At 40.3% G+C, this 288,358-nt stretch overlaps 4 protein-coding genes across 5 annotated transcripts; 2 read left to right on the top strand and 2 right to left on the bottom strand.

The window, feature by feature from the left end:
- Positions 1–22,337: 22,337 nt before the first annotated feature.
- Positions 22,338–30,732, bottom strand: rassf9 (Ras association domain family member 9). The gene is made up of 2 exons (XM_077193400.1): positions 30,461–30,732; positions 22,338–25,795 (listed from the first exon to the last, which is right to left on the bottom strand). The coding sequence occupies exons 1-2, from the start codon at positions 30,508–30,510 to the stop codon at positions 24,523–24,525; spliced, it is 1,323 nt and encodes a 440-aa protein (XP_077049515.1). The 5' UTR covers positions 30,511–30,732; the 3' UTR covers positions 22,338–24,522.
- Positions 30,733–33,123: 2,391 nt separating this feature from the next.
- Positions 33,124–36,652, top strand: nts (neurotensin). Its single transcript, XM_077193401.1, has 4 exons — positions 33,124–33,400; positions 34,073–34,134; positions 35,384–35,614; positions 35,992–36,652. Exons 1-4 carry the CDS (start codon positions 33,310–33,312, stop codon positions 36,133–36,135), a joined length of 528 nt encoding a protein of 175 aa, XP_077049516.1. The 5' UTR covers positions 33,124–33,309; the 3' UTR covers positions 36,136–36,652.
- A 22,281-nt stretch (positions 36,653–58,933) lies between these two features.
- mgat4c (mgat4 family member C) lies at positions 58,934–189,940 on the bottom strand. Of its 2 annotated transcripts, XM_077193444.1 has the most exons (6): positions 189,510–189,940; positions 179,866–179,970; positions 127,454–127,543; positions 63,603–63,754; positions 62,580–62,727; positions 58,934–62,318 (listed from the first exon to the last, which is right to left on the bottom strand). In XM_077193444.1, exons 4-6 carry the CDS (start codon positions 63,729–63,731, stop codon positions 61,162–61,164), a joined length of 1,434 nt encoding a protein of 477 aa, XP_077049559.1. In that variant the 5' UTR covers positions 63,732–63,754; positions 127,454–127,543; positions 179,866–179,970; positions 189,510–189,940; the 3' UTR covers positions 58,934–61,161. The 2 variants fall into 2 exon arrangements, with proteins under 2 accessions (XP_077049559.1, XP_077049560.1); XM_077193445.1 differs by lacking the exons at positions 127,454–127,543; positions 179,866–179,970; positions 189,510–189,940 and adding an exon at positions 94,283–94,315 and having other exon boundaries at positions 61,026–62,318.
- Positions 90,123–96,574, top strand: eps8b (epidermal growth factor receptor pathway substrate 8b). Its single transcript, XM_077193451.1, has 7 exons — positions 90,123–90,195; positions 91,346–91,439; positions 93,177–93,311; positions 94,187–94,274; positions 94,503–94,680; positions 95,292–95,424; positions 95,526–96,574. The coding sequence occupies exons 1-7, from the start codon at positions 90,185–90,187 to the stop codon at positions 95,601–95,603; spliced, it is 717 nt and encodes a 238-aa protein (XP_077049566.1). The 5' UTR covers positions 90,123–90,184; the 3' UTR covers positions 95,604–96,574.
- Positions 189,941–288,358: the final 98,418 nt, after the last annotated feature.

The raw sequence follows: 288,358 nt of genomic DNA, 5'->3' as shown, positions 1-288,358 counted from the left end.
AATAAAATATGAAAAGCAATGCTGAATATGATTGACCTTTTGAGAAGATTCATGCCCCTGTTCACTGTCACAGCATTAACCTTATCCATGAAGCTGATAATAGACTCCTGACTACTGCATCAGTCACCCTTGCATGCTTTTCTATCGTTCTGTTGTATACTGCATTCCGACACTATCATTTTTCCCCGCATCAGCCTCATAGAAGGTGGCAAGCCAGACTAATGTTTTCATTCTTTAAAGATTTTGCTACTTCAGCAAGGCTGTTTTTCCCTGCATTTTAAAGATTTACCTTTAGGGAAGCAGGGAGGACCCACCCAACGATTTTTGGTTCCCAGAACGTTCTGGGAATATTAGTTCATGGTTGTAAAAATAAAATGATGTTTTTAGAATATTAGGAGCTTGTTCCCAAAATGAGTAAGCAGCCTAAATGGACCATCTATATGCTGTCTGTTACATGTCTACTATTTAGTTTTTTTCATTCTTTCCTATGCTGGAGAGAGATGTACTGTAAGTGTTTTCCATGGATAATGAAGGAGTTGATCATCCTATTGCTGCCCCAGGCACACCCTGCGTCATATACCAATGAGAGTGGCTGTGTAATTATTGCTACCAATTACTGGCAGCTGAATTAGAAGACAAGGTTTTAAAAGCCACTTGAACTTGTGAGGGGAGGGAATGCAGAATCAAGGCTGATGAGTTGAGGGTGCAATTCCATGCTCTTTTATATCCCATGCACTGTTCTTATTTTTTCATTCTGTCTTCTTCCTTTGCAAGCTCTGTACACACACATGAAAAGCACTTCAAAAAATTAAAGTATGAAAAAGTTATGGAAGTTATAATTTACAGTAAATCAAATATACTTTATTAATATATTTTTTAATATAAAATAAATATTTAAAAAAATATTTTTTTTACTATAAAATTACCATACAATGAAAGCTATATATCTAACAAAGTTGTGTTCCAAATTTAAAGTTGATATCACAAAAATTGAAGTTCCCATGAGATTTTGTTTAGGCGTAGTAACAAAAATAGCCACCGGGTGCCATTGAATTTAATAGCATGCATTCTGCCATAACAAATTAATAAATTTCTATCCAAATATCACTTCTGTCACTAAATATGGAACCTTGAGACTCAGACCTTTCTGACAATATGTGTCTTGTCAAGATTAGAAAAGGTTTTGATAGTAAATTATGAAAGATGATGCCCAAAAGGGGAGGGGCCTAATTAAAAAAAACGTTTCTATGGTAACGCAACATCCAATTTTAAAATGGTTTTCACAGGATAAATTCTGAGTTCTTAAGCTTTCAAATGATACCTAATTTATGATAACTACTAAAATATGTGATATAATAATAAAAAAATGATATATATATATAATATATATTATACTTTTTAGAGGACTTCTTACTTTACTTTTTTTATTGACAAATACTAGATTAGGTTTTATGAACTTTTAGCATTAAAAACTAAAGTTTCAATTATTAAAAGTGTGTGCGTTGACTTTGTGACAAAGGGCAGAAACTCCTGTAATGAATTTTTTTGAGGCGCACTCTTGTCATAAATTTATATATTACTGTTCATACATAATTTGTAAGAAAAAAACTATATCTATTTAGGAATCTTAGACCTTTCCAATGATATATAGTTTGTCATAATTAGATTAGGATTTAATAGTAATATAGCGAAGTAAAGCTAGATATCCCGTATACGGGATCGTGACAGTTTTAAATTATATATGCAAAAAAATATTTTGAATAAAATCTGAGAACACGGTTAAAATAAAGGATACAAAAATTAATTTAACCTGGAAATGGAGTTAAAAAAAAGAGACATTATGATGTACAATGAAGAACTATTTCAGATTCTGCACTATTTCTATGTTGCTAATAAAATAAGTAAAAATGTCACAGTTCTACAAGATATAGGACCCAGACGCAAATGAGCAGACAAGGGTTTTATTGAAGTAACACCAGGTAACTTTTCAACCTTCATAATATATTTCCAAGTCTCTTGTGATGGTACATCGACTTACAATAGGTTGAATGACAGGTCTGCCATAGCCTGACCGGGTCTGTAGCGTTTTTAATCGTACTTTTAAACTTCGGGTTTCGGGTAGTAACCGGCGAACAAAGAGAACTACAAAACTCGACTGCTTTACCGCATATGTCACTTCCACCACCACCCCCACTTCCTTAAAAATCTCAGGGCTGTCAAGTGTCACGCATTGAGCGTGACAGTCACTCATTTCGGTCTTTTGTCACGCTCTCCCGCCACACATTGTATTACTACGGGAAGCCAAACAAACCAAAAGTGGGACGAGACAGCGGGAGTTTACAGAGCTTGTGCCGCGCTGACATGTCATCTGCGCGGTTCAATGGTCCGAGCCGCGCGGCCGATTCGTCATCGCAGCGCGGGCGTGTTTCCTAGCGACACCCAGTGGGCAGCGCGGCGCGAACAATCCTCACCAGCGCTGACCAATTTACGTAAACAGCGCAGCGCAAACCATACATACATGCAAATAAATGTACAATAAAGAAACCCCTCCTTCCTTACAAAATAGTGGTTCTCTGCTGAAGTTTAGGAGTTTTTCCCCACAGAAGACAAAGAAGAAGAAAGACAAGATGAAATGCATACATTTCTTATGTTTATTATCTTTAATAGTGATAGTAAAGAGTAGTGTGTGTGGGACCCATCAACTGACAGATTCCCCTGTGTCACTGCACAGCAGATTTTGATTTACATTAACCTATAGAAAAAGCCTTGCAAAATTAATAATTGCAAAACTGCTGTGTCAAACTTAAAATGAACATTACCTTGGCCGTCCCCTGGTATGAAAATTAGTAAAAATGGGGCGTTCACAGGAGGGTTGAAAGTATGGTCCACCAGAAGACATAAGTCTTGTATAGCCTCTTGAAGTTCATTGATTGTGGTGATGAGGTCAAGTTCATTCTAAAGCATTATATATATATATATATATATATATATATATATATATATATATATATAGTGTGTGTGTGTATTCAGGTTGATTGGGAGGGACACTTTTTCCAATTAATCTCAATGGCAAAAAGTGTCCAAATCACAATTCGCCCTATAAATCAATATCACAAAATATCAATAACATAAAATCGATCTTTAGTTTTAACATTTTATTCAAAATGAACAAATTATTGTTTTATTTATGAAATTCACATATAAAAAGCTTAAAGTCTACAAATGATGTCTGAATGCAAAACTTACTACAATAATAAAATACATTACCTGAACATGTAAACTGTCCGATATAATTACCAGAAGGTTGGCGTGCTCCTCAAGACGACTACGATATTGAAAGTCATTGAAGTTTATGCTTTGTACAGCTCTTTCCGTAGCCTCTATACATATGTGCAGATCTTCAAAGTATCGACGCATAACACTACTCTTTACTATCACTATTAAAGATAATAAACATAAGAAATGTATGCATTTCATCTTGTCTTTCTTCTTCTTTGTCTTCTGTGGGGAAAAACTTCTAAACTTCAGCAGAGAACCACTATTTTGTAAGGAAGGAGGGGTTTCTTTATTGTACATTTATTTGCATGTATGTATGGTTTGCGCTGCGCTGTTTACGTAAATTGGTCAGCGCTGGTGAGGATTGTTCGCGCCGCGCTGCCCACTGGGTGTCGCTAGGAAACACGCCCGCGCTGCGCTGACGAATCGGCCGCGCGGCTCGGACCATTGAACCGCGCAGATGACATGTCAGGGCGGCGCAAGCTCTGTAAACTCCCGCTGTCTCGTCCCACTTTTGGTTTGTTTGGCTTCCCATATATTTCTCACGCTGAAAAACTATTTGTAATATATTTAATATGCCGCAGCGCCCAAAACTCTGGCCGCGCCGCTCTCACTGTGGAACAGGCGTGAATTCAAGCGCGTCTCCTCTGGTGTTGTTCGTCTGGTGTCGTTAGCCAATCAGAAAATAGCACTATTGTATCTGGGTAACATTTAACGCAACAACCAATGACACCCCGTAGTCTGGGGTGTTTTTTTGTCTGCCTGACTATGTTACGGAAGCTATCTTATCCTCCGTTTATCTTCATGAATCAGGTAATGATTATTTGTCTTGCCTCAAGCTATAATGCAAATCGATTTGTAAAATTTGCAGATTTATTTATGGTAGCTTGATATTATAATATTGAGGATATTTGGTTATTATCTACCACTCAAACATTGCATTGAAGTATCATATAGATTCAGTAAAACGGTAACCAATAGACTAGGCTACTATAAGGACACTGGCTTGTAAACATGATCATCGCGATCATTTGTCGTTAGAAAAAAAATAAAACCCATGAAATTATATTCATATGACATGCTGAAATATATGCCACTGTACCTGGGATGAAGACATTTCACACACGACCCAAGCAGAACACCTGCATGTGACCTCCTCCTACAGTGTTCAGGGCTATCATGGTTGTCAACAAATTAGGGTGACCAGATTTTCTCGGAGTGGAATACGGGACAGATACAGAACGCATGCGTATAGAGGGAATGCACGTGACGTCACCGTTGGCCGGAGTGACTGCAGTTACGCCCACAAATGGCAAAAAGACTGAGCGGCAGCATTGGTTTTCAGTGTGAATGCTGCGGAGAAACACACAAAACGAGTCTAAAACGGGAAAGAGCTTTCAGACTGACTGTACAACTAGATTTGACAAGAAATATGAGGAATATTTTTACAGACTACCTTAAGCTACAGAACAGAGAAGCAAATAGATCACTACAATTCATAGAAACAACTGGACTCCAGGCAGCGAAAGGTGGATTTGCAGTTATCCTTTTTGTGTCAATATGCTGAATTTAGTGGTAAAATCATTCTCTATATATTGTATTGTTATATATTGCAGTGACAACTCATCAATCAAATATTTACCACTGTATATTCTGTATAATTTGACATTTTTAAATAAACACTGACAAAAAACTATACAAGTATTAAGTCTCTAGACGATATGATGATATATATAACATTGATAAGTGATCACCTGGATTTAGACCTGCCTATTTTGTATTTATATAAAGCATTCACAGGCAAATTTGCTGTATGTATTTCCCTGGTGTCGAAATCAGGCACATATAAATGTAAGGAAACACGATTCCTGGCTGCATGTTAATATCCATGGATCACTGGATCTTTAGTAAGTTGTAAGGAACACTATATTGAGTCCAATCTTTAGTTTAAACTGATAATCGTTTGTTTTACTTGCGTTTTCGCAGTTTCCCCTATTAAATCCAGTCAGCAACTGCTCTTCTGCCACTCAGTCCGGCTGAGGGGGCGTGTTCCGGCGGGAAAGTGACGTTAATGCATTCCCTCTATTAATGCGTCTTACATGCGCTTCATTAGGCACACTAGGACACACACACAAGGTCTCTCCCTCTCTGTCATGCGCGCTACACGGTTTGAACGTAACATATATATTCACTTAGCCTTTCGGAAACGAAACCTATTATATATATAATATATATATATATATATATATATTTTAACGATGAAATAAGGGACAAAACATGATATTTTCAGAATAAGTCGGGACACTAAAATTAGAGTGGAAATACGGGGCTGTCCCGGGAAAAACAGGACGTCTGGTCACCCTACAACAAATGCACGATGACAGAGTTTACGACAGTAGTAGAGGACAATACTGTTTCCCAACTGTAGGGGGACCACGAGAGCAAAAGTTACCTGGTGTTACTTTAAGACGACTTGAGACAGCAGGGAGAGTGAAGCAAGCGTAAGCCACAGTTTAAACAGTAGGGCAAAGCAGACGACAGGCAGGATGGATGACCACTGAGACAGTCAGTAAGATGGCGATGACGTGAGTGCAATAGAGGCAGCTCTGATGGAAAGACCAGGCAGGAACATGTAGCTTGATGAAGATCTCAGATGGAGCACCAGTCTTACCACCAGGTAGAGGCTCACAGAACCAGAGGCTCAACACAGGGGTTAGATAGCCGCACCAGTCAGGCTGCTAGGCAATAGAGAGTCAGTGGCCAGTGAACTCGGGATACAGGGCAGGAACACACAGAAGAACATACAAGGCGAGACTCAAGACAAGAAAAAGCAACAATAAAGATAACCAGAACTAAACTGATAAGATCAAGGACTAGAGAAACAAAAAGTAGAGAAATAAATATATAAAAAGCAAACTATGAAAACCTATGATAAAAACTGGAGTTTCTAAAGAGAAGCAAGACTGACACTTGACAGGGAGAATAAGAACTAAAGAAAGTAACTAAAAATGAAATTCTAAAACAAAAGAGAACTCTAACTAGATTATGAAGCACAAGTGCTAAAGCTAAGCAAAACAAAAAAGCAACAATGATAATCCCACACTGAGAATAGGATAACAAACCAACATAAGCACTAGGATAATTTCAAGATCACAAACCAGCAAAGACATGTGGGAAAGAGGTACAATATGAAGGGACCAGAGCACATGAGGATCAGGTGAGCACAATTAGTGAAACAGGACAAGAGGTGGACTAAACAAGGGGGCGTGGTAACAGGAAACAAGGAGGCGGGACATGGGGAGCACATGGCAAACACAGACCAAGACAGAGCCATGTGCACAAACAAAGACAAACACAGAAACATGAAACCACAACAACACAGACAAGGCTGTCAGGGCAGAACCCTGACACACTGGTCATGTAAAATCATGTAAAAAAGGTCAGATGTTCTTGTTTCTTTGGAACATTCCGAATACTATCATAAGATATTATGAAATTCATAGTTTTCACTTGAATTATTCTGGCATAATTTGTAATGGAATTTCACTACTGGCCTGACTTTTGGACCCCATTGTATACTTCAGTCAGGTTACTGAAAGTTACTGTAACACAATATCATGTCCTACCTAAAAAAAAAAAAATATATATTTCTTTTGACACATTTTAATGACTTTTTTTCAAACCAATACTTTATTTACTCATACAGAGCATATCTGCCTGCAACAGCTTTAATGCCAAGTAATAAACGGAGGCCTATGCGAGTGATCTGAATCAGCGCATCAAAGAGAAATGCATTGCTTATGCTCTCCCTGGAATGACAGTGGGAAACGGCTGAAGGTAAAGTTAGACAGATTTATAGAATGTTTTTTTATTGGCCTGTTAGAAATCAATCAGGTCTTATTGAGGCTGGTAATGGAGGGAAATACAAAACAGTCCGGCTCTTTTTGTTGTCACCGGTCCTAGTCTTCCTCATTACTGAGGGATTGTGATGGTATTTTGAAATCGCACAAACACACACTTGCATACATTGATGTTTCCTTCCAAAACCTGCAGAAATAAAGGCATGAAGATCCAAAAACTACAAGAAACACATGCAAACCATCCACCCATACAAAACAAATAGTCCACAAAATATATGTTTACATGCTGAACAATGGATGGGACTTGTGTTGCTTCTAGCAAAATACAGTACAGAATTCTCCCCACTGACTTCCCTGACTTTATACTGGAAAGGAAATTCAACAGATGTCAATAACAAGTGGTCACTTTCTTTAGTTTGCTCTAGCAATAAAAATACTCTTTTGTGAAGTGCTATTTATATGAAACTCTTTTTATAATTGCTATTGAAAACCATTTTCTTCTTCACTATACCAGAAAATTACAGTGAACACACTGTTTGCCTCACTCCGCACGCTTTTGTGTGATGACAATATTAGCATTAGTTAGTTAAAATGTCCCTCGTAGCGCACAGCTGTGCTGTTTAATTAACATAATTTCCTCAGCCACACACTCACTAATTGCTATTAAAATCCTAACACCGCCTTCTGCTTAAAATGGACAATGTATTGCAAGTAAACGTTTTTATTGCCAGGTTACAGGCTGGAAATACTTACAGGAGGATCTGAAAGACGAAACAAACAGGTGTTAAAATCTCTTTAGCATTGGAGTATATGCCAGAACTTTGAATACTTGTCCAGAGATGTTCACAATTTAAAAAATGGACGATGTTTATTTACTCGTTCGTAGGAAACCAAGAAGAAAAAAAAACGTCCTTTATCTTTTCTGCAGGGAGGTTTGCGTAAGCCTTTAGTCTAAATGCTGTTTAGAAATCGCATGATGTCCTTTCGGTTTTATATTTGATTAATGTTTGGCAGTTTGCTTATAGTAAATGCTTCTGAACTGTCTGTGCCCTTTAAAGAATCTAAAATATACTCAACAGTTATATTATATTAAAGAAACAGGCATTTGGTTTAGCTCATCGACCTTTGTAAATAACAGAGCAACATTACAGTAATTAATGGAAATATTCTCTAACTGGACCATTAGTATGTCTGGGGCACAAAAAACCCAGGCCTGTCTTCGAATTTGACAGGTCAGTCTCTCCATATTGTTCCATACTGGAACCAGCAGGAAAAAAGAATCCACAAAACCTACCATTGCTACTGTATATATACTGTATATAATATATAGCACTGCAACTGAAACAAAATAAGAGAAATGGGAAATAATAAATAGACAAGACCAACTGGTAACCTGCACACATTAGTATAATGTCTATCCTCTGGAATCAGACAGACACAGTGACGCTGTCACAGACTTTTCAACCAACATCTCATAGCATTTAGGCCATAACTGAAGTGGATGCACGCGTTTTCCTAAACAAAAATAAATAAATCAATGAACAAAGGTTATACAAAAGACTATACAAAAGATTGTAATTCAAGCACATGCCTAATATTCAACAATTGGTCATAGTCATCCTATGGTATGATTCATCACAACAAGAAAGACAGACATACATATTTCTCATAACCTTTCTGTTTATGTAATCCATCAAAGGATTGCTAATCTCTTTTTGGGTGGATGAAATCTGCAGCTTAAGAACATCATGATGTATTTTTTTTTTTTTTTTTTTACTTTATAAAGACAGAGAAAACATTATTGGCTGCTTGTAATGCAGGCAGCTTGATCTTTCCGCTCAAGATCACTTTACCCATTGAAAACTTCAATGCCTTTTTTCCTAATAAGGTGTAAGTAATAAGCCCCTGGAACCATTTCAGTACTCCAGTCAAGCATTTAAACACAATTTCATTTCAGGTTTTTTTTTTTGCACTTTACAGTCTGGCATGTTATATTTGTTGACAAATGATCTTGGGGAGCAAAGGTAATTAGGAAATGCACCCCAAGGGATGTCGTGGCACACCTTCCCTTTTAATGTGAAGAGACATTGTGCAAAATTGTAAATGTTTAGGAAAAATGTGATCATGTGAGGCTCAATATATGAAAAACATCTAATGTCAGTGGAAGCTTGTGTGATTTTGTGCTATTTATCACTGATGTTATAGGGTGGAGAGAAATTGTTTTTATTGGGTAGTTCATTTATGTACCAAATCCATGAGGTTTGCAAAACTCATTGACCTAAAATGGATATGACCGGCAGTTTTTAACCCCTTCTCTCTATAGCCATTAGCATATACTGGCCTCTTTTAACCCTCCCTTCATGTTTCACACCTCTCTCAGAAATCTGATAGGATTAGATGAAAACCGGTCTGGTTCCCTGAGTTATTTCTCTCCTGCTATGGACATGTGTCTATATATTTTGCCTTGACAGCACAATATGTGCAAATGGAAAAATGCTTGGAATTACAACATTGAAGAAATGACTAAAAACTGTGATATATTTAGTATTAATATACATTTTTAAAATATCAAAATGTTGACAGTAACTATACAAAAAAGTTTTTCAATTTGTCATGTTAATAATAACAACAGTTTATGATATATTTATAGAATTTATCAATTACAATATTTCTTGGTCAAAACAACATTTTGATGTCAACCTTCTGAAAAGCCTATATAAAAGGCTGTTTTATTGTCAGGTTTGTGGCAACATTCCTCAAAATGGCACAAAAAGGCAAATGTGTGTTTAATGAAACATATTTTTCTAGTAGCCTAAATTATAAACTTACTTTGAGAAAAATTCACTGGAGTAAAATGTGACGGCTAGCGCCCATGTATCCACAAAAAAAAGACCAACAACAAAAAAACATTTTTGCTTTAGAATGAAAAGGGTTCTCTATTCTTCTTGGAGTTTATCATTAAACATTCGCACAGCTATTTTTATAGCATATAGTATGTGGGCCAGTCTTAACATATGCCACATGAAGTGACCCATTATCCAACACTTTCCTAACCTACACTAAAACAAAAGCCAGACAATATTTTGAAAAAGCCTCCATTGCAAGTCTTGGCTGGAGATGGGGGGTCTGTGCATGTGTGCCGATTCAGACACATGAAAGCTTCCACTTCTGAGTGCAATGTCTGCAGCTTTGCGCTCAGGGTGGCGAGAGAGAGAGCACAGTGGAACCCTGAGGAAAAAGATAAGGAAGAACAAAGCTTGCTTTTCCACAGTGTCAAAACAAAGTCTTCCCACTTCACCCTCAGGCTCGGCCGCATTGAACGCTACAAGGGAGACTATACAGTCTGAAGGAGGCTGAGGAATTAGAACACACTCTAGACATAACTATTCGTTGGATTGTTTTGTTTTTTTTGCACCAAACAGGATCAGTTTGGGCAGGGTGATGGGGATGTAAGTGCTTGTGAAGGAGTAAATTCAGGCAGTAAATTACTCTTGAAAACCTAAGCAAACATCAATATAAAGTATTTACACTTTTATTCAATTAACAAAATTGCCATGCAGTGGTGCTTGTAAAAACAATTACTGCTTCATAAATAAATAAGTAAATAAATAAGCAAGCATGAGAGGAAATCATTAAAGTTAGTATATTCAGTCTATGGATAAAACCTTAAACTATTGCCAGATAGTATAAGAAAGCGTGTTTGTTTTCAAGGCATATTGATTGTTTTTTTATTTGTTTGTTTCCAAACCATTAGGACTAAATATACGCAAAATAATGATGACTGTCAATCTGTCAAATGACCAAAAATCACTATGAGTTTCATAAAAGTAGGCCATGAAACTTCATAATTCTTTTCCATTTATTGAAAGTGAATGGGGATTCGGGCTAATCCCTCCTCAATTGTCACAAGCAACAGAAGGGAAGATTATTGATAAATAAATGTTCCACATATTCTATGACTTCAGAAGAAATGGAATATATAAGACTTTTTTTATTTTTGTTATTCAGCCTAGATCCCTATGTACTTTGATTAGAAATTAGCCAGTACATTTATCAACATTTATTCTTTTGTGTTCCAAGAAATAAAGTCATAAAGGAACAATTTTTTGGCTGAACCATCCTTTTAAGTCAAAGACGGATCATCATGTGAGTATGGTTTAATAAAAATGCCAGGCCATAAAGGGCACAATGGAGGGTGTTGTCCTCATAAAGTGAAGGCTTTCACTGACCCTCTGATTAGAGGCATTAAAGGCGATGGAAGAGAAATGAAGTACAAGGATGGTTTAGAAAGCAGAGGAAGCACACTGCCGCTTTGACGATTAGCTGGAACCCATGCTGGGTGTCTGTTTTGCAGGGTTGCACACGTGTGCACAATGCACATGAACACACACGATGGTACTTGGATGCACTCACAGAAGGGATAGGTCTCAACCTTTTTCCCCTCTTGTGGCAGCATTGTGCGTAATTCAGCAGGTGTTCCCAATAACCCGACTGACATCATCCTCCAACACAAAGGCACATCAAGCATATAGTTTGCCAAAGAAAGCAAAACTAGAGGCATCACAGCAAGAAAGAGAAAGGTCAGAATACAAAAATGCTTTTAACAGGACATACTTCAACAACCATTGTCCTCCTCGGGCAAACAATTTTACTAGACGAACAATGTTGTAACAATTAATGAATATTATGCATGTACTAATGTATAATTAGGTTAGTTTTAAATATAATTAAATGGAATTAGGTTTGTTTTTAGAAGTTTATATTTAACTATTGCATATAATTATATAAATTTAAATACATTAAATGTATGTACTTCAAAATATGTTTATATATTTAAATATAATTAAATAGTATTAGGTTTATTTTTATGATATAATTTATAAATGTAATTAATTATTTTTGTTCATATTACATTTATAATTAATTATATTGATATTTGCACAAACTTAAGTAATGGAAAATTATTTGAGTTTAGTTTTACAAAATTATATAGCACTTCATTTCAAGTGGTCAGTTTAACTCAAGATGATGCAACATAACGTCTACAAGTTTGTTGTGTTTCACTTCGGCAAGTATGCTTACAATACACATTCCATTCCCAGTGATATCCTATCTTTACAGTCCCTCAGGGTTACATCAATTCACTTTTTTACAGGGGGAATCTGGGCCAGCGCTCCAGAGCCTGCCTTGTCTTCTCTCTGGAGACAGCCTAACTCCTGTGACCTGCTCACATTAACCAAGGAAATAGTCCATGAACATTGTCATTAGACTTTGTTTCATTTCCTTGATAGTGCGGTCCAACTGATTAAAGGGAATTATGATCCAGTTGCCTCCAGGAACGCCAGTTAGGGGCGCGTAAGTATTAAATTAATCTATGGTTACGAAATTGGAACCATTTTTTAAATGTAGTGTCTTTAGGGCAATTACCACTTATCTACTTTGGTGTTTTGTAAAAAGTGACAATGACTGTTATATCCGAAGATAAAATCACAGGGAGACAAATGACAATTTGTGTTTTTTTTCCACCTACAGTATATGTCTGGCCTTATATTGAGCGCAATAGAATCATAGCAGCCATTCACTACTAGGACACCAATTTCATTACACATTCCCTGTGATTTCATAGCCTACTGTACAATGTAATTTTAGAGTAGTGATAGAGTAGTTACAAACAGCACTGGTGGGGATTTTCAGTAGCTCTCACTTCTGGTTACACAGTTGCGCTTGTAGGTGGTGACAAGTGACTGTCTTTTTGAATGAATTATTGAATCACTCAATCAATTCGGTTTGTTAAAAAACACTGTTTATTCAGGAATGAAATACTGTGTTGCTCCGAGAAATGTAGCTTGATTCAACTTCATTTGAAACTGTCTTCGTTTGAAAACGTAATTCAATATTAACTTGATTTTTACTAAACTGTTGTATAAATGCAATATTTTTCAGTTGGCCTGGAATCCTAAATGCTCAACACTCACATATGAGTGAGGTGTCGGAGTGTGCATAGTTTTGGCCATGCAGTGTTTATAAAAGAAAGCAGAAAAGTGTGCACTGTATTTAAAGAACTATACAAGTACAAATGAAACACAGATTGCTTTCAGGCTAACATGAAAAAAACACATCTTGAGCAGTGTTACCAAAATTGGATTTGACTAAGAATTTATTTGCTATATATATTGTAGAAGCTTTAGAGCTAATCAAAATGTCACGCTTTAATATTGTCCCTCTTCAAAACGTCTCAGGTTACGACTGTAACCTATGTTCCCTGAGAACAGGGAACGAGACAATACGTCAACGACGCTATGGGGGGGGGGACGCCTCAGGCGTGACAGGTGTCTGAAATCACTATCAAATCACGTCAATCATATTGACCGGCGACAGCCCGTGAATCATTAGCGTGAATGATTAACGTGCGACCTGGAAGTATAAAGGGGCGCCTTGCAAACATGACAAATCACCTTATCGTCTGAAGGGACTGTACGGTAGGCAAGCCCCGCGGCATGGCAGGGAGACGTATTGTCTCGTTCCCTGTTCTCAGGGAACATAGGTTACAGTCGTAACCTGAGACGTTCCCTTTCGAAGGGAACTCAACAATACGTCAACGACGCTATGGGGAACGATATACCAACGCCGCCATGCTAAGGGGAGTGCATGCCAAGTGGCAGTGACAACTGTCAGAACCAGCAACTTCAAATGAAACGCTAGAACCACTCACCCTCAGGTCACACTGGGCTGTCAGTGACAGCATTCCCTACGGTCATAGCCCAAGCTACAGCCTCACAGAAAAACCTTCATAAACATGGTTAAATGAAAGGTCTACCTGGGCCGGCTCCGGGCCTGGAACCTCAGCTTCCAATTAGAAGGGGTCCCTTCTAGGGAATGTGGCTAGGGAACCCAAGGGAACCCCAGCCAGTCACTATTCAGGGGAACGTACTCACCCCGAAATGCCACCAGGACGGCCTGACCTGCCGCCAGTACATAGACACTTAGTCTGGCCAAATCCTGTCTGTCTGAAGACAGAGCCTCTGGACAAATGCCTTAAGTAAGGCATCCAACCCGAGGGACTGCGAAGCTGGCAGTGAACCACTCGGCCCGGATCTCAGAGACGGGATATCCCGGAGAGTATGACTCAGCATAGTGCTTTCCGACCCTTGCTAGCGAGGGGAGTTTCTCTACTCGATCCACGGATCAACCCAGTGTCTGTGTTTCAAAACACTGAGGAGGCCTGTGAAGGCCTAAGGGCTGATCTAACTGGGAGGCCTCACGAGAGGCCTACGACCGTCTGACCAGACCCAGGCAGCCGCATGCTCATAGAGACCCTCGTGAGGGGAGCACAAGGTCTACCTGGTAGGCAAACCAGGCTGTAGGCAGAAAAGGTTCCGTCCTTTAGCAGAGAATGAACACTTTAGCGAGCCAGGGCGCAAGCTCGCCTTCAGCAGCTGCCTATTAAGGCTAGCTGAAACTGATAGCAAGAGACCACTAGCTTCATAAACCCAGCACCACTAGGGAGCGTTACAGGGAGGCCCGGAGAGGCCTACTACCTGATCCAAAGTATAAGGTGGCCTGCTAAGGCCAGCCAGCTGGGGACTCGCCTATCAGGGAGGCCTGGTCGGGCCTACTAGCTAATAGCAAGTCATATTCTGCCATAAAGTACACTGTTGGAAACCATACTACACAGCGCCTACAGCATCCTGGTGCCTAATCACATTGCCCATGGCAGTGTACTCCGCAAAAAAGCTAGCACCCTTAAAACAAGGGGAGTACAACATACGCCACTCTGCCTCAACGGAGGCCCCAGTTAGTCAGGGGCCTACCATCTAGCATGGGCGTCAGCTCAGGGCAATGCTCTGGCTTCAGGGGAGCGTACTTCGACCAAAGAAGAAGTGAAGCTTACTTCATACTCGACCCGAGCCATAGTGGTGCGAGGTGGGATAAAACAGAACTGGGAGTGAAGTGCTCAGACCTACCCTGTATCACAGGGGAATACTCACACCTCACCCTGAGGTTATCAGGGTGCGGGCCTGCCAGCGGCTCTAGGGGTGACAGAAATGTATCTGTGCCCAACCTAGGGGAGTGGGGCTTGAATGAAAGCCAACCACCTACAACCTAGCGCTCGAGCAGTAGCTCAGCGAGGTGAGTGAAGCCTAAACTGGCGGCCTAAATCCATAGGCCAGTTCTGCATGGCAGGGTCGGGCAGGAAACCCAGTCTTCTTCGTGAAGCGAAAGACGGCCTAACCCTGCTCAATAAAGACATATATACCACGGAGGCCTGTTTGAGGCCTACCATGTCCTTACAAACCATCCTCAGCACCACGCTGCATTACTCTAGTCACCCCAGAATGCAGAGAAGGGGGCGGGCCTTGGCCTAACGACTCCCACGGGAGGAGGCTGTTTATACAGGGATGCTAGAAACCAACATTCACACAGTGAAGGGTCAGAGGAAGAAATGCTAAAATTTTTTAGCAGAGCGCCTCTAATATCCCTGGCACAGCCTAGGCCAGCTACAGAGGCGGCCCTGGTGAGGGCCAGCCTGCAAGCATAGATCTATCTGAGGGCTCGGAGGAGCCACAGCCTTACTAAAGAATATAGTCTGTATTATTCCATACAAAGGGCTGCAGAATCGCTCAGCCTAATGAAAACCCACACAGAGCTCAAGGGGCGACATACTCAGGAAAAAGTCAAAACGGACCTGTGGGCCGGACATAAGATCTATCTGAAGCTCTAGCGTCAGTCAACACTCTAAGTAAAACAATTTAAAGAGAGAGACCAACCACTCTACCCTGAGGTGGCTAGCAGCCCGAAGGCTAACACAGTTACCGTTCTGGCCACCCAACGGGGAACTTCAGGGCCCTGATAATCCAATAAAGTTCTCTTACCTTATTACCTTGACATGACCCCATGACTCTATACAGGGAACGAGGTCTGTAAAGAGAGATATGTTATTTTTTAATCACAAAAAGTACTCTTTGAAAAGACCAGCAGCTCACCTGCGGCGTGCGGAGTGAAGACTCGCCAGATAGTTCTTTATGAACCTGGGGTCCACCACTTTACATGCCTGAAAGAGGCGTTTCTACTAACCAAGCCTAGGCGGGCCATTGGAACATCGTTCTTATCATAGGCCCAGCGCCAGGCCTGATGTAATGAACGTCTGGGGAGTCAGAAGAGAGGAGAGGGCTGGATTCTCTTTTTAATGAAGCCCTCCGGGGAGATTATCCATCAGCGACGCTGTATGCGCTTGTGCTGGATAACCTCCCTCAGATCCCTCTTCTAGCGGGAGTCACGCCTTTCCTGCGCCCTGTTCCTCCACAGAGGGGGCGCACGAGAGGCGACACTGGCTCTCTGGCCCTGTCTACGGTCCTCAGATCGTGAAGGGCCAGGCCCTCCCGCCTGCCTGGGCGTGGAACCGGATCTCAGCGGTATGTAGGTTTTTTCCTAAAAGCAGCTGAGCGCGCCTTCGCCTCCCTGAACTTCCCAAGCCCCGCCTCCACGGCGGGGCCAAAGAGTTCAGAGGGCGAAACCGATGAATCGAGGAGAAAGTCCTTCTCTTTCTCCTCAACGTCGGCCAGGTTTAACCAAAGCTGTCTCTCCGTGGCCACCATCGCCGCCATCGACCGACTGATCGTGGCAGCAGTTTGTTTGGTGGCCCGGAGCGCAAGAGCCGTGGTTCGGCGCGGCTCAGTAACTGCCTTAGGGGACAACCCTGCCCCCTGGTCGAGATCCTGCAGCAGGTCGGCCCGGTATGCCTGCAGCACCGCCATGGTGTGCAGGGAAGCACCAGCCTGAACTGCTGCCGTGTATGCTCTGCCATTCAAACGCGCTGTTGTCTTTAGCGGTTTGGATGGCAGAGTTGGAGCTCTCAGTGTCGACGCCTGCCCAGACACGAGATAGTTTGCAAACGACTCGTCAAATGGGCGGCATCGACACATACCCATGCTCTGCGATCCCATCAACATCAGCGAAATTAACCCGCTGATGTCAGTGAATTGCGTTTTCAAACAGACAGTCCCTGAAGACGATGAGATGATTTGTCATGTTTGCAAGGCGCCCCTTTATACTTCCAGGTCGCACGTTAATCATTCACGCTAATGATTCACGGGCTGTCGCCGGTCAATATGATTGACGTGATTTGATAGTGATTTCAGACACCTGTCACGCCTGAGGCGTTCCCCCCCCCATAGCGTCGTTGACGTATTGTTGAGTTCCCTTCGAAAGGGAACTGGGCTACATGACTCATTTCTGTGAAGCTGCCTGTTGAGATAAAGAGACTCATGTGCAACAAACTACCTAAAGTACTGCATTACACCCCAAGAACTCTCACGCTGTTTCTTATTTGGTTTGTATTCACAAGTTAACACTTGCATAATCAGATATAAAATATGCATATTTGGCATGCTGTCCGAAGTGAGGTCTCTGAGCTTGAAATTTGGCCCAAACCCAGAGCACTTATAGACACATGCTTATAGATTTTACACCAGCAAGAAATTTTAATAAAACCTTGAATTATTTTACTTTTAACTGTGGAGTTTTGTTGTTGAACTGTGAAATATTTAATCCCTCACTCTGGACTTCAACAGGAAATGTTGACCACTGACTCCAGAGGAAACCACTCCCATACAGTGTACAAACGCAAGAGGAAAGAGACGCACAAACGTCAGTCTATTATCAGTGTATCTCAGAGATATGAAGGGCTTCACAGACCTGGTGGGAAACTGATTTGTTGCCCACTGTCACTGATTTGTTTAACCCAGTGCAAACTCTTCTATGAGGTCAATAAGATTTTTTTGGGGGAAAAAATGTATACTTTTATTTAAAGAATCCTGAAAAAACGCTATCACAGCTTCCACAAAAATATTAAGCAGCACAATAGTCACATTTACTTAGTGAAATTAGTTTTTTACTTGTTTTTTACTCAAATATTACTTAAAGTTCATTGTGCCTTAAAACAGTTAGTGAATTCAATAACTAATTATATTAAGCAGAACTCAAGCGGAATGAGTTACAGCTCGTTTCTAGTTACCAGCATGCTTTGCTTCCAACTGTTAAAGGAGTAAAAATGTTTTGAAAATGTTAGAATTTAAAAAGTTTTACAACTTAAACGGTTTAAGGCAATCCGTTTCCTTAAATGGTTTGAGTTACCTTAACTTGGGTTTTACAGTCGTTTTCAACATTATTTCTGAAGAATGATTCCTGAAGGATCATGTGACAATGAAGACTGGAGTAATGATACTGAAAATATGTTTTATGTATTTTTTAATTCTTAAAATAGGCATTAAAAAATGTATGGTGTCATCAATAAAATTACCATAATGACATAAATAGGACAGTTATTTACAACTATGCATGAGGTCAAAGGTCCTGATCACCATGAGTAGGGTAGAACCAGCCATTCAGAAATTAACTTAAAATGGAAGTCAATGGTAGAGGCGTAGTTACTACCAGCTACACTGAACAAAATTATAAATGTAACACTTTTGTTTTTACCCCCATTTTTCATGAGCTGAACTCAAGATCCAGGTCCTGCACATGTTAGTGGCCTTTTATTGTGGCCAGCCTAAGGACCACCTGTGCAATAATCATGCTGTCTAATCAGCATCTTGATATGCCACACCTGTGAGGTGGATGGATTATCTCGGCAAAGGAGAAGTGCTCACTAACACAGATTTAGACAGATTTGTGAACAATATTTGAGAGAAATAGGCCTTTTAGAAAAGTCTTAGATCTTTGAGTTCTGCTCATGAAAAATAGGGGCTAAAACAAAAGTGTTGCATTTATAATTTTGTTCAGTGTAGTTTGTAACTAACCCTGAACTTTATTCGGTTGAACCATTTGTTCTTAAGGCAGAATGTAGCTAGTAGCTCGTAAGCTTCCTGTAAAATAATGCGTCAAGCTTATTGATGCATTGCAGTCAGATGCAATTTTATTCCAACCCTTACTCCTGACTAGAGGCTTCTGTAAATATTTAGTTTATACAGAGTAACGTTTCAACTAAGTTTAATGGTGCAATGCAAAAATATTTGGTAGTAAGTTGTAACTTATTGCCCATTTACTAGTTACTAACCGGCCCCTGATGATGGATGTAACGTCACACCATGAATGGTTAAAAATGGCTTTAAAAGATCTGTTCATTGTAGTGGACACCATATATCATAGGGTTAATGTTAGTAGAAGGCTAGTTTTATTATTCTGTCCATGGAACCACTAAGCCTGCAAAGTGCATTTGCGCTGTATATACCGTAGTATACTATCAAGACAAAACACTTAGTTGCCATAGTGATTTTTAAAGTGTGGGTTTTGGTTTGAAGGATGAGAGCTTGACATGCTTTTAGGAAATGAACATCAACTTCTCTATATCATATATAACAAGCTGGGGAGGAGAGGACTGAGGATGAAGTTCATCAAGAATAGTGTTATGCCCGGCACATTCTAGAGGAAGCCAGGAAGAGTAAGAAAAATCCATGTGATCAAAGGCATGTCGTGCAAGATCTCAACCGGGGCAGGATGGGTTCTACGTAATTGGTACTTCAAACCCTACAAGTGCTGAGAGTGAACATCTCAGTTCAAAGTCTTCATCACAGACACTTCTGAATATACCTGCAGCATCTGTGTTTGTGCGTTCACTCAGCGGCCTAGCCCCTCGTGTTTTGATCTCGGGTGAATGAAAAGATTAAAAGCAAATGAAGAAATGCTCATCTTGAAGATGCATTCATCAATGAGGATAATATGAAATTTGCTACTGAGGTGGAATAACCTGCCTTGATTCCAATGGGACTTAAAAACAAGCCAATATGAGAATATTTAGCTTTGAATATAACTGGAATCTGAAATAAAGTTAATATATTCACTCACACAAATAATATTCATACGAAGCATTGATTTTATTTTAAAAAATATCAGTTCATTATAATTTTCAATTGTAGATGAGCACCACCAATGTCCCCTCCGCCCATACAAATCAGCAGAAACAAGATGGGGTCATGGCTTGAAGCTGATTAGCTGTAATGGATAAACTCTCTGTGCTGTAGGCAATCAGAGTGTATGTGCGCAGAGAGGGCCTCAGAGGAAGAGATTGGTAGATGAAGACCAGGCTTTGAGAAAGACTCAAGCACAGAGGGTGAGGTGGCAAAAGCAATGTTTATAAGCAGCTAATCAGTAAGACACGCCAGGGTTATGAGGGCTGGTGGAAAGGAGAAGGGACAGGAAAAAGTCTCTCATTCATGCAAACCCATTTAAAAACATCAAATCCTTCTTATGAACCAACATGGAAAGAATACGTCTTACTTGCCAGATTGGCATTAAAAAACCTCATGGCAACAATCCAAAAACTGCCGGTTAACCAGCATTTTTTAATAGTTACGTCTGAACGCTTGTTCCACGAAGATAGCTGCCTGTCAAGTTAAGTTCTCAAAGGCACTTGTTTCTATCTAGTAAATGTCCTAATCTATTTCCTTCCTCTTTTGTATCTCACATGCAATCCCCTTGCCTCTCTCTCTTTCTCTCTGTGTATAATAAGAGGTTTGCTGATGAGTCTTAGCGAACACCTGTGGCAAAGCAAATGCTCTGAGAAACAACAGCCGTAATAAGACTACATTAAAGTCTGAACCTGACGAGACAGAGAAAAATATAGACGCACAGTAAAGGTGTTTCAGACCAACCATCACCTTCTGGGAATGATCTCTGGAGACATAAGACCACCCAAGGGAGGTCTGTGTGTGTGTTTGCCAATTGTTTCGAACCAGAGTCTTCAGCGGGCGTTTTCAGAGCCTTCATACAAATTAATTTACTGCACTGCAATAAAAATACTGCTGTGGCTCTATGTTTAGGGGAGGCAGGATTGATTGCCAGAGCATGACAACCCTGAAGGCTTGGCTTTGTGTTCAGGCAAAATCACTGCACTTTATCCATTCATCTTCTCACCTTTCAACAGCTTGAATTGGAGTTTTGTGGTTTTCAGTCCATGTCTATTTGGTCTGAAGCCATCAATATGCTCCTGAAAGTCCAACCCAATCACACAGGAAAACATAACTATTTTATGTGGTGGCGATATTATATGAATTCATGCGATATTAATTGTATATATGAACATGTAACATTTTTTAGGAAAAATAAGCATCAATGTTCTCTCCTAACCCCACCCCTAACCTTAACCGCAACTGGGGCGTAAGCAGATCATATGATCATACAGATTTACCAAAACGTTACAAATTGCCATGAGAATGTGTTGGAAATTTGATCAAATAAACTTAAAAGTTACAGACTTTCACTTCTGGGAACATGGACACAAAAGGCAGATGAGTTGTTTAATTGATGTCTTTTGTCCAAACATCTACTCTGTCTAGAATAAGAACATCCCTCCCTCAATACCACTTGAAAACAACGACTATCTAGTAGGAAAAAAACATTTTTAATATTACAGTTTATGATATGAACTCTTGAATTAACTATAAAAAATGATGAGCATTTACTGATATATCCCACCACAATGCAGTTTTAATACTAAATATATCAACACATGAAAGGAAAATGCACTTGTTAAGTGATTTCAGAATGTCTTTTATTGCCTTGGGTGATAATTTAACTAATTTTGTTTTAATTCAAATTGTTAGTTTAGATGGCATCACCCTTTTGAACTGCTTTTATCCACTCATTACCTTTGACTGTGGGAGAGGTTCAGACATGCAGAGTCTATGTGAGGTAAAGAAACAGCAAGCTCTTTTCAGTTGCAGTTGTTTTTATGAGATTTAAAAAAAGATGAACCTGTTCCCCAACACGATTCAGCAAGTGCAGTTTCACCTGAATGCTTTGAACATACACTGTTCTTGCCAAAAGGCTGAAAAACTCCATAAAACATTGTTGCATAATGTTAAAATTGCAAAGTTAACTTCAGCATGCCAAATAAAAGACCAGTGGTTGTTAATTTACATTTTCAGCATTTCAGTTGTTTTAACTGAGATAACTAAAATTTGCTAGTCATTCACATACGGTCTGGTTTGTGTACAACATGCTCTTATGCATTTAAAATGGTATCCTTTAATACAAGATATTACAGCTTTCAACATGTAATTATGAGATTAAAAATAAAAGAACCACGTTTTGCTGTCAAGAAGGCAATCCTGTGGTTTCCATAATCCTGTTAACACACACCAGCACCCACACAGTTTTTTTCTGAACAATGGCAAAAAAAAAAAAAAATACAGTGACTCAGTCTAAAAGAGATCCTAAAATTAATTTATTTGTTCTTTGGTACAAGTTCAAAACTCAATGGTTTTGTATGAGAGAAACATTAACATACAAATCACTGACTTAAGTGGAAAAAAGCCCCCAACCATTCAGGAAATGTCAAGGCAAACTGACAAGATAATGTGAGTGTTGTTTTTGAAGTTTGCAGCATGCAGGCGGCAGGACTATTTTGTCTTAAGATGATCCAATCACTTGTTGAATCAGAAACCACATTGTGTGTTTATGAAGTTGAGTAGGTTCCTTGATCTAGTGAAAGAAAATACAAGTGTCTTGTTGCATGATGGCCTTGGTCCATCCCTCTTTTCTTATGCCACTTCACTCATGGTTTGCATTTCCAGCCAAATAGCCTGTGAGGATGCCACAGTCCTCATAATTAAAGGTTCAACATGGGGAAGATGCCCTGACACAATCTAAAAGGACTGTTTTCAAGAATTGCCTGGTATAATTGTTAGTGCTGGAACTACCACAGCAGTAGCGAGAGATAAAAGTCAGTAATTGCCATTTTCGCACAGGAAATTACGGCCACGACAAAGTCCTGGCAGCCCTCTGGTTCCTCCTGAACTGACAGTGGAGGTAAACAAGTCACGACGCTGCCAGTGAAGACATTAAAGTGCCCTCGGACTTTGTATTGGCAACACCCTACATAGGGGGTTGTGTGGGATCAGAGCCAATGAGGGGGAATTTGGTTATTATCTCAGTGCGAAGCCGGCACTCAGAAGGATCCAGTGAAGCAAGTCTTCATTAACACCCCCTGAATACCAAGGCCTGCTGCATAATGCAACTGTTTAAAACCCATTTGTTTTGCATTACAAAATGGAGCCGCCTTTAAAATCCCATTTGTTATGAGTCACGCTGAATGACAGCAGCGTAACCCGTTGTTACCCTTCAGGAACTTGGCATTAAAGACCCTGCATTAATTCAATAAAGCAATGAGACTGCAGTCTAATAGTACTGCTAAGTCTCTGCTGTTTGCGGGTTTTAAAGAAAGAATGAGGCAATTACTTGAAGCAAAAGGGCTCAAATGTCTTTTTACTGGCACTGACTGAAAAAATGGTTTTCCCATTAGAATTCAAATATTCCTTGTGTTTGTATTAGTGTCAGAATAGATTCTTTCTATGAGTGCTGTTTCAACCCACTTTAGCTGTGAAGGGAACACAAGTCACAGTGTATTGTGACTATAGTTGATAACACATTTTACATTGCAAAAGCACTGAAGGAAATGTCATCACATCATTTTAGCAAGACTGTTTAAAAGACTCAAAGTTTCAAATGAATTTGAATATTGATCGATTTAGTTTTAAAGAGAAAAACAAATAAATTATGCATATGTGATAATCTCTATTTTATCTAAAATATCTATCTAAAATTATCTCTATATTTTGCAATCTGTGCAGTCACCTGTTTATACAGTACATTTAAAAAAGAAACAGGTTAAAAAGTAAAGCTTATCTACAAAGTCTATATAAAAAGCTTGTTTTAATATAAAACAAGAGAATGTTCTTTCATCAGAGTATATTTTTCATATAGCTATAAACACTTAATTTATATTGCCATTGCTATTTACATCAAAATATTTTAATGCATTTAATATTGTATTTTCTTTAAAAATGCTATATATATACACATTTCAAATTGTGGAAAATATAGGGTAAATAAATATATCAGCAGGATTTAAAATATAAACAGAATGGGGGTTAAGTTTAAATATGAATGAAATTTTTTCAGGATATTGTGAAAGTTCTTCTATATTTTTAATGTGGGCTTTAAGTACATATGAATTCTAATAGCGAGAAAAAACATTAGATGACTAAAAATGTATTCACATCTATATCTATATGGTATAACAGCACAGCAAATGTTAAAGGGATCGCTCATCACCGTTCTGTCATCATCTGTCATCATTTACTCATGTTTTTCCAAAATTATATGTTTACTGTGGAACACAAAAGATGATATTTTGAGAAATGTCTCAGTGTTTTTTGTACATATAGTCTAAGTCAATGGTAACCAAAACCGTTTGGTTACCAGCATCCTTCAAAATATATTTTTTGATGATGACAGAATTGTAATTTTTTATCCTTTTTAGCTGTGTGTTTTATTGTTGGAGTCATTGAGCACATGTATGTATTAAAAACACAATTAATCCTCAGCTTCAAACATCAGTGTCCAGAGGCAGTGACCTGTCCACACAGGGCGACAGTGAGTCCTGACTGTGAGTAGAGCTTATTCCAGTGTCGGAGTCCGTGTCTGCTGCATCTGTAGGGGAGCATGTCTGCCTTACCTTGCCTACTGTCTGCTGAGAGACAGTGGCCCTGATCTGGCTCTTCAGAGATACAGGGCTAGGCTGGTCCAGACAGGCTCCCAGCTCAAGCACACTGAGTTGGGCAACTAAATGCTGGTATTCCTGGTTCTGGGACTGCAGGTCTGTTTTGTTCCGCTGCAGTTCCTTCTCGATATCCTGCATTTGGACATGGAGGGAAAGCCCAAATCTCATGCTTGCCTCGAGTTCTTTGCGTAAGTTTTCCAGCTCTACGAGATCTGAGGAGGACAATGAGAGGTTGGGTTCCAGCTCTAGTTCTGGACAAGCAGCTGCTGCTCCTTTTAAATCCTCCAAATCTGAAGTCCAGTTCCTCAGCTCTAAGTCAATATCTTGAGAGAGCTGATCAATGAGCTCTTGGTGCCTGCAAACATGTAGTTCTAGTTGCTCAATTCCATCACTGGTGTACAGGTACTCCTGAAGCTGGTTGTCAAGTTGGGACATGGACAGCGATTGGCCATCATCACTCTCTGTGATGCTGGAGCGAGGCGTCTGGCTGTTACTCTGTTGTTCCTCTGCATGTTCAATCTCCAAGTCTAGCTCACGCATCTGGTGAATCTGCTGCCGGATGGTCTGATCCTGGGAGATTATCAACCATACAAGCTTATCGATCTCCTCGGAGCCCTCGGATGTCTCTCCTTTCTGGATTTTCTCTAATTTACGGAAGGCCTTCTTCACCATGCGCTTCTGCTTCTCCGTAGACACTGACTTGGCGTACTGTGCAGGTCCTTGGTCCCATCTTTTGGACCTCGCTCCCCGAGACTTCAAGGCCTTCTTGGCTCCTTTGGATGATGGCACAAAGTCACTGGTCTTCATGAGGACGAACTGTATGAAAGGTCTCTCATCGCCCCAAGCATTCCATAGCCGAAGGATCCGAGTAAGAGGTGGCAGTGCTCTCTCAAAACCCTTCCACCGTTCGAGGACGCAGAAGTCTTTAGGTTCCCCATCTAAGAGCCTCTTACTCTCTGGTATAGCCTTGTGGTCCTCCAATAAAGCCTTAACTACATCTGCACAGGTTGTGTGCTTGGTCACACCACAGACTACTTTTTCTTCATGACACACAAGCACCTGGATTTCCTTCCCTGGTGTCTCCTCTACAACCTTAGACCTGGTAAAGAGATATAACAAGTGTGTATTATAAAAAAACAGAATTGCATGTGTTAAAATCTTTTATGGCTACTATGGTCATTTTATATAAGAAAGACAAATAATTTAATATTACGAAATGGATAACAGTTATTAACTAAATGAACTAGGTCGACATTATTACTATATTTAATATATATATATATATATATATATATATATATATATATATATATATATATATATATATATATATATATATATATATATAATGAATTTATTGAACACTAGTATTTCTCTATAGTTGACCCTAGGCTCTGGAACAGTCTACCTCTGTCTAACCTAAACATAAAAGTAATACTATAATTTAGGATTAGTGAGTTAAATTGTGTGTTATGCTGATTCCATCACAGTTGAATGGGATTTTAGACTTTCATGCCTAAAAACACCCGTGGTAAATCACATGGACAGACTTGAGTGGCTTGTTTCATTATTACACTCAAATGGGGTGTACATAAAGCTCACCTATATCTGTTTCAAGAGTCATAACTCTACTTGACACAGATTCACATCCAAAACTCAGATGTTAATTACACACTAAATGGCTGACATTATTAAGATGAGCAAAAGGCTTCAATGACAAATGTATCATACCCTCAATTATCAGAAATGGTTGTTTCATCATTTTTCATTCTGTTCAGGTCATAACGTCAGGTAAAACTTATTATCTCTCGTAGATCAGAATACTGTAGAGGCTAATTAAACGCTATTTAAAGCAAATTTTAAAATACAGAGGTACTGTTTATTTATTAGCTAAAAAAAATGACAGACAGACACACATACAGCATTTTTATTTGTAAAGGGGGACAAAAATGCAAGTAGTATATTATTTCTTAATGAAAGACCTCAGAAGAATGCAACATATGGAAGAATGCAGGTGGTTAGTTAATATTTAGAAAACTCTGCTGCTACTCTACACAAAAAGTAAATAGTTGAGCTATTTACATAGCAGACCATCTAATACACTCCTTGTATACAGACAGACAAACTGATGCAATGCTTAAATCTATTGTGTATTGTATAGGGTTAAAAGCTTTTTTTCTTAGACCGAAAAAGTATACAAAAATAAATGCAAGATTGCCATTTGTTTAATGTTGTATGACAGTAATTTAAACTTACTGTATACAATGCTATTCTAAAAGTTAATCCCACATTCGCACCTGTGCTGGTAATTTCATATGACATCATCCCCATTACATCATAATAGAAGTGTGGAACCCTAGCATTTCCATAACAAGCTAGTAAAAGTATACAGTGGCTTGTTCACACATGTCAGAAACATTACACTGAAATAGACAATATGCTACAATACAATACAAGCATTTACACTCCGCTGGTTAACAATGTGCTTTCTTGGCTTGCTATACAATTTTGATCCATTTAAAGAGCTTGTTAAATGAATATGAAGAAAAATAAATGTCAAAGTCTACTCTGGGAATTCAATATTGTTTTCATGAAATGGTCTACTTTATTTAGTCTTTTCCAAAATTGTCATGAGTACAGGAAACAAATGAGAGGGAATGGAAGCACCTGTGTTTGTCTTGTGGGAAAATCAATGGTGACCAGCAGCATCCTGTTACATACATCCTGCCAACAAGTTCATGTATTGTGAGATAATGGAAAATTATAAATTCCCATTTCATGAACACCGCAAAGAAGCAGTACAACAAACTTACAAAATGTCTGTTGTATTTACAGAAACACGAATCAGTGAACATCAGGTAAAGTCAGTCCACATTCACAATGCATAAAATAAAAGCTTGTTTTGAAATGTAGATTTGATGTATCTTTTGTACCCTAATAATCACAAGACCAGAAACATCATCAGAACCACTGAAGGTGAAAAGAACAGAACACTCTGCTTCTCAACTCATAAAAGAAAAGAAAAACAAAACATGTGTTGCCACAAGACAGGATCACTGGATTTCAGAGGACATGCTGTATCGTTTTACTGACTCAACACAGAGTCTGGACAAGGAACATAATCTCCTTGATAGTCAGTCTATCAAGGTTTATTAGGCTGTACAAAATTATGCTTGGGAAATTTAACATAAATTTAATAAAGGTGTGTGGGTCATTCAATGATATATCTCATTAACAAAATTCATTATCTTTATATTAATACATTTAGTCAAAGTTGTACGTAGATATTGATAAAATAATAAATCCCCATGCGGCAGTTGTAACATTTATGACCATGTAAGTTAAGAGCGGCTGTGAGATCATATTAAATCGGTACTGTCCGTGTCAAATGATTCATTAACAGTTATCTGAGAGGGCAGAGAGATTTTAGTGGGCACATGTGAACTGGAGAGAGGTAAAAGTGGATTTTCACAGTATAATGATATATCTAGCACAGTAAAATAGAGGCAAGGATAAATTCTACCTGAGCCCTGTCTTAAAAGCAAGAGATTTTTATCAAATAAAAATAAAACCTTTTTCAGAAAGATCTCTTTACCTCATAAGCCTATGAGACGACTAAACATATTCATTGCATTTCAGGTTGAGCAGTTTGTCTCAATAGCTCTAGTAAAGCAAAGTACAGGTTAAAAATCGCAATGCTGCTCTAAGGTTCTTATTTAGGCATTAACTAGTGACATTGTGTACTAAAATAACCACACAATTATGACAGCTGAGGCAATTTAGTTAAGTGTAATAACCACCTCCAGTTTTAAACTGTCTCTGTAAGAGCATACCTTCACAAAACAAAGTATGTCTATTAATTAAACCATGCATGTATAAATCAACTGTTCAAATGCCATTCTGTATTGACCACATTAAATAAAGCAGACACAGAGTTAGATTTCCTTTGATTAGATTTCCCTCTGAACATTTGAGATAATTACAGTTGTTTGGCTTATGATTTAAGTCATTTCACAGGAGCATAAAAGTATAATGCCCCTTCAGAGAGTCTCAAGCTTAAACTGTTAAAAAACTGGTAAGGACAACTAAAATATCTTGCTGTGCAAAGAAATTCCTGCACAGAACATACATTCATAAAAGGAGAGAGAGAGAGAGAGAGAGAGAGAGAGAGAGAGAGAGAGAGAGAGAGAGAGAGAGAGAGAGAGAGAGAGAGAGAGAGAGAGAGAGAGAGAGAGAGAGACTTCTTTAATCAGCACTACAACAAACTATTGAATAATTAACCATTCAGACTACATGGAAACACTGAGACATCAAAAGTAAATTAGGGCATGCACTTAAAATGAATGCAAAATGGTGTCAATGACAGAAGCTGTAAAGTGTACAAACTTTTATAAAAGGATTTTCTGTCAGTAATTTATGGACTCAATTGAAGTTCATCTCACACAAACTAAAATATATTTTGACGCCACTAGTCATAGCTGCCCCTCAACTATAAGCTACTGAAGATCTTTTAAAGGGATAGTTCACCCATAAATGAAAATTAGTCATCATTTACTCACCCTCTAGTTTTTTAAAACCTGTACGAATTCCTTTCTGTTGAACACAAAAGAAGATATTCTAAAGAATGTTGGTAACCAGACAGTTGAAGGTAGCCATTGACTGTCATATTAGGGAAAAAAAAATACTATGTATCATAAGTCAAAAGGGCCCACCAACATTCTTCATAATAACTTATTTTGTGTTCAACAAGAATCTCATACAGGTTTGAAACAACTTGAGGGTGAATAAATTATCATTTTTGGGTGAACTATCCCTTTAATCGAAAACGAATGATGTTCGTCATAATATTTATGATTTATATGTCTCTAATGACATTATAAATAATGACAATATACTTAAATTTTGTCATCCTGTACCGATAAATATTGTCAGCAATTGTGTAATTATGGCTGCTATGGTTACCTGCTTGTTCGTGAGTGTACACACTTAGCACACTCTTCTAACTTTTGTTTATTGAAATATTGTGTAAATGCTTATATAGGCTACTTGTAATTAAAATGAACATGTACTTTAAAAACCTCCCATACCATTTATTTGACCTCCTTTGGGGGGTTAATTTTTGTGTCAAACTTCTTATATTTTTTTTACAGCCAGAACACTTTTTTAACACTTCAATTGTTCAAACAATCACATCAACATTACAAGCTTTTCTCTAAACAAGCAAGTTAAAATAAAAATATTTTGTTGTCATAATTACATAGACTAATTATAGACAAAACTAAATAATTAAGTAAAACATACTTAGAGCAATAACCAACATTACAATATCAAGCCTTTACAGTTCATTTCATCAAACACTCACGCGCTAACACGCACACCCGTCGTCATGCAAGATTTAATATTGAGAAAAAAATGACACATTTGGCGTTACTTAACGCCAGCTACCTGCATTCTAGAGAGGCACCAGAGCCAGCAGAACAACAGCATTAGTGTAACTCGACTCTCTGCGACCATGCGGCGAAACATTTGAGTCAGAGCAAGTGTTGTTAGAGTGACGAAGAGTTTACGGTCCATAATAACTAGTCTACTATAGGTACGCGTTTCTTTGCGAACGGTTCTGAGAAAAAAAGAGACAAATATTTAATTGCTTCTCAAGCTTTCCACCTTTTACGTTGTTTCTAACTAATAGTACATATATTTAAATTTTCTATTAAACGGTCTGTGGTGCAATCTGAAATGAAATGGATGTTTTTTTTTATCATACCTGTTCTTCAAACGCGCCTTCAGAAATTTTTTTCCAAAAGGAGCCATCATGCGTCAATGTGACCACAGGTCAGATCCAAGACATCGTGCAACAGAACGGAGCGCATAAACCTAATCGAGAAAGTAGCCTACCACTGAAGTGCTGGTCGTGGAAAAAGTTGAACAACTTGCGAGCTTCAAAGAAAGAGGAGTTTCAAACAGGGCCGGCCCACTTCACACGGAGGGAGGCGACAAAACTCGCCTTTTGGATAACTGTCTGGAGCTGATGATTTTGACATAGCATCTCTGTCCTGTATCACTAGATTGGTGAACTGGGAAGTGTTGTTTTGTTTCAATGTCTGTATTTCTACGCTAAACTCTTAAAAATTAATATTTTTTATTAGCATCGATGCTGCCAAGAAGAACCGTAACATCCATTGAACATTTCCAAGGTTCTTTATAGTGTTAAAAGGCTCTTTAGACTTTTAAAATGTTCTTTACACTAAAGTAACATGTTTCTTTTAAGCAGCACTGTTCACTGAAAGGGGTTTAGACAAAAACAGGATCGCTGCAAACCTTTTGGAACCTTAAAAAAAAAAAAAAAAAAAAAAAGAATACGTGCCTCAAACTAATAGCTAGCCTATTATTCACATCTAGTCCAGTCATTTTATGAAAAAAAGGTGGAACAAATTGCAACAAAAGCAAACTTAACTGATTTTGTATCCTCAATATGTTCTGAGTAAGGGGGAAAAAGCCCAGAAGAATCCCATTAGGGGAAAGTTTCGAAAAAGACCCAAATATAGAATGGAACCCATTTAGGCTACCCATGAACATTAATACAGGAAGAAGTACCTTAGAAACCAGCCTTTATTAATTATTATTGCAGAGATGGGGTTTGGGCATTTAGTGCATTGTGTACGTAATTAGATTTTTTGATCCAGACACTTTTTATTTCACCTACCTTTTGTCTTCTGCATTCTCCTTACCCATGTCTCCTGTTCTTCCCTCAGACTCATCCCCCAGAAACAGTCCCACGGCCCCAGCCCCAAACCCCATCTAATAATAATTAATAAACGTTGGTTTCTAAAGTACTTCTTCCTGCAATAATGTTCATGGGTAGCCTAAATGGGTTCCATTCAGACCTTAATATTAAATAGTTTACTGTTATATGTCAACAAGATTCAACAAGACATTTTCACCTGCTATAGGCTACCCAATGTTTAGAATTGTTTGGGTAATTATGCAAATTAGCTAATACGTAATTATATTATGCACCGTTTGTCCATGTTAACAAACAATTTCAAAAAACTTGTAATACATTTTTAGTTTGTCTTGATGTAAGCAATCAACTCAGTGATTTTAATGGTGATATTCTAAAGGTTAAAATTTTTACCCTTTTCACGTGAGAAAAAGAATGAATAGGCGTATGAATGGGATATATTTGGGTCTTTTTCGAAACTTTCCCCTAATGGGATTCTACGGGGCTTTTTTTTCCTTACTCAGGACATATTGAGGATACAAAATCAGTTGAGTTTGCTTCTGTTGCAATTTGTTCAAGGTTGACCCCCATTTTGGCTTAAAATGACTGGACTAATCTGCTACAATTTGAATTATTCAATTATACAGACATATACTCTAAGCTCAAATATGTTTCAATGAATTAGAAACTGTTAAAATGAAATAAAAAAATTGTGTTGTGTCAACCTACCCTACTACTGGAATGGTTTAGCAAACAGATATTTTACATCTTAATTCATTTTAAAATCCCATGTTGGAACCTTTTTTTTTTAAAGTGCACTGTATCTTTCAAAATGAATTACAGAAGTTAAAATTAAATACAAAAGAGTGTTGATGTTACAACCCTCCCCACGACTGGAATGGTCGGTAACACCAATAGCTAACATGGATATTTCATCTATTTTTGTCAATAAAATAAGATTGGTTTTCTATTAGTCCTGTCTTACAAACTTCTACTGTAACCACAGGTTGGTGGCCGTGTGTAACCATTCCAATTGCTTAAACTGATGTTCTCAAACAGTGTTACAACACTCCCTGGTCTTTACTATATTGATGAATAATAATGCATCATAATATAAATAATAATCCAACCTTGTCATTGGCTATTATGTAGCCTATCTGTATGGAATATTTGTTTTTGGAAGCAATCAAAAGTAAAGACTGTTTCATTACAGAATGTACGGAGAGTCTTTCAAGGTCGAACATCACACTTTGGACTCTCAAAACAGTTTACATTTTATCTCAGCACGGTATGAGCAACATATAAAAATGGAAAGTATTCCGGACAATAATTCAAAGATTGGTAATTCTTAAGGACTTTTAAATATCAAAGAGTTCAGATGAAGGCATCCTCTCTTATCTTTCATCACCATGCTTCTTAGAACAAATCATAAATTCTAAACTCCCCTTTCCTCCTTTAGAAAGAAGAGAGGAACATCAAATTAGCATTTATGGAAGTTTTGACGTCAACAATCAAAGTGGTTTCTGAGGTGTTTGCTGATGTCATCATGACACAGGACAAGGGGGCATGAAGGGAGGGATGGAGAGAGAGAGATATGGAGATGGATATGGGAGGGGTAGGAACGATAGTGCTCCTCTGACATCACAGAGGCTCTTATATACCGGGTGGAATGGAGCCTGCCATTCCTCACTTCACTTCTGAGAAAGCCAAGAGAAGACACAGCAAACAGGTTGGATAGGAAACCAAGAAGAGATCATCGTGACTTCTGCAGGACGCGCTGTGATTTTCTCTGTCTGTCTCTGTAACTCTCTTACAACTTATCTCACTTATTGTTCCATCCGTTTTCATACCATTTTATGACCTTTAACCTTATGGACTTGGGCCCAGCTTGAATGTACAGAAACTGTGGGACTACAAACAACATGCAGATGCAGCTGACCTCCGTTATGCTCCTTTTTTTAATGTGTAATGGACTATGTTCAGGTAGGTGCACTTTTATCACTTTATACAGACTGATTTTACTTCTGCTTATTTGGCAAATTTTAATTACCATTCAAAATGACCAATACATTGCAAGATAAATATTTTATGATGATCTTTGATAGCTAACATTCACATAAAAAATATGTATTTTATGGTCTTAGTTTTAGTATACAGTAAATATCTGTCATATCTTTACCTTACTGATATAGAAAATTATCAGCATTTTGATCAATAGTATGCATCATTAGATTTAATCATATTTGGATAACTGTATTATAAAGTGAATAAAGATAAAACTTTGAATAAAGATAAAACTACTTTTATATGGCATAATATAAATTGCATGATCACAATTTCCCTTTGAAATAAATAAGTGACTTAATCAAAACTCTAATATATATGGCATAATCACAATTTCCCTTTGAAATAAATAAGTCACTAACTTAAAACTCTAAAAGTATTACAGACATTAATGTTAAAGCCTTATAGATTTAAAACATGTTGCAGGGCAAGCATTGTATCTTAAGGTTCTACCCATCTAAAACAAACATTTAACTGAATTTAAAACACACTCACTACTAGAAATTCACAGAATGTATTTGTACTTTTATGTGTATATTCTCAGTGCTACGTTTAAAACATGTCAACATTGTTTGTTTTCTCCCTCTTCAGATATAGACCAGGGAAGAAGGGCAATAGAGGAAGAGGTACTGAGAAGTCTCCTCACTTCAAAGGTACATTTCGTTTCAAACACCTGTTGACCCTGAGCCAACAGAGGCAATACTGGCCTTATATGGGGCCTTAATATACTGTAGATATGCCCTTTGACTGAAGAGTAGCTGAATTTTAAATGAAAGAAGATTGTGTGATAAATATATAATTATGCATTTTTTTTCAAAGTTTAAACAACTTAGAAAAAATGACAGCAGATTATATTAAACAAAGAATATTCTTTACCAGCTAAATCTGTTTACAAAGGCATCTGGAAAAGCCCTTTCAGAGAATAGCACGTGGATCTGGGATTTATAGTATATTTATGTTCGTGCTCCTGTCACTTAATGATTTATAAAAAGGTTATTGTCTTGATGAATGCCATGCTGTACAGCGGTCCATAAACGTAGATGCTAAGTGATGTTAAATGTAACACGGAATGACACATTTAAAAATAATATTGATTCAGGCAGCAAATCAGGAGCGAAAATGGATGAAGCTTTTACGCTCTATTGGCGGACCAAATGATGTGCCATTGCCCAAAATAATGCTCAGCTGCCTTCATTCATTGAGCAATATTCTGCAATGCATCAACATCCATTTTCTATCATCAGCGCAATTGACTATTATCGATAGAGAATTTTTGTTTGTAATTTTCTACAGATTTTCTTCTGAACTCTAACCAATTTCTGGCAAAACAGCTTTTCTAACTATCAGTATAGAAAGTTAATTATGAGTTTAAATAGGGACATTAAATTTTTGTCTTTAATGCTAATACTTTTAAAATGTCAGCTGGCAAAGTCTAATTAATTGTGGTGAAATAGAGTTACTTTATTGGCAGATCGCCAGCCTGCGGGTCTTATACAGGTGCCATTTTTCTCTGTTATTTTAAAAAGGAAAAATCTTTTAGTTTTATATGTTTTAATTACTGATGATATTAACTCTTGTTTTTAATATCATATCCATGAACTGGAAGGGGATTGTGTTATTTAAGAACAGTGTAATATAAGACTTACCCAAACTTACGGCCAACAGGTTGAAAATAGATTTCCAGATATCCCGGCAGGCCTTGATCTAGTTAGATTCATCCTGTGAAGCCCAATAAAGTGGCTAGAGAAAACTCAAAATGTGCTTATCCATTATTGGCACCCTGTAAGTGGACTCAGAAAATAGCAATGGTTGAAGACAGCATGACTTTTATATAAGGTGAATTATAGCCGACACTGAGATTGAGTTATTGTAAACATTTTTGCACTCTCGCGGTGTGTGCAGGTAAAGCAGGGCAAGCACATCGCCCCCTTGTGGCAGCTGCCTCTCCAGGATGTGTGCAGGTTGATGAACAGTCTCGGGGAGTCGAGGCTCGAGTCCTGGGGCAGCGAGGAGGAGCAGGAGGACACCGAGGTTCAGGCTGACTATGAACAGAGGGTCTCGGGTACCCTGGCACAAATGCTTGAGGAAATGCATGATCTTCAGAACCTCTGCAGGGTCCTGCAGCCTAGAGAGGTGAGAATCGACACACAGGCATTGAGACAATAAACAATTGACATGCTCTAAAAAACAGTCGACTTTGTACACGCTCTCTTGCAAATGCAGATCTTCCTAACAAATCTAGAGTGAATTGCTTTGCTTAAAATTGACAGGAGATTGTGGGTCATTAAAGATCGCACAAATAACACGTGCCTTTAAAGTGCACCTCTCTGAGACTCCATCAGATATACATCATATTTAAGCACACTTCAATGGAGCTATGAGGCGATATGATTATCCAGACGACAGACTGAGCATCAGTCATGACGTGGCAATTGATTGACAGCATTGTCCACCCAATTGCTTTGATTTTCAGTCCTGTAATAATAATCTGAGGGGCACTGTCATTTCAGCTTCAAGATGACCAAGAATATCTGGAGCTGGACAAAAACAGCGACAGTCCACTGAAGAGGAAATCTCCCTATATACTAAAAAGGCAACTGCGCACCAATAAATCAAGACGGCCGTACATTCTGAAGAGAAGTGTGTATTACTAATGCTCAAGACCCACAGACGGAAAGACATTTTTACATTTTGTGAATATGTGTCTGTTTTCACTGTCATAGTATTATATATAGTAATTGTATGTCCTGTTTTAGCTAAACCTTTATTTATTTATGTGATTCAGAAGTCAATCCCTTCTTCTTCATTATGGGATGGATGATGTAAATAAAAAAGCAGTCTATTCAAGAGTTTATTATATTTATTTTTATTTATTTAATGTATTTTTCTTCCAATGTAATTAAATCATACCTATTAAAACTATTTATGATACATCAATTATTGTTTCATGGAAGAAAGTATTCTTCAGATGAACATGATATAAAGAACATTTATGAATGATTTTGAGTCACTGAAAAACTAAAATGTGTAATTTCTCTTAGTGTATACACATAAATATATAGCTGGAACATTTTATTCCAGATTTGGTACCTTCACATTCTTTTCACTGAACAAATAATTAATACATAAACAGATTTGAACCAATCACATGATAGAAGTAGAAGAGGAATACATTTTTTTTTTAAAATGTATTCAAAGACTTGTAAAGGTTAAGTTGGATTTGCAAAACTGTAACAAGCAGAGAGAACAAAATCAAGCTATTTATTGTGCTTGGACTTTCAGTTTAAGGAAATTATGTGACATCTACATTTGTATTGAGATTGATTGATTTGACGATTAGCTGACCAATAAAACATAATTTGCAAGCAATTCTCTAGTGCAACATCCTTAAAACAATAGCTATGTTTTGATGAGTCTGCCCTTCAAAGAATACATAATCTGTCTAAAATGTGGTCTGTAAATGGCATATAAAACAGTCTTCTGGACTCTATAGCTGACATGCCAAAGCAATTAAGAAAATAACTGGGAAATATATTCCATTAAACTCCATTAAGGACATTTGACTTATTTCTGAGTAACAAAACAGTATCTCTGATTAATGCTCAATGATTTGTCAAACACAGAGCTATATGCACATCACTTTCATTAATGAAATGAAAAAGAGAGAGCTTGTTGGTTTTCATTTCTCTAATTGCCCAGTGCTAATTAAATACACTAACGCAGCTAAGTAATTGGCTTCAGAATGTGCTGAACAACTCAAATATATTTCTCTGTGGCCTTTTGACACAGTAGGCTGCAGTGGTAATGATCCTGATACAATTAATGATTCAAACTCCAAATTCACTGTATAGTAGATATATATCAACAAAAATGACAAATATGAACAAAAGCAAAAATGGTTGTGTACAAGGTGTTTGTATTTTACAGATAATCCAGTAAATAATCAGAGACTGTTAACCAGTAGATGGCAGTACAGTCTAATGCAATACAGGCCCTGAAAAGGCAGGAAGTTACAATACTTTACAAGTGATGCAGTTTATTTTTCATTTCAAATATCAAAACACATAGAGATGTCATTTTTTAAATTTTATATAGCAGTGCAATTGTGTAGTTCATTGTGAAATTATATGCAAGAAACGTCAAATAAAGACGATTCAGTAGTGCCAAAATAAATCTTTCGGTTATGTTAATCTTATAAAGCATTAAAGCACTCAGAGGAATATGCCATTTGTATGGAGAGGAATAATAATTTGTCTTTCTGTAGAATCTAAATAAAGTTGGCTCTTTCAAGCTAAATAATCCAAATGTGATAAAGGGAAAAGTTTTTTTTTTTCATCAATAAGACATGATGTTTTCAGATAGTGGACATCTCATGTATGTCTTTGTAGGACTTGGAATGTTTTTATTGATGCGCATGTGTGCAATCCTGTTTAGAGAGTGCTTTTCTCTCTCTCCGTCTTTTTTTTTTTTTTTACCATTTCTGCAGGCATTGATCGCATATGGCTGCTTGTCTTGTTTGTCACTCACTTTATTGCCTGCTGCTGAAGTCTAGGGAAAAACAGCCGTGTCCTTCGACAAGGTCCCACACAATACAGACAGCCACATATCTCTGTATTTACAGAACACTGATTATTTGATGGTTGCTGACACGATGCAATGTGTTTGACCAAAGCGACAACTGTCTATCCATCCAACATTATATTAAATGTTTTAATGAATCAACTATATATATATACATATACATACATACATATACAGTACATATATATATATACAGTAGTTGATTAATTATAACATTTACTATATAATGTACTATATAAATTTATATTACACTTTATTTTAAATATGTCACGCAGTGAATTCTGTTGCTGTCCATTTCAGTAATCAGTCTGTCTTTACTCATGCAAAAAAAATGTCACAATTCTTTGAAAAAGGTCATGGATTGTGAATGGACACTGGAGAAATGCAGTCCTCCTAAGCATCATCTGTTTTGTCCATGCTAGTGCTCCTTAATTGTTTTGGCCACAATCCAGTGCTGGAGCTCTCTTTAATTTAGTTCAAATTTTCCAATAGAAGCACAGATTGACAGTTTAACTTAGCCACGGATCTCTGCTGCATCCTGGGCCTGATGCAAAATGAAAGTCATTGCCTTCATCTGGGCTGGGCGGAGCATCTCCTACCAGCCGGTTACATCAAGATAATTGCTTGTGAAAGAACGAGATTAGTTCTCTTTGTGGGATCTCTGATTGTGTGGATTGAATCTGATTGTGTGAATTGGATGATGGTATAACAAGCATGACCTTGTTCTCTGCCTGCAGAGTAAATAATTAGGATCTGCATATGGTCAGTATTACCCAGCTCAGAAGTGACAGCCTCTAACAGGAGAGACTGAACTAATCGAACTTACTGTCTTCTTGAAATGAACCAAATTGAAATGACCTCCTCCAAAGCAAAAACAGGTCCTCATCGAGAGTTCTCAAGAAAACAAAGTACACTTATTACTTCAAAATGAAAGGCCTGGTGGCCTAACAAACCACAGGACACAGAGTTCCATCAAACATTTAAAATATAATCAGTTTTGTATGTGTGCACACACTAATAAAAAGAAACTTTTTTTTAAGCAATGCCCTAGAAAAAACATTTTGAGCTGAAAAGAACAATTTATTGTTAGTTTGAAGAACATTTTAATAATATGAAGAACCTTTTCCCAATATAAAGAACCTTTTGTGCAATGGAAAGATTCCATGGATGTTAAAGGTTCTTCATGGAACCACATCACAATGAAGAACTGTATTTTTAATAGCGTACAGTAGCAAATAAAATTGTAATATTTTTCGTTAAATGTCTATAAAATAATATGCATCTATTACTTTTGAATGTAAATTAACTTTGATTAAAAAGTCAACATATTTCAACTTTTTTCTTAGGTAAGATAGTCTCTTTAAACTAAGTAGTGTTTGGCCACAATAAGAAAAAGTCTTGTCAAAAGTCTGAATTATGTGTTAGATTGCTAGAACTTTCACATGGATAATACTTTAAAGTAATGACATATTCTACAAAGAAATATTAAAACCATCCCTTCGAAATTACCCTAAAAAAGCAACCTTATCCAATTTGTTCCTCTCCTCTGCTGGCTCTTTTTAAAGTTCCCACTAGAGCCTGATGGTCTTCGACAGGCTTCAAGCAGAGCCATTAAAGAGCCTGATGGAGACGGCGGTAGTAATTGTCACACGGGAGGAAAGAAAGGTAGCCACTACGCAGGCTTTTAAATGAGCTGATTGCATCTCTTTGGTTGCCAAAATTGAAATGACTACCCGCAAAGTCGCACCTCTATTTTCTTAGCCTCGCTCGGTTATTACATTGGAAAGAGGGAGAGGGGATAGGCCAGAGTGCCTTTGTTCTCCGCAGGACCGCAGTCTCTCCCGTTTTTAGCGGTCCCAACAGTGCGGTGCTTTTAAAGAAGAGCCTTGGGAAATGAGCTATCTCCACTCTACACGCAGGGAAAACCCTGCCATTAATCTTTAATTAAGGCTGTTACAATGGAGAGGGACACTGCAGTAATAGCAGAGAGAGAGAGCAAAGAGGTCTGCTATAACAACAGGAGACAGACAGCGAATGAGTACATTAGTACCAGCTCATTCAACCATCATCAAAAACACGTCCTCTCATCATCTAACAGACTTTGAAGAGGACCCATGTCTCTTCAGCAAGAAAGATCATTTTACTATTGTTATACAGCGTATTGAACTTTCCCAAATATTGATGTATTACGGGGTTGCATCTGTAATGGGTGTATAATATTTCCATGATAGCGAGGGCAATCTGTGTTTGGGTGTATTGATGACACCCTCACAGGAGAACATCGATTAATATCTTGCCTAATGGCTCATCGCTTGCAAATTGATCCTTAACACTCACTATTCTGCCTTAAGTTGTATGTAAAAGAACAGATTAACATCATAACTGTAAAGAAAAAAAGAAATAGTCATCGCAATTTAAAATTAGAAGGCACAGAGTTTACTAAACTAAGGGCATATTAGTTACATCAACTTAACTTTGGTATTTTAATGAACATAATACAGTAAACTCCATTATAACAACAAATTATCAATTTAAGATTCAAAAAAGATTAGTTACCGTAGATAATGTGTATTCCTATAATGTAGGGGTGTAACAATACCAACTTGTCACGATTCGATACATATCACGATACTAAATTCACAATACAATATTATTGCGATACTCCAAGAGATATGGTAAAAAGGTTAACCAAAAATGTACTGTTAATTAAAATGGTAAATATGGTATTACCTTGTGGGTGTAAATTAGGGGTGGGCGATACGGCAAAAATATCATATCACGATTCACTATTTTATCACGATTATTTTACATGTTGATTTTACTATTTTGCAAGATAAAAATCTGTCATTATTTGCTTTGTTATTAAAAGATAAGAACAAAGATACACATTATATATACACAACATATAATATTCAAATTAAATAAACAGTGCTTTATTTTTTCAGCTACAGCAGCATCATTCAAGAAAGAAATGAAATGAACAAATATAAAAATAAAACGCTACATAGACTTCACTGAATTTATTATACATTGATACTCAATATTATACATTGAGCTACTATTAAAGTTCTCAGAGCATTGAGTGATTTTCTCTTTGTTTTTTTATTAACATTAAAGGGATAGTTCCCCCAAAAATGAAAATTGTCATCATTTACATACACCAACACGGACTCACAACGACGACAAACAACGTGAATTTGACTTGGTTACATGAGACTCATACAATACAATATTGTGACAATATTATTACAAATTAAAATAACTGTTTTACATTTTAATATATTTATATAATGTAAAAATGTCATTTATTCCTGTGATGGCATAGTGGCACGGAAACTTGTACAGACACACCAGCACCGGTACGGGCAAGGACACACCGGCACAGACACACCACAGCGAACCGGCACCGACATGGACACTGGCACGGGCACTGACACGGGACACATAGGCATGAACACACCGACTATTTTCTTTTACTTTTTCTTATTTTCACACCGACCAGACTTTTTACTGGTAAGAAAATAATTTTCTATTTTAATATATTTATATAATGTAAAAATGTAATTTATTCCTGTGATTGCAAAGCGGCACGGACACCGCCACGGGCACACTGCCACGGACACCAGCATGTAAACGGACACTGGCGCAGGCACGGACACCGCCACGGACCCACTGGAACAGACATGGACACACCGGCATGGACAACGGCACCGGCACGGACATGAACAAACCGGCACGGACACTACAGTGGCATGGACAGTGTCCCGGACACACCGACATGGACACCGACTCGGACACACCGGCACGGTAAATGGCAACGGAACAGACACTGGCACCGGTACAGATATGAACAAATCAGCACGGACACACCGGCACAGACATGGACACACCGGCATGGACACGGACACACCGGCACGGACACGGACACCGGTATGGGCATGGACACACCAGCACCAACACAGACACACCGGCATGGACACTGGCACAGACACACCGACACGGGCACGGACACCAGCAACGACACACCGGCATGGACACCGGAACAGACACACCAGCATGGACTCGGACACACCAGCACGGACACTGGCACCGGTATAGGCATGGACACTGGCATGAGTAACGACACCGGCACGGACACCGGCCCGGACACAGCGAAACGGACACACCGGCACGGACACCGGTATGAACACCGGCACCGACACGAACACACAGACACGAACACACCGGAACAGACGTGGACACCGTGATGAACAACAACGCACAGACAAAAATCGTTATATCGCACACCCCTGGTGTAAATGAATTGGCTTGGAATTGGTGCGGGTAACACAATGCACCAGACAATGGTAACTCTAGAATAAAAAATATTCATGATTCTGAAGCTGAAAATAAATAATTATTTTAGATGAATATTATTAAACTGACTAGATATGTTTAAAATAATGTAGGCCACTTTTTACTGGTAGGATACGACATTTGGCATGATCAGGACCCACAAATATTCCCCCATTGCATGTAGTACTGACACTCCCCCCATTTAATGTAGTACTGACACTAAAACTCTGAAAACAGATTGTCACTATCCACGATACGTTGCATTATTGTATTGCGATATGTTGTAAAATATAATGTAAATCTCAAAGTGTTTGGATCAAGATCAAGATGTTTTAAGCTTATTACACCTTAATTTCTACAAACAAAAAGTAACACCCATTCTAGAGTATTGTACTAACTAACCAAAAGGAAGAAACATCACTAAAAGGATCACAACTCACTCTAACACCAAAACTTTTAAAACAAAATGGCATCAAAACACTAGGCCTAAATATTCTTATATTATCGTATTGACCAAAACACATTATAACACAATTCAAGTGCAAAGGATTGTGGGTATTCCCCCAGCCACAATGCTCCTCCAATGGACTCGCTCAGTACCAGATGCAACAAAAGTTTCCACTTCATAGACGAAGTTTCCTCACAAAATCTACAAAAAGGACAGCCTAGGTCTTCGTACAAAAAATACATTATAATAAATAAGGTCAATATAGCAACACCTCAAATGGCATCCACAGTTCTGAACATCATTGATGAAACTGCTGAGCATGCATGACAGTTGTACATTGTACAGTAACAGTTCAATCAACTTTTAAAACAGATACCGTATACCTGTATGTTTTTTTTTTTTGTGTGAGTATAAGTATATTTAATATGCATTGGAATTAAGTTTCTCCAAACACATCAAACAACAAAACGCTTTGCGGAGCCTTTCATTTGGAAGTGTCCATATGCAATCAGTTCAAGTATCACATATCTACCCACTTCGTCTCGTGTCAAAGTGTCTTTCTCTCGTAACGGCAGGAGAGGGATCTATCAACTGCTGCAGAGTGATGGGCACCATCAGTTTAATAAAGCTGCTCCAATGAGGCAGAGTGTCATCAGACAGTAGTTAATACTTATGAAACTTTAATGGTTTACTGATGAAAGCTGCGTAGAGGAGCAGGCAGGAGCCCAGAGCAACACTCCGAGGGGAACAGCAGGATAAATGAGACTAATTATTGTATGAGGGTAGATCGGTTCCAGTGCCCCTAGCATGATATGTGACAGCAGCTGAGAAAAGCCAGATGTGTGTCTCCACCTTGGTGCATTGCAGTGATGGGATATTAAACCACTGTGACTCAGGGGACAGTAAGCATAGCCAGAAATGGTCCATTCCAACACCTGTGGCATTGTGTCTCTGGGTCCACAGATAAATACCTGCTTATCGGTGTAAGGAGTGTGCTAACCAGCTAATGATTGCCATGAAACGGATCCTTTGTTCTTATCGGACAGGGACTTCAGGTCTTATTTTATTCCAGGTTTATCCTCCTCCCCTCCGGATTCATCTAAACCACTTGCATCCATGCTGTAATTGACTCAGGACTGTCTAAGTAAAACAAAAAAATGGCACAGCTCTGTTGCAGAGCTTTGTCAGTGAAACATGAATATGTAATTCTGCAGGTAAAAGTATAAATCAGCCTATATTCTTTCGCCGTAAATTAATCCGAATGGCCGTCTGTTGGAAGCTAGTTATTTTCTAACAAAAACCCATTGCTTTGCTTCAGAAGACCTTTATTAACCCCCTTTGAGTCCAATGGATTACCTTTATGATGGATGGATGCATTTTTTTGGACTTCAAAATCAGGACCGCCATTCACTACCATTATAAAGCTTTGAAGAGCAATGATATGTTAATATAACTCCGATTGAGTTAATCTGAAAAAATAAAGTCATATAAACCTAGGATGGCTTGAGTAAATCATGGGGTAATTTTCATTTTTGGGTGAACTATCCCATAAGCCTAGTCTATGAAACCGGGGGTTTGTGTTCTGACCATAGACTGTAAAAAAATATGGACATTGTGTCCATGACATCACCCGTAGGTTTCTGAAGAGCGTTTTTGAAGCCTAAAGTGGGCGGAGTCGGCTGTCGCCTTCTTGGCAGTGCGTCACCGCGCGTCACTCCCGGATAAACGAAAATGGGAAAAAACTCGGGTTTTGGGTGGACGTGAGGTGCCTGGATGCTGAAACTTCGCCCACCGAGCTCGACGTGATCGAGTTTGCTCAGGCTAAGGAGCTAATGCGCTACTGGCCTCGCGCTAAAGTGACAGCTGACTTGAAGTAGGCCTAAAGCCAATAGTTAAAGTTCAGTTCGTAGAGAGCTTTATTCAGTCCATTTTAAATTCTGATAGATATTATCTAAGAAGTTCACGTAATGCACTAGAAATCCGCGCTCATTTAAGGGACAGAGAGAAAGCAGTGACACCTGCAGGATTTAATCTGACGGTACTTTTTATTTAACACTAAAAAGTTTTAAAAAATATGTTCAGTAAGATCAACGGTACCGCAGAACAAGTGTGGCCTCTATATCTTAGACATTTTTATATCTGAACTCCAAAAAACAACGAAATTGTCAGACATCCATAAGTGCATGTTCACAGAGGAAAACAATTGAAGAACAGCGCTGGTTGTTCTTTCGATACTCGACAATGACGGAATCCAACGTCGTGGACGACGGTATAAGGCGTGTATTAAATTTTATGAAATAATCACGAAAGGCGGGCCGTGCATTTCACACCTAGGCCTTCAGTGAATTAATAACTTTTAATAGCGTGGCAGTGCACAGACTCTCTATAATTGTTGTGAAATTGCTGTTTTTATTTTGCACCGGCAGTTACTGGGTTAATGAGAGAAACGAGCGAGTGAGTTCGGCTTGTGCGTTAGTGTACAGTGTTTCTTGCGTTCCGATTATAATTTCAGAAACGCAGCCTCCCTTGTCTTGTCCTTCAAGGGTTACAATAGTCCCTTGTCAGACGTTACAATAGTTTGAATGTTTGGAAAAAACATTAGATCATAAATTTACAAGAAAAATTATTAAGAAAATCCTATTCACCACGGAAAAAAACGGGGGCAAAAAAAGCATTATACTCACCAAATCTACTGATTGTTTTACACAAAATCCATCCTAATTTCTTTCCTCAAAAAGACTTCAATTACTCTGGTGTACAGGTTATCTGTATCGAATATAGAGTTCCGTGACTCTATGTTAAGCTGGATAAGGCTGAATAAGGGATTTTTTCCGGTAGTATTGAACCTGCTGGGGGTCGAGGAGGGAAAGAAACATTAATTTGTGGGTTGAAAAACTATTAGGAATGTATTTTAGTTTATGCAGTTCGCTACAGATAGCTAGCTCAGCCTCTGACTACCAGTAAAAGTTCACGCTCTGACCACCCAATCAAAGGACGTGAAAATGCCGAAGTTATTGTATGTCTGCTAGATCATAGATATCCATAATAAAGGCTAGATGTCTTACGGCGGAGCCTCTATCGTCATCACCGTCGGCCATCTTGTCACAGGCAAGCTTTCTGACGGACTCTGTGGTACCTGATGTAAGATGAGTGATCAGCACGAACACAAATAGTCTTATCTCGTTGAAATCTTGACGGATTTACAAACGGTTTGGTTTCTTACAAATGTTATTAACGTGGCTGTAATTCTGGATGATTATTTATTTATACACTTATTATTCATAAGTATACAGTGTGATAACTACATCTCTGACGTTTATAACAAACCAAACCGTTTGAAAATCAGTAGTAAATTGAGCAAGTTATGGTTATTTAAAAAGTGCATGCACCATTAAAAAACAATGTTACGAGTTAGCGAGCTGCCTGTGACAAGATGGCCGCCAGGTGCGGACGTCGACCTCCAATGGCCAGCAGCGCGGACGAGACATCTAGCTTTTATTATGGATATCTATGTGCTAGATGGCCCCGGTGCAGTCAAATCGAAATCTGATTGGCTGATTAAATCTGACTGATTATCTGATTGGTTAAAGCTATGGTTTCATTTCCAGTAAGTTTAAGCTACAGGCGCCCGCACTGTCGATTCTGAAGGCCTAAAGGCAGATTGATTTTATCCTGGCAACACATGATGGCTGAAATATAATTGGATAAAAGCGCTAAAATAAATATACAAGACTGGAAGCAGCGCAACCAAGAGAAAAGCTGTGAGATTAAGAGAATGGACTATTGGGAATCATTTAATACTCATTCATGGAAAAAATATATTAAAGTGCAAGTCAGTGATTCTGGTAGTGTTTAGGCCAGCAGAGAAGGCCTTGCTGGCCCTGACGGCCCACCACTGGTTCTGACAGTGGGGCTTTTATTTTGACAAGGCTAAGAACACCAGCATCTGAGCTTGCATTCTCTATCATTATTAGCTGTTTAACAGTTCTGTCTAATAAATGATTAGACAGAACTGTTAAACAAAGAAAATAAACGGTATAAAAAGTATTATAGAATTTGCTTTTCTATTAATAGGCCAATAGTAAGCCAAATGCTACTTAATACTTTCATATAGCGTCAACATTCAGCAAATATGCAATTATACGATTTAAACAAGTCTTTAAATATCTAATATTTATTTTCAAAAACCTTGCAAACTTTGTCGAATCCAGCTTTGAGATTTTCTGATGTGTGCATCTATGTAGACGGCATAAAAACGTGTCTTCTGCATAAGGCCGTGTGTCCACCGAGGCGTTTATTCACGCAGCTGGCGTCAAATTCCAATTGTTTTCAATGGGAGCCCCGCGTTTTTTAAATGCCATGAGGGTAACGAGGCGCTGAGCGTGTATTTAATGCTCAAGCGCTGAGCCCCCGGCGTTTTTTACTGGTCGCCGAGAGTTGAAATTTTTTCAATTTTGGGTAAAACGCTGCGCTCATCACTGTCATTTTTTACCCAGCCATCCAATCACAGTGGAGGAGGATTCAAACTAGCTCTCTCTTGCTCTCTATCAGCATTGACCATACAAAAAAATCAATAAAAGTCAGCATGAAACGGAATTTGCGATAGTCTTTTCTTCCCTAATTGTGACATGTGAGTATAACACCTTCTCAATTTGGACTTGGTTCAATGCATAAGTTGTTGATTGGATTTTGAGATGTGGTGATAGTTTCAGCGGACAAATAATTAGGCTACAGATACCGTGCATACCTCACTAGAGAGAAGTTTCGTTTTTTACCGACACAGACAAGTTCCATAACATGCATTTAGAAAATAGAGGAATGAATTTTCATTTCATGCCGACATCAACATGTTTCTGAAAGCCAGGTGCGGACTGGCCATCTGGAGCACCGGGACTTTTCCCGGTGGGCCGGCCAACCCGGTACACAAAAATATTAAAAAAAATGACGGGAAACATTACATCTCTTTTCTACGCAAATGGATGAGTGTGATTTGAGTGTATTAGCCCTCCCTCCCTGTTAATTAGTTTGGTCTACTCCATTGTGTATCTTGAAACACGCCCCCTTTCATTACAGAGGGAGAGAGAGATTGATCCATTACATCAAATTTCTCTGAGCAGATAATCGTAGTCCGACACCCCAACCCCCACCCCCCCAGATGAGACTTGGACCCTGAGGGATGAAAAAAATAATTTGGGGGGTTCTGAAAAAAATGTAATAAAATACAATGTTAGCCTATCCAAAATCATGTATTTAAAATACAGTATTACCACCACATACCAACCATTCAGGAAATAATCCCATTGGGCTGTACCATTTTTCTGGTACATTCAGACTATGTTCTTTACTATGGTTCTTTGATATGCTGATGATTAAACATTTTGACTGATATCAAAAGCACTAATGAACAGCTAAATGCACCACTGCCAAATCCTATGATACTTTTAAGACAAATGAACAACAAGCACGCCCATAACAAAATCTTTTAATTGAAAGGCAACACAATGAGGGTTTATGCAAACCCAATCTAATACGTTCTGGCACTAATATTGTCTGTTCTGGGCTACTGCTGCAGCATCACATCCAATAGAAAATCAGATCTCAGAAAGTGCCCCAGCCACATAAAAACAGTAGAATCTAATCCTTATAGTTTTCCCCTCTCTGCACATCCTCTGTAGGCTTCACAGTCTTTGTAAAGAGAATTGCATTGAATGCAACAGGAGATTAGATACCGAGTTCTGTTGGTCCTTCTATGCTCCTCTGAAAATGTGTTCCAGTTTACCACACCTGTTGACAAAAGAAGAGATGGGTTCATGTGTAAAACATGTTCAGATTTAAAAATAAATAAATAATTAATACGAAATTTACTGGTAGCAGTGTTTCCTCAGTATTCATTTTACTAGTGGTATGCCACCACAGCAAGGAAAATGTGAAATTAAAAGAAACTCTTTATTAGTCTATTGTAGAAGTAATTATTATATTATGATGATTAAAATAATTTTAGAACTAGAACCTCTACATGAATCATAACTTAGGCCCAAACATGGACAGATAAAGGACAAATGAGGAATCGTCACTCAAAAGCACCACAGCTGCACAAAAAATAAAGAGGAAACAGTTGTAAACTGGTATAGAAAACAATAAATTAGACGACACCAATGTTTTTACATCTATTAGGTGACATTTAACCCATCCATTCCATTTACATTTAATAATGGCAAGTGACCACTCCAGGGCGATCTACTACTGTGTTGTGCTCAAGTGGCAACCTCCCGGTCTCTCTCTTGAAACCAATAAGGAAGTGAATTAAACTGCAATTCATCGACTGGCCGCTTGAGGCTGGCTGCAAAAGTGAGTCAAATGTGTATCTCCCCCATGTTAATATGCCCAACTTTACAGCAGAAAAAAAATGTTTACAGCCTGGTGCAAAAAGTGGTTTTGGTCTATATAGCTAATTTTGCCCTTCATGACAACTGTGAGGGGGGTGAATTTTTTATAACTCATCTGTTTAAATTATATTAAGCCTTAAAATCATAATCAAGGGCGATAATCCTGCATAATCAAGGGCTTGGCCACTTGAGTGACAGGTGGATTGCGCTGCTGTCTAGCCGTTTGTCTGCTCTCTGTTAGCCATCACATCACCTTAGCTGATTCCAGCTGCTGAACTTGCCATCTCTACCATGTTTATGCTTTTTTCAGGATTATGTCATAAAATTTAATACTAGCCTTATACCCTCGCCCACGCCGTTGGATTCCGTCGTTGTCGAGTATCGAAAGAACAACCAGTGCTGTTTTTCAGTTGTTTTCCTCTGTGAACATGCACTTATGGATGTCTGACAATTTAGTTGCTTTTTGGAGTTCATGAGTGATGCTACACTCATTCTGCGATATCGTTGATCTTACGGAACAGATAGACTATAATATGCTTATTTAACTTTTTATTGTTAAATAAAAAGTACTGTCCTTTCAGATGAAATCCTGCAGGTGTCAGTGCTTTCTCTCCGTCCCTTAAATGAGCGCGGATTTCTAGTGAATTTACGTGATCTTCTTAGGTAATATTTATCAGAATTTAAAATGGATTGAATGAAGCTCTCTACGAACTTGACGTGTGGTGCCGCGCTGACTGACATGTATGCGCATGAATCACTGTCGCATACACGCTAAGAGTAAATATTGTAAGTAACTGCATGATAATAAATTTTTATCTAGCAGAATAATAATGCATTGCAATACACATAGTCTCACGTTTAGTAATGTCTTTTAACTATTATAGTATTTCAAAGGGCAAAAACATGAACTATTGGCTTTAGGCCTACTTCTTCAAGTCAGCTGTCACTTTTGCGCGAGGCCAGTAGCACATTAGCTCCTTAGCCTGAGCAAACTCGATCACGTCGAGCTAGGCTAGGGGGGCGTAGTTTCAGCATCCAGGCACCTCAACTCCACCCACAACCCACCTTTTTGTGCATTTTCGTTTATCCGGGAGCGACGCACTGCCAAGATGGCGGCGGCCGACTCCGACCACTTTAGGCTTCAAAAATGATCTTCAGAAACCTACGTCACGGACACTACGCCCATATATTTTTACAGTCTATATGGTTGTGCTGCTGGCATCTGTGGGACACTCAGCGAGACAGATTGACAAGCTCAAAGTTCCAAACGCTTTGCTCTGCCCTTGCTGCAATGTAAAAACCGACAATATGACTTATACACTCTGAATCGGTTATCTCACGAAAATATTCTTTCCGTTTTTCGAGCTGGCATCTTGCCGAAAACATCTCGTTTTGAGTTCGACATATCGTGTGGTGGTTCTGTGTGATTTGGACAACTTCAAGGTATAGGCCCCCTTCAAGTTGCGTCCACTTCCCGTTACACCCCTCTCTTGCAGTCCGCAAACAGACCAATCTCGTTCAGCAGTCTCTGACGTGGGTCTAGTATTACAGCCAAGGCCAAGGATGTGAGGCTGGACTCAGCAGCACATTCAGTGATGATGAACCAGTGTCTGCTGATGATGACCAACAACACCTCTCCCCCTTTCCTACCTGTACCTGAGCCTAGTGAAGAGGATGGTAATCAAACTGAACCAGTAAGCTGAAATGAAACCAGTAGTATTATTTAGCTTGCACTAGTAAACTAGTTTGGCTACTCATTTTAACAATGATGGTAGTTTATAGCCTATTAATTCCAAACACTGCTGAGTGCTGAGAAATTAGATCTTAACTCAATAATTAGTATAGAATTAAAATAATAAACCCTATTGAATTTTATTGTTTTCTTCCAAAAACGAGTTCCTTGTTTTCTGTTTATCTTCTACTTAATAATTACATAATTTAAGATTTTGATGATATGTTTAAAATTTGATAATTTGTGTGTTATAATGTTTGAGAGAAAATTAAATTTGGTTCTAACCTTTGTTTTGTAGCTATGATCATTGCAGATATAGGACCAACACATCTTACACAAGAAGTTTGCACCTTTTTGTCCATGGCTTTCATGGGTGGGTTTTATGAGTATTAATATTATTTGTCTTTTTGTATTTAAGTACTAGCTAACAGTGTGCCAACACATAGATGAGCCTATTTTGTGAAGAACTGCAACTATATGTTAAATAAACTTGAACAGTAAAAAAAAAACTATTTGAAGAATTACTGCACAATATTCCACATATGAAGTGCACAAAACAAATCTTAACAGTTTTTGTATCAAGACCCAGATTTCACAAAGTGGTCTGTCATGCAATCAATAATTTTAAAACACGCAAAAATTAAAATTAAGCTGTATTACCCCTGAACTGGACAGGTGCATCAATAAAGGCTGAACAGAAGGCAAGAGACATTCACTGTTATATATTTTATCAAGCTTTACACTAAGAAATATTTATTACAGATAATGCTGAATAATCCCTAATCTATTTTGTCTCCTTCTCAGGAATCATTTCATCTCTCATACACACAAACTCTGTTTTACATACACAAGCCATCTCGTTCTCCTCCTCATAAAACTCTGCTGACCTGCTCCCAGAATATGCCCTGTGGACATCAAGCAAGTTTAATGTCACATGCTAGCCTAATAGAATGCCACGAGGATGCGTGTTAATGACAAAATAGTTTCAATCTTGATTTAGGAGTTGTACAGCTGAGTGCTGTATCTGACACTGCACCAAGATGAAAGCTTGATAGTTTATATTAATATGTTGTGTGTCTTAATGTTCTTCTGTTTCTTTCCCTTTGTTTTACATATATGACATAATATATGTTGTGTTACTTAAAATAAATGTTTATTTATTTTTGTATTGTTATTCTGCACATTAATGAGCCAATGTGTTATGATGTGGGATGTGGTGGGCTGCTGTGGGCCAGAAAGTTTATGTAGCACATTTTTGTTCTTTAAAATAGTTTGCAGAGGTGGTTTGACGAAACGTGGCCCTTCTGTCTCAGTGACTGTTTATTTCACAATAACACCCGCCCACAAACACATCAACACACAGATCACATCCTTGTCATCGCAGCCTCCCCGTGAGCGTGAGAGCGTCTAATCGCAAAGGGACCTTAGATCAGTGGCCGTCAGACAGTCGCCGGCTTATTACAAGCCATTCATCACCCACATCTCTGTTTTGAGCTCCTCTGCTCCTTGGGGAACAGCTTTTTACAGCCCTTTGTTTACCCATCAATCTGTTCATGCTTTTCTTTTCCATCCTCTTCATCACGCCTTTCTCTGACATCCATATCACTAGGCCCTTAAACCATTCAAAAACCCATATACATGCTAGTAAGTTCCTTTGTTGGTTTTGGATGTTGCACCACAAAACAGATCAAATACAAGTACAATCATGCCTTGATTGCTCTTCTAGAGGCAGGACAGCTATTAAGCGGAGACTACATTTTACAGACTTAAAGATAAGGACTGACAAAATCAGGACTGCTTCAAAATTACAGACTTGCTATTATATTTTTTTCAGGATATAGTAAGTGTTAATTCATTTGTTAATATACAAGCTCTGATTTACTGTGGCAGCCATTGTAATACATAACTAAAAATATTCACAGATTGGTGGTAATCCAAGCCACTTGAGAGATGCTCAATTTGTTGGGTTAAAAAAATTCAATAAAAACACAAAATACACATGTTTCAATCTATTTTTTTCCACCACAGTACTTGAGAAAATTACTGGCTGGCAAGCAATAGTAAACCTCAGACACTGCAGGCGTTTTACTTGGAAATGCTATCAATGCAGTCAAACTGTTAAATACTATTTTCGTTGTCATTCACAGTTTTATATTGCAGCATATTACATAAAATCTATCTAAAATGTGTATTAAGGCAATTGCAGTAACACACTAAGAATGTGTTTAATGATTCCATGCATTCGTTTTACATTAATGTTTGGTTATCAATTTCCAACAACCTTGTAGAGTTACTGTCCTCCTTATAGCTCAATCACAAATGTTTAGGTGCTTTGACTTACATGCTTTATAATCCCTAAAGGGGTCAACTATTTAAAGCTTTTATTAGCTCCTCTACTATGATGTTCCGGAGGCAAATGCAGTCTTATTTCTATCTAAGTGACATATTTATATTTCAGGCTAAAGTTCTGTTGCTTTCGTTGCAAATTCAACCCCCATGCTGTCACATTAACGGTGTAATATTGAGGTACAGATAAATCTATAGTTTCACTGTATTGCTCTCAGGCTTAATCAGCTTGCAGTTTGAGACAGATCGAAGCGGAATTACTTTCATATGAAACTTGGGTGAACTTTTTGAGTAAAAAACAATCGATTGGTTCCCACTCCCTGCCTATTATCTTCTGCCTGCCTCTCTGAAGGTATTAACATCCATAATGATTTTTCTTGGGAATCAGATGGTGTGAGAGATCCTGAGCGCGGCGGATCATTTGGGAATAGGATAAGAGAAGCCTCTCAGCCTCAGATTCACATCATCTGATTGTATGGTTTGCTCCCTTATTTACGCAGACTGGCTGCCATGGAAACTCGAATCGATTGGGTGATGCTCCGTGCGGGGCCAGGAGTTATTATGGTATATCGGTTTTTCTGGACCATTCTGACACCTTTTAAAATGCACATTAGCTACGGTTTCCCACATATCTCGCCTGCCATATGGACTCACCTCAGCATTAGTTCCACTCCACTTTGAAGGGCAGTGCTGCTGTGGCCTCAGCTTTTCTCTACCTGCACTGAAAATGTGGAAATCGCTGGGTCTGCAATAAAAATTTCCTGTCTCTGTATATGTGTGTTTATCTAATGAATGTAATGAACTCACAGCAAAGAATGCAAAAGAAGTGCTACACAGGGTGTAAAATCTTGGTGCTCATTGGTTGCTTGGGATAATTACGCTCAAAAACATGTTTTTGAATGTAATGAACTGTCATTGCAGTTAATGTTAATAACCTGAGTATGTGTTAACTATAATGACTATGCAAGTATATGAAATATGGCAAGGTTTAGTATGAACTTTGCTCTGCTGTATTGAAAGATGAATTATAAAAGTAGATACCTGTAGTGCTGTCCTTCATAAAGCACAGCTTAGTGCAAATTTACCTCTCATCTTTTGCTATAAGAAACATTTATATGTTCCAAAGGTAATTTTAACAGTAAGAAAAAAACAACAACAAAAAAAAACAGGCCCACAAGGCATAAAAGGGGGATTATTTGATCATAATGTGATGTAATGTAATACAATAAATGAGGAGTATAAATTCAACAGCATCCAAAATTATTGGACACTGAAAAAATTATTAACAAAACACATTTGAAAGTTTTTGAGAAAGAGAATTTTACAGAATATGTGCTGAATAAGTTTCATCACTCTGGTTCCCTTTCGAGGGAACTCACGCTGCGTCGAGAATCAACACATTGGGGAACGCCTTCAACGTGATGCGTCTGAAGCCTGTATGGAACTAGTCCAATCTCGATTGGTGTTGCATCATTACGTCACACATAACATTGCATGTGACGGTGATGCGGAAGCTATAAAAGGACGCCGGATCACAACAGCGTCAGCTTTCTGGTCTTCAGCAAGCGTTCTGTGTGACTGTATCAAATCAAATCAAATCCTTTTATTGTCACACAACCATATACACAAGTGCAACAGTGGGTGAAATTCTTAGGTGCAGTTCCGAGCAACATAGCAGTATGACACGATGTGACGTAAACAATTACAGCAAACATCAGATTTACATAGATTACACATCTAATGTGCGCACAATTACTCACAGTACCATACACACTAACAGAACAATAAATAATATACAATATACACTATACAATATACAACAATTTACAATATACAACAATATACAAAAAGAGGTATGTATACATGCAATAGATACACGTAAGGTGGATATATAAAAATAAAAAAATTAATATATATATATATATATATATATATATATATATATATATATATATTGTAATATGCAGTAGGTTATGTTGTGGTGTGTTGACAGTTAGACTGTTTATGGTTATTGATCATGAGGGATCAAGAGTTTAGAAATCTAATTGCTTGTGGGAAGAAGCTGTCATGGAGACGCCTGGTGTGTGTCCTGATGCTGCGGTACCGCCTGCCTGATGGTAGCAGTGAGAGCAGTCCATGGCTCGGGTGGCTAGAGTCTCTGATGATCCTCCGAGCTTTCCTCACACACCGCCTGGCATATATATCCTGGAGGGAGGGAAGCTCACCTCCGATGATACGGCTGGCAGTGCGCGCCACCCTTCGCAGGGCTTTGCGGATACGGCTGGTGGTGTTGCCGTACCAGGCAGTGATGCAGCCAGTCAGGATGCTCTCGACGGTGCTGGTGTAGAACTGTGTGAGGATGTGGCGGTTCATTCCGAACTTCCTCAGCCGTCTCAGGAAGAAGAGGCGCTGATGAGCCTTCTTCACGACGGCCTCGGTGTGGACTGACCATGTGAGTTCCTCTGTGATGTGGACACCGAGGAACTTGAAGCTGCTGACTCTCTCCACCGGTGCTCCATTGATGATAATGGGGCTGTGTTCTCTGTCGTTCTTCCTGAAGTCGACCACTAGCTCCTTGGTTTTGCTGATGTTGAGGGAGAGGTTGTTCTTCTGACACCAGTGCGTCAGAGTGAGCACCTCCTCTCTGTAGGCCGTTTCATCGTTGTCGGTGATCAGACCTACGACCGTCGTATCATCAGCAAACTTGATGATGGAATTGGAGCTGTGAGTTGCCACGCAGTCATATGTGTATAAGGAGTACAATAGTGGGCTAAGAACACAGCCCTGAGGGGCTCCAGTGTTGAGGGTCAGTGATGAGGAGATGTTGCTGCCTATTCTAACCACCTGGCGTCTGTTTGACAGGAAGTCCAGGATCCAGCTGCACAGCAAGCTGTTTAAGCCCAGAGCCCGGAGTTTCACATCAAGCAAGGAGGGCACTATGGTGTTGAATGCAGAGCTGTAGTCTACAAACAGCATTCTCACATATGTGTTCCTTTTTTCCAGGTGGGAGAGAGCAGTGTGTATTGTAGATGCAATAGCATCATCAGTGGAGCGGTTATTGCGGTATGCAAACTGCAGTGGGTCCAGTGAGGGAGGTAGTACTGTCTTATTTGGTGTTGTCTGTCTGAAAAAAACAATATATCACCCCTTATACTCACAATATATGTATATAAATGGTGAATAAGGAGAAAAAATTAGGCAGTGTTTGTTCCCTTGTCCGCGCTATTTGAGTTTGTGTTGTTTGTCTGGGAGTGTAGCATGCACGGGCAGCGCTCGAGGGCGCTGTCTGTGCAAACTATGAATCGCTGCCTCTCAGGACACCCGCTCTGCGGCTTCTTCTGCCCTGGACGAGAACATGATGCTCAAATTATCTGGCTCTGAGGAGTTAGATATTTTGGGCATCGAGGCAGGAGAGGACTCGCCACCTCCCCACACACCTTCATAAAACATTATAGTCTGGATCTGCCCTCTACACCGGGTTCACAATTTCTCTCTTCTTGAGTGTGCCAGATTGCTTCACACCAGGGTCGGTAATAGTCAGTGTGGCGCAGTGGGCATTTCGTTCCCCAATGTGTCGATTCTCAACGCAGCTCGAGTTCCCTCGAAAGGGAACGTGTCGGGTTACGACTGTAACCCTCGTTCCCTGAGAGGGGAGTAAGACACTGCCTCCCTCGGCCACACTTCCTGCGCTCCTGAGAACGACTTCAACCTATCAGAAGCTGATGCTGTTGTGATCTGGCGTCCTTTCATAGCTTCCGCATCACCGTCAAATGCAACGTCATGAGTGACGTAATGATGCAACACCAATCCAGATTGGACTAGTTCCATAAAGGCTTCAGAGACATCACGCTGAAGGCGTTCTCCAATGTGTCGATTCTCGACGCAGCGTCTCGTTCCCTGTCGTAACCCAAGACATTTATTTGTGATTGAAGAAGTTAAGTGTATTACAAGTGCCTGCAGTCTATCCTACTGTATCCAACATTTATCATGGTAAAATTAATTTCATTATAAAAGAAAGAATTTGCTAAGAGCTGTCAAAATTGTTTTCAGTTTGGCTTCCTTTCTTTCCTTTGTCTTTCAAAAACCAATCTCTGTATTGTAGTACTTGATCAAAATGAGAAAAGTAGTAATGTTGGTGAAATCTCTATAAAACGTGCATTACTTATTGAAAGCCTGCTTCGCTGGTTGATTCAGAGTAGCGTTTATTAGAGAGACTGGCATTTTACCAAGCTTATGCTTTTTCAGAGATACTCAAAAATATTTCAAATGTTTTATGGAGGGAGGGCGGAGGGGGATTCATGCAACCCAGATTTCACAAAGTGGTCTGTCATGCAACCAATAATTTTAAAACACACAAAAATAAAAATTGAGCTGTATTACCACTGAACTGGACAGATGCAACAATAAAGGCTGAACAGGAGGCAACTAGGAGACATACACTGATATATATTTTATCAAGCCATATACACACAAACACACACACACACACACACACACACACACAACACACACACACACACACACACACACACACACACACACACACACACACACACACACACACACACACACACACACACACACACACACACACACACACACACACACACACACACACACACACACACGCACGCAGGCTTTAAAAACAGCACTTGTAGAAATAGTAATACTAATAGTAAATAGTAGAAAATGTATTTTATTTTTTTAAATACAAGAATGAAGTATATTTTTTATATTAAGCCATTGATATCAAAAACAAATAGCCTATATATGAAAAGTATTTTCTCCTTTTTAAATTATGTGCCATTTATTTTGTTATCCTAAGTTTACTGTGCAGAATTATATGGTTAGTTGCATTATATTATTTTAATTTATTGTAGTTTTTTTCACTGACCTTCAAACAGGCCAGCAACCCAATTTCTGCAACCAAAGAACTGCACAATCACATCCATCAAAAATCTAAAAATTATCAGCAATTTTGTTGCAAAATCCTTGACTCTCATCATCAATGCATCCTTATAGCATCACTTCAAGACTTACTCAGAGGGAGAACAGCAATTGCACAACCTTAAGGAAATATTTGTTGCAATGTGTGTATAATTTATATTTGATTATTTTTGCCATTCTTTTTTAACTTGTGCAACAACCAAAATCATTTACAGTAATCACAAAATATAGTAAGCTAGAAATGGAAAACCCACAGAAATAGGCTACACTGTAAATTAATTATGCATGTCTTAACATGACACAAAGCATATGAATAAACAAATAAATACTGCATGAAGTAGCCACTGCTTTAGGCCATGGTTAGATAGAATCCAATTGCATATGTTATCATTTCAAAAGTCTAAAATTACTCAATATGCTTTATCACACAAGCTAATGTTTATTTCCAAAGCAGTGGGGAATATGTAGTGTGGATTGTTTGAACCTGTACTATATACACAAATGCAGGCCTATGAACATATAAGGCAGAGAATATTCAGGTGGATCCATACTGGCTAATGTGTGTCCAGCCAGTGTGTGTATTTAGAATAGTATTTAAAAAAGCATATAAAGATTTTTTTTCCCCAAATGTGTTTTACTTAACAATCTCTGGATTTCCAATGATGAAATGGCATTCATTTTTATCAACTCAGCACTTGAGTCAAAGTATATTTAGGTACAATATACAAGGCAAACAGTTCTAATGATAAATGTAAAAAAATATATGTCATTTTACAATATAGATACAGTACCATGTGACAAACAATGTGGGAGAAATACAACATAACTCTACATCATAACACATTCTCTTCACCTATGGAGCACAATATGTGAGATGTCCATTGTTGCAATGTAGTATTAGTACAGTTAAATTACAAATCAAGTACAATACAATGCCAGTCAAGTTCAGAGTAGACACTTGGAAACAAGTCAAAGCCTAAAACCGACAGGCGTACTAACACGATGGCATTCTTTCTTAGCTCATGCATGAACAAATATGTATTTAATTGTTTTATTAGGAAGACAAAACCTTCCAATATTTTCGTTTGTAACATTTTATTACACACCCAGCCCTAAAATGTAGCTGGCTGTTTAAAAAAAGGACCTGTGCTTTGCTCACAAGAAAGCATTACAAAACTATTGAAAACATACTGTGACATTAAATAGCCATTGAAGTCAGAAATGCATCCAAAAGACCATTCACAAATACAATTGGGCAAGAGGTATTCACTTCCAATAAACTGAATAAAAAACTGACAAGGAAGCAATGCAGTTCTGACCTGGGATAAAAATAAATGTATACAGCAATTAAACACATTTCTAGCTTGAGAAATAGTGCTAGTAATGGCTTTTTGATAATCGTGGCAAATTACATTTTTGACATAATATGTTGGTGCAAAGCACTTCTTAATTAACGTCAATTTTCTATCTTGGGTGTTGGCAAAGACGACTACAAAAATCATGCAAATTACAGAGTATTTTTATGATTTTAGGTTTTTATGAACTATTACACATGAACTGCATTATGATAATAACGTGAAAGAGATGGTATGTCTTCAAATAAATAAAAACAGGAGATAATCACATTCTACAACATTACAGAGTCATGTAAACAGTTGTCTTATTATTGCATTGTTTATGTGACATGTTTAGTGTAGCGCAAAACAAAGAGTAAACAAATTCTCATACTGATATAGTGGGTAGACCTACACAATGACATAAAACTTCATTTAGATGGAGCGTCTAACAATTCCAGCCAGGGGTTTGCTATGAGAACGGTCTTCACTAGGGTGGTTGTTGCTGGTGTAATTTTATGGGGGAATGAGCCAAACAAAATCCAATTTACCCTGGTAAAATTGCGCTGAGCAAAAGATAGGAGAAAAATACTGAAATGGGGAAGGAGGTTTACCTCATTTTTCACTGTATTGTCCAATCAGAACACTTCAGAAGATGGGCGAATGCCCACACTGTTCCAGTTCATGCCTTTGAAGAAATGCACAAACAAACCAATACTACACCATCTTTCTGGCCCAAGGTTGATTGAATAACATTTCTGTTATCATTCAGCAGGGAGATATGAAATGTGTCTGAGTAGATTCATACCACAATACATTGTATATTCAAGGCAATATTGACCCTGTGTTGGTGGAAAGGAGAGAAGGATAAGCAAATTTTTAGATGTATCAAAAAAAAAAAAAAAAAAAAAAAAACTTTACCCGAAATGAAATGCTTACAATTCAGCTTCAACTTTTTAAATGACTACACTAGTATAATATGTCTGAAGAAAATTTGGGAAACAGCTATGCTGCAAAAAAATCACTTAAACTATATTTGTCTTGTTTTCCAGTTAAAATATATAAACATTCTTAAAAACATGACACATTTAGTAAAGAAACATTGATGCAAGAGTTGTTTTTAAAGAACATCTCAAACAAGTTTATTTTCTTACTCCACTGGCAATTTTTTTTTCTTCTTATTTTAAGTATAAACCCACCAGACCTTAATAGATTTATGATTTAAGTAAGAAAAAGTTTTAATTAAAAATATATTCATTTTGTTTCTCAAATAAATAAATCTGATTTTAAAGATGTCTAGGCATCTTCACTGGAAAATAAGGCAAAAACAACTGAGACAAAGTGTTTTGATGAGGAGAGAACACATTTCGGAGTAATAATGGTAAAAGGGAGTAGCCTACACCTCTCTCTGATGTGTGAAATCTCATACTGCCTTTAAATGTTCCTTTATGAATAAATAAGATTTATCATGTGAGAGTGAATAAATAATTGCATAAATAAATAAATAAATAAATAAATAGATAGATAAATAAACAGATACTTGTGCCTTGAGCTACGGTTGAAAAAAGTTCTCATTGACTGGCACCTTGTGTAGTCCAGAGGCTTATGCTTCTAATGATAAGCCATTCTTTCTGACTTGCCGTCACCACAATGCGAACACACTCAATATCAAACGCTATCTTGTGGTCCACATCATAAACTTCAATGTTTCCATTTTTAAACTCCCCTAAAGTTATATAGGAGGAGCACTGCCTTCCCTTTTTGGTTCCTATTAATTTCTCCCCCACTTCCAGAGCTCCATGATGCAAAATGTCATTCTGGCGATCATCTGTTCCTGTGATGATCTTGATTTTGCTGATTTTTGTTGCCTTGTTGAACACTATAACATAAAAGTCCCCAGTGGACGGGGCCTTGCCCCAAAAGTACTCGTCCACGCTACTGTAAGCTTTGGCAGCATCATAGCTTTCAAACACATTTATATTTGTGTACAAACTGGCAGGTGGATTGTCTGGGATATCAAGGGAGTCTTCCTCAAAGTCATCATCCTTAAGTTTGTTTTCTGCACCCTTATAAGAGGAATAGTAGCCCATGTGTTGGAAAAGGGAAGGCTTGAAGCGAATCGCATCCTTCTGGGCCAATAGGCCTCGGAAATGGATAAGAAGCCAATCGCAAGGCATCTCTTGATAGAACATGAGCAGGAAATGGGCAAGTCTGGGAAGGTCTCGTGAGTGGTACAGCTTCCCTATGTATCCCAGTTTGGAGAATTCCAGCATCACCCAATACGATCCCTCCCTAGATGACACTACTTTCTTCAAGGCAGTGAGGAAGTTTCGAGAGCAGCGCACATCATCCTCCAACATCATGTAGAAGTCTGACAGGTTGGTGCAGAAGTTGAGCAGAAACGCGTAATCTACATTCTGTTTGGAGCGGAAGCGTACTCTATCCTCCGGATCATTATAATTTCTCTTTAACCCATCCAGGGACGGGTAGTACTCCTCAGGTGCATGGATAACTAGCAGCCGTCCTGCAATAATATGGTGGCCGAATTTCCTTGAGATTTCCTGAACAAGGCTCTCGCACCATGCCAGGTCGAAGTCTGCCAAGTGGACAACCACAACAATCTCCTTGAGCTCCTCGTAGCTTGACTGGTCAAAAATGGACTTGATGGTCTCCAACAGGTAGTTTCCTCGTTTTCTTTTCACAGATGACAATCCAATAGTGAGATACTCTACAAAATAACATGGAAAATCATGAAGTGAATCAAAATGTCTGATTTGAACTGCATTGTTTATAATGTGAATACTATCATATAGTCTGTTAAAATGTGTGAAATAATATCCTTAAATCCATTAACAATGTATATTGATTGCACAACTTGAATAGAGTTTGAGATAGAGTTTTGCAGTTACATTATTTACTTATTTGTTTAGAAATCATTTACACCGGTGTATACTGCTAATACTAAGTGAATAAAGGAAAGCAGTCTTACTCTTTCGAGGTAAAGGTGTTCCAGCAAGGTACCGATAAGTCACATTGATTGTTCCAGAAAAATTGGTGATATCTTTAAAGGTATGAACATATCGCTCCGAGTTCAGCGGATGCATTGAGGTTTCTCGCAACTGACGTTTATCTTCCTCCTGGAACACATAAAATCCAAGACAGACAAGTCTATAAGTCCAGGTTTGCACAGCATTCGCTATGCACCTTTAAGGCCAGACATTGTCAGGCTTTTTTATTTACAACAAAATAAGCTAATTCCCAGCACAAAATATTATAGCATTGTAATACAACACTATACAATAAAGTTTACAGTGGCTTCATAATAAATTAATTAAATGTATTTAATTTCATTATTTTCATTATTTTTTGATTTGGTAATATGCTTGCACTCTTGTATAATTAAATTGAATTGTAAATGCCTTTGAAAAATTAATTGCACACACAATTTTACACGCTCAAATTTATATACTCTAATTCTAAAATTATAGCATTGTTGCTATGCTTCAATGTCTTTTTACAACACAAGAATTGTTCACACGGTACTAAATCTTTGCTGGCCGTGATGGTGTTTGTATTTCAATTAAATGGGGGTTATTTAGAAAAGTTACTTAGTCAAAATGGGTACAACTTTTGAATAATTCAACAGACAAACACACACGACATGTTATGATCACAAAGTTTTGATCATGAAGTTGGCCTCATGAATAATAAATGTGTCTCTTGCATTTGGACTGCCTCTACATCATGAAATTTTAAATAGGCTGCATCGTGAGCTCTGATAATTATACATGCATAACACAGCACCGGCAGCCTTACACGCAACATTTGGTAATTAAAGCATATAAACAAAATAACTTTTCAGCAAGGAGATAATTAATGCTAAATCACATGCAACAACAGTTGTCAAGTTGTTGTGAAGCCCACTATTGTCTTGTTATCTGCTCCACTGATGTTGTAAATAAATTGACCTCTGTAATTTACCTGCTGAATTTCAACAGGTAAACAAACTCACCAGCACGTATCCATCCTCCATGTAGAGGTTTATGAAGAGCAGGAAAGTAATGAGAGCCACCAGAAAAGGAATGGTGGAACGTTTCCGGAAACACCTCATCTTGTCCAGGTACTTTAACATCAGTCTCATGATGGAAATACTACTGGTGTGATCTGATAGAAAACAAAGAGAAAATACTGCGTCAGGATGTATCATTGATACACTAAATTTGATAGATAAAGGGCAAGAGGTGGAGCATGGAATACGTATTGTTAATTTATTGGGCTTTTTGAAGCTTAAAAGTCACAATCGTCTTATTCAAAGCCTAAATAAAACATGTACAAAAATAAAACCACTGGGTTAAAAGCAGTGAAGTCAGATTTGCACCATTCAAAACTGAATCGAAAAGCCCCCCTGTGGTAAAAATCAAACGTTTAATGTTGTTTATATTTCTATGTGGTGTTTTTAATATGCTTTAAGACAAACCATGTGAAAAGTCAACACCATTGTTGAGTATTTTCTCTTTAAAACTGAAGTGAACCAAAGACAGTCTTGAAATCGTTGGTGTTTCTGACGTCACAAACTACCTTGTAACCCAGTGGTTCCCAACCTTTTTTTGTCTAAGACCCCCTTTTTCCCAATAAAATATTTTAGGGCCCCCCTTCACATTTAATGATATTATCACTCTTGTAAGCTTGCAGCAAGGATGACAAAATATGTAGTTTTCAAACAAACGGTATGTTTACTATAACCAGATATGTTTATGCACAAATAATAGCCTATAATATGGAAAATACAATAACAAAAAACATCAGAAGGCCCTTTGTAATTTAAAAAGTAAGCCTAGGAGAAGCCTATATATTGGCCCTATTTTAAATGCAAAACCAAAAATATTCCCACTGGTGTGTAGGTAAAAAAAGAAAGAATATAGGCTATTACTAAATGACTGCTTTCTGTGGCCTCAATACAAGTTATTTGTGAGGCTTTATCAATGTGAGGCTTTATTTTTTACGTTTTTGGTGCTTTAGGAAGCGATAGTAAACTTGCATTTATTAACAGAATAATGCGTCTTTCGGAAGAACATTGTAGCCGGAACTACTGGAGGCGGGGCTTATTTGCATATTTATAGAACTGCATATACTAAATGAGGCAAGGTTGTAGAGTTACATTCAAGCTATTTTAAGGCACGAAAACATTTAAATATGTCATTTTGGTGATCAAAGATGAGTTTTAAAGGATAAAATTAATCATTACGGGGGGCTTACGGTGGACTCCTGAATTTTAATTGAATTTAGGATGTATAATTGCAATGTAAGGAGGATTTTGTAGATTAAAAATGAACTGAAATTCACATAACTAATCAGTTATGTGATCATCACTAATCGGCAGCCAAGTCCAAGAGTTGGGTTGATAAATTGTGAAAGTTTTGAAAAGACTTGAAGTTTTGATAGATGAATAGATGGACCCCTAGAACCATAAAGAGTGCACAGAAAGAGCTCACTAAAATTATGATGTCTTTATTATTCAGGAGAACCTGCCACCAATTTCTTGCTGTGCAGGCATCAGAGAAGCACTTCTTTTTGTATAAAAGACAGGACATTCACTATAAGGTCACACTTAAAAGAAGTGGAAGCTTTGTGTGCTTCTAAGCCCAGAAATTAACTCGACAACGATGTAGGTATAATGCAGACTTCAGCTGAAGAACACGCTTTGAGGTTAATATCCTGACCCTACTCACCAGGCATTATCAAAGCATAAGTACCGAACTCTGTGCCTTTAAGTCCTTTTGTTTTGCCCATTTTGAGGTATGCGTGTCAAGTACAAAGTATGGTTCTTAAAAGCTATACTGCGAAAGGGCATTTCAATTTCAGCTATCTTCATCTGATGATGCATAGCTGGAGTGACTGTCTTTGAAATAGAAGAAAAAGAGTTCAGCTGTGTGCATGAAATAGGCCCCAGGCGTTCTTTTATTTCTGACCTCAAATTACAGTTATCTAAGAATAGAATGAAGGACGCAAGTGTTTTGGAAAGCTTACGTGCAACAGCCTTTTTGATGGCTCCTGTTAAGCACCTTAGACCACTAATGGAATACAAAATACCTTTACAGCGAATCCCTTGACCAGATGTGTATCGATTCTGCCCATTGCCAACCTGTTTCAAATGGGGATCGTCAGGTCGATATTATGAGCTCTTGCTTGTACTTAAAAAGTGAAAACAGTGAGACTACGCATATAGGGATTTACACTACCGCTTAAAAGAAATTAATACTTTAATTCAGCAAGGTTGGTGACAGTAAAAACCTTTGCATTGTTCTATCTGTTTAAAATAAATGCAGTTGTTTTGGAATTTCTATTCATTAAAGAATGCCGAAATATTAAGCAGTACAACTGTTTTCATAATAATAAATGATTCTTGAGCACCAAATAAACCATTAGAATGATTTATGAAGGATCATGTGACACTGAAGACTAGAGTAATGATGCAGAAAATTCATCTTTGCAGGAAGAAATTACATAAATGAATAAATGAACCTGTTTTAAGATTGTAATAATATTTCAAAATATGACTCTTTTCACAGCTTTTTTGATCAAATTAATGCAGCCTTGGTGAGCATAAGAGACTTCTTTCAAAAACATTAATCAGTTTTTTTACAGACCAACATTTTTAATGGCATTGTACATCAGAGATACTTTTTAAGCTAGTGTTTTACTTTCCGCGTCCGCGCGAGGGTCCATTACTGTCCGCGTGACGTAAAAATAGTCATCGGAGGGTGTGCGCGGAGGCTCCTTGCGGACGTCCGCGTGCCTCCCATTTTTTGTGATCACTATAGGTTAAAACCGCGAAAGCGCTGGAAAAAGCCGGTCTACTGCGCATTCGTGGAAAGCGTTCACCGAGCGGACCTCAGCAGATAGTATAAATACAAGTAGTCCGCGTCCGTGCTGTCTGCAGCTGTCCATGTACGTGTCCAAACTGGATTATAATCGAGCCTTGATACACACTTTAATATATTTAATTGGATAGTGTCTTGTATTCACAATGACACACTGCATTCTTGGTGCTTGTACAAATACCGTAACTACTATGACATCGATTGCAGAAAATGTCAGTTCCTACATATATAATATGTACTTATTATTCAGAGAAAACTTTAACCTTTTTTAAACCAATTAATTATCATAAGACAACAGAATGTAGACAGCAGAAAAATCATATTGCCAAACCGATATCCATACTGCACATTCAATTTTCTTGGGCATTTAATTACACAAGTGGCTGGCTTTTACATTTTCCAGTTCAAACCATTTTGCATTTTGATACATGCAGGTGGACTCATGTAATGTTAATGCAGGATAATACCAATGCTGGATTGATTCAGCCTACAAAACCTGCTTCATCCTTCACTGGCGGTGAAGTGAGGAGACCACTGATGGTTTTGCATTACATCACACGGTACCTAATTCTAAAACTTGCAAACTGACTGGATATGATCACATAAGACATTTCTGAATTTAGCTACTAAAAGGCTTTTTAATAAAAAATGTATTAATGACAATGCTGAAACACAGTGAGGCTGATTCAATAACTACTGTAATGCCCTCTTAAAGATGAATTAAAAGGATTGTTGACCCCAAAATGAATTTTACTTCCCCTTATGACTTTCTTTCTTCTGCAGAACACAAAAGAAGATATTTTGAAGAACGTTGGGGACTAAACAACTCTAGATCCCATTGACTTTCATTGTACTGACAAAAAACAGAGACTTTTTTAAAAACATGTTCTTTTGTGTTCCACATAACAAAAAAAAGCCATGCAGTCTAATGAAGAGAGTAAATGACAACAGAATCGTTTCATTTTAGGTGAATTTTTTCCTTTGATTTTCAGTAGCATACCTTGCAAGTACCATTTATGAGCTCATATAAAAAGAAAGAATGAAGCAGAGAGAAAGTTAAAATAGCATTATAAATGTTTCAAATATCTTGCTGCATACTGCCTGCATTTGCCAGGTATTCTTCTACCCCCTTAAATCTCCAAGTGTCCAAACACTTCAGACGCACCCTCAGGCTGAAAATAAAACATCCATTAGAAATGTATTAAGCTGAGCTGACATTATCCCTCCTCCTTTCATGAATTTAGAGAGCGGAGCTTGTTTACATACACACAAAATCAATTCTGAGCTTTGAAACCCAAAACTCCTCAAAAACGGTTGAAAAACAAAGATTTAATACTGACTGCATTTCTTCCTAGACTAAAGCCGCAGATTTAGTTTGTAGAAAAGTGAAAACCACCAGCCTGGTACCTTCATATGTTGCGTAATTACACCTGACAGGGTCTGATTCTGGAAGAGCTGAAATTAGAGGCAGACGCCAGAGCCGCGTACAGCTGCCAGGGATCTCGCTTTTGCAGAGGTCTCATTTGAAAGAGAGCTGACGTAAAAAACCTGAGGTTCATTCCCACTTCCTGTCGCTCTGTAGATCATCACCTCCTGGGGAGAGCAGCCTTTTAAGCAGTCAATATAAACTGGGCATTTAGAGCGCTACCGCCATGCTAAACGAAACGGCTCAATTAGAGAACGAGAGAAGTAATCCAAAGAGTTGATTTCCTAAAAACAGAAAATCCAGATGGTCCCTCTGTCTAACATCAGCTTAGTTGTGCTTTAATTTGTGTACACTAATGTGGACTGCCACACTCATAGGAAGTATACTTATAAACACCCATTCATTTCAAAGCGAGGACATTGTGCTAACATAATTTTGAGCTGCGCATTTGCAGATATTTATCTAGCGTTCTTATCTTTTCACTCTCCTCTTGGTGACGGAGGGAGTGTCATTTCTCCCAGGGTGCCATCTCTCTCTCTGCCTTAGTGACATGCAATAGAGAATAAACTTCAGAATGAGAAACAAGAAGCTCCCTGGTGAGAAGAAGGCAATTACAGTCATGTCTGATGTGCCGCAAGACCCCATGAATAAGAAAAACAAATCAGTTTACAGAGTTGGAAAAAGCTTAGAGAGATGTTTGAGGAAGGATGTCTAGTAGATTGGGAGACTGCTATGCAATTTTTATTATGTAAATGCACTATGAGAGAATGTGGAATTAGAGTACACTTGGTTTGATTTGGATTTTATACAAACATTCCCAGCATTCAACAGCAATTCGACTTTAAAGAGTGAATCTAAGGCCATACATGAGGGTATTGTGGCTGTTTCATTGGTGTAAATCTGCAATCAAAGATCTACTGAAGCAAGCAAGCAAGTCTTGTGTATCTTCTAAAAGCCTGATTCCTTAAGGCCAAAATACAAACACGTCAGTTAACACAAACAGTTAGTCAGCTAATTTCCTTACAGCTCTGATTTAAAGTAAATTAAGTCTCTAAAGCATCTTGTCGTTGAATAATTCCAATTCTAATTCTTAAAAAAGCAAGCCAAAACGAAGCTAAACCCTTTCTATTTCCCTGCCACACACAGACGCTTGAAACTCGAATGCTAAGCTAATGTTGAAATCGTGAGCCACCCATATTCTTTGAAATCAAAACTGCTTCATAAAACTTCCGTCAGCTGTAGCTTTTATATGCTACTTGGGACGCAGAGGCGTACCTTGTCTTAATGCGAAAACCTGCATAGAGGAGAGGAAAAAAAGCCATTTTGACTAAGAGAGAAACAGATTAATAAAGCTGGCAGTAGAAAGCAATTCTTCCACATTTGATCTTGTTATCTGTTTTACATTATTTCCCAAGGGTATGCTGCACCTCGCTGATATACAGCTCTGCGCAAATAATCAATTAAGCCAGCAGATTCTACAGCTTTCTGCTCTTGCTTTGTGTCAGAGCTTCAGCCACTTAAATAGATTTTTTTCCTCAACAAAAGGGCTGAAAAGCAGAAAAAGAGTACCGGCTGAAGACGATAAGAAACACTGCCTCTAGATGAACACTGTGGGCCTCAGCTATGTGAATGTACTTTTGTTAATTAAATTAATTTCTTTGTGTTAATCAATTTGTGCACTGCAGCCTTGTTTATTGAAATTTACATTAGTCATAACATAAAAAAAAAAAAAAAAAAAAAAAAAAAAAAAATATATATATATATATATATATTTTTTTTTATGTTATGACTAAAAATATATATATGTGTGTGTATGTATATACAAACAATTATGTAAAGGATAATAGATCTCTGAAAAAATGTGCAATCCACAAAACAAATGCCTGGTCCATCATGTTTGTGCTGGTAGAAAATAAAATATTATGATTTATGACTAATGTATTTGACTGGTTATATGCTTATATGAAATCACCTATTAATCATTTTATTAGTTCTAAATAAGTAAATGGAAGTGCAATTAAAGCTATAATTATGATTCTCTACAGTTCACTGTTAACCCCTTATGAGCACAAATTACTGAATTAAAATAATGATAACTAAATATACAAATTAATCCAGAGCATATAATAGTACAAGAGTAAAATTATATTTTGATAATGAAAATTAAAATGTGCAAACTGATCTAAATTTATTCTGTAAATTATCAGTGTCAAGATGTTAGAACTGAATAAATTATATTTTATTGTTATTCACAACACACACATTCACCATATGGTAAATTAACAGGCTAATGCTTAAAAATCTTGAATGCTATCTTAAAAGTTGCATGTCAAATTAATCTCATATATGGTTAATCAAAGCAAAAAGCAGTAGGTTGCTTAATAAAGTTTATATATGAATTGTGTATTCAGACCATCTGACCTAAAGTGACCAGTGATAGCTTGTTTTCTTCTAGTATGCCTTTTAGAACAGGTTTATCTAAAATGTATTTTGTATAAATATATTGTTTATTAACATATTACCACAATGATCTCTGTCCTGATTATATTCGCTACTAGATTAAACCAAAGTATCAAACTATGAATATCAATTTTTTTTCATTACAAAGCAAATTGATTTTACCAATGTTAATTCAGAGTTTGATTTTGACTACTTAATAGCAAGCCAGCTATACTAGCTAACTACTTTCTACAAAGTAGTTTAAACCAAACTCTGAATATCTGAATATCCACTAATGAAGTGAACGTTGGCCAAATCAATTTACTTTGTAAAAAAAAAAAAAAAAAAAAAGATTTTGGAGTTTGGTTAAACATCTGTTAAATAAAAACCAAATATTTGTTAAAAAATAAATTTCTGTAAATTAACTAAACAAAAATTGCTGATATACAAAAAAAAAAAGAAAAAAAAGCCCCATCTTTAGCAATATGTCAGCATGCTTCTATTATAGCACTGTCTAACACAGCACATCTTCGTATCACAGTAGTCTGACTGCTGGTAAATCTCTTAGGGTTGTGCCTGTGCGTATTCCAGTGTTTGTACATGCTGCTGGAATGGCAACTCCTGATATCGTTTATGCTCAACACATTCTTAAGGCATAATAAGATAGTTCACTGGAGGGATTTGCAAGCTTGTAACTGCAGAATCTTCACTTAAAACACATGAAAAACATTGTTCAACTGCTGACACTGTCAGGCACAAAACACACTCAGAGAGCCACACACATGCACAATTCCAAGAAGTAGACCAGAAGTATCAAGTCACTAAACCCTGCTTAGTTAAAATAATTCTTTTGTTCCTTCACAGAAGGCTGGGGAAGCTGAGGTGGGATATCTGTTGTTTTTGCTAGAAACATGTGTAAGTGACAATTTGTAAACAGTGCGGACACTTGTCTAGAACCTGATGACAACACAAAGAAGGATCTCTTTCCCCACATCTGGGCCTGAAACCTTCATCTAAAGCACGTGACATTTCTCAGTGTTGCATGAAGTTTCATTTTATCAAGTTCCTGTGAGATAAAAGATTATTTGTTTATATCCTTGTCCCAAGTCTTGGTGGCAGCCTATTTTTAGCGACTCTCCTGCACAGAAGCCATGGTAGTGCTTTACTGTGAGGATCTGCCGAATGTCTCTATGTTTTGATGTATGAATAAATCCAGCACCCCGCTTGGATTTGGGTGCAGTCCATCAGGCTGCAGCAGGCACCAGCTGTACAGGTGGCTTAGCTTCAAGTTGGAAGGTGTGTGAAGAGCTGGATTGATGCTGGATACAAAGCATATTCTATAATGGCTTACACATGCCAGTTTCCGTGATTGTAACAATAAGGGAGCCAAATATGCTAATAGAATAGAATTGCATAAATGAGCAAAAGGGAGAGATTGCATGATTCTTTATTCCCTTTCCGCTGCATTACACGCTTTTTGCTGAATAGAAAGAGATTCTTTAAGAAATAAATGTTATATGTAAATGTAAATCAATCAATCAATAAATCAATCACTTTCTAGTTCACGTTGAAGTTCTATTAAAGGAATAGTTCAGTTAAAAATGAAAATTCTGTCATCATGTACTCACCCTCAAGTTGTTTCAAACCTGTATGAATTTCTTTTTTCTGCTGAACACAAAAGAAGATATTTTGAAGAATGTCGGTCACCAAACAGTTGATGGTCCCCATAGACTTCCATAGTATTTGTTTTTCTTACTATGGAAGTCAATGGGGTCTATCATCTGTCTGGTTACCGATATTCTTCACAATATTTTCTTCTGTGTTCACCAGAAGAAAGAAATTAATACAGGTTTGGAACAACTTGAGGGTGACTAAATGATGACAGAATTTTCATTTTTAAGTGAACTATTCCTTTAACAAAACAAGTATAAGTATAAGAATTCATCAAGCACAAATCCAATTATATTATTGTGCATGATGTTTTATTCATATTTCATACATTTTAATTGATACTTTCAGTATTACATATGTACATGCATTTTATTATAAATATACTTAAAACCTAGTGTCAGTAAAAAAGTATGATATAAAAATTATTTTTTGCACATTTCTCTCATCTTGTCCATCATCTTCAATGGATTTTATTTCACTAAGCTCGGCACAATGCATTCTGGGATTGTCTTATCTGCGGAAAATACATTTATTGTATTTTCATAATCATAAACACATTTACCTATTGGTGGCTAATGAATCAGAAGTCTCCCACATTCACAGGAAACAACTTACATCCGTGTTGAAAAACAAGGTTAAAGAGGCAGCGCAATTATGATTGTGGAGCAGCGTTTGCATTGTGAGCATATCAGTGATGTCTTTAAATGTAAAATTTGGAACTAAGCCACTGACCTTGCGATATGTGAAAACAATTCACACATTTTTAAATCACAGTATGGCTTCTTGCTTAATACGAGTGACTAATGCTTACTCGAATCTCTACCTCTCTGTGCCTTTAGTTATGTGGTGCATCTTACAAGGTTAGCCTGTTGAGCAAGGCTCTGTCATTGCCGTAAGGCAGAATTTTACCTTTAAGGTCAGTCGAAGACACAGAGGCCTTTGAAATTCTATCAGCAGAGAGTGTAATGAGGAAGAGAGGCATGAGAAATGATTCATGTGAGCGAGCCTCTCACAGGCGCCTCTTAGCAGTTAGCACTTTGACCCAGATTATAGCACCAACCCAAACCTCAAAGGGGAGCTCTGGAGATGGACCTCAGCGATATAACTTCCCTGTTACCACTATAAAAAGCACAAATACACAGTACAATCTTTCTTATTCTTTTGTTCAATATTATCATTTTCTTTTACCCGCTTCCACTTTCTTCCTCGTCTTCCTCGCTTCGCTTCCATTTTCCTCAAGCACACTCAAACAAAACTGCACCGTTTCTCCTTTCCCTTAAACATAAAAGATCCTGGCCACTAAAAACAGTATTGTGTGGTTAGTGCCATGTGGGACCTCTGAAATGAGAACGTCTGAGGTTACGTATGTAACCCTGGTTCCCTGAGAGGGAACGAGATGCTGTGTCGAGACGTGGTGGGAACGCCCTTGCGTGATTGCGTTGTGAAGCACGTGTATAATCAGTCCCATGGAGAGACGAGACGTCATAGGCGGATGACGTCATCGACCAGGAAACTATAAAGCACACCTGAAAACAGACCGCGCTAGCTTCTGAAAAGCCGAAGCAAGTCGATCACAGGCATGCAGAGAGTATGGCAGGGCGAGGCAGTGTCTCGTTCCCTCTCAGGGAACCAGGGTTACACACGTAACCTGAGACGTTCCCTTTCAAGGGAACTCGAGCTGCGTCAAGACGCGGTGGGAACACTATACCCATGACGCCATAATAGCAAATGCCTGTTCTGTGTGAAGTCATTGTGCACACTAAGAAGCAAGCACCCTAGACCCTGGAGTGGAGCCTAGATCCAAGTCATAAAATCTAACAAATATATGCGGTAAGGAACCAGCCTGTCGCATCACAGATGTCATGGAGCAAAACCCCCGATAATAAAGCCTTTGAGGTAGCCATACTCCTAGTATCTTGGTCAGACGCCTCACAGTGCCGCGAAGGAAACGTACTACAGGGTGTCTCCCCAAGAATACACCACTTAAAGGGACGTGGTAAGCGGCTAAGGCCGCCATGTACACCTTTAGTGTGGAGGGGGATAGACCTCCGGAGAAACGCTCCTGTGGGAACTCCAGCACCACTTCAAGGTGTAGAAGAGGACCAGTCTCCCGAGACTAGCCTCTGGTATTGGTCGAACAGCCACTTCGGTGCCCGGTAACGGCGAATCGGCAGGGAACAACCGAACTGACTGTTCTACGACCCTCCTCAGAGAGTCGCTTCCCAGGAATGATAACATAACCAGAGCCTGCTAGAAATATGTGTGGATGAGAACCGAACTGAATTCTGTAACCCTTTTCTATAGTGAGCAGGTCCCAATGAGATATTTTTGGCAGTAGCTTACACACTGCCAGAAAATCTCCTAAGGGGACCAGTCTCTCGGGACTGGCCTCTGGTATTGGTCAAACAGCCTCTTCGATCCCCTGTAACAGCAAATCGGCAGGGAAAAACCGAACTGACTGTTTTATGACCCTCCTCGGAGGATCGTTGGGAAATGCAGGCACCTCTGCGGGCTGAAGCGGCAAACCGGCAAGGAACAACCGAACTGACAGCTTCACGACCCTCCTCGGAGGATCCTTTGGGGTTGCTGACACCTCGGTGCCCTGACGTGGTGAACCGGGAACAACCAAACTGCCAGCGCTGCGACCCTCCTCAGAGAGTCGCCCCCCCAGAGGGGTTTGAGCAGACACGGATTCTCTAACCTGTCTCTTCCCGGAGTGGGCCACCCTCAGAAGCCTGATAGCCTCGGCGTCAGGACTTCTCCTTAGTCGAAGCCTTCTTCGAGATAACGACTCACCTCAGATATGTCTTATCCCAAGACCACTACGGCTGAGACTACTAAAGGAACCAGCCTCTCGAGACTGGTCACTAGTATAGCTTGAGAAGCCAATCCGGCGTCCTGAAACGGATGACCGGCAGGAAATAACCGAACTGACCACTCTTAAACCCTCCTTCTGCAAGTCAGACACTGAGACTAGAACTCGCTGGAGGGCACCGAAGGGAGATGGGCACCACATAATGAGTTGTTATCCATTTCCTCCTGGGAATGAACCATTTATTTCCTTAGAATTAAAGGACTCCTCAAAGATCAGATGAGTACATATTTAATTTTCTCAATTAAATACAGCCAAATATCAACTAGACAAGTAAACACGGTCTACAAGACAAAAGTAGGACTTTATTTTACCTGTTTCTCTTCGACCGACAGTTAAGTGAATGCAATGCTCTGTCTTGTTTAAAATGTTTCAAAATGGTTGAAATGTTTATGGAGCAATCGCGAGAACAGTGATTTCTACTAACTATCAAGTCTCGAGGTGCCAGTAGTTATGTCTCAGTAGGGCTGTTGCCATCTTGCGGTTGAGAAATGTAATTGCATTTTTATTTCATTTAAAATGAAAGACAGTCAAATAATAACGTAGATTGTGTATAAATGTTATGTGTGACAGCAAACATGAAGCTGCGTGTGCAAAAAACATGTAAACAATTGTAAGACTATTTTGGCTATACTAATCGCTGGTCTAAATCAGGGCTATAGCCAAGCCGTTGAACGTAGACCACTGATTGCCTCAATTTTGCCGGGTGGGCTAAAAGCAGACTGCACATAGCCCGTCCAATTCAGAGCTAAATCGTCAATACATTCAACCATTTAATGAAATAACCCTTGCACCTTGTAGATTTTATTACCAATGCGAACATGATGGGATATCAACCATCTCATGCGCTGCCAGGCAACAAAACTACAATTAATCAGTTTTGACTATATTTGGGCTACAAATAGCTGGTCTGACTACAGGCTTATTAGTGGCTACGCACAGCCTACACATAAGAACATGTAAAATAAATGAAACCAAACACCTTGTAATTACAGTTGACTTTGCTTATATGATGGAATATCATACATCTCGCAAGTTATTTTGGAAAAAAAATGACATGTAACCGAATTCAATGTTATTTTGGCTAGAATTGGGTTACACATAGCCGGACTATATCGGGTCTATATTTAACCAAGACTTTGAAATGATGGCTATTGCTTGCTGGGCTGTGACAGTGAAATTTATAGTTGTAGAGAATAGCCACACATGTGTATCAGTAAATATAAAGTCACAGAGAGAAATGCTTTAAGTGTTGCAAAGAGCAAAAAGAGTTGCAAAGAGTTGCACTTGTAGACTTTTTTTCTTTTTAACACAACAGTTGCACCTTCTCAAATTCTTCATTGCAGGTGCACACATTCTATTCTACAAATCACAAATTAAGAAACGTCTCAGGTTACGTAAGCCTGGTTCCCTGATAGGGAACGAGACACTGCGTTGAGACGCGGTGGGAACGCTATGCATGATTGCGCCGTGAAGCACATGTATAATCAGTCCAATGGAAGAGCGAGACATCATAGGCGGGTGACGTCATAGACCAGGAAGCTATAAAGCACCCCTGAAAACAGACCGCGACAGCTTCTGAAAAGCCTGAAGCAAGTCGATCAGGGCATGCAGGAAGTATGGCAGGAGAACGCAGCGTCTCGTTCCCTATCAGGGAACCAGGGTTACATACGTAACCTGAGACGTTTCCTTTCAAGGGAACTCGAACTGCGTTGAGACGCGGTGGGAACCCCATACCCACTACGCCATAATGAGAAATGCCCGTTCTGTGTGGAGTCCTTGCGCACACTAGGAAGCAAGCAGCCTAGCCCTGGGAGTGGAGAGGTCTAGGTCGTAAAATCTGACAAATGTATGCGGTGAGGACCAGCCTGCCGCATTACAAATGTCCTGAAGGGAAACACCTGAAATTAAAGCCTTAGAGGCAGCCATACTCCTTGTAGAATGTGTGCGGACAGCCATAGGTGAAGGCTGTCCGGCCGCTTCATAAGCAAGTGAGATAGCCTCAACTACCCACTTGCTCATTACCTGTCTCGATGCAGGGCAACCTTTCTTGGTTGAACCGAAGCAGACAAACAACTGCTCTGATCTACGCCACAGGGCAGCTCTGTGAACGTAGGCATCCAAAGCCCTAACGGGACATAACAGATTGTGACTTTCCTGATCTGGGATTAAATTCCAAATATGAAGGAGCCACCGACAGGGCTTGCAGATCTCCAATTCTCTTGATAGAAGACATAGCGAGAAGAAATAGAGTTTTTAGTGTAAGGAACTTCTCTGAAACCTCTTCAATAGGCTCGAAGGGAGCCAGGGCCAGACCCTCAAGTACAATGGCCAAATCCCAAGCCGGTGCTCTAGAGCAGGGGTTCCCAAACTTTTCCATTCCAGGACCCACCTAGACAAGAATAATCTATCTCAAGACCCACCAAAATGATTTTTAAAAAGCATGAATGTGGGGTGGGGTGGAAGGCGTTAGATCTCTTCAGAGCAGTTTTCTCCTTGTCATAGTATGAAAGACATACAAGTTTAACTGCAATACAAACTTATGGTACATTATCAAAATAATGTAGAATTAAAATAGCAGCCTAATGGCTGTTGAAATAAAGTGAAGAATACCGAGTAGTTCTTGTCTGCTGCCTCAACTAATTTACCCAGACACGAAGAAATTAAAGATTAAGTAATTTTAATCTTAACCAAAGTTTTGATATAACAACAAATAATTCTATTTTCTAAATTATTTAATTTGACAGTAGGCCCATGACCTAGAATTTCAATACTAATATTTCTGCTAAAAGTGTTGTTAAACTCACCACGTTGTTCAGCGCAGAAAACACTTTCGTCCTCGTGTGTGTACATGTGAAATACGTTTTACATAAAAAATTTCCTTGTGTTGGTAGGTAGCAAAATGCATGCGAGGGAATGCAAACAACGCACTCTTACGAAGACCATATCTGAAAGACAACAGCGCTGTGTTGAACAGACGACAGATTAAGGGCCTGTTCACATATCGCGTATTCAAATGTAGGCGCGCGGTATGCGAGCTCATAATGGAAGCTCGCGGTGCGACGCGCTCGTTTTTTCCAAGCGCGTCCGCGCCACATCGAGATAAAAACATCTCAACTTTTCAGAATGCCGCAAGCGTTTTCCTTGCTGTAACGGAGAGCGCAGCTGATGGTTGCGCTTAGCAACGACAGACGCCTCCGGAGCGCAACCCCCCTAGCGCTTTGGAAAAAGGAGAACGCCGCGCGTAAATTTCGCTGCAGCCAATAGTGACTGCGCGACCCACCTCTTCTCAATCTGCGACCCACAAATGGGTCTCGACCCACAGTTTGAAAACCCCTGCTCTAGAGTGCAGTGCAGGCCTCAGCCTCAATGTACCACGGAAAAAAAGAATAATAAGAGGATCTCTCCTAAGAGAAGAAGCCCCCAGAGGGGAGCGATAAGCAGATATAGCCGCCACGTACACCTTTAAGGTGGAGGGAGATAATCCAGCAGAGAAACGGTCTTGTAGGAAATCGAGAACTGTACCAACCGGGCAGTTAACAGGATTTAAAAAACGTTCTCCACACCATGTAGAGAACAGTTTCCATTTCAATGAATATAGTTTCCTCGTGGAAGGAGCTCTGGATTGAAGGATGGTCTCAACTAGGGATGGGACGGTATGAAAATTTCGTATCACGATTATAGTGACCAAAATTATCGTGATTATCAATATTATCACGGTTTTGTTAAAACGAGATGAAAGTGTTCAAAAAGAACTGATGCTCACACTGAAAACATTTCAACAAGTTTTATATTTGAAAATCAACAAACAACAAAGAAAACAAGCAGCTTTATGCACTTTTTAAAGAAAGATTCTGTTGCATTTCCTTCCTTATAAAGACTGTCGTCAATAGCACATTATAACACAGCGCACATGTATCACAACGGAAGCGCTCTCAGTTCATTCAAATACAACTTGCCGCCTTGCGTCACCATTTTTGATTGTTCTGAAATTGAAATCAGAGTTGATTTATTGTTTTCAGAGTTTGATAATATTGTTGCGATCATCTTGTCTGGATTTTTGTCCGCTGTACAAAATGGATTTAACGGGTAGGATTTAAAACATTAATCTCAGCCTTGCATTCGCTACAACAGTGTGCGATTGTCACACAAGACGACTCGGCAGATTTGAAGTGTTTCCTCTATTGCAGCGATTTTTTTGTGCATGTTCGCAAAGGCAACAGAAGCTGTCGTGGTCTGTTTTCAGGGGTGCTTTATAGCTTCCTGGTCTATGACGTCACCCGCCTGTGACGTCTCGCTCTTCCATTGGACTGATTATACACGTGCTTCACGACGCAACCACGCAGAGCGTTCCCACCGCGTCTCAACGCAGCTCGAGTTCCCTTGAAAGGGAACTCGTATGCTCACATTTTTGCTACAGTTGCTGCAGTGAATATGGTGCAAAACGCATTTACACACCCGCATCAAAAAATGTGAAGTCACAATGAAATTTTGCTGATCCGCAAATCAGTATGTGAATTCATCCAATGAGAGTAGCACACTTGTAGAATATTCTCTCACAAATATCTTGTATATTTTTCTAGCACAAACACTGATTATGTGATCATAATCAGAAATGTTTCTTGAGCAGCAAATCAGTATTAGAATGATTTCTGAAGAGTCGTGTGACAGTGCAATCTAGACTAATGAGCTCTGCCATCACAATCATTTTTTTAAACATTAAAATAGAAAACAGTTTCACAATATTACTGTTTTTCAGATAAATGTAGTCTTGGTACCCTACCTAGAACCTTACTAATACCAAACATTTGAACAGTAGTGTATATATTATTATATAAAAACCAGCACAAGCACACCTTGCAACCACTTTATCCACTTTTGTCCATACAATTTTGTTGAATCCAAATTGTACTTAAGTATAAAAGCAAAGCATTCATGCTTGTGTGTGGTCTTAAACTAAATAAATCCTCATAAATGTATCTGTGGGCTAACACTTTTTTTTTTTTACAAATATATCCTGGTGTGATTGTTCTTAAATTCTTGTTCATTTAAATAAGCCAAATCATTTATTGCAACAAATGGTAACAATTAGTAAAAGACACAGTTTTAAAGCTTCACAAGGTGCAATTTATACGACGAGTTGAAGTTTGCTGTGCTTGGCCTACACGAAGTGAAAGCCTGCAATCATTCAGTCATTGAGGAATGCACAAAACGTGCAAATTAATAAAAACATTATGAACTTTACGAAACGATACAGAATTGTAGTATAAGTTCTCAGCATTAAACCTGCTGAGAAACGAGAAGCAAACTAAAATGTGCTATTCCACGCGCATGCCCGGGAAACTCGCGTGAAACTTCCACCCACTGCCTCTACAGATGCTCAACTTACTTCTGCTCCACATTTCACGGTGCAAAAGGGAGAGCGAGCGAAACTTGTCACTTGAAAGTGAAAAACAGTGTTTGATATTCGTCACAGCAGATTCAAGCAGTTGTAGTTATGTACTTGTGTTTGTACTAGAAAAATATACAAGATATTTGTGAGAAAATATTCTACAAGTGTGCAACTCTCATTGGATGAATTCACATACTGATTTGCGGGCGAGCACCATTTCTCTGTGACTTCACATTTTTTTATGCGAGTGTGTAAATGCGTTTTGCACCATATTCACTGCAGCAACTGTAGCAAAAATGTGAGCATAAGAGTTTCTTAATTTGTGATTTGTAGAATAGGATTTGTGCACCTGCAATGAAGAATTTGAGAAGGTGTAACTGTTTTGTTGTGTTTGTGGAAGAGAAAAAAAAGTCTACAAGTTTGCAACTCTTAAAACATTTCTCTCTGTGACTTTAACTTATTGATACACATGTGTGGCTATTCTCAACAACTACACATTTCACAGTCACAGGCGTTCAGTTGATTTGCACCAAATATACCTTCATACTATAAGTCTTGATAGTGCATATGTTACACGTTGGGCATTTATGAATGAACACTGTCAGCCTCAATTTACTAGAGCTGACTGTGCATGCTCCACTCCCAAACAAACAACACTTGAATTGCGTGTGTCCCCACTCGTAATGAAGCGAGGGCAGGGACGAACACACGATCCAAAGCTGTTTGCTAGCCATACTCCTGTCTAATACATATATATATACATATATATATATATATATATATATATATATATGCTTGTGGTCAAACAACAATAAATAGACAGAGACAGATTCACACAAAGCGCTTGCTGAAGGCACAGAAGCTAGCGCAGTCATTTTTCAGGTGTGCTTTATAGTTTCCTGGTCAATGACGTCTAATCTCTCCATTGGACTCATTATACACGTGCTTCACGATGCAATTACGCAGGTAAGTTCCCAGCGAGGCTCGACGCAGCTCGAGTTCAGTTGAAAGGGAATTGGAGTTTTTAGTCCAGTATAAAATGATGTTCCAATTCCAGTGTATGTTTGCATGGCTAGTATTATTAAAGCTCACCTTCTTTTTGGACCATTATACAACAAATCCACAGTAAAGACCACAGGTGTCATGAAGGCTGCAGATACGAAGATGAACCTTTAATTTAGCTGATTGCTCGGAAAAGGCCAGCTCAATTATAGTTCTATCATACCAACTCTCTAAGTGGTTGGCATGGTAATGGATATGACAATGTTGATATGTTTGGTCTTGGCAAAATACATCTGCTACGCTGCTGTTGCTGCTGCAGAGTAAGTGCGGGACTTGCTACTGCCAATACATACACAATGCCTCTGTGAGCAACTAAGACATGCTGTTGCAGTACAATAGTGTACATGAATTACCAGTAGCAGATCTATACAGGTGGAGCTGGGGAAGTTGGAGTGTTTATGAAAGCACATTGCAACTGCTACAGCAAATCCTGACCAAGTATTTCAAGGTTGAGCAGCGAGCTCATTGGCTACTGATATAGCAGGAACCAATCAGCTGTGCCCTATAGAGAATGATGTGATTGCAAGCAGATTGAGTTACGGAACTATCAGCTTGTGCCATCTAGAGTTTCATGACAGAAATGGAGGCTTTAGCATAAGTTCTGCCGGGAAGACTCAATTGCTACGTCACTTATTACCTTCTCATCGATCCAATCGTGTTCTAATACTGCAATTTCTGTAAAGCTGCTGCAATTTCTGTAAAGCTGCTTTGAGACAATGTGTATTGTGAAAAGCGCTATACAAATAAATTTGAATTGAATTGAATTAATACTCGTGGTATAAAAGATCGGTACTTACACATGTCTGAGTTCGCAGATGCTGACACTTTCATTCATCTCCATCCTCCCCACCACCACCAAGACGGTTCCTTCCCCTTCATCCTCCCCACCACCACCAGGATGGTCCCTTCCTATACCTCCCAGGGGGTCGGCTGCGCCCCTGCCTTTGTCTTCAGGCAGGAAATGCAGAGTCCGGACCCTCGGATTGCGAGCTATGGACGGGGCCTATGCCAAAGAACTATATATTGCTTGCTGGGCTGTCAATAAATGTATAATTGTTACAGTATTTATTCTCCAGAGTCTTTCTGGTAGAACTTTGTATATCATTATTTCAAGTGCATTTCAATTCATATATGAACAAAAGTGGTGACATTTATCGATTTCTAATTTTGTCATCCATTCTGGCTGATTTCTCACATGAACGTACCCATATTACATGCCACACTTTAGCACCCCAATGAAAAAAAAAAAAACTAATGTAAATTATCATTCAAACCTAAGGAGATTACATGCTTTCTTTCTGTTTTTTTTTCCAGGCAGATAGGCTACATCTTGACATCACAAGCTGCTTGATCCGTTGGCTCCAAGGGGAGAATGACTGTGAAACCAAACCATTGTGCAAAACTCCCCTCCCTCTCCATTTATGAGAGAGGAATGGTGGGACAGCACTCTTTCCTAAAAGCTCTGTAAAAAGCCAAGGTGACCGCTGGGTCACAAGTGAGAAATGGGAAAATGGCTGTGGGGTGTGCGTCCAGTAGCAGATAACATGATAAAGCACTATCTCCTCTCAGCACATTTTTTGAAAATCCAATGCATTCGAAACCAAAACTGTTTCTTGCTCTGTCTCTTTCTCTGAAATGATGGACAGTTCATTGTTTATTTATTACAATAGATACTGTGCATCAAAATCAAAAGAAATGCTCTAAAGGGGCTCAACAATGCTGTTTCCTATTTGGCATGATTCATTTGCAAAAAGGAAGGTCTAAGTAGACCCTCTTGAAAATTGTAATTTACAAGCTTAAAAAAAAGTCAAAAGCAAATATGTGCCATGTGTAAGCAGCCAAAATTCTCATGACATTTATAGATGTAATAAACATCACAGTAAAAAATATGACCATTAACCTGGAAAATGTGTAAACATTAAATGGAACTGTAACATGAATAATGTATAGTTAATATACAGTTATTGTAAAATAAACCCTGACACTGTCAGGAAATAGCACAGACACAGAAACGAGAGGAACAGGAGTACTGTTACAATGGTAAGTTTACAACAGGCTAAACACAAGCAGGTGAGTATTGACCCCAGACACAGAGCGGGGTTACTATATAAATAAATATGTGCACAAGAAAAATGTTGATTTCATTTATGGATCAATGACTGCACTACCTGTATGTGAAAAAAAAGTCCAATACAACGTACAAAGCAATCAGCCTAGCAAAAGATAAATACGTCAATACAGTAATATTAATACTGATGTTCTTAATGACTGAGATGCAGTTATTTGAATATGTATGCTACCAGAAATACGGAAGTGCTTTCCGTTTGATTCAACGGTGAGTATTTGGAAATATCAGACTGCTGGGTCCTGCTTTTGACCAATCAGAATCGCAAGAGTTTTAGAATGCAGAACTCTCATGAATAATCGAACTACAAGTGATTGTAAGCATAATTCAATAAAGTACACAAAATCACATTCTGCTGATGCTCGATTGTTCAACTGTATAAAAGAGCTGTGTTTAACTTTTTACATAACTACCATTATGTGTTATGCTGCTTGCAGGTAAAATCTAAAAAGGTAAAAAGTCATTAGCATAAAATGACTAATTAAATTGAAATTAGCATAAATCTGGACACAAATGAATGGGTAAAGTTCCTATTAGCTCAGGAAGCTTTTTCAGCTGCTGAACCAGTTCAGAAAAACATCTTCACATCACAGGGGGAATTCATTTAGTATTCATTCTCCACATACCTGAATTATGACCTAGCTTTATGCAACATAATTATTCACACTAATCCATTACTTTTCATTATTTACATAACATTTTTCTCAATAACTTATTTAAAAGAGCTACATTGAAGGTTTTCATTTAATTAGATTTTAATTTTGTGAGTGATGGAAATATAAGGAAATTAGAAATGATACAGAATGACTTACAAACTGTTGATTTGTGCCATTTAGCGAAACTAATTTTATATTGCACAAACTGCAATATACATTTTTCAGCTGCTGTAGAAATATAAATTTGATCTCCTTCAGCTTAGGGAGATGTTCATATGGAGTCAAATGAGGCTCTAAGCCACTTGTAACGCAATCAGTCCTTAATTAACAAGCAGAACTCTGTTCACTGACATTTATGCTTGTAGCTGTGCGGAATAACTTTCTGACCTCCACACAATAGTTCAGCCATTTACAGTTAAATTCCCCAATCACAATTTTCAAATGAACAGTCACATCACAACCTTACACAAAAAGTCACGGTCATTAGGCTACAAGGCAAGACCGTCATTAATCGCTAGTCTGGTCTTAAGACAACTTTTTGACTGCAGCATAAATGGTCCAAAACAATTTGGCAGCTAACTTTTTACTTATTTCTGCAGGGGAAAGCTAAAATAAATGTAACAAAACTCCAGGATAGCTTGTGCATTTGCCGGGAACTAATCTTACCAGAAAGGTAAGTAAAACACATTTTTAACCTTGCAACTTATATTTTGTTGCCTTTAAATTTGCTCATATGATGATTAAAAACAATCAAATAATGTTTGATATGCATATATTGTGGAGAGGTTGAAATGGTTGTACTGTCAACAACACTACAGTGAATTGTAACATTGCAAGTTTCTTGAAAAAAAGAGAGAAAAGAATAAACAAACATTTCAGAATAAACCTGCTACTGCCTCTTCTTTAGGCTTGCAGTCTCTCTGTCGGCTTTGAAGTTTCCCAGCAAGCCTGAGGTAAAATAAAACGGCAAACTTTTTTTCTTACTTAACAAAGGTAAACTTTCAGCAGAGTTTCAAACCAGAGGAAGAGCTCACACTTGGCATCTTTCTGATGTTTAGCACACGCAGCACATGTTCCCCGGTTGCTCTAAGAATCAATTTGGTTCATAGTCTTCCAGCCTTTCAGAACTGCTCTTCCACATGGTGGAATAGAAGAACAATGGCCTATTCTATTGTGAGCACAACAGAATATTGAATCAGATAGCTTTAAAAGCAAAGGTTCTTTCATTATTGATGATAACAGAAAGGAATTGGAAGTTGGAGATAACCGCTTGTTGTATTTAGACACTCTAATGCACACAATACACATTCACTCTTTTCTTTATGATTCTTCCTCTCTAACTCTCATTTCACTGTTCTTCTATATTGTACATGTTAATATCCTTCAGGTTGCCATTGTCTTGACTCTTGTAGCATTTTCTTTTTTCCCCTTATGTTCACCTTCAATGGTTATCAAGTTTTCTTAGAAAGTGTTGTTTTATGCGACCAAATTTAACCATGATTATTAGAATTAAGTAGGATATTTTATACATTTATACACGTGACTAGAGGGTTGCGCGTTGACATTCTAAAACGCTTAACGTGAAGAACTCTTAACTATAATGCATAGTAATAAATAAATAAAATTGTGGCTTAGGCTTCTTGCTTTAATCAATAGACAAATTAATAACATGACTTTTATTTCTTTTTTTGTTAAGACATTTTGTATTTATTTATTTTTAATCGCACCCCTTTATTTTTTGCCTCAGTACCCCTACTTCCTGCAGTACTGGTCACAGCTGTCAAAAATTAGCAGGAAGTGTAGAGGTGCTTTGACTGACTTCAGCACATCTGTGGCCAAAGGACATCACTGGTTCCCTTTAGAGGGAACCCCACGCTGTGTTGAATGACGCTATGGCGACGCGTACCACGGAATTCTGTGTCTGAGGCACGTGTGAAACTAAGCCATTGCCCAATGCAGTGCGATGACATCACAAGGTGCGCCCAAGTGTATAAAGAGGGCGCCTGTAAACACGTCATTAGCTTCTTTGTCTTCAGGAAGCCGCTTGTCGTGTGAGAAAAAGAAAAAAAAACAGCATGTTAAATGGAGATATAACAAAAATTGGGAAAAGAAAAAGATTATAATTGCGAGTAAAGTGCAATTCAAACGGTGTGCCACCAGGCCGGCGTTTTATAAAGCCTGGCGACGAACACAAGCTCTGTGTGATTTGCCTAGGAGCGGAGCACCCACATTCAGCCCTCGAGGAAGTTGGATGTGCGCACTGTGGTAAATTCTCATTGAAGAAGCTCCACTCCTGACTGGCTCTCTTCACGAGTGAAGGAAGCCAAGCATCTGAACCCTGCGGCTCTGGCTCCATGTCTGCCAAGGCAGTGCGCAGGCTGAGATCCTGGGGTTCTCATGGGTTCGATGGGTTTTGAGGGTGACTACATTGCTTCTCCTCTGGCTCTGTGATTCTAGTGTCTGATTCGGGAGCACGCCCAGTGGGTTTTCCCAATATGGACGATGATATGCTGCTCACCACCAGTTCAGATGAACTAGATGTGGAGTCAGTTGAGACAGATGTCTCAAAAATCCTCCACACAGCAAAGCCCTTCGTATGAAGAGCTTTTGGACCTTATGACCTGAGCAACCTGAACCACGAGATCGCAGGTGACCGTTTGGATGAGCGAATCACTATGAGATCACTATGACACTATGAAGTGTCCAGATCCAGTGAGCCTTCCTTTTCTCTCGGATATGCACACTAAGGTGGCAGGCTCTTGGAGACACCATATTCTGCTTGGGTGACGAATACAGCCTTGAGTTATTCAAACGTAGAGGGCCCTGCGAGGATGCCTTGGGTTGAAGGGATCTCAGCGACCTCTCTCTCCTAAGGGACATCCTCATCATTAAAGGCTGCCGTTATTCCATTGAAGCCATGTCAAACAACATCAATGCTGGTTGGCAGAGCATATGCAGCGGCAGGACTGGCTGGTGGTACTTCACATATGATGGCTGTATTGCAAGCCTACCAGCAGACCTATTCAAAGACCTGGATCAGGGTGGTGGTAGAGCTGCGTATGGCCACAGATCTAGCCGTCCGTGCCACCAAGCAGGCAGCCTGCTCAATTTGTCGTCTAAGAGTGTGACGAGACCATCCTTGAAGACCCTGTCTCGCCCTCTGGACTTTTTGGCATTCGCAGAAAAAAAAGCCCAAAAGAGGTGAGGTTGGTTTCTAACTGGACAGTATTAGGCACCCCTCCAATGGTGGTGGCGAATGTAACACGGGGTACTGCGGGACGTGTCCCCATAGCATCATTCAACGCAGCATGGAGTTCCCTGGGAAGGGAACCGGGGTTGCATACGTAATCTAGATGACTATCACATTTCTCTGTTGTGATCTTGGTCCACTCAGCTTGCAGTCTCCTTCCATAATGGTGACCTAATGTTTTATTATGTGACTTTTAGTTAGGCACTTGGCTCTCGAAATTGGTTGAATTAATTCTCTTTTAGCAATTGTTAAAAAAAGTGCATGCTATCACTATTGACTACCATATTTCATGGAATTCATGCTGGTTTATGCTCTATTGTTCAGCAGGGGTATGCGAATGTGTTCTCCAATTTTAATTGTTCTTTTTCAAATGTCTCAAGTTTTTTATACTGTGCTTCAGAATATTTTTAAAATATTGTATGAAATATGCTTAAAGAGTTTTGAAATGTTAGAAGGTTGTTCTCTAATTGATTGATGAAAAAAGAGAGAACCTGTGAACGCATGCTATTATAGGTCTTAACTCTTCATAAGAGCAAGGCAATATTATTTTTCAATAAATGTCCCCTTTAAATATCCCAGAATAACAACCTGCACTGGCTCTGTCTTGAGGCAAAGCCCACCATAGTTCAGGATGGAAGTTAAGGAGGCCCAGACTTCAGAGAGCAGAATCAGAGCTCCTGTTACACATTCTGCTTGTACCCTCACAGCAGCCCAGATCCACCTTTGGCTAATTTCCCACAATTTCCAAGCTTCCTGAAAATGAATATGCATTACAGTTTCAGTGAATCCATTTGCACGGCAGAATAATAATGAAGAAAAAGTGCTCTCAAAAATGCAATTAATCTTATGTAAAACGCCTGCTCAATGCCTCTAATTAGATGCCATTTTAATAACTGCGTATGTTGTACAAGAAAGACAGTTTAGCAAAGGTGGTAAACACCATTGTTCATTTGTTTGATGACATAAAAGCAAAAGTAAATAGAATGTTGTTTACTGCATATAACCAACCACTTATTCATCTGAAATAAACCCTCTAGAAAAGTACTGCACATGCTAAAATCCACACAAAAAGAGACAAATTGCTGGCAACAACACTTGATTAACACTATCAAACAGATGAGATATGCATTCATAAAAAAAACAGTGTAAATAAAGATATAAATGCATTTCAAACGAGAAAATGGATTGACATGTTTGGCATTCAGAACATGGATTTGTGGGAGTAGACGCTTTTGGCAAAGGATTACACTGAGCCTGCAGAATAAACCAAAAACATCACCAATAGAAACACCAGTCCATGTTCTAGAAGCATGGTGTCATCATGTTTGTGTTATCCAATTGTAGGTGAAAACAGGGTCCTCTCACGACCGGCTCTGGGCTGATAACATCTTCCAACGTTATTATACTATTACAGGTCACAGACTGGGTCGACAACTAAGGATTTCAGAAAAGGTTACTGATTCTTCAGGCTAAGATGTGTTCTGTTCTGTGCTACAAAAAATGCTTGATGTACTGATAGTGCTTTTCTGGTAGACTGTCAATCAACATGCCATCTCAAAAGGTACTGTAGGTAGTAGAATGTAAAGGAATATTACAGATTCAGTACAAGTTAAGCCCAATTGACAGCATTGGTGGCATAATGTTGATTACAGATAACTTAGGCGTGCCGAAAAAACACCACAGACACAGTACAATCAACATGGGAAAATCTCACAGTAAAACAAGCAGCTGTGAATAATATGATACATGTTTTGCCAGATGAAAGTTTATCTATGTATCATCTTTATATCTCTTTTAATTCCTTTTATAACTGTTTAATTTTCCTTACTTTTATTTTGTGATTATTTTAATTAATTTCTGTGTGAAGCACTTTGAATTACCATAGTGTATGAAATGTGCTATAAGTAAACGTGCCTTGCCTTGCAGCAAAAAAATTTTTTCAACCTTTTCTTAAAAAAAACTTCTGTTACAGTAAGGCACTTATGGAAAACCAGTATGAGGGTTAACATATTTTAAGAATAAAAATGGTAATTTAAACAGCTTTACAGCTCAAACAACATGAATGTTTTTTGTGTGTGTGTGTGTTAATCAACAGTAGGTCACAAATACTGTCACAAAGACAATATGCGAACCTGAATATTTCTATGTATATTTCTTTGCCATATTTACCTTCTGATAGTGTTCACTAGAATGGGCAAAACTTTAAATGCAATTTTTAAGTATGCTGGCTGTAAAGTATGCATCTAAGCCGTCATGGATTATGGTTCTCAACCTTTAATAATTTGTACAAAGACAATTTATTATACTGTTGTTTTAGAAGTATATAAATATATAAAGTTGATAATTACATTTTTACTGAGGCAATTTATTAAGAGTGACAAGCTGAATGGCTACAATTATTAGGCAGTTAAAATATATGGTCAGTTATCTGGAGCGTGTAAAACAAATTGCGATTGCAGGCGAAAACAAATCTGCTTGTTGTGTAGTGGAGTGCCAGTTTCCAGCGTTCAGCATGTTTATTTATTTATGGGCTTCAAGAAAGAAGGTCTTGGCACATGCTGGACACTGGGCCACTGCGGTTATCCTCAACGCTCTATCACTGGACGAGGAGGAGAGAGGTAGGCCAGCACATTAATGATGCATGGGGACCAGTACGTTCAGTTTAAAGTTCTCCATGCTCTGTGCAGGCCCACTGAAATATGCATGAGATACACCACATGTGCAGGCTGCAGCACGTCAAGTTACTTTCCACCTTGGCGGAGGGTGCAGCGGCTCACGGCACGCTTGCAGCAAAGCAACCGCAGGCTCTTCTGAAAAAGGATGCTTGAGTCGTAAGTTGTCCATTATAATAGTTTCTGCATGTATGTGTTCATCGTGTAAAGTTCTTCAGTGTTTTATAGCTTGTTTTTGTCATAAAGTAGATTTATAAGGTAAGAAACAATACTTTTCATAGTAAAATGCACCCTGTTGAGATAACATATGTTATGTCCATATAGATGCTTTGTGAAGATTTTGCAACTTTAATAAAAGTGGCAGAATTTGTCCACATATCATTAAAACAAAAAGTATGGATTTTCAAAGTAGCTTGTTATGCTGGCTTGTTAGTTATGAGTTGTTTGTTCATGGACTGGTCTCTAGACAAAGTTGTTTGGTCTGCTGGATTTCCTTGAAAGTCAACATTAAACCCAAATCGACACGGTTTACTTACTTTACATTGCTGCACGGTTTTCCAAATAAGTTTAAAATTAAATAACTCTTCCCTTTAAACTACTGCGTTATCACTGACAGGTTGTGCGGGCTATTAAATAACGTGGAAACAGTTTATTTTGATGGTCCACTTTAGAAATAGGTTGACTATAAGTAACACTGCACCTACACGTCAACTTACTCTCATTCGAGTATAGAGTTAGTATGCTGTCTGCTTAATATCTGCTAAGACTTTATTGGGATGGTCCCCTTTAGATATTCTACTACTGACTATAAGTAACTTTGTAAGTACTTGCCAACTTGTTCTACTAAACCTAACCCTACCACCAATACTCCAATATGAAGAGTTAGTTGATACGTATAGGTACAATATTGCTTATACACAATAGAAAAAAGGGACCTTCAAATTAAAGTGTAACCGATAATGTTAATCAACAGTTAAACAGCTATGCTTTATTAAACTAGCACAATTCTGGCTCCATTCTGGTACCTACTTTTTATCCAATCAATTGCAGACGGATAAAATTCATACTTTTTTCACATTGAATACCCAGTTTCACTTCGAACACTCCATATTACAGAAGTAGAATGGGTTGCAAACAGGGCTTCATGTTGACTTTTAGGCATCTACAACAACTTCAAAAGGTGCAGAGACCACATTAACACATCTAAGGCTAAAAATACTGTAAACTGTTAACTAACTGCAGTCAGCTGTAGCCTCACCTATGAATGAACTTCCAAGTATTGTGCTGTGTTGCTATTTCTATCACACAGGTCTAACGGCGATCTCCAACATGTCAGGATCCGTTATCACTTTGTGGCGCGCAATGCCAACGAGCTCTCCGTGCAGCAGGGCGAGGTGCTGGAGGTACGGATGACCCTCTGTGAGGAGGTGGAGGAGGATGGGGAACAGGGCAGAATAGGTCTGAGGTACAGCGTGTGGGAGGATAGAAGGAGAGAAAACACGACTACAGCTCATGCAGAGCTCAACGTCTAGAAGACTCCGTAGGCTGATGTTTGAACATAAATGATAAAAAAATATATATATCAAAAGTTTTTGAGAAACCTGAGGAAAACTGGATTGAACATAACATACCTATAACAGATAGTGCCCTATTTTAACCATCTAAGTGCATTGTCTAAAGCGCACGTGGCGCAAGTGTACTTACGGTGTCCACTTTTGCTAGTTTAACGACGGGAAAAATGGTCGGCGCACACAGTGCATGATCTAAAGGGTTGTTCCTATTCTCTTAATGAGTAATGGGTGTGTTTTGGGTGAAACGTGCAAAAAAACAATCAGAGTGTAATTTCCTATTCCCTTTAAAAGCCAGTTGCGCTCGCACCATGGCAGATTTGCTATTTACATGGCGGAATTTGCAAGCGGAAAGACTGAAATCGTCTCCAGAGAGCAAACGGATCTGCTTGTGCACAAGGTTAAAGCGCGAGCAGACCATCTACGACAGTGGTTCTCAACTCCAGTCCTCGGGACCCACTGCTCTGCACATTTTGTATGTCTCTCTTATCTGACACACTCAGTTCAGATCATAGAGTCTCTCCTAACGAGCTGATGATCTGAATCAGGTGTGTTAAATAAGGAGACATACAAAATGTGCAGAGCAGTGGGTCCCAAAGACTGGAGTTGAGAACCACTGATCTACGGGACAAGCTGGATTCCAACATTCGTTTATGTACACAATATTACAATTTTACATCGTAATCCTTTTCTATTTAATATTTGACATGTTTGTTTGCTGCTGCGTGTCCCTCTGTGTGTAATAAGCAGAGTGTACAAGCGTTGTGCACCTGCCTATAGGCGCACATTACTAATGCGCTCTTTAAATAACAAAAAAATATATATACTGCGCCATTGACTTAAGACCAGGTTTCAGTTGGTCAATGGTGCAGTCTATTTCAGTTGCCTCAAAATAGCAACGTGCCAACAATGCGCCTGAACACAGCTCGTTTTCAGACCAGCACGCCCATGGGCGCACAAATGAGGACATGAAAATGATAACTGCATCGGGCTGAAACTAGCAAAAAACAATAGTGTTGCGCCTGGCGCTGCATTGTGCCAGATGTATGATAGGGCCCAAAGACACATGAATATAGTTTTGCCTACTTTATAATGCATAAAATGAGAACTTATGCAACTGCACATTATTTGAACACAAGTAAACCCTTCCAAATGAACAATACCCACAACAATCCAGCATGTAGGAAGGCGTCCTTTCAACCTGTCACTTTCAGATGTCTGCAGTTTCCCTCAGAACAGCATCCAACCCTGAGGAACTCTATTTACATGAAAACTACTGAAGTGATCAAGAAGGATTACCCCCGATTGGCTAATCCATCTGGAAACACGGATAATCGTGTTTCTAGACATGCCCGGCCTGTGCCTGGTATCACTGGGATTTAATTCTAGGATCCCAATGGTAGGATGCATCAATTGGACACAGTATGACACAACCGCTTCACCAAAACCTTTTAGCTATGTTGATTATGTTGAATGAACGAGGAACAGTCTCAAAAATAGATGTCACAGAAAAAAACATTGATCCATGCACAGTCATGCAATTACTAATACTAGACTCTCATGTTCCTCTAGGCCTTGGAAAACAATAAACAGTGGTGGCTGCTGAGGAACCGCAGCGGTCAGTCAGGCTACGTGCCGTGTAATGTGCTAGAAGAGGTCAAACCAGGAGAGCCACAGTACAACCGTGCTGCTCTCTTCAACAGCCAGGTTAGCTTGCAGTCTAAGCTACTTCACTGTCAAAATGTTCACCCACCATTCTGGTTTATAATTTGAATTCTATAAGGCACTTATATGTTACACTTAAATGTCTTATTACTTTTTGTTTAAGCATTAGAGTCCTATATGCCATGTTTTTTGTTGTGAAAACGGTAATACTTTACAATAAGGTCTCATTCGTTAACGTTAGTTAATACATCAGCTGACATGAACTATTAGTGAGCAATATGTGTTTTACAACATATTTTAATTGAATGTTAAGTAATTTTTTTATTTTAATGTTGTTTGTCCATGTTAGTTCATAGTGCATTAACTAATGTTAAACAGATATTTTAATTTCAAATTAACTTAAATTAACATTAACTAAGATCATTTAATGCTGTAGAAGTATTGTGCATTGTTAGTTCATGTTAACTAATGTAGTTAACTAATGCTAGCAAAGAAACTGTATTGTAAAGTGTTACTGTGAAAACTATTAGATAAATTAGATGAACTGACATCAGGTGATTTTGGCTTTTCCCCATTTTTTTTCTATTGCATAAAAAATGTATTACATTTTTGTATGTTTACTGTGAGAATATTACATTGAAACTTTAAACTGTATTTAGAAAAGTCATAAAATTGGTAACAGGGTTGAAAAAATTGCACACCTCATAGAAAATAAATAGAAATAGGCTATTATAATATATCAGACCATTTCCTGAAGGTTAAGCACATCCTTTTACCGATCACTTGTGGAAAAATAGAAAAATACTTTTTTTGTACCTCATACTGTACGTGGAAAGTGCACACATATATTCTCCTACTTTACATGGCAAGCATTGACTCTTTCTTTTTCTGCCCCTCTGTTTTCCCCATCTCTACAGGCTGTGAATCCTTACAAAGGTACCTCTGTTGGCCCTGTAAATCACGCAGAGGTTTTGGAGATGAATAAATCCTCCCGGGATAAAGATAGTACGTACCTCTTATCTGCTTGCTGTATTCGCTGTGAGTGGGGAGAGTCTGCCAGAAAAAGCAAATGCAGAGAAGTGGGAAATGAATTTGGTGTGAGAGTGCTCTTATGTACATAGATTGCAGATTCCCACCAGAGCTCATTGCTCCTGTCTTGGGCAATCTTATTCACTGTGTCTCTGTCCCAGTGCTTGTTCCTCTATCTCTCGCTTCTTCTGCCTATCTCTCTAGACCGCAACCAACAGAAGGAGGTAAATGATGAACTGCTGAAGAGGATAACTGACAACAAGGCCCAGCCACCAGCTCGAAACTTTCGGGTGGAGCGCTCAAGTTCATCCGTGCCCATCGCGTATGAATCCCAGCCCTTTGAGGTCAATGCTTGGCTCAATGCAAAGGGATTTTCCAGACCGTGAGTGACACGTGAGCTGCGACATGTGACACTTCAGATGATTTATTGGTTTTGTAACCTAGTGGTTAAACATATGGGCTGTTAACTGAGGTTGCAAGTTCAAACCCCGCAAGTGATGAACCATGTAACCTTGAGCAAGGTACTTACCCTCAGGTTGCTCCATGGGGACTATGATAAAGATATACTGTAAATACACATAATAATATGTACATCTTATTGAGAACGTTAAAGGGGGGTCATACTAAAATATGTCAAGTATCTATTTTAAATAAAAATATAATTCTACCACAGTTTTAACGTAAACTATGACCGGAAAATAGATATTTAAATAAAGTGCAGTGTTAAATGAGCCTAATTTACAGAAAGAAGCGTGTTTGTGCTGATAAGAAACACTGTGACTTAATTTCAATATTCAAGCCACTATTTCACCTCATTTAGTGCCTGGAAACAGTAACAAATAGGTTGTGCAACTGTTTGGTAATCTGCCCCAGTATATTTTCATAGTATATGTAGCAATTTATCTCAAAAGATCAAATAAAATTTGATTCCTCGTGATAAGGCTCCTTTAAAAAACATGATGAATATGATGTAATATTCTCTCCACATTCCAGGGTGGTGGAATGTCTGGGTATTCTGAACGGGGCTCAACTATTTTCTCTCAGTAAGGATGAGCTGAAAGCTGTGTGCGGGGACGAGGGTTCCCGTGTCTTCAGTCAGCTCACTGTGCAGAAAGCTCAATTAGAGGTCTGTCACAGAGCAATATCACTTATGTTAATCTGAATTGGTGCAGATTAAACGTTCAAATGCAGTGCAAAATGGACCTTGAAAGTCTTTCTTTCTCTCAGAGGGGTCGTGGGGATACAGAGCTACAGGAGATCATGAGACGAAGACAACAGGAGGTGGAAGGCTCAACCTGGGACTGATTACAGTCAATCAAGCCGTCACTCATGGCCTTATTTCATCACATTTTCTTCAGTACTCGTTCACCCTACAATCAACAGCTACCCAGAGGAATTCAGAACAGATGGACTAAACAACTCCAATCATTACTGAAGCACAGTCCTGCCTATTTCCTTTATGACCCATACAATGTAGTGCTTAACACTAGTGCTTAAACTGATGAACATGAATGCATTGAGAGCGAAGTCTTTAACCTCCATTTATACAGATGAAAATTATTTTGATAGCAGGCCTTGACTTATGATTGGTGCTATTAAAGGGATAGTTCACCCCAAAAAAAGAAAATGTTGGCATTATTTTTTTAAAACATGTCATTTCAAAACCTACTTGCAGTTATTTGTATGTGGAACATTCACAGCTTTTTTTTCATGAAATGCAAAAAGTGGTCAAATCTGTCAAGTTTAAGTCATTCACTGCTCTCTCTAGCTTTTAAATCAACTTTGACACTTTTCAATACATCTCATCAAATGTTATTGCTTCTGAGGGTGAGTAAATAGGGATTTATTTATAATCATTCTAGGATAAACTATTTATTTAATCTAACATTTTAAACAAGTCCCATCTGTTTCTGCATAAATAATAAATGGTGAATAAAAATAAAATGGCATTGATAATGCAGTAAAGGATTGTAATCTATTATCTCCTACTATATTCAGCTAAATGACTACTTGAATTGTCATTTTAAACAATGTGTTGTTATTTATTTTTTCAAATCATTAGTACACTTATGCTTCACACTTCATTAACGCAAATAAGATCATGTTTATTCATGTTTACGATTAGAGACTATCATACTTCATAATAAGACACATGAGAGCTCATAGATGTATTGTGAAACATTCCTTGTACACTATCTGTACCTTTGAATTATGAGTCTGGATATATATTTTGTCATTAAACAACTATTATTAAACAATAAACAAACTATATGCAAGCCCATGGGTAAATCAGTATGTGTGAAAGATATGGGGTCTGTACAACTGTAATTAATTTAAATCATATTTACATAAATTGTGTACTGCATGTGCATTGATTTCATAAGTGCCAGGTGTCATTGTACTATCGCTTTTCACAGAGCAAATTCCTGGTGCTCTTCTTACCCAGTGTTGTCTATAAAGCCGCCTTTCAGCCCTCTGAAAACCATAAGGCTGAATCTCTAACCGCCTCACTGACTGACAGCTTTGCTACTTGCCCTCACAGGGGGCACATAACAGTGGCTTTCAGTTTGTCTTGTTGCTTTATTTCTGGAATAGATTGTGAACGCATCAGTGAGTATTGTGCTGTGTTCAGGATGAGTGAGAATGACCTCCATCTCTCCCTTTGTATACACTGTCAAAACGCTTCCCAGTCTTAAGATATGGTGGATGTGGCTGCGTATTGTCACTATGATTCATGGCATGAATCAATGCCTAATGATGGGATTTACAGAGAGGAACATCAAAGAAAAGATACTAGAGATTTGCAGTGCAGTGGAACCATTGTTATTCACGTTGAGGGAATCTACCATTTTTGAGAGAATTTATATATTCTATATATTAGGGATTGTGGTCATGTATTCTTTGAAGTAATATCCAAGTATGATATCAGATTGAGGAGATATGAAAAATAAAACGTCTCAAATACGTTACAAAGAAAATGACATACAATAAAAGAGAAGTGATATTACATTTCACACATAACCTTCATTATTCAGTTAAAAAGGAATTAACCACAGTTAGGCCACAACATTCACAAAGCAGCAGAATACAGTTTTCAGTCCTGTATTTGAGTCCTTAAAGGGTTAGTTAGTAGTAAACACAGGGCAGCGCTTCCGGGTTCTGCATCAGAATGCTGGCTCATTATTGGATGATGCTGTTCACGTGAGTACCACGACACATGCGTGTGCTGCTGACCCTGGAGTTCTGGTGTAGAACCTGGAAGTTTTGCACTCTGTTTACAATGCTAACAGCATAGGAGATTGACATTGAAGAGAAGAAATTGTTGAATAAAGTCGTCATTTTTGTTTGTTTTTTGCGCACAAAAAGTATTCTTGTCGCTTCATAACATTAAGGTTGAACCACTCTAGTCACATGGACTATGTCTTTACTACCTTTCTGTGCCTTGAAAGTGGTAATGGTGTTGCTTTAATACGGTTATGTTCACACAAAGTATGGTTATTTACAGGAGTGACAACCGCATTCTATATCCGACCCGTACATTTTCAGAACTCCGCTGTGTGAACGGAACCGCAGTGGACAACAAGTTGTCTGTCATGTCAGACAGTGTGAGAGAGCCGCTATGCTAATGGGTTTTGTGTGGTTTTGCTTTCAGTAACTCACAGCGACGGAGAAATTATCTGAAGGTTCTAGATCCAGTTACTGTTTTCCACCGGAGTGGCTCCCGTCAGTTTTGTGTTTTATGCGCGACCAAAGACTGGCACAACTTTAATGCCATGCCATGATGCTACACACGAATGCAGCGGTTAAAGGCGTCCAGCTAGCACTTGTTACATTGAAGCTTCTGTCTTAACAGATTAACTCTGGGCTTAATTGGACTCTTGTCTTGTCAAATGTGATAAGACTTTAGTTTTATGGACATCGCCATTTTTGGTATTACTTTGGTCACTGTCACTATGGTTACTGTTATGAAAATACAGGCTTGACTCTTGTGGCACGTTCATCCAGACAGTATTCGAGACGCTACTGTAAGTTGCTGTGTGAACGGGACACTTGTTGTGTGTAGATGTTTTATGGTGACTTTCCATAGACATAATGATTTTTATACAACCCCTAAACCAGCCCATCACAGAAAACTATCTGCATTTTTAAATTTTCAAAATTTAAAATCACTTAGTATGATTTATAAGCTGTTTTCCTCATGGGGACCAAAAATGTCCCCACAAGGACAAGGATTACCATCTTTGTGGGGACAAAGACTCAGCATATCACTGGCTGAAGTGAATTCCAATTTCTGAATACTTGAAGTAATTTACAAAGCCAACCAGTAGAGAAGATGGCAATAACAAGACTAGATGACTAACTCGGGATGCCATGAATCTAATCATGCGTTAATTTATGAGATGAATAAACGGAAAAAAAAACACATAAAAAAAAACACATTCCAGATCTGTTAGTTTAAAGCCAATTATAGCTAACCAACGTGAAAGAAGTTGTCACAATTTGCAGGGTATTTCACCCTGGTGAAGAGAACTGCCATGTGACAGATTTGGCATTTGGGGGTATGCTGTGTGTGCAGGGGGAGAAGAGTTTTTTTCTGGAGAGACAACTAAATTCACAATATTAGTCACACCAGCACTGTCAGCGCTGTAGGAGACCGACGACTTCAAAATTCTCCTCATTTCATTCTCTGCACCACCCAGTGGGCAGTCACTTAAAATAGAAGACAATAACATGCATGGGGCCCGTTTGAGGTGGCAGTACAAGCGTGCCTGATGGAGTCTGATGCATGCAGATAAAAGCCGTCTAATGCGTGTCCTGTTTTGCGGAGCATACGGCTGCAAAATCAATAACCAATCGAACTGCATATATAATGCATACTTATCCAAACATCCTCTGGGATTTTATAGGTTGATATGGTGATGTAATTTAGCTGCAGCGCATCATCCACAACAAAATCTTAAAATAACCTGAGATGTTATAAGCGATCTGCCACTTTGAGACGCCTGAAGTGACACGGATGATTAGGGGAAAAGGGAACAACATGACAATGTGCATATAGTATCTCCCTAAACCCTTGCCAAGATCCCTAATTCCCAGTGTTTGTTCACAAGGATTAGTGGGTGCTCGGCGCTCCGTACCGACTCATCGAGTGCTCCCACTAATTCTTTTCCAACCATGACAAAAGGAGGACAAATTTCTCGAATGACTCTACTGTTAGTCTTGCATGATTTAGATTCACTCCGCGCCGCCTGGTTACTCAAAGGTGAGGGGAACCACGTTATTAGCCAGTTATTCTGCAAATGACATTTTCCCCCGCCTTACAGACATTTGAGATTTACACTCTAATTGCGACTAACTAGACAAGTGCCCTTTCTTTTGGCTTGACCTCACTGGCATTAATAGTTCAGATTAAATCAAATGTCATTCCACACTTAGGTAATTGAATTATATCTCTGTGTTCGCCCTGACATCTGCAGTGATTCATTTTCTTTTCCCCTTTTGTAAATCACCCTGGACTTCAATTTAGATTTGTGTCTCCCTGTTTTCGTTGAGCGGAGAGAGAGGGATCGATCCGGTCGCCCTCTTCAGCATCTGAGAGGGTCTTACCGCTTGCACGGCACGATCGATTTACAGTGTGGAAAGCTGTTTCTTTTTTAATTCGTCAAGAAACAAACCATGAACGGTTACCGAGCGTGGAGTCCATGTGCGTGTGTAACACTGACAGTGAGGACTGAACAATATGTGAGCGGGTAGATGGCCATTTAGCTCAAGGCTAATGTATAAGGATAGCCATTTAATCCTTCAGAACAGAGACAGATCAAGTTAATGCACCCTGTCACATCCTCTTTGCCTCAAGACAACCCTGCTCAATGTAAAAAAGGCCCTTAGCAAACTGCATTCTGCTGGTTATATTATATCAAGAGACTGCCGGCCCTCTTGCTCAGTGGCCAGTTCATATGTGCTTCCAAACAGTTGCAATCTCATCTTTACTAAAACCACAGATGAAAATGTTTGATAACAAAGGTTATTTTTTGTTTGGTTGTGTTTTCATCAACAACAAAGGCAACTTGCAAAAAAAAAAAGCATGATTATAATGATAATTCAGTCGTTAAATTGATGCTGGTAGAAATTAATATATATAAATACTAGGATTTTTCAAAAATGTAAACAATTTTCCATCAGCGTGAAATGTGTATATATCCACATGTTACGCTGTCAAGCCTAATGGGAACAGTGTTTGTGCTGCTTTGTGCAGTTGTGTTTCCTTTTCCTCTATAGGTCACGTGACGTCCCGCCGGTTGCTGATTGTGGGTGGGGCCAACTGCTTTAAAGACGCCTTGGTTGACATCCGCTCTCTCTCTCCCACTTCCGAGCCGCTTCTGGTGGCAGACGGAGCGCAGCTCCGGGGGGTCTCATGTGCTCGGCCTGTTATGTCTCTGGATGGAGTTTCTCGTGTTGACTTCATGGTCGTATTTCATAAGCACGTTCCCGGCGAGGAATCCACGTCTGTTAATTTTAGTTTATAACTTTATTTAGAGCTGGTGGTAAGTGGTGATGGTTTTTTTTCATGTTATTTAATTTAGGATTAGTTAGGGTAGCAGTCAGAGGACCCGGAAGACTCACGGAGAACCTTGTCTTTTGTTTTGGATGGGAGGCAGGCAAGTGTTATTCCTCCGGAAGATATGTGTGGGCAGGGTTTTCTTTCTGTGTGTTTTGCTATTTTCTTTTACCACCATGCTCCGTTTGTGACAAATTGTTCACCATTTAAATCATTTATAATAAATAGTTTATGCATCGTCACTGAATCTCTGTGGTCTTTATGTGTTATGTTGTTCCATTTCAATTCATTTGGTGGGCACGTAACACCACATTTCATGCGGATGGAAAAATTAAAACAATGAAAACATTAACAATACATATATGAGCTTAAAGGGATAGTTCACCCAAAAATTCAAATTCTGTCATAATGTCTGTAACCAAAACAGTTGATGGGCTCCATTGACTAAAATACCATAGTATTTTTTACCCCATACTATGGAAGTCAATGGGGCCCATCAAATGCTTTGTTAACCATATTCTTCAAAATATCTTCTTTTTTTTTCAGCAGAAGAAATAAATTCATACAGGTATGGAACAACTTTAATAGTGAGTAAATTATGACAGAATTCGATGCAATTATTGTATATTAAAAGTTGCTGTGATGCAAATATGATGCCAACACAGAAAACAAGTAACATGTCAGCCTAAAGCAAGTACAAGTATTAACAGTCTTCAAAGCATGAAGGCTTCACTGTAAGTAGCCAATGCATCAGTACCGTCAGATTCAGTTCAGTAGAGTAACTTTCCACAACAAGAAAAGTATTTACACTTTCTACTTTGCTCATGTTCATAAATCTTTTATGTTCTGAATTTCTTATTCAGATTATTGTGTTCTTTCTAGAAGAAAAGCAATAACATGAAAAACGTGGTTGACCCAAGCCAATGTCTGTGCTAACAGCACTGGAATGCGTCACTGCCTCAAGTCCCTCAGATCCATGCAAAGGTTTGAGTAAGGTCTGCATTGAGGGGCTGTTGTAATTCTCAGAGAGACAGGCCCGCAATCTCCAGTTTCCCAGACACAAATCCTTTTTTATCTGCTGAGGGGTGTCCTCCCCTCTAGTCCCTCTCTACGGTCCAATCCCACGAGTTTCACCAGCTAAGCGCAACCAACCAAGGGGACAAAAAAGCAGAGAATTATATCACACAGTTGCTAAAAGCGACCGATGAAAATACATGTTTGGGAACTTATCTTCGGATTTGACTCTTCTGTATGTTACTGTATGAAACAGATGGTGATGCATGCATAACAGGCCCAATCTAAGTGTCGACTTCCAGCTTGTTCCACGAGAGCTCCTTAAACAACCTAAGCAGAATTTGTCATTCATGGTGTCAGCCGCCAGAGATGGGGGACTCGAGTCACATGACTTGACTCGAGTCAGACTCGAGTCGCAAATTTAAGGACTTGAGATTTGCTTGACTAAATTAAGAAAATGACTCGACTTGACTTTGACTTGAGATCCAATGACTTGAGACTTGACTTGACTTGAACTGTATGACTCAAGAATGACTTGATATACATTTATCATCGCAACATCAATTGATGAACAAAATGAAAGCAACGGAACCATTGAAGCCAGTTATCAGGTTCTGCGCGATTGCGTGACACTGCACAAGCACAGAAAAAACATACATTGCGGTGAGCGCGCTAAATACAAAAACATCTCCCAGCATCGTTTCTTTTTGGATATAAACACTAGAAATTGACTATATTCATATAAGAAGATTTGCTGTACGAATAATAACTGGCAGGGTATATCGGACGACCATCACAACCACGAACAGTCGAACTTCATTCACCACGTCTAAAAGTAAGCTATGGCTTGTTTAACCTGTTTGTTATAGTTAATTTGACTATCTTTAAATCGAGAATATTGGTCAAAACAGCATGCCTCTTTATACACAATTATGTTTTCAAATGTAGCTTAATGTTGTCAATATTCAAATGATAATTAATGATGTCATATGTTTTGTAACATATGACAAATATAACATTTGCCACATTTCTTTTTAAATCATGCTTTAAAGCCAAATATGTCGTTCTTTCCAATGACAAAAAACAACATAGAAAACTGTTAATGTTTTGTCGTGTTTTATGTTTCTCTTAAAGCAGGGTTAGATGTTATCAGGGGTTACATCTATTAGATGTTATCAAAATGCCAGCAGAATTAATATTGCACCCAAAATTCAAAATGTGGTGGAATTAAATGCCCTAGTATGAGTTATTTTCATAATTATAACATATGATATAAGAAAAATATTTCCAGAATATTGACGCGATTGCAAATGTGATAATGATTTTATAAAACAGTTCAGTAAACAAAGAGTGAATATTGTGGTGTGACATTTAGACATAGCCTAATATTCCAAAAAAATTCAGTTTTTGCTCGATTTCTCCAATGACAATAGTTCCAAACAAGCCACAGAAAGAGTTATGCGTATTTGTGATTCAGTGACCTAGTTGCTTAGCACCAGAACGAATCTGCCGTTTTGAACATAAGTTAAATGAATGCTTCTATGACTCGTACATTAATACGGTAATTTGGCGCCACCTATTGGCGGTTTTAACTTCATAATTAAAAATATATAACTTGTATTAAGGGGATGCCAGTTTGAAGAATGCCTTTGGCATATTTATTTTTTCACGCTTTAATTTTGGCCTAATTTCAGTTACATTTAGATTTTTATTGTAGTAACCACTCAGCTATATTTGGAAATTCATATATAAAAAATAAATAAAGTTGCAAATAAAACCATAGTCCACAACTTCTGTAGTTTTAACTTATTTTAATATATAAATTCAGTGAAATCGTCAAACGTTTGTATGACTTGCCAGTGACTTGTGACCCAAGCTACGACTTGACTTGACTTGCTTGACATAAGGCAGTGACTTGACTTGACTTGACTTTATAAAAAAATTACTTGGACTTGCTTGAGACTCGAAGGTTAAGACTTGAGACTTGCTTGTGACTTGCACATGTGTGACTTACTCCCACCTCTGTCAGCCGCTACCAGTCTCGGAATGCATGATGCAAACACGCCATATCTTTGGTATAAAAGATCTGAATCCACATTGAAAAGACACAGCTTGGTCTGCTTAAACTGTTTCCCCGTCCCAGAGGACCAACGGTAGGTGCCAGGAGATGAGAATCTGGATTTTGTTCATCACTTGCAGATGGTGGCCCATAATGAGTTTCTGGCCAAACAGGACATGGTAGATTTAAACCGCTCAGAAAAGAGTTCCCTAAGCAGGACAGCCTGCCAGATTGCAAAGATGTTGAGTGGGAGCTTTTAGCCATTGCATGTTGGCACACCAGGTATTTGCCACAAAATTATGTCACTAAAACATGATCTAATTGTGTAAATATCAGATAATCGCTGACAGCAACATCCATCTTAAACTTGTGTTATTTTTTTACAGTAGCTGATTTAATTTCCCCTCATGTTTTCATACAGCTTTCTCACACTGAATTTGCATTTGGCACTGTAAGTGGTATTACTGTATGTAAAAGTGAGGTAATCATTTGACAGAACATGATTGTGATGACGCCCATTGTATGCTCGTTAATTTTAGTTGCTAAGACAACCTACAACTGTACTGTTGTCTCTCTGACATCATTCCATAATCGAATTCACTTCAAATGCACATCACTCAACAACTTGACATACACCGATTATTGATTCTGCACAACGTCTGCACTGCATGAAGGACTACCGTAAAATTAACGAGATCTCAGAGCATATATCACACTCCAGTCCATTTGAATTTATCGCACCTCACTAAATCCAAATCAGGTTTCTCAATTTGTTCTCAAGGACTGACGGATTATTAAAAATTAACTGGCATAAATTATAAAAATGGTTCATGGATTTTCATGGGATGGGTTTTGATGACAAATGTTCTAGCATGTCATGATTATGACAAACTGGCAAAATATCATAATTCACACCACCTCCTCAAATCTCACCCCTAATGATATAAGTAATGATACGTCATCCTAAACCACTGAGGTGGCTGACACACATGACAGCCATTGTTCATTAGGTCTGATAAAATGCCCCACACTCAGGTAAAAATAAGCTCATTTCAAGGATAATACAGGTCCTTTACTGCCTCACCATAATTTTTCGCCATCTCGCTCAAAAATACAATACGAAGGAGGCATTACGGCGAGAGTCTGTTCTCGCAAGTATTATTTTCATATGATTTCATGTTGATGTCAAAAGAAATATGAGGTTTATTAGTTTCCTGGTGCTTTGTGTGCTTCATTATTTCGCCGTGACAGTTTAGTCTGGAGGAGGGAGGGGGGTGTTTTTCATTAAACGCTTGTATCAGATGCTAATGGCAAACGGGAGAGCAGGAAATTAAAACCTACATCAATACGTGAGAGGCCTTCCACAATAACACATTTTCAGCCAGACTTTCAATTCATTATATGCTACAGTGCAAAACATGTACGGCCGAATGTTTTTCTATTCCGTTTTTATCGATGAACGAGTGACAAAATCCACCTAGTGTTTTAGTGTGTGTCAGTGAGGATATTTCAGCAAGAAGACTGATGGTATTCGGTGGTAATGTAAACCTTTCACAAACTATTCTGAATCACTTCCACACATTCATCAACTCACCTCCATCCTTTTTTCCCCTTTTTCATTACAGCTGATAGGAGAAGGAACACAAAACACATTTGGGCCCTCTGCGCTCCATAAAGAATATAATCAATTCTTTATTATTGCATTCGGGAGGCTTGAGGGCTGTCAAGCTGGGGAAAATGATATTGCTGGAGACTAAGAGAAGATAAATTCACGAGTGGAGCTTTTGCTAATGGCGAATGGGATCAGGTACTGTCCGGTTTGTCTGAGTCACATTACTGATGATGAATGACAGGCCGACGATGACCCGCGGTGCGCCTCTGTTGACAACGTGACAACATTCAACGGTAGCATGATAGCGAGAACAGATATCAAACCGTTTCCTCTGTCGAGATCCCTTGGGATCTCAGGAAACGCACATTAACCAGCCCTCCAGACAGGTGGTAAATCCTCTTGACGTGTTTATACTTATTTTATAGCCACAACAACCACATTAAAGGATGGCAGCTGGAGAGCCAGTATTTCAGCAAAGTCTGCCTATATTTGTGTGATGACGGTCTCTATGGTGACCTTCGAGGCAGCATCTTTTAGAGGAAGTTGCCAGAGACAATGAAGCATCACACATCAAAGGAAACTAGCATTTGCACACCATGTAGGAAATAATCAAGCAGTGTCTGGAGACATGTTCACACTGCTATCAATAATTCTTCGAACTCGGCTTTATAATAACTGACAGCTCCTCTGTTCTCCCGTATGCTTTTCGGTAATTTCTCTTTTCTCATCTGCAAAAGGGAGCGATGGCTCAGCACAAAAGAATCAATATGGTAGAAAACAAGGAATTCTGACAATTTTATAGCTGTGCTAAGATAATCTAGGACTGAGAGTCGTTCCATTAAACTCAAATATGACTCCTCCAGGCCCAACTTCTGTCATCAAATGCTAGACATTAATTGGTTTATCAAAGGTTAATTGCTCAATAGATACTAGGCTGTTGGAGTTTAATTGTGCCATTAAATGCACTCGCTAGAGCCCCAGGTTCAGGTAATGGATTTTGTCATTTGACTGAAAATATTATTTGGTGGCAGCTAGACTGATAAGAGTGTTGAGCATTGACAGGTCCATGCCCTCTCACAAAGTGTCTGTCACACAGGGACAACATACAGAAGCGCATAAGTACACATGCTCGCTGAAAACAGAGATGGTATTTAGCTATGCTTTGTAAATATAAATGACTCATTCTTCACTGTGGCAGAATTGTCTTCCTGTGGCGGATTTTATGAATGCATCTGCGTCTGCCATTAGGGTGTAACACATCAAAATAGTATGAGGAAATTGCATGAGCCACGGTCGGGCAATATTCAGAATTGAACTGGCTCCCTTTCAGAGTGTGAATTTGAATTAAAGTGGCCATGCTTAACAGCAAGTTGAATTACTGAATTGCAATTCAAAGAAATTCAACAACATAAGGAATTTGGGGAAACTAAGTGTTTCTCCACCTTGGTCCACAAAAGTTAACTTCGTCAACATTGAAATTGTGTCTCGACAAAAAAAAATAAAAAAAAAATTTTAAATTAAATTACTTTATTTGAATTTAAATTAATAAGAATTTTAACATAGGCCTACATACTTACATTTGAATCTGATTTGCAATTCTGAATCCTATTTGCTTTACTATTCAGAAATATTATCCTTTCACTTTATAGAAAAATAGTGTCCATTGCAACATATGTGCATTTTTGTGCGTTTAGCCTTACAATTTCTAAACCCATTTCAGTGTGCACATTGCTGGCCTCAACTGAACCTGGACATTGCCACCACCATGCTTTACCCCATTGAGCTACAGGAACACAAACCTGCAAGAAGCATTGTTGCGCCAACAATATCTCTCTCATTTTTTTTTTTTTTACCAGCATCTTCTTTAACGATCACTGGGTCATCCAAAGCACAATTATTTCAAATAATTGACCTTGAATTGTTGCTTCCAAACAACCATTCTTCTCTTCCATGCTTAATTAATCAGGACATCCACAGTAATTAATCTCAGAGGAGAACTGATTATGTGGCATAAAGTGATGGGTTTGTATTACACCGCTCTGTGAGCATCAATAACCAAATGTTAAATGAGTGGAAATGCAAAAAAAGAAAAAAAAACAACAGCGCTTTCATGATTCCTAATGGTTTTGGCTGGGGTCCCGGACAAATAAAGCTTTGTAGATAAATGAATAACTGCATGATGTGTTTCTTACATGCAAGTTAAAAATTGTGGTCATTCCTTCAGGCAAAATTCCTGGATTCCTGATATGAAGTATTTTTTTATGTCCTCAACATATAGCATATATCTCATAATATACAATTAATATACACAATTCTTAAAAATGAAAATCATATTAGTTTCCTCTTATTCCATACTGATAAGCCAAAGACAATTTTTGTGTTATGGCCAAAAAGCGATAAATTGCTGAAAAAATATTCTATATTGTTTTGTCAGAATAAATTAAAGTAAAAAAACTAAATGCAAAATCACTAAAAATGCAAAAAAAATCATACTGAACATTATAATGCACATTATGTAAAAATTATATTAATTTTGATATTTGTTAAAAATGTATTTAATTAATTATGAATTAATTAATTGTTGTATTACTTGTAACTTGTATTAGATGTAAGTAAACTTTTGAAGGAAGCAAAGGTAATCTAAATGGAAAAAAGGGTGGATATGATAATGGAAATTAAATAACCAATAACGATAACCGATATGGTACAGATATATGGTGCATCCCTTTCCAGATACAGCTTAAAAAAATATATATATATAATAATAATAATAAAAAATTATATATATATATATATATATATATATATATTTAAAATGATAAAATATAATCTTCCAGCTAATATCTTCATGGAGGCTAACTTTAGCTCATACCATTAGGTACTATCCTGTTACTCATCTTGTTCATTTTCTATCTAATGTAAAAATCAAGTTATAAATAGTTTAAGTGCCCAAACTTGACCATAAAAAGTCTGATATACTTTTTTATATTAAAATGTCATTTAGCAACACAAATATTTTCATGTTATGATGTTTTATTAACAAAGTTCGGGAGGAACACATTCAATCAGCATGAGAGGACGCCTATTTATACATAGCCGACACACATATGTTCCACGACAGTTTTTCTGCATCCCTCTGCCACACCAATTCCTCATTCTCAGCTGGTTCCTATCCCAGGACTCTGGGTCCAGGCCAAATTCCAGGCTCGGAGCCCTCCCCTCGGACGGCACACCAAACACGCATTACTCTTTTAATCTGATTATTTGCCAGCATGAACTCATGATTTTTTTTAAGTTTCGGGGCTCAAAAGGTACTGCGTACTGCGTAACAGGAATGATCCACTGTTTGAAATATATGTAGAATGTGTTTTCTACTATGTCTGCTTGTTAATGCAGTAGTAAAAGTGGTAGCAATTCCACCCTGCCATTTACTGTTCAAGTCAAACATGCCACCCAAATAAAAACAAACATTGTGAACAAAGGCCATTGCTTCCAGGAATTAGCATCCTGAGCGAGGTGCCAGCTGTGTTTGCTGTCACCACAGAGGTGCAACGAAACGCTTGACAGTGTGTCACATCTAACCACGGCCATTCTGCCGACACTGCAACGCTCTACTCCTGACCCTCGTGCCATAAAAGAAGTACACACGATTTCCATTTCTGCAGAGCTCACTGCCAGTCAATCTACCTATTCAAAGGTTTACCTCTTCCTGTGAGAGCCGGTTTCTCCATTTGGCCGTGCCTATAAGTGTCACTTCGGTTTAGATTCTACCACAGCCCTAGAACCGAACAAAAAGAGCTCCCACGGAGGGTTCGGCGGGGTGGAGCAGACCTGCTGTTTCATTAGCACTCCAGGGAAGTGCTGGTTCAAAAAGAAGCCTTGCGTCACACTGTTGATCCCTTCAGCTACATCAAAGAGCAGTTGTGATGATTGCATGGGGAGATTAAATGCCACACTGGGCACTCTAAGTGTGGAGAAAAGTTGTCTGTTCACGCAAACATTTAGCATGCTAATTGGAGTAATGGTCTTCTGTACGCTACAATATCTGCAGTCCAAGAGATTTTTTGCTTTAAATGCCAATTTTTATCATTCAAAAGCCCTGGGAGAGAGGGTAGAAGCAATTATGATACTTTGGCAAGAGGAACGGGTATGAACTACAGCATCTGTTGGGAAATAAACCAATGTTTGTCAAGGACTTCAGGAAAACAACATCAGTGTAATATAACTCGACACCAACCGAAAAAACATTCGGAATCCTGTAGATAGAAAGAAAATGGAGGGGTTGCAAAATAAAAGACACAACCTTAGCAAGACAGAAACTGCAGACTCTATCAAATGCTAGCACACACATCACATCACATCACACACACACACACACACACACACACACACACACACACACACACACACACACACACACACACACACACACACACACACACACACACACACACACACACACACACACACACACACACACACACACACACACACACACACACACACACACACACACACACACACACACACACAAACACACACACACACAACGAAACAGTGTGTGTTCTCTCTCTCTTTCCCACTACTGCTGCATTTGAAAAAAATTCATTTCCAACTCCCCCTCTCCACAAAGACTCACATTTATTTTTAGCTCTTTGCCTGGGAAGCATAAGAATGTTGAAAGAAAATTAATTTCAACCCCCAATAGTGGTTCAATTGTATTCCTCTGAATAGGTTTACCCCTGTATAACACTGGTATCGTTGCGTTTATCATTTATCTCCACTTACCCCAGCCAGTGTTGAGGACAAATATCCTATCCCAGTAACCAAAACAGCCTAATAATTCAGCATGATAGTTGAGGTTCTGTAAAAAAGGAGGCTTTTCTTTATGTCCAGGGTAATTTAACATAGATCACTATGGGCAGCTCTCACATTTAACGTGATGCTTGCTGTTATACACTTGATTGCGTTCTGCTGACTGAGCAATGGGCAGTTTCTTGGCCTTTTGCTTCCACTGCAGCCTCCTTAAAAGACGCTGTGACCAAGGAGGTAAAAAATATGTGCAGAAACTTGGTGACGTTTGTGGCACCTTGCTACTGTATATGAGCACACACACACAAAATGTGAACATGATTAGAAAAGGCTAAATGGTTTTAAAAATTGTCCCACTTGTGGTATTTGAGGTGATTCAAGACTGCCACAGAAAATGAATGGGAAAAATACAAAAAAATACAAAACGAAAATACACAGCAATTCTGGGGTAAAATCGACAAATCAGCCACAATAAATTAGTCTTTGATAATATATGAATATATCCATATACAAAACTTAATAAACACAAGTAATTATGTCTGAAAATGCTCTTATAAACAACTAGGGAATACACAGTATTCATTTCATTAAAGAGGAAAATCTTTTTGGTCACAAAATGTGAACCCTAAGTAAGGAATACTTAAATTAAAGCACCCAAGTGTAGTTAATAAAGCACCCAAGTGTATCAGCAAGAAAAAAAATTGCTGTATGAAAAAAATTCGAGTATGTCACAGAAATGCACCTTTTACATCAGTCGGAAACACCAGGAGAAGCAGGTGAACGTTTATTTGACTGGCCACCTATTTGCCTTGATTGAACTATTTCTTTGAGAACCCTTAAAACAATCAGTCACAGGTAAAACATCTACTACAATACAATGAAATACACGAAAAACTGGTCAAAATAAATGCTTACTTTTGAACGGCATTCAATTGGCAAGTCATTATGGTGTAGCTATGACATCTACCAGCAGAGGCCCTAACAAAACAATTCCTGATCCCTGGTTGTGACTGACCAGCCTTTGGGATTGTACTCCTTTTTCACACTCTCTCCTCACAGTCAAGCTTGTAGCAACCTAAGTGAGAACATACATGTTATCTATACATAGCGTAGCCTAGGGCTGTGTTTTAAAAATGGGTCACAGGGTATCTCTGCCTATCTAGTCAGTGTGCAGCCATCTGATACATGAGCTGGTTTGCAGTTTGAGTGAAGAGAATGCAGGATAAGCCCAACACAAAGGGCAGAAAACTCCATCTTTATTGACCTGCTGCTCTTAAAAAGAGGCAATTGCTCATGTTAAAAAAACACTTGTATTAAGGCAAGGCACTTAGGATGTTTCTCTAAAACCTTGAACAGGAGATGGTGCTAATATGGTGAATCTTAAACGTATAATAAGCCAGATACCAAACAGGCATTAAATACTATCGCTCACATAAACCATTCCAGCAGAACAAAAGCAGTATGGCCGTATAGGCAGGCATATGAACAATCGGATAGTGTTAAGCTATAATAACAATGTAAAAATAGTGGGAGGCATAAATGGGAGCTACTTTTCTGCTAGGAAGACACATAATAATGCATAGCTTGGATCAGTGGAGTTCGTCTCTGCCGCCAAACTCTTTATTATAAGATGTTGGCTCCCTGGGAGTTGCTGTACGTTATCAGCGCTCATCAAAGACACTGTCAAGAAAATGTAAAACTGGGACTTTCAGAGGCTGTCTCAGATGCTGTGCACATTTAAATGAGACAGCCTTATTAATTCTTCAAAAGCTAGGCAGCTTCCTTTTCCCCCCTCCGACTAATTTTGGCACATTTAGGAACGATAAAAGCTCTGTCACCCTCAAAAACACATGCGGATGGTCTCGGCTGTTCTTGGAGGTCCACTCTAGTGAATGCTGTCTATTTGCGTATCTACAACTGGAACATCTAATACAAGGTGTCTGTCTGTCTGTATATACAGTCAAACCAAAAATTATTCAGACACCAGATATTATTTTAGATATTTTTTTTACTAGAGGGTACAGGACACTATAGTCCACATAAGTGAGGATGGCAAAATAAAGTAAACTGTGACATATCATACTCAAAAATTATTCACACAGTGGACTAACATAAAATGTATAAAAATTTGGGACCAAAAATTCTTCAGACAATTTGACCTGACCATGTTTTTCTTCAGTGTTTTTTCTTTAATTGCTAATGCGACCTTTTTAAACCACATACTGAACAAAATTAAGCATTGCATGGTAATTGGTTGACCTAAATTGCTATTATCTAATTGTGCATTTAAATTTAACAGCTGACAGCTATTCAACATAATTAATTTTTGAGACAGTCTAACAGAAGGATGACCAAAGCCAAGATCAACTGATTTGATAACTGAGTTTTTGTCATATTGTATTATCATTTTCTTAACTATAGTGAATAAACTGTGATAATGTGAGAAATGTTGAAGGTGTCTGAATAAATTTTGGTTTGACTGTATACACACACACACACACACACACACACACACACACACACACACACACACACACACACACACACACACACACACACACACACACACACACACACACACACACACACACACACACAGGTCAGGCATGAAACTAACCGAAATAACCATTGGCACGCTGCACGATGTGAAAGCTTCTGTTATCCCTCCTCCTTCCCAGTGCCACCTGTAGAGAACTACACGGGGTTCTACCATTTCTTGTAGCAGCCTTTCCTTTTTTTGTTATTTTTGACTAAGCTGAACAAATACTTGATTTGCTCAGCAGCAGCAGCATAGCAGATACCAAAATCAATGTCTATTTCTTGCCCCATGCCAATAAGTGCTTGTTGAAATGTATCCACTCCGAGAGTTATCATGAAATATATATGTATACACTTTTGATCAAAAAGTGTACTTGCTCAAACGTTTTAACGGTATGTGTGGGTATATATATATATATATATATATATATATATATATATATATATATATATATGTATATATATATATATATATATATATATATATATATATATATGTGTATATATATATATATATATATGTATATATATATATATATATATATATATATATATATATATATATATATATATATATATATATATCGTTCAAAAGTTTGGGCAATGATACATTTTGATCAAAAGTAAATGTTTTTACATTGTTACAAAAGATTTCTATTTCAAATAAAAGCTGTACCTTCGAACTTTCTATTCAGCAAAGAATTCTGAAAAAAAAGTCCACAAACAAAAGCAGCACAACCATTTTCAACATTGATAAGAAATGTTTCTTGAACATGTAATGTAATTTCCATATAATCATGTGACATTAAAGGCTGGAGTAATGGCTGCTGAAAATTCAGCTTTGCCATCACAGTAATAAATAACATTTTAAATATATAAAAATAGAAAATGTTTAAATTGTAATAAGAGACTTCTTTCAAAATATTGTAAAATCTTAGACACCCCAGACATTTGAATTGTAAATAAATGAGTTACGTGACTAATGGCTTGGCTGATGAAACTAACATGCATATGTCAGTTATCAAATATTAATGACCAAACATGAAAGTTACATCAAGGTGTCTAAGGCATTCCAGGTTTTCTACTGTGAGTACTGAGTAAAACTCTTGTATGCAATTTTGCAGCAATTGTCTAAATGGTTTATAAATATTGTAATTTAATAAAGTTAAAGCTAAAGTGTGTATTGTTGTCTCAATGCCCTATCAGGAAATGACTTCGCAGGCAATGTATGCACATGAAGTTACCTCACGAAACTGACTTCAGACAGGCTTCTGAGGCAGTGTAGATTGACTAAAGAGACTAACTAAATAGCTTGTAACTAAAGAATAGTAACTAAATAAAGAGAGCTTTGGTGATAACTACACACATATTTAATTACTACAATACAGAAATAACATCTAAAGTGGAAAAATTATCTGACTAACAACCGCAACTTTCAGATGCCATATTTATGTTTTACCTCAACCAATTCACAGAATGGAACCCAAGGGGTTGTGGGATATCAATGGCAGAGAAGGATACATCTATGCTGCCATCTCAGGAGACAGGAAGAAAAGCTAACATTGGATTTGGACGTGGCTTGCCTTGTGCCATCCTCCAAAAGCAGCATTTTTCAGCTTTCAGATGCAGCCAGTGGCTCAACCAATGCAGTGAGTTTGGGGCAGGGCTATGTGTTTGCCTTGACCAATGGTAATCGGGATAAGTTCAGGGAAAACCTGTTTGAAAACAATCACTTGGCAATGCTAGTGATGCAGAAATTCCATCATTGATCCATCATTCCAAATGTTCATTGATCAAGTTTGCAGATGATGCAGCCTTGGTTGGGCTTTTAACAGATAATGAACAGGACTACAGAACTGAGGTTGACCACTTTTATGAATGGTGTAGTGAAAACTCACTAATTTAAACTCATAAACTCACTTGGTCAGCCAACACATTAGCAAGATACTCAAAAGCACAGCAACGGCTCTTTTTTTAAAGAAAATTGCGCAGTTTTAATGCAGAGACTAGCACCCTGACATTGTTTTACTTGACCTTTATTCAGAGTGTGGTGATTTTTGCCATCCAGTGTTGGGGGGGGTCTTTCTATCCAGAACAGGAACATGCTGGATAAGGTGACAAAAATGGGTAGGAAAATTACTGGATCAGATGTGAAAAGCATCACAAATCTTACTGACCAGCATACCCTCAATTTGGCACTGAGGATACTGGAGGATCCATTGCACACACTTCGCACAGAATTTTCCCTCCTCCCCTCTGGATGTAGATTCAGAATGCCCCGAACAAAAACTAAACGACATATTACATCATCCGTGCCGAGGAGCATTCAATTATTAAATGGATCATCTATGGGCACATAGATTTATTTTAAATGTGCATTATTGAATATATATATATATTTATTGATTCCTTTAAGCTGTTGAACATTTTAGATGCGTATTATTTATATATTTATTCCATGTTTGTTGTGGTTATGTTTATTGTGGTTCCCATGAGTGTAAAACAAATTCCCTTCGGGGCAATAAAGGTTTCATTCATTCATTCAAACTACAATTGTCAGCTTTAAAGGTAATGATGCAAATGACAGTCAAAACAGCCACACTTGAGGGCTAGATACTTTCAGGCAAATATGTCATTCCATAGACAAGATATTCCAATTCAGCTTATTGAAAACACATTAACCCACCTGGATTACAAAGCAAATAGATAAAGTGTGGCGCAAGCATTTCCTCTGAGCTCCCAATGATGCTGAGATTTGTTCAAGCCATCACGGCCATTTAAAAAAAAAATCTGCTACATTAAGACGTGTGTCCTACTCAATTTAAATGGAAATGGGGGAGCCTGGAAAAAGAAAAAAACAGTGGAGAGAAGGCTGACTTTGAGGAAAGCTACAAATGAGAAAATAAGGTGATTAAATTGGAGAAATCTCTTGTCAATACAAATGTAAATGAATTTCTGCAGTCTGTTTATCATCCATGAAGGACAGTGCAGAATGTGAGCGCGGACTGTTGCATATTCATTGTACAGTAGTAGGGCTCTCCCAGTCGGCTATAAAGAAAGAGAGGTCAAATGAATATGGATAGGAGCTGTAGTCATGACCTCTTTCTCTGAAACAAACCTTTCTCCTTCTCCCTGAAGAAACTCACTTGAAGGTAGGGGGTAAGAGCTGCACAAGGACTTGTTTTCATGGGGAAATGGATCGTCCAATTTTTTATATATATATATATATATATAGTTGCTCATCTCCGGAGTTGTACTTTCTGACATGGGACATCAAAGCTCTCATTATCTTAATTAGATATACTTCAGAATCTATTAGCATCAGCTGCTTTGCACATCTAAGGAAGTTTCTAAATGTGCAATTGAAAACAGATTTTGACATGCAGATTTTGAGGCTTTAATTGATATAATTTATAGATTGATAGGCTTTAGTATTTTAGTGTGGTCTTGGTAGCTCATTAATAATTCCTAATGAGTCTCAAGCTAATACTTTCTGGAGGGCCCTCTTTTACCTAACTGCAAACCTAAGTACATTCATTCTAAATTAAATATTAATATTTTGTTCAAAATCCATTAAAATCCATTTTTACAATCTGAATAAAGTCATCTTGACCAGCAAATCTACAAATGGGATTTATTTATTCCCCCTAAAATATTGAGAGTATCTTATGAATATTCTGTCATCATTTACTCAGCCTCATTTTGTTCCAAACCTGTTTGATTTTATATCTTCTGGGGGACATAAAATACATATTTTGATTGATATTTAAACTTTTTGTTAACACAATGAAAGTCAGAGGGGTCTAAAACAACATTGACATATAAAACTATCTTCTTTAGTTTTCCACTGAATAAAGACATACAGTTTGGAAACAACATGAAGCCGAGTAAACTATAACAGAATTTCCATTTTTGGGTGAAATATGCTTTTATAGAGGTTACGATGTCACCGTCAGCCAGAGTGACTGAGGTTAGGCCCACTGAGTGGCTGCACTGGTTTTCAGAGTGAATGCCACGAAAAAAAAACACATCTAGAATGGGAAAGAGCTATGAGATTGACTGTACAAATAGATTTGACAAGAAATCTGAGGTATATTATTACAGACTGCCAAAGCTACAGAAAAGAGAAGCAAATGGATCGCTGCAATTCACAGAAACAACTGGACTCAAGGCAGTGAAAGGTGGATTTGCAGTTATTATTTTGTGGCAATAAGTTGAATTGTGGGGTAAAATCATGCCCTATATATTGTATTGTTATATATTGAATTGACAACTCATCAATTATATATTTACAATCTTATATTCTGCATAACTGGATGTTTTTAAATGAACACTGACAAAAACTATACAAGTTTTAGGGCTGGACAAACCACTGATATAAGTGATCACCTGGATTTAGACCTATATTGTATTTATATAAAACTTGTATAAGAAAACACGATTCATGGCTGCATGTCAATATCCATGGATCAATGGTAAGTTGTAAAGAACACTTATATCAAGTCCAACCTTTACTTTAAACTGATAATCGGTTGTTTTACTTGTGTTTTTCGCAGTTTCCCCTATTAAATCCAGTCACTCAACAGGCTCTTTTGCTACTCAGTCTGGCTGAGGGGGGTGTTTCGGCAGGAAAGTGACGTCAATACATACCTTCTATTAGTGGGCGTAAAACTTTGTTTGATTGACGTATTCCAGAACCTTCGGTTGTTAATAACCGTTCTTAAGCAACTGGGTCAATTTGTGCCTTCCATCAATCCATGAGCCTTACTTTTCAAAGGCTCACCCTCGGGAGCACTTCATTTAAACAATCAATCCCCTAAGACTGGCCCACAAGCAAGAAACGACTCTTTTTTTTCCGTCAGTGCATCTGAATGGCTGGCCGGCGCTGGAGCTTGGGTGGATAATCCGTTGGATCGAGTCTCCTTGGGTAACGGCCAGCCAGCAGCCGGATGGTTTTGGGCAGCCCGCCCGGTCAATCCCAACACTCTGGAGGTCAACATCCAGTAGATTCCAGAGGTCAGAGTAGAGACAGACTTGCTATGACTATGTGCCTACAGAATCTGCTTCTAAAATAATCAACACAATGAAGAAAAGTTTTTGACAGCCTATAATTGTAATGTGTTCACTGTTATTCAAATCCATTTTTCCAATTTCATACTATAAATCTATTCAGGTTATATAAGTGTTGTTTAATCATGATTCTCTTTTTTTTTATTATTATTCCTGTCATGTCAAACCATCATCAAGCCACTGCAAAAAAGAATATGCGTATTGATGTCATGAAACCAATTTGAATCAAATCCAGTTATGCAAGAAAACATGCAACCTGTGTTAAACTTCCCATTAATTGCTCAACACCACATGTATTTTATCTATTATTTTATTTAAAAATAAAATTGCCCCCTTGCAATTACACCACAGACCACTAGGATCACTTAACTGCATAATAATAATAATAACAATTATTTTCTAGGTACTCAAAGCGCTTTACATGGAAGGGGGAATCTCCTCAACCACCACCAATGTGCAGCATCCACCTGCATGATGCGACAGCAGCCATATTGCGCAAGAACGCCCACCACACACCAGCTTACTGGTGGAGAGGAGACAGTGATGAAGCCAATCAGTATATGGGGATGATTAGGAGGCCATGATGGACAGAGGCCAAGGGGTAAATTTGGCCAGGATGACGGGGTTATACCCCTACTCTTTTTCAAAGGACATTTTAGGATTTTTAATGAGCACAGAGAGTCAGGACCTTGGTTTAATCTCTCATCCGAAGGAGGGTGCTCTTTGACAGTATAGTGTCCCCGTCACTATACTGGGGCGTTAGGACCTACACAGACCATAGGGTGAGCGCCCCCTGCTGGCCTCACTAACACCTCTTTCAGCAGCAACCTGGTTTTCTCAGGAGGTCTCCCATCCAGGTACTGACCAGGCTCAGCCCTGCTTAGCTTCAGTAGGCAACCAGTCTTGGGCTACAGGGTGATATGGCTGCTGGCTGATTCTGTCATGATTCATGATTCAGGGTTCATGATTCCGTAAGTTTCAAAAACTGAAAAAATGTTTTTGAAAAAAAACTGTACTTGACGGGACAAATTCAAATAAGAAATATGATGTAAAATTTCATGGTGTACAACTTTTTTTTTTTTTTAAAGTTAATATTTACAATAATTTATTTGAAAATAATTTTAAGTCATATTTTAGTTTCTTTGGGTGTTTGTTTAGAGCCCAGGTTGAGAACCACTGTCCTAATATTTTCATGGAATTTATGGTATATTACAGATATATACAGGTGCTGGTCATATAATTAGAGTATCATCAAAAAGTTGATTTATTTCAGTAATTCCATTTAAAAAGTGAAATTTGGATATTATATTCATTCATTACACACAGACTGACATATTTCAAGTGTTCATTCCTTTTAATTTTGATGATTATAACTGACAACTAATGAAAACCCCAAAATCAGTATCTCAGAAAATTAGAATATTGTGAAAAGGTTCAATATTGAAGACACCTGGTGCCACACTCTAATCAGCTAATTAACTCAAAACACCTGCAAAGGCCTTTAAATGGTATCTCAGTCTAGTTCTGTAGACTACACAATCATGGGAAAGACTGCTGACTTGACAGCTGTCCAAAAGACGACCATTGACATCTTGCACAAGGAGGGCAAGACACAAAAGGTCATTGCTAAAGAGGTTGGCTGTTCACAGAGCTCTGTGTCCAAGCACATTAATAGAGAGGCGAAAGTAAGGAAAAGATGTGGTAGAATTTTTTTTACAAGCAATAGGGATAACCGCACTGTGAAACAAAACCCATTCAAAAATGTGGGGGAGATTCACAAAAGTGGACTGTAGCTGGAGTCAGTGCTTCAAGAACCACCACGCACAGACGTATGCAAGACATGGATTTCAGCTATCGCATTCCTTGTGTCAAGCCACTCGTCAGAAGCGTCTCGCCTGGGCTAAAGACAAAAAGGACTGGACTACTGCTGAGTGGTCCAAAGTTTGTTCTCTGATGAAAGTAAATTTTGCATTTCCTTTGGAAATCAAGGTCCAAGAGTCTGGAGGAAGAGAGGAGAGACACAGAATCCACGTTGCTTGAAGTCCAGTGTAAAGTTTCCACAGTCAGTGATGGTTTGCTGGTGTTGGTCCATTGTGTTTTCTGAGGTCCAAGGTCAACGCAGCCGTCTACCGGGAAGTTTTAGAGCACTTCATGCTTCCTGCTGCTGACCAACTTTATGGAGATGCAGATCTCATTTTCCAACAGGACTTGGCACCTGCACACAGTGCAAAAGCTACCAGTACCTGGTATAAGGACCATGGTATCCCTGTTCTTAATTGGCCAGCAAACTCGCCTGACCTTAACCCTATAGAAAATCTATGGGGTATTGTGAAGAGGAAGATGCGATACGCCAGACCCAACAATGCAGAAGAGCTGAAGGCCACTATCAGAGCAACCTGGCCTCTCATAACACCTGAGCAGTGCCACAGACTGATCGACTCCATGCCACGCCGCATTGCTGCAGTAATTCAGGCAAAAGGAGCCCCAACTAAGTATTGAGTGCTGTACATGCTCATACGTTTCACGTTCATACTTTTCAGTTGGACAACATTTCTAAAAATCCTTTTTTTGCCTTAAGTAATATTCTAATTTTCGGAGATACTGAATTTGGGATTTTCATTAGTTGTCAGTTTTAATCATCACAACTAAATGAAATAAACATTTGAAATATATCAGTCTGTGTGTAATGAATGAATATAATATCCAAATTTCACCTATTGAATGGAATTACTGAAATAAATCTACTTTTTGATGATATTCTAATTATATGACCAGCACCTGTTTACACAAAAACAAATCTACAGATCCCTTGCAATTACGCCACACTAGGTGTCCATGGATCCTCAAGGGTTAAGAAACACTATTTTAATCAGGTAATACAATGAATGTAGGAATCTCCATAATAGCTCATCTAAATTAAATCACTATTTTGAATAAACAATCATTATTAGAATTTTCAGGGCTACTCCTGTCATCACTGCACATACGTACCCATTCAACTTTTGTTCCACCAAACCTGACAGTTAGTCTCTTTTCTCAACTCTAACACACACAAAAATAAACACAGTCACTCTCACACTTTCACCCTCTCCCTTTCTCACCTCCCACTTGCTTTCATGCTCTTTCCACAATGTCTCTGCAACCTTCCTCTCACCCCGTGATCCTCGCTGAAGCTCAGTCTGTCTCTTCGTGTCATGTCTCATCTCAGGGGAATTTTAGGGTTTTGCGCAGAGGAACAGCATCTGCTGGAGGACCGGCAAGGTAAAGGAGAATCCCTGGCCTTGAGCATCAGCACTCCACTGGAAACTGTACCCTCTCCTCCATTGCAGAGAGATTTGTTTATTTTCATGACCTTTATTGGCTGCCTTCACTCCAATCTAGTGTGCAGTCGCTCAGTGGTTTGCCATAATTACTTTTGCAGGTAGAGGTGAGACAGGGTGCAGCAGTCACATCATACGAGGCACTCTCAATGGTCAGGTGTCTGCATTTTCCAGCATACAGATTTGAATGTCAGTGTAAGGTTAGGCCAAATGACTTCAAACAGTGTTTCCTCTGAGATGGCTCGATTTGAGAAAGAAACGCATTAGGCAAATATGCACCAAAAAAACGAAAGGGAAAATATTTAAACCCTCTCTTTACCCTTAAATGATATTAAGAAACAGTTCACCCCAGAAATGCCATGAATTCTGACAATATTTTCCGACCCTCATGTCATTTAAAAACAACTCTTTATTTCCTTATTTATTTATAAAATATTTCTTTCTTTATTTTTGCCATTATTTCTTTATGTAGAATACAAAAAAAGGTCAGTTGATTGTTTTGTGAGGGACAAACTAAAATGTAAGTCATTAATAAAATCACCTCAAACTAAAAGTCTCAAATCGAATGTCAGCTTTTTAAACCTGTGCCAAATTAGAATTCTGAATCACAGCAAAGGTGATTGTCAGTGAATAATGACTTACATTTCATACATTTCCTCACACAAAACTGTCATCGAGTTGTATGGACCACTTTTGTGGTGTTTTATTCTCTTTTTCCCCCCCATTTTTTTTCTTTTTTGTGTGTGTTAGATTCTGGTTTGGAATAACATTATGACAGAATTCTTATTTCTGGGGTAACTATTCCTATAGGATTTCATCTCATATTCTATTCAAAAATATGTACGTGCACTGGGAATTTCTTGCCTTATGCAAACAGAAACAGTTTACTGTAAAAGTTGTACACATAATGCTAGTATATTTGAGAATGTGCCATAGCATTAATTCTTAAAATCAAACATTGATGAATGCCAGCGCTGATCTCTGAATTGGCAATTATGTCAAATACCTGGCTTTGAAAAGATTCACTGAACTGTGAAATCCACTTTTAATTGTGACCTGGAAAATGCTTAGGCAATTTTCATCACAAGGTGAAGAAAAAGAGAAGAAAATTGAAAGTAAATGCATAACAAGACAAAAAAAAGGAGTGAAAGCACAGCAGCACAACAACAACACAGGGACCTGCTTCCTCCCCATCAGCACGCCAAAAAGCCTTGGGGTACAGCTCTCGCAACAAAGAACAAGAGTCTCTCTCGCTCTTCTGAAGAAAACAATTTTCTCCCCTTCTTCTCCCCTTGTACCCCACTCACATTCTGCCCAAATCCCCTGCTCTGGGATCTACATTCGGCATGCCACAAACCGTATTCCCTGATGTCTCAAAACACAAGTGTGTCTCAACATCACTCTCTTTTTGCTTTTAATTTTCCAAGGAATGCCAGTGCCATTTCACGCCTTTCTCCCTGCATGCCAAAAGCCAATACCCAGAGCACGAGTGTCTGAGAAACTGTCTCTACAGCTCCAAGTGAGAAAAAAGAAGCTCCAGTGGACTTTCGAATGCGGTCTGCCAATGAGATCTTTTGATCAGCTGCCAGGTGATGACAGATGATCTGCATTAATCTCGCACTTTCTGCGACTCTTTCCAAGCAGAGGGCAGCGAGCAAGGCTCATTGGTTTGAAAAGTGAAATGCCATGTGGGATTTCTTAGTTTCTTATTTTCTCTGCTGTCTCCTCCGTGCCTCGTTTGTTAGAGGAAAACTCCACGACATCAGCAGAGCGGAGTCAAACTCGCTGCAAAACAACGGGGGGACGAGGTCAGGCAAAGCTCTTGTTAAAATGTAGAGTGTTTGCTCTAAAATGGCCTATAGTAGGATGGAGGTTGTTTTAGCGCTGACCTGCTCGGTTGCATGCGAGCTGAAAGAGCACCGTGCACGAGGGATCCTCGTGTTTCAATTGTCGACTAGTACTTTCAAGTTGGCTTATTCTTTCAAACACTGAAGAATATGAGATTAGTATGTAGCTGCTATAAAGTACTATAAACGAGGATGAGAAAAGCTCGTAAAGAAGCAATTCTGTCAATTTTGACAACAAAAAGTAGCATTAAATACTGCCATTCATGATTTAAAAGGAAAATTATTTAATAATGTATTCACCTTCATGTCATTCCAAATCTCTATGACTTACTTTCTTCTGAGGAACACGAAAAGAAGATATTTTGAAGAATGTTTTTGTCAATACAATGAAAGTCAATGGGGTCCAAAACAACACTGAAAGGACAAAAAGACTTTCTTCAAAATATTATCTTTTGTGATCCACAGAAGAAAAAACTCATACATGTTTGGTACTACATAAGGGAAATGTAGATATTTACCCAAAAATTACAATTCTTTTATGTAGTGTAGGAAAATTGTCTCTCCTGAAGACAAAAACAAAAACAAATTTTATTGCCCGAGCTGCATAGAGCATAAATGGCAGAAGAAAATATGTCTGATTCTCTTCCATCAGTTCCAAATTAGCCTGAGGGATGCAAGTGCTCGGCCTGACACAAGCAGACACACGCTCATGTTTCAAACAGGCCCTGTCAGGGCAGACTGACCCCTCGGCAGATGGTGTGTATCACATGTATCACCCCAGAATCATCAGCATGAGAGTTGTCACTATTAAACTGACCTGGACCCCTTGCCCCAGTCTCGAAATCCAGGTGTGAGGGTGACGAGACAGGAGCAACATTTCTGCAGGGTCATTGCCTTAACTTTATACAGCTCTCATCACTTGAAGATCTGGTTCTGCACACAGCACACAAATATTATTACGCCGATTTCTCTTTGCACCTCCAGTCACAGCTAACAGCTGCTGATGAACGAGAAGCGACGGCTTGTGATGGTGCTTCTCCATTAGAAAAACATAACCAGCTGTTATTTCGAAAGGGGATGGTGGGCTTATTACCGTGATTTCCAGCGGGAGTAGCTCTCCTGTTTGGCTGATTATTTTTGCGTGGCTGAGATTCTGCAAGGGAGGTACGTGTTTTGTGTTGCTGACAGATAACTACCTTTTCCTTTCACCAAGGTCTAGGGACAAAGGACAAAATATCTCATCCTGGAAATTATTATATCCGGTAAAGTCTGAGAAAAGCAATCTCTGAGTTGTATGTCGGCAAAAAGAGGCAAATTGTTTTAGATGGTGCTCAATGCTGAATTTGTCATTTTGTAATTTTGTGAGGGTGAATGTGAACTCTGCAAGCCCATTAAAGGAATAGATCACCCAAAAAATGAAAATGTCATAATTTAGTCACCCTCATGTTGTTGAAAAGGGCATGAAGGCAAGATTTTCTGTGAATAACAACACTTATGGATAACATTTAGCTTTAGAATTTGGAGCTTTCATTCGATGCAAACCAGACCTGTGTGCTAAGTGTAAAGAAAAACACATGTTTCAAATGACATGATTCTGAGAAGATACACAATTCACGACATGGTAGTCTCTTCTAGCGATCTTTCCACCTCTCTTGTGTGCAAGCATTTTCCTTATACTAATTGTTTTTGTTAACTGCTAAAAGTGAAAACATGCTGATCTGAATGATACAATTACTGTAAATAATGTGTTCTGTGTTGGATATGAGTGATAGCTAATAAAACTAACCAAATTAATACATTTGTCTGAAATTACTCATTTGTTCATCATAGAGAATGCCTCGAAGTATAAAGGGAATAGAGTGGCAGACTACTCTGAAAAGAAGTAACCACATAAAAGCTAAATGCTGTTTGATTTTTTTCATGAATAAAATCCTAGAGAAGAGCAAACTTCATTGTCAACTGTTAACTAATGCTTTAAAGTTATAGATTGCACTTTCACCACTCTAGTATAACTGATAATGCATGTTTGAAAAAAGCTCATATAGAAGCATTTCTTTCAATATTTTTGTTAACATTTCCAGCTAGAATGTTTTACGTCAAAAGTTTGTATTCACAACAGATTACATATTTCCATCCATGATATTAAAGGGAAATTCTGTTATCATTTACTCACCTTCATGTCATTACAAACCTGTATGAGTTTCTTTCTTCGGTGGAACACAAAAGAAGATATTTTGAGGAACTGTTTTTTTCCATTTAAGTGGTTTAAAATTACACTGAATGGACAAAAAAAAAAAGAGAAATTCTTCAAAATATCTCCTTTGACCACGTAAAAGCTAAATGGCGTTTTATTTGTTATGAATACAATCTTTTAATTTTTAATTAAATAATTTAACTTAATAATTTTTCTATCTTTCTATCTCATCTCTATGTTTGCTAGTTTGGCAAGCTTTCATTGCCACCTCTGTTCTGCTGCCTTTCTCCCACTGACAATGAACTTGTGGTTACAGTGTAACGTCCGGTCACACTTTTTTATTAGATATCTTTATGTAATTACATCAAAAAATAAGTACAATGTACTTATTGTGCTTATGTTGTTTTGCAAATCACTTATGGTGGTATTGAGTTGGGATACAGGAAAGGTTAGGGACAGGTCAAGTGGTACAGTTAGGTTCAAGTGTGACTTAAAAGATAAGGGAAGGCATATCTATAATGTAATTATAGATGCAAGTACAGAAATTAATTACAAATGTAATTACATGCAGGTAATTATATAATAATATATGTACACTGTAAAAAATCATGTATAAGTGCATTGTATCGAATGATTGATTTAAATGTTAGTGCATAGTAGTTAAATACACCTAATATAAAGTGGGACTAAACCTTTACTCACCTAAATAAGTCCAAGACCACTTACCAAAGGCAAGTGATACTGTTCAATCAAATGACTGAAAAACAGCACCTTTTTAAAAACTTGAGCATTTACAACAAGATACATCAGAGTGTTAGTCTTAAGAGTCATTTTGATGTTGTCAGCATTACAAAATGATAATTAAGGAGCTGTGCTTAATTTAACTTCACAGCAGATATCTGGCTAAATAATCAAACTCTAAAGAGGAGAGAGTAAAAAAAACTGTACAGAGATACAAATAGACATTAATATGGTCTGTCTGTTCATTCTCAGTACACTCCAACTTTATTTTTTGAGCCTGAACTTTTAGTGTTAAATTCAAGCACAAAATCTTGAAATGCTGCTGTCATAGTTTTCAACTTACAGTCCATGGATTTCATGTTTTCAGTATGACGTAAACCCTTCAATCACCGGAGACAGTGCACAGACAGATCCGCTGCTTGTGTAATACCCTGAGCTTTAGTAAAAAATTTCACCCTTGCTTCCCATACTCTTCAGCTTCAGAATCAGAGCACATGGTGGTGGATCGTGCTGTCCTGGATAAGGAACAGCTGTTTGAATGAATCTTTAATGTTCACTCACATCAGTGTTTGCCTCTGTGAAGAACGATGGTACAGATGTACAGCTGGCAGTTTCAAGTGCCGATCATTCATTAGCTCACCACAGTATTCTCTCATTTACAGCCTTCTATATGCATGCATGCATTAATGTTTTGAAATCTGCATTTGTTCAGTAAAAGTACAGTGGAATTATATAATATTAAATATATAATTGTAATAAACTTATTATTTCTAATTTGGGTGCACAGATTACACAAGATTATTTCAGCAACTTCTTTTAAAACCGCAGGCTATAACTGCACATTTACTGCAAATGAATTGCTCCAGGTATTGAGCCATTTACTGCACCGTTGAACTTGATGCAAAGTTTTCTAATAATGCTGTTAGACAAGATCTTACAAAACTGCTTTTATGGAAAAGTTAATGGCTGCTATAGATAGAGATTTCTTACTTTACACCAAACCTTATCTGTAGAGTCCACCACTTAACCCAAAGGTAGAGTTTATAAAGTCTATCAGAACAAAGAGACCCTGTTCCCTGCATTTACCTCTCTTTTACCTTTTAGCATAATTACGTTACCGTTTTTAATGTCAGCTCGAATACCACACTAATCAGCATTAGAAATAGGTCAGACTGTATTACAATTGTTGCCTGCGTTTGAAAGGATAAAAGCCTGTGCTTTGGTTTTGCAATACAGCAGATCCTCTGGTCTCTTCTCACCCCTGCTTTTGTATGTCGCAATGGCAGTTTAAAGCAGGAAGGTTGTGGTGCAATTAAAAGTGGTTTCAACAAGTTTTTGACTCCAAAAGAATGAAAAAGCAAGGGCAAAAAATTAAATTAAACAAGTTACCTGCTTGCAGGACTCAGATGTGTTTGTAGGAACGAGCTGTGTGGTTTGAGAAGACGACGATCAATGGATCCATAGAAAATGGCTTGTTATCTATGTGAAACAGACAGAAGAGAAGAACATTTCTCATTTTCTGCAGCTTGTGTGAGTGTGATGAGTGAGTAAACATGAATCTTCTCGTTGAGAATTATATTTCCTGTTATTTATTTTTTTTCTTTGGAGAAGGCAGCCATGGGTGCTCTGGAGAGTAATGCATTATGGGATTCCATAGTTCTCACAAACAGAAGAGGCCTAATTGGCTCTCAATGAATGGCCATAGCCATATATCACAAACCCAATGCCCAAGCTAAGTCAGCTGAACTATTACTGCTGCAGTTACCTTTTTCTTGTGTGAGCACGCTCGTATCCCAACTCATTCGGAGACAATATTAACACAAACAACATGTTTACACAGGAGAAAGAGATGAACAGCTGCATTCACGATTCACAGACGCTAAAGCAAATTCACATTTGAACAAACTCAGACATCTGTACATGCGTTCTAATATGAACACATTGAGGAAAAAACACCCATGGCGATTTACCGGTTGCTCTCTGGCTGTGAATTCAAGCTGCCTGCACAGCAGACGGGTACTCTCGTCATTTTTTAGCACTCAAGGGTTGGGCAAGAGGTGTCTGAAAATAGGATCTGACTAATGCCGTCTTCTTCGTGTTTGTATGCGTGAACTTGTGTGTTGTAACCTTTGTGGTTCTTATATACTCACTAGACTCCAATAAAACCGTAAGGAAAAAATATGGCTCATTTACTTGAAGAAAATCTTTCATTTCATTCAAATTATCAACTTTGTCTCAGATGTTTCTCCTCATATTCCTTAGGAGAATGATTCAATTGTTGACATGCATTACGGACACAGAATAAAGGATTCACTGAATTCTGATCTAAAAAGTTAAATTATTATCATGTTATGGCTAATAACTGATAAATGGCTGATGGTAAAATTTGACCATTTAATAATCAATGAAAATAAAATACTAAAAAGTAAATGTAAAATCAATTTTAAAAGTTAATTTAGAGATTACAAAATGATATAAGGTACAGTATGAAAAAAAGATATTCAGATATCCTGATAGGCCCTTAACTCAATGTGGTTGCAATCACATACAATAGTGACAGCTCACTGCTCAACCTTCAAATACTTGTACACAGCAGCATGTCTTATCTGCTCACAGCAGCATGTCGTGTGTGTGCAGCAGCAACAAAAACAAACAGCAGCAGAAATAACAGCAGCGGCGTAGCAGATCTATTCCGCCAAGACCAATCATATCAACATTATTACTATGTCCATTTCCATTACTATGTCAAACACTCAAGATAGTTGTCATGACAAGAGAAATGAGAATAAGATTGTAAAAAAAAGAAAGAAATTCTCAAATTACAGTCAATATCCAATATTGTGCATCCTTAAAATAGAATACTAAATTGTAATTATAATTATAAAACATGCATAGCATAGTGCACATAATTGTAATGAAAGGTCCACTGAAGACAAGCTTGAAGAACCCAAAATGGAGTTTATTTAAAAAAAAAAAAAACAATGGCATGGCATGGCATGGCATGGCATGGCATGGCATGGCATGGCATGGCATGGCAATAAGCAGAAAACTCACCAAACAGTGGTTACAGGTCACAATACTTGACAAAGACACATGGCAAACATGAGGGCTTAAATACACAGACTACTAATGACAAGACAATGGACACCTGTGTACAATCAAGACAATAACCCAATGAGAACATGAAAACACAGTAGAACACATGATGAGGGGAGCACATGGCAGGATCACATGACTTACAGGACATGAAACATGAGCATGACAGAAAACCAAAACGACCTGTGAAGGTAATTTAGTTAAAGGATTAATTCACTTTTTAAAAAAGATTTGCTGATAATTTACTCACCCCCATGTCATCCAAGATGTCCATGTCTTTCTTTCTTCAGTCGAAAAGAAATTAAGGTTTTTGATGAAAACATTCTAGGATTTTTCTCCATATAATGGACTTCATGGGGTACCAAACGGTCCAAGGTCCAAATGACAGTTTCAGTGCAGCTTCAAATGGCTTTAAACGACACCAGACGATGCATGAGGGTCTTATCTTGCGAAACGATTGATCATTTAAAAAATAAATAAATAAGCTCTGTTCTGTGATGCACGTTCGTGCACAGAGCAAGGCGAGCATTTGTGCTTATAAAACTTAAACTTTTTTATTTATTTTTGAAATGGCCGATCGTTTCGCAAGATTTGCCCTTATGCATCGTCTGGTGTCGTTTAAAGCCATTTGATGCTGCACTGAAACTGTCATTTGGACTTTGGACCATTTGGTACCCCATGAAGTCCATTATACGGAGAAAAATCCTAGAATGTTTTCATCAAAAACCTTATTTTCTTTTCGACTGAAGAAAGAAAGACATGGACATCTTGGATGACATGGGGGTGAGTAAATTATCAGCAAAAGTTTTTAAAAAGGTGTACTAATCCTTTAAGTGTTTTCAACCAAGTTGAATGTTATCTGACAATGCACCTTTTAGTTGGTTTGCCAACCGCCATTTAAACAACAGAAGAAGAAGAAGAAGAAGAAGAAGATAAAGAAGAAGAAGAAGAAGAAGAAGAAAAAGAAGAAGAAGAAGGTAATTTAGTTTTGGAATAATTTGATTCAGTGTACTGGCCAATTTGAACACAATTTGAGATGAATTTGAGATGCCGAGACACACTAGAGTAGGATTACTCTGAACCCGACTTCAACTCCAGCTGTTCTCAATTTAATGTCATTGCTGTCTATGATAAATAATTACATAGATATTTAAGATATCTCATTTGTGATGTTTCTTTCCTATGGGCAGGCCCACACATCCCTAACCTGCTCAAAACAATGCACTAAACAAGACTCTTATTTCGTAAGACACCTACTTTGATTTCATTATGAATGTTTGTGCCATTCTGGATGCAAAATATCTGATCTTCAAATTCATAAATAAGACAACACGAGACATTTATCTCATTCACCACTAAGAGATCTTGAATGTGCGCACACAGTCTGTTCCTGCCCTGGTTTCCTAGGAAAATAAGCCACAGATCAGGGAGGGCACAGGAAGAGAGAGTGAGGGGGTTGGGGGGGGGGGGACAGACAGACAGAAACACTCTTCTCTGACTGGGTCTTCACAAGGAGGAGTGAATCCATGGAGGGGGAAGAGAGAAAGAATGTCTGCTCATTATTCAGCCTGGCACTCGAGGCCACAGAAAATAGCTCTCTTCATTTTTCTTGTCAAGCTGTGGCTCTGTTAATGGTGTGTTCTCAGTCAGTGGTGAGACAAAGGGGGGGGGGGGGGGGGGGGGGGGGGGGGGGGGGGTGACACGGCTTTAGCCAGCACCAGAAATGTAGCGAGCTAGGATAAACACACTACGACCCTTTCCGTTGACCGCTTGCTCTGTTGGTCATCGACCGCCCCAGAAGGAAAGCTAGCATTTCCGATAAAACACCTTATTTAAAGAAAGCTGTCCCCTTTTTGTAGGGACTGCATTTCCTCAATTAGAACTAAATACGTTTCCTGCCTTGGAGACCATCTCTAGTTTCCTTCCGTTCTAGCCGAAATTTCTGTGAAATGTTTTTGCTGTGGCCGGATCAACTGGATAAGCTGGATAATAACAGCTGAAACAGCCGTGTTCCATTAGACTGTAAGACTGATTTATAAGCGCTGCGTGGTTGTCCGGTCTTTCCTCCATTTGGCTCATGATTGGTCTAATTCAATGAGCTAATAAGCTGAGCAGCTGTGACTCCACTGTTGGGCTTCATGTGCTGAGATGAAAGTGGACCGGCCATCATTATGCACATATATTAACGGGAACTTGTCCATTTACATGCACGCAAAAATGTGATGCAAAGATTCCAGTGGATTATACATCTATATTGACAAAAACAATGTTGGATTACATTTTTTGGATTCTGTCTATCATATGGAGCAGGAAGAGGCCATGGGCTGTGGGAGGCCGTGGGAGAGCCGTGGGCCGTGATTACTAACGAGCGACACCTCACCTGCGCGACGCACTGGTCTCGTATCTCTCACGGAGGAGTGGAAGCATAAAAGGAGGAGCGACGACAGTGGAGATCGAGAGAGGCCAGGCCTGTATTTATGTTGTATTGTTTATGTTTTATTATGTGACAGCAGTCGTACGTGAGAGGCTGCTGTCTTTTACTTTCATTTTGTATTTGTTTTATTTTATTATTAAATTCTTTAAATGTTCGCCAGTTCCCGCCTCCTTCTTCCCATAACATCTGAACTACATTACAGAGAGATAAAAAAAAAAAAAAAAAAAACGCTGTCTCATAGAGAAAATATATGAGGTTACACAATCCCAGTAATCAGGATGACAGTCATGGATCAAGTCAGGACATCCATGACAGAGTCCAGGGTTATAGCCACTTGTTATTATTTATTTGTTAGGCATTCTCAGAGCATCTGTTATCTGACATTCTTTAAATCCTGAATTAAGTTTATGAAAAGAGGGCTGTGTTTTAGAACCTACTATTTCATCTGAATATACTTAGTACTAAACTATCATATATTATGCAAATGTCAGTGAATCAAATGGATACAAAAAATACCAGACGCAGAACTGGCGAGCTGCCTATGGAGCCAATTCAAGTTTTTTTTTTTCTTGTTCGAGAAGCTGTCACTCAGAGATTTTTCTTCACAACATATATTTTGCTAATGAATGTATGGTCAAACTCCAATGAAATTAACTAATAGTCAAGTCTCTCATTCATGGCCTTTTGATGTCTATATGGATTTCTATAAAACAGATCTCTATATGAAGAATATATACATCAAACCCTGTATTCCTCCATGACAATCAGAACAAAAACATGCCTAACACAACCTTTAGAGTTTGATCTGAAAAGGGAATATGTGTACAAAGAATAACATCATATGTCAGCCTATACTAGAGATTGAGGAAGCCTATACAAAAGTGACGGCCAGAGTAAATGTGTGCCAGCACTGGGAAATAAGGTCGCAGAGCTGATTGCTGAAAGGCACAGATAACCCTGAGCTGCACGGTCAGAGTTCCTCATTTAAGTGCTACTTTCGGCTCTGCAGACCAGCCGAACTGTGAATAAGAGCGCAAGGAGCGAGTGGTGATTTTAAACAATGAGAGCTCAGGTAAACTTACAGCAACCTCCAGCTAGCTAGGATTAATAGCTTAACTTGAGAATGTGGAACAATGTCACTTTTCATAAGAGAATTGGTGGATTCTATGGATATTTATATTTTAATGCATTTTTAATATTGTGTGTGAGCTTATGTAAGTATTTATTATATAAGTAAAACCATACTATAAACCAACTATACCAAAACCAACTAAAATGTAAGACAAATATAAGAGAGTCTGTGAGGATGATGGGAGCTGTCCATGGTGCTGATTATTAAGCTACAATTTCTCATTTACTATGTTCTGAATTAGTCTATTGCTTTTTAAGCGATTATTAAAAGACAGAAATACTATAGAGATTAATGGAATATGATCTAATTTGAATGCTAGTGGATAGAAGTGCCATTAATTTTAACCACTGAAATTAATATTGTGATTTGAAGACAAGAGCTCTGTTTCAAAACATAGTGGGCAGCTGTTTAATCACACAACCATCATGGGACCTCATAAGAGAGCAATTGTGAATGGTTCTGCACAGAATACTCAACTTTGTGATTTTAACAATGTTTGATGTTAGTATGTTTCTAGGTTAGTGGTGTAATACTCTAAGCAACTTAAAAAAAGAGCACACACAAATATTGCGTGGAATAATCAATTTTAATTTGCACTGAACTATGTTTTATTGAAATTTTTCAGAATGAAAAACACTACCATTCAATAGTCAGTACAAAGGTTTTTTTTATTCTTTAAAAAATCAATACTTTTATTCAGCAAGGAGGCATTTAAAATAAGACATTTTTAATATTATTTCATATAAATGCTGTTCTTTTAAACTTTTTATTCATCAAAGAATCCTGAAAAAAAGCGTAATGGTTTCCACAAAAATATTATGCAGTTTTCAACATTGATATTAATAAGTAATGTTTCTTGAGGAGCAAATCAGCATTTTAGAATAATTTATAAGGATCATGTGACACTGAAGACTGGAGTAATGATGCTGAAAACTCTGCTTCGCCATCACAGGAATAAATAGTTCCCTTTCGAAGGGAACTCAACAACACGTCAACGACGTTATGGGGAACGCCTCAGGCATGACAGGTGTCTGAAATCACTATCAAATCACGGCAATCACATTGACCGGCGACAGCCCGTGTATCATTAGCGTGAATGATTAACGTGCGACCTGGAAGTATATAAGGGCGCCTTGCAAACATGACAAATCATCTCATTGTCTTCAGGGACTGTCTGTTTGAAAATGCTACTCAAAGAAACGGTAAGAGAAAGAAAATGAAATGTTTAGCGAGCTGTGCGTTTCCTGCCTGGGAGAAGAGCGCGCACGGGAGGTTCTCGAGGGAACCCTCTGTGTGAACTGTGAGCGTTTTTCTTTTAAAACGCTCCGCTCTCGTCTGGCCCACTTCTCGAGTGAAGGGGGTTCAATGTCTGGTCCTCGTGGTCCCGCTCGTGCCGAGGCAGAGCAGTGACTTGCATCATGGGCTTCCAGATAGAGCTCGTCGATAATTTTTTTAGAGGGCTGTAAACCTCTCAGATGGTTCGACGGCCGACGAGGGCGAACTACAGGTCGATGATGAGGATTTTTCAACGACGGTTTCTTGCAGTGGCTGCTCTTCAGGACGGGCACGAGATGGCTTAGGAGGTTTATAATCAGGTAGATCCTGAACCCTCTCAGCCACCCTGCCCTGTGTATGCAGAGCTGGCAGATGTGGTGGAGCGTGCTGCCGGCAGGCTGTAGCTGCCATGGCAACACGCGAGAGGAGAGACCGCTCGCGGTAAAATCGGCGATCGGTTTCTCCCCGGCCATACACCACCAGCTCAGGTAAGCCTTCCATTCCTTCCTGATTTTCACACGGAGATCGAGAGGGCATGGAAGAGGCCATGCTCTGCCCGTTTTCACCGACATCAGCAGGTTAGTTTTGCTGATGTTGAGGGGATCGCAGAGCATGGGTATGTGTCGATGATGCCCATTTGACGTGTCGTTTGAGAACAATCTCGTGTCTGGGCAGACGTCGACACTGAGAGATCCAACCCTGCCATCCAAACTGTTAAAGACAACAGTGTGTTTGAATAGCAGAGCATACACGGCAGCGGTTCAGGCTGGTGCTTCCCTGCACACCATGGTGGTGCTGCAGGCATACCAGGCCGACCTGCTGCAGGATCTCGACCAGGGGGTAGGGATGTCCCCTGAGGCGGTTACTGAGCCGCGCCGAACCACGGATCTTGCGCTCCGGGCCACCAAACAAACTGCTGCCGCGATGGCGGCGATGGAGGCCAGGAAGAGACTTCTGTGGTTAAACCTGGCCGACGTTGGGGAGAAAGAGAAGGCCTTTCTCCTCGGTTCGTCGGTTTCGCCCTCTGAACTCCTGGCACCTCCGTGGAGGCGGTGCTTGGGAAGTTCAGAGAGGCGAAGGCGCGCTCAGCTGCTTTTAGGACCTGCATACCGCTGAGATCCGGTTCCACGCCCAGGCAGGCGGGAGGGCCTGGCCCTTCACGGTCTGAGGACCGTAGGTCCGTGTCGCCTCTCGTGCGCCCCCTCTCTCGAGGAACAGGTCGCAAAGGAGGCGTGACTCCCGCAACAGGAGAGATTTGAGGGAGGTTATCCAGCACAAACGCACACAGCGTCGGTAATGGATAACCTCCCCTGAGGGTCACGAAATCTGCCCTCTCCTCTCTCCTGACCCCCAGGCGTTCATTACATCAGGCCTGGGGATGGGCATAGGATGAGAACTACGTTCTGATGGTCCACCTAGGCTTGGTTAGTGGAAACGCCCCTTTCAGGCATCTAAAGAGCCGGACCCCAGGTTCTTCAAAGAACTATCTGGCGGGTCTTCACTTCGCATGCCGCAAGTGAGCTGACTGGTCTTTGAAGAGTATTTTTTGTGATTAAAAAATATTTTTCTCTTTACAGACCTCGTTCCCTGTATAGAGTTATGGGGTCAAGTCAAGGTAATAAGGTAAGAGAACTTTATTGGATATATCAGGGTCCTGAAGTTCCCCACTAGGTGGCCAGAACGGTAACAGTGTTAGCCTTCGGGCTGTTAGCCACCTTAGGGTAGAGTAGTTGGTCTCTCTCTTAGAATTTTTACTTGGAGTGTTGACTGATGCTAGAGCTTCAGATAGATCTTATGTCCGGCCCACAGATCCGTTGACTTCTCTGAGTTTTGCCCCTTGAGCTCTGTTTGGGTTTTCAATAGGCTGAGTGATGCTGCAGCCCTTTGTATAGAATAATACAGACTATATTCTTTAGAGGCTGTGGCTCCTCCGAGCCCTCAGATAGATCTATGCTTGCAGGCTGGCCCTCACCAGGGCCACCTCTGTAGCTGGCCTAGGCTGTGCCAGGGATAATGAGGCGTTCTGCTTAGAATAGCATTTCTTCTTCAGACTCTTCACTTTGTGAATGTAGGTTTCTAGCATCCCTGTATAACAGCCTCCTCCCATGGGAGTCGTTCGGCCAAGGCCCGCCACTTCTCTGCATTCTGGGGCGACTGGAGTAATGCAGCTTGGTGCAGAGGTTGGTTTATAAGGACGTGGTAGGCCTCAAACAGGCCTCCGTGGTATTTATGTCTTTATTGAGCAGGATTAGGCCGTCTTTCGCTTCACGAAGAAGACTGGGTTTGTCTGCCTGACCATGCTGTGCAGAACTGGCATACGGATTAGGCCGCCAGTATAGGCTTTACTTACCTTGCTGAGCTACTGCTCGAGCGCTGGGTTGTAGGTGGTGGCTTTCAAGTCAAGCCCCACTCCCCTAGGTTGGGCACAGACACATTTCTGTCACCCCTAGAGCCGCTGGCATTCCCGCACCCTGGTAACCTCAGGGTGAGGTGTGAGTATTCCCCTGTGATACAGGGTAGGTCTGAGCACTTCACTCCCAGCTCTGTATTTTCCTATCTCGCACCACTATGGCTCGGGTTGAGTATGAAGTAAGCCTTCACTTCTTCTTTGGTCGAAGTACGCTCCCCTGAAGCCAGAGCATTTCCCTGAGCTGACACCCATGCATAGATGGTAGGCCCCTGACTAATTGGGGCTTCCGTTGAGGCAGAGTGGCGTATGTTGTACTCCCCTTGTTTTAAGGGTGCTAGCTTTGTTGTAGAGTACACTGCCATGGGCGATGTGATTAGGCACCAGGATGCGGTAGGCGCTGTGTGAACAGCTTATCTGCCAACGAAGGCTGCGCCATTGAGTAGTAGGCCTCAGCAGGCCTCCTTGATTGGGCAGCCCCCAAGAGGGCGCTGTAGGCCAATTCACTTTACGTGGTTGGCCTTGGTGGTTCGGGCAGTTGACTCACAGATGGGTAGCAGGCGTTAAACAGGCCTCCTCGGAGGTGAGTCCCAACATTGTGGGACATACATTATAGCGCTACTGGAATCCCAATAGTAAAATATGCTTGTGGTATGGTTCCCAACAGTGTATGTTAGCAGAATATGACTTGCTATCAGCTAGTAGGCCCAATCAGGCCTCCCTGATAGGCGAGTCCACAGCTGGCTGGCCTTAGCAGGCCACCTTGTACTATCACCTGGACTCAGGGCTCATAGCTACAAGTGGTTATCAGGTAGTAGGCCACTCAGGCCTCCCTGAAGGTGAGCTCCCCACATACTGTGGTTACCAGGTAGTAGGCCTCCCTGAAGGTGAATTCCCACATACGCTGGCTATCAGGTAAGTAGGCCTCTCTTGACCTCCCTGAATGTGAGCTCCCAAATATTGTGGCTGTCAGGTAGTAGGCCTCTCTGGGCCTCCCTGGATGTGAGCTCCCAAATATTGTGGCTGTCAGGTAGTAGGCTCCTCCAGGCCTCCTTGAATGAGAACGGTCAGGTAATAGACCTCGTCAGGCCTCTCTGAAGGGTTCCCACAGACTGTAGCAATCAGGTAGTAGGCCTCACCAGGCCTCCCTGAAGGTGAGCCCCCCACATACTGTGGTTGTAAGGTAGTAGGCCTCACCGGGCCTACCTGAATGTGAGTTCCCACATACTGTGGTTATCAGGTAGTAGGCCTCACTGGTCCTCCCTGAAGGGGAATTCCCACTTATGTTGGCTATCAGGTAGTAGGCCTCTCTGGGCCTTCCTGAAGGTGAGCACCCCACATACTGTGGTTATCAGGTAGTAGGCCTCACGGGCCTCCCTGAAGGTGAATTCCCACTTACGTTGGCTATCAGGTAGTAGGCCTCTCTGGGCCTCCCTGTAATGTTTCCCTAATGGTGCTGGGTTTATGAAGCTAGTTGCCTCTTGCTATCAGTCTCAGCTAGCCTTAATAGGCAGCTGCTGAAGGCGAGCTTGCGCCCTGGCTCGCTAAAGTGTTCATTCTATGCTATTGGTTCCCTCCCAGAACCTTTCCTGCCTACAGCCTGACCTGCCTACCAGGTGGACCTTTTGCTCCCCTCACCGAGGGACACTATGAGCATGCGGCCTCCTGAGTCTAGTCAGATGGCCGTAGGCCTCTCGTGAGGCCTCCCAGTTAGATCAGCTCTTAGGCCTTCACAGGCCTCAGTGTTTTGAAACACAGACACTGGGTAGATCCGTGGATCGAAGTAGAGAAACTCCCCTCGCTAGCAAGGGTTGGAAAGCACTATGCTGAGTCATACTCTACGGGATATCCCGTCTCTGAGATCCGGGCCGAGTGGTTCACTGCCAGCTTCGCAGTCCCTCAGGTTGGATGCCTTAAGGCATTTGTCGAGAGGCTCTGTCTTCGGACAGACAGGATCTGGCCAGACTAAGTGTCTATGTACTGACGCCAGGTCAGGCCGTCCTGGTGGCATTTCGGGGTGAGTACGTTCCCCTGAATAGTGATTGGCTGGAGCTCCTTTGGGTTCCTTAGCCACATTCCCTAGAAGGGACCCCTTCTAACTGGAAGCTGTGGTTCCAGGCCCGAAGCCGGCCCAGGTAGGCCTTTCATTTAACCATGTTTATGAAGGTTTTTCCTGTGAGGCTGTAGCTTGGGCTATGACCGTAGGGAGTGCTGTCACTGACAGCCCAGTGTGACCTGAGGGTGAGTGGTTCTAGCATTTCATTTGAAGTTGCTGGTTCTGACAGTTGTCCCTGCCACTTGGCATGCACTCCCCTTAGCATGGCGGTGTTGATATTTCGTTCCCCATAACGTCGTTGACGTATTGTTGAGTTCCCTTCGAAAGGGAATGTCTCAGGTTACGACTGTAACCTATGTTCCCTGAGAACAGGGAACGAGACAATACGTCTCCCTGCCATGCCTCTGGGCTTGCCTACCGTACATTCCCTTCAGACGATAAGGTGATTTGTCATGTTTGCAAGGCGCCCTTATATAGTTCCAGGTCGCACGTTAATCATTCACGCTAATGTGATTGCCGTGATTTGATAGTGATTTCAGACACCTGTCACGCCTGAGGCGTTCCCCATAACATCGTTGCCGTCTTGTCTCGTTCCCTGTTCTCAGGGAACATAGGTTACAGTCGTAACCTTAGACGTTTTATTAATAGTTTTAACATGCGTTAATGCATGTTTTTTTAAATGTCCTTACTGTTGACTCACCCATTTCTTTTGGGATTATTTGTTTCACTGAAAATGTTATAATGCATTCTGATTATCTTCTCCATGAAGGATGGTTGTTATAAAATTGGCTACACCAATCTTCCTTAGGAAGTAACATTAAGTTTCCTACTGTTTGGAACAGTCTGTGTTCCACCTACTGCATGATGCCTTCAAATGCCTAAAAAGAGAAGGTGTTCTTGATAGTCACTGGCTTCAGGATATTTCCACAGCATGTTCAAGCACAGTGAAGTCTATTTTTGGATCATTCTGCAGTAATAAAATAAATGCTTCTCCTTACACTGTATAGTCTCACATTGAGTTCAAGATGAGAAAAAAACTTTTGTGACTTGTTAGCAGAACAGTTCTGACCCAATTAACTGTCTTTGTTTGATAAAGAAGCACTGACCTCTGTTTACACACCCACACTCATCTTCCCCTGATTTGTTTTCACACTGTATGACTTTAATTAGCTTTGGACCTTGCTTCAGGGAATTTGTAAATCCATGTGGATATTTTGCCCAGTGTAATTCAATGTGAGAGATGTCTGCAAATACAGACCTGTGGCAAACTACAACCAAGCTAAAAGTGTAACAACAGTCAAGCTACTCTAAAATGAAGTTAGCAACTAACAAAAGTAGCAACCAATATTAAGCTGACTAAAGGAACAGGTCAACCAAAAATGAAATCCAGTCATCTTATACAGTACTCACCCTCACATTGTTCTAAACCTTTCAAGACTGTATTTCCTCTGCAGAATATAACAGAAAATATTTTTTGTTTTTGTTGTTTCATTTGTTTCATTTCTTGCCCCATAAAAAACGGGGTGATTTATTGTGTGGACAGAAATAAAAAACGTCTTCCAGATATCTTCTTTTGTGTTCCACGAATGAATGTCATATAGGTTTGGAACGAGATGAGGGTGAATAAATTGACAGTTTTAATTTTAGATAAACTATCCCTTTAATGGAGCAATATCATTTGTAAATGTTACCAGAAATAAACAGTATACAGTAATTAAGTACTTAAAAATCATTTGTAAAGTTAATTCATAGTCAATATATTTTAATCTCTACATTGTTATTATATTAATAATAGGCTAAATACAAATAGTGAGTTATGTCTATGGGAGTTCAAAATCACTGTGTGTGTGTGTGTGTGTGTGTGTGTGTGTGTGTGTGTGTGTGTGTGTGTGTGTGTGTGTGTGTGTGTGTGTGTGTGTGTGTGTGTGTGTGTGTGTGTGTGTGTGTGTGTGGCCTGGTAAACCCTACATTGTGGCGACAAAATGTCCCCATAAGGATGGCAATATCTGAAATCCTTGTTCGTGTGGGGACATTTTTTGGTCCCCATGAGGAAAACAGCTTATAAATCATACTAAGTGATGTTTTTTGAAAATGTAAAAATGCAGAAAGTTTTCTGTGATGGGTAGGTTTAGGGGTAGGGTTAGTGTAAGGGAATAGAATATACAGTTTGTACAGTATAAAAATCATTATGTCTATGGAAAGTCCCCATAAAATATGGAAACACTGTGTGTGTGTGTGTGTGTGTGTGTGTGTGTGTGTGTGTGTGTGTGTGTGTGTGTGTGTGTGTGTGTGTGTGTGTGTGTGTGTGTGTGTGTGTGTGTGTAATATATACATTTTATTTAACAATGAATATGAATGCAGTTAATGTCCAATAAAGGTTGGTTTTAATCACTTACTTAATTAATGACATTTTCCATGACCTAATCTAGAATAAGAACTATTGACTCCTAATAACCAATTAACAGTTCCTTTACTATAAAAATATTCATATATTAATAATGGTGAAACTACAATATATAAACTATGAATAAACTATAAACTAATAGTTTTAATATCTTTTAATTACTTTATTACTGTATACTTACAAAGCCTTACCAAATTCCCTTCAGTGTTTCAGGTCCTGAACAGCTATATAGTTAACAGTACAATGTGACAGTAATTTAGAGTAAAAACAAAAACTAAGACAAAAAACAACAATTTAGCATTTGGTTGCTATTCACTGCTATTTAAAGTATAAGGTAGCTTGTTACTGGAAAAGCTTTTTAGAAAATAACAGATGCTGTCACCCTACTGAAAAATGTAGTTAAGCTAGTAGCGCTAATATGTTGATACTCCTCAATACTGCTTCAGACTAAGCCAGGTATTTCTAATTATATTTGTTTCCTCTTCTACAATTTTGCTTCCTGCAAACTCTAACATCATAATGGAAGGATGTTTGGAAGATGGAATGTTAGAGATGAATAGAGAATCCTTTCTGGTGTCCTCTATTGTTTTAGATGTAAATAGCATTTTCACATGTGTCGCTCTGCATTTTCTCTGTGATGGATACCTGTTTCAGCCTGTAGATTTCCCTGTGACAGCATGCTTTCCCACCACTGATGAAACTGAAGGAACTTTCTCAAGCTGTCGAAGATTTTCCTCTATCTCACATAACTGACAGGCTAACAGTTATTACAGACTCTCACTCTCTCTCTCTTTCAATTCTCTCGTGTGTGCGCACACACACAAATAAAAAAATCAGAGATAGGTCTGCTGTCAAATTGGGACTTTAGGCTGATTTAGAAGTAAGGAAAGAAAGATGCTATTACTGAATGCTGAACTTTACTAAAGTGCCATACAAAAGAAAAAGGTGCATAATATTATCTGCTATCTTCTCAGAACCATTTATTTGTCAGCTTCAACCCACATTGACGCTTTATTTTGTGTCTCACAAAAATATTACACCAATAAACTCAATATACACGCATTGCACACGTTGTCTGTGGGCCTCGAGTCAGTTCACTAGTATAACAGCGTAAGCTTCTGTTGTTGTACGTCACACGCATCACACACATGACCAGCGTCGGCCAATAGTGAGCCTACGTGTAATGTAGCTCTACGCAATCAGTTAACTGACAAAAAAAAGTTAACTGACTAGAGGCCCAAGGAGAAGGAAATGAATAGTTGAAATAAAGTCGTTATTTTTGTTTGTTTTTGCGCACAAAAAGTATTCTCGTCGCTTGATAAACTTAAGATTGAGCCACTGTAGTCACTTGGACTATTTTAACGATGTATTTAATAACTTTTCGGGGCTGGCAAGTTTCTATCCCTGAAGAAGCCTATGGACTAGTATGGAGGAGTGATCCAGCTCTCAGATTTCATCAAACATACCTTAATTCGTGTTCCGAAGATGAACGAAGGTCTTACGGGGTTGGAACAACATGAGGGTGAGTAAATACTGACAGAATTTTAATTTTTTGGTGAACTATCCCTTTAAGATTAACTATCAAGATTAAAAAAAAATCATAACATACTATGTCTTTCATTTCAGGTGCAATTATATTTGTACCCAGAAGTAGCAAACATGTTAATCTACAGTATGATGAAGAAACAAAGTTAATAATGTATTCATGTTACGCTGAGGTTGAGGTTAAAGGTTTACACATGAATTATGAATGATATGAACAGAGATTCTGGAGATATGAGCACACTGTGGGAATGCCATGTGTCTGTTTTATGGATTCTGTTAATAAAGGCTTGCCCACAGAGATGCAACATATATAGCAGATCAATAGAGTTCTAAGACACGCAGCCAATAAGCAAGTGCCACACAAAGCAAGACAGATAAAGGCAGGCGAAAGTCAATACGACTGTGAATACATCCAGCTGCACTCACTTATATAGCTTATCCTATGTGCTATTAGTGTTGGGGGCTTTCTGCAGATATCAAATTGGCATGAAATTTGAAAGAGAAATTGAATAAAAAAGACAAACATAATGGTTAAAATTCATAATTTGAGAAAAGATGGTGGGAGAATTAAGGCCAACAAGAGCTTGCACAACGTCAGACCTGTGGAGAGAGAAGCCATTGATTTTTCACAGAAGTGCCAGTTCATCATTCTACGAGACACTTGCGATCGATCCCTCCTTTCATTTGTTTGTGATTTTGTTAGTTTCAAAGCTGGTCGCCATGATAAATTCAGACCCTTGACACACATCTGAAAAATGAGGAATAACCAGATGAAGAAATAGGGGCACAAGAGAATGTAAATGTGAAAGAAATATGTAATTCTGATAGTTCTTGGGTCATGAAAGCAACTAAGGGTTTGAAAATGAAATTTTAAATAAATTACATCAGGTTTGAAAATCTGAAACCAGGATCATGTTTGTATTAATATAAATGGCATAAGGGACTACCATATATAGACAAAAGTGGGGGATCAGTAAGATTGTTTTTTTGTTTTGTTTTTTTAAAGAAATGAACACTTTTATTCAGCACGGATGTAACTGATCAAAAGTGACAGTAAATACTTAATGTTACAAATTAAGTTTCTATTTCAAATTAATGCTGTTCTTTTGAACTTTCTATTCATCAAAGAATCTTGAAAAATGTTTACACAAAAATATTAAGTGGCAAATATTAAGCATGTTTTTAAAATTGATATCAATAAGAAATGTTTCTTTTGCACTTTCAAACAAGCACTTTATCTACTACCTTATCAAGCCAGCATTAAAGTTTGTATAGAAAAACTTTGCTTTTATATTTAAAAACAAATTTTCATTGGATTTCAATTCATTTTACTTCCTTGCACTCAAATTCAAATTGCATTTCTGCATCCTGTATGCTACAACCCTGCTATACATTCAACCTTAATACATTCCATTAAAAGCAAGCAAAACCAAAAACGGTTCTAAAGGAAGTCCCACGGTGCAGAGAGTTTACAGTCTATTACCTTCAGTGATCACTTTCATCTGAATCTTGTCTTTAATCATTTCCCAGCATCTTTTGAGTCTGGTGGGAAGTAAAAGAGGAGGGATGTATCCAGAAACCTCTCTTTCCCCTTCAACAGAGAAAGAAAGAGCCAAACCTATGACCTCGACCCACCGTTCCAGCTGCTAAAAAAACCTTCAGTATCTTGGGTGAAAGCTAATGCAGCTTCAAAGGATGTAGGCAGTATGGAAGACTAAAGAGGACCACTGGCGGTGAAGACTATGTGAGAGAAACACAGCTTCTGCTGTCTGATTAATCTGGATTTAGATGAATCAACCTTAAAAGGCGTTTTATCTCAGAATGATAATGGAAGAGCAATTTCATTTAGTGTTTTTTTGTGGTATTAAGTTAAATCTGGTCAAATCAAAAAACATTTAATCCGGAATGGACAAAAGCTACATCTAATATTTACTTTTACTGTAATTACACTTCATACCATTTCATAATTTTAAATAAACCCCAAAAATGTGCCTCAGTTTCTGTCTGGTATCCAATAGGCAAAGCTTTCTTATCCCTCCTGATCCCTCTCCCCGGGCCTTTAAAATACTATTAATACCTAATGGGCTTTCTCATTAGATGCCCGTCCAAACATGTTCTGGCCATTATGAGCTCCATTTACTGCCGGGCCTCATGCCTGCATGTACAAATGTGAGTCGTCTGCCTTCTCGATTCCCTCTGTGTGTAGCAAACAACTATTACGGGTATGAAATGCCCCAATCGTGTGAGACTTGCTGTTTGAGTGCCTGTATGTGAGTGTGTATCTGTAGCCCAACTACTTGTTTTGAAAGAACTGTTTTTAGTGTAGAGGACAGACGGAGGTATTCACATCTATCACGTCTTTGCTTCCCAGGAAAACTCAGGGAATCCCTTGTAACTGTTACTATAAAGTAAGGAGCGACCTCAGACTGTAATATTGCACCGCGCTTGGCCTTGAAATACAATAGCAGCACACACCGACACAAATTTGGAGAGAAAAGCTCTCTGAAAATATTACAAAATGATAATTTTATATTGCTTGCTATAAAACTACACACTACCGGTCAAAAGTTTGGAATAATTAAAGATGTTTTAAGGTTTTTGAAAGAAACTGAATCTTATGCTAACCAAGGCAGCAGAGCACTTTTCGAAAGGAGGGGCTTCATAGAGACTGGAATTAAACAGAGGTGCATTAAGAATCATTCTTGTTAGAATAACATGTGGACTTTAATAGATCATCTATATATTGTTCAACTAATGTGGTTTAAACAACAGAAGTGTGACCATGTTACTATGGTTTCGAGAAAACAGTGGTTGTTAGTTAGTTTCTCAGACGATGCATCATACCGTGGTAGTTATTCAGTGAGTTGCTTTGTTGCAAAACACCCCAGAGCGTTACTGACAGACTGAAAAAAGAGGGGCTGCAGCCATGTGAAATATGTGAACAATTATGTTTTTTGGACATTAAAGCATGAACGCCTTATTCTAGTAAACCCCAAAAACAAAATCGAAACTTTGTAAAAGGTCATATGGCCTCTTTAATATCTTCATGCCTTATAGTTGCATTTAGGAGATTAAACCTGTGTGATGATTTAGTTACTGTACCATATAGTATATTTCGCTATATATTTCCATATGAGTATACTTTGTAAAGCTGAATATCTGTCAGGATCACTATCATCAAAGATGATTGACAATTAGCATACAGTTTGGTTTGGGGGAATGGTTCTGTTCTGAGCAAGAACTCCCAGCCCATCCATGCAGCCTAGTATGGATAAGAGCAGGGAGCGATATCATTAATGTTCAATAATTAATGTACAGTACAATATAATTCAAGAAATTAGTCTGATTCGAAGCGTAATCAGAAGGCCAAGTCCTGACTGGACGAGAAAATGAGCTGGGGATGGAGGAGGGTGATTATATCCTGAGCAACGTGATAAGCTGCTGATAATACAGATTGACCTTTTATATGGATGCTGTGATAAGCGTCATATTCCTATGAGTAGACGTGGATCAGCTGAGAGTCAGCTAATACAAACTTGACTGACGTGACCTGTCAGAACTAACGCAATGCTTGATATGTATCCATATTTTTTACATAGAGCTGTGTGATAATATGTTTTACATTTTGCGCTGATATAAATTACAAGAATAATAAAAGAAATTAAGTTGATATCTGTAATTCTTTGATTATTTTCTACTCTCACATACAGCAGTCATCTTGTATTTTACACTATCACTAACAGTGCTAAAAATAGAAAAATAGAACTGCTATGATAAACATCTTTGTTGTTTATTTTTCTTTTCTTAAGCCTAAATCTAAACAAATGTTTGAGGTTTATATGCTACAACTACTACGCATAAGAAAATCAAATGGGTACACAAACACTCACATATATGGAGATTGCTTTGATCGGTATAAACTGAGTTGAAACTGACAGTGTCAGTGATGGCCCACAAACACACCAACCTAAAACTGGTCAATCGCTCTGAGCCATTTAATGACCCTTCCCATAAACCCCCTTTCCAGGGAAAATGGCAAGTAATTAACATAGTGAGTTGATTATATGACTGCAATGACTGGTGGATTATTTGCACTGTTATTCCTAATAAATCTAAGCCACCCTGACTGGGGCTCTATTTAATGGCCAGTTTCCACTCAGCAAGCATATAGAATAAGACAGAAAATTGCTGGGTGATAAAATTGCTAATCATAAAGATAACTATTAGAGCAGATGAGCCTCTTCCTGAAATGGCCTTGATTTTTGAGGAGTGAAAAGACAGATCAATGCCTAATTGACAACAACAATGGATCAGCATGGGAACTACTGTGAACAGCACTTCAATGAAGCCGATCAACTTGTACAGCCACTCGTTCCAAGCTGCTCTGAGAGAATACACACACGCACGCGTGTCAACTAACATCCTCCGGCGACAACTATATCAGCGTAGTGTGAGAGGGACGAGTGCCAGGCTAAAAGGTTCTGGCAGGCCTTCTCCGTGAAGACATGCCGTTTCAACCCTTACTTCCCTCTCACATCTCATCTTTCTAAGAGTGAGTGCATATGATGATGTCCAGTCCTTTACACTCACTGTGTCAAACATTGAAAGGCCCAATCAATTAGCACTTTCGAATGGCTGTATAATGGTGATAAACTGCCTCATTTGAATTACCGTGAATAATTTAAGGTTTACCAAAGATTAAGATTACCATTAAAGAAAAACCTTCCCTCTGAAAACATTAAAAACAAGAAACTGCAAGCACGGGTGCCATGTTTTTTTTATATCAGGTACCAACAACAGTCCTGTCTGTCTGTCTGTCTGTCAGTCAGTTAGTCTGTCAATCAATCAAACTGACATGACAGGCACTGAACATTTTTGTTTTCTTGAAAAAAAGCAGCTTTGAAAAAACATCACACAATTAGTGCTCCGAAAATATATTCGACTCAAAAATCTGTGGGGGCCCGAATGACATTTCTGATTGCAGGGACATATCAGTTACCCACCTTGTTCCTATGCACACACATGTTCCTTTACTCTATTATAAATTGTCGCAGACTCCCTATCTCTGGCGGGAAAGGCTTCAGTGGCTATCTGGCCAATCATTTCTTATGCTTTGCCTCTGATGGCGATACGATCTTTAATCCAGTACTAGCCAACTCGTCCTCACATCCCTCATGCACTGCAGGCAGAGTCTGAATGAGCCTATCTCTCTACCTTAATAATCATCCAGCGTTGGAGTCCCTCTCATATCAGAACGGAACTTTACCTTGGCGTGAGGGTTGGATCTGAAACAAAAAGTGTGTGGCTGTGTATACAAATAGAAATAGACATGATTAAAATGTAGCAACTTCATGCCAATGGATCCTTGAGAATTGGAAAGGACCTTTGGATGTGTAGCAAATTAGCTCAAAAGGGAATATATATATATATACAATTATAACTGACTTATTAATTTTAAGAAACCTAAAGCACAATAGAGCATCTTGATCACATCCAAACGCTACAGATGAAAGCAAAATAATTTAATAAATATCTGTATTTTGCTATTCAAACAATGCAAGATTTTATGGCTAGCTGCATTTTCTTCTTCGCCATATCTCCATGCAGTTTATTACACTTCAACGAAGGCTCTCACATGAGTCAACGCTAAAGGTCATCAGGCTCTATCTTGTGCCATTCTCATTAGAACTTGTTGTCCAACGCCGTATCTCATTAGCACTGATGACATCCACGTTGTTCTTGGACGTCCTCTTTTTTCTACTCTTCCATCCAATGCGATTTTGGCAATCCTGTTTTTATCTATACGAAGTCAATGACCAAGCCACTGGTGTTGTCTTTCATGTACTTTTTGCGCGATGGTTTCTATCTGTTTTAGGGCCTTTCTGATGTCATCGTTTCTCATCTTGTCTATGAGGCGGACGACAAGTAGTTTTCTAAGTGCTGCCATTTCGAATACAAGTAGTTGTTTCTCTTTAGCACTCCATGCTTCGCAACCATGCATGTTATAATTAGCATTTAGCATTGTTTATTTCCCTACCATTTGCAACCCTTTTGGAACAAAGCCCTGACCCACCAGTTGAGAAATAAGTGCTACATTTAAAATGATGAACATTCAGTCTTCTGCACAATGTTTCTGTGTTTTCAGATGCACAGGTTGTGTTGCCTCCTGCCTGCAAGACTGCTGGAGACCCATAAAAAATCTCTTTGAAAATCAATAGGGTCTCAGCAGACCATGAAAAATCAGCATCATCATATCTTTAAATTTATTTGTTCATCATTTTATGTGGCTATTCCAGTGACCTAATGCACTTAAATTTAGTATTCAGGCCCCAAGCATCTCTTCCTATAAAACATTCAGATCCATGCTCTTCAGAACAAGTTTTCACTCACGCTGCTCAGAGAAAGTTGTTCTTGACTAAACCAGTTGTGGATGCTTTAAGGAAACTAGAGATTGCTGCAGTAGTGTTGGTCTGCGGTTGATCTATTTTACACGGCTCCTGATGCGGGATGTGCACCTGTGAGAGGTTCTTTACGACCAAAGCGTCCAGTTACTCCATCACATATTGCTACGGTCAGCAGAGCGCATAACAGATGCTGTGCGGAATAACAATTACGGTTCAGTTTGTCACAGTTCAGCACAATTCTTTTGACCCATTTATCAAGTGAGCACATATGTACAACCAGACTCAGCTACATCAATATTTCCGATCCTCGTCCTTAACGGCTACACCATCGTGACAGTTAGTAGCTTTTAAAAACATAAAAACTAATTCAATATCTTGTGGGAAACGTCCTCTTGAAGGGGTTAGATTAACATCATGAGGTCATAATCGGGGTGTATTGTGCAAGCAGGTGGGGAATTTATATATAGGACGGCATTAATAATTGTGGCTGACTCATTGGAAATGGATGAAATAGTACAATAGGGCCAATAGCGAATTTGCTGATTGAGCTCCCCGGCTGCAGTTGGGGGCAGCTCACTGTACTTCACATTCAAGTGTTCGCACACCTACCGCAGAGCATCCGCTAAACATGTCACTGCTCATCTTGCTAATTACTGTCATTATGCACCAACTCGGGCTGCGCTCTTGCCTGACTAAAGGCACACAGCTGTCAACCTCCATTCAGGTGCGAAGAGAAGGAAACAATGCATGTTTAAGCTAAAATAGTATTATGCATTGTATAACAAAAGATGCTTTAACAATTTGAATATCATTCTACCATAAGATATTGAACAACTTTAAAGGGTCATAAAATGAAAAAAAAATCAAATGTTCTTTGATCTATTGAAATAAAAGAGTTCTCTGTACTATAAATATAGTCTATTTTAGATCTTTGAAACTAAGCTTTGAAATTTGCTCATTACAAACTTTCGCAACTTGTACTACATGTCGGCAATGTCTGTGAGGTGCTTACAGAATTGGTCCACCCAGTCACAGTGAACTAATAGAAGGTATTATTCCTAAACATCAAAAATATAATTATTCCCAAACTAACCTAGTGCTGTTCCTAGATGTGTGTACGTAGCGGTTCTGCATGTCATCCTGAAGGATCCCAACTTTAGAAATGAGCATTTTTTTGTTTTTAATAAGGTCCCTTAACAACAGTTTGTAGGGCATTTTGATTGGGTGGTGGACTTAACAGCAAATCTGTAGTTATTTTACATGTAATGAGTGCGTTTACATAATTGCGTTTGAATTATGAATTACAAGTCAATATAAGCCAAATTAAAAGTGGAGTTCAAACAAAACGTATAAGAGACTCCACTAATTCTGATAATGTCAAAATGGTGAATAGGCATATAATTATGGTTGACATAAAAATGTGCACTTTTGCAAATGCAGAAAGTTTGTGTGAAAGAAACCATGCATGTGCACATTTTGGATGCACCTTTGAGGGTTTACCTAAAGTGGGGCTCAAAGCAAACAAGTCAGCATCTTTACTGCTGGCACAACAAACCAACCAGTCAGAGCCAGCTGTAAATTCTCTTCTTTGGATTCATATTCCACTCCTCCTTGGGGGCCACAAAACGATGTGTCCATTTAATAAAAAAAGGGGGAAATACCAGTGTTGCTCATGAAACAATGTGGACCATATATATACTGCAGAGAGAACCCTGCACTGTTCCAGCCATGTTGTATTGTTTGTTCGAATTCCACCAATGTCAGCGAGAGTTTGTCTCAACTAATGCACCATCTGTTTCTTAAGGGGCCCCTCATTAAAATGGAGATACATAAAAATGTCTTGTGTTTTCTCAAATGAACCAGCTTCAGACTGGTCATGCTGGGATAGGGAAAAGCCCAGGGATCCCAGACTGGCTTTATTCCAGTCAACAATCCATTAGGTGTCCATTCACAGCGTGAAAACCTGATCTATTGTGATGAGCAGAGGGCAAAATAGAATGTAGTGTCATTACGGCTAGCCAATAAAAAGCACAAAAGAAATATCTTGGATGCGTACTCGGAATGAATAGATGCGGCCTTGGTGAGCATTTAAAAAATCTTATCAACCCAGCCTTTGAAGTATAGTATGTAGTAAATATATTTCATCCATCACTGTTAAACAACTGTAAATCACAAAATCACTAATGGCAAATTTTGAAACAGAGTTTTTTGTCCACTTTTTGACGCTTTCATTGTCTGCTTTACTCCCACAATCCTCTACCGCTTAGCTCTCTTTATAGACTGAACGAATAGAAAAAGCCTGCTCATCTCTGTACTAATGGATACGTACGGTTAGGTATTTGAGCCTTGGAGAAGAAAAATTCTCACTATTTGCCAGGGCAGCTGAAAAACAAACATGTTGTTTGCATATCAATGGGATTGGGAAATCATTAAGGAATGCAATGTTTCTCTTACCCAGAGAAAAGGTACTTTCTGTCTTATGGATTCATCTTAATTTCCCACAAAGTCAATACATGGACATTTCACCTTTAGCCCTAATGTTACCCAATACAAAAAGAAATGTTCTGGATAAAACAAACATTCCCACTGGGACATAAAGATTAAGCCATGTGGTTTGTCTCATGTATTGATTCGCTTCTATAGTTCTAAACGAACAAATGTATTTGAAAGAATTTTTCCTATAATGTACTTTTGTCATTTCTATATGCATATCATCCTCCTAACCACTTCAGTCCTGGATGAATTTGCTGTTTAACTACATTTTACGCTGTCGTAGCAGTGAATTCTGGTGTTTACACAGATACGTGATGTTGTTCCCATCAATAGTGTAAATCAATCTTTTATCTGGCTGCCATCGTTCGGCCCAGCTGAAGGTCACTCCAGAATGAATACTGGCTCCTTTACGAGACATATGATACACTCTAATGGCTTGGCTTTAACCCTAATGCCAAGACAATTAAACTTTCCATTACACTCACAGCCTGAAAATATAGTCAATCACCCTCACAGCCTAAATTACATCTTAAATTACACCAAGCAAGTCTTTTTTCAATTGCCTTTCCTTTCACTGGATCATTTCAGATACCTAGCTTGAGTACAGCAGCCAGAGACCTTCTTTTCTGACACTATTTTACTCTTATTCCAGCCGCACGGGTTATGATGGGGAATCAGTAGGATCGCCCTAGTAAGCTTGATATTTACAGTTATTCACACTCAGCTCTGTTTTTCTTGGAGAGTTTCAAGAGCTCTTAGGGGAAGAACACATGCTACACTGCAGCACTATGAAAACACTACAGGCTATGTAGAGGAAAGGGGGAGCAGCTTAGCCTAAATATCCCAGAGGAATCAACTACAGTCGGCCATCTACATGCCTAAGATAGCCAACTATTTCGTCTTTTCTAGCCCTTTCTTTTCCTTATTTTTTTCTTTATCTTTTCCCTTGTCAATGCTGGAGGTCTCAATAGTCTCTGCATGAATGTTGAAGGTTTAAGAATTAACAATGAGATTTGAATTTGATGCAGAGACATTTCTGTTGTTGTTCATTGCTGTAATATCAGTATATTCTCTAATCTTGTATTTGATTATCCTATTCAATTAAGCTGCTACATATGTATTGATCCCTGCATATTAATATGGGGCTCCCAAAGCAATCAACAAAAAAATAAATGGATTTTTAAAGCAGTTTAGAGGAGAAAATACCTAAACATAGCGATGCCATTAACATTACATTATCAGTTATTACAGTTTCCAAAAAAACATTATTTCCACAAACTTATTATCATACAATGATAATGTGGCGAACAGGACGGCCGAGGGACGTGAGAGAACCGCGCAAAGCCGGTGGTGCGATTGCTAATGAGCAGCACCTGTGAAGCACACCGGTCTCGCATCTCTCACGGAGGAGCGGAAGCATAAAGGGGGAGCGACGACGTTGATGATCGAGAGAGGAACAGGCCTGTATTTTAGTTGTGTTTTGTTTTTGTATTTGTATTTTATTTTAGCCAGCAGTCCGCGAGGGGCTGCTGGCATTTATATTTATTTTTGGTAGCCAGCAGTCGTCCGTGAGGGGCTGCTGGCGGTATTTTGGTTTGTTTATTTTATTTTAAATAAAGTGTATTTGATTGTTCGCCCGTTCCCGCCTCCTTCTTCCCTGAACTTTGCTACAGATAATAATAAAAAAAAAAATCTTGAGCAACAAATCAGCATATTAGAATGATTTCTGAAGGATCATGTGACACTGAAGACTACACTGAAGTAATGATGCTGAATCAGCTTTAACATCACAGGAATAAATTACATTTTCAAATATATTAAAATAGAAAATTGTTATTTTAAATTGTAATAATATTTCACAATATTACTATTTTTACTGTATTTTTGTTCACATAAATGGAGCCTTGGTGAGTATAAAAGATTAAAACATATTACTGACAAGAAACATTTGAACGGTAGTGTATATATTTGATTTTTATACAAAAATTCGTACATCTTTCAATCAAAAACAATCCATAAAAATATGGTAGATTGAATTATACATTATATAGACTACTGTAATTGGATTGTAATTGTAACCTTTTTTTAGCTTAGGTAACTAATGTTGCTTGACTGTCACATTCCATTATTATTTAAAGCTTTTATACTCTGACACGCAATTTCAAAGTAACTGTTATGGAACGAAAGGTTCGTTTTCTTGATTCATTCAGCTCATACCACCAATCTAGCACTGACACTATATATTTTACTGACAGGCTGTTCTCTGATCATGCAGGCAGTGGAAATTTTCTCACTTATTCACTCTCTCTTCTGCTCTTTCCCTTTTACATTCCTATTACCTCGTACTAGATAGGCAGCGTGTGAGCGTGTTTTTTGAATGTAGGTAGCTATATGTATTTATGTAATTTTCCCTCATTGGGCTCACACACCATTACTCCTCCACAAGTCTCATTTTGTGAAGTAAGAGTGGTTACCATCTCCCTGGCCCGTAATGACCCCCCCCCCCCCCCCCCCCCCTAATTGTGACCTTTGAGAGCTCACTGTGGCCCCGCTGTATTGCACCTGCAATTATCTTTCCTAATTACAGCATATCTGCCATTGCGATGAGTTCTCAAAGAAATGTTCTCTCACTCCTAAACATGGCAGGAGAGAACGAGACAGAAAGACAGAGAGACAAAGAGGAAGATGACTAGAGAAAGGGCAATAGAGAAGTGATAGAGAGAGAAATCTCTCTGCTTTGTCGACCCCTCAATGCGACCTGCTCCCTGAGGAAAGCAATTTAACGCTCGACTGCTTCCAGAGCAGTATATCTGAATCACAAAATAACCTTAGATAAATTACAGACGCTACTTTTTTCAGCACCCTATCTTGAGTCTGGAGATCTGTAGACTCACTTTGGTGAAGACACAAAAACCCCATAGCAGGGGGCCAACGGCACACTGTCACTAAGCAACGGTCGCCAAATTGAACATGTAGAGACGTGGTGGGTGGGAGGAAGTCGGAATGCAAGCAGACAGTCAGAGTTCTGCTCAACGGGAGCCCTTACTTCTGTTTGCCTGCGCTTCTCCTTATGTGATTGCAAACCCTTTAGTTCTGAATCACATTTGTGTACACACACGCACACGTTGAAAAAGGAAAAACCAAATGCTGTAATCTCCACAACCTGCACCGATAAAAAATGTCTGTCCAGACAAGTGCTTTCCCACAAATCTTTGCTTAGCTTTCCGCAAACAGCTGCAAGTCTCGATTTGTTGTGTGTACGGAAGACCAAAGCTTTGTCTATTTACCTTCTTTCTACCACTTTGGTCAGCTCCCAGACACATGGAAGAATTCAATTACATGGTGACTGGGGCCTTGACACGGGCCCGCTTCTGTTTCAATCACACCACAGTCAGATATAAGAAGGTGCAGGGGAAGCTGTGTTACGTGTGCGTCTGTGCATGGAGCGGCCAATGAGCCATGCAGTGACACCAACAGGACCACTGGGACCGGGACGGAGATATACTGATCCTTGATTCTTTGAATGAGAACTTGGGACAGAAAAGTGGGATAAAACTGGCTCCAAACTGGTGTACATTAATATAGGCTAGAAACAAACAAACAAATAAATATGTTTACTTACCAAATAAATATAAATAAATATATAAAAATTAACATTTGTATTATTTTTAGTATTATTATTATTATTTACAATAAAATAAATAAATATTTTAAATGAATGATTTGATTCATATTTTTTTATTACTTACAATAAAATAATTTAAATAAATACAAATTTATTGATTGATTGATTGATTGATTTATATTTTCAAATACAAATAAATAAATCATGAAAATATTATTATTATGAATGAATGAATGACAAACAACTAAATAAACAAATAATTCACCTGAGCTAGGGCTGGGTGATATGGCCAAGAAAATTATCATCACACATTTTTTTTTTTACATATCACACGATATCTATATTTATCACGATATTCATTTCCAGTTTTTTCTTTTTAGACCTTGAGAATGAATGAATGAATATAAACATGTTAACTTATTTGTTTACAATTAAACTCCACAGAGTAGCTACCTTTTAATGAAGGGCTGTCACATGTCTGTCCTGTCTTTGTGTGCACATGAGTGTTTTGTTATTTGGGTCATGTGCTCTTGTCATTGTCTGGTTCCTCCCCCTTGTTATCTGATCATTGGTTTATTTGTCCCACCTGTTATCCTCGTTACCCTCCTTATTTGCCTTCCTATTTAATCTACCTGTGTTTGCTGTCCTGTGCTCGTACATTGTTTATGGTTTCGGTGTTAGTCGGGTGGAGTTCTGTATCAGTCCTGTTTGGCCTTGTCTGTGTTGGATTTAGTTCGGAAATCATTGGATTCTTTTGTTGGTTTGTTTATTTCATGTTTTCTTTATTAAAATCTCATCATTCACTCTGCGCTTGAATCCTCTCTTCCATTCTCCACAACCCACCGTGACAGAACGTACGAGCCAATGTGGATTCAGCGGAGCGAACTCTCTCCTGAGGAGAGAGAGAATGGGATTTCTTTGTTTAAATACCTCACCATGTGTGTTCAAAGGAATGAGGAAGGGAGGGCAGCAGAGTCTTCCTCACGGGTCTCATCAGGAATGAAGTCCTCATCTCTGGATCTGTCGAGCGTGGGGACTTCATCGATGGTTTTAACCAGCCTCGAGTCTGCAGACATCCGTCAGAAGGGACGGAGAAGGAGAAGGGGGAGACACGTCTCGTCTGCCCAGCCAGAGATTGTTCACGTTCCGTCTGCCCAGTAAGAGATTGTTCACGTCACGTCTGACCAGTCAGAGACCGTTCACGTCCCGTCTGCCCAGGCAGAGACCGTTCACGTCCCGTCAGCCCAGCGAGAGACCGTTCACGTCCCGTCAGCCCAGCGAGAGACTGTTCACGTCACGTCTGCCCAGCGAGAGACTGTTCACGTCACGTCTGCCCAGCGAGAGACTGTTCACGTCACGTCTGCCCAGCGAGAGACTGTTCACGTCACGTCTGCCCAGCGAGAGACTGTTCACGTCACGTCTGCCCAGCGAGAGACTGTTCACGTCACGTCTGCCCAGCGAGAGACTGTTCACGTCACGTCTGCCCAGCGAGAGACTGTTCACGTCACGTCTGCCCAGCGAGAGACTGTTCCCGTCACGTCTGCCCAGCGAGAGACTGTTCACGTCACGTCTGCCCAGCGAGAGACTGTTCACGTCACGTCTGCCCAGCGAGAGACTGTTCACGTCACGTCTGCCCAGCGAGAGACTGTTCACGTCACGTCTGCCCAGCGAGAGACTGTTCACGTCACGTCTGCCCAGTCAGAGACTGCACCCGTCCCGTCTGCCCAGTCAGAGACTGCTCCCGTCCCGTCTGTCCAGTCTGGGACAGAGCAAGATTCGCGTGGCCGCCAAGGCTGTGCTGGACTATCTGGAGCGTTTGGCTCGGATCCTGGACATGCCGGTGGATGCTGTTCCAGAGCCGAAGGCAGAGCCAGTTTCTGCTGTTCCAGAGCCGAAGGCAGAGCCAGTGCCTGCTGTTCCAGAGCCGGAGGCAGAGCCAGTGCCTGCTGTTCCAGAGCCGGAGGCAGAGCCAGTGCCTGTTCCAGAGCCGGAGGCAGAGCCAGTGCCTGTTCCAGAGCCGGAGCCAATGTCTGTTCCAGGCCCAGTGTTTGTTTCTGTGTTTGTGTCTGTCCTTGTGACTATTTCTGTTCTAGTGACTGTTCCTGAGCCAGTGTTTGCAGTTCCTGAGCCGGTGGCTGCTGCTCCAGAGCCGGAGGCAGAGCCAGTGCCTGTTCCAGAGCCGGAGGCAGAGCCAGTGCCTGTTCCAGAGCCGGAGGCAGAGCCAGTGCCTGTTCCAGAGCCGGAGGCAGAGCCAGTGCCTGTTCCAGAGCCGGAGGCAGAGCCAGTGCCTGTTCCAGAGCCGGAGGCAGAGCCAGTGCCTGTTCCAGAGCCGGAGGCAGAGCCAGTGCCTGTTCCAGAGCCGGAGGCAGAGCCAGTGCCTGTTCCAGAGCCGGAGGCAGAGCCAGTGCCTGTTCCAGAGCCGGAGGCAGAGCCAGTGCCTGTTCCAGAGCCGGAGGCAGAGCCAGTGCCTGTTCCAGAGCCGGAGGCAGAGCCAGTGCCTGTTCCAGAGCCGGAGGCAGAGCCAGTGCCTGTTCCAGAGCCGGAGGCAGAGCCAGTGCCTGTTCCAGAGCCGGAGGCAGAGCCAGTGCCTGTTCCAGAGCCGGAGGCAGAGCCAGTGCCTGTTCCAGAGCCGGAGGCAGAGGCAGTGCCTGTTCCAGAGCCGGAGGCAGAGCCAGTGCCTGTTCCAGAGCCGGAGGCAGAGCCAGTGCCTGTTCCAGAGCCAGTGTTTGTTCCTGTGTTGGTGTCTGTTCTTGTGGATGTTACAGTTCTTATGCCTGTTCCTGAGCCGGTGTCTGTTCCCGAGCCGGTGTCTGGTCCTGAGAGGGCATCACCGCCCTGGCCGCCCGAGGGGTCTTCACCGCCCTGGCCGCCCGATGGACTCTGTGTTTTGCCCTGGTCTGTTCCTCCCCCCCCCCCCCCAGCCCCGGTCGATCCCTCCCCGCCCCGGTCGATCCCTCCCGTCCCGCCCTGGTGTTTCCTTCCGGTCCCGCCCTGGTCTTATGGAGCGTCTGGTATCCGCTCCGTAGGGAGGGGGTAGTGTCACATGTCTGTCCTGTCTTTGTGTGCACATGAGTGTTTTGTTATTTGGGTCATGTGCTCTTGTCATTGTCTGGTCCCTCCCCCTTGTTATCTGATCATTGGTTTATTTGTCCCACCTGTTATCCCCGTTACCCTCCTTATTTGCCTTCCTATTTAATCTACCTGTGTTTGCTGCCCTGTGCTCGTACGTTGTTTATGGTTTCGGTGTTAGTCGGGTGGAGTTCTGTATCGGTCCTTTTTGGCCTTGTCTGTGTTGGATTTAGTTCAGAAATCATTGGATTCTTTTGTTGGTTTGTTTATTTCATGTTTTCTTTATTAAAATCTCATCATTCACTCTGCGCTTGAATCCTCTCTTCCATTCTCCACAACCCACCGTGACAAGGGCACCATGAAATCCATTTTATTTTGTCCAAAATTCAGTTTTTCATTTTAATTCTGTTTTATTATTTAATACAACCTTTATATAAACTTTAACAATTTAATCAAGCTTTTAAAATGTAATTAAATGAAAATATAACAGTTAATTTAAAACAAAACATTACATTTTTTTGGCAGATAAGATGCTGCACAACAGCGACATGCACTGACTGGCAGGTGTCACGTTTATTTCTGCTGTGTGATAGTTTGTTAGATTAATCCATATCGTTTAAAAATGTCCAGAGCTTATCAACGTTATCGATGCCAATTTTATAGTGATCTCGATTTGATCTCATTTATCGCCCAGTCCTAACTTGAGCCACAAATGCCATGTAATCCCTCTGGCACTGCAGGAAAATGGCATTACCATAACAGTAACTGACTGATGGTAAAGCATGCACACTATTTAAAATGAGCATTTTCTAAAGTACATCATAGAGTGTTAATATATACATAAACATCTTAAATAACTTATGTGTGAAGTGCTGAGAGGGAGCAATGTGATGACTAAACTGAAAAATGACTCTGGTTTTGTGTGGGAGAGCTGTATGGAAACTCAGTTATGTGCCAATAACAGTTTGTGGATGAGGTTATACAGCACTGATTGACTGACTGCCCACTGTTTGGATACCGCTGGTTTCTAGGGGGTGGAGGGGGAGGTGAGACAGAAGGAAGTGAGACAGCTTTTGCTGTGGGGTCAAGCCCTGATAATAACCTGTGCCATAAGTTTAATGTGGCTGCAGCTAGCAAAAATATGTAAGTTTAGCCTTACATATTATATATATGTATATTCCTAAGTATATTCTCTTCAAAACATTTTTTAAATTATCATCCTTTTTGTTTGTTATTGAACTTTTCTAGCTGGGGACCATTTATAATGTTAGAAAAGTAATTCTGTGCCAAGAAACATCCATCATCATACTTTAATAATTTATTATAAGTTTTATATGATTAATATTCTCAGCGACCGCGTGCCCAAGATAGGTAATTTACACATCCAAATAGGGTGACCAGAAGTCCCGAAAAATTCAGGACAGTCCCGAAATCTAAGCTCTTGTCCCAAATCCAGCACTGATTGTCCCGAAAATTATATTAAGGCAAAATCTTGAGTAGTTTTTGTCTGATAAATCTTAATCTTATTATTTTCATCTTAACATTTATAAGGCCACCAAAAGAGGTTTCAGTTGTTCCTACAATTTTGGGTAAATTCAGAATAAATTTGAGCAAGAGTTATTGATGAATCATGATTTGTTCATGAAGACGTCCGTATGCAGATTTCACACACAAATTCACACACAAAAAAAGACAGTGTACCATTAAAGTATTGAATTGGCATTTAAAAGGTACTAGTGCACAACCTATTTGGCACTGTACTAGTAATGATTTGTGAAAAAGATTTTCTGACACAAAAAAAGCTTCCCATCACACCACTGATTTAATGTGCAAAGAATGAAAGTAAATTAAATATTTTAATATTAAAATAAATATCAAAAAACTATACCAATTCATTGCAATTGATGTTAAGAAAGAATTTACATTGCCCAACAATACCTGACCTTCTTGTGAATTTGAACACACACGTGTGTAATTAACAATCACACTGTTGCGTTGAGTACTCAATAAGCCCCTTTAGAAAGTGAGCTGATAAAAACCACAAATGATTTACAGGAAGCCCTGGTGGGTTGATAAATTATACCAACTGCACAGAGAAGCGCCACACTGTCAGGAACACAAAAGAAAAAGAGGTTGTTGTGTCAAGGAAACTGACTGACAACACAAAGTATCGCAACAATAATTTATGCAGCGCAAGCTACAGAAGGTTTGTGATATCTGCCATATTACCGAGGAAATAACAGACCCTGTTAATGTATTCTGTCTCAGGCATTGCCTGGGGACAATGTTTTCATGTCACCAGCCAGGAACTGCTGGTGCCACTGCGATTGAGCAGACTGTCTTGTGCACGCAGAGACCGAGAGCCATTGAAGGCCTCCTGGTGCTTAGAGCGTGTGCATATTCTCCGGGCTGAGGGTATATCCATCAGCAGAGGTCTCTAGTGCTGGGCGAAGTGTTAAACCAGGCAGTGCCAGTGTGGACGCTGCATTTCCATGTGGCTATAATATGCATCACATTTCTTTATTCCCCTGAGGGCCCACTGTCCTGGATGACTGAGCAGCCGTTTGTCTAAAAAGAGGCCATCATTTAACAGCCATTCCTCTGGAGACTCGCTACTTTTCCCTACATTAATTTTTCTCTAAAAGTAATTTATTTAAAAGCTCCTAATACTCTGCAAGTCAATCTGAGAAGTGCAAATTCAATTTATAACAGGCTGGAGACCAACAGACAGACTTGTAATGACTAAAAGCACAATAGATTTAAAAAAAAATTGAATTTTTTGACCACAAACTGATTTTTTTATGTTTTTGAAATAAGTCTCTTGTGTGCACGAAGGTTGCATTTACTTGATCGAAAATACATTACACACACACACACACACACACCGCACCAAAAGGATGTGGGAATTCCAGTGATTTGTTGAACCTAATCCTATTAACAATAACTTCAAAATATCTTTCATTTTACATCATCTGTGTCATCAATACTTAATGAAAGCTTCACTCTGTCTGCTTCTTCAGATAGAGGAGTTTTATAGGAATTACAGCATTTGCAGTCATTCATTGTTTATGTCACAATTTGAGTCTGTTTGTCACGTGTTCAGTGTTTAATTCATGTTTGAATTTCCATTCTAGTGTCAACCAATCAGGACGCTGTGCGTCAGAGCCCGCCAGAATGGACGTGGCTTATAGCAATATAAGCCCCCATTTCGCCATAGAATTCAGGTTAAATAGACTGAAGCGATCCCATGATCAAAGCACAGTAGCACGGCGAGTTACGCAATACTCGTTCCCTACTCTTAGGGAAGGTACCTACACTTAGGTTACGTTAGTAACCGAGACATTTCTTTTCGCGAGGTCTCTCGTATTGTGTAAGTTAGCTTACGCTATGGGAACCCCTTTCAAAACGCTGTGCGTGCTTAAAAACTTCACCCTATACTATAGCTGAGGGCCAAGCGCCCAAGGCTCATAGAAGAGTAAAGTTAAGAGTCCTAATATGGCCAGATCAGTAATGAGCCTTATATAGGAAAAGAATAGGAATGGGCCCACCAGAATGGACGTGGCTTATAGTAATATAAGCCCCCATTTCGCCATAGAATTCAGATTTAATCTCCTTCAGGAAGTAAGCAGTTCTGAGGATGCCGGCTTCCTAGTTTTCAACTGGAGGCCGCCCTCAGCCTGCTGTTCTGCTGTGCCATCCGGCGCGCAATATCCTTTACAAGCAAACAGTGTGTTTGCCGTTGCGACTCACTTTTCTTAAAGAGCAATTTCTAGGAGTTGTTTCAAATCCCTCGGGTCTCCTGCCCCTCGTGCAGAGGCCCTCTCTTAGGTGGAGATCGTCACATCCTCTGCGCTGGGCCGTGACCACGCGGAAGCTGCACTGGCTAAGGGCGGCTGCCCGGAGTGTGATGAAATGGCGCTCTCCACCCTGCTGTCTCGTCTGGCTACCTTCGCCCACGATGACCTCGCACCTCCCGCTCCACCTTTTCCTCTGATCGAGCCGCACAAGAAAAAGCGGCATGCACAGAGGATGCCAGATGGGATGAACACGAGCGAACACACGCTGGCCCAGTCCCCACGTACCTCCCAGAGAAACACCCTCACTAGTCCTATTTACTCAGGCGGACCAGCGCCCCTCTCAGCAAGCGTCCGGTTTCATCTCTTTTGGTGGATGAGACGAGGAAGATGAGAAGGATGACAGCATTTCTCTCACTGCATCCGAATGTGAGGAATGGGCGGGCTCGGTGACTGACCCAGCGCCCTCAACACAAGCCAGCGCGGATGACATGAGAACCAGCTTTGACGCAGAGCTTCTCCACATGCTAACTAAGGCCGTTGAAGACCTTGGGCTCGAGTGGTCTTCGCCACGAATGGTACCTGCAGGGTTGCTGACAGGCCTCTCAGCAGAGACCCGCCCCCTTCTTTCCAGAAGTGCACGGCGAGCTAACGAAGTCGTGGAAAGCGCTGCATTCAGCTCGTCTAAAGCCTTCCTTCTCCTCAACGCTCTCGACTGTCGACGGCGCTGTGGAAAAAGGGTACGAAGCGATTCCTCCCCTCAAAGAGGAAAAGAAGGGGGGGGTATGGGATGGAAAGCTAAGGCGACCTACTCATCGAAGCCTTGCCGCACCACTTCAGCTCTCGGAATATCAAAATGGGTGTTGAACATTATAAAACGAGGCTACTCGCTACAGTTTACGAGCAGACCCCCGCACTTTCTAGCTGTGGTCGAGACATCGGTGAGAAGCGACGCAGCTCACGTCCTTCGCACCGAAGTGTCAAAACTGTTAGTGAAATGGGCTGTAGAGCCAGTACCCTTATCACTAAGCAAGTCGGACTTTTACAGCCGATATTTCCTTATTCCAAAGAGAGATGGCGGCCTCAGGCCCATCTTAGATCTCAAACACCTGAACAAAGCGCTTATGACGCGCCCGTTCAGAATTCCGTCAACCAAACAAATCCTCGCACAGATTCACCCAGGGGATTGTTTTTTCTCAGTTGATCTGAAAGATGCTAACTTCACATTCAGATAGCACCCCATCACAGGCCATTCTTGAGACTCACCTTCGAGGGGCAGGCTTATCAGTACTACCATTCTGATAGGTTATCCCTAGCACTAGAGCTGCACGATTATGACAAAAATCATAATTGACGATTATTCCCTTGAAATTGTAATTGCGATTATTAATTACGATTATCACAATTTACATTGAATATATGTAGGCATATTATAATACATGTTTACACAAAAATTGTTTACACACACAAGTACTGTCCCCCTTTACTTAACATACACATAAATTGTATGACTCATAGTAAAGACTAGAAAAACATTGGGACTATGCTAAAGCAATTAAATAGCAGTACCAAACTAGTTTTTGTTAATACAATGTTGATATGAGCCACCACAGTAATTTAATAATATAAAAAAATAACACAAAGTGAAAATAAAGTGGCATTTTTGGGTTATGGAAACGACAGTTACCATGGTGAATACACAATACTAACAAGAACTGTTAATGAAACAGCTCCTGGTGAATAGAATGAAAATCATACCTGTGTGCAAATCCTTCTCAGCTAACACGTGATTTATTGGTGTTTTACTTTTATTTCGTGACGTACTAATTTACATTGTTACGACGTTGCATGCTCGTAGTTTCTTTTGCACTTTATACAGTGAAGCGATACATAGTGCGCACCGCCGCATTTACTACGAGCACAGTATAACGGCTGACAGGACATTAAAGCCCGTTTTTCTGAGGCGAAAGACTTTTTATTTCAGCGTATACTTACGTCACTGCCTGGTATGTCATATTGTGCTGGGTTTTCTGAAGTAGTCTGATTCGCCTCTCATAACATAATTATGCTCCAAACACACACACACGCAGAGTGGATTTCCTTTTGTAATCGCGGCTTTGAACGATTACGTAATCGTGGCATCCGTAATCGTAATCGCAATTAGAAATTCGATTAATTGTGCAGCCCTACCTAGCACTTCGTACGTATATGAAGTGCATGGACACAGCTCTCGCCCCCCTGAGACAACGGGGAGTGCGAGTGTTGAACTACTTCGACGATTGGCTGGTTATAGCCCAATCGGAGGCACAGTTAATAACTCACAGATCCTGGCGGCTCAGCCAAATCTTCCTATACAGATGAGTATGGGTGTGAGGGTGTGAGTATTAGCGTGATATCGAGGAGGAAAGTGATCTCGACAGATGCTTCCAACAGATGTTGGGGGGCCCTTTACGAGGGCAGGCCCGTCTCCGGCCTTTGGTCGAGCCCGGAGAGGTGCCTACACATAAACTGTCTAGAGATGAGAGCAGTCACTATATCACTAAAAGCTTTCCTCCCATACATAAAAGGTCACGTCTTGGTCCGGTCGGACAACATGTCAGTGGTTTCCTATATAAATCGCCAAGGCGGTCTCAGGTCGAGCAACCTGCACACCATGGCCAAACACCTCTTGCTATGGGCTCAGCTCAACCTGCGCTCGCTAAAAGCGGTGCATGTGCCAGGCATTCTGAACCAGGGTTTAAATATGCTATCCAGAGACAATGTCCTCCCAGGGGAATGGTCTCTTCACCCGCAAATGATTCAGATGATATGGAGCATCTTCGGCGAGGCAGAGGTCGACCGCTTCACCTCAGAAGACAACGCTCGTTGCCAAACATTTGCATGTGGCCCAGAACTGGCCACGCCGCCCGCTGTACTCATTCCTGCCGGTCATGATGCTACCTCAGGTCATCGAACGGATCAGGGAGAGTAAGTGTGCAGGGCTCTTGGTAGCCCCGCTCTGGAAGAACCAATAATGGTTCTCCGAGTTGACACAGCTGCTGGAATCAGCCACGTGGCCGATACCGGTGAGGAGAGACCTCACGCAGGCGAACGAGAGGATCTGGCATCCCTCTCCCGACCTGTGGGCCCTCCATGTATGGCCCTTCAACGGGTATCCGGGAATCTTCCGGATAAGGTGCTAAATACCATTAATGAAGCGAGAGCGCCTTCAACCAGGTATCTTTATGCTCTAAAATGGTCAGTGTTCTCCAGCTGGTGCAGAGCGCGGAACCTTGACCCCTACTCATGTGGAGTAACAAGGGTACTTTCCTTTCTACAAGAGCATTTGGATGTGGGTCGCACCCCCTTTACGCTCAAAGTATATGTGGCGGCCATAGCAGCATTTCACGCTCACGTGGCTGGGCAGTCACTGGGAAGAAACATCCTAGTTGTGCGCTTCCTCAAGGGGGCCAGATGGCTAAACCCACCTTGACCCCCCTATATACCTATTTGGGACCTGTCCACGGTCCTGGAGGCAATGAAAGGAGCCTCATTCGAGCCAATTCAGTCTGCTGGCCTGAAGCCGCTTTCACTCAAATCTGCTCTCTTGCTAGTACTGACATCAGTCAAGCGAGTGGGTGAGTCGCAAGCACTCTCAGTAAGCGCTTCCTGCCTTGAATTCGGGCCGAAGAACTCCAGAGTCATCCTGAAGCCAAGGCACGGGTATGTTCCTAAAGTGCTCTCGACTCAATTTCGTTGTCAGCTCTTCCTTCGTCAGAAGACGAAAGAGACGCGAACCTACTCTGCCCTGTGAGGGCTTTCAGAATCTATTTGGAGCGTTCTGCCCCCTTCAGGCAGTTAGAATAGCTCTTTTTGTGCTTCGGAGGCCAATCCATAGGTTGTGCGGTCACGCATCAGAGTCTGTCAAACTGGATAGTTGATGCTATTTGGCTGGCTTATGAGTCTAAGGGCCTCAGTTGTCCCATAGGCATCAAAGGCTCATTCCACGAGAGACATGGCTTCGTCGTGGGCATGGTCGAGTGGAATACCAATTGACGATATTTGTGCGGCGGCAGGCTGCCAGATCCACATTTATGAGGTTTTATAATATGGAAGTGCCCGCTTTGCAAGCGAGGGTTCTTTCTGTATGAATAAAGTGTTAAGCACATTTTGAGCTGCGGTTCTATATACCATATAAGAAGGATATTGGCCCTGAATAAGGCCCATTCCTATTCTTTTCCTATATAAGGCTCATTACAGATCTGGCCATATTAAGACACTTATTTTTACTCTTCTATGAGCCTCGGGCGCTTGGTCCTAGGCTATAGTATGGGGCGAAGTTTTTAAGCACGCACAGCGTTTTGAAAGGGGTTCCCATGGCGTAAGCTAACTTATGTAATACGAGAGACCTCTCGAAAAGAAACGTCTCGGTTACTAACCTAACCTTGGTTCTCTGAGAGCAGGGAACGAGTATTGCGTAACTCGCCGTGCTACTGTGCTTTGATCCAGGGATCGCTTCAGTCGATTTAACCTGAATTCTATGGCGAAATGGGGGCTTATAATGCTATAAGCCATGTCCATTCTGGCGGGCTCTGACTCGCGCGGGCGCGTAGCGTCCTGATTGGTTCACACATCCTAGCCGACTCACCATAGGTTTGTGCAGTTGCCGCAGCACAGCCAATGAGTGAGCTAAGGCGGTCAGCTGTATGTCTGATGTCCAGCTGCACTGCGTTTTAAAAAATTTGCTTCAATATTCTTGAGAAAAAGGATTTTTCCCATAGTGTAAGCTTACTTAGGCAATACTCGTTCCCTACTCTCAGGGAACTGAGGTTACGTAAGTAACCGAGACGTTCTCCTCCGTTTGCTCCCTGATTGTAACTATGGTTTCTAATTGACTGTTAGTTCTGTTCAGGTGTGTCTTGTTAGTTAGCTCCTCAGTTCTCTGTCTATTTAAGCCCTGTGTTTTTCAGTTGTGAGTTCTATGTTGTGTTTAGTTGGCTGTTTGTTCCTGTTTTTTTGTATTTGAGCTTGATTCTGAATAAAGACTGCTGCACATTAATTCTTCTGCAACCAACCGGGACAGTTTAAGCGTATAGGTTCAAAATAAAGGGAGTCATTGTCTTGTAGAACGTCATGCCTAAAATCTTATCTCTAAACAGTTCAAAAGTTTAAGATCGGTAAGATTTTGTAATGTAAAAAAAAAAAAAAGTACCTTTCCTTAGACTGCATTTTTTTCAGGATTTATTGATGAATAAAAAGTTTAAAATAAAAAAAATTTTGAAATAGAAATATTTAGTAACATTATAAATGTCTTTACTGTTACTCTTCATTAATTTAAAGCATGTTTGCAGACTAAAATGTTTTTTTTTTATCTTACTGTCCTCAAACTTTTGAACAGTAGTGTATTCCAGATGACATACACACAAATATATAATACCTGTAGATGTAGTTGAATCCGATATGAGGGTAAAATCAAGATATGAATTATAGTGGAGCTTAGGTGTATAACTATACGGACATAAATACAGAAGACAAAAATGGAATAAAAAAGTCTTACATAAGATATGAAATTTGGATTTGGGCCAGTAAACAACTACCTACAAACTGCACAGAACTGGCAACCACTATGAACAAATTTGTGGGAATGATGTTTTTCTTTTTAAGAAAATATAAACCATGTTAATTTTACATTTGACATATTAAAGAACTTACAATTATTCAAAGAAATCTACAGTATACAAAAAATTGCATAAATTCCCCTATTACAGTTTTTTTCAATCGCTAACAAGCGTTTACCCATACTCCAGATACTTTTTCTAAACTCTTAACACAGACTCACACCTACAAAACACAATTGGCCAAATGGATAGTTTTCTTCTCAAAAACACATTTTGTTAAATATATACTAACTCTTCATTTCAAAATAGAACACATCTTTCTCTGCACACACTAACTTTACCAAAACACTGGAAATCTGACTCAAAATGAAATTATTCTGTCAAAGAATAACACTTGTTTTCACTTCACAAGGTACATGCAGTCAATCAAAGTACACCAGGTTTCAAAATACTGGCTATTGTTGACATTACAAAAACTTCATGGACTTTTGTGTTTCAGTTTTACAGGTATTTGCATGCAAAATATGCAATCCACCATTTTTACACTAAATGTCTTGGTTGGGAACTGTATGTCCACATGTACTGTAATGTTCACATTCAAAAGCATTCCAGTAAAAAGCAAATCTTTTTTTTTTCCTTTACTGTGTACCAGCCTCTCTTACACTAGTGAAAGACCGTGGTTGATTACATGGTCAATGATAGTGGCAATTTCATCACTGACTACTGTTCTTGCAGCCCTTGGAATGCCACCACCACTCATTCGTACACCTCTACCTTGCCCTCTCCTTGGGCCTGCTCTTCTCCCTGGCCCTGCACCTCTCACTGCATCTCTCACTGCACCTGCACCTCTCACTGCACCTCTCACTGCACCTGCACCTCTCACTGCACCTCTCACTGCACCTGCACCTCTCACTGCACCTCTCACTGCATCTCTCACTGCACCTCTCACTGCACCTCTCACTGCATCTCTCACTGCACCTCTCACTGCACCTCTCACTGCATCTCTCACTGCATCTCTCACTGCACCTGCACCTCTCACTGCATCTCTCACTGCACCTCTCACTGCACCTCTCACTGCATCTCTCACTGGACCTCTCACTGCACCTGCACCTCTCACTGCATCTCTCACTGCATCTCTCACTGCACCTGCACCTCTCACTGCATCTCTCACTGCATATCTCACTGGGCCTGTTCTTCTCCCTGGCCCTCCACCTCTCACTGCATCTCTCACTGGGCCTGCTCTTCTCCCTGGGCCCCTTGCTCTTACTCTTTCTCGTCCAGACATTACAGTGTTTGTCTTTTTCTGTTTCTGTGTCCAAAAACATAACTCCTCAAAGTCCTCCGTTTACTGTATAAATCTCAATGTAATAGAAAAAAATAACCCCTGCCACTGAGGCTAAGCCAGACTGGAATCAGCTATGGTTGGCCCAATTTACCCAACATAAATCAGCTACGGTGTGTCAATTATTCAATTGTTTGTTTATAATCAGCTGAGATATATTGTTTTTGAACTGATATAATTGCAGAAGCAGATGTTTTTATACTGTATCTAAGGTTTGGAATATTGTTTTTGCTATTGTGGGATGGTGTGTGTTAACATTTGTAAATACTACAAAAACAATCCATAATTTTGTTGGGAGGTATAGCTTGTCTGTTAAGAAAATGTAAGCATTGTGGAAATGTGTTCAATGACTGCATATTGTGTGAAAACGGCATGAAATGTGTGAATGGTATGGCCACAAAAGACTGATGCTCTGCTAATCGTGTTTAGAGTTTTGAAAATGTGACAACTGGTTGGACAAACGCTTGTTAGCGACTGAAAAAAACTGTAAAGCTCCAGTAGGTAGCTTTTGTAAACAAATATTTGTTAAAACTGTCATTATGTCCTGAAAGTAGAATATGAGACAGATAATCTGTGAAACAAATCAAGCTCCTCTTGCTCCTCCCTGTGGTCCTACTGCCATTTGCAGAAATACACCGCTCCCGGTCAGAAACAACCAATCAGAGCCAGGTGGAATGTCTTAGCAGTGTCAATCACGCTCGTGTACGCGCTGATCACCCCTCTCATACATAGCACAAGCGCTTACCGTCGTTCGTGACTCTCCTGTTCAAACTCGTTCATCCAAATGAACGAATCTTTTTTCGAGTCATTCGTTCATTCAACGAACGAAATGACTTGAAAAAAGATTTGTTCATTTTGAACGAGTCTTTTTCAGAGTCATTTCGTTCATTCAAATCTTTCAAAAAAGATTTGTTCATTTGGATGAACGAGTTCGAACAGGATCACGAACGTGCATCACAGAACAGAGCAAGGCGAGCATTTGTGCTTATAAAACAAAGTTTTTTATTTATTTTTGAAATGACCGATCGTTTCACTAGATAAGACCCTTATGCATCGTCTGGTATCGTTTAAAACCCTTTGAAGCTGCGCTGAAACTGTCATTTGGTCCTTGAAACGTTTGTGTCCTATTGAAGTCCATTATATGGAGAAAAAGCCTGGAATGTTTTCATGAAAAAACTTAATTTCTTTTCGACTGAAGAAAGAAAGACATGGACATCTTGGATGACATGGGGGTGAGTAAATTATCAGCAAAAGTTTTTTTTTAAAGTGAACTAATCCTTTAACGTTATCTTAGTAGCTATGACTTATAGAAAGAGTGCAACCTTATAAAGTTACATGTATTGCAAAATACATAATGATTTGAGGACCAAGTTTGTAGTCAAAGTATGGGCAGGCCATAGTCAATGTAAAGCATATTGTTGATGTTTCGTCCCTATTAGTGAATGTTCCATAACTGTTTATAATCCGCCGTCATCGGTGGTCCTGCTTACTAGCCTGCGCGTTCACGGCAGGCTCCGCTGTGGGGGAGGAGCTGTGGAGGGAGGAGCTGTAGCGTAGCAGAGAGCAAGGGGGTTGGACCTGTAAGTTGTGCTTGTTCAAATTTTCAGGCTAAGTCAACATTTTCTCAAAACTCCCTACTGCAGCTTTAAAAAGGCTAAATGTATTTCTGAATAAATTCCCATATCTACCAAAGTGCAATATGACACTAAATAGTTAACATGGCAAAGATCTTACTTCACAAACCTTTGAAGGGTGCGAAATGGCGCTGAGAACTTTGGAGATGCCAAGAGTGATAATGAGTTATATTTTAAGAGCATTACATTTGTCAAGAATATTAAACAGCACATGTTGTTGATGAACCATCAAGAGCTTTATACTATTAATGGTCCATGGAAAAGAGTATTATCCATCATTTTCACAAAGACATCAGAACAGGAATTTACTAGACCACACAAAACAGGCAGATACACAAGCTCACGAGTAATGGTGAACCCACACTCCGTAATTGGGTGCATCATAAGAAAACACAAGCTTTCAATCAAATTAGCAATGTAGATGAATATGGGGGCTGGGCAGGAACACATTTGAACTGCAATTATGTAAAATTCTCATCAGATGGGACAATCATACATCTTTTTCTCATCAGCTGAGCATAAGGAGCCCTAGGCATGAAAAACACACACGGAGATGAGACGGCAACCATTAGCCGAGTTTATTTCATTGGGTAAATTCAAGATTCTTCTATATCTAATCCATCTCCTGCTCATGAAATGGCAATAATTATGTGCTGCATCAATTAAGTTTCATATAGTCTATGTGCTGTGTTTATCAAAGCTTCAGCAACAGGGTTCGGATCAATAAGCAGATGATTATAAGCATTTTTTTTAAGCCTACGAGGTAATACCCTGTAGCTAGGACTTAAGAAATGAAAGAAATGCAATATATCTCCATTCATTACGGACAGATTCTAACTGGAATACCAGAATAAGGCAGCAAAATATCATGTAGGTCAATATAGGGCTGACTACTAGGCTGGGTGATATATTGAATATTCAAGATATATTCGCAATGATTTTCTTGCGATAGAAAAACATGGTCAATACCTTGTTTACCTCAGCCAGTATTCTAAAGAGCATGTCAGAAGACAAGGTTTCATAACCCTTCTTTACATCACAAGTATGAAATTGCTTTATAGGGTCTCTCGTCTAAACTTCAGTAGCAAATAAAAGGTGATTCATTTTTGTGAATAATTTCAAATTCTCTGTGAAATGAAATTATTCAAAACATATTAAAAAAATATATACAATTAAACAAACTGTATATAACGCTATATTGTACATGTACATTAAAAATATCATTACATGATCTGGGTATGACCGAGGGGAAAAAAGAGCTTTTAACCATTAAGATTTAATTAAAAGTGTGAGGATATATATATATATATATATATATATATATATATATATATATATATATATATATATAATTATAAATGAAAGCTTTAGCTTAAGTTCTGTCAGGAAGACTCAATCAGCGCGTCATGCATTACCTCATTCCTATCCAATCAGGTGTTAACAGTCACAGTATAAAAGATTGGTGCTTACACTTGTCTGAGTTCGCAGATGCTGACGCTGCCATTCACCTCCATCCTCCCCAACCATCACCAAGATGGTACCTTCCCCTCCATGCTCCCCATCACCACCTCCAGGATGGTCCCTTCCTTACCTCCAGGGGGTCGGCTGCGCCCCCGCCTTCATCTCAGGCGGGACATGCAGATTCGGCTAACCTCGCTTTGCTCGCTAAGGACGGGGCCTACGCCAAAGAACTTATAAATTTATGCTTGCTGAGCTGTCAATAAATGTATACAGCTTTTCAATTAATCTCCCGAGTCTTTCTGGTAGAACTGGGTATAAATAATTGCTGAAAGCTGAAGGTGAAAGCTATATATATATATATATATATATATATATATATATATATATATATATATATATATATATATATATATATATATATATATATGGAGGACCAGCTCTACCATATTTAAAAATAAATACAGAAATAAATAAATGCTCAATAAATAAATAAGCATACAATTAATCGCCCCAAAAAATACAATAAACAAATAAATGTAGGTAGAAATTAAATTATATAGTGAGACATAAATGTATATATCTCTTAATAAGCTTCTTTATTTGTTCACCTTTGTAATAATTACCTTATATATTTATGTGTATGTTAGAATATTTTTGTCTGTGTTATTCTTCCTTTGTATTTTTTTACCCTATTTATTTCTTCAATGCTATTTATTTCTGCCTGTCGTTTTTACATTTCTGTATGCATTTCTGCCTCATTATGCAAATGAGGAGGGGCTGTCTTAGGGGGTCAACTTCTGCCCATTGGTTGGTTAGCATTTTACTGCATCGGTCGAATGTACATGCCACCGGCCACAGTCACAACAAAGATGGCTACCTACGATGAAGTTGTCAGTGAGCTGAGGCATTTAGCAACTGTTTTTGAAAACAATGCTAACGTTATAAGTATTGACTTTATTATTTTTCGTTTGGACGCTCTGACAGAACGTGTGTTTCAGTTAGCGGCACACATGGACACAGATGTCGACAATGTAGTTTTTCAGAATCTGGAGGAAGCGGTCTAGCAGTCTATTAGCAGCTTCCCTTAAGAGGTCGGACACTGAAGTCTGCCTGCTGAGTTTGAAAACAATGCTTCTTCTTCTTCTTCTTCTTCTTCTTCTTTGGATTTTTACGGCAGCTGGCATCCAATGAGTTGCATTACTGCCACTAAACAATGCTTTATGGCGGGGAAAAGCCATGTAGATTCGACCAATGCAGTAAAATGCTAACCAACCAATGGGCAGAAGTTGACCCCTTAAGACACAGCCCCTCCTCATTTGCATAATGAGGCAGAAATGCATACAGAAATGTAAAAACGACAGGCAGAAATAAATAGCATTGAAGAAATAAATAGGGTAAAAAAAATACAAAGGAAGAATAAAACAGACAAAAATATTAAAACATGCACATAAATAAATACTTTAAAAAAATAAGTAATTAATAAATAAAGTTGAAGATTATAACGAACAATAAATAAATAAGGTAATTATTACAAAGATGAATAAATAAAGAAGCTAATTAAAAGAGATATATGTCTCACTGTATAATTTAATTTCTACCTACATTTATTTGTTTATTGTATTTTTTGGGGCAATTAATTGTGCTTATTTATTTATTGAGCATTTATTTATTTCTGTATTTATTTTTAAATATGGTAGAGCTGGTCCTCCATAATAGTATACTGAATATCAATTAAAAAAAACATTTAAATGTATTTTTCTTAGCAATATCACCAATCCCAAATTTCATGGGCTTGAAAGCAATCAAGTTTAAACAAAATACCGAATGCTGAAATGAGTGCAATCACATAAGGCTATTGCTTTGCAGTTCAGTAATCTACCCTATTTTCTCCATTAATTTCAATAATTAAATAATTTGGGTTTTAAATCACCCTCTGTAAACATCAAACACCAAAGACCAATTTAGAGAACGCAATAAGAAGATTTGAAATCCCTAACAGGCTGGTTTAAAATAATAAGCACAAACGGGAGGGAAACAGAAGCCAAATCCATGGAGAAACTAAACACTTCTGCCCATTTTATTTAGCAGCCGGGAATCATATGAATTATTCTGCCTCGTTTACATAAAGATGTGTATGCATGTTACCTGTAACATTATATGCCAAGAATGTGAATCAGTAAGTTGAAAGTGAGTTGAAAGTAACTGATAAAAGAGAAAAAGTGACCTTATGAGATTGTGGTACAGTATATTTGGAGTGTTGAGGCTCGGTAAACTCCACCACAAAACTGGATGGGACACTTTAGGCCTTTTATATTGTGATTCACTTTTCCCCTCTATTCCTTCAACACTTCCTGTGGCGATGGCTGCCTCCCATGAAGCTATAATGTATGAGATTTGTCAGTGTCAATTTTACAGCTAATCTCTCTGGTCCACCTAGGCCCTCCCATTCCCCGCCCATTAATTCTGTAGCCTTCTACACCCGAAAGTAGATGGAACAGAGCTAGAGAAACTGCTTCACTTTCTCTAGACAAGTTTGTAGCCAAAGTTTAGTGGAATTGTGTGGTTTGTGACACTGCAGCCTCACAAAAACACTCCAAAAGGTCAAATTAAAGGAATAGTGCACCTTAAAATGAAAATTCTGTCATAATTTCCTCACCCTCATGTTGTTCCAAAACTGTTATGACTTTTTTCTGTGGAACACAAAAGCAGATATTTTGAAGAATGTTGGTAACCAAACTGTTTCGGTTCCTATAGACGTTCATTGTATTTTTTGTCCATAAAATGGAAGTCAATAGGAACTGAAACTCTTTAATTCCCAACATTCTTCAAAACATCAGCTTTTGTGTTCCAAAATTCATACAGGTTTGGAACGACATGAGGGTGAATGACAAAATAATAATGACAGAAATAATGACAGAATTTTATTTTTTGGGTGGATTATCCCTTTAAGAATACACAATCAAAATATCTGAGGGAAAATAATCTTTTAAGCAAAGATCACTAGACACTAGATTTCCAAAGTGGACACTAGGTGCGAATCTTGAACTTTTACCACCCACCAAAAAGATAGATAAAATTTTATTTTGCAAATGACTAAGAAAGAGGGATCAATATCTCACCGGAACATTCTTCTCATAAAGACTGTGTTTGCTGAGAATGAAATTGGCTGCTTGTTTCAGCTGATATATTACACATCAGCAAATGCATTGTACAACATGATAAAAAAAAAAATCCAGGTCTATTGATCTGCAAGTTCTGTGAATGTAAAAGCTGAAAACACACAATTTTTCATTTTCTACCACTTTTCACTCACAAGTGCAATTCAATATACACTTACAAAGCATTTATACACACATACACGTACAATACCACTGTGATAACTTGTGTCATGGTGAACCAATTGACTGAGGTTATCCAGCAAGGAGTTACACTGCTAATACTATGTACTCACCCCAAAAGAACTACCTGACAAATACAAGTTTCAGAGAAACTGAGCCTTATTCATACATTAAAATAAAGCTGCAGAATGGCAGATGATACAATGATTAAATTCATGCAATGATGGGTTTCAATATATTACGTAAAGTTCCGTTTTGATTTTAATCAGCGCACCATGCCGATCTAGAATTTATTCATGCATCAAATATAAATTACCATCACACATTGTTTCAGCCAAAATAGGGTTGCAAAGAAACAGTTCACAAAAATGAAAATACTGTCATAATCTACTCAACCACCAGGGTTGTGAAAGCCTTTTAAATTTCAGTTCAATTCATAAATTTTAATTAAGGTAACAAACATGACTCAGAATCGCAATTCAAATTTGAATGTGAGGAAGTAGAATTAAAATTATATGAATTTTAATAACTATTAGTAACTATTATAATATTAATGTATAACTATCTTATATCTAGAAAAGCAACATTTGTCATTACAGATAGATGGATGGATGGATGGATGGATGGATGGATGGATGGATGGATGGGCGAATGGATGGATGGATGGATGGATGGATGGATGGATGGATCGATAGATGGATGGATGGATGGATAGAAACACAATGAATTACAGCGTGAAACGGATATAAAGCAAGATGCAAGCAAAAATAGACCACCATAGAAAGTGCATATAAAGGTTATATGGAAAATTGATGGATAAAAAGATTTCCAGAAAGTATATATCCTGACCCAAGGAGTTTATGTGCAATTTATATTCTGTACCCACCAATAAATGAAAAATAACACCAGAGGCTGAAGCAAATATGCGCTTAGTGGCCACTGAACTGTACCTAATCCACATGTAAACAGCCCCAGTCAGTGGGAACCACTAACATTTACATGTTCAGCATTCAGAAACCGTACAAGCTTTTTATACAGCAGATAAATTAGCATTTCACTCTGAAAGGTCATTGCTCTTTTCACTCACTGTGCTGTTTTCCGTTATACAGAAAGACAAATATCAACCTGTCTATGAGATGTCTTAGACCTCTATACCCCGCACCCACCCACACAACAGCTGCATTTTACATCAGATGTATACAGCCTGAAAAATACACATTAGTTAGCACTCAACTCAGAAAAGCCATTTGCACAGGAGCGTATAGAAAGGCGTGATGGATGGTCAATGGTGCATGAAATTATAGTTGTCATTTCCCTGAAAGCTGACGATACAGTTAGAACAAATAATCTATAAAGTTCAATAGCAAATAAGTTACTGTAATTATAATCCACATTAGCACAGAGTGGCAGAGTACATCATGGCCTACTGCATATTTTAAGAGATGAGATTTTGTAACAAATGTAGGATTCCCAGGACAACCATAAGGAGCTACTTAAGAACATGTTAGCAAAACAGACCAAAAGAGGCTTCCTGTGCCTTACAGTTTTTTTCGATTGCTAAACGACAGTGAGCACAACTGGAGCTACATGTGCAAAACTCTAACTACAGTCTGCACAGCAGCAGTTCATGTGGACCAAACTCTAGTTCGTTTTTCATTGCTTGAACACAGTTTTCAAAACTCTACACACTTATCCCATGACTTTAACCACAACCTGCACAACACTGTGGATTTACAGCACTTTGTTCAAATGCTAACACACTGCTGTCAAAACTGTGAACCACACATTCAAAACAGAATAGATTTCAGCCTTGTGCCTTTCAAACACTGCTAATTGCAATTTCAGCTGAAAGGCTAAGCAGGTTTGTTTGCTATTTGTTCGAATTACAGTATGTACTTTTAGTTTTTACCTTTTTCCTCTCATTACTGTAATTCCGTAAATTACTACAGACTATTGAAGCAAACTGATAATTTTCATTTACCTTAAATTATTACAGTTTTTTTCGATTGCTAAACGACAGTGAGCACAACTGGAGCTACATGTGCAAAACTCTAACTACAGTCTGCACAGCAGCAGTTCATGTGGACCAAACTCTAGTTCGTTTTTCATTGCTTGAACACGGTTTTCAAAACTCTACACACTTATCCCATGACTTTAACCACAACCTGCACAACCCTGTGGATTTACAGCACTTTGTTCAAATGCTAACACACTGCTGTCAAAACTGTGAACCACACATTCAAACACGGAATAGATTCCAGCCTTGTGCCTTTCAAACACTGCTGATTGCAATTTCAGCTGAAAGGCTAAGCAGTGTCTTGTTTGTTATTTGTTCGAATTACAGTATGTACTTTTAGTTTCTATCTTTTTTTTTCTCATTACTGTAATTCCATAAATGGACAGACTATTGAAGCAAACTGCTAATTTTCATTTACCTTAAAGAATTGTTATGTTCTAAAAATTTAAATAAATCATGTGAAAGAATGTCACTCTTTTCTTTGAAGAAAATATTACTTTGTATGAAGTCCCTGAAATTGTTCAAACTGTAAAGATGAAAAGTTTGTATTTTCTGTATTGGTGTTTGATGCTAGTGTTTTTACTCTCAGTGTGTTCTGAGTGACAGTGTGTGTTATCTCAGTGAGGGTTTTGTATAGTGTTTGGCTGCACTGAGCCTGTTTTGAGCCATGTGTTAAGAGTTGTGTTGCTTGGAATGAGTTTTGCAGGTAATGTGAACTGTTTAGCTCAGGTGACTGTTGGTAATGCAGACTGTAGTTAGAGTTTTGCACATGTGGCTCCAGTTGTGCTCACTGTCGTTTAGCAATCGAAAAAAACTGTATTATGTTCTAAAATTTAAATAAATCATGTGAAAGAATGTCACTGTTTTCTTTGAAGAAAATATTACCTTTTATGAAGTCACTGAAATTGTTCAAACTGTAAAGATGAAAAGTTTGTATTTGCTGTATTGGTGTTTGATGCTAGTGTTTTTACTCTCAGTGTGTTCTGAGTGACAGTGTGTGTTATCCCAGTGAGGGTTGTGCAAAGTGTTTGGCTGCACTTGAGCAATGTGTTAAGAGTTGTGTTGTTTGGAATGAGTTTTGGAGGTGATGTGAACTGTTTAACTCAGGTGACTGTTGGTAGTGCAGACTGTAGTTAGAGTTTTGCACATGTAGCTCCAGTTGTTCTCACTGTCGTTTAGCAATCGAAAAAAACTGTAATATATAATGAATATGAAGTCCAGTATTGCTTAACTAGCAGCACTAGAGAAAGCAAACTATAGGCAGCAATAGACCTCACAAACCCCAGGGATCAGCTCTATTCCTCATAGACAAAAACATTCTGCCAGCTGTCCAATTAAGAGAAAACAAGACTCCCTTGCACTCCCTTCTGCAAAATATATGTCTTTGTACGTGGAAAAACGGCAACTTATATTTAATGTATAAAGATGTTCAAGAATATTTCAGTCTTAAATACCTATGGCCAAAAGAATGAAGTATAAAACCCATTTCAAAAGTGAAAATTAAAAAAATGTTAAGTAAGAGTGGCAATAAATACTCACAATATGTTCGCAATGATATTTTTACAAGTTATATTAAACATTTCTAATATTGAGATAATTTTATTGTATTTTTGGTTTGGCTTAAACCAAATATATCTTCATGAATTAGTTCAAATGGCCTATTTAATGAATAGTTTAATATATGAAAAGGCAATACTTTAATTGTATTTTAGAAACATAAATTGCTTTATTGTTATATAAATATTCTTCTTTGTGTTCATTTAGTTAAAAATAGTTATAGGAAAGCATGCCTTGGTTATTTTTAACGCCGTTTATTTTTATTAAGAATTTTACATTTTGCAATAAACAATTTAAATCATATTGGATGAAATAATGTTAAAGGGAGGGATCATATTTCTATACCACCTCAGAGGAAATGTACAAATAATGACATATATATGACCATTATCAAAAGACTGAAATAAAATACACATTTACTGTAGGTACAAAAGCAAAAAGGTATCTTTGTACCTTATTTACCCATAGATGGTATATAATAGTACCTTAAAGTTACATATTAGTACTGTAAAACTCCATATTAGTACCTTACGTGCACATATAACTTTTAGCTTTTGTACTTTTTAGCTTTTGTTCCCTTTAGGGTACTGCCCTGTGACAGCCTTTTACCTTTTTTCTGAGAGTGTATCTTTTAGTTTTATCGCACAGCCCCACTCTTAAGCGTTCACTACAGTATGTTAACGGATTATGTGTAAAATAGAGATCTGTGGAAAATTGTGGCAGGTGGAGAAAAAGCTGAACTGGTGTAACCCACTTCTGACTGATTTATGGAGGTGCCCTGTCCCGCAGACAGCGCTTTGCCCCGGGTGTCATCAATCTTTCCAGAGTTCCGATAACAGCCATCAGCTACACCCTGATCCAACATCGGACCACCACACGCCTAAAAACAGCTAATCTAAAGCTAAAGAGTAGGCTACCTAACAGTGAGTAAAGCTCAAACTTTGCAACAAATGGCTGTTACACTGCATACATCTAAATGTATAGTTAAAATGTCCATGAATACTCATATGCATTTATTCTTTCTATGTGAAAAAAATGGGCCAAATGTTCAGTTATTCATTGAAAATCTTCTAAAGATTCAGAATATAGTTCAAAAGTCATATAGACTACTTTTGTGGTACCTTTATTGGAGCTTGACAGTCATGGTCACAATGTTGTAATATGGAAAAGAACTACATGTTGATTCTTCGAATTTCTCCTTTTGTGTTCAGCAGGGGGGGAAATATCTGAAATGACATCAGGGAGAGTAAATTTAAACAATTGAAACATTTTTGGTTGAATGGTTCCTTTAAGCAAAACAGTACAGAAAAAGAATGCAGAAGAGATGCTGTGAAAGGGGTGAAAGTGAGAGGGGACGATTTCCCATTCAGAGCTTAACAGCATCACAGCCTGAACTGTGAACACACAGGAAACCCATAACATTTATTCCATCACAGAGAACAAGAGAGAGAGAAGTCTTTCCAAAAACTGTGGTTTGTGTATCAAACAGAGTGATGGAGTAAACGAGTGAGGGTAATATGTGAAATGGTCAGAATACAGGAACATGAATGCTTAAAGTCTATATCCTCTCCTGTATGAGTGAGTGTGCTTGTGCGTGTACGTATGTGTGTGTTTGTGGAGCTCCCCACCTGCCTAAATGATCTCCATGACTCACACAGGAGCAGATAATTGGCTCACAAAAATGTGCAGCAAACATTCATCATAATGGCAATGGCCTGCTGAAGCAAGCAGACACTCTTCTCTTGGTCTCTCTCCCCCATCTTTCTCTCTAATATGCACTCTTTCAGTCTCTCTGACATGTGTGTGAGCCCTGCTCTTCGTTGGCTTTCCTCCTTATAGCACTTCATGTGGTCTTAAAGAAACAGTGCTCATCTGGCCCCTGCGGATTTTAGAATTAACCCCGATGAGACTCTGAACACTATGTGCTTAATTGGTATCAATAATTCACAGGATGCATTTAAGCACTGACAAGTGAGTGTCTAGAATAGGGGTCAACAATCTTTTTGAGATGAAGGGCCAATTTGAACAAGAAATATTACAGCTTTAAACCATTTAACTACATCAAGTAGATAACAAGTTTACTTGTGCAAAGTTAACTTATCCACTGAATGTTTAGTTTCCATGTAAAACATATCTAAATAAAAAGAGGAGGAAGACTGATAGTTAGGCAAGCAAACTACAATCAATTAATCAATAAATCTCTTTGGTGGAACACATACTGAAAAAGTTCCTCTACGTTTGATTTTAAGAAGGCAGCTTCATAATTCAATGTATAAAAGAGCCATTTATACTGAGTGAGAAACATATTAAGTGATGATAAAAAAACATGTTTTTTCCAAAATTATAGAACAGTCTTTTCAGTCACTGTCCTAAAATCAAAAGAAATGGTTAAAATAGTAACATTTAGTTAGTAGTATCTTAAAATTTAGTTGATTTACAATATATATATATATATATATATATATATATATATATATATATATATATATATATATTAATTTAAAATTATAAGATAACTAAAATATAAGGTAACTACATGGGTTACGGTTAGTAACTATTTATTACATACTTATTGCAATTACTATAAGTAGTACATGGGGAACAGGACTGTAAAATAAAATGCTAAGATAAACAGTGAAAAACATATAAACCCAATATTACTCCAGTCTTCAGTGCATCAATGTTGTGCTGCTTAATATTTTTTCAGGATTTTTTTTATGAAAAGGGAGTTCAAAAGAACTGCATTTATTTGAAACCGAAATCTTTTGTAACATTTGAAATGTCTTTACTGTCACATTTGATCAATTGACCGCATCACTCCTGAATAAAAGTAAATTAATTTCTTTCTTTTTTTAAACTTACTGACCCAATACGTTTGAATGGTAGTGTGTATACGCTCTATTTTCTATTAATGTAAATTCTTTTAGAACATAAAATAATAATCCGTCTTGAAGGAGACACATGGATCTCCGCAATTTCAGGTAACTTATATCCTGCCTCTCATCTGCATGATGATGCGTGTATTTCCGAAGCCTAGTCTAAGGTGCTGCAATCTAAACAGCAGTTGCAAGAGAGTTGGATCTTCATTAAATAACCGTTTCCAATATCCCACCCCCCACAACAAACACACAGTTTTGCCCTTGTTTTTTCTTTCACTTCAATTGATGCATATTTCATGGAGAACTTTCGCGTGCTTCCTTTGAGTTGAGAAGACGGCTCCAAGCTGACAGGCTGCCTATTACCAGACATTAAATCTCCACTGTCCCCATCGCTCGGAACATCTCTCTGCTCCAGATACACATGCATTAACTTGTTTTTGTGAAGGTAATGAAATAGCAATAAAATAGTAATGAAATGTCTCTGCGCGACAAATGAGATACTAGCGTTTTTCATTACATTAGCTTAAATAATTTGGCTACTGATTTAGTACTGACAAGATGCTGAGTTTTTAGTGAAAAAGCAAGCACATCTTAGGGATATGTTGTGTCTCTTCTGCTGACTGTTACCTACAGGCACACATGCTGGGATGCAGGAGGGTTGGAAATGAGAGAGCTCTCTGGGCATGCTCACCTTTTCCTTTCATGCAAGTGCCAGTACTCAAAACCCCTGAAGGCTGGAGAGAGTAATGCATGGAATTAATGTGCTCTGTAATGGGCTACCTTTTGTAGTCAGAATAAATTTTTCCTTATTATTCAAATAAAAGATTTTCACATGATGCAGGCAGTAATGAAAGCAAAATAGTTTTGAAACTGAATTAAACATACTGTACATAGCATGCAGTGTAAATGAGTGACACAAAATGAGAGTATTATTGGAGGTTTTGTACATGTTTGAGATTAAAACAAGAGGTCTATAATACCGAACATCGGATTAAATTTTAAATTCAAAATTTTTACTTACATTTTTAAGAGTTACAATTTCATTGACACTTTTGTGCCATATTATGTGACCATATAAACAATGCTTTTGTCATTAAACATTTGAGTTCATGCTAGTAATGTAACAATGGTCTATTATTTGTTCATGTTAGTTCACACAGTGCATTAACTAATGCCAGATACACCTTTTGATTTTAAAAATGTATTGGTAAATCAAGAAATGAATATTAGCTAAGATTAATAATGCTGTAGATGCATTGCTCATTGTTAGTTAATCAATTTAGTTTATTAATGTTAACAAATTGCTTATTTATCCCCTGAACCATACAATAGTAAATAAAAACAAAATTGCCAACAAACAGTATATCCATGCCACCAAATAGTTGCATGCATAGGTATAAACCCAGCCAACCAGGGATTGTTGATTTGATATAATGCTTCTGTAGCGAACGAGCCAATAACAGAGGGACGTCATGTCTTGTCACTCAAATGAGAAGCAGAAAATAAGTAATGATGAGTCAGATACAATGAGTCACCTAAAGCAGGACACTACAGCGTTTGACCAAAACAACTGGCTGTCTTTTTCCTTCCGCAGCACTTACTACAAATCACATGAAAGAGCCACTAAAAAATAAACTCAGTTGCACTTTATTTTACGTATGAGTACTTTAACTGTACTTAAAGTACTGGGTAATATAAGGTAACTACATGGGTTAAGGTTAGGTTTAGGGGTTGGTTCAGAGTTAGTACCTATTATTACCCAGTACAATAAGTATATGGGGAACAGGACTGTAAAATAAAGTGCTAAAATAAACTGTTTCCATTGTTTAAAGGTACACTATGTGACTTTTTTATTCAAAATTGACAAAATGTATATAATTAGCGAGTAGGCCTACATCATGAATCCATCTTCCAAACAGTGTTTTTGTCTTATCCTCAATCACTACGGTACGCCTATAATAAGCGCCTATAATAAGTGTTTATATTCCGACTATTTTATGGGCGGGATGACAACCGCTGCGGAGTAGTCCATGTACCTGCATGACTCGTACATAATATAATAACATAAACAGAGAGAAGTAGCTCTGGCTGCAACATTCTTTCGCAAGACGCATGCAGTCTTATTTATTAACTGCCAAAGTCACATAATGTACTTTTAATAAAACACATTTATCTAGCACTGTGTCTTGCATAAAATATTAAATTTATTACTGTGATTTGTGTCAGTGAAACCAGGTTAAAATTCTCCCACCCACCTCAATTCTCCATTGTCTAACTTTAGGACAGCCAATAGTATATGACTTCTAATCTAACTCAGATCTAATTTTATCTAATCAGGATCCCTTAATGTGCAAAACATTTAATTTTCTTACACTAATAAAATAAACATTATCATCACTTAATAAATGCCCCTCGTGTTGGCATTCAACTCTGAAAACAAGATAATCATGATTAACAAAATAATCAAGGTCTTAATTATTACCCATGCTCAAGAAAAAATAACATTGTAAAACATCACAAAGCACAGCTTTTTTCAGGCTATACCAAAATAACTTGAGAACTGCACTGGTTAAGACAACATAACTACTAGAGTGCAGCATTCATCGCATGAAATCCGATGTTTGTGGATGATTTAACCTATCCTCTCTCTTGCCTTTCAGCTAACATGCGTTAAACTTATTATCTGTGCTTATCTCAATGATACAAATGTTTTTTCATTTGTATAATGCCCAACTTAACATTAAAATCAACTGGTGTTAACTCTCTAACCAGAGTTGTTTAACCAGTTGTTAACCACTCTCTAACCAGTTGTTTTCAAGGACAGCATAACTGAACCAGCTATTCGAAGTCTTGCTTAAATTGCGATAAAGTTCACATTAGTGGCTCAATGGCAGCTAGCTAATTTGCAGTTAACCTTATACCTTATTTGCCAGCAACATTTGTTCCTACAGCAAGACCTAGTTTGCTGTAAGAATAGTAACATAGTCGCAGATGATGTTTACATTTAGTTATCCAATAAGCAGCCTTCAAATCTGCAAACAAAAGTCCTGTTGCAAAGTCTGTTTAAATATTGATGCAGTTAAATATGTAAATAATAAATATTCAGGAGCTGTATCTAAAATTAATCAGGGGCAATAAATAAATACTAAACAAACTGGAAAAACTGACATATTTATTATTTAGATGAAAAGGTGCACTGTTTAGATTGGTATCATCATCACAGAAGTCAGTTCTTCATTCATAGTTCATTAAATGTAAACCAGAGTAAATGTTAACATTATCAAATACTGTATGTAGGCCTTTTATGACTCATGATCATGAATTTTGTTCTAAACGATTAATTGTCATACAAATACTTGTGATTCATGGTTTAATTCTGTTTTGTTCATGTCACTTATACATCTTTTTTTTTTACTTGGAATTATATAGGCCTATAAAAAATATAATAATCATAAAATAGGCCATATGATAAAATTCAATGCTGTGAAAATTAATAACATTTATAATATAATATATAACGCAGTCTGACTGAACACATAATTCTTAATTTCCTATGAAGAAAGACCTATGACTATTTTTGTAGTTTATAACAGTGTTTTTTTTTTTATATTCTTTATTCTTTACTTCCTGGCCAATTATGATTTTCTCGCTAATTGATGCCTTTTTTTAAGAACTTAAATTTTAAATTGGGATTATCTCAAATACTTGTGATTAGACAGAATAACTACGATCAAATACGATTAATCACCAATTGGAATTCAACTAGGTTTAATGGTGCAACAACAACAAGGCTAAGCTGTAACTGCCAGTTATAAGCTAAAACATTAAAATATTTAATCTTATTAGCCAGAATTTCAACAACATCACTTGCAAATCAAACAGAGAAAGCCGGTTACTTGGATTAAATATGACTTTGTCTTAAAAAGCAGAGACAGATTGTGAAGCCAAAGCACCTCTGTCACTAACAAATCAGGCTTTGGCTTCAAGTTTCACAACAAAGCCTGTTTGTGTGGTTCGACAACGTCATCATTGCCCACAAAATATCACTTGCTAAGTCTAACAGATGGCCCAGATTCCTCCCACTTTCCTCCTCTTATGACTATACAGTGACTCTGCCTCTTCCTCACCCTCCCTCAGCCTGCATTCATCAAAACCACAGAGCCAAAACCCTGCTTCTTCCTCCCCATGCGAGGAAAATTAAATTCACCTGTCCTGAGAGTAATTTCACCTTTCACAGAGTGGAAGACAGACACAATTAGCGCCTGCACATGCATCACATCAGTAGTCTTTCAGTTCAACTGAACATGGTGCACCCAAGCAACACCTTAACCCCTTAAATCACACTCTTAAACAGAAAAACAGTTCAAGGTTTAATAAAAACCTCGTTGAGTGAGCAGCATTTGTGATCTGTAAAAGAAAAGTTGCGGTCAAACTGGACTTTGTGCTCAATTCACTTTAATTTACACACAAATGCTGTAGAACGGAATCGCAAGCTCATGCGAGGAAGTCTCGTCTGTGTTTGGTGAGGTCTGAAATGTGAATTTTTATAGGAAAAAAAAAGATTTGAACATGACAGGATGGAAACATTACAAACTGACCTCCTGGCCTAATGCAAAGATTTTTTTATATATATTTTCTTCATAACTTGTGTCGGAGCAATAGCCTTGTAGGCAGCGCTGACCCGAGTTTGAGTCCCGGCTTGAGTTCCTTTGCCTGTCATATTCTCCTTTCTCTCCTCCCTATTGCGTCTTGTATCATATACACTATACTATCCAATAAAGAAATAAAAGGGCAAAAATAACTTTTAAAAAAAGCTTCATGGCTTGCAGTGTTGCGACAAAGTAGAGCAGATTCAGTATTTTCCCACTTTTAATACTGAATTGTTAGTAGTAGTAGTAGTAGGAGGAGTATGTATTATCATATAAATAATAATAATAATAATAATAATAATATACAATAATAACAATATAACATTACTAGTATTTTTATTTTTATAACTATTATTATTAATTTATCATTAATCTCAAATATTATAGAATTAATAATAATAATAATAACATTTATGAGATAGTTATATAATAATTTGAGATTTATTATTGATTTAAAACAGAATTCCTACAGCATGACCTCATATACAGCTGATAATTATTGCAGGAAAGTGGAGCAGATGCTTTATTTTCCCATTTTTAATTACCATTAATTTATCATATGAATTATTGTTAGGAGTGGTAGCCATAGATTGATAATAATATTAGAACAATAATAACAATTATTATTAGTAGAAGTGGTAGTATTTGATTTGTTTAAAACAGAAGCCCTAGAGTATGACATCATAGTATGTTGCTGATAATTATAATTAATTCAAATTATGAGTAATAATTATTAGTAGCAACATTAATATTTATATAATTATGTGTGATATATTTTTTTATTTCAAACAGAAGCCTTATAGTGTGACATCATCTCATGTCTGCGATTTTCAGGTCTAAATTTGCATGCTCAAAAAGCCCAGTGTGACCGTAACTTTAGTTGCAGGACAACAGCTGCTCGAGGTGAGAGTTCTTAGCACTGAAGTGGCCAATCAGAGGTCAGTGCTAGAACAGCGATGAAAAATGTGGATACTCGCGAGATAACATTGACACACCTTTTCCACCTGCTACACTTATTCACGGGCACCTTAATCCTCTGCCACAGTCAAAGCCTGGCATCCTCATGTCAGAGCACATCTATAGTGGATTAAAATAGGACAGCTAATTACCATTTACCCTCAGTAGGATCGTGGCTGAATGTTGGGATTCTAGCTTTCTTAATGCGTGTAATTGTCTGTTGAATAATGCCGACCCACGCTCCTTATATCTGACTTGGCTCACTCACTCATGAAAAGACACTCATGAGTTGATAAGCGGGATGCTGCAGCTTAAGCCTTTCGAGAAACACTAATGCCAAGTGCTGGTGCGGGTCCCACTTACTGCGTGAAAAGTAGTTTATTAAACTCACTCCTGAGTCCCACCGGTACAATTAATACAATATAAGGTAATAACATACGTATGTATTTTAGACTTTCCTGAAAACAACTTTTCCTCTTAGCAAAAGAAAATCTGTCATATATAAGAGCTAGAGCATCGTTGTCTAGCTCAATGTGCTGATTAGCAATATGATTAAAGGTTTAAATTCAAAAGCACAAGCCCCGAGTTTAACACAGAAGTGCATCTGAAATATACATGGAGTATTTTTTCCTCAAAAGGATTTGGATGTAACAGTGGCATTAATAACCTACAAATTCCAGCCACACACTTCTATGCCACAAATTATACATTATACATTTATTATACAACATTATAACATATAGTTACACATCCAAAATCATCTAAAAAAATAAATAAAAAGATAAAATCTGGTACACAACATCACTGTATACTATTAATAAAGGCTTTGAAGCTATGATGGACCTTTTTGACAAAGTGAGCTATATTTCTGTTTAAAATAAAATATAGGGAGGGATTTACTCCCTCTATAAACCCATCTTTCATTTAATCTCAGTCTCTCTGAGACTTTTCCTCTCACAATAGGGCTTTCCTGCATCTAAAATACTATTCTCATTAGAAATGTTCTCTCTGAGCCACTTCTCCACATTCAACAGTCTAGGGTAGATATGCATTAAACATGGGCACTGGTTCCCAATCTAAAGTGCACGGAGTGCTTCTTTATGTCTGAATTGGTAATACTGCCCACAGGTCAGAAGTACTGAGGACAGAATAGAGAGTCCGCAGAAGACATGTCCTGCGAATCCCATCCTTTCCTTTAATAATATCATTTATCACAGTGCTGATGTTTACTAACAAATCCGAATATCTTAATAATCATTTCAGCTTTTATGATAAGATATAAAGGTCAAAATGCTTACCTTACATCTGGTACCATAATTTAATTTAAAAGTATTGACTGAACTTTTAATAAAAAGAATACCTGACACCTGAGATCTCTTGAATTTGCTCAAATATAGTAAGCCTTCACAGTATGATTGTATCTGTTGCAATGAATGATTTACCCCACTAGGGGAGGAACTACTGGTCCAAAAGGCTCAAAGTAGCCTATTACAGACACTGATCTGAGGTAAGGGCATAACCTACATAAGATAAGCTACTGTGAAAGCTAGGTTTATTATAAACTAAGTTTAAGACTGTAATTGGGTAGCCTAGCTCACGTAAAATATCGCCATGAATGTATTTTTATTCAACATCAATATTTTGCTTTCACAATAGTTCATTTTAAATGGCCCTGCAGTGTGACAAACGAACTACCCAAACTACAGTCATTTTAACTTCTGATCTATTCAGTCAAATCTTAAACTAACCACATGAAAGTTAAGCCCCTTTTAAACCACATTCACATCATTCCAAACCAGATGTTTTCTAAAACATCCATTACTGAAGCAAGCACTTCTCTGAGGAGAAAGAGAAAAGACACTTTCCAGCAAAACGTACAATTAGATACAAATAAACAGTAGAGCCACGACGTTCCATTAAGTTCCCAGTCTCTAAATAAATCTCACCTATTAGCCATACCAAGCTTCCAAAGCCTTAAGGACAATATTACACATGTAGGTTATATCTGTCCTTACTTTATGCCAGTTGAGTCACCTTTTATTTCTCTTAAAATATCCCAGAAGTCAACAGCGTGCGGAGGGAGGAAAAGACGTCTGACAACTTTGAGGCTTTGGTCATGAAACACAACAATAGACTCGTGAAAACGACGGAGAATGTGGTAGCCTATATTGTTTTGATAGGAAGAGGTTACATGCACAGGTGCGAGTCCCTATATGATCCTTAACAAAATCAAGTTGGTAACAGTATTTTAATTCTCCCATAATAAATACGTGTTCTTACCGTCGATCCAAGTGCACCGATGATTCAGAGTGGTATCTTCAACTTCTCCGCTCGTTCACACATACTGTACATGTGTGTGTGGACAGCGACTGTGAATGAATGCTGCCCGGAGCGCGCACGAAAGGGGTTTGATGCCCAAAAAAATCTGTCTAGGTAGGCAGCTCACTAGATAGTCTGACGTCTTGTAGACTCCCTTTCCAGCGACGTTGTCTTCCCCGTGTTAACTGAAATAAAAAAACGGTGTTGTTGACTACATCGGTAGAAATCTGCTGCGAATTGTAATTGTCGCGGCGCAGTCGGTTCTCCGCAGCCGCCGTGTCCTTCCTCTCATGCCGACTGAGGATGTGAGCCCAGCCGCCGAGATGCTCGATCGTGGTGCGACCCGAGGCAGTCTAGAGCAGTCACTCAATGTGACGAGCCTACTATAAAGTGAGCGAAATACTGAAAACAACAGGCTGTTAGGTCATTTCACCCAGTGACATGACAGCATACTTACATAGGCTACTCAAAGGTGAGTCAAAGGCGAGCACATTTACATTTATAATTCAAAGTGAAGTAGAAATAAAATAAAAATAAACATGTAAAATATTTTTTCTAAATCATTTAAAAGAATAAACACAGGAAAAACGTGTATGTATGTATGTAGCCTATGTATGTATGTATGTATATATATATATATATATATAGCCTACATATATATACATATATATATATATATATATATATATATATATATATACATATATATATAAATATAGCCTATATATATATATATATATATATATATATATATATATATATATATATATATATATATATATATATATATACATAGCCTATATATATCAGCCTACGACAAATCAGGCAACTTCGCTTGTAGGCTACGAAAAAAAATGAGAGGGCGTCAGCGAAAAATCGGCAGGCAGCAGGAAGTAGCTGCCACTGGCAGCCGACCGTACCTGCCAATAAAACCGGCCGTCAGCTATCGCTAATAACCGGAAGTCGGACTTTGAGCCAGGCAAATAAATTATTATATCAATTTATATAAAATGTTAGTACTTAGGCTATTTAAATAAAATACTTCTATTAGTAATTATTTGATATTATCTGATTAAAAAAGGTTGATCAAATAATAATCAAGTAACAAACATCATTGACATAATGCAAAAAAATTAAGCTACACTTGAAATTATGAATTCGTACGTATAAATATAATTTATGAATGAGTGTACATGTTTGTTAAATAATAAATACATACAGAAATGCCTATGTAATTATATTGCATATTTATGAAATAGACAAACATTCATTAAACTTAAATAATTTATTAATGAATAAATAAAGTCCTGTCTGAAAGAGAAAATAACATTGTCTCATCAATGACCTTTATTTAAAATCATATTTTGCTATCATTTAAGTTCAGTTTTACATTTGCAGTAGCCTACTGAAATGCATTCTTGTCTTTGTTTAATAAAGCAGCTGTAACTTTTGAAATAGGCTTTGTCTCTTCACTGATTGCTTCCGACATGGTTGATGTGCACTTCCTCTTTCTAAAAAACAAAAAACATAAAAAAAGTATTTTTTACCAAACATTACTTAGCCAATTTTTATTATTATTTACATATTCTATCTATACCTTCCATGTGTCATTTTTGATAAGAACAGATTCACCCACCACCGCCTGATATGTGCCATATCATGCTGAAAAGCAAAAGATAAATTTGGAAATGGATGATTAAAATGTCCAAAAGTAATACCTTTCCTAAAAATAGAAAGAGAAGGGATAGTGCCTACCTGGGTGAAGTCAAACTCCCAGTTAAACACCTTATACACAGCCGCCATTACTGAAGATGTCGCCGGCACCACCATTGACCATTAGCTGCTGTACCTTGACTTCCAGTTACATGTGATTGGTTGCTGCTACGTTGGACGATACTGATTGGCAGGTCCCTCCTAATTTGGCAGGGCTTCCTTTACAGAAACTGTCTGATCCTCCCACTGCCTTTGCCTTAGATGGTCGTGTGCTTTCTAACATTCATCGAGCCACCGTAGCGGTGAGTCTCTCTATTTCTGGCAATCGCCAGGAGACTAATTTTTTTTTTTCATTCCCCTCTAGCCCCTATTGTTTTGGGTCACCCATGGTTAGTGCAGCATAATCCCCAGATTAATAGGGTAGAGGGGTCTATTTTATCTTGGAGTTTGCCGTGTCATGTCAAGTGTCTTGTCTCTACTGTCCCTGCTGTCTCTTCTATCTCTGTTTTTCAGGAAGAGTCTATTGATCTCTTTAAGGTTCAGGAGGAATACCATGATCTTCGGGCTGTGTTCAGTCGTCCTCTCTTCCTCCCCATCGACCATACGACTGTAGCATCGATATTCGCCCTGGTACGACTCTGAACGACATCACCATTAAGAACCGGTATCCTTTACCGTTAATGTTGTCAGCCTTTGAAATTTTGCAGGGAGCGAGAATCTTCACGAAACTGGATCCCCGCAATGCGTATCATTTAGTGCGCATTAAGGAGAAAGACAAGTGGAAGACTGCGTTTAATACCCCTCTAGGCCACTTTGAATACCGGGTATTACCGTTCGTGCTGGTAAACGCTCCCGCAGTTTTTCAGGTACTTATAAATGACGTTTTGAGGGATATGCTAAATGTCTTCGACTTTGTCTACTTAGATTATATTATCATATTCTCGTCCTCTCTACAGGAGCACACCCAGAATCAGAATCAGAATCACTTTATTGCCAAGTAGTGCTTTCACACACAAGGAATGTGCTTCGGTAACAAGATGCTACCATGGCTGCTATAATCAGCGCCAATCTTGAGAAAAATACAGCATGACATGAGGAGAGGTGAGGAGAAAAAAAGGCGACCCCCAGACTATGCTCCTGTAAGGAGTCTGGGAACAGGAAAAAGCACCTCAGCAACATTAGCACATAAACAGTACAATCTACAACATGAACAAGACATTGCAACACGTGTGGGGAGTGGGGGATGGAGTTAGTCCAGCACAGGCAAGCAGCCGTCCGGTCCTGTAGCCATTATGGCGCTGGTCACAGACCTGCCTGTCAGACTGGGGGTAAGAAGCGGCGAAGGCGGTGTGGGGGGGATGCATATTTGTGTATATGTAAGTTCATGTGTGTGTAGGCCTGGAGAGAGTCGCTAAGCCAGCACCATAATCTAGGAGCCTCAGTCCGCAGGTTTGTCATAGCGATACACAGCAAGTTGCCATGGAGACAACCTTGATCAGGTCCATACAAAGTCAACAATCACCAGGTGTCTGGGGAGTCGGGGAAGGAACGCAAGAGTGGCACACTGCAGTGCTCTTGGCCAAGGCTAGTGCTAGTAGGGGGGTGCCGAAACAGATAAGATTGGGATTGTTTGGTCTTCGGGCGAGTAGCCGCATTCAATTTACACAGGCTATTTTCCTGGTCCAGTTTGGTCTCTGAAACGATCCATTTGCCTTTGCAAAGCTGTGAGCTTCTCCATGATGTTATCCATATAGTGGTTCATAGTCACAGTCTGAGTGCTGACAGCTCTGCCCACCGCTTCAATCATGACGGGCAGCCTTGTGGGGCTTTGGACAGCTGTCACCGTCTTCTTAATTCCTATATAAACCAGGGCAATGCCTATTCCAATCAGCAGAAGACCTGTTATCATGGTTCCGAGTAGCTAGATATCTTCAACGTCCTCCACGGAAAGAGCCGCCAGACACACGACCTGCCACTTCTCCCATGCGTCCCTCGTGTAGCCAGCTGCGAACGTCCCGGCAGGGCAGGCATGGTCCCCCGAACCCAATCTCCTCGTCCAGAAGATGGTGTCAATTGGGTTGAGAGACCAGTTGATCAAATCCATAATATCTTGGTTTTGGAGAGCAGTGCTGCGAGAGTCTCTCAAAGTACAAGACAGTAGACTAGACGTGACGAGAGAAGCAAAGCCGGAGAGGTAAGGGGAGGGAGAGGGAGAGAAAATGCGACCGCCTTCGTTGAGAGCCAAGAGGGAAACAAGTCAGAAGCGTGTTACAGCGCCTTTTAGAGAATCCTCTCTTCGTCAAAGCCGAGAAATGCGAATTTCATTCTGAATCTGTAACGTTTCTCGGTTTCGTTGTGTCTGCAGACGGGGTTAGTATGGATTCCGCTAAAGCACAGGCTGTCATCGATTGGCACGTTCCCGATTCCTGTACTGCCCTTCAGCGTTTCCTGGGGTTCGCTAATTTTTATCGATGGTTTATCTGTAATTTCAGTCAAATTGCAGCTCCATTAACCGCCCTCACTTCTGTAAAGTCTCGTTTTTTTCTGGTCTGACTCCACACAGCACTCCTTCGAACGCCTGAAGAAGTGTTTCTCCTCTGCACCCATTCTAGTCACCCCTGACCCTCAGAGACAATTCATTGTGGAAGTTGACACTTCAGATGTGGGCATGGGAGCGATTTTGTCACAACGATCGCCTGTTGATAACAAGATCCATCTTTTGTTTGGACAGTTTGACTTCATTTCTTTCAGACCAGGCTCTAAGAACCTCAAACCTGACGCGTTTTCTCGTCAGTTCGGTGGAGACCCGCGGGAGGAGATTTACCGGACTTTGTGGTTGGTGTGCTCATCTGGGGGTTGAACTGTCCATTAAGAGAGTGCTCGCCCAAGTTACGGTTCCTCAAGGTTGTCCAGATGGTACATTGTTTGTTTCTAAGACTGTTCGATCCGCCGTTCTCCGCTGAGGTCACGTCTCTAACTTCGCCACTCACCCAGGGGTAAGGGGTACCCTGGCTACTGTTTGTCAGCGTTTTTGGTGGCTGTCTAAGGCTCGTGACGTTCGTCAATACGTGGCTGCCTGTCCTGTTTGCGCCCAAGCTAAGTCCGGTAAATCTCCTCCCGCGGGTCTTCTCTTTCGATCCCCTCTCGCCCTTGGTCCCATATTGCCCCTGGATTTCGTTACAGGGCTTCCCCCGTACAGCGGCAATACAGCGGTCCTCACGGTTGTTGATCGTTTCTCGAAGGCGGTTCACTTAATTTCCCTTCCAAAGCTACCCTCTGCTAAGGAGACTGCGCGGCTGGTCTTTGACCAAGTATTCAGGATTCACGGGCTCCCGACCGATGTCCTTTCAGATAGGGGGCCTCAATTTGTCTCGCATTTTTGGAGAGAGTTCTGCCGGCAGGCACGGCGCTACTGTCAGCCTGTCGTCAGGTTTTCATCCACAGACAAATAGCCAGGCCGAACGGACAAACCAGATTCTCGGTCGCTTACTTCGTTGCCTGGTAACCCTCAATCCGTCGTCTTGGAGTGAGCAGCTGGCATGGGCCGAATATGCCCACAATGCGTTACCATCGTCATCTACCGGGTTGTCCCCGTTTTTTGTTGTCTGGGCTATCAGCTGCCTGTGTTCTCTTCTCAAGAACCTGACGCTGCTGTTCCTTCAGTCCAGTCCTTTATCCTGCGCTGTAGCAGCACCTGGATGAGGGTGCGGACAGCTCTTTGGCGAGCCAGAAAACACACCCGTCGTGCTGCCGACCGTCGCCGCTCGCCAGCTCCTAGGTACGTTTACGGACAAAAGGTCTGGCTTTCCACACGTAACCTGTATCTCCCCTCATCTTCTCAGAAATTGGCACCCTATTTTATTGGACCCTTTCCCATTGTTAAGGTTCTCAGTCCGGTGGCTGTGCGCCTTTGGTTATCTCACACTTTGCGGCGTGTCCACCCTGTTTTTCACGTCTCGTGCATTAAGCCCGTCATTCATGCTCTTTCCAACCCCTCTCCCCCCTGCCCTTGTCGATAGTTCTCCCATATATAGGGTCAAGAGGCTCCTGGACGTTCGACCCCGGGGGCGGGGGCAATAGTATTTGGTCGATTTGGAGGGCTACGGTCCCGAGGAGAGGAGCTGGGTGCTGGCCAGGGACGTTCTGGACCGCTCGCTCATTGAGGACTTCCTTCACTCTCGTCAGTCCCCTTCCTCTGGAGCCCCTGGGGGCGCTCGTTAGGGAGGGGGTACTGTCATAAATTGGGTTTGAATCTCTCTCTTTCTCTCTTGCACGCTCGCTCTTCCCACTCTATTCCTTCTCACCTGTTTGCTATCACAATTAGCGCGCTCTCTGATTGAGATCGTACCTGTTCCTCTTTATGTTCACCTTTCATGCTATTTAGTACCTGCCTGTTTTTGGTCTCTTTGCCAGATTATTGTTGTATGCTTCTCGCTCATGGTCACATCTCTCGTCTTTTGTACTCCTTATCAAGAAGCCGTTTGTCTAGTCGGATTTGTATTATCGTGTTGTTCTCACCTTTTTTCTGTCCCGTCTCCTGCTGTACGTGAGTTTACCATCTGGACGCTGTCTGTGGTGCTGAGTGCATTGTCTGGTGCTGATTCACACTTGGCTGCCTTCCCGCTGCGAGCACAAGACGTCTGCCTGTAATTGAAGACTTTCTCCTCAGTTTGATTCCTGTGTTTTGCTCCAGATCTGCTCCAGACCTTTTACGTGTGATCAGCAGACTGCCTTAGTTTCTTTGACTGAATAAACATTACTGTTCTGCACCTTTGCATTTGGGTCCTCTCTCCGTTTCGTAACAACTTCCTGCTGCCGATTTTTTCCTACTGAAAAAAATTGGTCTGTGCGATGAATACATTAGCCTACATTATGAGGTTATTCTAGGGCTGCATGATTAACAGAAATTGCGATTTGGTTTAGTTCGATTATCAAAAAATTCCAACGTTTTAAGAAAATAAGTAAATGCGCTGGCTGGGTGATTCATGGTGAAGTGCAGAAATGTGATCATAACAGATAGATCAGTTCGCAATAAATGCTGCTTCATCTCTACAAGTGCTGAGTATGAGTCACTAAGGTCGTGGTGCATTTGAAAGAACAACACGCACCAAACATCTTTCCAAACTTGTAATGAGAAACAAAAGAGAACATTTAATGACATGTTCCCTTTCAGTCGCTCACGTTCGACGTGACGTCGACGTGGCGACATAATGGGATCCCTTCAGGGAGCCCTATCAACTTCAAGTGTCCACAGAACGAGCCAATTAACGTTGGCGTGCGTGAAAAATGTCACGCGCCCCGCCCCGGAGTTTCTGAGTTTCTGCAGACTGCTGCAACGTTGAAGACTGCTTCAAAAAGAAAATACTCTGTTCCAGTGCTGGTGTGAAGGCGCGATCAGCGGTGGCCTCAAGTATTGCAGCTCACAACTGCTGTTTTCACAGCATTGTTTGTGTGTGTGTGTGTCTGTGTATGTGTATGTGTCGGTCTCGGTGGGCGTCCCTCTTTGAGTGTGTACCCCGATTACACCGCGGCTATCCCTGGGTGCTTCAGCACTGAGAGAGTAATTTTTTTTTTCTTTTCTATATTTTTTGTTTTCAACTAAAAGAGCAACACAAGCGTGACCCTGCATCCTTTTCAGGATGTCATTCCGCTTGTGCGTTTCTGGATGCGGTCACTTGTTGCCTCTCGTGTTTGGGCATTCAGCACGCTGAGGCAGCTTTTGTGAATAGCTCACATTCTCATTGCGGGAATATGACTATGGCAGCGCTAAGATCAAGACTCGGAGGTGCAGTCCCCTCGCCAATACACAGATCTAGTGTTTATTCTGGACCTCAGAATAAACCTACTTTTGCGCATGGTCAGGGTGATCTGAGGATTACCGTAAGAGGGCTTCCTCGCCGAGGCAATCTCCGCAGGCCCCTCACGCCTCTCAAGCGCTGCCGCCATTGGAGCTTCCAAAGGAACGCGCTGGTCCTTCTCATGGACAACGAGCTGTGTCATTTGGGGCCCCCCCTGACGATCAGATGTCGATCGCAGCATCGGAGGGGGAGCTTCAGTCCTCTGGAGATGAAGACTCTGCTGCGTTGCCCCCTTCCGGGAGTGTAGCGTTGCCCGAGTCCGATCCAGAATGGGCGGCTATGCTTTCCCGGGCCGCCGAGAAGGTCGGACTTGCGTGGAACCCTCCACCACGTCCCAAAACTTCTCGGTTGGACGATTGGTTTCACAGGGCGGGCCGTGCTTGTTCTCAGCGCGCCGCCCCGCTACCATTCTTTCCGGAAGTGCATGAGGAGCTTACTAGGACGTGGATGGCGCCGTATAGTGTCAGAAGCCGTCCTAGTGGCTCCTCCCTCCTCACCACCCTCGACTAGGGGGTATGTGGATGTCCCGCCAGTGGAGCGTGCTGTCGCGATGCAACTGTGTCCGGCGTCCGCTTCCTCCTGGCGGGGCAATCCGCGCCTCCCGTCCAAGGCATGTAAGTTTTTGTCCGGTCTCACGGCGAAGGCTTACAGAGCCTGTGGACAGGCTGCTTCTGCCCTCCATGCCATGGCGCTTCTGCAGGTCCACCAGGCTCAGGCGCTCATGGACATGAACGAGGGTGGTTTTGACCCAGAGCTCCTCCGGGAGCTCGTTGTGGAAACCGCACGTTCAGTCGGTCAGGCGATGTCCACTGTGGTGGTCCAGGAGCGCCACCTCTGGCTCAACCTGGTGGACATGAGGGACACCGATAAATATCAGTTCCTGGATGCCCCTCTCTCCCAGGTTAGGTCGAGAGCTTCGCCCAACAGTTCTCGGCCGCCCAGAAGCAGACGGAGGCCATCGACACATCCTGCCCCGGCGGACCGCTGCTGCTCCCACCCGTCCGCCGGTTGCAGATCCTCCGTCCGCTCATTTCCTGAGGTCTCACGTCCTCCGCTCCCGCTAAGCCTCAGCAGCAGCAGCCACCATCCAGGCCATACAACGGGCATGCAGCTTCCGGTGTGTGGACTGGGCCTCAACTGCATTGGCAAATCAACTGCCTCGAGTTGTTAGCAGTACATCTTGCGCTGGTCCGCTTCAAAACGCCGAGGCAAGCATGTACTGGTCCGTACGGACAGCACTGCGACCGTTGCGTCATCAACCGTCAAGGTGGTCTACACTCCCACCGCATGTCACAACTCGCCCGCCTTCTCCTCCTTTGGAGTCAGAAGCATCTGAGGTCGCTTCGTGCCGTTTATATTCCAGCCCTGCTCAACCGTGCAGCTGACGAGCTGCGGGTGAACAATGAGTGCGTACGCCCGCTTCCTGTTCATACCCACGCTGCGGGGCGGGGCGCGTGACGCTTTTCACGCACACCAACGTTCATTGGCTCGTTCTGTAGACACTCGAAGTTGATAGGGCTCCCTGAAGTGATCCCATTACGTCGCCACCTCGACGTCACATCTCCCGTTCCCTCCTTCAGGGAACGAGGGTTACATTAGTAACCGAGATGTTTTCACTGCAACGTCAGTAGAGTGTTTAAAATAATAACTTCATTTTGTGACATGGCTTTATATCACAGAATTGTATTTTTTATAGTATTCTATACAGTGATAAAGGCTATGTTAGCATTGCATTAAATATACTTTATTCTTATACATAATGGATTTCCTGAAATTTTTATGAATTCTTTGAGTTTCACTAGTGGACTTTCTGCACGAGGGCGCCCTCTGGCTCTGTGAATGCACCAAATTTCCTGACAAAAATGTATGAATTACCATCACAAATTTGTATCATAATAATTTAATATTTTATAGTAAAACTGTAGAACTTTATTTTTTTATAGTAAAATGAAGCGATATTTTCAAGTGCGCAACCAAAACGGAAATGTTTGGAATGTGTTGAAATGTTTGTCTGAAAACATTTTTTTTAAGGTTCGAATTTTGTGTGCCCTGTATGGAACATGAATGTCCTCAGTCACATGCATGTTTAAGTGATGAACGTCCTGGTTGCGTATGCAACCCACCGTTCCCTGAAGGAGGGAACGGAGGACGTAGTCGACGTCGACTGAATTGGGATCTCGCTAGAGAGCCTATCCTCTTCGAGTACTATTGAACGAGCCAATGTAATTGGCGTGCGTGATTCGCATCACACACTCCGCCCCCGCGGCGCGGGTATAAATACGGAAGTGGATGCACGCACTAGTTGCTTTTCGCTGAGGAGCCGAGAGTAACCCGGGGTCAGCGGTGGTTCAGCGGTAGTGGCAAGGGGACTACGTCCTCCGTTCCCTCCTTCAGGGAACGGTGGGTTGCATACGCAACCAGGACGTTCCCTTTCAGTCGATAACGTCAGACGTAGTCGACGTCGACTGAATTGGGATCACCCTTTGAACACGCCACTAACGCTGCCACCTTCCAGTGCCTAAACCAAAGCCTCCTGATGCCCCCGCAAATTTAAGGCGGGGAAGGACAGGGCTTAGGCCAGTGAAGTCCCTGCTGTTCCTACAGGACCACTGGGAAAGCGTTCCCCGTACATTGGAAGGAAGGGACGCTGCGGAAGCCACATCCAACCCAGAGGGAGGTAACGTGGAGAATACACATATGAACTGGGCGGAAACCGGGGAGTCTAACATATGGAATGTCACTGGGGTGGCTCCAGCCTAAGACGGGGGAGACACACCGGACAGTGACGGCAGAGAGACTGTGCCGAGGGAAGACATGGGCTCGCCGCAGGGAGCCGTATCGTGGAAGAATACACATATGGGGTCGCCGTAGGGACCGCAACATATGGACCCAGCCTAACACAGGTTCCACAATGCTTACGAGTGGTAGGCCTAACACCAGACGTTCCGCCCGTCCGACGTCGGAGGGGTGAGGAGGAACTCAACAGGGTTCAATTTTAAGGGAACTCAACTGGAGTAGAAAGGCGCACGTATCCAGTCCATAGGAGGGGAATGGCGCAGCAAGCCGACACTTGAACCGGGCTCACCGTGAAACTGGCTTCATGAGAAGGGAGCCCACGGGAAGCAGCGGTTCAACTAGGTGTCGTCCAGCCCCCAACTCTAGAATCTGTTTAGCAAAGCATATCGTCAACGCCCAGGCGGAGCACTTTACACTCATCATAGAGGAGCTCAACACCTAAGTGGACATGTTGCATCTCGGATTTTTACCGAAATGAAGGCAAGCACTAAGTGCAACTTTGCATGGAAACAGCCTTCCCTCTCTGCTGAATTCCAAAAGATATTTGTAGAGCTGGTCTGAGGTCTATGGCTTGCGTTCTGTACACGTCCAAGCGAACGGACAGAGAAGCCAGGGCTGGATCTGCCTCCTCCAGGGCAGCGCTTGCAGGCTCACCACCTGCTCCTATTACGGGAGAGGTAGGAACCTTGGGCACAATCCGAGCCGGGGTCTCAGCTTGTGAGAGTTAGCCGGCCCAGACTCCAGGCACAATACGTTGACCGAAAGCGAGCAAGTCCCTACCCTCTAGTAGAAACCACGCGAGCAGGAGAACTGATATAACAGAATTTTTAACTCACTGCCTGCAGTGGCTCAGGGGCGGTCTCTGCAGTGCAGTCGCACCAGGGACAAGGCCCAAGAGGATAAAGAGGGACGCAAGGATTTACAAGACCTTGCTCCTCAGGAACCTGACGATAAGAACGTGCTTCTGCACACTTCTGCAACACGATGAGCGTCGTTTAAACACCGAGGCAACATCATTTTTAGGGTGAAGGAAAACAGCCCACTCCAACCCATTTTGCAGGAAAGAGAGCACTGAAGTGATCGAAAGCTTTCAGGATCTCCTCTGGAGAGAAGACGCACTCAACGACTAGGTTCCACTTCTAAAGGCGTAAGCACACTACCCATTTCTAGGGGGTGCTCGCAGAAGTGATGGTAACTATCACATGTCCCTGTGATAGCCACCTGAACCTCCGCGTTCAGATGTAAGGCCGCCCGGAATCTCCGGGGGAAGAACGCGGGTGCCATCGTGCCCCGTCCCTGAAAGAGTTTTCAGGGGAAGTCAGGAAGGCTGTCGATGGGAAGCAGGTCTAGTTGGGCCAATAAGGGGCAACTATGAAGACCTGTTCCTCTCCTGACTTAGCACGTAGGTGCAAGCGACGGGCGCAAAAAGACAGGAGCGTTGCTCAACACAACATGTGAAGATCACTGGGCTTCAGGAGCATTTTCTGCTCAGCACTTGAGTGTGACAAGTTCACTGAGCTTCAGGAGCATTCCTGCTCAACACCTGAGTGTGATAAACTCACTGAGCTTCAGGAGCATTTCTGCTCAACACTTGAGTGTGATAAACTCACTGAGCTTCAGGAGCATTTCTGCTCAACACTTGAGTGCGAAGAACTTCACTGAGCACCAGGAGCATTTCTGCTCAGCACCTGAGTGTGACGAACTCACTGAGCTACAGGAGCATTGCTGCTCAACACTTGAGTGCGGAGAACTTCACTGAGTTTCAGGAGCATTTCTGCTCAACATGAAGTGTGATGATTTCACTGACTTGAGCAGGCGCAAGGCGACCATGAGTCGCAGTCGCTTTTAGAAGGCTCACTGGGGTTAAACGCATTTCTGCGGGCCCCTGGGGCAGCTGAGATCCAGTGTTTGTCCAAGGGTAGTCCGCTCGGTTTACACAAACACTGGCAGGAAGATGAAACCGGGGGGGCAACTGAGCGGCCCCGGAGTGGTCATGACCCAGCTGGACCTAGGGGATGGAGTCTCCACTTGCCCTGGCTATAACTGTCGTGAGGCTCGATGGCGGCACGATTAAGTAAAGCGGGAAGAGTGGAACAAAGCGTCCTCAGAAGCTTCTGACTTCAAGGAGGAGGTGACGGGTGAGTTGTGACATGCAAGGGAAGCTTGCGCAACGGTCGCAATGTCCAACAACTCGAGGCACGAATGCCCGTGTAGTCGAGGGTCGCCCAGGCCCCCGTTAAAACACGCCCTTTGTACATGGCCCCTCTGTTGAAGAGGGTTTGGCCGCAGACCGGGATGAACTATAGTCACACAGGGTGAGCTGCTCTGCCACGGTCACCTCGGGACTCGATCATGAAGCTAGCGCTGAAGCGGTCACATATGGAGGAAGCCAATGGCTGCAACTACCATATACCCCAGGAGCCTCTGAAAGTTCTTCCAGTGGGACCCTTTCTCACTTCAAACACCAGCTGAACACATTCTCATTGGAGAAACGTGTTAGACCGAGTCCATCTCCAAAACTGAAAAAGAGATACTAAGCCCGTGGGCGAGATTACTCTCTTCCAGTTGACCTGAAGACCCAACGGGCTCTGGAGCACTCGAAGGGAAGGACACTGTACTGATACTCCACCCTTACACGCAACCCACAGGATGGCCTGAGCACGTCTGCTCAACACCTAATGTGATGACTATCACTGACTTGAGTGGGGTAGCCGAGCCTGAGGTGGGGCAGCAAAGTAGAGAGAGTGGTGTTAGTGTGCTGTGCAACACTTACCTGTCTCCACAAGCGGCAGGGGGCGCGTGAGAAGGCGGATGACTGGGTCCTCGAACGCACCAAGCTGCCTGCTGGCGACCAAGGGGGAGCTGAGGGGTGTAAGGCTATACAGGGTCACACCCGCCAGACTGGCCCTCTTGGGACCCAGGAACAGATGAAATTGCTCTCTCTTTGAAGTGTGGGTACCGCTTGCTCCGCTTTTTTTTTTTTTTTTTTTAGGGAGCCAGCGGCGGAACAGACACACACACAAACAAAGGCTCCACCCGGCCCTCACCCGGGGGGAGGGAGTGATCGTGCCACTCCAAGAGCATCTCATCCATTCCTGAGCGGCCCGCTCCGGAATGCTTTCGCTGTCGCTTGCCACCTGGCTTGGCAGCGCCTGGAGCGGGCTGGGCGTCTCTACTGCGGCCGGCTCCATGCTGAGGCCTGGGTGGAGGCTGCTGCGGAGGGCCAGCAGGAGCGGCGGCCGGGGAAACGCCCACGGCGACGAGCAGGCGGAGGAGCTGCCACCGGCGGCGAGTGGAGGCAGTAGCTGGCCACCGGGGCAGGATGTGCCGGATGACCTCCGTCTGCGCTTGAGCGGCAGAGAACTGTTGGATGCAGTTCTCCACCGCGTCGCCGACCAGCCCAACCTGGGAAATTGGGGAGACCAGGAACCGAACCTTGTCCGCATCCGCCATACCAACCAGGCTGAGCCAACGAAGGCGCTACTGGACCACCAAGGATGGACATCGCCAGACTGATCACGCACGCCACGACACTCATGCCCCGGAGGGTGAGGTCGGATGCAGTGCGGTGCTCACCTATGAGCGCACGGTCTGGATTACCCCCGTGCATGCCATGGGTGCCCTAGCCTGCAGCAACGCCATGGCACGCAAGAGGAAGCGGCTTGCCCACAGGCTTTGTAATCTGTGCCGTCGGAACGGATGAAAACTCATAGGCCTTAGGGGGGAGACGAGGATCCCCCCAAAAGGCAGCGGCCGCCGGACACAGGTGCACCTGTGTCGACAGACCACTCCAATGGAGGGACACCTCGCAACCCTTCACCGTTCCTCCATCAAGGGTAATGAGGGGGAAAAGCTATTCAGGCAGTTTCTGGCAGAGAAAGATGCTTTTCACCACCTGATAAGCTCTCCATGCATTTCGGGAAAGAAAGGCACTGAGGCGGCGAGCTGAGAACCAGCGCGGCCCGCCCCAAGATACCAAACTCCAGATTCCAACCGAGACTGAACGGGACACGGTGGAGGTTCCACTCGAGCCCGGCAGCCTCGGCGGCCCGTTTCTGTGACCATCAGAGAGAGACAGGGAACGACCGCACCCAGAAACGCACGGGCGGAATGACATCTTGAAAAAGACGCAAACGCACCCGTGTTGCTCTTTCAGAAAATAGGACCGTCACCAGTGCCGGAGCACACAGGGGAATGACCGCGGCAACACTGAACAGAGAACTGAAACAGTGAAGCACTCACTTTTCCGCCCTCTAACCAGCCATCAACACACCAACATTTAGAAATTTGTTGCTGTTAAAACAGCAGTTGAGAGCTCAAAGCTCGCGATCACCGCTGCACTCGTGCTGTAGAACACCAGCACTGGGAGAGTCTTCCTGAAGAACACCGACACACTCGCTCGTTGTAGACAACAGCACTCTCAGAGACATCAAACGATCGGCTCCGAAGCGAAAGGCAACTAGTGCGTGCATCCACTTCCGTATTTATACCCGCGCCGCGGGGGCGGAGTGTGTGATGCGAATCACGGACGCCAATTACATTGGCTCGTTCAATAGTACTCGAAGAGGATAGGCTCTCTAGCGAGATCCCAATTCAGTCGACGTCGACTACGTCTGACGTTATCGACTGAAAGGGAACTGCACTACTTGTGGTTGATGTCAGAGATCAGAGCAAAATATCACTAGAGCATGTTGTGAATTGCAGATGTCTAATTGTCTTTGTGGGAAAGCCGTAAGGAGTCCGTTGCAGTAGTCCATCCTGCTGGTTATGATTGCGTGAATTTTTTTCTTGTTTTGTTTAAATGCAAAGCACCTAATTCTTGCTGTTTTTAGATGATAGTAGGCTAACATATATGAACAATTCAAACTGTGTTCTCTGTCAAAGTGAGCAGTTTTTGGCAAGAATAAGCTTTTAGATTGGATTTTTGTCAATTGATAGCTCATTTTAAAATATTAAAGTACATTGACAATGTATTTGCATAATAACATTGTGATAATGTATTATAGTACGTTCTCAGTGAATGATGATCTTCTGGATAATAAACATTGTCATGCTCTGAAATCATAGACATAATATGAAGAGACTAACTCAAAATTGTTTGCATATGTTGAGGTTTGATGTACTCTCTGTCTCACCCTCTGCCTCAGAACCATTGTTTCACAACAGGTGAATCGAAATGTACTGGCCACCCCTTGCAAATTCCTGTCAATCCCCTCCCCCCACCCCCCACGGCCTTATTTGGAATGCGTCCACCAAAATTTCTAATCAACAGATCAGTTTTATTCTTGACCAGAACTATTCATTTCCTCAGACTATCACATTGTCATAAGCGTGAATCAAAGACCTCTTTAAATGAGGAACTTTAATCATGCTCCCTCAAACCTAAGACACAATAGTTCAACTAAACTGAGGTCTCGGCACGTCAAGGACACAGTCGACTACATGAAGAATGTACTGCATGTGTGCATGATTCAGCCTCCATAGAACTAATGATTTTAAAGTGGTATCGACCCAAACTTGCCCTCAAACATACAGTGGTCATAGGTCAATTTTGTTCAAAAGACTATAGTATAGTATCACTAGCGTAGCCAGAAAAGTGTCTCTGGGTGTGCATAAGAAAAACTCGATGTGCCACATTTAATGTCAGATAATGTGCAAAAAAAACTTGACCCGGCGTATCACTAACTTTACAGAATAGACTGGGCAGATGTGTAAAACTATACTCAGGCTCAGCACATAAACATGATTCTATATAAAATATAACTCAGGGCTCAACATTAAGGCTTTTCACGTGCTTGTCGTTCGAACAAGTAAATCGGTCATTCACTTATCCAACTAATATTCTCATCAGTGTTCAGTCAGCTTTTACATATTTAAATCTGCATATTTATGATATTTTAACCTTTATAAAGAGCATTTTTCCCTAATCTGTCTAAAAATATGCTTCATCTTTCATTTTAAATTCTTAAATTTGATCAATGAATTCAATTGAAATAATAAGAAACTATATGGCTGTTACCAATCAAATTAATTAATTTACACTGAAATATTACAACTGCATTAAATAATGTCAAGAGATTATTTTAAATATTTTTTACAAATAGAATGATAGCCTACTTTTAAGCACCAAACTAAACCACCAGTAGGGGGTGGCGGGTGACCGTCTTAAAGAGTGAATTATTGAGGCATTTATTCAAATGATTCATTCAAATGGCTGGATCGTTCAGGAATGAGGCAGTTGTTTAATCGGTCATTGAATCTTTGACTCAAACGATTCATTCATAGCGCTGAATCATTCAGTAATGCGGTTATGTTTTCCGGTGAGATGCGCAGTGGTTCTGCTGTGATCTTTGTTTTGAACTATTTTCGCTGCTCAAATAGAACAAAAACAGTCAATAGTGTGTATAAAATGTAAGTGACTTGATATTAATTAATTGTTTATTGAACTGTCATATGAAATCAGTGTCACATTTTCAATTGTGATGGTATTCAGCACTCGTGGTCGTATGATGTTGCTTAACTGTATTATATGTTAATATACAAACTTAATAGTTTTTAGCACACTGAAGAAGGCACGCGCCGAAACGCGTCTGTGCATAGGCTACAAATAAAAAGAATAGGCCTATGCATGCGGCCTCTCTCCTATTTTTTTATTTAAAAACTCCACATGATTTTTTTAGCCGCTGTATGTTCATTAAGTTTCTTTGTGTGAACTGCGCTCGTTGTTTCTATTTCTCCTCATGAGGCTGCGCGAGCCTCAACAGCACAACCGTCAGACAGTCACCGGGTGTTTGCGGATTGTTTGGCAGTTCGAATGTCAGCAGATATTTTTTTAACGATAATAATTTAAAAATTAAAATACATTTTAAATGTAAAAACATTGTAAATAAACAACAATAGTCCAAGTTTAGAAAAACATTTTTATTAAGACTATAAAAAATAATTCTGCATCTATTTTTAGGTGTGCCAACTGCCACTGTGGGTGGCACCAGCACACCCTGGCACACCCGTGGCTTTATGGCAAAACGAGTAGGATGTCAGAATATGCAGTATTCATGAAACAGACGAACAATACCTTGACAAGACATAGCATCTGTTGAGATTCTAAAGTGTGCAACCACTGGACAGTTTGCTATCCCATAAGGCCACAGGTGCAGAGAAGCTGTCAAATTTTTAAATGAAAAAAAAAAAAAAATGCCAGAGACCTCTGAGGGGAGCCGAGCATCTCTTTTCAAGTCTAAGCACTTTAGGTAACATACAAGTTGTGCCTTGTTGCTAAATTGTTTCTTATTTAACAACACCAGATTAAATACTACTCTTAAAGAATGTATTGAAAGTTCAAATTCAAGTACATAATCTGAATGTAGGGCAACTTTGGTCATTTTAAGAATGCAAGTATGCTTTGCTGGAAATAATTTGATTCAACAAATTATCAGTTGAAAAAAATAAACATTCTTTTTTTGACAATCTTCTTTTATCAGCTTCAAAGACACTTTCCAATACCCCGTTCCCTTTCCAATAGTTTTGCCGCAAAACTTTGCTGTTTGTTTGTTTGATGTTGTCTTGATTTGGTTTATACCCGCACAGAAAGCTATGGACTTGCTTACGAACAGTCAGGGAAGTAAAAATGGCATGTTTTCTCCCACGAGACCATGTTCAAAGTATCTTTGTCCCATGAGTATTTAAACCCAATTCATATTAATCCCAATGGGGTTTTAAATAGAAAAGAAGTTTGTTGTTTTATTTTTGGAACATATGAGAACAATGTGCTATTATTATAGGGATGTTTTTGCACAGCCTCTTTTTTTTACACAGGTATGTTTTGTTCAGTTTTGCGATTTTAAACAAAGTATTTAATGATCTGTAACCACTGTCAGGATATTGTCTTTTCCATTGCCATTCTACTGAATTTGCTATTTGCTTTCCAATTATGTAAACCAAGGACTCAAACTTTTGAAAGAACTGAAGTTTAATTTGGAAAAGCACATCCATCATCTGGTTGTGCAGACCATATCCTTAATAACCCATGCCCATGCACTCCAAATGAGTCTAATGTTGATGAAGACAACATGTTTAATGACTGTAACCGCAGTGCTAGCAGGTCGAACTGCTCCCTTGCCACCTCATACTCTTGTGCGTGTCACCCACAGCGGGGAATGGTTGTTGGGAAGGTTGGGGTCAAAGGTTGTGCTGAAATCATGGGTATGAAGATAATTGACCTATTTGTGCAATGTCTACAAATTACAGTGAGGGGAAGGCAAAGGACAAACCCTTTGGCTTTTGATAACCATGCTGCTGTCAAAACAAACAACCAGACTCATGCAAAACTGCTTTAGAAATGTTCCTTAAGACCAACTTGCTATACAGAAAACAGAGAAATTTATACTATAATAAAAAAAGCTAGCGCTGTTTGTATACTAAATAGTGTGTGTAACTGTCACATTCGTATCTTGTTTGGTTAATAGTTTCATTGTCATGTTCAGTTTAGTTTGAATCATTTTTCCAGTTCTTGTTCATAGTTGCTTCCCTTACGAAAAAGTTTATTCAAGTGTTCTATCAGTATACTACTTTTAAACTAAAAGTAAGTATACTTTCAGTATACATTTTATATACTTCTCAAAAATATATTTTATGTACTTCTCAGAAATATACTTAAAATTACACTTAAGTGTACTTGACTTATACTGAGAGAAAAGTCCAAGTATATTTGGCCTGTACTTGTACTTAATCTTTTAATCGAGATATACTTAAAAGTATAATTAAGTATTCAAAGTATACTTGGCTTGTAGTGGTGTTAACTCTTTTGATCAAGTAGCCTATTAAATATACTTTTTTTACATAGGGTAGAGTCTTTTCATACAGTCTTACGAAACTTACATTGTTTGAAAATATTGATTAGAATATTGATATAAAACAGATATGTTTCTAATTCTGCATATCTGAATTTTTGTGCAGGTTAGTCCAGTGGTTTTCAAACTTTTTCAAGAGGGACCCTTTTTTTTCCTTTTTTGACCCATGGGCTTGTGCGCAGAAAAAAATCAGCTCATTATTTTTTTTAACCAGTTTTGATGATGCATGTGCACTTGCTGATCCTTGACGCGATTGCAACGCAAAGTCGATTCTGAAATAATTTGATCAAGCTATAGGCCTACATACAGGAATTTTAACCAATTAATAGCCTATCGTTTTTTGCATGCTTAAAAAAATATACAAAATGTAACGAGGGAGCAGGAATGAAGCGGAGAGCAAATCCAAATGCAAGCACAAATTTAATTAAACAAACAGGTAATCCAGGGTAATCGACAGAAACTCAGAACAGGAACAAGGAGACAGCTACAGGCAACATAACAACATCAAAACAACGACCGACCACCAACAACTGAAGCACAGGGGTTTAAATACACAGGCAAACAAGCTAAACAAGATAACAAGGGGGCGGGGCTAATTAGAAACACCTGGAGAGACTAATAAACAAGAATAACTACAAAGGACTACAAAACATGGCACAGAACAGGAAATAACAAAAGTCAACATGAGACAAGGAGAACACCAGACAGGAATCATGACATAGCCCCCTACTTAAGGAGCGGATTCCAGACGCTCAAAAAACAACAACAACCAAACAAAACACAAGTTCAGGAGGGTGGTGAAGCGGATGTGGTCTTGGGGAGGGGTGGAGGACCAGGTCCATGGAGAGGAAGAGGACCTGGAGACTGTGGCAGGATGGGAGGCCAGGGTGGAGCAGACGACCCATCGGGCGGCCAGGGCGAAGCAGACGACCCATCGGGCGGCCAGGGCAAAGCAGACGACAGTCCATCAGACGGCCAGGGCGGTGAAGACCCTTCGGGCGGCCAGGGCGGTGAAAACCCTTCGGGCGGCCAGGGCGGTGAAAACCCTTCGGGCGGCCAGGGCGGTGAAGACCCCTCGGGCGGCCAGGGCGGTGAAGACTCCTCGGGCAGTCAGGGCACAGGAAGAGACACCGGCTCAGGAACAGACACCGGCTCAGGAACAGACACCGGCTCAGGAACAGACACCGGCTCAGGCTGGGCAGTATTGGCCCTGATGGGTGGCGCCGGCAGGGCCAGTAGCTTGGGCGGCGCCGGCAGTGCCAGGAGCTTGAAGATAGCCTGACCAGAGGCTCAGGAAGGGCTTCCGGGCATTGCAGGATGCAGGAAGTCCTCTTACTCCTCCTCCTCCTCTGTCTCCGAGAGGGTGCTGGGCTGGACGGGGCCAGTGGTGAAGTCTCTGGGCTGGACGGCGCCAGTGGTGAAGTCTCTGGGCTGGACGGCGCCAGCGGTGAGGGCTCTGGGTCGACAGAAGTGACATGAACAGTCTCTGGGTCGGCAGAAGTGACGTGAACAGTCTCTGGGTCGGCAGAAGGGACGTGAACAGTCTCTGGGTCGGCAGAAGTGACGTGAACAGTCTCTGGGTCGGCAGAAGTGACATGAACAGTCTCTGGGTCGGCAGAAGTGACGTGAACAGTCTCTAGATCGGCAGACGTGACGTGAACAGTCTCTGGATCGGCAGACGTGGTCGGTCGTTCTGTAACGAGGGAGCAGGAATGAAGTGGAGAGCGAATCCAAATGCAAGCACAAATTTAATTAAACAAAAAGGTAATCCAGGGTAATCGACAGAAACTCAGACTGGAGAGACTAATAAACAAGAAAAACTACAAAGGACTACAAAACATGGCACAGAACAGGAAATAACAAAAGTCAACATGAGACAAGGAGAACACCAGACAGGAATCATGACACAAAACATATTCCACAACAAACTCTTTAAATGTAATATTCAGAACAGAACAAGAATTAAAAAAAATTATAGCTATAAACAAGCCAAAACGAAATAATTTAAAGCGAAAGTAAAAGTAAGGGGCATTATGCTCACGTAACTCTCTCATTAGAATCAAAATGTTTCAACATTCGCAATGTATTTGATGGTAAACTATTCTTTATTATAGGCTTTGTAGCAACTTCACTCACGTTGCAATATCGACAGGAAAAAAATCATCCTTTTCACATATGCATAAATGTGCTTGGAAACATCACAGTTAAGCAGTGCTTACGCTGAATGGTACGAATTGTACTACTGCTATTTAAACAGAGCAGTGTGATTTTATATTAGGTTGACTATTTTATTATCATATTTTATTTCGGCAGCCTGGAATGCTGTATTTGTGTGTGTGTGAGGCCGGCGCGGCACTGGAAACAAAAGCATACTCCGTCACTTTGTTCATACATAACATCATTCAAACTGCAAAGTGTTTATTTTTGTGTACACTCGCAATTAAAACACAACATTGTGCTTTTGTCAAACTGTAAACTTGTCAAACTTAACCTACAACTGTCACCCAACCAAAATAGTGTAAAAACAGTTTAAAAGCAAACATAATACAAATGAGAATAAAGTTAGTGTTAATTACAATTTTAAGAAAAACAAATATATTGATCTGAAATGTGTGTGTTGCTGCCAATGGAGCGAACGAGAGTGTGTTGCGGAAGGAACGACGAGTGTTTGTGTGTTGCTTGCGATGGAGCGAACGTGTTTGTTGCGGATGGAGCGAACGAGTGCGTGTTTTGTATATATTAATGAGAAGGGTGGGCCTGCTTATTCTGCATAATCTGGTCCCAAGCCGGTTCGCAGGACGAGAGGGCAACACGCATGTCAGGAGAAGTATTCCGTTCACTTTGTTTCGTCAAGGTTTTTTGTTTTGTGTTGCCTAGGGCTACGAGTAGGTCGGTCAGCCGGTCAGGTGACATGTGGATTATTTATTTTGCATGAATTTGAATGTTTTTTTAGTGTACTTCTAATCAAAGCTATTAGAATTAATATTAAAGGGATATTATTATTAATATTAAAGAGAGAAGGAAATGAATAGTTGAAATAAAGTCGTTATTTTTGTTTTGTTTTGCACACAAAAAGTGTTCTCGTCGTTTGATAAACTTAAGATTTAGCCACCGTAGTCACTTGGACTATTTTAACGATGTCTCTAATAACTTTTCGAGGCCGGCAAGTTTAATCCCTCAAGAAGCCTATGGACTAGAATGGAGGAGTGATCCAGCTCTAAGATTTCATCAAAAATATCTTAATTCGTGTTCCGAAGATGAACGAAGGTCTTACAGGGTTGGAACAACATGAGGGTGAGTAAATACTGACAGAATTTTCATTTTGGGGTGAACTATCCCTTTAATATTATTAGAAAACGGAATTTAATTTTTTTTATAAATTGGCGACCCATTTTTTTTATAAACTGGCGACCCATTTTTTAATTCTCGCGACCCAGGGTTTGAAAACCACTGGGTTAGTCTACTGAAAGTGTACAAAGGAATTTATTTTATTTCTACTTTACTCTTTCCCCACCATTGACTGAATTTTCCAGCTATCCATGTTTTCACTGTTATACTGTAGGGGGCGCTATGACACATCTTCTTGTACAGAATCTCCGGATCAAAACACAGGAGAAGAAATAGCTAAAGCCTAGGCTGCGTTCCAGTCCAAAATTGTCATGCCCTTCACTCGCTAACTTCCCTCCGTCTCGTTCACTCGGATGTGCGTCATTGCTTACGTTGCACGAGTGTCCACTTCTGACGGAAACTGCAATGGGCTGAACTGGAACGTCCTAAGCCCTTGATCACTTGGAATCAGCTATGGAGTTGATTTATTATTTAAATTTTTTTTCCCTTTAAGATTTTGTTTAATGCAGCATCCAAATGTATATAGGTGTGTTTGGGTTGTTTTACATAAAAAAAAATCTAATTAATATATAATAGAGTTGTTTGTGGTGGTGGTGATTAGACAAGATCGGCGGTGACGTCACAATCGTGTTGCATTGTGGTATATGGAACTGCCTGAAGTGTACATATGAAGTAGACTCGCTCCCTCTGTCAAAATCGAGGGAACGAGTGTCTGTCCATATAAACTTCCCTCGTCCACTTCACGAAGTGGAACGCACTTCAAAATGGCGGCAGGGATTCCCCCGAGGGGAAGTGCTTAGGGAAGTTTGCAAGTGCATGTCTAAAAGTGGACTGGAACGCAGCAATAGATAGTTGTCACGGTTTGGGTTTTGTTTCTTGTTCCTGGTTCTTGTCTGTCATGTGATCTCCTGTTCTAGTCATGTGATCTTGCCTTGTGTTCCCCTGTCTGTTGTGTCATTGGTTGATTGTTTAATTGTTCACAGGTGTCCCTTGTCTCGTTGTTAGTCCAGTATGTATTTAAGCCCTGTGTCTTGTTCAGTCTTTGTGAGTTCTTGATGTTGTAGTGTTGATCAGTTATGCAGTTAGTTTGAGGTTTGTTGTTTTGTTCCAAGCCCGAGACTTCGCCTAGTTTTGAGTTTATTTAATAAAGAGTGTATGCTGCATTTGGACCCTGCCTCATCTCTGCTTCCTTCTTGCTTCAACCTCACCACCATCGTAACAATAGTAGACGACTGCTCACAAGAGAATGTCTAATAGAAGAGAATTGGCACTGTCTGGTTACTTCCTGTTTCTGGACTGGCTGCAGTAACACGTCTCTGTCCATGCGGGGGCGCTCGCAGGCGAGTGCAGAATCAATGGGAGTCTATGGGGTTTCACCCCCAGAAATCCACTTTCTCAGGATGTAATTTTTTGTCAAGTAATTTGAAAGTTGCATTCAAAAGGGGGGGGGGCTAAGATAATACACTCAGCTGAAAATTGCATTTTTAGGTTCACTTATCTGTTCAAAAAATCTGTTTAAATGTGATGATGTCACTTAATAGCAGAATGCTAGCGTGTTCCGGCCAACAACGACCTAACATGTAAGAAATCGAAAGGACATAAGTACTCGTTCATTTGACTTTTGGACTATAATCTATATTGAAACAATAAAATCTACGTTGGTTCAACGACAAGCAGGAGAAAGGGATACATTTAGCCGTCTAGCTCCATAGACTCCCATTCATTCTCCAGTGGAATTCTAATGGAACTGCAACCAAGATGATACAATGGGGCTAATAGGAAGTGCCAAGGCTTTCCGTTAGACGGGCTCTGTGCTCAGTCAAATGTAAAATAATGTGAACAATCAAACATTAAATAGCGTGTAAATCAAAACTGCTTAAAGGGTAATTAAACCCCTGGTCAGAGCATGACTCAACCCACTGGCAATATTTGAAAAATGCTGGAAAAGTGGGCAGAGCCCAGCGGAGGGGGGGAGCGTGCACCTGAGACGCGTCTTTCTTTAGGCAAGGGTGTGGTTAACTGGTGGTTGCTTATGTCACGAACCACTGCAACATCCTATTGGAAAATCCACAAAATTCAACTGCAGTAGCCACCGTTCAACCTGAAGAGGGCAGCACTCAGATGTTTTTACACCATATATTGTAGAATTAAAACACTTTAAACCCAAATGTCAAAAAAATTACTTGAATTAATGAACAGCAATAATAAAGCCCCAGTCTTACAGAACATTAGCTAAAAAAAGTTGGTTTAGGGTTTAGTTACCCTTTAATGTTACCAAATGAAATGAAGCGTAACCCATGAAGAGAAAACGACTGTGAAGCTTTGGGGGTGTTGGACTCGATCTATTCCAGCTGTGTTTTGATAATCATTCTGAATCGGATCAAGGCGTAGTCTTTGACAAAAATGTGGTTTATGAAACTCACACTGACATTCAAGTGTTGATAAAAAAAGGATGCATGAATTTAATAAAATGTTTTTAAAATTAGTTAACAGTTAAAGGTATTTTTCAAGTATAAAATATCTACATTTGAACATAGTAATATACTGCAAGTGCAAAAATAATATATAAATAGTAAACTGTAAGTATAATGTTAAGATCACTTACAAGTATACCTGCAGTATAAACTACTAAACTAGTAGTTTACTGAGAGTACACTTCATTGTGTACTTTCATAAACTAAAAAAAATACTACTTGTATTAAAATAGTTAACTACTAGTATACTTATAAGTTCACTTGCAGTACAGATGCATTACAAATGAGAAACCTAGTTGTGTACTTAAAGTTTACTACTGTTACACTTATTGTACACTTAAAAGTATACTGTTTTATATACTAAAAGTGGGCCATCTTAGTCCCAAGCAGTATTGAAATAGTACACTTACAAGTTTACTTCAAGTGTAGATTGGAATTAGTATACTTACTACATAAAGTATACTTAAAAATATACTTGAACATTACTTAAGTATACTTCATAGAATTAACTTGAAGTATACTTTTTTCATAAGGGTTACTATGGTTTTTTAATAGAGTTACGCTCCTGTTTTTTGTTCTGTTGTTCATTCCATCTGTGTATTTAAAGGGTAACTAAACCCCTGGTGAGACCCTGACTGAACCGACTGGCAATATTTGAAAAATGCTGGAAAAGAGGGCAGAGCCCAGCGGAGGGGGGGGGGGGGGGGGGGGGTGCACCTGAGATGCATCTCTTTGTATGGAACCTGCCTAGGTCACCAACAACCACTACGTCACGAACCACCGCAACCACCAATAGGAAAATTCAACTGCAGTAGCCACCGTTCAACCTGAAGAGGGCAGCACTCAGTTGTTTTTAAACCATATATTGTAGAATTAAAACACTTTAAATCCAAATGTCAAAAAATTTACTGGAATCAATGAACAGCATTTGTGTCATGATCGGCAAAGAGAACAGGAAGCAAATGCAGTACTCAGAATTTAATAGAAGAAATACAGGCTCATACAGACATTACAAATCCACAGGAACACGATGACGGGAAAACCAGGAAACAAGACTCAACACCGACACCCAGGACATCAAACAACGATCTGACAAAGGGAATGAGATAATGGTGAGTATTTAAACAGTGAGGGAGATTGACTGCATCTGGTGATGAATGATGATGATCAGCTGGAGCGGATCAAGGAATGACAACACAATCACGCCCACTACACACGTGCTTTCATACCACAACATAAACACGAGACGAGAAGGAAACATTGGATCAGTATACCGTGACATTATGAAGCTCCATTCTTACAGATCATTAACTAAAAAAAGTTGTTTTAGTGTTTAGTTACCCTTTAAGCCCTCAGTTCTTTCTGTTCATGGTTCAGTGTCATCAATGTTACTGTATAGTGTGTTTTGTAAATCTTTCTTTTATTTTTAAGTATCTAACGTTCATTCAGCATCACACATCTCGTCTTTGGATTGAAATACATGTACCGACAGAAACACTGAAGAAAATGTCTCTGGTTATGTATGTACCCCTAGTTCCCTGAAGGGAACGAGACGCTGCGTGAAAATGCTGTGGGAACGCCCTGCCTGAGTGCGTCATAAAGCACGTATGAAATCAATCCAATGGCGAGACGGAACTTCATAGGCGGGTGACGTCATCGACCAGGAAAGCACCCCTATAAAGCACCCCCAAAACACAAGCGCGCAGTTTCTGATAGACTGAAGCAAGTGATCTCGGGCAAGTCGGGAGTATGGCATAGACACGCAGCGTCTCGTTCCCTTCAGGGAACTAGGGTTACATACATAACCAGAGAAGTTCCCTATCAGGGAACTCGAGCTGCGTGAAAACGCTGTGGGAACGCCAATACGCACATCGCCATACGAGCAAGTGTCCGTCGTGAGTCAGGGCGCACATTCTGATGAAAGCACCTGCGCCCCTGGAGTGGAGCTGAAGTCAAGATGGTAAAATCTGACGAATGTATGCGGTGAGGACCAGCCTGCCACATCAAAAAACGTCCTGAAGAGAAACTCCTGACAAAAGAGCTTTAGAGGCAGCCATACTCCTAGTAGAGTGAGCTCGTACAGCCAAAGGTGAAGGCTGACCAGCCGACTCGTAAACAAGTGAGATGGCAATAGCTGGGTTTCAGTCACGTGATTATGATGACGCGGGAAGGCGGGGGGATTTCAGATGGAGGGCAGGAAGTAAACATGTAGAATACGTCTATGGAGGAAACCGTTGTGCATAGTCCGTATTGAGTCTAATTTACCTTGATCATTTAATGTCCCATTCCCACTGATCCCCTGAACGACAACCTAATGCTATATTAGCACAGACACAAAAAACACGTTGGCTAGCTAAAATTCCGTCGCTGCAGACACGGCATTAACAGACTCTGCTCCTCCCAAACCGCAGACGTAACGTTACGTTAAAAATCCACTTTTTACGGCGTTGTTCTGTGAGCTTTTTACATTTCTCACCTTTATGAATGATAGTCTTTGGTACTCTATAAAAACCCTTTCCCTTTTCTCGATTAGAACGATTGGAGCAGCCGTAAACTACAAAAAACATTGATGGCAGATCCTCAGCTATTTCACTTCCTGCCCTCCATCGGAATTTTCGCGCTCTCGCGATGCAGCAGCGTGACGTCACGTGAAACCAACCTATTCCAGCACTGCACCCACCGGGCAGTTAACTGGGTCCAACTGGTGTTCTCCACACGAAGAGGTGGAAAGTTTCCACCTCAAGGCATATAATTTTCTAGTGGCCGGAGCTCTGGAATGAAGGATGGTCTCAATGACCTCAGTCGAGAGACCAGATTCTATGAGCTGGGCCCCCTCAGAGGCCAAGCCCACGGTTTCCACAGTTCTGGGCGGGGGTGAAGGATCGACCCACTCGCCTGAGAGAGAAGGTCCCTCCTGATCGGAATCTCGGGAGGAGAGCCGACGAGGAGAGACACCAGGTCCGCAAACCATACTCGGGCCGGCCAGTGCGGGGCTACCAATAGTAGATTGATCCCGTCCCGGCGAACCCTTTCCAGAACTCCTGGGAGCAGAGCAATCGGGGGAAATGCGTACAGACGTCGCCTGTACCATAGCGTCCAACCCCAGAGGGCAAGGTTCTTTCCACATGGCCAGGACGCGAAGACAACGTCGCGTGACCCTGATCATGCAGAGCGGGTTTCCCCACAGGGAGAACCCCTTGGCCCTGAGCCACCACTGCAACGGTCTCATGTACAGCAGGCCGCAAGGTATAACGTTGGACGCTGCTGCCATCAGACCTAACAGTCTCTGAAACTGTTTCACAGTGAGTGACTGGGCTAGCTTTGCTTGTTTGACGGCCGTGAGGATCGAAGCGATACAAGCAGGAGACAGGCGTGCCTGCATCGTCGTCAAATCCCAGATTACACCCAAAAAAGTGGTCCTCTGTAGTGGAGATAGCACACTTTTCTTGGCATTGAGCCAGATGCTCAGATTTAGCTAAAATCAACCAATCGTCGATATAATTCAAAATGCGGATGCCGGAGCCAGAGCTGCATCCATACATTTCGTAAATGTTCGGGGAGAGAGAGCTAGGCCGAACGGAAGTACCCGATATTGGTACGCTTCGCCCCCGAAAGCGAACCTCAGGAACTTCGTGTGTTGTGGAAGGATAGACACATGGAAGTAAGCGTCCTTTAGATCTATCGTGACAAACCAGTCCTCGGATCTGATTTGTGACACAATCTGTTTGAGAGTGAGCATCTTGAATTTGAGCTTCCCTACTGTACGATTTTACAGGCGCAGATCTAAAATTGGACGTAACCCCCCATCTTTCTTCGGAACGATGAAGAAGCGGCTGTAATAACCTGACTCCCTGCTAGGAGGAAGAACTCGTCTAATAGCCTCCTTCAGCAGAAGAGTTTTCACCTCTTGTTCCATAACCAGAGCCTGCTCGGGACCCACCACTGTAGGCAGGACCCCCCTGAATCGAGGCGGACGAGTCCTGAACTGAATAGCATAACCTTTTTCGATTGTCTGCAGGACTCACCGAGATATATTTGAAAGACTTTTCCACTCTGCCAAAAAATCTACTAAGGGTACCAGCCGATCGAGGCTGGGCTCTGGAATATTTGGAACTGCAGACACAGTGCCCTGTAAAGGCGCACCGGCAGGGAACAACTGGTCTAAAAGCTCTGGACCCCTCCTCAGAGGGAGCGAGCGCCCCTCGGCAAAACGCTCGCTGGGACCGCCTGCACCCCGGCATAAAGGCGGGCTTGGCAGAACGGATCCCTGAGGGCACCGAGAGAGAACGGGCACCGTGAAATGTGGTGAACTCCTTTCTCTCGCGGTGGGGACTTCTTTGACGAAGAATGGCTATAATGACTGTCCTCAGATCAGTCTCACCCCTCGAAGACTTCGCCTGAGAGCGCCGCGTCTCGTCCCAGTTTTGCTGAGGAGGAGCACGAGACGCGACACTCTGTTTCTGTTGCGTCCGGTGTGAGGAGCTAGTCGACGGCCGGGACTGCCCCAGTCCAGCAGCCCAAGAGATGTGAACGCGAAGGGGAAGGAATTTTTGGAGCGCCGCCGCTCTCTTTCATATTGGAGAGATTTAACCACAGTTGTCTCCCCGTGGCTACCAGGGCTAACATAGAACGGCCCACTGACTTGGCCGTCTCCTTTGCCCACCAGTGCCAAAGTATTTCTTAAAGGCTTGGTGGGCAATGCCGGTGTCTTAAAGGACGATGCCGACTCAGGAGAGAGATGGCTGGCGAGAGTCTCTCCAGCCTTAGGCATCGCCCCATACCCATAAAATTTAGCCCCCGCTATATTAGAATATGTGGAAGTCTGTTGACTAAATATATGGGAAGATACTGGTCTTTTCCAGGACCTCCACACCTCAATGTGGAGGTCTGGGAAGAAAGGTAGACACCGGCGTGGAGGCATAGCACGGGAAGGCAAAAATCTTTAGTCTAGTTTACTCTTTGCTCAAGACTCCTGCCTATCAGCTGGCCACTCAATGCTTCATTTTTCTACAGCTCGAGTGAGCACCTCCACAAGCTCCTCACTAGCGGGAGACTGAAGTGACGAGTCCCAAGTCTCTAGTGTGTTATCAATACTTTCAACATCCAGCCCCTCAGAACTGGATAGTTGAAGAACTGGTGCCTCAGCCTGGGCGGAAGAAACCGCAGCGCTAGCTTCCGAACCCAGGACTGGGGCACTGGATCTAACAGGTAAAGGCTGAGATAAGGCAGTGCCCGTCTCAAACCCCTCTGTTAGATCCGTTTGTGATCCCCACGACAAGCGTCGCCACTCTGCCTCGACAGAAGCGGGACCCGAGCCGCGGGGAGCACACACCGAACCGCCCTCCTCAAAGAGCGATCGGCGGGAGCACAGCGTCCATAAAGGTAGACACTCGCAATGCTCACAATCAGCCCCCTCGAGAGCTGACTGGGCATGCTGCACTCCCAAACAAGCAACGCATAGTTGGTGTGTATCCCCGCCAGTGATAAAACGAGTACAGGGGAAAACACACTTTGAAACTGTTGCTCGCTCGCCATCATGAGATATAGTTTATATATATATATATATATATATATATATATATATATATATATATATATATATATATATATATATGAGATATATAAGTGAAAAACTCCTGCCCAGTAGCAACTAAGGACAGACAAAAACAGTATTGACAGATTTCACACACAGAACGCTTGCTGAAGTAACAGAAGCTGACGCGCTTGTGTTTTGTGGGTGCTTTATAGTTTCCTGGTCGATGACGTCACCCGCCTATGATGTTCCGTCTCGCCATTGGATTTATTTCATACGTGCTTCATGATGCACTCACGCAGGGCGTTCCCACAGCATTTTCACGCAGCTCGAGTTCCCTGATAGGGAACTACCATTCAAGCGGTTGGGGTTGTTAAGTCTGTTTCATCAAGGCACCATTTATTTGATCAAAATATAGTTTAAATAACAATTTAAAACAACTTTAATATTTAAATATATTTAAAAATGGCAAAGCTGAGTTTTCAGCAGTCATCTTCAGTGTCACATGATCCATGCTCAAGACACTGTTGTACTGATTAATATTATTGTGGAAACTGATCATTTTTTTAAAACAAAAAAACACACCTTTGATCAATTTAATGCATCCTTGCTGAATAGAAGGATTAATATCTTTTAAAAAAAGTTTCAGTAATTATATATATATATATATATATATATATATATATATATATATATATACACATAAGTGTGTTTGTGTCTCCTAATTGTTCACTTGGTCACAGATTAACTAAACAAAACTTATCACAGCTGTACATCATAATTATGATAACTCATGTTAAATGTTTACATTATCTGTCTAACATAATGTGTGGCTTCAAAAGCACATCTCTCTATAGCAAATCACTTTAGTACAATGTCATTGTGAAATTAATTCAATTTAGTCCCTTTGTCCTCTAATACAGCTTAAAAACATGTACACTCTCTGAAGGATGACACTACTTTATTTTGTGATCAGCTAACAGTTTATGTGTTGTTAAATGGAACAAGATTCAGTTTATACTCTAGAATGTTCTACGAGACAGTGCAGCTATAAAGTTCAGGTACAGATGTGTCTGTAGCTCAAAAGGAAAATACAAACTGTTACTAAAATTAACCAGACACAGAGGTTGAAAAGCTTTTTCAACACATCAGCCAAAACCTTGACAGAGTGAAGGAACCAGAAAGAATTGATCCCAGAGGGAACCATTGAAAGGAGTGTGAATATGTGCTGTAATAGTAGAATCCAAGAGGTTTTAGCACTCTATGAAGTTCATCTTGGAGATTGTCATTGATGCTCTGTAGTCCACAACATTCCATGACAACAAACCCAATGAGCTCATGTTCCCAAGGGTATGTGTTTGTATGTATACACGCCTGTCTGCACAGGATCTCCCAGCATATTTAGTAAGCTAATGAATACATTATAAATCTCTAAGAACGTAAAACCTACAGTGGTGAGCGTATCCCACTAGAGGGCAATTTTATTTGAGATATGCAGTTCGTATTGATTCATCACAGCCATCGCTTTGCACAGAGGTACAGCTGGATAGAGGAAGTATCATGTTACAATGTGTGCTATAATTACTTTAAAAACATGAAAATTGTGACACACAGACAAGCAAAGTTACACAATTTTCTGACAAGTGGGTTCTTTCATTATAAATGATGCAGATCTTCATTTTCACCCAGTCAAGCGGAGCTAGCTGTGAGGCTTTAAAATAGTCATGCAGTGAAAACACACTTTTTAGGGAGTGAGAGATAGGGTTTTCCTATACAAGGAAAACGTCTCAGGTTACGACTATAACCTATGTTCCCTGAGAACAGGGAACGAGACACTGCGTCGAAATAACGCTATGGGGAACACCTCAGGCGTGACAGATGTCTGAAATCACAATCAAATCACGGCAATCAGATTGACCGGCGACAGCCCATGAATCATTAGCGTGCAACCTGGAAGTATAAAGGGCACATTGCAAACATGATAATCACCTTATCATCTGAAGGGACTGTTAGGCAGGCAGGCCCCGAGGCATGACGAAAATACGCAGTGTCTCATTCCCTGTTCTCAGGGAACATAGGTTACAGTCGTAACCTGAGACGTTCCCTTTCGAAAGGGAACTCGCATGGCGTCGAAATGATGCTATGGGGAACGATTTACCTAAGGCTGGACTGGGACTAAAAATCGGCCCGGGCATTTTGGCCCAGACTGGCCCACTACATATAATCATAAACACAACCGATCTTTTCACGCCCCTGAATATGTATAATAACTCCTATTAAAACCACTAATGCCATGTAGCCTAATGAGTATTCTCATTGACCTATAGCGCCTACCAGAGGGAAGCAGGTTGAACAGGTGGTGTGCAGGGTGGACAGTGTCTTTGAGAATAGATCTAGTCCGATTAAGGCAGCGGGAGTTGGCAAGCTCTTCCAGGGAGGGAAGGGGGCACCCTACGGTCTTTTGGGCTGAACCTATGACCCTCTGCAAAGCCCTCCTATCTGCCACCTAACATCCCGCATACCATGCTATGATGCAATAAGTGAGTACACTTTCAATGATTGCCCGGTAAAAGGACACCAGCAACTTCTTTTCAAGATGGTTTTTCCTGAGAATTTTCAGGAAGTGTAGTCGTTGCTGGGCCTTTTTTGTTATTGCTTTAGTGTTAATGTACCATTGCTGTGCTGTTTTGTCTGAAGTCTATAATAATCTCTTTAGTTTTTATTGTGTTCAACAGTAGATTGTTTGATGAGCACCAGGTTGACAGTTGCTGGACCTCGTCTCTGTACTCTGTCTCAATCATCTGCAAATTTTATGATAAGGTTGGAGGGATAAGAGGGGGAGCAGTCAGATGTATAAAGAGTGTACAGGAGTGGGCTCAACACACAGCCTTGAGGGGAGCCAGTGCTGATTGTAAGGGGAGAGGAGAGATGATGACCGAGTCTCACTTGTTGTGGTCTGTTTGAGAGGATGTCTTTTATCCAAGCGCAGGTGGAGGGTGGGAGGTTTAAGCCCAAAAGTTTATTAATCAGAATGTCCGGGATTATTGTATTACAGGCTGAGATTAAATCTATGAAAAGTAGTCTTACATAGCTGCCTGGGTGTTCGAGGTGACTCAACGTTGAGTGAAGGGTGACGGCGATAGCATCCTCCGTAAAGCGGTTTGCCCTATAGGCAAACTGGTGAGGGTCTAATGATGGTGGGAGGCAGGCCTTGATGTGCTTGTCAACCAGCCTTTCCAGGCACTTCATTACAAGTGATGTTAGTGCAATGGGCCTAAAATCGTTCAGGCTTTTCCAAGCTGTTTTTGGAACTGGGATAATGATGGCGGATTTCCAGCAAGATGGAAATATGGCTCTGGTTAGAGAGATGTTGAAGATCTTGGTGTAAATCCCCGTTAGTTGGTCTGCGCAGGCCCTAAGTACCTTCCCTGGTACTCCGTCGGGTCCAGCCGCCTTCCTCAGGTTTACATCCCTTAGTGCTCTCCTCACCTGATGTTCCTGGAGGAATAGTGAGGTGCTGGTGAAGGCTGGGGGAGGAGTTGATTGACCATCCACCTCAAACCGGACAAAGATACTATTTAATTCCTCTGCCATTGTAACATCAGGGGGGGTAGATGTGATATTGTATCCCTTGTAGTTTGAGATGTGTTGTAATCCCTGCCACACGTGACGTGGGTTCTTGTCCACGATGTATCCCTCTATTTTCCTTTTGTATGTTACCTTAGCAGCCCTAATGCCCTTCCTTAGATTAGTTCTAGCTGAGCTGTACTGTGCCCTGTCCCCTGATCTGAATGCTTTGTTGCGATCCCCAATAAGGCATCCCACTTCCCTTGTCATCCAGGGTTTCTGGTTTGGGAAAACACTGATCTGTTTAGGGAAGGTTGCATTTTCAATACAGAATGTAATGTAAGATAAGACAGTCTCTGTATACTCCTCCACATCCAGGTTCTCAAATAGACTCCACTCCGTGGTTGAGAAGCAGTCTTGGAGCTGGAAGAGCGAGTGTCCTCTGACCAGGTGTTAATCACTCTGATGGTGGGCTTATTTTTCCTGATGTGAGGGGTGTAGGCAGGTATGAGATGCAGTGAGAGGTGGTCTGACAGTCCAACGTGTGGCTGGGGCACTGCTCTGTATGCATGCTTAATATTACAGTAAACATGGTCAAGTGTACTGCTCTCCCTGGTGGCACACTTCACATATTGGGTGAATTTAGGGACGACAGTCTTTAAGCATGCCCGGTTAAAATCTCCCGCTACTATATGTACCCCATCTGGGTGCACCTGCAGCTGTTTACTTATACACCCATGAAGATAGCTGAGGGCTATATTAACATTAGCATCTGGAGGGATGTACACGGCCGTGATGGTTACTACAGTTATCTCCCTAGGTAAGTAGAAGGGGCGGCAGATGACAGTTAATGCCTCGAGATGGGGAGTGCAATATTTATATGTTACATGGCTTTGTGAACACCAGTCATTGTTAATATAGATGCAGACTCTGCCTCCTCTGTTCTTACCGGAGTCGCTGTTCCTGTCCTGTCGGCGGATGGTGCGGCCTGCTAGCTGTACAGCATTATCGGGGATAGCAGGGTGGAGCCAGGTTTCAGACAGGATCATCACACAACAATCCCGGACGAAGTTGTTAGTTGCTATCCGTAATTCCAGGTCATCCATTTTATGCACGATGGATCTAACATTTGTGAGGAAAATGCTAGGAAGAGGGGGCTTGTGTGGATACTTCTTTAGCCGCGATAGCAGGCCGGCTCGACATCCTCGCTTCTGCTTCCTGTTTTTCCGCCGTCGACGCTGCCTGCAGGAGCCTGTGACAATCCATGGGGATCCCGGTGTCCTCGATATTTCGAGCGGTACGTTGTTTTCTTGTTGAAAATAGTCTGTGATAGGAACACTACTTCGTAAACCAATGCTGATCAGGTTCGTACGACTATATACACATTGTGCTTGGCAAAGTTCACCATACAATTGCCACACCTATTACACATACTAAGAAGCACCGAACGAGAGAGCTCAAAGCCGCTGCATTCGCACGCGCCGCCATCTTGGATTTTCCCAATAGCGTGTATCACACGCTAATGATTCATGGGCTGTCGCCGGTCAATCTGATTGCTGTGATTTGATTGTGATTTCAGACACCTGTCAAGCCTGAGGCGTTCCCCATAGCGTCATTTCGAAGCAGGGCGAGTTCCCTTTCGAAAGGGAATCTTGTTTTCTAATCAGTTATACAGCAATCAAGACACCTCACTGATGTTATTGTCTGTCAGTCTGTGTTCTCTAAAAATGTCACAGACCTCATTCTGGATTTTATTGGGGGGAGTTGTAACACAACATTATTGGATGTTTTAGCTTGAGAATAACCGCAGTACATTTATAGGCACTTAACTGCTTTAAAGAGGTTATAGTTTTTACTGCTGATCACTTCTGCTGTAGTACACCACAGACTCTGCAGAATCATCATCCTTATGTAGATCTAAAAAAATCTGAGCGTACTAGGTCACATCGATTCGGGTTTATCTAACACTGTTCTCGGCGGGCTTGAAGATGAAGGTAGAAATGTTCAGGATTTGGTCAGAAACACAAAGCCTATTAAATCCAGTGATACAGAGAGATCGATACGCTCTTTAAGTGTTTACGCTTGTCCTTTGAGGTTGATATGGTCTCTGAATGCATTTGCATTGAATCGTGTTGAAGAGACCTGGAACCATCATTTGCTTGTCATTATATAGATCAGCCCCAACCCCGAGTTCAAACGTGTGCTAAGTGCCAAGTATGCGTGCTTAGAGTTTTATTCTCTAGCATTAATTAAACAGGGATGCAATATGGGGAAATCGGCAGATGTGTATGCAATGAGAAGTTCAACAAGACAAGAAGTTCAGGCTTTAGGAGATTATATATAGTGAGAACGATGAAGGTGAAACATCTGTAAATAGGGTTTAATGACAACAGCGCCTAACAAATAAGCCAAACGCTTATCTTGCGGCTTGCACATTTGTCTCTAATGGGATAGACTGCTGCTTTTTGAATTTTGAAGTGAACTCACATAACATTCTCCCTTAGAACAACAAGCTAACTATCAAAATTATTTTGCCTCACTTTATCTCTCCTGCCAACAGGGACGATTTCATGCCAGATATTTGTTTGTCAGAGTTCCTTGACTCAACTCCATGTTGCCCAAGCCAATTCAGCATGCCCATCTGTGCTCTGCAGTAATCCACACTCTGCAGCAATGTAAATCAAATTGAACTAATTGTCTTAATTGCCAGAAATCTCTGTTGTCATTAAGTTTCCACTCTCTTAGATAAACCCTTTAAAATTGTATCTGCTTAATTGATTGGGTGTGCTGAATTCAGCTTTCTGAATTTTCCTCGCACGTCACTATTTTTTATAGTTCATTTTTTATCATTCTAAATTTACACAGGATGTCAGTATATTATATTATATATTATATAATTCGGTGTATGGTGAGAACTTCTACAATTAAATTTTTACTCTTTCTGAAAGTTACATAAATTACTTTATGAGGGAGTTATTTGTTTGGCATATTCATTTAAAAATAATTTATTCATCAAGGAATAAAACAAGTGAGTCAATGAAACACTCATTCAACCAATTCATCCAAAAACACTGTTTCCTTAATTCAGGAACAAAACGAGTGACTGAATGAGTCATTCAACTGTTTCAGTCAAAAACAGCAGAAAATGAGTGAATTAGTCGTTGCCTCACTCATTCAACTGATTCATTTAAAAACACTGATTTCTTTCAGGAACTAATCAAGTGTGTGAATCATTGAATCAGAAACACTGATTCTGTCAGGAAAGAAACACTATATGCTGTGTTGCGCAATGAAGCATCTGCTGCTTTTTTGTTAAGAACTTTTTGCTTTGGTGAAGCAAAAACAGACTGTAATATTGTATCAAAAATGTAACATTAATGTCTGCTATAAGTCATGTCATACTCACAATCATGCTGTTTTGATTCCTTAATAACTTTTAGCACATTCTTTTTTCTTCACTTTGGTGAAGTTAAATGTACACAACCACAGTGTGGTTGTTCTGAGGATTTGCTATAACCTTATGCACCATCTCAAGCTCTTTTACTATCTTACTCAAATTTCAAAGAATATTACAGATATCAAAGCAAAACTTCCCCTGCTTCTCTCTATTTTTCACATGACAGACTCACTGAGACTCAGAAAAGAGATCCGTATCAGCATCTTTAAAGAAATAACCTGAAATGCCTCTTTTTTTTCTCTTTCGCTTTTTGAAGTAAGGTGTTTTGAAGTTAAAAAGAAGAGACAGTGTTGCCTATGCCTGCTGTGTATGTGGCCTGCTAAAGGGAGAGTGAGGAGACAAACAGACATGGGAAACTGGGTATATTTTCCTGTTATTCACATTTATGTCCTTCTGTCTTATCCAACAGAATGGGATATTATTTAGCTTATTTTTCAGGTCTCTTTCAAGATTATGTTGTGCTTTGTTATAGAATATTTTAAACCATCTCCTTTGATACACACATACACACACACACACACACACACACGTATATATATATATATATATATATATATATATATATATATATATATATATATATATATATATATATATAATGTGTGTGTCTACCGTTTATGCATCTATTTCGGCCTGAATAACTGACATTAAAAGGAAATAAATCCTGTGAAGTGTTGGACTGCTATATAGCACTGTGATTCTCAACTGGTAGTGGTTGGGAAAACAATGCTAAATGCAAACAATAAAAATAATGTCCAAATAACCAAATAAATGTCCATAGTGAAAATATCAACTTTTATAGGCTTATCAACTTCAAGTATCTTTTATTGTTGACATCAAGTTTTTGTCACTTGGGGCTAATACAGAGTTTGTTCTATGTGCTAGGCTGATAAAAAATCACACTACTGCGGTTGTTTATGCATTCATAATGGACAAAACGGTATAGTAATTTAGCATATTATAGGGCCATGCACTGTAAAAAAAAATGTACCTGTAAATTTACAGTAAAATACTGCCAGTTGTGTTTCCAGCCATTTACCGTCATTTTACGGTTTCAACACTGGTTTCCCATTTTACAGTTTACAGTTTCAACACTGGTTTCCCCATTTTACAGTTTCAACACTGGTTTCCCATTTTACAGCTCTGCTGTAATTTAACATTAAAATACTGGCAACTGTGGTTCCAGCCATTTACCGTAATTCTACCATTTCAATACAGTTTTAGATTGTATATATAATTCTACAATACATAAAAAATAATACATACGTAAATACAAAATTAACATTTCTAGTATGTATGTGGCGAGCAGAAAGAGGCCGAGGACCGTGAGAGCGGCATGAGGCCAGTGGCGTGATTACTGATGAGCGCCACCTGTGCAACGCACCGGTCTCGTATCTCTCACAGAGGAGCGGAAACATAAATGGAGGAGCGAAGAGAGTGGAGATCGAGAGAGTTGTGCTTGTCTTGTTATATGTGACAGCAGTCTTCCATGAGGGTCTGCTGTCTTTTACTTTCATTTTGTACTTGTTTTATTTTGTTATTAAATTGTTTAAATGTTCGCTGGTTCCCGCCTCCTTCTTCTCATAACATCTGAGCTGCATTACACTGGGACATAATAGACCGGTGCATCGCGCTAGAAGTGGCACTCATCAGTAATCACGCCACCGGCCTCGTGCCGCTCTCTCACAGCCAACATGTATGTGGCACAATGTATAATGTATACCGGCATGTCAAACTATTTTTCACTAGATGGAGAGAAAATAAATTAAGAAGAAATAGATTATGGTACATCATTTGCTATTTAATTAAAACACAATTGGCATTTACAAATTGGCTGAAACTGACCCAAACTGAATCTCAGCATAAATACAAACAATAAGTTAAAAAGGAAAATAGCACTTGCTTTAACAAACACAAATCCTTTAACTCTCTGGTGTTCTTTGGTCACCTTTGACCACAAAGATAACAAGTGCAACTCCCAGAGCGTTAAAGAATTTGTCCAAAAATGTAATTCTCATTATTCTTTTACCCTGATTCTTTAACTGCCTTTCTACAGCAGAACACAAACATGTTTAGAAAGAAATTCGAGATCTTTAGATGCATACGATGAAAATGAAAGAGTAATGTAATGCAAAAATAATGCATGAACCTGATCAATTAATATCTTAGCAAAACAATAGGTGTATAAACAAAACAAAGAAAGATTTAACAAAAAAGCTCTTCCTGTCTGCACTCAATTCATTGTGTAGCTGTTGAACGCAAGTATGTTGGTATGTTCATGTGAGTAGAAAACGATGCTTTGATTGCAAACAGAAGAATGAAGCTCACATGAAAATTCATTTATTTCAAACGGTATCAGAGCCCTGGTCAGAAGCATTAGTTTAAAGTAGAGAATGTCTTACTTATTGATTTGTTTCTTACATCACAATGCTGGAACCCATTTTTTGCATTGTATATGCATCCTACAGAGCTTGAATTTTCTACAGATTAAATATTCACACTGACTAGTGAAATGCCTCACCCGAAAACGATCTATCTGGCTACAAACACGTGATTCGCGCCAGGCTACAGTCGAAAAAGGCAAAGTTGAGTGCAACATAGTAAAATAACAACAACAAAAAATATAGTAGTATTGAATGTAGTAGATTTAGTATACCTATATAGACCCCTTTTCAGTTGTTAAACATGGTGACGTTTTTCTGTGGGCGGAGCTTAGGTGGTTGCAAAACGATCCCTCTGGCCGCTTCCCTAACGTTAGTTTGCAAGTTTTGTTAGCTTGTTTTTTAACAATGACTGGAGAAAATCCGATTTTATCTTAATGTGCAAGGTCACTCACTGTCCAGGAACGCGATTGTTATTTGCAAAAGTTAATTTTAACAGACGGAACCATGTTGGCTGACCCATACACGCTCAGGCAATGAATGGACGATCTGACAGGATTAACGTTAATGCTAGGCTCAGTCCTACACCTATTCGATAGAGAAACCGAGCGTAAAGACAAACGTCCTGGTTGCGTATGCAACCCACTGTTCCCTGAAGGAGGGAACGGAGGACGTAGTCGACGGTCGACTGAATTGGGGACTACGTCCTCCGTTCCCTCCTTCAGGGAACGGTGGGTTGCATACGCAACCAGGACGTTCCCTTTCAGTCAATAAAGTCAGACGTAGTCGACGGTCGACTGAATTGGGATCTCGCTAGAGAGCCTATCCTCTTCGAGTACTATTGAACGAGCCAATGTAATTTGCGTGCGTGATTCGCATCACACACTCCGCCCCCGCGGTGCGGGTATAAATACGGAAGTGGATGCACGCACTAGTTGCTTTTCACTGAGGAGCCGAGAGTAACCCGGGGTCAGCGGTGGTCCAGCGGTAGTGGCAAGGGGACTACGTCCTCCGTTCCCTCCTTCAGGGAACGGTGGGTTGCATACGCAACCAGGACGTTCCCTTTCAGTCGATAACGTCAGACGTAGTCGACGGTCGACTGAATTGGGATAACCTTTGAAAACGCCACTAATGCTGCCACCTTCCAGTGCCTAAACCAAAGCCTCCTGATGCCCCCGCAAATTTAAGGCGGAGAAGGACAGGGCTTAGGCCAGGGAATTCACTGCTGTTCCTACAGGACCACTGGGAAAGCATTCCCCGTACATTGGAAGGAAGGGACGCTGCGGAAGCCACATCCAACCCAGAGGGAGGTAACGTGGAGAATACACATATGAACTGGGCGGAAACCGGGCAGTCTAACATATGGAATGTCACTGGGGTGGCTCCAGCCTAAGACGGGGGGAGACACACCGGACAGTGACGGCAGAGAGACTCTGCCGAGGGAAGACACGGGCTCGCCGCAGGGAGCCGTGTCATGGAAGAATACACATATGGGGTCGCTGTAGGGACCGCAACATATGGACCCAGCCTAACACAGGTTCCACACTGCTTACGAGTGGTAGGCCTAACAACAGACGTTCCGCACGTCCGACGTCGGAGGGGTGTGGAGGAACTCAACAGGGTTCAATTTGAAGGGAACTCAACTGGAGTAGAAAGGCGCACGTATCCAGTCCATAGGAGGGGAACGGCGCAGCAAGCCGACACTTGAACCGGGCTCACGGTGAAACTGGCTTCATGAGAAGGGAGCCCACGGGAAGCAGCGGTTCAACTAGGTGTCGTCCAGCCCCCAACTCTAGAATCTGTTTAGCAAAGCATATCGTCAACGCCCAGGCGGAGCACTTTACACTCATCATAGAGGAGCTCAACACCTAAGTGGACATGTTGCATCTCGGATTTTTACCGAAATGAAGGCAAGCACTAAGTGCAACTTTGCATGGAAACAGCCTTCCCTCTCTGCTGAGTTCCAACAGATATTTGTAGAGCTGGTCTGAGGTCTATGGCTTGCATTCTGTACACGTCCAAGCGAACGGACAGAGAAGCCAGGGCTGGATCTGCCTCCTCCAGGGCAGCACTTGCAGGCTCACCACCTGCTCTTATTACGGGAGAGGTAGGAACCTTGGGCACAATCCGAGCCGGGGTCTCAGCTTGTGAGAGTTAGCCGGCCCAGACTCCAGGCACAATACGTTGACCGAAAAAGAGCAAGTCCCTACCCTCTAGTAGAGACCACGTGAGCAGGAGAACTTATATAACAGAGTTTTTAACTCACTGCCTGCAGTGGCTCAGGGGCGGTCTCTGCAGTGCAGTCGCACCAGGGACAAGGCCCAAGAGGATAAAGAGGGACGCAAGGATTTACAAGACCTCCTGACGATCAGAACGTGCGTCTGCACACTTCTGCAACACGATGAGCGTCGTTTAAACACCGAGGCAACATCATTTTGAGGGTGAAGGAAAACAGCCCACTCCCACCCATTTTGCAGGAAAGAGAGCACTGAAGTGATCGAAAGCTTTCAGGATCTCCTCTGGAGAGAAGACGCACTCAACGACTAGGTTCCACTTCTAAAGGCGTAAGCACGCTACCCATTTCTAGGGGGTGCTCGCAGAAGTGATGGTAACTATCACATGTCCCTGTGATAGCCACCTGAACCTCCGCGTTCAGATGTAAGACTGCCCGGAATCTCCGGGGGAGAACGCGGGTGCCATCGTGCCCCGACCCTGAAAGAGTTTTCAGGGGAAGTCAGGAAGGCTGTCGATGGGAACCAGGTCTAGTTGGGCCAATAAGGGGCAACTATGAAGACCTGTTCCTCTCCTGACTTGGCACGTAGGTGCAAGCGACGGGCGCAAAAAGACAGGAGCATTGCTCAACACAACATGTGAAGATCATTGGGCTTCCGGAGCATTTTCTGCTCAGCACTTGAGTGTGATAAGTTCACTGAGCTTCAGGAGCATTCCTGCTCAACACCTGAGTGTGATAAACTCACTGAGCTTCAGGAGCATTTCTGCTCAACCCTTGAGTGCGAAGAACTTCACTGAGCACCAGGAGCATTTCTGCTCAGCACTGCGTGTGATGAATTCACTGAGCTACAGGAGCATTTCTGCTCAACACCTGAGTGTGATGAACTCACTGAGCTACAGGAGCATTGCTGCTCAACACCTGAGTGCGATGAACTTCACTGAGTTTCAGGAGCATTTCTGCTCAACATGAAGTGTGATGAATTCACTGACTTGAGCAGGCGCAAGGCGACCATGAGTCGCAGTCGCTTTTATAAGGCTCACTGGGGTTAAATGCATTTCTGCGGGCCCCTGGGGCAGCTGAGAGCCAGTGTTTGTCCAAGGGTAGTCCGCTCGGTTTGTACAAACACTGGCAGGAAGACGAAACCGGAGCATGAAATGGCTGCAACTACCATATACCCCAGGAGCCTCTGAAGGTTCTTTCAGTGGGACCCTTTCTCACTTCAAACACCAGCTGAACACATTCTCATTGGAGAGACGTGTTAGACAGAGTCAATCTCCAAAACTGAAAAAGAGATACTCAGCCCGTGGGCAAGATTACTCTCTTCCAGTTGACCTGAAGACCCAACGGGCTCTGGAGCACTCGAAGGGAAGGACACTGTACTGATACTCCACCCTTACACGCAACCCACAGGATGGCCAGCGGTGCGGCAGGTAGAGATCTGTTTTTAAGCACATGTCTTTCAGGTCGGAGCTGCAGACCAATCTTGGGCCAAGATGGTCACGACCCACCACCTAGTAGCACGAAGAACGAGTTTACAACTGGCCTTCGTACCGGCTGGAGGAGCGGCTATATCGAATCCTTCGCCAGCAGGATAAGATAAGCACGCACAAGTCAGGAGCACTGCTCAACACTCGGTGTGATGAATATCACTGAATTCTCAGGAGCACGTCTGCTCAACACCTAATATGATGACTATCACTGACTTGAGCGGGGTAGCCGAGCCTGAGGTGGGGCAGCAAAGTAGAGAGAGTGGTGTTAGTGTGCTGTGCAACACTTACCTGTCTCCACAAGCGGCAGGGGGCGCGTGAGAAGGCGGATGACCGGGTCCTCGAACGCACCAAGCTGCCTGCTGGCGACCAAGGGGGAGCTGAGGGGTGTAAGGCTATACAGGGTCACACCCGCCAGACTGGCCCTCTTGGGACCCAGGAACAGATGAAATTGCTCTCTCTTTGAAGTGTGGGTACCGCTTGCTCCGCTTTTTTTTTTTTTTTTTTTTAGGGAGCCAGCGGCGGAACAGACGCACACACAAACAAAGGCTCCACCCGGCCCTCACCCGGGGGGAGGGAGTGATCGTGCCACTCCAAGAGCATCTCATCCATTCCTGGGCGGCCCGCTCCGGAATGCTTTCGCTGTCGCTTGCCACCTGGCTTGGCAGCGCCTGGAGCGGGCTGCCACCGGCGGCGGGTGGAGGCAGCAGCTGGCCACCGGGGCAGGATGTGCCGGATGACCTCCGTCTGCGCTTGAGCGGCAGAGAACTGTTGGATGCAGTTCTCCAACGTGTCGCCGACCAGCCCAACCTGGGAAATTGGGGAGACCAGGAACCGAACCTTGTCCGCATCCGCCATACCAACCAGGCTGAGCCAACGAAGGCGCTACTGGACCACCTAGGTGGACATCGCCAGACCGATCACGCACGCTACGACACTCATGCCCCGGAGGGTGAGGTCGGATGCAGTGCGGTGCTCACCTATGAGCGCACGGTCTGGATTACCCTCGTGCATGCCATGGGTGCCCTAGCCTGCAGCCACGCCATGGCACGCAAGAGGAAGCGGCTTGCCCACAGGCTTTGTAAGCTCTGCCCGTCGGAACGGACGAAAACTCACAGGCCTTAGGGGGAGACGAGGATCCCCCCAAAAGGCAGCAGCCACCGGACACAGGTGCTCCTGTGTCGACAGACCGCTCCAATCGAGGGACACCTTGCAACCCTTCACCGTTCCTCCTCCAAGGGTAAAGAGGGGGAAAAGCTATTCAGGCAGTTTCTGGCAGAGAAAGATGCTGTTCACCACCTGATAAGCTCTCCATGCATTTCGGGAAAGAAAGGCACTGGGGCGGCGAGCTGAGAACCAGCGCGGCCAGCCCCAAGATACCAAACTCCAGATTCCAACCGAGACTGAACGGGACACTGTGGAGGTTCCACTCGAGCCCGGCAGCCTCGGCGGCCCGTTTCAGCACAGCTGATAATTCTGGATCCGGCTCGGGCAACATTGAACTCCCGGAGGGAGACAATGCAGCCGAGTCATCATCTCTAGAAGTCAGCTCACCCTCCGATGCTGCAATCGGCGTCCTGTCCTCCAAGGGAGCCCCGAGTGAAACCGCTGGCCCACCCATTACAGATGGACCAACAGACAACACAGGAGGCTCCAGTGGTTGCAGTGGAAGGGAGGAGTGAGGAGCCCACAGGGAATGGTTACCGGGCGGGACATCCAACACTATCCTCCGGTCACCCATCCCACACAGCACCCGAGGGTGGGGCATGGTAATGGGGACTCGCTCTCCGCGAACGAAGGCGAGTCTCGCCCTCAACACTGCGACAGTCATGTTCCCACAGTGAAAACATGAGCTGTCCAGAAAAGTTGTCTCAGCGTGCTGTAAGCCCAAACACGTGACACAACAGTTGTGACCATCAGAGAGAGACAGGGAACGACCGCACCCAGAAACGCACGGGCGGAATGACATCTTGAAAAAGACGCAAACGCACCCGTGTTGCTCTTTCAGAAAATAGGACCGTCACCAGTGCCGGAGCACACAGGGGAATGACCGCGGCAACACTGAACAGAGAACTGAAACAGTGAAGCACTCACTTTTCCGCCCTCTAACCAGCCATCAACACACACAAACATTTAGAAATTTGTTGCTGTTAAAACAGCAGTTGAGAGCTCAAAGCTCGCGATCACCGCTGCACTCGCGCTGTAGAACACCAGCACTGGGAGAGTCTTCCTGAAGAACACCGACACACTCGCTCGTTGTAGACAACAGCACTCTCAGAGACATCAAACGATCGGCTCCGAAGCGAAAGGCAACTAGTGCGTGCATCCACTTCCGTATTTATACCCGCGCCGCGGGGGCGGAGTGTGTGATGCGAATCACGCACGCCAATTACATTGGCTCGTTCAATAGTACTCGAAGAGGATAGGCTCCCTAGCGAGATCCCAATTCAGTCGACCGTCGACTACGTCTGACTTTATCGACTGAAAGGGAACGTCCTGGTTGCGTATGCAACCCACCGTTCCCTGAAGGAGGGAACGGAGGACGTAGTCCCCAATTCAGTCGACCGTCGACTACGTCTGACGTTATCGACTGAAAGGGAACTGAGGGCATATAAATCTTTAGATGCCTATAACTATGTGCTGAATGGTCATGTACAAGACTTGTGGGGTACGATCTGCAGTTCTGCCTAGCCAGCGCCAAGAAGACGACAATGTAAAGAGTGAGTGACATTACGGTGCAATTTTAATGATGTGAATATTTTCTAGAAATAAAAATTCCAGATACAGCATATTCATTTTTCATTGATTCTAGCACCCAACAACACAACAAGATGACATTTAATAATAATAATAATAATAATTTAAGCTCCTTATTATGTAGCCGAATCTGTGCTGGTTTGTATTGGCCGCCTGCAGTTTTCCCTTTGTTTTGCCTCCAGCTAGCGCCGTGACGTAACTGTGACGTCGGCTCGAAATTGGTCTATAGATTTAGTAGACCTTATGTAGCCCCGCCCCTTTTCAGCGCTGCACTCGTTGTCTTTTGTCTTCCGGTCTGTATTTTCACAGCGATCTTGCCTATTTATAAATAACGGCTCATTTTAAAATCTTCCCGGTATACTGACATTTGTTAACCCTTTCACACTTAAGTTTAAATATTATTCTAACTGACCCCCCAGCGTGAGTTTTTCAAGGCGACGGTTATTTAGAACTTGTCACTTTAATGTTTCATGGTGACGCGTCATTGCTTGTCACGTGACACAGCGCAACTACAACACAGCGCTGAATGAATGATGATCTGCTTTTATGTATTAATACATTCACAAATGTATTAGCTATAGCATGAAACACTGATATTCCGATTGCCAAATATGTGCAAGTGGATGTGTTTTGTTTTTTAAACACCTTTATAACGATCGCGTTAGTTGAGCTGTATGCGCGATGGGCGGCGCCATGTTAGTTTGTTTCACAGTTCAGAGAATCGGATCTGTTGGATTTACACGTCAATTCCTCCACTTCTCACGAAAATGCATGAAAGTAAGTGGCCGGTGAACTGGGAGAAGAATATCAAATGTAAAGCTACTTACACAATGTGTATCTGATATGAATAAAACGTGTCGTCTTATTATAATGTAATGAATTATTATTGCCGCTTCCATAGACATCAGTGTGTATGTTACAAACTCAAAATCATTGTTTTGCTAGTATTTGTGTACTTAAATGTCTGAAACCTAAAATAAACATTATGTGGTTGAAAACACTCAATAGTTGTGATATAGACCCCTTTTCAGTTGGTAAACATGGTGACGTTTTTCTGTGGGCGGAGCTTAGGTGGTTGCAGAACGATCTCTCTGGCCGCTTCCCTAACGTTAGTTTGCAAGTTTTGTTAGCTTTTTTTTTTAACAATGACTGGAGAAAATCCGATTTTATCTTAATGTGCAAGGTCAATCACTGTCCAGGACCGCGATTGTTATTTGCAAAAGTTAATTTTAACAGACGGAACCAGATTGGCTGACCCTCAGGCAATGGATGGACGATCTGACAGGATTAACGTTAACGCTAGGCTCAGTCCTACACCTATCTAGCCAGCGCCAAGAAGACGTCAATGTAAAGAGTGACATTACGGTGCAATTTTAATGATGTGAATATTTTCTAGAAATAAAAATTCCAGATACAGCATATTCATTTTTCATTGATTCTTGCATCTAACAACACAACAAGATGACATTTAATAATAATAATAGTAATTTAAGCTCCTTATTATGTAGCCGAATCTGTGCTGGTTTGTATTGGCCGCCTGCAGTTTTCCCTTTGTTTTGCCTCCAGCTAGCGCCGTGACGTAATTGTGACGTCGGCTCGAAATTGGTCTATATGACAGCACTGAGTGGGTCCTTCTCTGGCTCAGCGCCAGCAAATGCGCGAAAGCACGTTGAATTTAGCAGTTGATCACGTGATGCACTGACCGTTCTAATCACACTGGTGTGATCGTACGCTCCAGGGACCAGCCAAGACTGATCACACCGGTGTGATCGTACTTGTGAAAGGCTTAAGGCATCTGCTTTAAACATTACAATCCTCATGATAACTTTTGTTAACTTTACATCAAGTAAATCCACTTCAAAAGCTAATTACTCCTGGACAGCAATCCCATAGAGATATACAGAGCGACCGCAAATACGGAAATTTCAAAGACAATATTCCAAAGATGCCAGCGCCCTTGTTTCTCTGGCACATAAAGTCTATTCGTTCGGGTCACATGACGTCACTGTAGCTTTGCGCCGCCATCTTGGCGACCAACAGTCTCATTAATGCCTGCAATATGTTGTGCAGTTGGCTGCAATATGTTGTGCAGTTGGCTGCAACAACAGCCGAAAGAGGAAAACCGAACTGGTATTTTATTCTATACCAAAAGAAAAGGATAGAATGTCTCATATAGTATCATGTCTCATCTTTCTGTGCGCACACACCCGACTCGAAACATGCAGCCATAGACTCCTATACAGCGCGTGAGTAATGAATTGAGCTCCGTTTCGTGTCTGAATGGACAAATACACACAACATTATGTTTAAATGTCAGTTTTGGAGAGTATTCACGTAAAATATGTTGGTTATGTCTTAAACAGAGTTGTCATCCAGTCTCTTTGGTAGAGAGAGATGAGGAAAACAAACAAGCATGCAAATGGAAATAATCGCGGCCGGAAAAATTATCGAGGTCATTTTTTTTTATCCTGCAATTAATTGATTTATTGACTATCGGACAGGCCTAATCCTGATTAATGACAGCTATTCATGAGCCCTGGCTAACAGCTGTTAGCCACTTAGCTAGCTAACAACTCGCTACCTAGTCAGAGCAAACTACCACCAAAATCATACATTTGATTTTTTTTTATAATACCTACATTCCCCATGATTAAATATAAATCCTTGGTGGCCAGGTGCCACACTTTTACGTTTGTTATCCAGCAACAGCATATTGATACGCGTCTGTACTCTTGAAAGCCTTCAAGCGATCCCCACTGTATAGGGAGGGGTTATGTACAAGATAAATATATATATATATCATGGAAGGCAAATTGGGGCAAGTCTGGGGCAGATAATAAAGGACAAAAGAAACTTGGGGTAAAAAATAAGGATCGGAGCCTAAAATAATTTTTTTATCCATGTTTCTGTCTTTTTCTCTCATTCAAATGGGCAGTTTGGACAGCCATACCGGGGCGAGATCGGTCGTCAATATGGCAGCGTTCTATTTCTAGTGACGTAGGTGGCATCTATGAATAGTAGATTGAAGAGATGCCGTTGACCGCATTCTGCAGACGACAGCTCGTGCCTCGTGTTGTGTTGAAGTAGCCCAGCCCCCATGTGCTGCTTTTTTTACAGCGCGATACCGTTTTCCACAGAAACAAAATTGTTTACTGTTAAATCCTGTAAATTCACTGCAAGTGCTTAATTTAACGACCATTAGCTGTAAATTTACACGATTTAGCTGTTTATTGAAATAACAGTATTTTACTGTTGGAAATTGGCTGTAATTTTACAGCAATTTTTTACAGTGTGGAAATAAAATTCAGTGTTTGATTTAAATAAGACTTAGTGTTATTTTGTATGCTAAATAAATGTTGGTACTGTGACGCTGGTAATGTGGTGCGGTAGAAGCACGGGAAGGAGGCTGGATCCAAACGCAGTGTAAAGGCTTTATTTAGACAAACTACAAACTTAGACAAAGACTCAGACTGGAATACAGGACTCAGAATCAGAAGCGACCAACGTTGACATCAAACATTCAACAACTCACCAAGACAGGGCAGGAACACAGGGCTTAAATAATCAAGGACAAACGAGCTAACAAGGGGGCGTAGGGAATAACGAGAAACACCTGGGAGAAGTAAAAGACAGGTCAGGGAACCACTGAACATGAAAAGACAAGACACAAAACCCACATCATGACAGGTACTATATGTTGGATCTTGATCTTGATCTAAAATCTAGGACCTAAAGCAAAACCAGCTGAGAACTACATCTCTAGCATGATCTTGATCTAATATAAACAGTAGACAGACAGGGCTCAGTCAAGAGGAAATGGAGAAAAGTGGACGTCACATGAGCTCTTGCATGATGGATGGGACTCACCCAGAATGATAGCTGACTATGAACTCTATTGTTTTCTTCCATGCAGAGTTAGGAAGCAAGACAACAAAGCAGCTCTGGCGGCCCCCATGCTCTCTGACGATGGGAGATTTGCCCTTGAAAGGTTGATAGCGATAGACAGAAAGTCTAATAGAAATTTCCTTCATGTTATTCCAAATCCACTATACACATTTCCCCCCAAATATGAAAAAATTAGATTTCTTTGCTGAATTCCAGCACTATCTTTTGTTTCGTCTTCTCAAAACTGAATCCAAACAAACAGACCTAATTAAACACACGGAAAGCAATTAAAATCTCTTTATCAGCTACGAACAGCTTTGAGAGCTTTGTGAGACATGACACATACAAAGACTGTATAATGTTCAAAACCTGATTGAATATTTTTGTCAAATTTAAGTATTTTTAATGAAAACTGAAAAAATATTCTCTCTTTCACAGAAATTAGGGGGTATAATTTGACATAATTACTGCAATTGACTATAAAATTGGTCCCATTTTATAGTGTAGCATGGAAGTGCCCCCCTCGAGTACAGTGCGCATTTACTGCTAAACTGTAAATTTAAAAATGATTTAGGGCTATCCAATATGTTATTTCAAAGTTAATAAAAATAATTAAGGAACATTTGCCTCCATTCTCCCAACTGATATATAATCTGAATATGTAAAATACATATGACATATTTTCTTTTCTTTCTTTCTTTTTGGTCATATAAAATACTAAAACAATCATTCTACTGTATATAAATTCATGCATTTGGTATTTAGTTTGAATTAATTTGATTCCAATTACAGAATCCAACTCAAAGAAACACATAATTACTCTACTCTGTGAAATACATATACGCATATATTTTTCATGAAAGGCAGAATGAATGATTCAACTCTTGTTGGCTGATAGGTAACGATAAAGAAATGTTTAAAATGTACTTCTAGATCATGGAAAAATTTAAGCTGCAGTATTTAATATTGACAGCTAGTGGTTGAAATAGGTACTGCAGTCCAAATTCAAAATATATGGTAGAGAGTTGTTCCCTGCCCCCTCCTCCTCAGACTCAGCTCTCGCGGGTTGCCAGGTTGAGGACACGCAACAGGATCTAGCGCAATTGACAATGGAAGGCGAAGAGAGTTGCAAAATGTAAGTTTATGATTTTATTTATCCGCATATTAATATGTTCCCGTTCATAGAGGTTTTTAGATGGATGCCGGGGCTTTTCAGGTCAGGTTGAATCGGCGACAACTGGCAACATGGGGTGTCGAAATTGGGTAAATTGGCAACGTGCGATTTCGCACAGACCAGACAAAAACACACATTCCGACACGGAACGCAGATTTCAGAGTTGAATAACTGGCTGTAGCATTGTTTTTTCAGAGAAACGAGTATGCAAACTTACCATGTTTCCTAAATTGCTTATCTGCAAACTATGGTATTTTTATGCTTTAGTACAGTGGAAAAAATTACATACAGCCCCTTTAAATAATAACTCCACGAATTATAATATTATTCAATTAAATAATAAAAAAAGCAGCAACATCATAATGAACAAGCAAACTAACAAACAGATAAACAACCCTATACAATTTTTTATGAATTACTGAGTCTACAAATTAACAAATAGGCTAGTGTCATGATTCTGCCTTAGTGTCCTTGATTTTCCCTAGTCGTGAGGCAGGATCATGACAGAATCATGTTTTGTGTACAAGCGCATGGCCAGTTGTTTGTGCTTGTTGTCTCGTTACGTTACCCCGCCCCCTTGTTATCCGTGTCTTGTCATTAGTCTAGTAGGCTTCACCTGTCCTCGTCATTAGTATTCCCCTATTTAATCCCCTTGTGTTTGCTGTCTTGGGCCGGTTCATTGTGATTCTCAGTGTGTGTATCCTGTGATACAATACCTGTGTGTAGACCTTCCCGTGAGTACCTTGTGAAGAACTCTGTCTTGTAAAATCCTGATCTTGTTGCTGTTGTTAGTTATTTGTCTAGTTATCTGTCTAGTGTTGTTAGTTTTTGTTTTTGCCCACCAGCCTTGTTTTGCCCCATCGTGGGTTTTGTTTTCCCTGTTTTGTCTGAATAAAACCGTGTTAATTGCAGACTGTCTGCGATTGGGTTCATCTCCCCACATACCATAACAGAATGAACCGGCCAACAAGGAACCCAGCAGACAGTATGTCCTCTTTTGTTGAGCATAACCCGGATGACCTTGCTCAATGGTGGCTGAGGACTATTTCTGATGCAAGTAATGGCAAGCTGCCGATTCCTCCCCAGGGAGAGCGGTCCCTGAGGGAGTACGCCCAGGTTGCAAACGAGAGGAGGCTTTTCCTACCTGATATCCTCCTCAACCGCTACCTCATTGCGGGTCTCAACGCTCCTCCACCCCTGGCTGAACGGGAGAAGCTGGTCTGCTGCCCGTTTGGTGAGATGGTGGATCGTTTGTCACGGAGTCGCGGGGTTCCACCTTGTCGTCACCATCACCCAAGCTGTCAGTGATCCCGGAGGGTCATGTCCTGGCTGTGGTTACCCAGGGCCCCCGCTGCTGCAAGGCGCATGTTCCAGAGCCCCCGCTGCTGCAAGGCGCATGTTCCAGAGCCCCCGCTGCTGCAAGGCGCATGTTCCAGAGCCCCCGCTGCTGCAAGGCGCATGTTCCAGAGCCCCCGCTGCTGCAAGGCGCATGTTCCAGAGCCCCCGCTGCTGCAAGGCGCATGTTCCAGAGCCCCCGCTGCTGCAAGGCGCATGTTCCAGAGCCCCCGCTGCTGCAAGGCGCATGTTCCAGAGCCCCCGCTGCTGCAAGGCGCATGTTCCAGAGCCCCCGCTGCTGCAAGGCGCATGTTCCAGAGCCCCCGCTGCTGCAAGGCGCATGTTCCAGAGCCCCCGCTGCTGCAAGGCGCATGTTCCAGAGCCCCCGCTGCTGCAAGGCGCATGTTCCAGAGCCCCCGCTGCTGCAAGGCGCATGTTCCAGAGCCCCCGCTGCTGCAAGGCGCATGTTCCAGAGCCCCCGCTGCTGCAAGGCGCATGTTCCAGAGCCCCCGCTGCTGCAAGGCGCATGTTCCAGAGCCCCCGCTGCTGCAAGGCGCATGTTCCAGAGCCCCCGCTGCTGCAAGGCGCATGTTCCAGAGCCCCCGCTGCTGCAAGGCGCATGTTCCAGAGCCCCCGCTGCTGCAAGGCGCATGTTCCAGAGCCCCCGCTGCTGCAAGGCGCATGTTCCAGAGCCCCCGCTGCTGCAAGGCGCATGTTCCAGAGCCCCCGCTGCTGCAAGGCGCATGTTCCAGAGCCCCCGCTGCTGCAAGGCGCATGTTCCAGAGCCCGTCAAAGGATGTCTGTCATTGCCGCTGAGGCTTTATCTAATTACTTGTCAAGTCTTGTCAAGATCCTAGAAGTTCCTTCCAAACCTGTCTTGTCTTCAAGTCCCGAGTCAGCGTCGGAGAGTGCACGGATTGTTGTCCCCGAGTCGGCTGCAAAAAACGCTAATCCAGAATCAGATATGAGAAGCTCTACTTCCGAGTCTAGTTCTGCAAGCTCCATTCCTCTCTCTGCTCCTCAGCCGCCTGCTCCTCAGCCGCCTGCAACACCCCCAGTCATGTGTCCTGTTGTGTCCCCTGCTGTTCCCCCGGTCTGGTTTCCTGCTTCGCCCTCTGTACCCCTGTGTGTTTCCCCGGTCACCCCTGTCACCACATCACCTCGGAGTGTTTCCCCCAAGACTGTGCCTCATGTGTCCCCATCCAAGTCTGCCCGGATTCCTCGTCCTCAGCCCTCGACCCGTAGACCTAAGACCCCCAGCACACCCATCCACCCTGGACCACCCCCCATGAACTTTGTTATTCCTCCACCTCCTCTGCCATGTTTGTTGTTTTTATTGTTCAATCCCAACCTTGTCGTTGTATTTTCTTGTCTGCCTTTGTTAGTTTTTGTCATGTATTGTAGGTTTGTGTCTGTCACAGTCGGTCATGTCCTGTGTTTAATGTCCCCTTGAGGAGCGTCTGGAAGCCGCTCCTTAAGGTGGGGGTTCTGTCATGATTCTGCCTTAGTGTCCTTGATTTTCCCTAGTCGTGAGGCAGGATCATTACAGAATCATGTTTTGTGTACAAGCGCATGGCCAATTGTTTGTGCTTGTTGTCTCGTTACGTTACCCCGCCCCCTTGTTATCCGTGTCTTGTCATTAGTCTAGTAGGCTTCACCTGTCCTCGTCATTAGTGTTCCCCTATTTAATCCCCTTGTATTTGCTGTCTTGGGCCGGTTCATTGTGATTCTCAGTGTGTGTATCCTGTGATACAATACCTGTGTGTAGACCTTCCCGTGAGTACCTTGTGAAGAACTGTCTTGTAAAATCCTGATCTTGTTGCTGTTGTTAGTTATTTGTCTAGTTATCTGTCAAGTCTTAGTCTAGTGTTGTTAGTTTTTGTTTTTGCCCACCAGCCTTGTTTTGCCCCATCGTGGGTTTTGTTTTCCCTGTTTTGTCTGAATAAAACCGTGTTAATTGCATACTGTCTGCGATTGGGTTCATCTCCCCACATACCATAACAGCTAGACATAAAACTAATATCCAACATAAAAGAGAATTCACAGATCACCACTATACAATAACAAAAGTAAATTTTTAACCTCAAAAAATTGTTCAGATGGAATAAATGTTAATATGGTAATGTTCAGTTGTAAAAAATTAATGTGCGTAACCATCTAACCAAATATGTAATCAATCCAGTTTAATTCACTGAATTTTTACCTTCATGACATAGATAAGGAGAGATCAGGACCTGATTCAGTCCAGATTCAAACCTGCGTTCCCATGGGCACATGAACTACCCAATGAACCACTGCTCCAACATTAATCCATTTGTTTAATTTAACAATGGCGTTTAAGCATGTCTAGCATTTTATATCATAACTTGGCATGAAATGTCAACTTGATGAATTATTGCACTGTGCCATATGCCTGTGGTGGTCAAATAAGCATTAGCTATGGTAGGCAGTCATGTGAAACACTCTATAGTAACAATCATGATGATCACTTACCCACCCAGTGTGCAATTTTTTCTGTCGCTGCTGTGATGAGGTTACAAAATAAAGGGAGCTATTTTACTTGAGGGTGGTAGACTTATCTTCTCCAAACCTCAAGTTAGCTTGTTTGATGCAGACACATTTTCTGAACAGGGAGATGCTGTGAACAGTTTTGAGTTTGTCTGAGAGGAGTTAGACATCTGTAGTTGAAAAATCTGCATTAGCAGCAATAGTGTTAGTAATATTCAGTGTTAGTAGATGTCCTTGCAGCTGTCTTGTCGTCTTTGCTGGCTTTCTAATGAGCTCTTCTTTAAATAATTCTTGCTTTGGGGTTTTGCCTGAAGAATGCAAAACAAAAAACAAAACAAAAATATTTACTTAGTTCTCTTCTTATTGCCATTGAAAACAATGACATTGGTAGGCATATTCTCTATTTGTGTCATCGGCTACTGTCATTTCCCCTGATCTTTGAGGTCTGATTTGCATATAACTTTGCCATTGGAGTTCCTTTTAATGTCATTGCTGTTCAAGTCTCATCAACTGACCTTGTGTGATATGATGAAAAAAACACCATAAACAACAACAACAAAACACTTATTTGCTACAATGTGGCCATGATGTGGTGGTAACAGATAGGCCAATCTGTTTTCAGCTCAACTTCAAATCCCCAAAAAACTTTCTAAAAGCAATGCATGAATTAGTTAGATCTTCAGTCACCATAGTGCATCAACTCACATGAGATTATAGGCTTTTCTAAAGGAGGCTTGCCTAAATGTCAACAAACATAGATGTAGAGGGTTTAATCATACCCTGTGACCTTTTGAATTGAAGTTTTAAGCTGACTTTCAGTGCCATGTTTATTGGCCTTTGGTGTAAAATAGTTTTGAGGGTTTTTTATTACATCACACACAATGCAAACTTGCGTTCACAAATATGTTTTCTGTCATCATGGCTCTTAATTATGGCAGGAAATATAGGGAACCTTTTTATGAAAAAAAATTAACCTAAACTATGCATTTGCTTAAAGGTTGTATCAGTGATTTCAGGCCCAAAAATAAATGTCTAATCTTTCCTAACGATCCGCTAGCTGCCCGCCCCATAAGCATGCCGTCCAAAAACCGCTTCTCTGTAGGCAGCCTAGGCTCTGAGATCTGCACGCAAAAACAAATGTGTACAACCACCACTCAAAACCAAAATAAAGTGTTCCAACCAATCACTGACAGGGGCGGGTGTTGTGAGGTTTTGCGCTCGTGCACGGCTGGACGCGAAATCGGAGCAACATCCGCCCCTGTCAGTGATTGGTTGGAACACTGTTTATTTTGGTTTTGAGTGGTGGTTGTACCCATTTGTTTTTGTGTGTCGATCTCAGAGCCTAGGCTGCCCACAGAGACGCGGTTTTTGGACGGCATGCTTATGGGGCGGGCAGCTAGCGGATCGTTAGGAAAGATTAGACATTTATTTTTGGGCCAGAAATCACTGATACAACCTTTAAGTTAATTCAACAGAACGCAGTGACATGCAGTGCTTTAAATCGCTGTACAGATGTTTTCACAAAGCCACTAAAAAAGCATAGAGTAAAAGATCAGCCTTGTACTTTATGAAACGGTATGGGGATCGATCAAATGAAGATAGCAATTAAGTGAAAAATTAATATTAATACCCAGACCTACTCAAGTCTGGACATTCCAGTCAGTGGTAGCCTAGAGCTGCAGAATTGCTCATATGGCAGCATTTAGTGTTGTCGTCACTCGTCATAAAATCACAGGAAGTAAGTCTTTCACGGCAGCTGCAGTAGGAACATTGACAAGAAACTGTGTCTGTTTGTGAATAAGAATGTGAGATTGTGGTAGTGCTTGGTGTAAGATAGCAATTTTATTCTGGCTTCACTCAGTAATTACTTCTCTCTCCTCATTGCGATAAGGTTTATGGCAATTTCCTCCTGATTCATTTAACAGTATGTCTCCATCAATGGAAAACTGCACTTGAGAAGTAAATTGACTGAAAGAACAAAGGCATTTCCAATAAATTCAATGGGCAAAACCAAGGAACATCTTAACATATTTTATCAATGAAATTTTATGCAAAAATTAAAGGGCTAGTTCCCCCCCAAAAAAATTCTGTCATCAATTACTCGCCCTCATGCCGTTCCAAACCTATAAGACTTCCGTTCATCTTTAGAACTCAAATGAAGATATTTTTATCTGTCCCTCCATTGCAAGTCTATTCACCCAAAACTCTGATAGTTCAAAATGTTCATAAAGAGATCATAAAATAAAACCAAGTGGTTTAACGGAAGTCCTCTGAAGAGACATGATTGCTTTATGAATAGATGAAATGCTTTTATTCATATATTAACATTGATCAGCAAACAATGTTTTGGTAAATGGACACTCAAGCATGCTTGCCTTATGCGCAGGAACCAATGAGTTTAATTCTCGCATGTGTTTGTTCTTGAGCATTAAGCAAGTACGGTTGAACTTCCATTTATTTGGATGCTCTATGTATATTCGGAGATCAATGTTTATGTGAATACAATAGTAGCCTAAATTAAATCTGCTCATCATATAAGGTGATCATGTCTCTTCAGAAGACTTGGTTTATCTCTTTATGAACATTTTGAAACATCAGAGTTTTGGGTGATTAGACTTTTTAATGAGTAATTAATGACAGAATTTTAATTTTAGGGTGAACTATCCCTTTAAGTAACTTCTGTTCTGGGAATAATAATAGTATTTAAAGCTCAGTGTTTTTTAGCTTGCTACAACTGCCTGAATTCAGAGTGCATTCCACCACTGATGCGAGATACGGAGATATACAAGATCACAGCGGACAGTCTAATCTTCCAGTAAACATACACTTCACCACGACCCCAGAAAAAAAAAATTCTCTCTCATTATTTGTTTGCTCCTGGCGGCATTCTGTCACAGTTTTCATTTTTATTTTTATTAAAGTCTCCTCACAAAATGCTAGCAGCAACCCACAAAGACCCAACAGCATGCTGGCACAATCGCTAATGTCATAAAAGCACTGCAGAGGGGGTTGTCTTTTTGGACTTAGGATGGCTCTTGGGGGTGACGGGGCTGAACTAATGTGAGCTCGTAGACAGGACGCAAATACCTGACACATCAGTTAACACGTCTCTCAGCAGGGAGCTGTTCCAGCCCTGACACGGCCAATCATGTCTCTGTACGTGCTGACTTCCGCCACTGGCACCATTGCACCCATCATCTATCATTTAGTGGATTTTTCTCTGAATCTGCAGCACTGTACCCTACCACCAGGCCTAATCAAAGAAGGTGGAAGCCATATGTGTGCCAATAATAGAGAAAAGGAGATAAGTTGTCGTGGAAGCCCAGTAATGTAATTGCTCTCTTGAATCAGACCATACCTTATTTAATTGTAATGGCAGGCTTTTAATGACTTCTTGCACTTTCAAACTATTACTTAAGAATGAAAAGCAGTTCACTAAGTTTTAACTAATAATCTGACTCCATATTGAAGTTACAATTACTTGATTACCAGCAATCATGGTAGAGAGAGGGAAAATGTTCTTTGTTTAACTACTGAGCAAAAAGTGTTGAACCCAAGGCCCCACATATCGCATAAAGAGGCAATGAAACTCTTGCTAACAGCTTTATAAACACCAGTGATTAGTGACATTATGCAGTGCAAAAAGAGTAAGATAAATAATCACCCATTATACTAAGCGGTTGAAGTAGTATATCATGAGAAGATGAGCATAAAACTATAAAATTATACCTAAACATGACCCAAAAAAAGTTTTTGAAGCGACAGCGGTAGTTGCATGGACTGTCAATGGAGGGACATAAATCTCCCAGATGTGATTTAAAATATCTTCATTTGTGTTTCAAAGATGAAAGAAAGTATTACGGGTATGGAACGACAGGAGAGTGAATGAATTATGACTAACCCTTTAAAGACATACTTTACAAATTAATTCTGTTTCAAATAAGTATACTTTTTGTTCCTTAAAGAATCCTGAAAAAAGTCTGCGCCGATAGCCTCGTGGGCAGCGCGCCAACATATAGTGCTGTTGAGCTTCAGGTGACCCGCGTTCAAATCGCTGCTCGTGGACCTTTCCTGATCTCAACCTCCTCGCTTCCTGTCCACTCTATACTATCCTATTACAATAAAAAGTCAAATATCACACAAAAAAAAAATTCTTTAAAAAAAAGAATCCTGAAATAAGACATTGCGTAAAGGTTTCCATAAAAATGTGAAGCATTCTTCACACATCAATTCAATCCAGATATCAGCGTCTTCCTCTAATATGCGAAAGGTACATTTCACATTTCTGCTTAATATGATATTTATAGGCTGGCCTGTCTACAGGGCCTAACATTTGGTCTGAGGTTGGGGTTATTGCGTGACGAGTTCATAATGCGGTGAATTCCCGCTCCCATTTACTTCACAATCACATTATAGAGAGAAGCGCGTCACGATCTGTGCACTGCCGCGTCTCGCGCTCGCCATGCCGCCAGATTCAGAATCAGTGCACTCTATGAACCATGGCGTTAACTTGAACTGCATTTCCGTCAGTGCGTGACTACAGCTCGTTAATAAACAACGTTTTTTGATTGATGTATTATACAATCCGTCTTCATTTGGCAAGTGCACTTGCGCAAAAACATTTTTCATGTTCAACTTTTGTTTTTTTGTGTGTGGATGCTGTTGATAAAACAGCTTCGACGAGACTAAAGAGACATGCATTTGTGTGTGTGTGTTTGTGTTTGTTTGTTTCTTTTGTAAAAGTTTCCTGGATATAACTTCCCTATTTAATGCACACTTTTCCTTACAAATTATATTATCAGCATTACAATGTGAGTAAATGTAACCGTGTAAAATGTAAGGGATGATGCCACCCTTGAATAATGTGCATTTACATTTATATTGTAACATATTTAATATCATGGAATTAAAGTGTGTAATTAGTGTTAGCTCACTATCTTAGCCTTTTTCAGTGCATTAGGTGAGGTAATCTGATAATATTAGTGATTCTCATTTATCAAAACACTAACATTGGTACCGTTTTGGAGAGAAATTGGGTATTTTTGAATCTCTCTATTTAACCCATCTCATGGTGTGTGATGCTGAACTATCATATGAGTTGTGAACTATCACACAGTTATGAATATTGATATTTTATGTGCAACAATAGCATGCTCAGGCCCAGTGGCCTTTCGCCTAATTTTATTTGCTTTTTTCCCCCAAATAATATGATTTAAATGGTGATGAGTGTTCTGATTTGATGCATTTAAAAAGATGGATGATAGATATTCTTTCTGACAAAGAGCAAAATATAATGTGATTTACAATATGTGCAGTTTTTTTTTATTTATAAATTGTAGTGCACAGTGTTTATTATAAGGGGTAGAATCCGCAGCTCAGTACTCACTACTCATGAGTACTTTTAAATAAGCTACTTTTTTACTCTTACTAAAGTATTTTTTGGATAAGTACTTTTTACTCTACTCACACTACATTTTTTGGAATGTAATGGTACTTTTACTTGAGTATGTTTTTTCTGTACTCTTTCCACCACTGATAGACCTAATATAAAAAGAGGGATTGTAATGTGACACTGAAGACTGGAGTAACAGTCGCTGAAAATTTAGGAATAAATTACATTACATAAAATATATTAAAATAGAAAACAGTTATATCAAATTGTAATGATATTTCACAATATTACTGTTTTTGACTGTATTTTGATCAAATACACGTACACAAACACAAAATAGCTTAGACTCAAAGAGATCGGTTGTCGAGAACAGTGGTTAAATAAACAATTTATCCATTACTCATACAAAATTGTCAGAATAAAGTATTTTAGAGAGCCCTATAATAAAACTTCGTACAGGTGATGGTACTCTATTATACTTTTTGTATAATTATATACCACAGCTAAGCATTCTTTTACTCACTTTTAAGAATGAGCATGTTTCATCATTGTTATGCTGCCCATGTTTCCTAACTTAAAGTGTGTCGAGGTCTAGACCTCCTGATGGTTCATTTGCTTTGCCCTGTACTCTGATTTGGACTCAAAAAGTATTATCTGCGAATCAGCATCTTAATTAAACTGGCATTTAATTAAAGGAGCCAAGGTGTTTACATTATCTCTCTCCTTCCTATGATAATGAGGAAAAGCAATTTAAAGGAGGATGAATGTTGGTGTGTAGTTAAATGGTTGAATGCAAATCACTACATGATTCTCTACTCAATACTGTGCACTATTGGGTGGCATTACATTATGAGATGATAGAGAGATCAGATGAACATTCGCTAAAAGAAACCTTGGCAGTCTGTCAGGTTGTATAGCCTTTCTGTTTCCCTGCACATATTAATGAACAGTTACTGTAATTAGTGCAAATGTAATTTGACATGTCTCAATAAAATATTATTTGCAGGCAAAGGGTAGCTACTAATGCAACCTGCATTACCAGTTTATGCCTGTTGGTGTCTTTAATAGGGGTAAATGAGCTAACATTAGCTGCACCAAGTAAAGTCAGCCAGAACATACTGAAACTTGTATTGGCTATAGTTAAATGATAAAAACCCTTCTTTAAGATGTTTTTCTTTGAAAACCACACTAGTTCTCGTGCGTTAATGACAGTTCATGTAATGTCTGATTCATCTGACAATTTTTTAGTTTTATATTTTCAATTAATCTGTTGATTTGGTTCACAAAACCAGCTCAAATGATTAATTCATGAATCAGACTGTTCTTGTTGTCAAGTTAAACTCACTTGGGGAAATTACATACCAAAAAAAAAAAAAATAAACGCTAGATGGAAACGCCAAGATGCGGATAAATTCTAAAATTATGCATAAAAAACAAGCTCTAAATTGAGGTAGATACATTTTGGAAACACATTTACAAGAAAATGCACGTGACTTTGCCTCAATAAAGGATGTGATTGGATAACTAAACTAACCATGCAGTGGACCAATCGCACAGCATCTCCGGCCTGAGCCAAAGATACTTTGCGGCAATTTCCCAGGAAGTGACGATTTTGTTCTCTTGAACGTATGGGATGGAAACGGTGCTTTATTCTCAACTGTTTTATGCTATATTCCAATTTTGCGCATACATTTGCAACTTTGGATGGAAACATAGCTACTGACTCTATGATCCAGTGTCAGCAATTAAGATATTTTAATTTCATACATTTTTCTGATTTAGAATATCTCTTTTATAGGACCAGAATATGTGGCCTGTCCCTACATTGGCAAGAGCTTTTTCCACACTATCTAATACCACATCTGAGTATATTTGAGGATAAGTGTATCCCATCATACATCATTAATTCACATTCCCCAAAATCGCGAGAATGAGAAAAACTTTACACTAAGTAAATTAATGATAAATTGCTTATAATTTGGTAGTAAAAGGTAAAGTGTTGCTTATTGTATTTGTGCAGAGATGGATTTGTGTATTTTGTAAAACCTTTGCAACTGCTTTTTATCACTTAATTAGATGAAACACAACATTGTTTTGTCCTTTACATAGGTACTACTGAACAGACAAAAAGTTTATTTTAAAAAGTTTTGAAAATCAAAAGGTGTAAATAAAGCTCTGTAGTCTAAGACCCTTAGGTCTAGAAATTACAGCTAAATGAACAGATCAGAGTTATTGATATACTTTAAAATGGATAGTGTGAAAAATTGCTTACTGAAGTGTGGAAATGGGTACTTGTTCATCAAAATAATCTGTTACAGAATGTTACACTCATGCCTATTTCAGAGGTGACTGAGTAAAGTGCATGTGTGCAACTCCACAAAAAAGAAAAGAAAAATGCAAATGAGATTCTAATAAGAATGGCAAGGTAGCAAATGGAAAAATTGCTTTTGTTCTGGGTGTTTTATGTAGCCAAAAGCAATGTCAACGAAAGTTGATGTGTTGAAATTCTGAGAAAGCTTGTTTTCTGACGCAGTGCCACTGCCTCAAGCTCAGAGCAAAGAGAACAACAGCACGCCAGATTACGCATTGCTCCAGGTCAACTGCCGGTTGTTCAACATCTCATCATTATGAGTGGGTGTGATCAGCCTCACCAAGGGGCACAGACACCCAGCAATAATACTTCACAATTAGTGGAAGTGCACCTTCCTAAAACAGCAGTAAGAGACTTTTAACTGCATATCATGATGCAGTTGATGTGTGGTCATAGTGGGCTGTATGACAAAAATCTCATACATTATCAGTCAAAAGTTTGGAAAAATAATGTTTTTTCAATGATTTTGCGTCTATTATGCTCACCATTCCTAATAATTCAGCACCAATAATAATTGATAATTTAGCCCCAAATTAGCATATTCTAATGATTTCTGAAGGATCATGTGACACTCAAAAGCATTCCCATTATAGGAATAAATGACATTTTAAAATATATTAGAAAAGTATAAGAAAAAAATAATTCTGTCAGGACCACTATAGTCAAATAAGATTGACAAATTAGCATACAGTTTGGATTGACGGTATGGTTCTGTTCTGGGCAAGAACTCCCTGCGCATCCATGCAGCCTAGCATAGATAAGAGCAGGGAGAGCAGCAATAACCCCCCTTAGGACAGAACAGAACCAACATGAATGTATTGCAGATATCATTAATTCAATATTTTAATGTACAACATAATTCAAGAATTTTGTCAGATTCAGAGGGGGAATGCCAAATCCTGACTGATGAGAGGGGGGTTATTAGCTCTTGAGAAACGCAATTGCTGTTGATCATACTGAATAACTTATATATGGATATTGTGATAGGCGTCGTTTTCCTATAGGTAGACGTGGGTAAGCTGAAAGTGACCTGCCAGAACTGACACTACGCTTGATTTTCAAAATATTACTGTTTTTGCAAGAGGTTCAACCCCAAAATGAAAACAAATGAATAAGTCAAGCAAAACTACAAAAAATACTTGACAGTATGTGACTCTGAAGGCTAAAAACAATCCCTAACATATTATAAATATGATTAGATGAGCTGCTTTTAAAGCCATACAGCAGAGAATCTTTACACATTTCTTGACACGTTGACCGCATGTTATATAGTATACGGTCACGCTGGCCAGCTAGCGTGTGGTTATGTCTGAGTGCATGGATGAGAGCACCTTCTGTCAGTTAATGTGTGTCAAAGACATTTACCTCTGCCCTTCACAGTTCGCTCCCTCATCCATCTGTTTTTCATCTTGTGTCCTAGTGCTAAGGACTGATTATATTCTTTAACAAAGTGAGAGGCGCACATAATGCACACTTCAGACTCTCCCGCTGAGAATCATTATCTGAATCCCCATGGTAATGCAAAAGGTCAGATAGATTCCACCAGACTGACACACCGCTCTGGTGGGTCACTAAATCGTCGACATTAATCTGTCTACTTTGTTGTCAACCATTGAAGCTTCTTTTGTACTCGCCTGCAAAAGTGAATGCATTAAAAGCATCTCTCTCTTTCTGTCTCTTTGAGACTATATGCCTTACTGATAGCTGAAAGCATCTCTTTATTTGCAGCCGTAATGGATTCCCTTGAGAGAAAAAAAGAAATTCACTATTTTATATTATCAACAGTAACAGAGAGTGAAATAACCATAAGGTTACAAGGAATGCACTGAAATTTCGGCCATTAACATTTTCACACTAAAATGGCATTAATTGTCATTAAAATCTTGGCCAAAATATAAACAAAAACTGTTAACCATTACTTGCATATTAAATTATCTGGGTTTAGTTTTAACTAATGTAAATATAAATGATTATGGACAGAAAAGACAACAACATTTCATGTGATACATGAAACAAAACAGAACCTTATTTTATCAACCTGACCTGCTACCTTTACTTTAGCAATGGAAATTTTGTCTTTTGAGCTGTGCATTCTAAAGCACTTGTACTGCCAAAAGCGATGGCTCAAAACAAATCAAATGCTACACTTTATACCATACATTGTGTTCTCTTCAAAAGTCTTTTACTATCTGGGAGGTTAGCCTGACGTCCCATAAATTGATGCTTGGTTTCATGCTCTTTTGTGTTGCTGAAAACTCAGTATGAAAGCATAAACAGCCAACTGAAGACATAAATTGTAAGGACTAAAGAACATCACATCTGAAAGACACAAAACATTGAGGAAAAAATGGCATCATAATTATTGGTTCAGACTGAGCAGACAGAAAACAGATCTTCGTTTGAAAAAGTCAATGATGAATTCAGCCCTGCAAATATCAAAGTCAAAGGGTGTAATTCACCAAACACAAGCACAATTATTTTCTGTAAATGGTTCGTGTCCCATTAAATTTAATGCTATTTATTTATCAATGATTTATCAATGATTTACACAGAAAAAAAGTTTCATGATTAAGGCCCTGTTTGTAACCTTCGAATCAGATGTTAACAGAAATCTGTTTTAAAATTGCAGATATGTATGCATTAGATTAAACCAGTGGTGGAAAGAGTACTGAAAAAACATACTCAAGTAAAAGTAGCATTACATTCCAAAATATGTAGTGTGAGTAGAGTAAAAAGTACTTGTCCAAAAAACTACTTGAGTAAGAGTAAAAAAGTAGCTTATTTAAAAGTACTCATGAGTAGTGAGTAGGCTACTGAGCTGCGGATTCTACCCCTTACAATAAACACTGTGCACTACAATTTATAAATTTAAAGAAATTGCACATACTGTAATTCACATTATATTTTGTTCTTTGTCAGAAAGATTGAAGAATATCTCTCATCCATCTTTTTAAAATGCATCAAATCAGTACACTCATCACCATTTAAATCATTATTTGGGGGGGAAAAGCATTTAAAATTAGGCGAAAAGCCACTGGGCCTGAGCATGCTATTGTTGCACATAAAATATTAATATTCATAACTGTGCAAAGAATTCAAAAAAACCTTTAGAAACGCATATGATAGTTCAGCATCACACACAATGAGAGACATTAAAAAATACCAAATTTCTCTCCAAAACGGTATCAATGTTAGTGTTTTGATAAATGAGAATCACTAATATTATCAGATTACCTCACCTTATGCACTGAAAAAGGCTAAGATAGTGAGCTAACACTAATTACACACTTTATGTTACAATTTAAATGTAAATGCACATTATTCTAGAAGGGTGGCATCATCCCTTACATTTTAAATGGCTACAATTACTCACATTGTAATGCTGATAATATAATTTGTAAGGAAAATTGTGCATTAAATAGGGAAGTTATATCCAGGAAACTTTTACAAAAGAAACAAACAAACAAATACACACACACACACACACACACAAATGCATGTCTCTTTGTAGTCTCGGTGAAGCTGTTTTATCAGCTGCATCCACACACACACAAAAAAAAAGTTCAACATGAAAAATGTTTTTGCTCAAGTGTACTTGCCAAATGAAGACGGATTGTAATGGATCAATCAAAAAACGTTGTTTATTAACGAGCTGTAGTCACGCACTGACGGAAATGCAGTTCAAGTTAACGCCATGGTTCATAGAGTGCACTGATTCTGAATCTGGCGGCATGGCGAGCGCGAGACGCGGCAGTGCACAGATCGTGACGCGCGTCTCTCTATAATGTGATTGTGAAGTAAATGGGAGCAGGAATTCACCGCATTATGAACTCGTTACGCAATAACCCCAACCTCAGACCAAATGTTAGGCCCTGTAGACAGGCCAGCCTATATAAATATCATATTAAGCAGAAATGTGAAATGTACCTTTAGCATATAAGAGGAAGACGCTGATATCTGGATTGAATTGATGCGTGAAGAATGCACTTCCACAGCAGTCACGATCAACAGCAGGAATAGGCGGTTAAAGTTTTCTATGCTTAATTTGATTTGATAACAGTCACGAGACCGATTACTCAATCCAATCACGTTGATGGATAAAAATAAAATAAAACTAAAACAAGCATGTAACGAGTAACGACCACAAACTGAAAGAAAATAGCAGAGAAAAAATACCGACACATCACTTAAAATGTACTCAAGTAAAAGTAAAATTACACAATTTTTAAACTACTCAAAAAAGTACAATTTCTGGAAAAAAAACTACTTAATTACAGTAACGTGAGTATTTGTAATTCGTTACTTCACACCCCTGGATTAAACCTAATTAAAGGGTTAGTTCACCCAAAAATGAAAATAAAGTCATTAATTACTCACCCCCATGCTGTACCAACCCCGTAAGACCTTCGTTCATCTTCGGAACACAAATGAAGATATTTTTGATTAAATCTGAGAGGTGGATCACTGCTACATAGGCTGCCAGAGGGAATGAAACTTGACGGCCCAGAAAGTCATTAAAGAACATGTTTAAATAATCCATGTGCCTACAGTGGCTCAACTATAAGTTTATCAAGCGACGAGACTACTTTTTTCCCGAAAAAAAAAAACATAATAACGACTTTATTCGACTATTCCTTTTCATTCCTTGTGGGCCTGAGACGAGAGTTCAAGAGATTTCCACGACGCATGCGCAAGAACTGAACAAGAAGTATTAGAAGAAGAACGTTCTCTTCTCAGTTCTCGCGCATGCGTCGTGGAAATCTCTTGAACTCTCGTCTCAGGCCCACAATGAAGAAAAGGAATAGTCGAATAAAGTCGTTATTATGTTTTTTTTTTTCGGGAAAAAAGTATTCTCGTCGCTTGATAAACTTATAGTTGAGCCACTGTAGGCACATGGAATATTTAAACATTTTCTTTAATGACTTTCTGGGCCGTCAAGTTTCATTCCCTCTGGCAGCCTATGTAGCAGTGATCCACCTCTCAGATTTAATCAAAAATATCTTCATTTGTGTTCCGAAGATGAACGAAGGTCTTACGGGGTTGGTACAGCATGGGGGTGAGTAATTAATGACTTAATTTTCATTTTTGGGTGAACTAACCCTTTAAGAGTCATAGGGGTCAAATAAAAACTGCACATTAACTGAAAGCTTTTTTTTGTACAATTATTTCTAACCTAAAACATCAACTGCAAGCAAGATCTCTCTACCACAGTTTGCCGCTTTTGTTTACATTATTTCGATTTTTTTTTTATAACTCTCAATTTAATGGCTTGTCATTATCTCTAAGAGAACAGTATGCAAAAATTTTATCAGATATATAAGACCAGTCATTTATATTTGTCATTGTTAGTATCTTTCTATTTTCATTTTTATTAGCTGTTTATTCTCAAAAGAAAATTGTATTGTTCTGATTTCATTTGCAGGATCTGTTCTCAGTTTACAATGAAAAGAAAAACAAGGGCATTACCTGCACGGTAAATGCATGGTAAAAACCATTTAACCATGACAGCATATGGACCTTGAAATAACACATGGGCTTCTGTCTACCTCTGACTGTCTAATTTCTCACATTAGGCATTTACTATGAATCAAATTGTAGAAGCATTGGTTTCCTACATTCAGTGGTTGCCAAACCGGGAGGCCCGGAGTTATAAAAAGGGGGGCGCTGTACAGCAGGGATTGGCAACATCGGTCCTGGAGGGTCACTGTCTTGCAGAGTTTAGCTCCAACCCTAATCCAGCACTCCTGAACAAGCTAATGAAGGTCTTCTGGATTACTAGAAAGCTACTGGCAGGTCATGGTTGGAGCTAAACTCTGCAGGGCATGTCACAGCAGTCTGAGGACAGAAGCGCCAAGCCAGTAGTGTCAGACCGGAAGTTAGGGTGGTGCTGACGATCGCGTATCCCACCCCAACCTGTAACCCTACTCTTCACTTCACTATAACTATAAGCTCTATCTTAACGAATGCCCAACCCCACCCAACCACTAAACCTATGCCCTTAATGAGGCTACAAGCTCCACCCCAACACCGGTCTGAGACTCCTGGCCTGGCACTGTTGTCCTCAGACTGCTGTGATGTATGCCTCTGCGGTTCTGCAGTTAGTTATTATTGGAGTGGTCTGTTATCAGTTGTAGCGGTTGTTGTCATACAATACCGCTAGATGGTGCAATTGCAGAATCAGAATTGAGTATTGCAGGGAGTAAGATATAAATTAATTAGGCATGGTTCTTCACTAAGAATGGACAAGTTTGTGAAAGGACTGCCCGTGCCAAGTAAACGTAAAGCAGGCGATGCCAAGTAAACGTAAAGCAGGCGATGAATTCTTCAAACATTTCAACAAACAATTCATTTTGTCGTGTCCAGTCGACAGCCAAGCAGTATCTCGCCCACCATACAGTATCTCGGCCACAGATTCCTCAGTACAATGATAGGTAAAGAAGAGAGACCACAGTGTGTTGTGTGTGCCTCAAAATATTAGCTTCTGATAGAATGAAGCCAAAAACAAGTTAAGATGCCAATTAATGACTTCACATCATGAACACAGAGAGAACCCTGTTGAAGTTGAGCAGTATGTATTAATTAAAATGTTTTAATTAAACATTGCAAGCAAGGTCATGACTGAGAGTATCTTTATGTGGGTGCATGTAAGGGGGGCATGTAAAGCTTTGTTGTCCCCTGTGTACCTCTGTAAAAATAGAATATTGCAATTCTATGAGAAATTGTTCACTAAAATTATTAAAAGTCTGCAAAACATGAGTGAAAGGAAGAGACAAGTGACTGTAAATTTGCAATAATGAACAATATTATTCAAAGCATCCAGAGCTTAAAATCCTCAATAATTCAGGACTCTGCTCTCTTCTAATTCCATATTGATTTCTCCGCTTTCTCTGCTAAAGAGATAAAAGGCCAGAATACATAATAAGAGCAGTGTTTCACTGTGTTCAAAAGCGAGTTCTGTTCGGCTCTCAGTAACTTCCTTTACTTCACATCGCTTAATTGGATTAAACACTGTGTCCTAAATGGTGTCATATACCAAATGTGTCATCCCAACCAAGTTATGCAAAATTTAAAGTGCTCCCATTAAGTTTCAAAGATTTAAAGAGTCATTGGGCCCTATTTTAACAATCTAAGCGCATGGTCTAAAGCGCAGGGCGCAAGTGCAGTTAGGGCATGACGGGAAAAATGGTCGGCGCGCACAGTGCATGCTCTAAAAGGGTTGTCCCTATTCTCTTAAAGGGATGGTTCGGAGTAATTTCAACCTTGGGTCCTTTGCACCATGACCTCGAGCCAAACACCCGATGAAGATTTTTTTCCCTTCTTTTTTATAATTTACACAGAGACAATAATGCTATAGTTTTCAAAAACTTGCACTTTGAAACTCGTTTTCAAAGTTTGTGTTTTGAGGTCCCCAAAACGCTATTGTCGTGTAAATGAACGGCCAAAATGTATAAAAAGTTTTCTGTTTTAGTTGAAAACAGTGTTTTGTAAATTACCCCTTGCTGTCTGCACAAACCTACACAGGTTTGTTACAAATTTACATAATGCCGTATGGTCATTGTCTGCCCAGGAACAATCATCTACATGACCCGCTCGCAAACATTAGTAGCTGAGGCCTGGAAGAGTTTGATTCGTGTTGTTGACATGTTGAGAAGACGCTGTTTTCTGAGCTGTGAAAGCAAATCCACTTTGCCTACACTTACAAAGGATTAGGACTTGAATTGATATGATAAAACCGTCACTCTCATTACTGTTCGTATCACTATACAAGTGCTGAGGAAGCCTCCGGAGCTGAAATTCAGATATGGTAATAGCATTTAGTTCCCAACATGCACTGCAAGCGCCAGACCACTCACAACAGACTGGGCCATCTGACCAATCAGAGCAGAGTAGACTCTTGGAAGGGAGGGTTTTAGAGGGACAGAATCCATTGCCACACAATATGCTCATAACATAAGCTGTAAGATGAATAATCTATAACTTCAGAAGACCTTAATGTGGCAGGTGATCTCGCTCAGCCTGGAGGATTTGTTCACAAGTAGAATATGTGTGTGGAGGTCTTTTGAAAGCCCATATAAATCATAACCTAGGGCAGAATCATAGCATTTGCATATAGGTAATGGAATATTCAAATGTGCCAGAGCACTCGTAGATGGAGCAGGTGAGTATGTAATGATGACACAAAGCCCTGCGAGAAACAGAAGTGATTAATGAGGACTGAACGCAACTCACACCAACCTTATGCGAACAGGCCAGAAAACTGGGTCAAACTCACAGGTTAACGCTCAGTCAAGCAGCGGAGCGGAGTCTTCTGCGGTCTTCACATTCCACAAGTGAGCGGCGATAATGGCATCAATCGATGTCTACTGAGGGCATAAAAAAAGAAGTAAAAAACAGAGAGGAAAAATGGAAGATGGAGAAAACCTTTTGCTGTGCAGGCGAGAGTAAAAACACTGTAAAAATGACACTGAAAACAACCTTTTTGTCAATTAACCTAAAACAGAAGCTAATTACACTAAAGATTATTTTAAAATGTTATGCTCACCCAAGGCTGCATTTATTTAATCAAAAATACAGTAAAAACAGTAATATTGTGATATACTACTACAATTTAAAAATAACTCATTCCTATTTTAATTTATTTGAAAATGTAATTTATTGCTGGCAGTGGCAAAGCTGAATTGTCAGCATCATTACTCTTCACAGTGTCACATGATCCTTCAGAAATGATTCTAATAAGCTGATTTGGTGCTCAAGAAACATTTATTATTATCATCAATGTTGAAAACAGTTGTGCTGCTTAATATCTTTGTGGAAACCGAGATATATTTTTTCAGGAGTCTCTGATTAATAGAAAGTTTGAAAGAACAGTATTTATTTAAAAATAGAAAACTTTAGTAAAATTCTAAATGTAAATTCTTTACAGTTACTTTTATGCAGCCTTGCCAAAAAAAAGAGCTGTGTTGTGTCCATAGTCCAGAGACACTGCTTACTTTCATTATGTGGAATTATCTTACAAAATAAAACAGATTTCAGAAGTCACTGAATTAAAATATGCATTAAATAGAATTGATGAATAAAAATTCTCTGATCTTTTGAGACAAAAGAGGTCATTGTATTACGAATACTTATGGTAACTTTCGAAACTGAAAACTTTTCATTAAAAAAAACACACCTACCTTTTTTTCTTTTAAGAGAAGTCATGGAATTTTGTATCCGTATTCATTTACAACACTACCAACTCATTACTAGGGTCTCTGCCAAACGGTGACGGCTGTCAGGACACTCCGACAAACATCTAAATGTTTTTAAAAAATACAGCAGATAAAAGCACAACTTGCTGCAGATCTTTCACTTTTCAAACTTCTGGAAACTTTTTGAAACAGCTGAAAAGAACACCACAGTGACATACTTGCCCCGTTCCCTGAACAAAAACTAGAAATATTTATTTACATAATATCTATATGCTACATTAAGAGCTAAAAAATAAAAAGGGCTTGGCTAAGCTGCTTATATGCTTTATTGGCTGGCTTGATTAGACAGGAATTCATTTTTACCAAGATGACAGGTCTCTGCAGAGCTTCTTAGTGGTTTTCCCTTTTAAAACTGTCGAGGATCTCCAGACAGCAATTTAGCGCTTTAGCTCTTATAGCCCCGCTGTCTGAGATATAACTGGAGTCAGTCGCTGGAGACACCAACATTAAAGCCCAGCTCTTCCAGAGAGTCTCATTGGCTGTCTGTGCACCAGCATGCAGATGAGGCCAGATGGCAGGAGGCCCCTGCTGAGGCCCTGTCAGGTGAGCACCAGAATTCTCAATGAGGGCGGAGAGGGACGAAACTGAGGGGGAAACAGGTACTGCTGCTGCCCAGCTCAACCGACCTGACAGTTCCAAAAGAAAAGAAAAAAAGCTGCTGCCAGAGAGGATACGGGGCCCCTGGACGATGCAATGTGTCTCCCTCTATTTTGCCTGACGGCAAAACTAACAGGGCATGACTGGGGAAGGTGTGTGTCAGAGACCTCCCCATAGCGCTGTGAGACGAGGAGAAGTGCTCGCCAGTTGACTTCACCTGCTTTCAAACAAATGCAGCTAATGATAAAGCAGCATGTATTTATTAAGGGTCACTGATTACAGAGAAAAATTCATTTTATTAAAAGTGCATGCTGCAGTTTTACCTCCTTCCGCTTTAAATGCTCAAGCTTAACAGGATGGATTCTGATTGGCTGACAATGGTTAAAAATTGCTCTGAAAGTGATTCCAATGATATTGTTTCTTTCTGACATTATCGTTATAGTAGTGGTGTGGACTCTTTGTCGTTATCGTTATAGTTATCGTCCGTGGTGTGAAGAGGCCTTAAAGCAGAGTGTCATACTAGAATTAATGCTACTGCATTCTCTTAGTTTGTTATTAAGGAGGAAATTAACAGTATCGTGTGCTGGTGTGGACACTTATGTAGTTACTGGTATAGTTATTGTTATTAATGCGCACAGGCCTTTGAAATGATTTACAGGAAAATTCTTGACATGTTATCTCCCCACACTGTAAAACGTGTTTGTCATTTTTAAAGAACACTTTAAAAGTACTACAGTTAATACCTGTTTTTTGATTCACATAAAATACCTTTTGAATTATATGTAATTTTCCTGTAAGATTCTGTCAAACATGTTTTTGGAAATAAAAATTATTAATTACCATATAATTAAAATTTCTCGTTTGTTCTCATTTGGGTTATTTGCGTTATTTGTCATTAGGGGTTTTGTTTTACATTTTATGTTATTTAGTTAATGTTTATTGGATTACTTTAGCTTCGCGTGTTACCCTGATGGTGTTTTGTCTTTGTATTGTCAATACCTGAAACATGTATATATATTATTTACAGTGGATTTCAACCACAGGGGCCATTTTTTATAGTAAATTTAACATGTTTTTTTTAACAGTTGTACACTGTCAGTTCATCTGTTGCCATTCTGTTAAAGGCTTGTAAATTTAGCATTAGCATCATCAACTGAAAATCACAAAAATAATGTATTTTTCCAAATGGGTTTCTCAAGCACTTTACCTCTTACACTGTTTGGATAAACCAAGAGTCCTAGCTCATATGCATGTCATTCGTTGAGTTAATATCACAACAGGGAAAGAAGAAATTGGATAAGAACAAATTACATAAAATATAAATATAAAAGTAACACAAACTGTGCTTTGAATGTATTTTTACCTGGCCTCTAGGGCACTGGATCATCATCCCTTGCTACAGCTTTTGTCAGGGAATTTTCATTATCCAGGATTATTTAGACAGAGGTGACTGGCCTTTCATCCACCACCCCTGCAATTAATCGAAAAGATTTCAAAAGGCACTGAGGCAGATCCCTTGATATAGCCATCCACTCTGTCTTAGCCAGCTAAGAAACTCTGCAACAGAGACAATGATTTAGTGGTTGTTCTTAAAAAAAAGGTCATAGCTTTCTGTATCACTGCAGTGGACCCCCCTGTAAATACCTCACAGCTTCAAACTACCATGACTCACAGAGGTGCCTCATATTTCATTTTTCTCAAGCAAACAGGCTTGAGGGTTTGTGTATGTGTGTTTACAGCTTTCTTCACAATTCAGCTCATAAATCGTAGCTATTTGACAATAAGTAGATATTTGTAATGAACAGAATAATGTGCTTTTTTTTGCATTTCAAGTCATTATTTATTTATTTATTTATTTATTTATTTATTTATTTTATTATTATTTTTCAAAACTATCACATGATAAAAAATCTTACAAATAACATTAAAGGCACTCTCCGTCTCCAAAACCATATGAAATGGAACACTTATATGTAAAGTATCAACAATAACAAAAATAATAATTAAAAAATAATTACAATAACATACAAATTATTATTTCTATTTGTATTGTTACCATTAAAATAAAAAAAATAATACAAGATTGTAATAATGATCATGAAAAATATTAGTACTGCTAATGCAGACTTTGTAGACATGTAAAAAAAAAAATACTGAGTGCACTTTTAATATTTGTCTATTCCTTGTTCCAAGGTTCCCTGTCACACTAGATCAGATTATTGTACAGAAAAAAATAGCCCTACGTGACTGAAGATTCCTACATGACTGATTACAGCAGATGCCTCTTTAAAGCAGATGAAAATTGAGTTTCACTTTGATGGTCCCTTTAACACGTTCTGTTGACTATAAGTAACGTTGCACCAACATGTCTACTAACTCTCATTAGCGTGTTAGTAGAGTATTAGTAGACTGGTAGGGTTAGGGTTAGAATAACTTGACATGCAAAGTTATAGTCAGTAGAATGTCTGTTGGAGGAGCATCACAATAAAGAGTTAGCAGATGTTAAGCAGAGTCTACTAATACTCTAATGAGAGTTAGTTGACATGTTTGCACAGTTACTTATAGTCAACAGAATGTTCAAACGGGACCATCAAAATAAAGTGTTCCCGAAAATTGCCTACAGGATTATTTTGTATAGTTACTGATATTAATATTTTAGGCTCTTTGGTATCTCCTCTAAGTAAATACATCTCTTAACATCAGAGGTGTGTCTAGTCCTCTATTCAAACCTTTTACATTTTCAAGTTCCAGAGAGAATGTCTATCTCTAGTGTAAGCTAGAATCGATTAGCGTTTCTGGCATGCCTACAGAAGTAGATTGACATATGCTAGGTGTCTTGTGAACGGGTACCATGGGAACAGAAAAGGGCAGAGGAGCACAGAAAAACGTATTGTCCGGTTAGAATGACAAGTGATGTGGTGCGCATCAAGTACTACACTGTTTGCATTTAAGGACACATGATAATGGGTCCATACAACTGGCTGATATTAAAGTTCTGTATTAAATTATAGTCTTGTTTATAATCATTTTGAAGTGCAGCTCTTTAGAGGTGGAACTGCACCTGATAAATACAAGACAAGCTAATTGGTTGTGCTGGAAAACAGCTGATCTGAATTAGCCAGTCAGCTCAAGAGATCAAAAACGTTGTCATATTAAAAATATTTGTATAATAATAATAGTTATATTTTTTATTTAACTTTATATGACATACAAATGACATATTTATACATTTTTATAATATTTAATTTGATGAAAAAAGGTAAATGTCTTAGCTATAATGTTAAGTAAAATTACAAACGAAGACCAAATACCTTGTTCTAAGAAAAAAAAGTTTCAGTCTTTTTCTTGCAACAGGCTTCACAGAGCACTTAATCTAAAAATGATCAGTTGAGAAAATTGAGCATTTATGCTGAGGGAACATACTGAAATATCTACACTTGAATCAATTATTCAAAATTATTATAACAAAGATTCTTGGAAAAAGAAGTACAAGATGTAAGAAGTGCTATAAAAAGTAGCATAACATTTACATTTAATAACTTAACAGATGCTTTTTTTAAGACTTAAAGAATGCTACAACACTAATCCTAACTGAGACAGAAGTGATATTCATAGAGAAAGACACAAATAAAATAAAAAAAGCTAAAATTGTGTGCAACATTACATTATCATTTTATAATGGTTACCTGTTTGGAACATTTATAGTCCTATCTATGTTCGCATTGATTGATTTCGATATATTATGTGAGAATGCTTGCATCCATCCGCCTGCAGTGAGCTGATAGCCCCTCAACAAGAGCTGTCCGAAGATTGCAAAACTGCCTTTAAAATATGAACTAAACATTATCTGAGGCCTCATTGCATGCTCTACTTCACAGACTCTGAAAGCTCCCAGTCAATCAATGTTCTTCCTCTAAACAGCTTTGAAAGGACAGCTTTCTGAGGGACACTTTAAAGTTTTCAAAGAAGGGCAAATATGTAGGGTTAGGTTACAAACAAAACTGTCCATTGGTCTGACTGGGCTTAAAAAAAATGTCATTTTGTTGTTATTTTTAAATTCACTCTATATCTTCTGTGCACTACTACAGTATTATTTAAAAAACATTTAAGAGGTTCAGAAAAGATGTCTCATAAGGGCTTATCTTAAAACTGAACAAATACCTTTTATGTTGCTTAAATGTGGTTTGATGTAAATTCACTGAGCCACAGAAATCTCAACATCCATACCTGTTAAGCTAAATGTTGTTTTTTTTGTTTGTTTTTTTAAAGAAAAGCCACTATTTGTTTACCAACAGGGGACTTGTTCAGAGCCGACTCAAATAAAATGCAGTTTAGGCATAATAACTGCAATGTGCTTGAACAGATCGATCAACTACAGGGGAACCTTGAAAAAAACAGTCAACATAAAACTGTTGTTTTATGAATTCTGCTCAATGGGAATTACTCTCAAACAGTGCACAAGATGAGAAAGCCACAAAACTGACAGCAGTGAACAACTAGCCGTTTACATCTCTCTTTACCACTTCAGTTTTCACTTTCACAGAGCACAAAATAACTTTGTCCAGTGAGAGCACACAGTGAGATTATGAATCTCACGGGGAAAATGTGCCAGCAGTTGTCACACAATGAAACTGATTTAGTCTCCATAAACACAATACAAAGTTTCTTTTTTTGCAGACACACTACACAAAATGGCTTAATGCGTCACTCATGCAAATCATAACATTTAATTGTTGATGGTACAATTATGGTTAATGCAACATGATAAAACATGATAATTATTGTTTAACAATGTCTAAAAGAAATGCATTTGTACATGCATTTGTGTGTGACTGGATAGCAAGTAACCCAGAAACCAACAATTTCTCATAACAAATTTCTCAAACTGCAGACTGAATATGTCCAATTTAGTCAACGTTATGTTGAGACAGTATTCAATCCAACATGACTGCAATCCTCTAGCCCTGAGTGATAGAACATGTCCACCTAGGCTGCAGAAATTCTTTTAACATAATCTGAAACTGCTTCCAGCTTTCTGACAAATGTTTAAAGACATCATTAATGTACAAGCCTATAATGAAAACCAATGCCTGGTTGCAGGAAATCAAGTTACAAAAAGGTTACAATTGTAAGAATATTATAAACAATGATTAGTATCCAAAAATTAAAATTCTGTCGTCAATTACTCACCCGCATGTCGTTCCAAACTTATAAGACTTTCTTTCATCTTCGGAACCCAAATTAAGTATTTTTAATGAAATCTGAGAGATTTCTGTCCATCCGTGGAAAGTCTATTTACCCTTTCATTCGAAAGGGAACTCTGATGCTTCAAGATGTTCATAAAGAGGTCACTAAATAAATCCAAATGAATAGAGTAATTTAATCCAAGTCTTGTAAAGGGATATAAATGCTTTATGATGATGAATGATGAACAAAAGTCTTATAGTTTTGGAATGACATGAGGGCGAATAATTGATAGCAACTGAGTTTTCATTTTTGGGTGAACTATCACTTTAAGGGGTTTCTTGCAACCATTTTCAAAACCATACATGGGCATCCAAATAGCTCCCTGTTAGGTTTGAAAATAATCAACAGTAAAAGATAGCAGAACATCTATTAAAACTCGCCATAGGGACTTGTGATCCAATCAACAGTGTTTGGTCCTTTTAAGATCCTATCAGACAAAGCATGCAGGCAGAATCTCAGACATCCAAACAGGTCAGCTCCTAATTCAAGAATAAAGTATAAAAATACCCTTGTTCTTGCCACTCTGGTTGATGGAAATTATTGGTATCTACTCACAGAGCTCAGAAGTGAACAGTGACAATGTGCAGAATTCGAATGAACACTGTATGACTGCTATCAGAATATAGAAGTTATAAAGTCAAAGGAATCACAGAAATCAAAGGCTGGAAAGGTCAAAACCATGAGGGTTCTATATTCTATACCTTTCAGATGATCAGACACCATTCAGGGCTCTAAGAATAAGATTTTATATTTAATGTATGGAACTATAGTTTATACAGTGTGACTGTGACTACATCATATAAGACATCCATTTGACTAAGCTGAGCAACTATTAAAAGGCATCTCTCTTGTTTGTATTTTTTGTGCTTCCTTCATCGATTTTTCTTTTCACATCTGTCGACATTTGGGCTGATCTCTGTTTTGAGATCTTTTTATTTGAATTTAAAAATGTAAAAGTATTGCATTGGAAATTGGAACATGCAGGAAAAAAATCCCAAAACAGTCTTCAAAAGAGTAATCTTTTGATTACTTTAACAGCTCTTTACAATGCCAACTGAGGTTCAAACTACTCATGGGAAGGTCATTAAATACAGTAATTCTTTATTTCTTATTATTTAAATTCTTTATTTATTTTATTTAGTAATTAGGGGGGTAATTAAATAAACTATAATTTTTGTTAGATCCTTGCCTTGTCTTTCCTTGCCTTGCCTAAAGCCCCTGAATCCCCCCACAATAATTTACTGCTGCAAAAGGTGCTTGTATCTTTTCCCATGTAGACTATTTGTGTGCTTTTGGTTCCCATAACACAACAATTATCTTGAAACAGGCATTGCCATAGCAACAGTGACCACTTTGTAGTGACACTGTGAGAAGGGGGTTGTTTTCAGGGGGTTTGGACAAGGTTGAGGGTCGTTGACATGGACACAGGTCTTATATGGTAAATGTCATGGGCAGTAGGTGCACTAATAAGGGTTAGATATAGAATGGACCCTTCAAGCTTTTCCAGGAAGGGTATTGATTTTGCTGTGTGCAGCTGATGGGCAAGTGGTGGATCAGCAGCAGAAGACAATGGCAGGACTGAGCTCTAATGAGAGCCGGGCGTACACAGGAAGTGATGACATAGAATGGCGGCTGGCAGAGTGCGTAGGATACCATATCTGATCCATGTCTGCTCTGTTCTGCTCTTTTAATAGTGGGCTGAATAATGATTTGGGAAGACGGTTGGCAATTAAGAGAAGATAAGAAGAATAGAGAGGGAGGGAACACAGGATGCTTCTGATAGCTGTTGCTTGTGATCAATGTCTTACTGAGATGCCTGTTCCAATGGTTTGGCAGCATTTGAGCATCTAAATAAAAAAATGTTGGGGCTTTTCATGTTCATAGTAGTCAAATGGGAAATTTCATACAGTGGAAAACATTTAGATGACTTGACATTTTGCACCACATATTCTACATATATTCTCTTTCACAGAGAACGTATCTACTGGGAATTTAAATCCTTGAGCAGAAAATATAAGAGATGTATAGTCATGCATTCATTGGCAGCATGCTTATATATTCATCCTCTATTAAACCACATCGCGACTGAATAAATATGATATTCCCAGGTCTCCTTTTTTGACTCCTCTGCATATATATTCCCTGGAGAAATAGGCAGACATGCAGGATACATTTTTGAAAAGTGTTTGTCAAACTGCTGTCACAACATATTTTCTGGTGAATATTTGCTTTATCATCAGTCTCTGAGACTGGCACTCCATTCTTGCCCCGTGACTTTTGAATGTCAGAATATTATGATGCATGTGTCTGCTGTGCACAGGCATTGATCGGGCACAGTTAAACCAGAACTATAGATCAAGCTTCAGCTTGTCCAGTGGCAAGTAATTGCTCTATATTGCCAATCTTCGATCAATAACCATCTAACATTTATGAGCTTAATCTCTCTTACTATGCATTTTTTCATTTAAAGGGTCTAGTGACACTATGTCGGGGCCATCATGTGTGAATAATTGAATAATAATAATAATTTACTATTATTCAAAAACTTATAAAGTCTCTTTAAAAATGCATAATTTCATAACAATGAAGCAGCAGGAAAAATGGGTTTATCAAAGTGCCAAGGGAAAAGATCAATTTCATCTATGAGAAAGTGAAAGAAAAGAAAGCTCAATTTCGAAACAGAAAATGTCAGGCTATCAAAAAAGGATGAAACATAAAATGTTCATTTAAAGCTGCCACTTAAGGCCCATTCACACCAAGGACGATAACTATAAAGTTTTAATAATCAATAACAGTAACGACAGAAGAACGATGTCATTGGAATCACTTTCAGAACTATTTTTTTCCAGCTGATGAACGATAATAAAAAAAATGCTCGAGCATACAGCCACCATAATGGCAGCACACACTCATAATAAACCAAACTTTATCGGTCATTGGTGTGAACGCTAATATAGTTCGTTATAGTTATTTTTATGTTCTTGGTGTGAACAGGACTTTAGACATGGTTCATCAATTATACATTAGACACATATTTTGTATCTTAGTTTCTTTTCAAAATAAGCCATATTAATTATCATTTTAACTATATTAATTTAGCTCCAAAATTTCTTTGGCTGAGATATCTGGGGGTAAAAAGAATATAAGCACAGTAGGTTGCCATTGAAGAGTTCTAAACACAACGTATAGATTATTAGCATACTTGCAAGGAGATTGCTGTGTAGACAAGGGACACTGAGACTTGTAAAATAAGTGCTACAACACTGTTTTGACTCTCGGGTAAAGCAGTGAGTTTTGTCCAGTAAAGATTTTCTTTTTCAGTCTATATTACCAGAATCTTGGAGGTATAGGTTCAAATTACAACAAAATCAATTTCCATTCAATTGGGACCCAAAAATAGAAATATCATCCTTTTAAATGTTTAGACTAGGAGAAGACTAAACCCCTATTAACTACAAATAAGATTAAAATAGATTACTTCATATCAAGCAATTTGGCAGAACTCTGACAAAGTTTTGTGCGCAATGAATCTAATTTATGAATCCGTGGAGAGGCAGATGCCTCTTTAGGTGGTGGCCTGGATATCAGGTAAGCCTCTGCTCTGGTTAGAATCCTTAAATGAAAGTTATGGCAAGAGAGGTCAAGGCAATTTTATATAGATAACTAAATATTCATCAGTTTGACCCTAACCATGCAATGATTAATTGCATCCCTGATGTGATCAGAATTTAAATACAGTTTCAAAACCATGAACTCACTGAGCTGAGACATCCAAAATTAGCAATTTGTGCTTAATGCATATTATATGAAGTGCGCGGTGTAGCTTTGCGTTGACCAGGTCATTCTGCTTCTGTATGTTTCATATAATGTCCTTCGAGGAAGGGGAGTTCAAATTATTTTAGATACAAGCGTATTTCGTTCTATATAGGCTACAAATTTGGCACAAAAAAAAAGGTGAAATATTAATTTTAGTTCATTTTTGTAGTGCTTTTCACAATACATATGCCAAAGCATTTTTACTAAGAAACCAAAGCAGCTTTACAGAGAAAGGCCAAGCTGCTTTATCGTGCATAAATGGAGCAAAGGAACAAAACTATACACAACTTACAGCCATGTTAAGCTAAGTATGAATGCCTAAAAAGTTTGAATGACATGGATGAGTAAATTATAACAGAATTATAATTTTTGGGTGAAATGTCTCTTTTAGTATTCTACTCACCGTCTGTTGAGAACCAGTATTATATGAACACTTGAGTCTGACCCAGTTTGCAAACCTGTGTGGTGTGTAATGTTGGTGTGAGTTGCGTTCAGTCCTCATTAATCACTTCTGGTTCTCTCAGGGCATTGTGTCGTCATCACACACTCACCTGCTCCATCCATCCACATTTCAATATGCCATCACTTGCATGCAAATTTCTAAATTCTGCCCTGTAAAATGATTAATATTACTTAATACGAACCTGTGCACATTGTGAGTAAATACACTTGGAGATTGCAGTATCTTAATAGTAAGGTCAGATGGTTTTGTTTATTTGGGATTTGTTATTCCAAACATTGTAATCAAACAGTCCATAAATCAAATATACAATGTTGGAAATTACATTCATACATCATCATGACAAACTCTGAATATTCATCATAATGAATAAGGCTGTGAAGTATCCGTACACCAGTTTGAAAAACAGGTGAAAAGAATCACATTTTCCCCACAGCTTCTTACGGCCAGCAGCCACAAGTGATTTATTTCTCACATGCTTGCTAGTTGAAAACTCCAGTGTTTCTTTTTCTTAGCTTTCCAGATCAATTAGTAGATCAAAAGACTAATTCAATCCTTGAGGAGCAGTGCTTAGACAGATATTCCCTAGGAGCCCCGAGGAACTCATCCATAAAACATTGAAGTCAGTTGTGTCATTCACGTCTCTGCTGTTACACACCGGCTAGCCACCCCAACCATTCTGATCACGTTGCTGCAAGTCAGCCATCTTAGTGTTTGCTTTTGGGGTAATTAAACTGCATGTGATGGATAACCTTGTTAAAGTGAGAAGTTTAGGTAATGATAATCCAATTAGATGTTGTTATCTACTGGAACTAATTCAAATACAGTCTAAATTGCAACACGGCTGCTGATGTTGATATACCAAGATCATTTTTTGCGTGCTTTTTTTGACAGATTTCAGAAGTCATGATTTCACTACTCACAAGAGCTTGACTGAAAACAAGCGAGAATTGTCTATTTCAAATGCCCTACATACTGACATTTGGCACAGACAATTTGTTGTTTTAATGATGAGCACCAAGGCTCTGTGTAATAACTTAAGCACAATTGGATGGCATCTGTTGTTATGGAGGAGGCTTATCTCAAAGGCTTGAGAAATCTCTCAGAGACAGTGTGATTTCTCATTGTTTCGTTATTTAGCACCAGCGAGGTGCAAACTCTGTTTAACACTCTTAGACACACTGACTGCCCTCATGGGGAGAAAAAGGCATTAGAAATGACTCTGCAGCTTATAAAAAATATTTATCTGTCTGAGAAGTTTCTGAATTACTCCCCAAGCTCAACAAAGTTTCATATTCCAGTATGAAAAAGTACTGTCAAGTGTGACAATTCCTTTTTATACAGTACAATGTTTCGGTTTTCTTTTTCCTAATGCTCAGCACAGCTTAAACAAGTACTCACATACTTGCATGCATATTAAAATACATTTAATAAACTTAAAACCTAATGCAGATATGGACAGCATTTCCAAACATTGAAATAGCGGAAATCAAATTGCACGTAAAGTCTACTCTAACACCCTACAATTAGACTTGTCAATCTAACCCAAATTAATCGCTTGAAGTTTACTACTAGCAAGCAATAACGCACATTCTGTATGTGTCAGTGTCCACACAGAAGGGAACAGACGGATGGTAAGGTGAAATGGTTTATTTAAATAAAAGCAGAGTGATTGGACAACAGGGAACCAGATGAAGGTAAAAGGATGGTGACTTGATGATAGGTGATGAAGACTAGCAGGCGATGACTGAAGTGGAAACTTTGTGCAGGTGAAGGATGATGATGGACAGGAGACAGACGGGAGACAGGATGATCTCAGGTGAGTGTTCAGGTAAGGAGTCTGACTGTTTATGTAGCAGTAAAGTTGCCGAGACCCTGATGAGGGAGTGCAGGTGCATGGAATCAGTACTCAGGTGATTGGTGATGATCTGCAGCAGGTGTGGTGATGGCTGACTGAGGGCAGGTGGGGATCAGGAGGGATGCTGGGAAGTGTAGTGCAGACAGGTTACAGAGTTGGTGAGTGAGCTGGTGACTGTGACAGAATTATTCTGAAACTATTTTAACAAATGCAATGTGTAGCATTAACAGGAATGCTACACATGTGCTCCACAAGGAGGAAGAGCCACAATGACAATTGTTGGTGTCAATGACAACAGTAATTGCTTTTTGAGAATATCTAAGCACAGCAAGCTCCACTCTTCACCACAAGGGTAAAAACCAAACCAACATAACAGACACTAGTCCCTTTCTCATCTTAATCAAAAATAGCACTTATTTTCAATATTTACACATCTAAATCATGCTGGGAACTGGAAATTACCTTCCTGGTGTCAACAATGCATTAACACTGGTGAAAATTATTCATACACATATGGATTATTTAATCTTCTTTCCATCATATCCCTATTATCCTATATATAAAGTTCTAAAAAACAATTGAGAAAGCAATATAAATCATTTTCTGAGTGAAAGTTTCAACACAATATCTGATTTTTGCTCACTTTTCAGTTGTTCACAGCAGACATCCAGTAAAGATGTTGGCTAGATGATTTGTTGATGAGTTGATTAGACTTTTCTGTATCCTTGCACTCCAGGATATCTGGCAGGTAAGACCTCACTACTCTTCAGGACAACTAAAGCATGGAGGAAAGTATTATACATGCAAATTCCCAGTAAGAGCCCTGAATCTATGTTGAAAGGTCATCTCCAGGAGATAATTACACCCTGCTTTGATTACTTTCAAAAGACAAGATTGCCATAAAACTCATAAATAATTCAAAGCAACAAAAACACCAAGGTTTTCAAGGTGTTTTTTTTTTGTTTTGTTTTTTTCTGTCCTAGGGTGAGGCCATAACTACTTTCATTCCACAGGTTAGACTCAATGACAAGTACTCAAGTCTGTTGCTTCTTTTCCAGACTTTTGGGGTAAGTACACTTCTTGCCACTTATCTATAATTCATAACCACATTTATTTTAAGTGTTTAACACCCTTAGGGTAAAAACTTTTTATTTACACTAAAGCATAATTCATGAGCGTGTGTAAAATGCTTATTTTTTTTAATTATTCAGGTTTTATTTTTGTAGTAGTGAGAACTTGTTTATAGCATTATCCAAACTAAAACCTTATTTTAATTGCTATTTCTGAATATCAATTATGATTGGACTAAACTTTGAAGTCACTGTAAAATGACCACATGTAATCCATAAATACATATCACTATACACATGTGATTTCCCCTGCTAAATGTTCTGGGTCAGTAAGATCATTGACAGCATGTTGCATAATGTTTATTACACAATGAAAACTTCACACAGCAAAAATCAGGGTTACAGTAAGGCACTTATGGTGGAAGATAAAGAACTTCCCAATATTCTGAAAAAACTTGTATTATTTGACATGCAAGAACGTGTTGTGTGAATGGACACGGACCGTTTAAAAGATGTAAGATGGAAAAAGTAGTTTGACGATTAAATGCATATGCATATTTTTGTGGTCGCACTCCTGTTTCAGGCGTGACGGGTGTCTGAAATCACTATCAAATCACGTCAATCACATTGACCGGCGACAGCCCGTGAATCATTAGAGTAATGATTAACGTGCGACCTGGAAGTATATAAGGGCGCCTTGCAACATGACAAATCACCTTATCGTCTGAAGGGACTGTACGGTAGGCAAGCCCCGAGGCATGGCAGGGAGACGTATTGTCTCGTTCCCTGTTCTCAGGGAACATAGGTTACAGTCGTAACCTGAGACGTTCCCTTTCGAAGGGAACTCAACAATACGTCATCGATGCTATGGGGATTGAAATACCCACCCCGCCATGCTGAAGGGAGTGCATGCCCAAGGGCAGTGACAACTGTCAGAACCAGCAACTTCAAATGAAACGCTAGAACCACTCACCCTCAGGTCACACTGGGCTGTCAGTGACAGCATTCCCTACGGTCATAGCCCAAGCTACAGCCTCACAGAAAAACCCTCATAAACATGGTTAAATGAAGGGTCTACCTGGGCCGGCTCCGGGCCTGGAACCACCACTTCCAATTAGAAGGGGTCCCTTCTAGGGAATGTGGCTAGGGAACCCGAAGGAACCCCAGCCAGTCACTATTCAGGGGAACGTACTCACCCCGAAATGCCACAAGGACGGCCTGACCTGCCGTCAGTACAGAGACACTTAGTCTGGCCATATCCTGTCTGTCTGAAGACAGAGCCTCTGGACAAAAGCCTTAAGTAAGGCATCCAACCCGAGGGACTGCGAAGCTGGCAGTGAACGACTCGGCCCGGATCTCAGAGACGGGATATCCCGGAGAGTATGATTTAGCATAGTGCTTTCCAACCCTTGCTGGCGAGGGGAGTTTCTCTACTCGATCCACGGATCAACCCAGTGTCTGTGTTTCAAAACACTGAGGAGGCCTGTGAAGGCCTAAGGGCTGATCTAACTGGGAGGCCTCACGAGAGGCCTACGACCGTCTGACCAAACTAAGGAAACCGCATGCTCATAGAAACCCTCGGTGAGGGGAGCACAAGGTCTGCCTGGTACGCAAACCAGGCTGTAGGCAGGAAAGGTTAACAGAAAAACCAATAGCAGAGAATTAACACTTTAGCGAGCCAGGGCGCAAGCTCGCCTTCAGCAGCTGCCTATTAAGGCTGGCTGAAACAGATAGCAAGAGGCCACTAGCTTCATAAACCCAGCACCATAGGGAACCATTCACAGGGAGGCCTGGAGAGGCCTACAACCTGAAAACCACAGTATGTGGGGAACTCATCCTCAGGGAGGCCTGGTGAAGCCTACTACCTGATCACCACAATCTGTGGGAACTCACCTTCAAGGAGGCCTGGTGAGGCCTACTACCTGACCGTTCTCATTCAAGGAGGCCTGGAGGAGCCTACTACGTGATATCACAGCATGTGGGAACTCACCTTCAGGGAGGCCTCGTGAGGCCTACTACCTGACAGCGACAACATTTGGGAGCTCACATCCAGGGAGGCCCAGAGAGGCCTACTACCTGACAGCCACAACATTTGGGAGCTCACATTCAGGGAGGCCCAGAGAGGCCTTCTACCTGATAGCCAACGTTAGGAAATTCACCTTCAGGGCGGCCGGGTGAGGCCCACAACCTGATAACCACAGTATGTGGAGAACTCACCTTCAGGGAAGCCTGGTGAGGCCTACTACCTGGAAACCACAGTACGTGGGGAGCTCACCTTCAGGGAGGCCTGGTGAGGCCTACTACCTGGTAACCACAGTATGTGGGGAGCTCACCTTCAGGGAGGCCTGAGTGGCCTACTACCTGATAACCACTGGTAGCTATGAGCCCTGAGTCCGGGTGATAGTGCAAGGTGGCCTGCTAAGGCCAGCGAGCTGAGGACTCGCCTAGCAGGGAGGCCTGGTCGGGCCTAGCTGATAGAAAGTCATATTCTGCTAACATACACTGTTGGGAACCATACTACACAAGCATAATTTACTATTGGGCTTCCAGTAGCGCTATAGGTATGTCCCAATGTTGGGACTCACCTCCGAGGAGGCCTGTTTAAGGCCTACTACCCATCAGTGAGTCAACTGCCCGAACCACCAAGGCCAACAACGTAAAGTGAGCTGGCCTACAGCGCCCTCTTGGGGGCTGCCCAATCAAGGAGGCCTGCTGAGGCCTGCTGAGACCTACTACTCAATGGCCTCCTTGCGCAGCCTTCATTGGCAGATAAGCTGTTCACACAGCGCCTACAGCATCCAGGTGCCTAACCACATCGCCCATGGCAGTGTACTCTGCAAGAAAGCTAGCACCCTTAAAACAAGGGGAGTACAAGCATACGCCACTCTGCCTAAACGGAGGCCCCAGTTAGTCAGGGGCCTACCATCTATGCATGGGCGTCAGCTCAGGGCAATACTCTGGCTTCAGGGGAGCGTACTTCGACAAAAGAAGAAGTTAAGGCTTACTTCATACTCGACCCGAGCCATAGTGGTGCGAGGTAGGAAAATACAGAACTGGGAGTGAAGTGCTCAGACCTACCCTGTATCACAGGGGAATACTCACACTTCACCCTGAGGTTACCAGGGTGCGGGCCTGCCAGTGGCTCTAGGGGTGACAGAAATGTATCTGTGCCCAACCTAGGGGAGTGGGGCTTGTACCTAAAAGCCACCACCTACAACCCAGCACTCGAGCAGTAGCTCAGCAAGGTAAGTAAAGCCCATACTGGCGGCCTAATCCGTATGCCAGTTCTGCACGGCAGGGTCGGCCAGACAAACCCCGTCTTCTTAGTGAAGCAAAAGACGACCTAATCCTGGTCAAAAAAGACAGAAATACCACGGAGGCCTGATTGAGGCCTACCATGTCCTTATAAACCAACCTCTGCACCAAGCTGCATTACTCTAGTCACCCCAGAATGCAGAGAAGGGGGCGGGCCATGGCCTAACGACTCCCATGGGAGGAGGCTGTTATACAGGGATGCAGAAAGATACATTCACAAAGTGAAGAGTCAGAGGAAAAAATGCTAAACTAAGCAGAGCGCCTCAATATCCCAGGTACAGCCTAGGCCAGCTACAGAGGCGGCCCTGGTGAGGGCCAGCCTGCAAGCATAGATCTATCTGAGGGCTCGGAGGAGCCACAGCCACTAAAGAATATAGTCTGTATTATTACATACAAAGGGCTGCAAAATCGCTCAGCCTATTGAAAACCCAAACAGAGCTCAAGGGGCGAAACACTCAGAGAAGTCAAAACGGCCCCGTGGGCCGGACATAAGATCTAACTGAAGCACTTCCGTCAGTCGACACTCTAAGTAAAAACATCTAAAAGAGAGAGATCAACTACTCTACCCTAAGGTGGCCTAGCAGCCCGAAGGCTAACACAGTTACCGTTCCGGCCACCTAACAGGGAAATTCAGGGCCCTAATAATCCAATAAAGTTCTCTTACCTTAGTACTTTGACATGACCCCATAACTCTATACAGGGAATGCGGTCTGTAAAGAGAAACATTTTATTTTTAATCACAAAAAATACTCTTCAAAAGACCGGTCAGCTCACCTGCGGCGTGCGAAGTAAAGACCTGCCAGATAGTTCTTTTAAGAACCTGGGATCCGCCACTTCACAAGCCTGAAAGGGGCGTTTCCACAAACCAAGCCTAGGTGGGCCGTCAGATCATAGTTTTCATCATAGGCCCATCCCCAGGCCTGATGTAATGAACGCCTGGGGGTCAGGAGAGAGGGGAGGGCAGATGTCATGACCCTCCGGGGAGGTTATCCATCACCGACGCTGTGTGCGTTTGCGCTGGATAACCTCCCTCAGATCTCTCCTGTTGCCGGAGTCACGCCTTCTCTGAGACCTGCTCCATGAGAAAGGGGGCGCACGAGAGGCGACACTGGCTCGTTGGCCCTGCCTACGGTCCTCAGACCGTGAAGGGCCAGGCCCTCCCGCTTGCCGGGGTACGGGATCTCAGCTGTATAAGAGTTTTGAATGCTGCTGAGCGCGCCTTCGCCTCCCTGAACTTCCCCACCACCGCCTCTACGGAGGTGCCGAAGAGTTCGGAAGGCGAAACCGGCGAATCAAGGAGAAAGGCTTTTTCTTTCTCCCCGATGTCGGCTAGATTTAACCACAGATGCCTCTCCGTGGCCACCATCGCCGCCACCGACCGTCCGATCGCGGCAGTGGTTTGCTTGGTAGCCCGGAGAGCCAGATCTGTGGTGCGGCGCAGCTCAGCCACCGCCTCAGGGGACATGCCTGCCCCCTGGTCGAGATCCCCCAGCAGGTCGGCCTGGTACGCCTGTAACACTGCCATGGTGTGCAGTGCAGCACCGGCCTGACCTGCTGCCGTGTATGCTCTGCCATTCAAACGAGCCGTTGTTTTCAGTGGTTTGGATGGCAGGGTTGGAGCTTTCAGTGTCGCTGCCCGCCCAGACACGAGATAGTTAGCGAACGTCTCGTCAATGGGCGGCATTGACACGTACCCATGCTCTCCTATCCCCTCAACATCAGCGATGACCGGCCCGCTGATGTCGGTGGATACGGGCAGAGCATGGGTTCTTCCATGCCCTCTCGATCTCCATATGAAGATCAGGAAGGAATGAGCTGGTGGTGTATGGCCGGGGAGAAACTGATCGTCGAGCCTACCGCGAGCGGTCTCTCCTCTAGCGCGCTGCCAAGGCAGCTGCAGCCTGTCGGCAGCGCGCTCCATCACATCCATTAGCTCTGCATGCACGGGGCAGGATGGCTGAGGAGGTTCAGGATCTACCTGATCATAAACCTCCTCAGCCATCTCCTGCGCGTCCTGAAGAGCATCAACTGCAGGTACAGTCGGTGAGTAATCTTCCCCATCGACCTGCAGTTCGCCCTTGTCAGCCGTCGAATCATCAGAGAGGTTTACAGCCCTCTCGAGGCGATCGACGAGCTCCATCTGGGAGCCCGATGATGTAAGTCGCCGCTCGGCCTCGGCACGAGCGGGACCCTCACCATGAGGTCCAGACACTGAAACCACTGAACCCCCTTCACTCGAGAAGAGGGCCAGACGAGAGCGGAGCGTTTTAAGAGAAAAACGCTCGCAGTTCGCACAGAGGGCTACCTCGAGAACCTCCCGTGCGTGCTCTTCACCAAAACAAAAAACGCACAGCTCGTGTGTGTCGGCCGGTGTCAGAAACCTCGGTCACGGGTCGGCCCCCTAACGAAAATAATCTGCCTTAGCTGTGCATTTCATCTTTCTCTTACCTTTCCGTATACTTGAATAGCGTTTCAAACAAACAGTCCCTGAAGACGATGAGATGATTTTTCATGTTGCAAGGCGCCCTTATATACTTCCAGGTCGTACGTTAATCATTACTCTAATGATTCACGGGCTGTCACCGGTCAATGTGATTGATGTGATTTGATAGTGATTTCAGACATCTGTCACGCCTGAGGCGTTCCCCATAGCGTCGATTACGTATTGTTGAGTTCCCTTCTAAAGGGAACATAAGTTAACAAAACAATGAAATTTTTCAATTCAATTCAACAAAAATGTATTTTGGTCCTCACAGATAATTTTCCATAGTAAAGAAAACAATATATACATAAAAACCGAAAAAGCTGAAGCCTATGCTTATTACCCTTTATAAATTATTTAATGAGCGTTACTTTTCTCTAGATTTGATTCATACAAAATAAACAAACACGTTACAATTTCCAAAATGTACATGCATGATTACAAAACATATCAGATATGATTACAATAGCTTACATATGACATACACAAATTATTCATATTGAGTTATATAATTATTTATCTCCTTGTTTTTAAACCATTTCTTGAATTTACAGAGTGAAGTACACAATTTTAATTCCTTATAATTATTTCATAGGTTTACCTAAGATGTACATCTATTTTTTGTATTAGTTCTTGCCCTTACTTTTTTTTTAAAAGGAATCAAGCTACAACACAGGGGATTCAAGCACAACACATGGGGAATCAAGCCACAATACAATGGAAGCAAGCCACAACACAACGGAAATAGATTTTGCTTTTTACAAATGGCCTTTGACAGCACTAACTAATGGACATGAACTAAGGTTAATAAGGTACTTCATGTATTTTAATAAAAGAAAAAAAGAACATTATACATATTACAAAGGAGTTTAGAGAAGAATGTAGTAATGAAAAGATTTTTTTATTTATTGTTCACTGTCAGGGAAAGCCTACAAACAAACTTGCCAGTGAGAATGTATACAAACATAATGCATAAAACCAAAAGTGTTTTCACTATGCTGTGAACAAACCGTTTATGAATACAATCTGAAAAATCATCAAATAAATAAATCAGTTTTATTCTTCTGGTTTATCGAGGGCCTTGTTGAAATGCAAATTTTAGCCTGAATTCATGTGATTCAGTATGTACCTCGGTAAAACTGGGGCTCCTGATGAGCTTGTTTGTCTTGTGCATTCATTTTCCACTAATTGCAGTAATTTGTACCGTTTACTAATTGTTAATTATTAACATGATTCATTCTCTTCTTTCCTCTGTTTCCACTTGGTTAAATACAATACATCTCAGTCTCTAGTATCTCTCACATCATTGAAAAACGTGGTGGGTGGTTCAGTGGTGAATTACGCATTCCAGACTATTGATTGGGGTCATGTGATATGGCCTTTGAGTGTGTCAAGCTCCTTTATCAGTTGTAACTGCCCTTATTGATTCGGATACCAAGTGTGTGGGATGGAGCCAATCACAGAGAGAACTTTGCGGAAGTGACCCTTGAAGCAACTATCTAACTATCAAACCTCTGACCTTTTCCCACATGCATATTTTATATCAGCCCAATTGTCTTCGGTTAACACGGATCAACCATGCATGGTGGATAATATGGCAGAGTACGATGTCATATTTCCTCCCACATACGTCTGTTTTGAGATCCTCACGGTAGATATGAAATGTCAAGGGTGTGTTTGGAATATTGCCCAATACACTGAAGCTTTCTGTAATGACAAAGGGATATTTCTTTGCAGTACATCTGGATATTGCCTGTAAATGTATCTCCTCTGTACAGAGAGAAGAGCTGGAGGCTTTCGTGGGTTCCCTCAGGGCTCTATCTTCGCATATATACATACTCATTTACAAACTCATCATTCCTTTTGATAATGCCCTCCGAGCTCTATCAAGCAGATGACTTTATTTTAAATACAACAGGATCAATGAATAATAATGCACAATCTTCAGAGAATAACCCTGTAATGATTGAGATGTCGCCGAGGATGATTTATCAGAATATGAGATTATGCAATTTGCCTGTTTCAGTTTTAACAATTGGAAATAATGGCAGTAGTGTGTAAATAGAAAAAATTCAAAAGTCACAGGTTTTTAGGAATTTTTATGAGTGATTGTCAGTCAGGGTCATCACAAAGATAAGATGATATATTATCTATGCTCTAATATAATTAGATTGCTGGAGGTCTGCTTAGAATTTGAAATGCAACATCAGACAGAACAACAGAAAAGTGTGACATGATGTTCAGCTTGTTGATCAGTCTTTAGAACAACTTGTTTTATGGAATAGCATTAACTTGCCCTAAAATGCTTCAGGGGAATGTTCAAAATATCACATATATAAATCAACTCAATATTGAAAGAATCAATTGCAACAACAAACCATAAATCCCTGGCATTTTGTTTACATACATAATTTAAAAGCAAAATATGTAATATGAAAAAATTTAATATGGATTAAAAATCCAAAAACCACTAAGGCAATTTTTGTTGACTTTTGTACTTTCATTATCCCAAATGTTTAAATCCAGAGCGATCAGCAATTTTAACCAGTGTGGATTCCCATGTCATTGCGTCTTTGTCAATGACGTCATATCCGCATTACCTTACCCTCGATTTCTGGTTTTACTTCCGTAGAAACCATCGAAACACCAAATATGCTTTGATATAGTGGGTGGTGATGGTGCAGTGGGTAAGTCACATGCCTTTGGTGTGAGAGACCCAGGTTCGAATCCACTGTGAGACACCTATGTGTCCCTGAGCAAGACACTTAAACCCTAGTTGCTCCAGAGGCTTGCGACCTCTGACATGTATAGCAATTGTAAGTCGCTTTGGATAAAAGCGTCAGCGAAATGAATAAATGTAAATATAGTATTATGTGTTTTATTAGAATGGTGAGCAACTGTTTGGAAGCCTTAATCGACAGAAAAAACTAATCATGGTTATGTACCTCTACACTGTTATAGTCATATTGTTTGAATCTCTTGTTTTCCTGATACCTATGTGTATTTTCAGTTAACTATAGTCAGATGCAATTACATTGTTACTGTGCCTTAGAATGTAATCAACTCTATCTGTGTCTGTAAAGGTGTGAACCAATGGCCTATAGAAACTGAATGGCCCACAGGTGTATGGCCCACAGAGACTGATTGGTTTGAATGACAAAGAAATAGCATTGCTCAGAGGAGATTGCAGGGTAGATCGATCTCCTGTGGGAGGCCCTAACAGTTTTCTATTATTTGTAGCCCATTTGTCTTCATGTATAAAGTTCTGTCTTAAAAACAGAACTTTGGGTTAAGATTGTTGAAGGGTGACATGCTAACATTGCTGCTGAAGAACTGTGCTACACTACTACCTTCAATAAATTCTTCTCCCCACAAGAACTCTGGTCAAGCTTACTTATTTTATGTATTGGAAAAAATCGCCAAAAAGAATACATTGGTGAGCCACCCAAACCACTGCTCAGCCAAATACAGCAAAACCTAACAACGAGTAACATGTTTGTACCCCTAAAAGTAAATCAGACAACACTATATTGTGTTAACACTATAACATAATCATCATTCATAACCCATTCATTTCAGTTCCCTATCAGTCGGTCACTCTCGCCGTACGCCGTGACCAACGAATAGGAATCTCACAAGAGATGCCAATCTACTTTGAGTGAAACTAAATGAGCCAATGCACATTGGCGTGCAATCATTTGCATCAGCAGGTGCGATTGCACTTAAGCTTTTTGCTTCAGAGCCAAGCACTTCGATGCCTTCTATCGAGACTGTGAAGTCAAGACGTCAAGACGAGCCTTTCTTGGACCTCTCCATTCTGGTGCGGGCGTGACAGCACAGCAGCGCAAGCGGTCTTTTTTTTTTCTCTCTCTCTCTCTCCTTTCTGTTTCCTTTGGTTTTTTTGAGCAAACAAAAAGGCTGTTTTTACAGCTGGTAAGACCGGCCAGTGAGAGAGAGACAGCGGACAGACAGGTGCACATTCCTGTCTGTGTTTACGGTGACCGTTCCCCTGCGTGCTTCAGCACCAGTGAGAGCAGTCACTAAAAGAGCTTTTTCAAGATTACTTTCTATCTGTGTGTTTTTGGATGCGGTCATTACCTGGGGTCACGGGATGGTCACGATCGCTGCCTCGTGTGTCTGGGCCTCGAACACGCTGGGGCAGCATTCGTGGTTGAGTCATGCACCCATTGTGGGAAGATGACCATCTAGGAGCTACGGTCGAGACTCTCGTTCCTGCAAAGGGGCGGAATCCCCGTGCCTCTGCCTCGATCCAACCCTCCCCAGAGGGTTGCTTCGGGCAGTGACACGGGAGACCTGAGGATTACGGTGAGCGGGCTTCCTTCGAGGAACCAACCCCCTAGGAACCCTCATCCCTCTCATGCTCCGAAGCAATTGAGCCACCAACGGAACGTGCTGGACCATCCTCAAGGTTTGTACCAGTCGTTTCCTTTGGTGCTCCCCGTGACGATCAAATGTCAATCGCTGCATCGGAGAATGGGTCAGACCTCTCTGTGGACGACGAATCGGCGCTGCTGCCTCCTTAGGGTGTGCCAGCGGTACCCGAGTCGGACCCGGAGATGATGTCCATGCTTTCCCGGGCCGCCAAGCAATGTTCCCTCGAATTTCTTTCTTGCTGAGCAAAACTTTTTTCTATTGGGCGGACATATTTCGCCACCTGAGCAAAAATATTCTTTGTACCTGACCTGTACAGCATACGTAGAAACACAATGGTTTCAACATTCAGTTGTAACTTTTAACTTGAATGTGGCATTTATATTTTATTTGACCCTTGATGTAACTTATTGGTATTAAATCATATTTTTGAAAAACAAGCAGTTAATTAAGAAGTCACTAAATGAAGCACATTTTAGGTTACATGATATTTTTTTCCACAGTGCTGCCAACTGTACAGTCTTTACCAAGAAATCCTATGAAAAATAATTTACAAAATCTTCTGCTGGACAGTTCAATTCTTTACAATAATAGAATATAGTATGAAAGAAAAGTAAGCTGTTACACTGAGATGGTTTGGGAAAAACATAAAGTGTTTTTGTACAGTCAATTAATTGTGTACAGGAAGCATTAAACCATCAAAGTTAAATGATTGTTTATTTATTATGAATTTCCAATATTTTCTTTAGCAGGGGGTTTCAAAGTTTTTAATGTCAATGAGCCCGTGAGATTCTTTATTTAGGCTTATAATATAATAAAATATAGGCCTAATATAATATTAAAAAAACGAATTGAAGTATTTGAAGTGATATAATATATCAGTTTAAATGCTTCAATTTGTTTACATATTATATTATTATAATATGAAAACAAACTGAAGCATTTAAATAGATCGAATAGCTAAATATTTTCAAGAAAAGTGAATATGTTAACTCTTTTATAGTAATCTAACCATGCCTGAAACCCGTGCTCACATCATTCTCTTTCTATGAAACCTGTAAACTGCATTCACCAGTTTTCACTCTATAGCGGTTGACCAGAGGACTGAAATTATTTCTCACTTAAACTACAATCAAATGGATTTCCCCACACATTTCTCGTCAGTCCTCTGCGTGGTAGTTTAATCTTTTCTGCGCGGCCGCGGCTTCAGAAGTGCGCGGCCTCAGCATCAGAAGTGCGCGGCCGCGCACGCGCGCAGCTTAGAGGGAACATTGCCGCCAACAGGATCGGGCTCGTGTGGAACCCTCCACCGTGTCCCGAGCCCTCGATGCTGGATGACTGGTATCTCGGGGTGGCGCGCGCTGGTTCTCAGCAACCCAACCCAGTGCCTTTCTTTCCAGAAGTGCACGAGTAGCTCACGGGGACGGGCACCTCTCTCGGGCACCTTTTTCTGCCAGAAACCGTCTCTGTGGCTCCTCCTCCCTTGATGGCGGGGCAGCTAAGGGATACATGCGTATCCCGCCAGTGGAGCAGGCCGTTGCTATGCAGCTGTGCCCTATCTCCACTTGGCTCGAAGAACTGTGTCTTCCTTCCTGGGCCTGTAGGCCTTCATCGGACCAATCTGGCAAGGCTTACAAGTCCTGACCGGCCTCTTCGGTGATGCGGTCAAGAACTTCGCCCAGCAGTTCTCGGCTGTACAAAAGCAGACAGAGGCCATCAAGCACATCCTGCCGCGGCGGTCAGCTGCTGCCTCCACCCCCACGCCTGCAGCCCCTCAGTCTGCTCGTCGCCCGGGGGCGTCCTCCTGCATCTGCACCTGCTCCCGAGCTGCAGTAGGAGCCTCCACCTAAACGGCACCATGGAATTAGTCGCAGGCAGGCCGCCCCACCCGTCCAGGCCCCCGCCAAGAAGTGCGGCAAACCAGGGGTAAGTGGCCCTAGGACGGGCTACCCAGAGATGGATTGGACTGCTCTCCAGGCGACAGTGACCGCACCACTCCCTCCCCCGGAAGAGGGCCGGGTCGAAAATCTTCAGTTCCCTTTGTTTGTGTTCCGTCACTGGTCTCAAAACCAGCGTTACCCAAATTTTGAATAACAGAGCAGTTTCTTTCATCTCTGGGTCCGAAGAGGGCCCGGAGAGCAGTTGGGGGAGAGAATCCTCACCACTCTCATCCGCCTCTTCTATCGCCAGCGGGCAGCAGTGTGCTGTTCGAGAACGCAACCAAGCCACCTCCTGCACCTCCTGCCCGCGGAGGTTCTAGGTGACTTACCCCCAGAGGCATTTAACACCATCACCTCAAAGTACATGCTGCCGCTATTTCAGCATATCACGACCACATAGATGGCAAAACAGGAGGAATACACGGCCTGGTCGTCAGGTTCCTTAGGGAGGCGAGACGATTAAATCCTCTTCGACCCCCCCCCCCCCCCCCCTCTTGGGACCTTTCCCTGGTGCTTTGAGCACTTCAGGATGCTCCATTTGAGCCCTTGCAATCAGCAGCCTTAAAGCTTTTCTCTATGAAGACTTTGCTGCTGGTTGTATTGGCCTCTGTCAAGAGAGTAGGGGACATGCAGGCATTTTCAGTCGACGAATCGTGCTTAGAGTTCGGGCGGGGTGACGACCACATTGTACTGAGACCCCGGCCTGGCTATGTGCCCAAGGTTCCTACCAATCCCTCCTAGCCCTGGCTTTGCTCTGTCCCGTTCGCGCTCTGCATCTGTTCGTGGACAGAACTCAAAGTCTCAGGACCTCAGACCGGCTCTTTGTCTGTTATGGAGGCCAGCAGAAGGGAAAGGCTGTCTTCAAGCAGAGGATGGCCCACAGGATAGTGGATGCCATCGCCTTGGCTTACCACGCACAAGGCGTGCCCCGAAAAACCTTTTGAGTCCTCCAACATCCTCGGCACGGACATGGCGGAGTGTCCGGCGCCAGGCCTTTATTCGCTGAATCCTTGAGAACCCGGTCTAGGCTGGGTCCCATATGGGTGAACCTACGGGGATCCCATATGTGTATATTTTTTCCACGGCTGCTCCTAACGGAAGCCTGTGTCTTTCCCTTGGGCTAAGTCACCCAGTATTTCATATGCAGTACAACCTTCGGGCTAGTCCATATGTATTTCCCACATAACTCCTTTGAAGAAGTGGCTTCCACAGCGTTCTCCTTCCCAACAGAAAGTGCACACTCTCTTTATGGATTATCACGGAA

This window comes from Siphateles boraxobius, unplaced genomic scaffold, assembly GCF_051911475.1.
Source record: "Siphateles boraxobius isolate OS27281-9 unplaced genomic scaffold, OSU_SipBor_1 31, whole genome shotgun sequence".
NCBI lineage: Eukaryota > Metazoa > Chordata > Actinopteri > Cypriniformes > Leuciscidae > Siphateles > Siphateles boraxobius.
Note: the sequence above shows the minus strand (reverse complement) of the source record. Positions and strands in the feature narration are given on the sequence as shown.

What these genes read in the sequence shown, in the direction of transcription:
- rassf9 (XM_077193400.1), bottom strand. Translation starts at nt 30,510, where the DNA reads ATGATGGCTCCTTTTGGAAAAAAATTTCTGAAGGCGCGTTTGAAGAAC. An exon ending in AAGGCGCGTTTGAAGAACAG is followed by an intron (nt 25,796 to 30,460) that starts GTATGATAAAAA and finishes TCTCTTTACCAG; the next exon opens with GTCTAAGGTTGTAGAGGAGA.
- mgat4c (XM_077193444.1), bottom strand. Translation starts at nt 63,731, where the DNA reads ATGAGACTGATGTTAAAGTACCTGGACAAGATGAGGTGTTTCCGGAAA. An exon ending in TGGAGGATGGATACGTGCTG is followed by an intron (nt 62,728 to 63,602) that starts GTGAGTTTGTTT and finishes TATGTGTTCCAG; the next exon opens with GAGGAAGATAAACGTCAGTT. An exon ending in AACACCTTTACCTCGAAAGA is followed by an intron (nt 62,319 to 62,579) that starts GTAAGACTGCTT and finishes GTTATTTTGTAG; the next exon opens with AGTATCTCACTATTGGATTG.
- nts (XM_077193401.1), top strand. Translation starts at nt 33,310, where the DNA reads ATGTACAGAAACTGTGGGACTACAAACAACATGCAGATGCAGCTGACC. An exon ending in GTGTAATGGACTATGTTCAG is followed by an intron (nt 33,401 to 34,072) that starts GTAGGTGCACTT and finishes CTCCCTCTTCAG; the next exon opens with ATATAGACCAGGGAAGAAGG. An exon ending in GAAGTCTCCTCACTTCAAAG is followed by an intron (nt 34,135 to 35,383) that starts GTACATTTCGTT and finishes CGGTGTGTGCAG; the next exon opens with GTAAAGCAGGGCAAGCACAT.
- eps8b (XM_077193451.1), top strand. An exon ending in AGCAGGGCGAGGTGCTGGAG is followed by an intron (nt 91,440 to 93,176) that starts GTACGGATGACC and finishes ATGTTCCTCTAG; the next exon opens with GCCTTGGAAAACAATAAACA. An exon ending in TGCAGAAAGCTCAATTAGAG is followed by an intron (nt 95,425 to 95,525) that starts GTCTGTCACAGA and finishes TCTTTCTCTCAG; the next exon opens with AGGGGTCGTGGGGATACAGA.